The sequence below is a fragment of the Chrysemys picta genome, chromosome 4, assembly GCF_011386835.1.
Source record: "Chrysemys picta bellii isolate R12L10 chromosome 4, ASM1138683v2, whole genome shotgun sequence".
In the NCBI taxonomy this organism is placed as follows: domain Eukaryota; kingdom Metazoa; phylum Chordata; order Testudines; family Emydidae; genus Chrysemys; species Chrysemys picta.
Window position 1 is genome coordinate 63635830 of NC_088794.1, and position 227870 is coordinate 63863699.

Here is a 227870-nt window from a genome sequence, read left to right on the forward strand (position 1 = left end):
GTTTCTACAGGTATGTTAGCAACAAGAAGAAAGTCAAGGAAAATGTGGGCCCCTTACCTAGTGACTGAGGATGTGGAAAAAGCTAATGTACTCAATGCTTTTTTTGCCTCTTTCTTCACAAACAAGGTCAGCTCCCAGACTGCTGCACTGGGCAGCACAGTATGGGGAGGAGGTGACCAGCCCTCTGTGGAGAAAGAAGTGGTTCAGGACTATTCAGAAAAGCTGGACAAGTACAAGTCCATGGGGCCGGATGCACTGCATCCGAGGGTACTAAAGGAGTTGGCGGATGTGATTGCAGAGCCATTGGCCATTATCTTTGAAAACTCATGGTGATCGGGGGAGGTCCCGGATGGCTGGAAAAAGGCTAATGTAGTGCCCATCTTTAAAAAAGGGAAGGAGGAGGATCCAGGAAACTACAGGCCAGTCAGCCTCACCCCAGTCCCTGGAAAAATCATGGAGCAGGTCCTCAAGGAATCAATTTTGAAGCACTTAGAGGAGAGGAAAGTGATCAGGAACAGTCAGCATGGATTCACCAAGGGGAAGTCATGCCTGACTAACCTAATTGCCTTCTATGAGGAGATAACTGGCTCTGTGGATGAGGGGAAAGCAGTGGATGTGTTATTCCTTGACTTTAACAAAGCTTTTGATACGGTCTCTCACAGTATTCTTGCCAGCAAGTTAAAGAAGTATGGGCTGGATGAATGGACTATAAGGTGGATAGAAAGCTGGCTAGATTGTTGGGCTCAACGGGTAGTGATCAATGGATCCATGTCTAGCTGACATCCGGTATCAAGCGGAGTCCCTCGAGGGTCGGTCCTAGGCAGGTTTTGTTCAATACCTTCATTAATGATCTGGAGTATGGCATGGATTTCACCCTCAGCAAGTTTGCAGATGACACTAAACTGGGAGGAATGGTAGATATGCTGGAGGGTAGGGATAGGATACAGAGGGACCTAGACAAGTTAGAGGATTGGGCCAAAAGAAACCTGATGAGGTTCAACAAGGACAAGTGCAGAGTCCTGTACTTAAGATGGAAGAATCCCATGCACTGCTACAGACTAGAGACCAAGCTGCTAGGCAGCAGTTCTGCAGAAAAGGACCTAGGGGTTATAGTGGATGAGAAGCTGGATATGAATCAATAATGTGCTCTTGTTGCCAAGAAGGCTAATGGCATTTTGGGCTGTATAAGTAGGGGCATTGCCAGCAGATCGAGGGACGTGATCATTCCCCTCTATTTGGGACTGGTGAGGCCTCATCTGGAGTATTGTGTCCAGTTTTGGGACCCACACTACAAGAAGGATGTGGAAAAATTGGAAAGAGTCCAGTGGAGAGCAACAAAAATGATTAGGGGGCTGGAGCACATGACTTATGAGGAGAGGCTGAGGGAACTGGGATTGTTTAGTCTGCAGAAGAGAAGAATGAGGGGGGATTTGATAGCTGCTTTCAACTACCTGAAAGGGGGTTCCAAAGAGGATGGATCTAGACTGTTCTCAGTGGTAGCAGATGACAGAACAAGGAGCAATGGTCTCAAGTTGCAGTGGGGGAGGTTTAGATTGGATATTAGGAAAAACTTTTTCACTAGGAGGGTGGTGAAGCACTGGAATGGGTTCCCTAGGGAGGTGGTGGAATCTCCTTCCTTAGAGGTTTTTACGGTCAGGCCTGACAAAGCCCTGCCTGGGATGATTTAGTTGGGGATTGGTCCTGCTTTGAGCAGGGGGTGGGACTAGATAACCTCCTGAGGTCCCTTCCAACCCTGATATTCTATGATTCTATGAAGCTTGTCCTGCTGCTGGCAGGGCTGGATCTGCTCTAGAGAGAACGGGAGGATTCAGTCAGCAGGGGCTGCTGATCTGCCCCATTCACCAGGGCTGCCATCCTGCGGCTTCAGCATTAGATCCTGGGGTGACTTGGGGAACGGCCTTAACCTCCCCCCACCCCACTTCACTGCTGGCAGACTCCCTCCTGCCCCCCTGCTAGAGCCCCCTCCCTGGGTGGGGATGGAGGAGAGGGCTGAGAACTTCAGCTTTGTCCCTAGGTGGGTTGGAGGTGAAAGAGCTGTCAGGGCACTGAAGGGGAGATGGCTCACCCTACAAGGAGGGTAGCTGACCCTGGAGGTGACTAGAGAGGACAACAAGCCTCCATCCTGGTGAATCCATCCTTCCGACATGGACAGGTGCAGGGTGCAATGGTGCTAGTTCCAGGTGCCCCCTGATTCCTGGGGGGCTCTGAGTCTCTGATAGGTTCTTGTTCCATTTCAGCAGGAGGACATGATGGCCAATGTGATGCGTCAGCTCCGCATCATCTGGCACTTGCACCAGATGCCCGAGGTGCTGCAGGGACTCTGCCTCTGAGGACACCAGCAACTCCCGCTCCCTGCTGCAGGTACTGCTCTGGCTCCCTGTAAATGGAGAACTAGTGGAAGAGGAAATGGAGTCCACTGGCACTGACAGAAACTCTCTCCCCTCTCTGTGGAGCAGCTCCTTCCCTCTGCCCCAAAATTCCTTCATCTGGAGCAGGAACTCCTCCACTCACTCTCTTTTCCCTTCCCGCTTTCCTTGGCCTGACCCAGGCAGAGCTCTCCCTGCCCCATATGCTGCAGAAGAGCCTTTGTGTCAGGGATACAACCTGTCTGCCCAGCTGAAGCTCGGAAAGCTCCACTTTTGAGGAGGTGGGGGTGGGACAGAGGCTCAGGGCTAGCTTCACCTCCTGCCCTTTATTCTCCCCTTGGCCCTTCTACGGGGTCTCGGTGAGTGAAATGAATAGGATCCCCAGCTGTCTTCCAGGCCCTGAGATCTGTCACCGCCTCCCAGACGCTTGCAGCCTGCAGCTGGGGCCCCTCAGGGAGCAGTGAGGACAGGTCACCTTGTCCTATCAAACCAAGCGTTGCTGGGTCTCAAAGAGGCTTGCATGGAAGACCTGCTCGTTCATGGAGGGAAGAGCCATTTACTCCTCGGGGCATGTGGGTCTCTTGGGGGAGAAATGGGATCCCTGATTCATAGCCTGGCTGAGACTTCCCCTGTCCCTGGATCCTAGCCTTGGGACAGAGACGTCTCCATCAATGTTCCACCCTTGTTTTTTTTTCTAGGAAGAGGCTCCCCAGAGATGTCCTTGAACCTGGACTCCTGAGAGCCTTTCTAGCAGCAAAAAGAACAAGGAGTACTTGTGGCACCTTAGAGACTAACAAATTTATTTGGGCATAAGCTTTCGTGGTCTAAAATCCACTTCATCAGATGCATGGAGTGAAAAATACAGTAAGCAGTATATATATTACAGCACATGAAAAGATGGGAGTTGCCCTACCAAGTGGGGGGGTCAGTGCTAACGAGGCCAATGCAGTCAAGGTGGACGTCGCCCATTCCCAACAGTTGACAAGAAGGTGTGAGTATCTACAGAGGGAAAATTGCTTTTTGTAGCGACCCAGCCACTTCCAGTCTTTATTCAGGCCTAATTTGCAAATTAATTCCAGTTCTGCAGTTTCTTATTGAAGTCTGTTTTTGAAATTTTTTTGTTGAAGAATTGCCACTTTTAAGTCTGTTATTGAGTGTCCAGGGAGACTGATGTGTTCTCCTACTGGTTTTTGAATGTCACAATTCTTCATGTCTGATTTGTGTCCATTTATTCTTTTGCATAGAGACTGTCCTGTTTGGCCAATGTACATGGCAGAGGGGCATTGCTGGCACATAATGGCATATATCACATTGGTAGATGTGCAGGTAAATGAGCCCCAGATTTTGATTTTGTTGCAATCGTCAAAGCGGTACGGTCGCTCCCCAGTGTGTGCACGCTGGTGTATTCTCAGGTGTGGGATCTGTGCATAGCCCTTTCCGCAGTCAGCACAGCGATACGGCCACTCCCCGGTGTGCACACGCTGATGTATTCTCAGCTTTGAGCTCTCTGCAAAGCTCTTGCCACAGTCAGTGCAGCGATACGGCCGCTCCCCGGTGTGCCTGCGCTGATGTATTTTCAGGATTGAGGACCATCTGAATTTTCTGCTGCAGTCAGAACAGCGATGTGGCAACTCCCTGGTGTGCATGCGCTGGTGCTGGGTCAGTGCGGAGGGGTTGTTGAACCTCTTGGCGCAGTAGATGCAGTGATGGGGACGCCGGCCCATGGGGAGTCTCTGGTGTGTAACCAGTTTGGTCTCTGGCTGAGTTTACCCTGGGGATGGACGGTGTTCTCTGCATCGATCCCTCTATGGGCCGTGGGATCCTGCGTTCCTGCCGTGCTCTCCCCACATTCAGACTGTATCCAGGAGGATCTCTAACCTTGGGAGTTTAATACAAGCTGGGCATGGCAAGTATTAAGTTTTAAAGTCCTTGCAGACCCCCATCTTCTGCACTCGAAGTGCCAGAGCGGGGAATCAGCCTTGACAGCAGGTTTATTACAAATCCTGGAGCAGTCACAGTAAATTTAGGGACCTGTGATTTTACTAAAGTTATTGTAACTGCTCCATAATTTCTGATACAAAATACTGTGACAAATCTGCAGCCTGACTCAGGGTGGTTCTACCCTATGGTGTTTGTGCAGCACCTAGCACCTGCTCCATGCATGTCTTGTATCTCATTTTAAACTTAAATTGTAGCAGGCCCAGGATACAGGCAGCGTCTGGCAGAACAGGGTCCTGATTTTGTTTTCAAACTGATTTTGTGTTTATTTCCATCAGAGGGGGTTATTTACATGGCGTTGGTGCTTCACTTTCTCCTGTTTTATAGCATGAGGCCTGTTCCCCAGTTTTTTGGGGTTTTTTTTTCTGCTTTAATTATATTGGTTTGAAACTAGTTCAGTTGAGGGGCTACAATCCCTTCATGTGGATGCAGTGAGACCGGTTTAAAGCTGCTTAGAACAATGTAGCTTATTCCTGTGGGGGAGTGAGTCCGTTTCTAGGAATTCCTTTTGAAGAAGTCATTCACTCTCGGCCTGAGATTCCAGTCTTTGTGCAAAACTAAAACTAAACTAAAATCCTCAAAAAGGTGGGGATTGGGGTGGGGAGTTGGAGTGTGTGTGAAGGATTTGAGGGGATGAGCAGTCACTCAGGGTTTGTGTGATGTAACCTGGAAAACATGTCTGTATTGTGTCACAACCCGATCCCTGGCACTGCTGAGCTGGAAGGGGTGAATGGTCCACCCAGCCTTTGGTCTACAGACAGTCACAGACGCGTTAGGGCTGAGGGCTGTGCTAAGCATTGACACTGAAGCAATGTAAGTGACAAAGGTTTCATGCCACAGAGAGGAGGAGGAGAGGGGATGTGACAAAGGCCATTCCACCCCCTCTTCCTCACACCCAGCCCATACACCAGGGTGCTCGAAGTCATGGCCAGCAGGACAATTTCATCTGGCCCCCAAATGTGTCCACTCCCCCCACAGCAGCTGCCTGGCACGCGGGGCAGTTTTAGAGCATTACAGTGAAACGCTGCAAGTGACAGAGATCTGCTCTACGCAATGGTGTCACCTCGCACTCATTGTACGTGACTGGTCCTGCCCTGCGCCATTCCCAGCTTTCTCCTTGCTCGCTGGGGACAGGTTTCTCCAGTCTGAGAGGTCACGTGCGAAGTGAAGCTTGAGAGGACTCTGCCAAGGGCCAGTGATTCTGGGATGCTCTCGCAGGCTGCAAGCAGGTTTTTACCTCTTTGAGCTATGTCTAGATTCACGTGCCCAGCGCCACAGGACACCAGCACACACATGCCTTGAGTCAGGAGGGGCAGAGGCATGAAAACCCATTTGGTGCCCCCTACCTTGGTATGATTTTCTGAGGTGTGGGAAGTCTAGAAGGTGTTGTGGTCTATGGCCGGACAGGCTTGTCTTTCTACCCAGGTGCTTGTTTGCCCCCCAGCAGCCAGCTCACACAGTCTCTCTCTCTTTACCCTCCTCCCCGCCACTAGTCCATGTACCCCGTGACATCAGAGTGAGGGCAGGGGAGACAGGGCTCAGGAGAGCTCTCAGTGAATGTCTTAGAGACAGCACACAGCGTCTCTCAGAAACTTCCCCAGCAGCCAGCACGCAGACTGACTCTGTGTGTTACACAGACACACACACACAGTCTCTGTCTCTTTCACACTCACCTCCGAACACATACTTGTTTTTTTATTGTTTCTTCGTGATACTTCCTACAATGCACATATATTCTCTGCAATTTTATTCTTCCTAAGTGTGTAACTTTAGTGTTTTGACTGGTCTATGCATTTCATGATTTTTATTTCTCTTGCACTTAAATTTAATTCTTTAATTAGTGAGTTCTAAAATGGCTAACCTCTCCTGGCTGCAGTAATTATCCCTAGGGTAACTTAAAAAAAAATTATAGCTAGGTTTTTTGTTTCTACTGGTGGCGCACATATCTCAGTGCACATAACGAAATTTATTCTGCAGATGGATGGAAAAAATGAGAGGGAACATTGCTCACAGCCCCAATGCCCTTTCCATTACACAGCTGAGGAAGCTGAGGCATGGTGGAGCTGTAGTGACTCGCTTCTAGAACTGAAGTGAGATCTTCTGAATCCTACTGCACTGTCCTACCCACTAGATAAATGAGACCCCAAAAAACAAAGCATTTTACAAATACATGGAAAAGCACAGGAAAACAGGGACAGCCTGGGCCCATTACTAAATGAGGAGAGAAAGACCATAAGAGAAAACGCAGCAATGGCCGAACTGGTAAATGCCTCTTTTGTTTCAGTTTTCACCAAAAAGTTAGCAGTGATCGGTCGACTTAACATAGTGAAGATCAGTGTCAATAGGGTAGGATCTGAGCCTAAAACAGGAAAAGAAATAGAATGTTAGATTACTTCCTCCATTATCTTTCCAGGTACTGAAGTTAAGCTTACTGGTCTGTAATTCCTTGGCTTGTCCTTATTCCTCTTTCTATAGCTAGGTACTATATTTACCCAGTCCTCGGGCCTCTCTACCATCCTTCATGAGTTCTGAGAGATGATCGTATTGTCTCAGAGATCTCTTCAGGCAGTTCCTGAAGTAATCTAGGATATATTTCATCAGGCCCTGCTGAGTTGAAGACATCGAACTTGTCTAAGTAACTCATAACTATTTCTTTTCCTGTTTTAGGCTCCCACAAGGGGCTGCTGTGACACCAGAACAGAGAGCAGCTGGCTTACGGCTGGAGCAGCCAGTCACAGGGAGTGGGGGGGCGGTTCGAGGCTGCTTTCGTCACAGCACCCTACCTGTGGGCTGAGGTCTGAAGGCAATGGATGGGTGAAGGGGATGGACAGAATGGAGCACACAGGGCTGCTGGTGGGGTCAGAGGAGCTAGTGGGTGACATTGAGCCAGAGTGAATGCAAGGGGCTGCAGGGCAGATGGGGTGTGTGCGCAGGGAGACACGGGGATAGGACAGAGCCTGACTGAATGTGAGAGACCAGGGGTTAGCCACAGTCTCCATGGCCTCCTCAACTCTCTAACACTCACTCCCCTCCCCTCAGCTCCTCCATGACCCCTGGCTCCCCCAAGCCTTTTCACTGCTTCTGAGGGGCACGGGAAATACATTTCTATGTTGTAGTTTAAATGAATTATTACTCAAAGTTCTGTATTAATATGTCTGGTGAGGAATCTATTTGTGAAAAATCACTTCCTCAATCTTTTTTGTTGTCCGTATTGTTACATAGTTCCTAACAGGTATTTTGAAATAAATTACCAAAATAACTGAAACTAGTGTGATTATAATGTGGTATTTTGACACAGAAAATATGCAGATGAAAATATTTTTCGCAAAATTTTTAGGCACAGAATTCCCCTAGGAATAATGGGAAACTCTCTCTAAGCACCTCCTAGTGACAAGTTCATCAGCCCTGATGGTCAGTTAGGCCTTAGAACATTTTGGTTGGTTCATCTTAAAGATTTACACTTCACACAGGCTTTTCCCCATGACATTTGAAAGCGTCAGCTTGTTTAATAGCATAGCAACACCTGGTCAAACAGACCTTTGTTACACATCAAGTACATAGTGTGACAGGTTCAGTCACAGGGACCCCCTTGAGACTGTCACTTGATGCACTGGGGTGCACCCTTCTGCAGTTCAGACACTGAGGGCTGGTCTACACTAGGGGGGGAAATCGATCTAAGATACGCAACTTCAGCTACGAGAATAGCGCCCCCCCCCCCGTCGACTCCGCTTTCACCTCTTGCTCTGGTGGAGTTCTGGTGTCGACGGGGAGCACGTTCGGGGATTGATTTATCGCGTCTAGATGAGACACGATAAATCAATCCCGATAGATCGATTACTACCTGCCAATCCGGCAGGTAGTGAAGACGTACTGAGATTCACTCAGCCCTGGGGCTTCTCAGTTAACAGGGACTTTCCCAGCGCCCAGTGTGCTGCCTTTCTGGGAGCCTGAACCCCAAATAAATCCATTTTACTCTGTATAAAGATTATACAGGGTAAACTCATAAGTGTTCACCCTCTATAATACTGAAAGAGATGCACAGCTGTTTGCTCCCCTCCCCGCCCCCAGTAACAATTACCTACCCTGGGTTTATTAATAAACAAAAGTGATTTTATTAAGTATAAACAGTAGGATTTAAGTGGTTTCAAGTAATAACAGACAGAACAACGTAAGTCAAAAAGCAAAACCAGTTGAAGACACTCATTGTTTACTTCCCCGGCTTTATATAGAATTTCCCTAACACCTTTATTTGGAATTCCACCCCCACCCCTCCGAAAAGTACCATTTTCAAGATGGATTTCAGTATCAGGTGACAGGGTCACATGTCTCTGTAAGACCCGTCTCCATTCTTCCTGGGTGAGCCCACAGGAAGGCTTGCAGGTAAACAAAGCCATTCACGACTCAGTAATTCTGAAGCACCCTTAGTGGCCTCCACTTTATATGTCTACATCAGTAGTTCAAGTTCATACCTTATTCTCCTAACTCCAGACATAGAAATAAGTCATGCAAACAAATAGGATGAACACACTCAGTAGTTTACAAGCTTTCTAATGATATGTTACAGGGGACATTTAGAATAAAGCATACTCCAGTTATGTCATATTCCTAAGCATATTTTCATAAAGCATATGGAGTGTGACGTCACACACAGTTCTTCATCATCACATTTCTATTTAAAGTACAGGTCTGTCGCATCGTACGCTGGGGTTACGTTCCGCAGTCAGCGCGTAAAGAGAAAATCACGTATAGTCAAAATTACATTGAGTGTCATGGCGGGCAGAATCGCCCGCACTACAGGTACAGTATTAAAATTGTTGTTTTTCTTTTTTTTTGTTTGTTTTTGCCGACCACGTAAAGCTGAAATCGCACATGTTAAATGCACGTAAGATGCGACAGACCTGTAGACAGTGTGAGCAGTTCCTGAGTCTTCTTTCAATCACACGCACCGAGCTGCCCTCCCGCCCCCCGACCAATCCAGGCTGAGACAGGACTGCAAATGGCACCTCTAGATGTCACGCAGGAGTCACCAGCTGGCTGGAACCAAAGTAGGTGTGGGGGAAGTTCCCAGCTGGGTCCCATCTAGATGGGGGAGTAGGTTTGTCCTGGGTGCATCCCAGGTAAAAGTGTGTGTGAGAGAGAGACAGAGAGTGAGAGACCTGGCTGGATCCCAGTGAGATGGGGGAAGGGGATGACCTGGCTGGATCCCACCTAGATGCAGGGGGTCCCTAATGGAGTAGCTTGTGACCATCTGCTCTAAAATCCCCTCACCTGTCTATTCTTCCCCACGCTGCTCAGCCAAGTCCCCTTCTCTGCCCAACACAGTCTCAGCACAGCTGTGCGGCCGCTCCCTTGTGTGCGTGCGCTGATGCCTTGTCAATGCACTGTTGCTGCTGAAGTTCTTGCCGCAATTATGACAGCTGTAGGGCTGCTCCCCTGTGTGTGCGCTGATGTGCTCTCAGGCCTGAAAGCTGTGAAAAGCCCCTGCCGCAGTCAGCACAGCTGTATGGCCGTTCCCCTGTGTGCGTGCGCTGGTGTATTTTCAGGCACGAAATCCGTGAAAAGCCCCTGCCGCAGTCAGCACAGCTGTATGGCCGTTCCCCTGTGTGTATATTCTGGTGTCTTTTCAGGCATGAAATCCATGAAAAGCTCTTGCCACAGTCAGCACAGCTGTATGGCCGCTCCCCTGTGTGCGTGCGCTGGTGTATTTTCAGGCCTGAAATCTGTGCAAAGCCCTTCCCGCAGTCAGCACAGTGGTAGAGCTGTTCCCTGCTATGTGTGCGCTGATGCTTAGTCAGTGTACTGGCACTGCTGAAGCTCTTGCCGCAATCGTCACAGCGGTACAACTATTCCCCAGTGTGCATGCGCTGATGGTTGGTCAGTGTACTGGCACTGCTGAAGCGCTTCCCGCAATCATCACAGCGGTACGGCCGCTCCCCGGTGTGCATCCGCTGGTGTGTTTTCAGATCTGAGACCTGTGCAAAGCCCTTGCCGCAGTCGGTGCAATGGTGAGGCCGTTTCCTGGTGTGTTTGCGATAATGCACTCTTAAGCTTGAGCTTCGTGCAAAGTCCTTGCCACAGTCAGTACAGTGGTACAGCCGCTCCCCAGTGTGTGTGGGCTGGTGCAATCTCAGCCCTGAGATCCGTGCAAAGCTCTTTCCGCAGTCTGCACAGCGGTACGGCCGCTCCCCGGTGTGTGTTTGCTGGTGCGTTCGCATCCCTGAGATCTGTGCAAAGCCCTTGCCACAGTAGGCACAGCGGTGCGGCCGCTCCCCAGTGTGTGTGCGCTTATGTCTGCTCAGATTTGACCACGACGCAAATCCCTTGCCACAGTCAGCACAGCGGTACGGACGCTCCCCGGTGTGCGTGTGCTGGTGTGATCTGAGATCTGTGCAAAGCCCTTGCCACAGTCAGCACAGCGGTGCGGCCGCTCCCCAGTGTGCGTGCGCTGATGTCTACTCAGCTTTGAGATCTCTGCAAAGCCCTTGCCACAGTCAGCACAGCGGTGCGGCCACTGCCCAGTGTGCGTGTGCTCATGTCTACTCAGCTTTGACCTCTCTGCAAAACCCCTGCCACAGTCAGCACAGCGATACGGCCTCTCCCCGGTGTGTGTGCGCTGATGTACTCTCAGCTGTGAGCTGTGTGCAAAACCCTTGTTACAATCAGCACAGCGATACGGCTGCTCCCTGATGCGCTTGCGCTGAATCTGGGTCAGTGTTTTGGCATTGCTGAACCTCTGTCCAGAGTTGGCACAGCGGTACAGCTGCTCCCTGGTGTGCGTGCGCTGGTGCTGTTTCAGTGTGAGTGGGTTGCTGAACTTCTTGCCGCAGTCGATGCAGCGGTGGGGACACCGGCCCATGGGGAGTCTCTGGTGTGTAGCCAGGCCTGGTCTCTGGCTGAGTCTACCCAGGAGATGGACGGTATGCAGCATATTGATCCCCGTGTGGGCTGTGGGATCCTGCTCTCCCTCTGTGCTCTCCTCACATTCAGACTGTCCCCTCGCTTCTCCCGGGATCCTGTGCCCTGCTGGAGAGAGCAGAGGCCATTCCGGTGTTAGCTCATCATTAGGGCTGCAGATTTGTCAAGGAAGGAAGGAAAAATGTCACTTCCCCACTTCTCAGTGACTGTTTTGGGGATGTGAACCTCTGCCTGCAATGGCGGCTCCTGTCCCACAGGGCTGGACCCAATGCCTTGCTCCGGGCACTGAGACCTGGCCTGCGGGGTTACAGCGCCACTCAGATTTGCCCCCGCCCCCAGTTATGATGGTGGGGGAAAGGGACAAACTTCAGTGAAGGGCATTGCCACCCACATCCACTCTAGCTCACCCCAACCACTCTGCACCAGGCTGGGATTAGGGCTGCAGCGCTGGGTGGCCGGGGGGGGGCATGCTTCTTTGGGCAGCAAGTGCCCCTGGGCAGGGTGAGGAGGGGGGCAGGTTTTATTAAAAATCTTCAAGCAGTCACAGTAAATTTTGTGACCTGTGACTTTAACTAAATGTACTGAAACTGCACTGTAATTTTGGAGACAAAAGGCTGTGAAAATCTGCACCCTGATTCATGTTGCTTCTACCCTATGTTGTTTGTGCAGCACCTAGCACCTGCTCCCATGTGTGCCATGCGCCTCTTGGGTCTTGTTTTATGTTTAAACTGCCCAGAATCCAGGCAGTGCCCTGACCCAGGACTAGGGCCCTTCGGTGCTCAGGCAGTTGAAATAGGGACCATGGTTTGTTTTCAATCCGAGTTTGGTTTCATTTCAATCAGAGGTTTTTATTTACATGGTGCTGGTTCTTCACTTTCTCCTGTTTTACAGCACGAGGCCTGTTCCCCACTTTTTGTGCTGTTTTAACAATACTGGTTTCAAAATAGTTCAGTTGAGGGGCTACAATCCCCTCATGTGGCCACAGTTAGCTCCTTAGCACAACATAGCTTATTCCTGGGCCAAATGTTTGTTTCATTCTTTATGCAAAACTAAAACTAAACTAAAATCCTAAAGAAGGTTGGTGGGCTTTTTTTTGGGGGGTGGGGAAGGTGGGGGTTGTCACATCACTCAAGGTTCGTGAGATGTAACCTCAAAAACATTTTTGTTTTGTTTTACAACCTGATCCGTGGCACCGCTGAGCTGGAAGGGGTGAATGGTGCCACCCAGCAGGCCTTTGGTCTACAGACAGTCACAGACGCATTAATGCTGAGGGCTGTGCTAAGCATTGACACTGAAGCAATGTAAGTGACAATGATTTTGTGCACTGAGAGAGCAGGAGGAGAGGTGATGTGACAGAAACCATCCCACCCCCTCTCCCTCACACCCAGCCCATACACCAGGATACTCCAAGTTGTGGCCCACAGGACAATTTCCTCTGTACCCCACGTGCCTCCGCGCCCCCAGCAGCAGCTGCCTGGAACACAGGGCAGTTTTAGAGCATTACAGTGAAGCGCTACAAGTGCCTGAGACCTGCTCTACAAAATGGCGTCCTCCGACTAGGCGCGACCTTGCACTCGTCATACGTGATTGATCCTGTCTTGAAATAAACTGGAGAGAGTCCAGCAGAGGGCAACGAAAATGATTACGGGGCTGGGGCACATGACTTGCAAGGAGAGGCTGAGGGAACGGGGCTTATTTAGTCTGCGGAGGAGAAGAGTGAGGGGGGATTTGATACCAGCCTTCAACTACCTGAAGGGGGGTTCCAAAGAGAATGGAGCTCAGCTGTTCTCAGTGGTGGCAGATGACAAAACAAGGAGTAAAGTTCCCAAGTAATGGTTTCTCAATGGGGGAAGTCTACGTAAGATATTAGGAAACACTTTCACTAGGAGGGTGGTGAAGCACTGGAAAGGGTTACGTAGGGAGGTGGTGGAATCACCATCCCTAGAGGTTTTTAGAACCCGACTTGACAAAGCCCTGGCTGGGATGATTTAGTTAGGATTGGTCCTGCAGTGAGAAGAGGGGTTGGACTAGACGACCTCCTGAGGTCTCTTCCAACCCTAATCTTCTATGATTCTATAAGTAATCAAACGTTCTATTTGTAAACACCTAGAAGGAAATAAAGGAACAGATAAGAGTCAATATGGATTTCTCAAGAACAAATTATGTCAAACCAACCTAATATCCTCCTTAGGCAAGTAACAAACTTTGTGGATGGGGAGAAGCAGTAGATGTCACACCTTGACTTTAGTAAGGCTTCTGATACTATGTTGCATGTCCGTCTCATAAACAAACTAGAGAAATATAGCCTAGGCAAACCTACTATAAGGTGAGTGCACAACTGGCTGGAAAACCACCCTCAGAGAATCATTATTATGGTTCAAAATTGAGCTGAAAGGACATATCAAGTGGGATCCCACACGGATCTGTCCTGGATCCGGTTCTATTCCGTATCTTCATTCATTATTAGGACAATGGTGTGGAGCATTCACTCATGAAGTTTACAGATGATTCCAAGCTGGGAGGGGTGGCAAGCACTTTAGAGGACAGGATTACAATTCAAAAGAACCTTGACAAACTGGAGAAATGGTCGAAATTAAATAGGATGACGTTCAGTAAGATCATATGCAAAATATTACACTTACATAGATCAATTACACAAATAGAGAATGGGAAGTGACTGCCAAAAAAAGAAACATCTTAAGATGGTTACAGAAAGCTTGGTGGGATGGCATTCTCTCTAACAAGAAACTACTTATCAATAGTTGGTGGCTGTGAAATCCCCATTTCTTTATTTTTTGTCTTTATGGTCCCCACTTCCCTATTGTTTGTCTGTATGACCTCTGTCTGGTTCTTTGATTGTTTCTGGCTGCTGTATAATTAATTTTTCAAGGTGTAAATCAATTAAGGTGCTGGGATATAATTGTTAGAGAATTATGTTACAATATAACAAGGAGTCTGGTGGCACCTTAAAGACTAACAGATTTATTTGGGCATAAGCTTTCGTGAGTAAAAACCTCACTTCTTCGGATGTGGCGCTGACGTTCGTGACGGGAAGGGCCCTTCGCGGGCCGGCACCCCAACCGCGGGGCCGTCCGGTGTTCAGGCGGATCGGGACCCTCTTCCTTTTCGCGTGCACGGATCCAGGGACCGATGGGGACTTCCCTCCTCGGGGCGGCCCGGGCACGTGCCCGGCCCTCCGTGCGTGGGGCCGTCTGGCCGAGATCTCCGGATGCACTTTCACTCTATGCATCCGAAGAAGTGAGGTTTTTACTCACGAAAGCTTATGCCCAAATAAATCTGTTAGTCTTTAAGGGCCAGAACGTCCCTTCGCTGGGGCCTGCCCCGGCTGCTGGAGCTGGTAGCGCAGGCGCGGGGAGCGCAGCAGGGCTGGAACTGGCTTGTCCCGCAGCGCCCAGCGAGCGGGCCGGAGGCGGAGCCTTCCCGGCTGCAGCCCGGCCCGTGCGCAGGGCGGGTCCCGGCTGCAGCCCCAGGGCGGGGAGCGGGCTGGAGGCGGCCCCGGGGAAGCACCAGCCGCGGGGCGGGAAGTCGCTGCCCGGAGGAAGCGGCCGGGGCCGGAGCCGAGCCCGGTGATGGCTGCAGCGGGGCCAGCGCAGGTAGGACGCGGGGCGGGGACTCCCCGGCCGGGCACTGGCTGGTCCCGGCTGGGGGCCGAGGGGGGCCGGGACCCGGGACCCGGGTCCCTCCCGCGCTACTGACCCCAGGGCTGGGGGCTGCAGTAGCCGGAGCGCTGGGGCCGGGGGGGGGCGGCTCTGGGGCCCCGGGGCGGGGGGGCCCTGGCCGGGTGGACACGCGGAGCCGGGCGCGGCCCCTTCCCCCGAGCGAGGCCCCGTCCGGGCAGAGGAGCCCGGAGGCACCTGAGCCGGGGCGGGAGCGGGGCTGAGCACAGGCCTGGGGCGGGGGCGGGACTCCGGCCGGGGGGGAGGAGCCTGTTCCCGGCCCTGGGATTCGGGCCCCGCCCAGCGCCCCGCCCCGGAGCCCCGTGGGGAGCCGAGAGCGACTCCTGTCCCCGGCCAGCAGGGCCCCGAGTCCCCGGGGAGCTGTGAGGGGTGGGGGGGAGTCTCCCTGGGTCACAGCTGCTGGTCCGGGGGTTCCCTGGGAGTCGCTCCCCTAGAAACCGCGTCCCCTACTGAGAGTGTGTGTCACCGAAATATAGGGTCCACCTAGCTGAGAGCCTATAACAGCCAGACAGGGATAAGAAGGAGTTGCTTTATTCTGCAGAAGAAAGGAGAGCTTTGCACCTTGGTACAAAGACTGTCTTACACACATTTTCACAGATCCTTTACACACATTCAGACAAAGGCCCTTGCCGTGTTAACACTTGATTGGTGGTTACCAGACCCGTGCTTTTGCTATCTGGTCAGTGAAAACCGGCTTAGGGCTAGTTCCAACTACCTCAAGGCCTTGAAAGGGAAGACAGTTGAAAAGTTCAGGCTACTGTGTACTTGAGGTGTCTGCTTCCCCCTAATGGCCGCTGGCTGACATAACGGCTACTAGCTATTAAGGGGGGTCATTAGTAACTTTCACAAGTGTCAAGTATCAGAGGGGTAGCCGTGTTAGTCTGAATCTGTAAAAAGCAACAGAGGGTCCTGTGGCACCTTTGAGACTAACAGAAGTACTGGGAGCATAAGCTTTCGTGGGTAAGAACCTCACTTCTTCAGATGCAAGGCTTGCATCTGAAGAAGTGAGGTTCTTACCCACGAAAGCTTATGCTCCCAGTACTTCTGTTAGTCTCAAAGGTGCCACAGGACCCTCTGTTGCTTTTCACAAGTGTGATGCTTGTGCCAGCAGCTCCAGGTGGCGTTCGAGGACGTCGCTCTGTATTTCACTCGGGAGGAGTGGGAGCTCTTATCCCAGCCAGAGAAGCAGCTGTACCGGGACCAGATGCTGAGGAATTACCAGGGCTTCGTTTCCCTGGGTAAGGACCAATTTCTCTTCTTTTATTCACAGCTGTGAAATGTCTGGGTTCCTTCAAGGCCTCTGCTGCCATGTGCCACCCAGCAGCCAAATTGTGATTTTGCACCCCCTAATGCTTTATGGGACTATGCTTGTGAATGTATATATGATATAACTGGAATATGTTTTATGCTACATATGCCATGTACAGGCCAGTTCCAGGCACCAGGCAACCAAGCACATGCTTGGGACGGCACCTGGTAAGGGGCGGCCAATCTTGGGGTGGCGGGGGGCAGCGCGGCATGGCATTCTGCGGGGGGGGGGGGCGCTCCGGCGGTGCGGCGCTCCACGGGGGGGCAGCGCTCGGTGGGGAGAGGGTTCCAGCGGCTCGGCGGGGGGGTGGCATGGGGTGCGGTGCTGGGGGGGGGTTCCGGTGGTGCGGCGCTTGGCGGGGGGGCTCGGCGGGGCGGCGCTTTTTTTGGTGCTAGGGGCAGCAAAAAAGTTAGAGCCGGCCCTGGCTATGTAACATCTCGTAAAGGTTATGATTTTCTGAATATACTCATCCTATTTGTATGCATGTGTCGTTTGTACTTGAAGTTATGAATATTGGCTGTGTACTTGCTTGATTTTAAGTAGCCTTAGTAAGGCATTTGGTCAGCTTCTTGAGAAAGGAATGTGCAAGTTAAGTGCCCAGTCAAGAAACACTTAACGGGCTATGGATCTTGGAAGGCTCCAATCCACATAAGAAGTCTACTTGAGGACGTTCAGGGTAGCATGTGAACCATGGCTACTACCTGTAAGTTCTGAGTCATGCCTGGACCTGTGACTTGCCCATGTGACTCCAAAAGTCCATCTTGGAGCTGGGGGGGATCCTTTAACAGTGGGTGGGCTTTGCATCTGAAGAAGTGGGCTGTAGCCCACGAAAGCTTATGCTCTAATAAATTTGTTAGGCCTTGTCTACACTACGAGAGTAGTTCGATTTTACTTGCATCGAATTTTTGGAATCGATATTGCAAAGTCGAACGTGTGTGTCCACACTAAGGACAGTAATTCGACTTTGTGCGTCCACACTAACGGTGAAAGCGTCGACATTCGAAGCGGTGCGCTGTGGTCAGCTATCCCACAGTTCCCACAGTCCCCTCTGTCCATTGGAATTCTGGGTGTAGCCGGCAATGCCTTCTGGGTAACAAAATGAGTCGAGGGTGCTTTTGGGTAACTGTCGTCATCCGTCCATCACTCCCGCCCTCCCTCCCTGAAAGCGCCGGCGGGAAATCAGTTCGCGCACTTTTCCAGTCATTGACAGCGCGGACGCCACAGCACTGCGAGCGTGGAGCACGCTGCGACCATCGCTGCAGTTGTGGCCGCTCTCAACACCTCGCAGCTTATCATAAAGGTTTCCCTGAGGCAGATGCAGAAAAGTCAGGCGAGGAGGCTACGGCACCGCGGTGATGTCCTGAAGTCTGAGAGTAGCACAGACCTCTCAGAAAGCAGGGGACCCAGCGCCGAGGACATCACGGTGGCAATGGGTCATGTTGATGCTGTGGAACGGCGATTCTGGGCACGGGAAACAAGCACTGAGTGGTGGGACCGCATAGTGCTGCAGGTCTGGGATGAATCCCAGTGGCTGCGAAACTTTCGCATGCGGAAGGGAACTTTCCTGGAACTTTGTGAGTTGCTGTCCCCTGCCCTGAAGCGCAGTGACACCCACTTGCGAGCTGCACTGAGTGTACAGAAGCGAGTGGCCATAGCCCTCTGGAAGCTTGCAACGCCAGACAGCTACCGGTCAGTCGCGAACCAGTTTGGGGTGGGCAAATCTACCGTGGGGGTTGTTGTGATGCAAGTAGCGAAGGCAATCGTTGATGTACTGCTGCCAAAGGTAGTGACCCTGGGAAACGTGGAGGCGATCATAGATGGCTTCGCAGCGATGGGATTCCCAAACTGCGGTGGGGCCATAGATGGAACTCACATCCCTATCCTGGCACCGGACCACCAGGCCACCCAGTACATTAACCGAAAGGGATACTTTTCCATGGTGCTGCAAGCACTGGTGGACCACAGGGGACGTTTTACCAACATCAACGTAGGATGGCCGGGCAAGGTTCATGACGCTCGTGTTTTCAGGAACTCTGGTCTGTTTAGACGGCTGCAGCAAGGTATTTACTTCCCGGACCACAAAATAACTGTTGGGGATGTGGAGATGCCTATAGTCATCCTCGGGGACCCAGCCTACCCGCTAATGCCCTGGCTCATGAAGCCCTATACTGGCGCCCTGGACACTGAAAAAGAACTCTTCAACTACCGGCTGAGCAAGTGCAGAATGGTGGTGGAGTGTGCTTTTGGCCGTCTCAAGGGGAGATGGAGAAGCTTACTGACTCGCTGTGATCTGAGCGAAACCAATATCCCCATTGTTATAGCAGCATGCTGTGTGCTCCACAATCTCTGTGAGAGCAAGGGGGAGACCTTTATGGCGGGGTGGGAGGTTGAGGAAAATAGCCTGGCTGCTGATTACTCACAGCCAGACAGCCGGGCGATTAGAAGAGACCAGCGGGAAGCGCTGTGCATCCGGGAGGCTTTGAAAGCAAAGTTCCTGAGTGAGCAGGGTAACCTGTGACTTTAAAGTTTGTGTACTGAGAAGCTAAACCTGCCCCCGTTTCTTTACCCAGTTAATGTTGACTATCCTATCCAGTTACATACCCCCTTCACCCCCCTTCCAACACACGTTTCGAAATAAAAATAGTTCTACTTTGTTAAAGCACACCGTTTTCTTTAATACTGTTTTCGCGGGAATTTTTTAAAACTGGGACGCAGACTGTGGTGCGGAGCGGGTGTAGTGTAGTGAGGCGAATGCAGCTTCTAAACTCAAGGATTGACAGGCTCCGCTGCGGTGGGATGATTGTTTCAACGGAGCCTGTCACCCCTCCTGATCGGGACTGTGTGTATGGGGGGTCTATGTGACTTTGTGGCGGGGGAGGACGGTTACAGATCCCCTGCTGTGTGGCTCTGTGATCCTGCCTAAGGACCGGCGCTTAAGATCTGTAACTGCCCTCCCCCGCCACAAAGTCACAAAGCAACCCCCCCCCCCCAACATAACATGAAAACAACCTCCCAGACTAACCAGGGTAACTAGTCATTGCGTCACTGCACTGTGTATGTGCCCTGCTGCTGTGCCTGCCCCCGCCTATGTACCCTGCCAAAGGAGACTGTCCTGTCCAATTACCAACCCCCTTTCCCCTCCTCCTCCAAAAGAACATGATTGAAACAGTAGTTAACAGAAACGTATTTTTTATTATCAACTACACATGGCATTGGGAGGTGAAACTTGGACGGGGGCTTGTGTCAGGCGGGAAGGAAAGAACTTTTCAAATTTTGGGAAATGAGAGCCTTCTGCTACTAGAGATCTCTGCAGGGGTGGAGTGAGAGTTAGCAGGGACTCTGCCGCCTCTCCTTCTTTGCACTTTGGGTGAGGTGGGTATGGGACTTGGTGGCGGGGGAGGGCGGTTAGAGATGGACTGCAGCGGGGCTCTGTCCTCCTGCCTCCGTTCCTGCAGAACATCCACAAGGCGCCGGAGCGTGTCCGTTTGCTCCCTCAGTAGTCCAAGCAGCGTTTGAGTCGCCTGCTGGTCTTCCTGCCGCCACCTCTCCTCCCGATCCATGTTGGCTTGGTGCATTCGGGTCAAGTTCTCCCGCCACTGGGTCTGCTGTGCTGCCTGGGCTTGGGAACAGGCCATAAGCTCAGAGAACATGTCCTCCCGTGTCCTCTTCTTCCTACGCCTAATCCGCGCTAGCCTCTGGGAGTGTGATTCCAGGCTAGGTTGTGAGACAGTCGCAGATGTGGCTGTGGGAATGGGAAAAAGGGAGTGAATTCCTCAGAAAGATAAATGTAGTTGTGAACAAAGAACATAGTCTTTCTCTGTGAACAAGACCATGCACAGCACCTATCACATGCGCACTCAGCACAAGGTCGAATTCTCGGCCTTCGCATTCAGTGCCTGGGGTCTTGCACAGCACATTTGAGAAGCGGGGCAGGACAACGGAATTTCTGTTGCGGGCAGACATGGTAAGCCGTACACTTGTGGCAGTTTAAAACTTTTATATTACCACTGGCCTCATTTCCCATTTAAAGCAATGTCAGTTCCTGCTGCCAGCAATCCGGCAAGCGGGAACTCTGCCCCTGTCCCACCCCCTCGCGGCTGTCCCCGGGAACGATCCCTTTTGGCTGCCCCTCTCCCGCCTCCACCACGTGGCTACAAACCAGCGGTTACAGTTCTGTAAAGGAACGTGAAAGCAGTCCCAACACTAACATTCCCCTACCTAATTCAAAGCAGGTCACCATGGGCGACATCACCCTGATGAGGATCTCTGAGAGCGACAGACAGAGAATGCTCCGGGAAAGCCTCCAAAGACCAGGGCCGTATGCCGCCCTGCTGTGCAGAGCAATGATTCCCGAGTACTTGATAGTCTCGTGGTGCGGCAACGTGTCGTACTTCGGAGGACCCAATAAGGCCGCTCTCCCCAGGAACCTCATGCAACGGCTTTCAAATTACCTCCAGGAGAGCTTCATCGAGATGTCCCAGGAGGATTACTGCTCTATCCCCGGACATATAGACCGCATTTTACTGTAGCTGCAGTAGCAGGGAATAAACAGTAGAGCGGCTTGTGCAGGACAATCACGGAAAACCGGACATTGCTAGATTTTTTTTCAAAACTTGCACTGCCCATGACTAAACCGTTAAGCGCCTAGGGCACACTAATCATGAACAACCCATTCTTTTAATTGTTAATATTCCTGTTTTGTTAAAAATAAATGTTTAGATGTTTACAACACTTACTGGCTGATCCTTCCCCAGATTCTGTGTCCGGGGTAACGGCTGGGGACGCTTCGTAGGGGATCTCTGTAAGGGTGATGAAGAGATCCTGGCTGTCGGGGAAATCAGCATTGTGAGCGCTGCCGACTGCCTCGCCCTCCTCATCTCCTTCCTCATCTTCCCCGTCCCCTAACATGTCCGAGGAACCGGCCGTGGACACTATCCCATCCTCAGAGTCCACGGTCACTGGTGGGGTAGTGGTGGCGGCCGCACCGAGGATGGAATGCAGTGCCTCGTAGAAACGGGATGTCTGGGGATGGGATCCGGAGCGTCCGTTTGCCTCTTTGGTCTTCTGGTAGCCTTGTCTCAGCTCCTTGATTTTCACGCAGCACTGCGTTGCATCCCGGCTGTATCCTCTCTCTGCCATGGCTTTAGAGATCTTCTCGTAGATCTTTGCATTCCTTCTTTTGGATCGCAGCTCAGAAAGCACGGACTCATCGCCCCACACAGCGATGAGATCCAAGACTTCCCGATCAGTCCATGCTGGGGCCCTCTTTCTATTCACAGACTGCACGGCCATCACTGCTGGAGAGCTCTGCATCGTTGCCAGTGCTGCTGTGCTCGCCACGATGTCCAGACAGGAAATGAAATTCAAACTGGCCAGACAGGAAAAGGAATTCCAATTCAAATTTTCCCGGGGCTTTTCCTGTGTGGCTGGTCAGAGCATCCGAGCTCGCACTGCTGTCCAGAGCGTCAACAGAGTGGTGCACTGTGGGATAGCTCCCGGAGCTATTAGCGTCGATTTCCATCCACACCTAGCCTAATTCGACATGGCCATGTCGAATTTAGCGCTACTCCCCTCGTCGGGGAGGAGTACAGAAGTCGAATTAAAGAGACCTCTATGTCGAACTAAATAGCATCGCAGTGTGGACGGGTGCAGGGTTAATTCGATGTAACGGCGCTAACTTCGACATAAACGCCTAGTGTAGAGCAGGCCTTAGTCTCTAAGGTGCCACAAGTACTCCTGTTCTATCTGTATTCAGCTTTTTACTATATTAGGTTTAGACTTGCGTGTTTTATTTTATTTTGCTTTGCTTGGTAATTCACTTTGTTCTGTCTGCTATTCTTGGAACCACTTAAATCCCACTTTTTTATTTAATAAAATCACTTTCTACTTATTAATTAACATAGCATATGTATTAATACCTGGGGGGGGGGGCAAATAGCTGTGCATATCTCTCCATCAGTGTTACAGTGGGCGGACAATTTTTGAGTTTACCCTTTATAAGTTTTATACAGGGTAAAATGGATTTATTTGGGGTTTGGACCCCACTGGGAGCTGGGCATCTGAGTGTTTGAGACAGGAACACTTCTTAAGCTGCTTTCAGTTAAGCCTGCAGCTGTTGGGGGATGTGGTTCAGACCTGGGTCTGGGTTTGCAGCTGGCTAGCGTGTCTGGCTCAGACCAGGCAGGGCACTGAAGTCCCAAGTTCCAGGGAAAACAGACTTAGAAGTAGTCTCAGCACATCAGTTGGCAGCCCCAAGGGGGTTTCTGTGATCCAATCCGTCACACAAATGGTGGCAAATGCCAGACCCTTTCAGGCCGGCTTCCTGTTAAAGGAAAACTCAGGGCTACAAAGCCTGGGGCTAATCTCTGTGTAACTTGTTTATTATGTACCTCAGTCCTGGCACAGCGGTGGTAGCAAACAGCACATGAGCAACAACCTCTTCCAGGAATCCCAGTCCAGCCACGGAGGGCAGCAATTCTGCCTTAAGAACTGACTCTAGTTAGACAAATAAGTTAAGGAGAAAACTCTCCTGCTGCTTGTAACAGCTCCCTATCCCGTCCAAAAGACCCACTTAATCAGATGCATGAAGTGGAAACTTAAGTGGGCAGATATATATACACATGCAAAGATGGGTGTGTTACTATGTTTGTACCTATATAAATTTGTTAATCTTTAAGGTGCCACAGGTCTCCTTGTTGTTTCTTCTAAGGAAGGTTTATTTCATTATTCTCCTGCCTGGGATCAGTTGCACTCTCGTCTGAAGCAGCGACCGAGAGCAGTGTCCCGTCGTGCTAGGTGCTGCGCAGCCGCACACTGACCGAGATCGGGGCCCTGTTGTGCTGGGCTGCACCTACTGAGTCGCTGCCCTCAACACTTCAGTAATAAAACTGATTCTTTCCCCCCGAAACAGGCTATTCAGGTTCTACACCAGACTTAATCCACCGGATCAAGGTACGGGAGGCAGAGCTCTGGATCCGGGATGCTGAGGACTCCAGGGAAAGCTCCGGGCCTGAGAGCTCCTCCCCAGGTGAGTCCCTTCTGGTTTACACACCTGCTAGGAGAGGGCTTCTTAATGTAGAAGGCAAAGGCAGAGCGAGCTCCAGTGGCTGGGAGCAGAAGAGAGATAAATTGAGGCTGGGAATTAGGGGCCAGTGTTTATCTAGGAGGTGAATGAACCATTGGGAGCGCTCCCCTCATGATGCAATGGATTCTCCCTTACTTGGAGTCTGTCAATGGAGATGGGACATGTGCTTCACAAAGCCCTGCTCTAACTCAGCCAGGAGTTACTGGGGAAGATAGTCTGGTAGGAATCCCAGCTGGATAGGCACAACGAGAACTAGATAGGATAGGACTGGAAGGGACCTCAGTAGGTAGTCAAGTCCAGTTCCTGGCACTGCGGCAGGGCTAAATATTACCTAGACCATCCCTGTCTCGTATCTGTCTAACCCGTTCTTAGTAACGTCCAATGCTGAGATTCCACGACCTCCCTAGGTAATTTGGTCTGGTGTTTAACTACCCTCAGAGTTTGGAAGTTTTTCCGAATGTCTAACCTAAATCTCCCTTGCTGCAGTTTAAGCCCATTACTTCTTGTCCTGGCATCAGTGTTACCCACACAAAATTCTCTGTCGCTCACACAGTTTATAGGCCCCTACTCTTACCCGTTCAGTGAGCTCACTGAATACCCTTACACTCTGCGAGTTTGTGGTGTCTTTTACCAGTGAAAGAGCCTTATACAGCAATACCCTACTTAACGTCTATTTATTACCAAACACCACAAACAGACTGCACACGCTAAGCATACAATGCTCACCATTCCCAATAAGCCAGATGAACTTTTCTTGATGGCCAGTCAGGATCAGGTCCATCTGGGGGATTCCAGTTTCTGCATAGTGTCATTGGCAGAGTGTTGAGGTCTGGCAGCTCTGAGCTTGGGGCTGTGTCCTGGAGTTGGTTTCCAAAGAAATTCCTTTGGGACCCCAGTTTATATGGTGAAAATTGAGTCCTACTTAGCTGTATCTTAACTAACTTATACTAACATTTTACTAACCAATCCTAACATATTGTAACATAATTCTCTAACAATTATATCCCAGCACCTTAATTGATTTACACCTTGAAAAATTAATTATACAGCAGCCAGAAACAATCAAAGAACCAGACAGAGGTCATACAGACAAACAATAGGGAAGTGGGGAGCATAAAGACAAAAAAATAAAGAAATGGGGATTTCACAGCCACCAACAATTGATAAGTAATTTCTTGTTAGAGAGAATGCCATCCCACCAAGGTTTCTGTAACCATCTTAAGATGTTTCTTTTTTTGGCAGTCATTTCCCATTCTCTATTTGTGTAATTGATCATTCCTACCTAAGTGTAGTATTTTGCATATGATCTTACTGAATGTCATCCTATTTAATTTCGACCATTTCTCCAGTTTGTCAAGGTTCTTTTGAATTGTAATCCTGTCCTCTAAAGTGCTTGTCACCCCTCCCAGCTTGGAATCATCTGTAAACTTCATGAATGAATGCCCCACACCATTGTCCTAATAATGAATGAAGATACGGAATAGAACTGGATCCAGGACATATCCGTGTGGGATCCCACTTGATATGTCCTTTCAGCTCAATTTTGAACCATAATAACGACTCTGAGTGTGGTTTTCCAGCCAGTTGTGCACTCACCTTATAGTAGGTTTGCCTAGGCTATATTTCTCTGGTTTGTTTATGAGAAGGTCATGCAAGATAATATCAGAAGCCTTACTAAAGTCAAGATGTGACATCTACTGCTTCTCCCCTATCCACAAAGTTTGTTACTTGCCTAAGGAGGATATTAGGTTGGTTTGACATAATTTGTTCTTGAGAAATCCATATTGACTCTTATCTGTTCCTTTATTTCCTTCTAGGTGTTTACAAATAGAATGTTTGATTACTTATAGAATCATAGAAGATTAGGGTTGGAAGAGACCTCAGGAGGTCATCTAGTCCAACCCCCCTGCTCACTGCCGGACCAATCCCCAACTAAATCATCCCAGTCAGGGCTTTGTCAAGTCGGGTCCTAAAAACCTCTAGGGATGGTGATTCCACCACCTCCCTAGGTAACCCATTCCAGTGCTTCACCACCCTCCTAGTGAAAGTGTTTCCTAATATCTTATGTAGACTTCTCCCATTGAGAAACCATTACTTGGGACCCCTACTCCTTGTTTTGTCATCTGCCACCACTGAGAACAGCTGAACTCCATTCTCTTTGGAACCCCCCTTCAGGTAGTTGAAGGCTGGTATCAAATCCCCCCTCACTCTTCTCTTCCGCAGACTTAATAAGCCCCGTTCCCTCAGCCTCTCCTTGCAAGTCACGTGCCCCAGCCCCGTAATCATTTTCGTTGCCCTCTGCTGGACTCGCTCCAGTTTATCTCAAGACAGGATCAATCACGTATGATGAGTGTGAGGTCGCGCCTAGTCGGAGGACGCCATTTTGTAGAGCAGGTCTCAGGCACTTGTAGAGCTTCACTGTAATGCTCTAAAACTGCCCTGTGTTCCAGGCAGCTGCTGCTGGGGGCGCGGACGCACGTGGGGTACAGAGGAAATTGTCCTGTGGGCCACAACTTGGAGTATCCTGGTGTATGGGTTGGGTGTGAGGGAGAGGGGGTGGGATGGTTTCTGTCACATCACCTCTCCTCCTGCTCTCTCAGTGGCACAAAATCATTGTCACTTACATTGCTTCAGTGTCAATGCTTAGCACAGCCCTCAGCATTAACGCGTCTGTGACTGTCTGTAGACCAAAGGCCTGCTGGGTGGCACCATTCACCCCTTCCAGCTCAGCAGTGCCACGGATCAGGTTGTAAAACAAGACAAAAATATTTTTGAGGTTACATCTCACAAACCCTGAGTGACTTGGTATCCCCTCAACCCCCTTCCCTCACCCCCGCCCTGCAAAAAAACCCAACCTTCTTGAGAATTTTAGTTTAGTTTTATTTTTGCACAAAGAATGAAACAAACATCGGGCCCAGGAATAAGCTACATTGTGCTAAGCAGCTAACTGTGTCTACGTGAGGGGATTTTAGCCCCTCAACTGAACTATATTGAAACCAGTATTGTTAAAACAGCACAAAAAGTGGGGACTAGGCCTCGTGCTGTAAAACAGGAGAAAGTGAAGAACCAGCACCATGTAAATAAAAACCTCTGATTGAAATGAAACCAAAATCAGATTGAAAACAAACCATGGACCCTGTTTCAACTGCCTGAGCACCGAGGGGCCCTAGTCCTGGGTCAGGGCACTGCCTGGATTCTGGGCAGTTTAAACATAAAACAAGACCCAAGAGGCGCATGGCACACATGGGAGCAGGCGCTAGGTGCTGCACAAACAACATAGGGTAGAAGCAACATGAGTCAGGGTGCAGATTTTCACGGCATTTTGTCTCCAAAATTACAGCCCAGTTTCTGTACTTTTAGTTAAAGTCACAGGTCACAAAATTTACTATGACTGCTTGAAGATTTTTAATAAAACCTGCCCCTCTCCTCACCCTGCCCAGGGGCACTTGCCACCCAAAGAAGCAAAGAAGCCCCCTGCCACCCAGCGCTGCAGCCCTAATCCCAGCCCGGTGCAGAGTGGTTGGGGTGGGCTAGAGTGGATGTGGGTGGCAATGCCCTTCACTGAAGTTTGTCCCTTTCCCCCCACCATCATGACTGGGGGCGGGGGCAAATCTGAGTGGCGCTGTAACCCCACAGGCCAGGTCTCAGTGCCCGGAGTGAGGCATGGGGCCCAGCCCTGGGGACAGGAGCCGCCATTGCAGGCAGAGGTTCACATCCCCAAAAGAGTCACTGAGAAGTGGGGAAATTGCTCTGTCTGTGACATTTTTCCTTCCTTCCTTGACAAATCTGCAGCCCTAATGATGAGCTAACACCGGAATGGCCTCTGCTCTCTCCAGCAGGGCACGGGATCCCGGGAGAAACAAGGACACAGTCTGAATGTGGGGAGAGCAGTGCCAGTACACTGACTAAGCATCAGCGCACGCATAGCAGAGAACAGCTCTACCACTGTGCTGACTGCGGGAAGGGCTTTTCACAGATTTCATGCCTGAGAAGACACCAGCGCGTACACAATGGGGAGCGGCCATACAGCTGTGCTGACTGTGGCAAGGGCTTTTCACGGATTTCAGACCTGAAAATACACCAGCGCACGCACACAGGGGAGCGACCATACACCTGTGCTGACTGCGGGAAGGGCTTTTCACAGATTTCATGCCTGAGAAGACACCAGCGCGTACACACTGGGGAGCGGCCATACAGCTGTGCTGATTGTGCCAAGGTCTTTTCACGGATTTCAGCCCTGAAAATACACCAGCGCACGCACACAGGGGAGCGGCCATACAGCTGTGCTGACTGTGGCAAGAGCTTTTTACAGATTTCAGCCCTGAGAAGACACCAGCACGTACACACTGGGGGGTGGCCATACAGCTGTGCTGATTGTGGCAAGGGCTTTTCACGGATTGCACACCTGAAAATACACCAGCGCACACACACAAGGGAGCGGCCGTACAGCTGTGCTGACTGCGGCAAGAGCTTTTCACAGATTTCAGACGTGAGAAGACACAAGCAAGGGCTTTTCACGGATTTCAGACCTGAAAATAGAGGAACAAAAAGATCTGCATCTTAGCAAACAACAGCATGAAACCCCTTCTGGCCAAAGTTCATGTATCCCCACTCAGCTGAGGAGAGGTTTATCTCTGAGTCACTCTGAGAAAAATCCATTTCAAAGGTGATTGAATTATAAAAGAAAGGGCCCAAAACACCCCTTGTTATCTCTCCCTGTCCAGCTCTCATTTTCACCTGAGAGGACAAAAAAAGGAAAGAAAAGAAAACAAAAACAGCTCTTGGACCCCAGGAACTGATCCGGAGCTGAAAACGTGGTCAGCAATACCACTGCAAACCTGTGTTAAGGGACTTCACTTTGAACCACGTCTAGTTTGTTCAGTTTAGTACTAGGAAGTGTTTTTATATTTCTTTTTCTTGTCACCATTTCTCACTTTGATGTCTCATCTCTTGTACTCACTTGAAATCTACCCTTGTGGTTAAATAAAATTGGTTTCTTCCTTAATTGCAACGAATCCAGTGTTGTGACCTGTGTGGGTAACTCCATGTGGGGTGACAAATTGTTACCTATTGATTCCCTTGGAGGTGCAGATTTCAACTGAACAGCTCATGTTTATTTTTATGATGGGCCCACTTCAGAACTCAAATCCAACACTCTTGTGAAGTGATTTGGGTTTGGAACTGAAGTTTAGGAACTTGAATTTGGATCAAAGCTTCACAACTGACCCACTTGTGCTATTAACATTCCAAAGTTTAATAGTGTGACTTTCCAGTTCTGAGTTCTTAGTCATTATAATATATTCCGACATTATGGGCCCAATCCAGCAAACTCTTAAGCTTATGCTCAATTATAAGTGTAACCCTTCTGCCCATCTAAGTTGGCAGCAACAAGGGCCGGGTTCTGTATCTAGGGATTCTGTTTCAATAACACAATGCAAAACCGGCTCGAGCCCCCACCCAGTGACCTGGGACAATTACATACCACCCCCTGGGCGCCTCTAAGAGGCAATACTTCCCCTCTCGCAAGCACGGAGTCTGAGTGTAGCAGAAAGTGTTTAATAACATGAGGTAAACGACATCAGCATTAAATTGGAAAAAAACACCCCAAACAGGATTCCTAACACAAACCATGAGCAAAAGACCCACCCCAGCAAATTGGGCCGTGTCCTTTCCCGTTGGTTCTTGAATCCAGCAACCCAAAGATCACCAGAGTCCCCAAAGTCCAACACCCCCAAAGTCTCTTGGGTCCAGCAACCACCCAAAGTCCCAAAAGTCCAACAACCCCCAAAGTCTCTGTCCCTGGTCAGTGCAGCCCCAGAGTAAAAGGGGGGCACGCAGGGTGTTAAGGGGCACCTTACGTGATCCGAGGTCAGCCGGCCATCTCTCCGTGGGGTTCCACCGCAGCCTTCACCACGAGCCAGTCCACTTCCTGCCGTCCCATGAACTGCTCCGCTCTACAAGCTGCTCTGCTCCGCTCACCGACCTGTGAGCCGTTCCAGCCGTCCCCGCAAACAACTCCGCTTGCCATTCCTTGGGCCACCCCAACCGTCCCCGCAAGGCTCCGCGCCACTCACTGCTTATCCAGCCGTCTCCGCAAACTGCTCCGCCAGCCACTTAGCAATATAGCTTCAGGCTCTCCCACTAGTTAACACAGCACCTAGTGATCTCAGCTTTTAGTAACTTTACCTCTTTTGTGATTTCAGCTCATAGTAGGGGAGCCCCAGTGCTGGTGCACTACTGGCCCAAGGTGAATTCAGCTCAGCAGCCTGTAACTAGACTCTTAATGGACTCAAAGTTAGCTCTGACATTCAACAGTGGAGTAACTGGTGTTTAAGACTCTCAAAAGAAACCAATGCCATCAAGTACAAATATCTATCCCCCTCCTCTCTCAATTCACTGGGTTATGGAACCCATGTCCCTTGTCTAGCGAGTGCTACTTAGGTGATGGAGAGATCCTCTGTCATAAAACAGTTTCATTGTCCTTGATTCACATAATCAGGGTAACAACACTTTATTCCTCCGGCCCCAATAACAGAGAAACTGGGGATCCCACACCAGCCAAAGTAACCACTTTCAGTTGCTGTTGTCTCATGCCAGGCGGGTGGGTGTGCCTATGCAAACAAGATCAGCCCCTGGAGTTCTTTTCCACACTCGCCATAATTCACCACCAGATGTCAGGGTGGAGCTCATCCTGACTCTGCTTACATAAGCATGTGAGTGGTCCCACTGAAATCAATGGAACTGCTCAAGTGCTTGGACTTAAGCACACTGAAGTACTCTGCCAGGTGAGGGCCTTAAGAAAAAGTGAAATAAAATATTGTCAGTTTCAGGGGAACTGCACTTGTATTCCCCTCACCTTCCCACTCCCCCGGCCCCTGCTGCCTCCCCACCCACCTCCCCATTGCATTGCCCCCACTGCCCCCCCCAGAGCCCAGCAATCTCCCCTGAGCCTTCCCCAGGCTCCCCATGCACATCCCCAACATCCTGGTTTCCTGCTGCCTCCCCCAGTCTCCCCAACCATCCCCCCATTGCCCCTGGCCTGTCCAGCTTCCCGCGGGCTCCCCGAGCCCCTCTGCTAACCCCCCCTTCCTGAATTGCCCTGAGCTTCCTTCTGCAGTCAGCCAGCCACACCTTGCTTTTCTCACCAGCCTGGATCATGGCAGGGTGACCCCAACACACTCCTAGTCCCAGATTTTCCCTCAGAAATGGATGTTCTGTCATGTCCAACCCTCTTCCAGACAGTCCAGAAATACTACATTGGTTATTCCTTTAAAGGGAATAATGTACACCAGCTCATTTTCATAAATTAAGTTACTCTGACACTTTTCTTAAATTTTCTTTCCACTAAAAAGGGAAGAATTTAGAGGGCAAGAATTTAGCAACATTCAGAGAGTGACTGGATATTTCTGTGGACCACAGGAACTTCCAGAGCTGGAATAGTTAATGCAAACAACCACTGGCAGGGATAGTAAACCTCCTGCTCCAAGACTGGCACTGACTGTAACTATTAAAGACCAAGATGAGACCTAGCACAGAATGATTATCCCCAAATCTGTTACTGTGGGATTCTTACACCTCTGCAGCCTCTGATGCTGGAAAGAGGACACTGGAGTGGACAGGCCTCTGCTGTGATCCAGTCTGGCAATTCCCTATGACCTAAGTCAGTGGCTCTCAACCTTCCCAGACTACTGTACCCCTTTCAGCAGTCTGATTTCTATTGTGTACGCCCAAGTTTCACCTCACTTAAAAACTACATACTTAGAAAATCAGACATAAAAATACAAAAGTGTCCCAGCAGACAAGTACTGAGAAAATGCTTATTCCTCGTTTTTGTCATATCATTATAAAATAAATCAACCGTACTAATAAGATTGTACTTATATTTCAGTGTATAGTATATAGAGCGGTATAAGCAAGCCATTGTCAGTATGAAAGTTTAGTTTGTACTGACTTTGTGAGTGCTTTCTATGTAGCCTGCTGTAAAACTAGGGCTACTATCTAGATGAGATTGTGTCCTCCCTAGAAGACTTCTGCATACCCCCAGGTGTACTCCTAGTTGAGAACCACTGACCTACATGATTTGTCCAAGGTCACAGAGGGAGCAAGTGACAGAGCTAGGAATAGAAACCAGGAATCCTGTAGCCCAGCCCAGCCCCATAGCCAGCCACAAGCTCAGCCTCGCTTCCTCATTCAAGCAGGGCTGGCTCTAACTTTTTTGCCGCCCCAGGCAAAAAAGAGCGCCATCCCGCCGCGCCACTGACCCCCTCCCCCCCAGTGCTGCGCCGGGCTACCGAAACCCCCGTTCCCCCCCCCCCCCGGAGCGTCGCGCCGCACCACCCAAACCCCCGAGCGCTGCGCCAGGTCGCCCCCTGGAGTGCCACGCTGGGCCGGGCCGGGCTGCCCAAACCCCCAGAGCAGAGCGCCGCACCAGCCAAACCCCCGCCTCCCTCCCGAGCACCACGCCGGGCCGCCCAAACCCCTGCCCCCTCTCCCCCAAGTGCCGCGCTGCGCAAACCCCCGAGCGCTGGGCCGGGGCGCCCAAACCCCCGCCCCCTGGCGCGCTGTGCTGCCGAAGCTCCCGCACCCCCCCAGTGCCGCACCATCCCCCAGCACTGCCCAGCTGAAACAAAAAAACAAACCCTCGAGCGCCGCCCCACCCGCCGAACAACAACAAAAAAACCCACCGCGAGCGCCCCCCCGCAACCCCAACACTGGCCACCCCTTCTAAGGTGCCGCCCCAAGCACGTGCTTGGTCGGCTGGTGCCTGGACCCGGCTCTGCATTCAAGGCTGTGAATGTCCCTTGGCATGGTCTCACCTAGCCCAGAGAATGCAGCAAGGGTGCAGCCCATGAGCCCCTCTGCCCCAGGAATTGGGCTGGCATGACCCGGCTACGTTCCCCTCCCTTGATGACCATCTCAGTGGATGCTTTGGGCATGCTCTTGCTCCAGCACTGCTTGATGATGCTGGCCTGGTTGGTGTTCAGATCAGAGTTGGGTCTCTCCTTTGAAATAGCACAGAGAGGGGGAGACACAGCTGGGATCTGATTCCAGGGCAGTCCCAGCTCCCAGCCCCCACTACTATAACCCACCAGCCTCCCCTGCCCTCCCTGAGGCAGGGATAGAACCCAGGCATCCTGAGGCCCCTGGTGTCCCTCCCTGCCCCAAACAATCTGCCCCTTTTCAGCCACTGTTAGCTGTTACCTCTGGCCGCATGAACCACAGGGACTGGACTTCTCCCCTCTTATGTGAAGCAGTTGCTAGAGGGGGACAGAGACCCAGCCAGCTTAGGGGAGGTGCTGTGGGACAGAGGAAAGGTCCAGTGGAGGAAGAATGAGAATGGGAGAGACACCACCCCACAGACCGGCATCCTCTGCTCCAGCAGCCAGCGATGTTGCTGGCCTTGGGCTAACAGAGGTTAGGGGCAATTAGGGTGACCAGACAGCAAATGTGAAAAATCGGGACGGGGGTAGGGGGGTAATAGGAGCCTATATAAGAAAAAGACCCAAAAATCGGCACTGTCCCTATAAAATCGGGACATCTGGTCACCCTAGGGGCAATAGGGTCAGTGGTAGTGGTCAAGGCTTGCTTCTGTAGCGCCCCCTCTGGCTGGGGCTGTGTCCCGCACAGAATCCATCCCTTCTTTCCCCACCGCAGCTTTCATGGCAAAGCACAGCAGGGCGAACTTTTGGAAGAACCCGCTGTGCTGGGCGTCCCGCAGGCCCTTGATGTGTTTAAACTTGGACCATTTGTTGCTGCTGGTGTAGGTGGCATCGGGGCTCGGCCCAATGTACAGGGGCTGGGGTAGCCAGCCGGGATGAGCCCCGAGGCCAGAACATGACATCTGTGTGTGGGGCAGCAGCCCTTCCTATGACACTGGGCAGGGATATGGGTATGAGCTCCTGAACCACAAACGTTACACAGCTGGGTGAAAGCTCCTGTAACACACACACACATACAGCCCTCCTGAAACACACACACACAATACATCCATGTGAGAGCTCCTGGAACCAAAGGTGCTAGAATTAGGGGTGCTGCATGACCCCCTGGTTTGAAGTGGTTTCCAATCCATACAGGGATTACGGTTTGGTTCACTGGTTCTTAGCACCCCCGTCCCCCACTATACAAACGGCTCCAGTCCCGCACCTTGCCTGTAACGCGCACAGACACAGAGCGAGCGCTGCTCTGACACACACCATACACAGCATGGGTGTGTGTGTGTGATCTCCTGTGACACACGCTCCCAGCCCGCCACGGAGGGACCCCACTCCCAGCGCAGGGGGAGCGACCAGAGGCCGGATTCGGGACCCAGGCGTCCGGGAGGGCGGGGCCGGAAGGTCCCTACGCTGGGACCTGCCACGGCTGCTGGAGAGGGCGGCACAGGCGCGGGGCCCTTGAGCCGGGGACTGGCGGGGAGCGCAGCAGGGCTGGAGCCAGCCCGTCCCGCAGCCCAGCAAGCGGGCTGGAGGCGGCCCCGGGGAAGTCGCTGCCCGGAGGAAGCGGCCGGGGCCGGGGCCGGGGCCGGGGCCGGGGCCGAGCCCGCCGATGGCTGCAGCGGGGCTGGCGCAGGTAGGACGCGGGGCGGGGATTCCCCGGCCGGGCACTGTCTGGTCCCGGCTGGGGGCCGACGGGGGGCCGCCCCAGAGCCCCGTGGGGAGCCGAGAGCGACTCCTGTCCCCGGCCAGCAGGGCCCCGAGTCCCCAGGGGAGCTGTGCGGGGTGGGGGGGAGTCTCCCTGGGTCACAGCTGCTGGGCCGGGGGGTCCCTGGGAGTCGCTCCCCTAGAAACCGCGTCCCCTGCTGAGACTCCGGGCTGGGGGCTGGAGCGGAAGGTGCTGAGTGTGTAACGCTTGTGCCAGCAGCTCCAGGTGGCGTTCGAGGACGTTGCTCTGTATTTCACCCGGGAGGAGTGGGAGCTCTTATCCCAGCCAGAGAAGCAGCTGTACCGGGACTAGATGCTGCGGAATTACCGGGGCATCGTTTCCCTGGGTAAGGACTAATTTCCCTTCTTTTATTCGCAGCTGTGAAATGTCTGGGTTCCTTCAAGGCCTCTGCTGCCATGTGCCACCCAGCAGCCAAATTGTGATTTTGCACCCCGTAATGCTTTATGGGACTATGCTTGTGAATGTATATATGATATAACTGGAATATGTTTTATGCTACATATGCCATGTAACATCTCTGTAGAGGTTATGATTTTCTGAATATACTCATCCTATTTGTATGCATGTGTCGTTTGTACTTGAAGTTATGAATATTGGCTGTGTACTTGCTTGATTTTAAGTAACCTTAGTAAGGCATTTGGTCAGCTTCTTGAGAAAGGAATGTGCAAGTTAAGTGCCCAGTCAAGAAACACTTAACGGGCAATGGATCTTGGAAGGCTCCAATCCACATAAGAAGTCTACTTGAGGACGTTCAGGGTAGCATGTGAACCATGGCTGCTACCTGTAAGTTCTGAGTCATGCATGGACATGTGACTTGCCCATGTGACTCTAAAACTCCATCTTGGAGCTTGGAGCCCACTTCTCAGAACCCAATAAGTACACAGGGGGAGGGATGGGTGTCCACCAAAGAGAGAGTTTATTTAAACCCCTGGGAGACCCCTCTATTTTGTCTTCAGATGGCTCTGCACCCCCAAAGGATACCTGAAAGAAACTGGAACAAAGGACAGTAACCACAGGGTGATTGCTGGACCCAGACTAGAAGGAGGCTAGTCTGTAAAGAGGCTTATTGGAACATCTTTGAGGGTGAGATTTTATCTGTATTCAGCTTCTTACTGTATTAGGTTTAGACTTGCATGTTTTATTTTATTTTGCTTGGGAATTCAGTTTGTTCTGTCTGCTGTTAATTGGAACCACTTAAATCCCACTTTTTTTATTTAATAAAATCACTTTCTACTTATTAATTAACACAGTGTATGTATTAATACCTGGGGTGGCAAACTGCTGTGCATATCTCTCCATCAGTGTTATAGAGGGCAGACAATTTTTGAGTTTACCCTTTATAAGTTTTATACAGGGTAAAACAGATTTATTTGGGGTTTGGACCCCACTGGGAGCTGGGCATCTGAGTGTTCGAGACAGGAACACTTCTTAAGCTGCTTTCAGTTAAGCCTGCAGCTGTTGGGGGATGTGGTTCAGACCTGGGTCTGGGTTTGCAGCTGGCTAGCGTGTCTGGCTCAGACCAGGCAGGGCACTGAAGTCCCAAGTTCCAGGGAAAACAGACTTAGAAGTAGTCTCAGCACATCAGTTGGCAGCCCCAAGGGGGTTTCTGTGATCCAACCCGTCACACAAATGGTAGCAAATGCCAGACCCTTTCAGGCCAGCTTCCTGTTAAAGGAAAACTCAGGGCTACAAAGCCTGGGGCTAATCTCTGTGTAACTTGTTTATTATGTACCTCAGTCCTGGCACAGCGGTGGTAGCAAACAGCACATGAGCAACAACCTCTTCCAGGAATCCCAGTCCAGCCACGGAGGGCAGCAATTCTGCCTTAAGAACTGACTCTAGTTAGACAAATAAGTTAGGGAGAAAACTCTCCTGCTGCTTGTAACAGCTCCCTATCCCCTCCAAAAGACCCACTTAATCAGATGCATGAAGTGGAAACTTAAGTGGGCAGATATATATACACATGCAAAGATGGGTGTGTTACTATGTTTGTGCCTATATAAATTTGTTAATCTTTAAGGTGCCACAGGACTCCTTGTTGTTTCTTCTAAGAAAGATCTCTTGCACTCTCGTCTGAAGCAGCGACCGAAAGCAGTGTCCCGTCGTGCTAGGTGCTGCGCAGCCACACACTGACCAAGATCAGGGCCCTGTTGTGCTGGGCTGCACCAATGTATAACTTAGTCGCTGCCCCCAACACTTCAGTAATAAAACTGATTCTTTCCCCCCCCCAAACAGGCTATTCAGGTTCCACACCAGACTTAATCCACCGGATCGAGGTAGGGGAAGCTGAGCTCTGGATCCGGGATGCCGAGGACTCCAGGGAAAGCTCCGGGCCTGAGAGCTCCTCCCCAGGTGAGTCCCTTCTGGTTTACATACCTGCTAGGAGAGGGCTTCTTAACGTAGAAGGCAAAGGCAGAGCGAGCTCCACTGGCTGGGACCAGAAGAGAGACCAATTGAGGCTGGGAATTAGGGGCCAGTGTTTATCTAGGAGGTGAATGAACCATTGGGAGCGCTCCCCTCATGATGCAATGGATTCTCCCTTACTTGGAGTCTGTCAATGGAGATGGGACATGTGCCTCACAAAGCCCAGCTCTAACTCAGCCAGGAGTTACTGGAGAAGATAGTCTGGTTGGAATCCCAGCTGGATAGGCACAACGAGGACTAGATAGGATAGGACTGGAAGGGACCTCAGTAGGTAGTCAAGTCCAGTTCCTGGCACTGCAGCCAGGGCCGACTCTAGCTTTTTTGCTGCCCCAAGCAGCAAAAAAAAGTGCCGCCCCCGAGCCCCCCCGCCGAGCGCCGGAGCCTGCCCCCCCTGCGCCAAGCGCCGCCGGAACCACCCCCCCCCCGCGCGCCGCCGGAACCCCCCTCCAGTACCGTGCCCTCGCCGAGCCCCGCGCAACCGGGCCCGCCCTTCCAGCGCCGCGCCGCCGGAGCGCCCCCCTGCAGAATGCCGCGCCGCGCTCCCCCCGCCGCCCCTTACCAGGTGCTGCCCCAAGCATGTGCTTGGGTGCCTGGTGCCTGGAGCCGGCCCTGACTGCAGCAGGAGTAAATATTACCTAGACCATCCCTGTCTCGTGTCTGTCTAACCTGTTCTTAGTAACCTCCAATGATGTGAGATTCCACGACCTCCCTAGATAGTTTGTTCTGGTGTTTAACTACCCTCAGAGTTTGGAAGTTTTTCCGAATGTCTAACCTAAATCTCTCTTGCTGCACTTTAAGCCCATTACTTCTTATCCTGGCATCAGTGTTACCCACACAAAATTCTCTGTTGCTCACACAGTTTATAGGCCCCTACCCTTACCCGTTCGGTGGGCTCAGGTATAACCTTACACTCTGCGGGTTTGCGGTGTCTTTTATCAGTGAAAGAGCCTTACACAGTAATATCTTACTTAACGTCTATTTATTACCAAACACCACAAACAGACTGCACACGCTAAACGTATAATGCTCACCATTCCCAATAAGCCAGATGAACTTTTCTTGATGGCCAGTCAGGATCAGGTCCATCTGGGGGATTCCAGTTTCTTCATAGTGTCATTGGCAGAGTGTTGAGGTCTGGCAGCTCTGAGCTTGGGGCTGTGTCCTGGAGTTGGTTTCCAAAGAACTTCCTTTGGGACCCCAGTTTATATGGTGAAACTTGAGTCCTGCTTAGCTGTATCTTAACCAGTCATTATACTAACATTTTACTAACCAATCCTAACATATTGTAACATGTCAAGTATCAGGGGGTAGCCGTGTTAGTCTGTATCTACAAAAACAACAAGGAGTCTGGTGGCACGCTTTCACCGTTAGTGTGGACGCACACTATCTTTGGATCTTGCTAAATTCTTGCCCTCTGTAACATCATGTGGCAGTGAGTTCCACAGGATAATCACCCATTGTGTGAAAAAGTATTTCCTGTCATCAGCTTTGAATTTCCCACCTTTTATGTCACTGAACATCCTCTAGTCCTTGTGTTACGAAGAGAGATGATTGGGAAATACAGTGTCCATCCCGTGGGAAATTCTGACACTTCTAAATTTGTTTTGATTCTGAAGCGGATCAGAAATTGAAATTTCATAATTTTTAGTGAAAGAAAATTTAAGAAAAGTATCAGAGTAACTTAATTTATGGAAATGAGCTGGTGTACATTATTCCCTTTAAAGGAATAACCAATGTAGTATTTCTGGACTGTCTGGAAGAGGGTTGGACATGACAGAACATCCATTTCTGAGGGAAAATCTGGGACTGGGAGAGTGTTGGGGTCACCCTGCCATAATCCAGGCTGGTGAGAAAAGCAAAGTGTGGCTGGCTGACTGCAGAAGGAAGCTCAGGGCAATTCAGGAAGGGGGGGTTAGCAGAGGGGCTCGGGGAGCCTCTGGGAAGCTGGACAGGCCAGAGGCAATGGGGGAATCATTGGGGCCAGGAGGGGTGGCTGGGGGAGGCAGCAGGTAACCAGGATGATGGGGATGTGCATGGGGAAGGCAGAAGGGGTAAGGGGGAGATTGCCGGGCTCTGTGCAGAGGCAGTGGGGCCTAGGCAATGGGGAGGTAGGTGGGGAGGCAGCGGGAGCCAGGGGAAATGGGAAGGTGAGGGGAATACAAGTGCAGTTCCCTGAAAATGACAATATTTTATTTCATTTTTTCTTAAGGCCCTCACCTGGCAGAGTACTTCAGTGTGCTTAAGTCCAAGCACTTAAGCAGTTGCATTGCTGTCAGTGGGACCACTCACATGCTTATAATTAAGCATAAATGTAAGAGTTTGCTGGATTGAATAATGTCGAAATATATTATAATGAGTAATAATTAAGAACAGGAAAGTCACACTATTAAACTTTAATGTTAATAGCAAAAGTGGGTCAGTTGTGAAGCTTCCATCCAAATTCAAGTTCCTAACCTTCAGATCCAAGCCCAAGTCCTTTCACAAGAGTGTTGGGATTTGAGTTCTGAAATGGGCTGTCATAAAAATAAACCTGAGCTGTGAAGTTGAAATCTGCACCTAGATCTGATTTTCCTCACGTTTAGGTGCAGATCTGAGAGAATCCTCATGTTTTGGATTCTCTGTCCTAGTTTGGGGTCCATCTCTAGTTCAAAATGAACTGTAAAGAGAAATTGGAAGTGCAGGCAAGCTCAGATAGGTGACTGGAACGTCCCTGCTCACTGGACTGGACACAGGAGATTGAGCACAGAAATCTGTTTTAATTTACATTCCAAAAATTCTTTCAAACCACTCTCCTCCTGCCACGATACCTGTTTTTCCAGCTTTGCTACTGATCCCCTATGTTCAGCATTCTGTGATACTGTACATACCAGAAGAAAGACATCATAGTCCCCAGGAGGGTTAGCATGAGATTTCTGATACTTGTGATGCCCAAGAGAGCCAAGTTTTCCTTGTAAATCGAGCGGAAAGAGCAGATTCAAATGCAGAGGGAAAATAGTTTTATATGGTTAAATTAGAACTGATTCCTGACATAATTATTGGGTGCTGATATTATCACAAGAGCCCCAAAAGATCATATCAAAGGTTTAGTTTGCAAATATCTCTGTTCTTCAAATTGATATAATACATCAGTGCAATCCAGAGCTGCTTCACGTGTAGCTCTCTTTTAGAACAGTCTCTGTCTGCTATTACATAGTTTCGTAAAACATGATGGTGACACTGCGCCCCATAATCTTCATAGAAATATTGTTATTACATTATTATAGCATAACTGAGATGTATTTTATGCCAGAGGGGTTATGTGAGGTATCATTAGAAAGGTTATGATTTACTGGATATGATTATCCTATTTGCATGCATGTCTCATTTTGCTGTCTGAAGTTAGGAATATTGACTATGAATCAATTACAGGTGGGTTTTCACCTGGGGAACGCCCACCATACAATGCAATCAGTCTAGATGGGCTACTAGGAAAAACAACAGGTCTTTTAAGACTCTAATGTTCCACCTTCCTGGAAAGCCTTCCTGTGGACACAGCAAACAGACTTTGAGTTGTGGCTGCAGGATCATGTGATCACGTCAGCTGATACTAAACTTTAGGATAAAATTAGTATTTTTCCACTGACTGGAGGTGAAATCGCTCTGGAAAACATGGGATTCCAGCCATATGTGAAACCTATTTAAGGCAGGGGAGTGACATCATCAGTTTTTTTTTTCACTGAATCGCCGCCCAAGATGTTTGCTGTGAACATTTCATAGATTCATAGATTCATAGATTATAGGACTGGAAGGGACCTCGAGAGGTCATCGAGTCCAGTCCCCTGCCCGCATGGCAGGACCAAATACTGTCTAGACCATCCCTGATAGACATTTATCTAACCTACTCTTAAATATCTCCAGAGACGGAGATTCCACAACCTCCCTAGGCAATTTGTTCCAGTGTTTAACCACCCTGACAGTTAGGAACTTTTTCCTAATGTCCAACCTAGACCTCCCTTGCTGCAGTTTAAACCCATTGTTTCTGGTTCTATCCTTAGAGGCTAAGGTGAACAAGTTAAGAAACAAAGACTAAGTGGGGGGAGAAGAGCTGGAAAGTGTTCTAGCCTGTGAAAGAAACATCTGAAGTTTTAAGTTGCAAGCAAGAACAGTTTGCCTTCAAGAACCTCTGCAATCTGTCTAAAATAACATTTAGGGTGAGAAATTGATGCTTACAACCAATTTCTTTAGCATATTGAGTTTAGCTTGCCTGTTTGTTTTATTTGATAGCAAACAGATCAAAACAGATTACCTATCTCTTATAATCACTTAAATTGATCTTTTGTAGTTAATGAACTTATTTTTGCTAAAACCAGTTTCTGAAATTCATAACTGGGGGGTAAAAGCTTATTTTTGCTAAAACCAGTTTCTGAAATTCATAACTGGGGGGTAAAAGCTGTGTGTATCTTCCTCCACACTGAGGAAGGGGGTGAATTTCATGAGCTTATGCTACTATATAGTTCTCTATGCTATGGAAGAAGGTACAATCATAGGCGCTGACTTCCCCTCTGCCTGGTGGGTGCTTGACCCCTTTCCCCTGCACTGCCCTCACCCCACCCCCATTCCACCCCTTCCCCAAAGTCCCTGCCCCACCCTGCCTTTTCCCACCCCAGTCCTGCCCCTTCCCACCCCCTGCAAGGGGGGCAGGAAGCGCTGGGAGGGAGGGGGAGAAGCGGGGATTCGGCCCACTCGAGGGGGGGAGAAGGAGGCAAGGAGGGGGGAGCTTGGCTGCCGGTGGGTGCGGAGTACCTGCTAATTTTTCCCTGTGGGTGCTCCAACCCCGGAGCCAGTAGCGTAGCTGGGGGGGGAGCGGGCCAGCAGCCGCTCCCCCACTGAGCACAAGTGGCGCCTTGTCAATTTCTTGGCGCCTTGTCAATTTTTACTCACGCGGCGGTGCTCAGGGTCTGCGGTGGTGGGCCCTCACTCACTCTGGGTGTCTTCGGCAGCACTGAAGGACCCGCCGCCGAAATGCTTAATTGCTCCCCCTGTTCCCTCCACTTGGCTTCGTCACTGCCCAGAGCACCCACGAAGTCAGCACCTATGTGGGCAATACTTTATTTGAAGCCTTCCCATGCAGTGCTGATTTCAGAGAGAGAGGGTGTGTGTGTGTGTGTGTGTGTGTGTGTGCGCGCTGAAGGAGGCTTGAGGGTCTGAGCCAGCAGGACAGGGTAAGGGAGCCCAGGCTGGTGGAACAGGTGGGCTCAGTGATACCCCACTACATCAGGTGGCACCCTGTGGGGGGGGGGGGGGAAGGGCAACCCAACACAATGACATCAAAAATAGGTCTAGAAATCAAAACTCCTTTGTGTGTTGAGTACCTGCCCTGAACCCTGCAGCACACCACCAGAACCTTTCCATTGTGCCCTTCCCCCACTATCAACTGTTACCTGTCGCCTCTGCGCATCATCCATTTTAGTCGCCCAGAGGATGTTCACTCAGATATGAAGCAGTTACCTTAACACCACCACGTTGTCAATTCATTAACCAGTATGTAAATATGGTTCATTAACCAATACGTAAATATGCAAAATGACTTTTTTTCTACATATCGGTTGGAGCTGGCATGGAGGTGATTTCACCGTTGCAGTGACTGGCTCTAGAGACAGCGAGGGAGTTCATTCAGGTGATTCACTCAAGGTGTGTGACAGCCATACGCCTGTTCTCTGCGGGGATTTCTCAGCGGTTGCCCAAGACCGGACTTTAAAATCCAGAGTCAAAAGGGTGCTTGACAACAACCAGACTAAAGTTGTTACCCAGCAGGGGGTGCTCTCCCTGACCAAGCAATACTGGTCCCACTCACACTCCTTCATGCAGACATTGTGACTTGAGGAAGTGACGTGCTGAACAAAATGGGACATTTTATACCATGTCTGTTGGATCGTGCGGCCTGGTCACTCTGCTGGGCAAAGCTGGCCTGGGCCAATCAGGAAATGACCTGTATTCATGGCAGAATCTTGGAACATCCAACCAGGATAGGAGTTGTGTCCATTCTCATTGTCCAATGAGACAATGAGGCTATCGCAATCCAGGGTGTAATCCAGACACCGGATGGGCAGCAGTGTCACCGCCTGCCCTGTAACCTGAGGTGCCCATTAATGCTTTGCTGCTGTAGCTCCCAACCCGGACCCTCACAAACAGCCTCCAGCTTCCGGTCTTACCCCAAGTGTCTGTGTGTAGCTGCTGCCTGCCAGCCATGTTCAGCTCACACTTTGGCTTTCGCAGCCTTGGTTATTACTGCAGGGTGACCCCAACACACACACAGTCCCAGATTTCCTCCCCAAAATGTGTGGCCTGTATTGTCCAGCCTTTTCCTGGACAGTCCTGATAGACCAGGTCCATTGCCCCTCTAAGGGGATAAATATACATATATTTTTCCCACCCCAAATGGAGTTACACACACAGTTCAGTTCATTTCAATTAAAGAAGAAAACAAATTTATTTAATCACACAGGTAGATTTCAAGTGATGAGGCATCAAAGTCAGAAATGGTTTCAAGAAAAAGAAAGATTAAAAACACTTCCCAGTACTAAACTGAACAAACTAGATGTGGTGCAAAGTGAAGTTCTTTACCACAGGTTTCCAGTAGCATTGCTGACCAAGTTTTCAGCTGCGGATCAGTTCCTGAAGTCCAAGGGCTGCTTTTAGTTTGTCCTCTTAGGTGATAGCGAGAGATGAACAAGGAAAAATCACAAGAGGTGTTTTTGCCCGTCTTTTATAGTTCAATCACCCTTTGAAATGCAGAATTTTCTCAAAGTGACCCCTAGATGTGGGGAGACATGAACTTTGGTGGGGAAGAGGTTTCATGTTGTTTGCTAAAATGCAGATCAGTTTGTTCCTGATTGCCTTCCTTTCCAAACAATGGCTACTTGATAGGTGATGACCTATCCGCTTTGATGACACCTCGGCTAACATCTCCTTTGTTTCCGAGAAACAATTTTACCCACTCCCGAGACGTGTCTGGTAAACACACTTCAGTTGCAATTTTAACTTATGTTCATAGTTTTTTATACAAAGTTGCTGCATACATTTCACTATGATAATACTGGCCAGTAAGTTATTAGTTTTCAAATGATACCTACTGTTGCTGGCACAGAGGCCCGAGGACAGCAACAGCGGGGTTTGTTGCCCGGTGTGCTTCGTGCCAATAAACATACCGGGGTGGAGAAACAATCAAAGTTTATTTGAGATCTCAAAGTGGTGCAAGGAGATAGGCAAGTCTCAAATCAAGCACACCAGCAAAAACAGTTTCTCTCTTCTTATACATTTTAGAAACTAAGCCCCCCCCTCCCCCTCTCTACCACCCCCCCTCTATCTCTCCCTCTACTCCCCCTCCCCTCCCTACTGAAGGCATGTTTATACATTTAAGCAATTAAATCATTCTAGGGCTATAAATCTAGCTTGTTAGTAACTTCTCTCTAAACTGTTACCTGGTCTTGTTTACCTTTGGTTTATTACCTCTTCAGCCAGAAACATGCTAGCCTCATCATTATCGCTTGGTACCTGGTATGAGGGGAGGGGGGGTTGTAACTGATAACTGGCTGTTTGCACATTCCAATTTCTGCCCTTGGCTTTTGAGGTCGATTAGAGTTAAACATGGAAGGACAGAGTTTAAACATGGAAGAACTTTGGCTCCGGCAGGCCTAGTGACCCCAACACTACCTTATAAGGCATAATTTGTACAAAGAAGAGGTGCCACAAGTACTCCTGTTCTTCTTTTTGCGGATACAGACTAACACGGCTGCTACTCTGAAATTTGTACAAAGACTATTATAGTCGTGTGTAGGGTTTGGATACAGGGTGTATTCCATCCCAGAAGCCTCTTGAAATGTTGGAAAACTCCAGTATCCCTGTGTAAAACACTTTGTGCCATCCCAGTTGGTGTCAGACTTGTGGAGTCATGGAGTGAACCTCAGCTCCAGTCAGTAACCTACCTCCACAAGCTACTTTCCATGGGCTCCCTGCCCTGTGCTCCTTTGGCCAGCCTTGCATGACTCCATGCTCTTTCCATCAGCACCCTTAGCTGTGTGCAGAAATTAGGGATGTAAAAGGTAAAGTGGTTAACCGGTAAGCATAGTCTTACCAGTTAACCGCCTTAACTGTTAACCAGCTGCGCTGCCCGGCTGCAGCACCACCGCATGGCCGGACCAGGCCCAGACATGACACCTGGCTGGAGCAGCGCTGCCCAACTGGAGCAGACCCAGCCGGAGCGGGCCCAGCTGCAGCACCAGCTGAAGTGGGCCCAGCCGGAGTAGTACCATCCACTCAGAGTGACCCGAGCCCTGGCTGCACCAGCCAAATGGGCCCCAGCCGCTTAAACGGTTAACTGTTTAAACAGTATTTACATCCCTAGCAGAAATTTCCCTCTAGAAGTTCGAACGATCTCTATGGATAGCAGTGGCGGTTTAGAGTTAGTGGGGCCCTGTGCTCAGCTTCATTTTTGGGGCCCTCCTTGGGACCCAATCAAGAAAAAGACCATTCTCTCTTATCGCCCCCCGCCCCCATTTTCCATTCTTTTTTCTTCATCCTCCTCATATAAATAATAGGAAGTAAATGAAAATAAAGTGAGGTACCTTGATTGTTCTTGTAGTCTAACTGATTTTTCCACAGACTACTTGAAAATCGCTGAGAGTCTCGGCGGACCACTTAATGATCTTTCCAAATATTGTTTGTACCATTAGCTAACTATTGTAAAGCACTTTGGATAAGAGCGCTTTATAAAAAAAATGTAAAAAAAAGTTGGGGTGCAGGGTCTGGCTAGGTGCAGGAGGGGGCTCAAGGCTGGGGGTGCAGGGCTGGGAGGAAGTTAGAGTGCAGGGTCTATCCAGGAGGGGGCTCAGGGCTGGGGCAGGTGGTTTGGGTGTGGAGTGCTTACCTGGGGCAGCTCCCATTTGGTGCGAGGGATGTGTGCAGGAGTCAGGGTGGGCAGGGGACTGGGGGCGTGAGAGGGGTGCAGGAGTCAGGGCTGGGAGCGTGTGGGGGGGTGCAGGAGTCAGGGAGGGCAGGTGGTTGGTTGGGGGTGTGTAAGGGGGTGCAGGAGTCAGTGACTGGGGTGCAGGAGCAGGCTGGGGGTTGGGGTGAAGGGTCTGTCCAGGAGTTAGGGTGTGGGAGGGGGCTCCGGTTTGGGGCAGGAGGTTGCGGTGTGGAGCGCTTACCTGGGGCAGCTCCCATTTGATGTGAGGGGTGCAGGTGGGAATATGGGGGTGTATGTGCAGGAGCTCCCATTTGGTGCTCAGGGTGGGGATGTGGGGGGTACAGGAGTCAGGGCATGGGGTGTGGGGGGGCTATATGTGGGGGGTGCAGGAGTCAGGGGGCTGGGTGTGTGTGAGGGGGGGTGCAGGAGTCAGGGCTGGGGTCGTGAGGGTGCTCGCAGCCCCCTACCCTGAGTGGCTCACAGCAGGAGGCTGGGGGGGTATGTGTAGGGGGAGTGCAGGGGCCCCGCCTTTGCTCCGCCCTGCCCTGATTCCACCTCTTTCCCCAAGGCCCCTCCCCTGCCTCTTCTCCTCCTCTTCCCCCGAGCATGCTGTGGCCCTGCTCCTCCCCGGAGTGACCTAAGCGCCGGCAAACAGCTGTTTAGTGGCAGGGGAAGTGCTGGGAGGGAGGGGGAGAGGGAGGGGCGGGAACACGGCACACTCTGGGGAAGAGGTGGGGAAGAGGCGGGGGAGGAGGGAGCTTGGCTGCCGATGGGTGCGAAGCCTGCAGCAGGACCCCAGGATCCAGCAGGACCAAGCTTCTGCCCCCACAACTGCCCAGCCCTGGGGACCCCTGTTGTTGGGGGGCCCTGAGCCAGGGAACCCTATTTCACTGTAAATCCATCTCTGATGGAAAGTCTCTTTCAAACTCCTGAATGGCTCTGTCCTTGGAGAGAAGTTCACCAGAGACACATACAGTGATTTGATTCATTTGCATAGTCTGTGGGCATGACCAACAGGAGAGAACAGTTAATGAAAAAACACTAACAGCTCTACGTACCTCTGTACCAGAGCTTGATTTTTCCGTACATGTCAATGATTACATCAGTGATGTCACTTCATATGCGATACTCATGGAGGAATTCTGCGCCGCCTGCGCAAACACAAACTTCATGTGCTCCACATATTATTTTTCACCCCAGAATAATTGTGATGGAGAAACACTGCAACTACACTTTTTCCCCCTAGGGGCCGCTGTGGCACCAGAAGAGGGGGCAGCTGGCTTATGGGTGGAGGAGCCAGGCAGAGGGTCAGAGGATATTTCACAATGCTCTGCCCATGGAGTCAGGTGTGGAGGTAAGGAATATGGGGGAGATGGACAGAGTGGGGCATATAGGACTCCTGGGTGGGGGTAGTCACAGGAGCTAGTGAGGTAACACTGAGGTAGGGGCAGAATGCAAGTGGGGATGCAGGGACACATGGAGGTGAAGGGGCGGGGCAGGGACACATGGGGACAGAGGGCAGATGTGCCTGACTGAATAGGAGAGGCCAAAGGTGAGCCAGGGTTCCATATGGGAGGATTCCCAAGTCTCTATCAATCACTCTTCCCCTCTCCCACCAAATCCCCCTCGTCCATACTTCTCCCACCCACACCCAACAACTCTCAAAGTTCACTCCAGGCTCCTTCCCAGCAATTACTTCCCTCTCCCTCAGCTTCTCCATTACCCCTGGCTCCCCGAAGCCTTTGCACTGCTTCTGAGGGGTGCGGGAAATAGATTTCAATATTGTAGTTTAAATGAATTATTACTCAACGTTCTGTGTTAACAGGTCGAGTAAGGAATCTATTTATGAAAAATCACTTCCTGAATCTTTTTTGTTGTCTGTTGTTTGTATTGTTACAAACATAGTTGCTGATAGGTAGTTTGAAATAATAATTGAAACTAGTGTGATTATATTGGGTTATTTTGACAAATAAAATATGCAGAATTTTAAAATATGGTGTGCAGAATTTTTATTTTTTTGGCACAGAATTCCCCAAGGAGTAATGCAAAATGCTCTGTGCGCCCCTGCCAGTCACACAGTTCATCAGGCCTCACAGTCAGTTAGGCCTTAGTACATTTGGGCTGGTTTATTTTAAAGATTTACACTTCACATTGGCTTCTCCACACACCATCCGAATGCATCAGCTTCTTTAATAACAAAGAAACACCTGGTTAGACAGACCTTTGTTACACATTAGGTACGTACTTTTTCTTCATCACATTTCTATTTAAAATAGACGGCATGAGCAGATCCTGAGTCTTCTTTCAATCACACGCACCGGGCTCTCCCGCCCCTCGGACCAATCTATGCTGAGACAGGACTGCAAATCCCATCTCCGGATATCACCTAAGAATCATCCTGTCTGAAAACGAGGTAGGTGTGGGGGGAAGTTCCTGACTCAGTCCCATCTAGATGAGGGGGAGCGGGGAGGAGGGAAATTGTCCTGGCTGCCTCACAGCTCTATGTGTTGGGGGGAGTTTGACAGAGAGACTCCTGGCTGGACCCCCACCTAGATGCAGGGGTCCCTAATGCAAGCAGGTTGTGACCATCTACTCTAAAATCCCCCCACCTGTCTGCGCTTCCCCACACTGCTCAGTTAAGTCCCATTCCCTGCCCCACACAGTCTCTGCTGGGCATCATGGGGACAGGACCACTCCCTGGTCTGATTCTGCTGGCACTGTGCCTGGCCTGCCAGCTGCCAGAAGCCCCTTAGGCTCTGGCAGTGGCAGAGGGGCGTTGGTGAGTCAACTGGTGCCAGGTGAGGTTGCCCAAGTGAGCAAAGCATTTGCCACAGTCAGCACACCTGTAAAGCCGCTCCCAGCTGTGAATGCGTTGGTGTATTCTCAGGTATTAGCTCTGTGCAAACTCTTTCTGCATTGGAATGGCCGTTCCCCGATGTGCATGCACTGGTGCTGGGTCAGCTTGTTGGCATTGTTGAACATCTTACCACAGCTGGCACAACGGTACAGCTGCTCCCTGGTGTGTGCGCGCGCTGATGTTTGGTCAGCGCACTGGCATTGGTAAAACTTTTACTGCAATCGTCACAGCGATACGGCCGCTCCCCGGTGTGCGTGCGCTGGTGTATTCTGAGGTGTGCGATCTGTACATAGCCCTTTCCGCAGTCCGTGCAGCGATACGGCCGTTCCCCAGTGTGTGTGCGCTGATGTATTCTCAGCTTTGAGCTCTCTGCAAAGCTCTTGCCACAGTCGGTACAGTGGTGCGGCCGCACCCCGGTGTGCATGCGGTGGTGCATTCTCAGGGTTGAGCTCTGTGCAAAGTCTTTGCCACAGTCGGTGCAGTGGTGCGGCCGCTCCCCTGTGTGCAGGCGCTCGTGTATTTTCAGTGTTGAGCTCGTTGCAAAGCACCTCCCACAGTCAGTGCAGCAGTACGGCCGCTCCCCGGTATGTGTGCGCTGGTGTATTCTGAGGTGTGCGATCTGTGCATAGCCCTTGCCACAGTCAGCACAGCGATGCGGCCGTTCCCCGGTGTGCGTGCGCTGGTGTGTTCTCAGCTTTGAGCTCTCTGCAAAGCTCTTGCCACAGTCAGTGCAGCGGTGCGGCCGCTCCCCAGTGTGTGCGCGCTGGTATCTTCTCAGGTGTGCAAGCTGTGCAAAGCTCTTGCCACAGTCAGCGCAGCAGTGCGGCCGCTCCCCAGTGTGTGTACGCTGATGTCTACTCAGATTTGAGCTCGATGCAAAGCCCTTGCCACACTCAGCACAGCTGTGCGGCCGCTCCCCGGTGTGCGTGTGCTGGTGTGATCTCAGATCTGAGATCTGCGCAAAGGCCTTTCCACAGTCAGCACAGCGATATGGCCGCTCCCCAGTATGCGTGCGCTGATGTACTCTCAGCTTTGAGCTGTGTGCAAAACCCTTGTTACAATCAGCACAGTGATACGGCTGCTCCCTGATGCACATGCGCTGATTCTGGGTCAGTGTGCTGGCACTGTTGAACCTCTGACCAGAGTTGGCACAGCGGAACGGCTGCTCCCCGGTGTGCGTGCGCTGGTGCTGTTTCAGTGCAGAGGGGTTGCTGAACCTCTTGCCGCAATTGATGCACTGGTGGGGACGCTGGCCCATGGGGAGTCTCTGGCTGAGTCTACCCAGGAGATGGACGGTATCCAGCATATTGATCCCTATGTGGGCTGTGGGATCCTGCTCTCCCTCTGTGCTCTCCCCACATTCAGACTGTCCCCTCGTTTCTCCCGGGATCCCGTGCCCTGCTGGAGAGAGCAGAGGTCATTCCGGTGTTAGCTCATCATTAGGGCTGCAGGTTTGTCAAGGAAGGAAAAATGTCACAGACGGAGCGATTTCCCCACTTCTCAGTGACTGTTTTGGGGATGTGAACCTCGGCCTGCAATGGCGGCTCCTGTCCCCCAGGGCTGGACCCAACGCCTCGCTCCGGGCACTGAGACCTGGCCTGCGGGGTTACAGCGCCACTCAGATTTGCCCCCGCCCCTAGTCATGATGGTGGGGGAAAGGGCCAAACTTCAGTGAATGGCCTTGCCACCCATATCCTCTCTAGCCCACCCCCACTGTTAGGATACAGATATTCAGGCCTGCCTGTAAAGGCCTATACTTAAAGAATTTAGGTAAATGGTTATCATTTAGCTAGTTATAGAGGTATAAAAGAAAGAATCAGTGTCTGGGCCTTCTCTCACTGTGACAGTCTGCGGCCCTGTTCTTAAACTAAGGCCTTTGGCTAAGGAGCAGGGGCAGCCATAAACTGGGAAGCGTATGGTCACATCCTCACCTTCCAAACTAGTCACATTGAAATAAGGTGCTATTGGGCCGTTAGGAATACAATCCTGTCCTGATAATGCCTATCAGGGCCGCCCGGGGGAGGGGGGGGGGGGCAATGGGGCAATTTGCCCAGGCTCCGGGCCCCTCGGGGGCCACCACGAGAATATAGTATTCTATAGTATTGCAACTTTTTTTTATGGCCGGGGCCCCCGAAATTGCTTTGCCCTGGACCCCTGAATCCTCTAGGCAGCCCTGATGCCTATCACCTCCAGATGAAGATGGTTAAAGAAAACGTAGTTTGATAGCCTCTGTCTGTCAAGAAATCACTTCTCAATAGTTGTGGTTGTGAAACCCTCATTTCTGTATGTTTTATCTTTATGGCCCCCACCTTTCTATTGTTAATCTGTCTGGTTCTCTAATTGTTTCTGTCTGCTGTATCATTAATTTTGCTAGGTGCAAGTTAATTAGGGTAGTGGGATATAATTGGTTAGAGAATTATGTTTGGATTGGTTAGATAGATTTCAGTAAAATGATTGATTAAGGTATAGCTGAGAATATTACTATATAAATTAGGGACAAACAGGAAGTAAGTTGGGATTCGAAAACAAGGAAAAAGGAACTTGGATTTAAGCTCGCTGGAAGTTCACCCCAAGTTGTGGCCCACAGGATGATTTCCTCTGGCCCCCACGTGCCTCCGCGCCCACAGCAGCAGCTGCCTGGAACGCAAGGCAGTTTTAGAGCATTATAGTGAAGCGCTACAAGTGCCTGAGACCTGCTCTACAAAATGGCATGATTGATCCTGCCCTGAGACAAACTGGAGAGTATAGTGGAGGGCAACAAAAATGATTAGGGGGCTGGGGCATATGACTTACGAGGAGAGGCTGAGGGAACTGGGATTGTTTAGTCTGCAGAAGAGTGAGGGGGGATTTGATACCAGCCTTCAACTACCTGAAAGGGGGTTCCAAAGAGGATGGATCTAGATTGTTCTCAGTGGTAGCAGATGACAGAACAAGGAGCAATGGTCTCAAGTTGCAGTGGGGGAGGATATTAGGTTGGATATTAGGAAACACTATTACACTAGGTGGGTGGTGAAGCACTGGAATGGGTTCCCTAGGGAGGTGGTGGAATCTCCATCCTTAGAGGTTTTTAGGACCTGACTTGCCAAAGCCCTGGCTGGGATGATTTAGTTGGGGTTGGTCCTGCTTTGAGCAGGGGATTGGACTAGATGACCTCCTGAGGTCTCTTCCAACCCTAATCTTCTATGACTCACCTGGAGAGGGGCTCTCAGGCCCAGAGCTTTCCCTGGAGTCCTCGGCATCCCGGATCCAGAGCTCAGCCTCCCCTACCTCGATCCGGTGGATTAAGTCTGGTGTGGAACCTGAATAGCCTGTTGCGGGGGGGGGGGGGGGGGAATCAGTTTTATTACTGAAGTGTTGGGGGCAGCGACTCAGTAGGTGCAGCCCAGCACAACAGGGCCCCGATCTCGGTCAGTGTGTGGCTGCGCAGCACCTAGCACGACGGGACACTGCTCTCGGTCGCTGCTTCAGATGAGAGTGCAAGAGATCCCAGGCAGGAGAATAATGAAATAAACCTTCCTTAGAAGAAACAACAAGGAGTCCTGTGGCACCTTAAAGATTAATAAATTTATTTAGGCATAAGCAAAGTAATGTAACACACACATCTTTGCATGTGTATGTATATCTGCCCACTTAAGTTTCCACTTCATGCATCTGATTAAGTGGGTGTTTTGGAGGAGATGGGGAGCTGTTACAAGCAGCAGGAGAGTTTTCTCCCTGCCTTATTTGTCTAACTAGAGTCAGTTCTTAAGGCAGAATTGCTGCCCTCCGTGGCTGGACTGGGATTCCTGGAAGAGGTTGTTGCTCATGTGCTGTTTGCTACCACCGCTGTGCCAGGACTGAGGTACGTAATAAACAAGTTACACAGAGATTAGCCCCAGGCTTTGTAGCCCTGATTTGTCCTTTAACAAGAAGCCGGCCTGAAAGGGGCTGACATTTGCCACCATTTGGCTGCTGGGTGGCACATGGCAGCAGAGGCCTTGAAGGAATCCGACATTTCACAGCTGTGAATAAAAGAAGGGAAATGAATCCTTACCGAGGAAAACAATGGCCCAGTAATTCCTCAGCATCTGGTCCCGGTACAGCTGCTTCTCTGGCTGGGATAAGAGCTCCCACTCCTCCCGGGTGAAATAAAGAGCGACGTCCTCGAACGCCACCTGGAGCTGCTGGCACAAGCGTTACACACTCAGCACCTTCTGCTCCAGCTCCCAGCCCAGAGTCTCAGCAGGGGACGCGGTTTCTAGGGGAGCGACTCCCAGGGAACCCCCGGCCCAGCAGCTGTGACCCAGGGAGACTCTCCCCCACCCCGCACAGCTCCCCGGGGACTCGGGGCCCTGCTGGCCGGGGACAGGAGTCGCTCTCGGCTCCCCACGGGGCTCCGGGGCGGGGCGCTGGGCAGGGCCCGAATCCCAGGGCCGGGAACAGGCTCCTCCCCCCCGGCCGGAGTCCCGCCCCCGCCCCAGGCCTGTGCTCAGCCCCGCTCCCGCCCCGGCTCAGGCGCCTCCGGGCTCCTCTGCCCGGCCGGGGCCTCGCTCAGGGGGAAGGGGCCGCGCCCGGCTCCGCGTGTCCGCCCGGCCAGGGCCCCCCCGCCCCGGGGCCCCAGAGCCGCCCCCCGGCCCCAGCGCTCCGGCTACTGCAGCCCCCAGCCCCGGGGTCAGTAGCGCGGGAGGGACCCGGGTCCCGGCCCCCCTCGGCCCCCAGCCGGGACCAGCCAGTGCCCGGCCGGGGAGTCCCCGCCCCGCGTCCTACCTGCGCCGGCCCCGCTGCAGCCATCGCCGGGCTCGGCCCCTGCCTCGGCCCCGGCCCCGGCCGCTTCCTCCGGGCAGCGACTTCCCGCCCCGCGGCTGGTGCCTCCCCGGGGCCGCCTCCAGCCCGGTCCCCGCCCTGGGGCTGCAGCCGGGACCCGCCCTGCGCACGGGCCGGGCTGGCCCCGCCCCGCTCCGCTCCAGCCTTGCTGCGCTCCCCGCTCGGCCCCGCGCCTGCGCCGCCAGTTCCAGCAGCCCGGGGAGGCCCCAGCGCCGGGGCCTGTATGGGGTGCTTCCCGTGGGCTCGGAGTGGGGCCCGCTGTGTCGTGGGGTGCTGGCTGCGGGGGGGCTGGGAGCCCGGACTCCTGGGTTCTCTCCCGGCTCTGGGAGGGGAGCAGGGACTAGTGGGTACAAGAGGGGCCCGGTCAGGCTGTGCTGCCTGTGAGTTTCACAGTAAGATCACACAGGTTGGTACGTGTGTCACAGGAGATCACACACACACGTACCCCCAGGCTGCGTATGCTGTGTGTGTGTGTGTGTGTCAGAGCAGCGCTGGCTCTGTGTCTGTGCGCGTTACAGGCAAGGTGCGGGACTGGAGCCGTTTGTATAGTGGGGGACGGGGGTGCTGAGAACTAGTGAACCAAACCGTAACCCCTGTATGGATTGGAAACCACTTCAAACCAGGGGGTGATGCAGCACCCCTAATTCTAGCCCCTGTGGTTCCAGGAGCTCTCACGTGGCTGTATTGTGTGTGTTTTTCAGGAGCTCACACCCATGTCCCTGCCCAGTGCCATGGGGAGGGCAGCTGCCCCACACAGATTCTGTGTGTGACACAGCCCCAGTCAGAGGGGGCGCTACAGAGCCCAGCCTTGACCACTAGCACTGACCCGGTTGCCCCTAACCCCAGCGCCCCCTAACCTCTGTTAGCCCAAGGCCAGCACCGTGCCCAGCTGCTGGAGCAGAGGATGCTGGTCCGTGGGATAATGTCTCTGTTCTTATCCTTTCTCCACTGGACCTTTCCTCTGTCCCACAGCACCTCCCCTAAGGTGGCTGGGTCTCTGTCCCCCTCTAGCAACTGCTTCACATAAGAGGGGGGAAGTCCAGCCCCTGTGGTTCATGCGGCCGGAGGTAACAGCTAACGGTGACTGAAAAGGGGCAGGTGGTTTGGGGCAGGGAGGGTCACCAGGAGCCTCAGGATGCCTGGGTTCTATCCCTGGCTCTGGGAGGGCAGGGGAGGCTGGTGGGTTATAGTAGTGGGGGCTGGGAGCTGGGACTGCCCTGGAATCAGATCCCAGCTGTGTCTCCCCCTCTCTGTCCTATTTCAAAGGAGGGACCCAACCCTGATCTGAACACCAACCAGGCCAGCATCATTGAGCAGTGCCGGAGCAAGAGCATGCCCAAAGCATCCACTGGGATGCCATCAAGGGAGGGGTATGTAGCTGGGTCGTGCCAGCCCAGCTCATGGGGCAGAGGGGCTCATGGGCTGCAGTTTTGCTGCATTCTCTGGGCCGGGCCAGGCCATGCGGAGGTGTGTTCAGAGCCTTGAATGAGGGAGCAGGCTGGGCTTTGGCTACGGTGCTGGGCTGGGCTACAGGACTCCTGGTTTCTATTTCTAGCTCTGCCACTTGCTCCTTCTGTACACCATCTCATCTAGATAGACGCCTAGTTTTACAACAGGCTACATAAAAAGTACTCGCAAAGTCAGTACAAACTAAACTTTCATACTGACAATAACTTTTTTATACTGCTCTGTATACTATACACTGAAATATAAGTACAATCTTATTAGTGCAATTGATTTATTTTATAATGATATGACAAAAATGAGGACGTCGGCATTTTCTCAGTACCTGTCTGCTGGGACACTTTTGTATTTTTATGTCTGATTTTCTAAGCATGCAGTTTTAAGTGAGGTGAAACTTGGGCGTACGCAAGAGAAATCAGACTGCTGAAAGGGCTACAGTAGTCTGGGAAGGTTGAGAGCCACTGACTTAGGTTATAGGTAATAGGCAGACTGGATCAGAGCGGAGGCCTGTCCACTCCAGTGTCCTGTTTTCAGCGTCAGAGGCTGCAGAGGAGGTTTAACAACGCCGCAGTAACAGATTTGGGGATAATCATCCTGTGCATGCTCAGTAGTATAGTATCTGCTGAAGCCGCTGCCCTTCAGTCTGCCCTCTCTATACGTAAGATTCTGCTGACTGCTTTTTACAGGGGTTGAAAAGGGGGCAAATTGGAGGAGTGGGGTGGTCAGGGGCGAAAATCAACTGCTCTGGGGGGTCAAGCAGCTGGAGGCAGGGTTAGGAGAGGGACTGAGGGGCAAAATTGGGGTGAGGGGGGAAGGAGCTGGGGTTATGCCCAGGGGTGAGGCGCTGCCAGCGGGTGACAGAGAGCAAAACTCCAGCACAGGCAAGGGCAGAGGGGGTAACAGTTACCCCAGTGGACTGAGATACCAGTGTTTGCAAAAATAGGGTGGGGGGGACAGAGGGGCTTTTTTATTTCCTCTCTCGCAGACAGCACCTCTCAGCATGGGCTTCCCAGGACTGGGTTCTTAAAGGCACAGGCATCCCAATGCCTAGTCACTGCAGCTCTCTTTGTCTGATGTAACCTAGTGAGGTGCTGCAGGAGACTTAATTCAGTAAAATATTTTACATATACCCCCCTAACAAACAAAGAATCCCTAATCAGTGTATCTGACTGCATAGAGTCTCCTAGCAGTTCACCAGTTTGTCTTATCTGCTGCTGGGATTCCCTGAATTACTCAAAGCCTTGGTCTACACTACGGGTTTAGGTCAAATTTAACAGCGTTAGATCGCTTTTACCCTGCACCCGTCCACACGACGCAGCCATTTCTGTCGACTTAAGGGGCTCTTAAAATCAATTTCGGTACTCCTACCGAACGAGGGGATTAGCGCTGAAATCAAGCTTGCTGGGTCAAATTTGAGGTAGTGTTAGGGTGACCACATGTACCGATTTTATCGGGACTGTCCCGATATTTGCTTGTTTGTCCCACGTCCCGACCCATGTGCGGTCGGGACACTGGACAAACAAGCAATGTTGTCCTCCTGGAGGGACTCTCGCTGCCCCCCGCCCCGACTCCGCCCCCTCCTTCCCCTATTGGATCCCTCCACAAATCCCCGCCCTGGCCCCGCCTCTTCCCCAAGCATGTGGCATTCTTCCTCCCTCCCAGTTCCTGGAGCTGCTAGTGAGTACGAGCTCCGGCACCAGGCGGGCAAGGGGGTCTGGCAAGGGGACTGCTCCCCCAGGAGGGAGACGGGGGGGCTCCGGACCCTGGCAGTGGCGGGAGAGAGCAGCTCGGGCCGCGCGAGCGGGCCATGTAAAGTTTATCGGCTCGAGGGGGACCCCGGCCGGCTCCTCGCCCCTGTAGGGGGTAGCATCTGCGTCCCGCTTCAGCATGTCTCGCCGGCCACCGCAGGCCAGGTAAGGAGCTAAGCCCGCCCCCATCTCCCTCCTGGGGGAGAAGCCCCGTTGCCCGCCCGGTGCCAGAGCTCATACTCACCAGCAGCTCCAGGAACTGGAAGCCGCGCCACCACCTCCTCCCTCCAGGCTTGCGCCGCCATTACAGCTGCAAGCCTGGGAGGGAGGAGGAATGCCGCTCAGCTGAGGAGCCAGGACGAGGGGGGAACTCGGCTCCTTACCTGGCCTGCGGCAGCTGGCAAGACATGCTGGCGTGGGGTGGGGACGGTACCCCCCTACAGGGGCAAGGAGCCATCTGGGTTCCCCCTCCGAGCTGATAAACTTTACATGGCCCACTCGTGCGGCCCCGAGCCGCTCTCCCACGCCACTGCCGGGGTCTGGAGCCCCGCGCCTCTCCCGCTTGTCTGCGCTCCAGCAGCTCCTTCCCGGCGGGGCGGCGGGACGTGCCACATGTGCCCAGGGCTGCGGGAAAGGCAGCGCGCGCGGCCACAATGCGCCCGGGGCCTGCTAATTTCCCCGGCCCCTACGAAATGGCTTTTTTTTTTTTTTGCTCCGCCCCCACATCCCGATATTTCATTTCTGTGATCTGGTCACCCTAGGTAGTGTGGACGCAATTTGACGGTATTGGCCTCCGGGAGCTATCCCAGAGTGCTCCATTGTGACCGCTCTGGACAGCACTCTCCACTCTGATGCACTAGCCAGGTAGACAGGAAAAGCCCCGCAAACTTTTTAATTTCATTTCCTGTTTGGCCAGCGTGGCGAGCTGATCAGCACAGGTGACCATGGAGTCCCAGAATCGCAACAGAGATCCTGCATGGACTGAACGGGAGGTACTGGATCTGATCGTTGTATGGGGAGACGAATCTGTGCTCTCCGAACTCCATTCCAAAAGATGAAATGCCGTAATATTTGAAAAAAAATCTCAAAGGGCATGAAGAGCTGCATGCCATTCTAGGGGGTGCCCCTACAACTACCGCACCCCTATGCATGGACTCCATCAATGGACTCTCATGCAACAGGGATGCGGATTTAGGGGACGAAGAAGAGGAGGAGGAGTTAAAGTTGCGTTGAAGTTAGCGCACAGCAAAGAAGCGGAGAAAACGTTTTCCCTGACAGTCAGGAACTGTTAATCACCCTGGACCCAGTACCCTCCCACCCCACCCAAGGTGGGCTCACGGACCTTGAAGGCAGCGAAGGCACCTCTGGTGAGCGTACCTTTGTAAATATTGTACATGGTTTAAAAGCAAGCGTGTTTAATTATTACTTTGTCCTGAAGACTTGGGATGCATTCGCGGACAGTACAGCTACTGGAAAAGTCTGTTAACGTGTATGGGGATGGAGCGGAAATCCTCCAGGGACATCTCAGTGAAGTTCTCCTGGATGTACTCCCAAAGCCTTTGCAAAAGGTTTCTGGGGAGGGCAGCCTTATTCCGTCCTCCATTACCACGCCAGGCCAGTAGAATGTAGTCTGGAATCATTGCATAACAAAGCATGGCAGCGTATGGTCCCGGTGTTTGCTGGCATTCAAGCAACATCCTTTCTTTATCTCTGTGTTATCCTCAGGAGAGTGATATCATTCATGGTCACCTGGTTGAAATAGGGGAATTTTATTAAGGGGACATTCAGAGGTGGCCATTCCTGCTGGGCTGTTTGCCTGTGGCTGAACAGAAATCATCCCCGCTGTGTGCCACGCAGTGGGGGGGAGGGGTGAAGCGATCATCCCAGAGAATAGGGTGGGGTGGAGGGCTTTAGTTGGGTTTGTGCTGCACGTTAACCCGAAAACCACAGCCCCTCCTTTTAAATGGCCAACCCATTTTAAATGGCCAACCCAACGTGTGCTTGGTATGGGACATGAGGGTGCTGCTGTTTGAAACCATTCCCACATGTTATGAAGGTTAAAGAAGCCAAAAGACTGTGGCTTACCATGGCTGCCTGCAAGCCGAATTCTGTTGCCCGCCAGCCCTGCGTGTGTGATCTCTCACACCAAACCGGCAGGCAAATGCGACCTTGTAAAGAAAGCACACATGGTATGTAATGTTAACAGCTTGGTTCACTGTGGAAGAGTGTACCCATTGTTCTCTAAGATGTATCTTTTTAAATACTACTCTCCTTTTTTTTTCCTCCCGCAGCTGCAAATGTTTCAATGCTCACTGTATCATCTCCATCCCAGAGGCTAGCGAAGATTAGAAGGCGAAAAAAACGCATTCGCGATGATATGTTCTCTGAGCTCATGCAGTCCTCCCACACTGAAGGAGTCCAGCAGAATGCGTGGAGGCAGACAACGTCAGAGTGCAGGAAAGCACAAAATGAACGTGAGGACAGGAGGGATGCACTAGAGGACAGGAGGGACGCGCGAGAGGAGATGTGGCGTCAACATGATGAAAGGAGGCAGGAAGCAATGCTCAGGCTACTTGAGGATCAAATTCATATTCTCCGGCGTATTGGTGAGCAGGACAGGCAGTAGGAGGAACACAGACCGCCGCTGCAGCCCCTGTGTGACCAACTACCCTCCTCCCCAAGTTCCATAGCCTCCTCACCCAGACCCCCAAGAATGTGGTGCGGGGGCCTCCGGCCACCCAACCAATCCACCCCGGAGGACTGCCCAAGCAACAGAAAGCTGGCATTCAATAAGTTTTGAAGTGCAGTGTGGCCTTGTCCTTCCCTCCTCCACCACCCCGCCCATTGCTTTCCTCCTCCACCACCCCTCCCGGGCTACCTTGGCAGTTATCTCCCCATTTGTGTGACAAAGTAATAAAGAATTCATTAATTTTGAACAACAATGACTTTATTGCCTCTGCAAGCGATGATCAAAGGGGGGGAAGGGAGGGTGGTTGGCTTACAGGGAAGTAGAGTGAAACAAGGGGGCAGGTTTTTATCAAAGAGAAACAAACAGAACTTTCACACCATAGTCCCTTGACCAGTCATGAAACTGGTTTTCAAAGCTTCTCTGATGCTCACTGCTGTGCTTTTCTAATCGCCCTGGTGTCTGGCTGCGTGTAATCAGCAGCCAGGTGATTTGCCTCAACCTCCCACCCCACCATAAACGTCTCCCCCTTACTCTCACAGATATTGTGGAGCACACAGCAAGCACTAATAATGATGGGAATATTGGTTTCGCTGAGGTCTAACTGAGTCAGTAAACTGCACCAGTGCACTTTTAAATGTCCAAAGGCACATTCTACCATCATTCTGCATTTGCTCAGCCTATAGTTGAACAGCTCCTGATTATTGTCCAGGTCGCCTGTGTACGGCTTCATGAACCATGGCATTAAGGGGTAGGCTAGGTCCCCAAGGATAGCTATAGGCATTTCAATATCCCCAACGGTTATTTTCTGGTCTGGAAAGTAAGTCCCTTGCTCCAGCCATTGACACTGACCAGAGTTCCTAAAGATGCGAGCGTCATGTACCTTTCCCAGCCATCGCACGTTGATGTTGGTGAAATGTCCCTTGTGATCCACCAGTGCTTGCAGCACTATTGAAAAGTAACCCTTTCGGTTTATGTACTCGCTGCCTTGGTGCTCTGGTCCCAAGATAGGGATATGGGTTCCGTCTACCACCCCACCACAGTTAGGGAATCCCATTGCAGCAAAGCCATCCACTATGGCCTGCACATTTCCCAGAGTCACTACCCTTGATAGCAGCAGGGCAAAGATTGCTTTGGCTACTTGGATCACAGCAGCCCCCACAGTAGATTTGCCCACTCCAAATTGATTTCTGACTGACCGGTAGCTGTCTGGCGTTGCAAGCTTCCACAGGGCTATTGCCACTCGCTTGTGAACTGTCAGGGCAGCTCTCATCTTGGTATTCTTGTGCTTCAGGGCAGGGGAAAGCAAGTCACAAAGTTCCATGAAAGTGCCCTTACGCATGCGAAAGTTTCGCAGCCACTGGGAATCATCCCACACCTGCAACACTATGTGGTCCCACCAGTCTGTGCTTGTTTCCCGGGCCCAGAATCGGCGTTCCATGGCATGAGCCTGCCCCATTGTCACCAGGATGGACAAATTGCCATGGCCCGTGCTTTTAGAGAAGTCTGTGTCCATGTCCTCATCACTCTCGTGACCACCCTGCCGTCGTTGCCGTCACCTCCTCGCCTGCCTTTTCAGGTTCTGGTGCTGCATATACTGCAGGATAATGCGCGTGCTGTTTACAGTGCTCATAACTGCCACAGTGATCTGAGCAGGCTCCATGCTTGCCATGCTATGGCGTCTGCGCGGAAAAAAGGCGCGAAACGATTCTCAGCCGTTGCTCTCAGTGAGGGAGGGGCAACTGACGACTGTAGCTATCTCACAGTTCCCGCAGTCTCCGCCAACCACTGGAATTCTGGGTTGAGCTCCCAATGCCTGATGGGTCAAAAACATTGTCACAGGTGGTTCTGGGTACATGTCGTCAGCCCCTCCCCCTTGTGAAAGCAACGGGAAAAAATAGTTTCTTGCCTTTTTTCCTGGGTTACCCGTGCAGACGATGCCCAACTTCTAATGGGTTCTAAACCCAAATAAATCCGTTTTACCCTGTATAAAACTTATGCAGTATAAACTCATAAATTGTCCGCCCTCTATAACACTGATAGAGAGATATGCACAGTTGTTTGCTCCCCCAAGTATTAATACATACTCTGAGTTAATTAATAAGTAAAAAGTGATCTTATTAAATACAGAAAGTAGGATTTAAGTGGTTCAAAGTAGTAACAGACAGAACAAAGTGAATTACCAAGCAAAATAAAATAAAATGCGCAAATTTATGTCTAATCAAACTAAATACAGATAATCTCACCCTTAGAGATGCTTCAGTAAGTTTTTTCCTCAAACTGGACACCTTCCAGGCCTGGGCACAATTCTTTCCCCTGGTACAGCTCTTGTTCCAGCTCGGGGATTCTTCATGATGGCTCTCTTCTCTCTCTCTTTGTTCTGTTCCACCCCTTTATATATCTTTTGCATAAGGTGGTAACCCTTTGTCCCTCTGTTTCCACCCCCCCTCACTAAAAAAGCACCAGGTTAAAGATGGATTCCAGTTCAGGTGACATGATCACATGTCACTGCAAGACTTCATTACCCACTTGCCAGCACACACATATACAGAAAAACTCACAGGTAAAACACAGCCATCTGCAAACAATGGTCCTTGTTAATGGGAGTCATCAAGATTCCAAACCACCATTAATGGCCCACACTTTGCATAATTACAATAGGCCCTTAGAGTTATATTTTATATTTCTAGTTTTAGATATAAGAGTGGTACATTTATACAAATAGGATAATCACACTCAGTAGATTATAAGCTTTGTAATGATACCTTACAAGAGACCTTTTGAATGAAGCATATTCCAGTTACATTATATTCACTTCTTATCATGTTTTTATAAAGCCATATAAACTGCACAACGTCACACCACTGTGTAGAAAAGATAGAAAGTATGGCAAGAGACCACCCAGGAGATCGTCAATGATCTAAAAATCAAAAGAGTCCTACAAAAAGTTGAAATTAGATCGAATTACAAAGGATTAATATAAACAAATAACACAAGTATGTAGGGACAAAATTAGAAAGGCCAAGGCACAAAACAAGATCAAACTAGCTAGAGACATAAAAATTAACAACAAAACGTTCTGCAAATACATTAGAAACAAGAGGAAGACCAAGGACAGGGCAGGCCTGTTACTCAACAAGGGGGAGAAACAATAACTGAAAAGGTGGAAATGGAAGAGATGCTTCATGATTTCTTTGTTTCTATTTTCTCCAAGAAGGTTAGTGGCAATTGGATGCCTAACATAGTGAATGCTAGTGAAAATGAGGTAGGACTAGAGGCAAAAATAGGAAAAGAACAAGTTAAAAATTACTTAGACAAATTAGATGTCTTCAAGTCACCAAGGCCTGATGAAATGTGTCCTAGAATCCTCAAGGAGCTGACTGAGTAGACATCTGAGCCATTAGCAATTATCTTTGAAAAGTCAAGGAAGACGGGAGAGATTCCAGAAGACTGGAAAAGGGCAAATATAGTGCCCATCTATAAAAAGGGAAATAAGGACAACCTGGGGAATTACAGACCAGTCAACTTAACTTGTGTACCTGGAAAGATAATGGAGCAAATAATTAAGCTGTCGATTTGCAAACATCTAGAAGAAAATAAGGTGATAAGTAACAGCCAGCATGGATTTGTCAAGAACAAATTATGTCAAACCAACCTGAAAGCTTTCTTTGACAGGGTCACAAGCCTTGTGGGATGGGGGGAAGTGCTCGATATGGTCTATCTTGCCGTTAGTAACATTTTTGATACTGTCTCCCATGACCTTCTCATAAACAAACTAGGGAAATACAACCTGGATGGAGCTACAATAAGGTGGGTGAAAAAGTGGTTGGAAAACAGTTCCCAGAGAGTAGTTACCAGTGGTTCACAGTCAGGCTGAAAGAGCATAATGAGAGAGTTCTGCAGGGATCAGTTCTGGATATGTTTCTATTCAAAATCTTAATCAATGATTTAGATAACGGCATAGAGAATACACTTATAAAGTTTGTGGACAGGGAGGAGGTTGCAAGTGGGAGGGGTTGCAAGTACTTGGGAGGATAGGATGAAAATTCAAAATGATCTGGACAAACTGGTCAGAAATGGTCTGAAGTAAACAGGATGAAATTCAATAAGGACAAATGCAAAGTACTCCACTTAGGAAGGAACAATGAGCTGCACACATACAAAATAGGAAATTATTTCCTAGGCAGGAGTACTGCAGAAAGGGATCTGGGGGTCATAGTGGATCACAAGCTGAATATGAGTGAACAGTGTAACGCTGCTGCAAAAAAACTGAACATCAATCTGGGATGTATTAGCAGGAGTGTTGTGAGCAAGACACGAGATGTAACGTTTCCGCTCTACTCTGCGCTGATTAGGCCTCAGCTGGAGTACTGTTAAAAGATTAAAGGTCTAGAAAACATGACCCATGAGGGAAGATTGAAACATGATAACAGTTTTCAAGTATCGGAGTAGCAGCCATGTTAGTCCGTATCTGCAAAAGGAACAGGAGTACTCGTGGCACCTTAGAGACTAACACATTTATTTCAGCATAAGCTTTCGTGGGCTACAACCAGTATGTAAAAGGTTATTACAAGGAAGAGGGAGAAGAATTGTTCTTCTTAACCTCTAAGGAGAGGACAAGAAGCAATGGGGTTACATTGCAGCAAGGGAGATTTAGATTGCTACATCGAGTAGGAGTTTATTACCACAGCAGTTTCTTATAACCTACACGTATCAATAACTGCTACACATAGCACATTTTCACAAGGAGCAATTTCACACACACTATGGTGCAAGAAACTACTACCTGTAGGCATTTGCTACATCAGGTAGCTGTTTTCTACAAGAGCAGTTGCTTACAATCGATTACATATCAGTAACTGTTACCAGGAGCACATTCCTAAGGGGAGCAGTTATCAATACCACATGGGTAGGTCCCTGCGCTGGAGCTGGCGGCGCAGGTGCGGGGTCCTTGGAGCCGGCGCGTCCCGCAGCGCCCAGGGAGCGGGACCTTCTCAGGTCAGCCCAGCCCGGCCAGTGCGCAGGCAGGTCCCGGCTGCAGCCGTAGGGCGGGGAGCGGGCTGGAGGCGGCCCCGGGGAGGTAGCAGCCGCGGGGCGGGAAGTCGCTGCCCGGAGGAAGCGGCCAGGGCCGGGGCCGAGCCCGGCGATGGCTGCAGCGGGGCCGGCGCAGGTAGGACGCGGGGCGGGGACTCCCCGGCCGGGCACTGGCTGGTCCCGGCTGGGAGCCGAGGGGGGCCGGGACCCGGGTCCCTCCCGCGCTACTGACCCCGGGGCTGGGGGCTGCAGCAGCCGGAGCGCTGGGGCCGGGGGGCGGCTCTGGGGCCCCGGGGCGGGGGGGCCCTGGCCAGGCGGACACGCGGAGCCGGGTGCGGCCCCTTCCCCCTGAGCGAGGCCCCGGCCGGGCAGAGGAGCCCGGAGGCGCCTGAGCCGGGGCGGGAGCGGGGCTGAGCACAGGCCTGGGGTGGAGGCGGGACTCCGGCCGGGGGGGAGGAGCCTGTTCCCGGCCCTGGGATTCGGGGCCCCGAGTCCTTGGGGGATCGGGGGGGGGGGGGAGGAGTCTCCCTGGGTCACAGCTGCTGGGCCGGGGGTTCCCTGGGAGTTGCTCCCCTAGAAACCGCGTCCCCTGCTGAGACTCCGGGCTGGAGGCTGGAGCGGAAGGTGCTGAGTGTGTAACGCTTGTGCCAGCAGCTCCAGGTGGCGTTCGAGGACGTCGCTCTGTATTTCACCCGGGAGGAGTGGGAGCTCTTATCCCAGCCAGAGAAACAGCTGTACCGGGACCAGATGCTGAGGAATTATCGGGTCCTTGTTTCCTTGGGTAAGGACTTATTTATCTTTACTCACAGCTGTGAAATGTCTGGGTTCCCTTGTTACCTCACCTGCCATGTGCCACCACATGCCCAAGTAGTTGCAAATGTCAGCCTCTTTCAGTTCGGCTTCCTGTTAATGAAGAGATCAGGGCTACAGAGCCTGGGGCTAATCTTAGTGTAACTTGTTTACCTACCTCAGTCCTGGCACAGGGCTGGTTGCAAACAACACATGAGCAAATAAGACTAATAAGGCAAGAAGAAGAAAACAACTCCCCACCGCCCCAAAAAGAATATCATAATCTTTACCATACATTTTCAACAATTCTTGCACCCTAAGCAAATAAATGATAGGTCTGTATAACAGTGACACCTGCCATGACTCAGCCCCAAAGCAAATTGAGAAGGGTCATAGACATTGCTGCTTCAGAGTGTGAATTGAACTTGCCTAGCGGGAGACGGGACGAAATCTCCTCTAAGGAAGGTTTATTTCATTATTCTCCTGCTTGGGATCTCCTGCACTTTCCTCTCAAGTAGTGTCCGAGATTGGGGCCTTGTCGCGCCCAGTGCTGCGCAGACAAACACTGACCGAGATCGGGGCCCTATTGTGCTGGGTTGCACTAACATAGAAATGAGTCCCTACCCCCAAAACTTTAGTAATAAAACTGATTAATTCCCCCCAAACAGGCTATTCAGGTTCCACACCGGACTTAATCTACCAGATCGAGGTAGGTGAGGAAGAGCTCTGGATCCAGGATGCTGAGGACTCCAGGCAAACCTCAGGGCCTGAGAGCCCCTCCCGAGGTGAGTCATAATAATTCAATCCCTTCTGATTTACGCACCTGCTAGTGGATGGCTCCTTAATGTAGAAGGCAAAGGCAGAGTGAGATTCATTGGCTGGGAACTGAAGGGGACAAATGGAGGTTGGGAATTAGGGGCCAGTATTTATTTTGGAGGGGAAGGAGTTGCTGGGCTGGAGGCAGGAATCACTGCGGGAGTTTCTCTGGCTGGGTTAGGCAGGAAGCCAGGCTGGATGGGCACAATGAGCCTGTCTGGCTTTGATATCTATGAATCCTAGGAATCATAGACATGTGGGACTAGAAGGGACCTCAGTAGGTCATCCAGTCCCCTGCACTGAGACAGGACTAAGTATTATCTAGTCCATGACTGACTGGTGTCTGTCTAACCTGCTCTTAAAAGCATCCCATGATGGAGATTCCACAACCATCCCAGGTAATTTGTTCCAGTGCTTAACTACACTTAGAATTTGGAAGTTTTTTCCTAATATCTAACCTAAATCTCCCTTGCTGCAATTTAAGCCCATACTACTTCTCCTGGCCTCTGTGGATAAGGTGAACAATTTATCACCCTGTACTTTGTAACAACCTTTTACGTACTTGAAGACTGTTATCAAGCTCACCTAAGTCTTTCCTTCGACAGACTAAACAAATCCAATCTTTCCTCGTAGGTCATGTTTTCTAGATCTTTAATCATTCTCATTGCTCTACTCTGACCCTGTCCAGTTTGTCTACATCCTTTCTGATGTGCGGGGCCCAGATCTGGACACAGTAGTCCAGTTGAGACCTTACCAGTGCTGAGAAGAGTAAAAGAATTACTTCTCACATCTTGTTTGCAACACTCCTGCTAATACATCCCAGAATGATACACTTCTACCCTGATATAACCCGACCCGATAAAACACAAATTCAGATATAATGCGGTAAAGCAGCGCTCCGGCGGATCAAAGCAAGTTCAATATAACGCGGTTTCACCTATAACGTGGTAAGATTTTTTTTTTTGGCTCCCGAGGACAGCGTTATATTGGGGTAGAGGTGTATTTGCTTTTTTTCTTTTCAACAGTATTACATTGACTCATTTAATTTGTGATCCACTATAACCCCGATGGTTTTCTGCAGTACTCCTTCCTAAGCAGTCATTTCAATTCTGACCATTTCTCCAGTTTATCAAGATCACTTTACATTCTAATCCTCTCCTCTAACGCGCTTGCAACCCCAACCGACTTTGAATCGTCCATAAGGATATTAGGTTGGTTAGACATAATTTGTTCTTGACAAATCCATGCTGACTGTTACTTATTACTTTATTTCCTTCTCGGTCAGGGGTCTCAAACTCTGCTGCCCGCGAACCTCCCCAATGTGGCCTGCGGGGTTCCAGAAGTTTTGGGGCCGGGTCTCTCTCTCTTAGCCCCACCTGCCACCCCCTCCCACCTCAGGCAACTTACGATGGCCCAGGGCCCCAGCAGCACAGCAGAGCTGAGTGGTGTCTGCCTGCTCACTCCACATGTCTGCCAGCCCCTCCCTAGGCGCTGCACAAACAACATAAGATGGAACCACCCTGAGTCAGGCTGCAGATTTGTCATGGCATTTTGTATCAAAAATTACAGGGCAATTACAGAAAATTTAGTAAAAGTCACAGATCAATAAACTTCCTGTGACTGCTCCCTGATTGTTAACAAAACCTGCCCTCCTCCTTGCCCTGCCCATGGGGTACCTGCCCAGCACTTCTCCCAGTGCTGCAATCCTGACCCCAGCCTGGTGCAGAGGGGCTGGTGTGGGCTAGAGAGGATCTGGGTGGCAAGGCCATTCACTGAAGTTTGGCCTCCTTCCCCTACCATTATCACTGGGGGCAGGGGCAAATCTGAGTGCTGCTGTAACCCCGCAGACCAGGTCTCAGTACCCAGAGAGAGGCTTTGGATCCAACCCTGTGAGACAGGAGCCGCCATTGCAGGGTGAGGCACCCATCCAAAAAACAGTCATGGAGAAATGGGGAAATCGCTCCATCCGTGACATTTTCCATCCTTGACAAACCTGTAGCCTTAACGGTCAGCTCTCTCCAGCAGGGCTCGGGATCCTGGGGGGAACGCGGACACAGTCTGAATGTGGGGAAAGCCCGGCAGGGAGGCAAGATTCCACATCCCATAGAGGTATCCATGCACAGGATGCAGTCCATCTCCGGGGTAAACTCAGCCAGAGACTAGACCTTGCTACACACCAGAGACTGCCCATGGACCGGCGTCTCCACCACTGCATTGACTGCGACAAGAGGTTCAGCAACCGCTCTGCGCTGAACCAGCACCAGTGCACGCACACCAGGGAGTGGCTGCACCACTATTCTGACTGCGGCAAGGCCTTTGCACGGAGCTCACAGCTGAGAAGACACCAGCGCGCACACACTGGGGAGTGGCCGCTTCGCTGTGCTGACTGTGGAAAGGGCTTTGCAGAGAGCTCAAAGCTGAAAATACACCAGCGCACGCACACAGGGGAGCGGCCACATCGCTGTGCTGCCTGCGGCAAGGCCTTTGCAGAGAGCTCAAGCCTGAGAATACACCAGCGCATGCACTCTGGGGAGCGGCCGTACTGCTGTGCCCACTGTGCTAAGGGATTCTACAGTGCCTCCACACTGACCCAGCACCAGCGCACGCACACCAGGGAGCGGCCGCATCTCTGTGCTGACTGCGGCAAGGGCTTTGCATGGCGCTCAGAGCTGAGAAGACACCAGCGCACGCACACTGGGGAGCGGCCGCATCGCTGTGCTGACTGCGGCAAGACCTTTGCACGGAGCTCACACTTGAGAACACACCAGCGCGCGCACACTGGGGAGCGGCCACACCGCTGTGCTGACTGCGGCAAGGGCTTTGCAGAGAGCTCAAAGCTGAGAATACATCAGCGCACGCATACCGGGGAGCGGCCGTACCAGTGTGCTGACTGCGACAAGGGCTTTGCACAGAGCTCAAGCTTGAGAGCACACCAGCGCGCACACACCGGGGAGCGGCCATACCACTGTGCCGACTGCGACAAGGGCTTTGCAGAGAGCTCAAGCCTGAGGAAACACCAGCGCACACACTCTGGGGAGTGGCCTCACTGTTGTGCCCGCTGCAGTAAGGGATTCCGCTGTGCTTCCACACTGACACTGCACCAGCGCGCACACACCGGGGAGCGGCCGTACTGCTGTGCTGACTGTGGGAAAGGCTTTGCAGGGCGCTCACAGCTGAACAGACACCAGCGCACGCACACTGGGGAGCGGCCGCATCGCTGTGCTGACTGCGGCATGGGCTTTGCAGAGAGGTCAAACCTGAGATCACACCAGCGCACGCACACCGGGGAGCGGCCGTATCGCTGTGCCGACTGCGGCAAGGACTTTGCACAGTGCTCAACCCTGAGAACACACCAGCGCACACACCGGGCAGCTGCCGCACCACTGTGATGATTCTGGTAAGAATGTCAAAAACCAATCCACCCACCAAACACCAGTGCATGCACACTGCGGGGAGGACATTCCGATGCGCTGGCTGCAGCAAGAGCTTTGCACGGGCCTCCTCCTTGCTACCACATTGGTTCATTCACAGCCGAGAGCAGCAGTACAGCTGTGCTGACTGGGGCAAGCACTTTGCTAGATTGGCCAACCTCACCCAGCACCCGGTCACGCACACCAGTGCCTCTCTGCCACCGCCAAAGGCCTGAGGGGATTCTGGCAGCCAGTGGGCCTGACACAGCATCAGCAGATGCAGACTAGGGAGTGGTCCTGTCCTCATGATGCCCAGCAGAGAGTCTGGGGGGGGGACAGGGAAGGGGACTTGGCTGAGCAAGTGTGGGGAAGAGCAGACAGGTGGAGGGAATTTAGAGGAGATGGTCACAGCCTACTGCATTAGGGAGCTCTCCCCCCTCATGTAGGTGGGATCCAGCCAGGTCTCTCTTTGTGTTCCACACTCGCTCATCTCGCTGGGATGCAGCCAGGATAACCCCCTCTCCCTCCCCCCATCTAGATTGTACCCAGCCAGGAACTTCCCCCCACAGCTAGCTCCATTCCAGCCAGCGGGTGACTCTTGGGTGACATCTAGAGGTGGGATTTGCAGTCCTCTCTCAGCATAGATTGGGCTGAGGGGTGGGGCAGGACAGCCCAGTGTGTGTGATTGGAAGAAGACTTAGGAACTGCTCATGCCATCTACTTTAAATAGAAATGTGATGAAGAAGAACTACGTACCTAATGTGTAACAAAGGTCTATCTAACCAGATGTTTGTTTGCTATTAGAAAAGCTGATGCTTTCACATGGCAGGTGGAGAAGCCAATGTGAAGTGCAACCAATCAAAGTGTTCTAGGGCCTAACTGACCATGGGGCCGGATTAACTGTATGACTGGCAGGCGCACAGAGAGAGTTTCCCATTACTCTTGGGGAAATTCTGCGCCTAAAAATTCTGCGAACAATATTTTAAAATTCTGCATATTTTATTTGTCAAAATAACACAATATAATCACACTAATTTCAATTATTTTGTTAATTTATTTCAAAATACCTGTCGGCAAGTATGTCTGTAACAATGCAGACAACAAAAAAGATTCAAGAAGTGTTTTTTGACAAATAGTTTCTTTACTAGGCTATTAATACTGAACTTTGAGTAAGAATTCATGTAAACTACAATACAGAAACATATTTCCTGCACCCCTCAGCAGCAGTACAAAGGCTTGGGGGAGTCAGGGGTAACAGAGGAGCTGAGGGAGAAGGAAGTAATTGCTGGAACTAGCCTGGGCGTGAAGCAGGAGGGTTGTTGGGTGTGGGTGGGAGAAGTATGTAACAGATTTTTTTTGGGGGGGGGGGATTGTTAGCGAGTTGGGGAGCCTCCCCCATGCTTCTCTGGCTGACCCACTAGCCTCTCCCATTCAGTTAGGCACATCTGCCCTGTCCCTGTGTTCCCCTGCACTCTCCTCCCCCCATTCCTATGTGACCCTGCACCCCCACTCAGCCACCCCCGCCCCCATGCACCTCCCTGCCCCTGTGTGGTCCTGCACCCCCACTCCCACTTAGACCCCATTCCAGTCTTCCTCCCCACTAGCCCTTCTGAACCCCAGCCTATGTGATTCCCGCAGCAGCCCTATGTGCCCTGCTCTGTCTACCCCCTGCCCCTCATATTGCCGCTTCTGCTATGGCTCTGAGCTGGCTGCCTTCTGTTCTGGCACCACAACAGCTCCTGGTGGGGAAAAAGGTGTAATTGCAGCACCTTGCTGGCAAAATGTATTTTCTGCCAAGGAAAAAGAAAATCTGTGGGGAACATGAATTCTGCATCTGTGCAGTGGTGCACAATTTCCCCAGACTTATGCAGGAGACCACATTCAACCTGAGCTCCTATACAATGTAGGCCAAAGAACTTCCCTGAGTTAATACCTGTTTGAACTAGAACAGAGCTTTTGTTTGTTAGGTTTTTTTTAAATCCAATCTTGATTTTAAAAATCGCCAGAGATGAAGAATCCACCAGGATGCTTCGGAAGTTATAAATTGTACATGCATGGTTAAAAGTAGGGAAGGAAGTTTGTTGTTGTTTTACCATGTGCCTGTGAAGAAGTGCTTTAAGTTGCCATCTCTAACCCCTCCACCCCGACAGTTCACACTGCAATGAAGAGATGAATTCTCTGTTGTAAAAACAGCTTATGCACAGGGGGAAATGGTTGTGGATGTTCTCAGAGGAGAGTCAAACAGCACAATGCCTCTTGCAGGGGAGCAGCCATTGCACCAGATATTTTCTGTGCAAAGGTGGGCTGAAGGCAGCAGTAGCCGCCTGCACCGCGTGGGCTTCATCCCTCTAGGGCAGCGGCTGCTTTTTCCTCTTCCATGAAAGTCTATCTGATGCTTTGATCACCCCACCGCTTACACAATAGTGCCTTGATTAGATTGACACAGCCCACTCTGACCTGTGTTTTGGGGTTGGAGAAGGAAAAAAATGCCTCACAACACTGGGGGTAGGGGGGTTGTTTGATTTGGTTGTACTTGAAATATATTATTCTATTGAAATACTTAAAGATGGGGGCCAGCTGTACATCTCAAAGTGCTTTACAAAGCCAATTCGTGTCTCAATCTCCATTTTACAGATGGGGAAACCAAGGCACAGAGAGCCTCACCCAAGGTCAGTCAACAGGCCAGTGGCTGAGCTAGGAATGGAACTCTGGTCTCCCGGATCCCAGTCCGTAGCTCAGCCCACTGAACCACATGCCTTTAAAAACAGTCTTCAGTGTGTAATGTCTTTCCGTGCCTTTAAATGAAAACACTGGGCTTCACACACCCCTTTGTACAGCATGAAAGAGTAACAGCCCTCCCCCCCCACCCCCCAACCTCCCACATGTCACTGCCACACTGGGCAAGGAGAGATCTGACCACCCAGGAATGCCCCAGCTTTTAATGAAATGAAAGAAGGGGCCTGTTCCTCAATATGTACTATTGTATGACTAGTAGGGTTGCCATGGGTCCAGGTTTCGGCTTTTGTGTCTGGGTGCCATTTAGGGTTTCCGGGTGTCTGGTTTTCGGGGCTCTAAATGGTACCTGAACTAAAAGTCCAGTTACAGGGCTGGAGGAGGCAGCAGTGCTGAGCAAAGATCCCAGCTGAGCTGAGGCAGGCATACCAGAAGGCAAACCGTCACTCTGGTCCTGTGCTGAAGACCTACCGCTTCAATGAGGAGCTGGATGCCACCCTTGGTGGCGACCTCACCTCCACTGCCAAGAGCCCTGTGGATACTTCAGCGGGGCTGCAGGCGGTGGACAGGGGGCTTGAGCCTGAGAACAAAGTCGTGGACAAAGAGGTCAAGTTGGAGAACGTAGTGGAGTCCACAGTAGGGACATGCGGTGGCACGGGAAGTCAGGAATTCTCCCCTCCGGAGGGGTCCAGACGGTCTCAGTTGTCTGTTTGTGGCCCACATGACCCGGGAGAGGAGAACCACAGTAAATGTTCATTTTGGAAATTAAAAATAAAAAATAAAACCCAAAAGCATGCGCACACAGCCCCAGTCACAAATCCCTCCCAACCCTACATCCCAAAACGAATAAGCATTCATTCAAGCCAACTTATAAACCACCATAAGCATACATTCAAACTAGTTTTATAGATGTCACCCACTCACATACACATTCATATTTGTTTTTCAGCATTATTTCATACAGAATATGCACACAGCCTAGCTTAAAAGAAATCTAACGGTGTTCAATTGTTCAATACACCCCATGTAGACAAAATGTAGGGCTAGTTTAAACTATTTTGTGTTAGAGTCGATTGCACTTTTTACCAGAGTTATAAATGTTGTTTTCTGACCTCTCTACACTTTAACATGCACCCTTCCCTTCTCTTTCTCAAAACAATTAAGCATACGCTCAAACCAAACTGCATATTATTTTACAGATAATCTACTTTAAGCATACATTCAAGTTAGTTTTATTGACAGTTAAGTCTCACAGAACATCATACTTGTTTTCAGCAGTATTTTATACAAAACACACACACAGCCTAATGTCAGGTAAATCTAACAATGTAAAGTTGGACAATACACCCATGTACAAGACAAAATGCAGACCTGGTTATTGACTTATTTGGCACATTTAGCAAAATACTAAAATAAGAAAATCATGGAACACTTAGGCCTGGCAGAAGCTATAAAAAGCCCTAGAAACATCTGCATTTTGCCCTTTTCCTGCACTGATCTCTGGACTATGGACTTATAATAAAAGGAGCTTTCTAACCAATGGACTCGGGACCTTCCATTCTTTTGGATGCTGTCAGATACTTAACAAGCCAGCAGTTTATTCCATCACTGCTTCAAACCGGCCACAAGAACTTTGCAATGTGTGTATGTATTTGATTCCTTTAGCTGTTTTAACCCTCACCTCTTTCTTTTTGCTTATACATAAACCTTTAGCTATTAGATACCAAAGGATTGGGAACAACGATTATTGGGCAAGATCTGAGCTATATATTAACCTGAGTATGTGGCTGGTCCTTTGGGATCAGAAGAACTCTTTGTTTGATGACATTGGTTTTAAATAACCACTCATCATTAAGTCTAGTGGGTGGGTGGTGAAACAAGGACTGGGATACCTAAGGAGGCTGCAGTTCTGACTGTTAGCCACTGTGGTGAGACAAAAGTTGACTGGTTTGGTATATCTTGTGGAGGAATAACCACCAGGTTTTGGCATGTCTGTGCCCTATTTCTCAGCAGTTTGTCCTGAATCTGGTATTCTCAGGTGAGACCCACTGAAGCACAGTGACACTAGCCCAGGATGATTATCCCAACATCCGCTACTGCGGGATTCTTACACCTGCCTCTGCAGCCTCTGGTGCTGGAAACAGGACACTGGAGTGGACACACCTCTGCTCTGATCCAGTCTGGCAATTCCCTATGACCCAAGTGATTTGCCCAAGCTCACAGAGGCAGCAAGTGGCAGAGCTAAGAATAGACACCAGGAATCCTGTAGCCCAGCCCAGCCCCGTAGCCACAACCTCAGCCTTGCTCCCTTATTCAAGGCTCCCAATGCCCCTGGGTATGGCCAAGAGAATGCAGCAAGGCTGCAGCCCATGAGCCCCTCTGCCCCATGAGCTGGGGCTGCTGGGACCCGGCTCCATACCCCTCCCTTGGTGGCCACCTCAATGGATGCTTTGGGCATGCTCTTGCTCTGGCACTGATCGATGATGTTGGCCAGGTTGGGGTTGAAATCAGGGTTGGGTGTGCAGGAAGAGTCACAAGGAAGACATGGTTGGGATCCCATTCCAGGGCAGTCCAGGTTCCCAGCTCCCACTCCTTTAACCCACCAGCCTCCACTCCTCTCCAAGAGCTAGGGATAGACCCCAGGTGTCCTGACTCTGACTATCCCCCTTGCAAAGCTGGGGATGGGACCCAGGAGTCCTGAGGCCCCTGGTGACCCTCCCTGCCCCACACCACCTGTCCCAACGCCCTTCCCCTTTTCAGCCAGCATTAGCTCTTACCTTAGGCCACCTGAACCCCAGGGACTGGGCTTCCCCCCTCTTATGTAAAGCAGCTGCTTGAGGGGGGCAGAGACCCAGGCACCTTAGGGGAGGTTCTGTGGGACAGAAGAAAGGTCCAGTGCAGAAAGGATGAGAAGGGGAGACACTACCCCAAAGACCAGCATCCTCTCCTCGAGCAGCCAGGGATGGTGCTGGCCTTGAGCTAACAGAGGTTAGGGGGTGCTGGGCTTAGGGGCACCAGGGTCAGTGCTACTGGTCAAGGCTGGGCTGGAGGGCTCTGTAGCCACAACCTCGACTGGAGCTGGGTCACACACAGGATCCGTTCCTTCCTTCCCCCCCCATGCCTTTCACGGCAAGCGCAGGGCATGGCGAGCTTCTGGAAGAGCCAGCTGCGGTCGACGTCCCGCGGGCCCTTGATGAGTTTGACTTTGGACCATTTATTGTGGCTGACGGGCAGTACATGTGGTGTGCAGGGCAGTGGGCGGAGGCAGCCAGCCTGGGTACTAGCTCCTTCAGCGCCAGCACTGAGGCCAGAACACGGCATCTGTACGGGGCAGCTGCTCTCCCCATGGCGCTGGGCAGGGACATGGGTGTGAGCTTCTGAAACACACGTTACACAGATGGGTGAGAGATCCTGTAACATACACGTAACACACACACACTGCACAACCCTCATGAAACACACATGTAGCACACACTACAGCCAGGTGTGACTGAGCTCCTGTAACACACACATACACACCACTCCTGAAACACATGCACATTACAACCAGGGGTTAACTTCTGTAACACATGCACACTACACAGCCAGGGTGTGATGTGTAAAAAACATCACACAGCCTTCCTGCAATACTCATACCTGCACACCATACACAGCCTGGGGTGTGATCCCTTGTAACACACACACACCATCACACACCCAGTCCCTTGTCTTACTGTGACAGACGTGGTGTCAAGTATCAGGGGGTAGCCTTGTTAGTCTGTATCTACAAAAACAACAAGGAGTCTGGTGGCATCTTAAAGACTAACAGATTTATTTGGGCATAAGCTTTCGTGGGTAAAAACCTCACTTCTTCGGATGCAAAGAATGAAAGTTACAGATGCAGGCATTATATACTGACACATGGAGAGCAGGGAGTTACTCCTCCGCAAGTGGAGAACCAGTGTTGACAGGGCCAATTCAATCAGGGTGGATGTAGTCAACTGGACTACTCCCTGGACTACATCCACCCTGATTGAATTGGCCCTGTCAACACTGGTTCTCCACTTGCGAAGTAACTCCCTGCTCGCCATGTGTCAGTATATAACGCCTGCATCTGTAACTTTCACTCTTTGCAACCGAAGAAGTGAGGTTTTTACCCACGAAAGCTTATGCCCAAATAAATCTGTTAGGCTTTAAGGTGCCACCAGACTCCTTGTTGTTTTTGTGTCACACACCCCCTCCACAGCCTGGCCGGGGCCCTCTTGTACCCACTAGTCCCCGCTCCCCTCCCAGAGCTGGGAGAGAACCCAGGAGTCTGAGCTCACAGCCCCCCCCACACCGCACAGTGGGGCCCCACTCACAGCCCAGGGGCGGGGACCGGACAGCCCTGTAAGGGGCTCCAGGTGCCGCGAGTGCCCCCGGCGGCCGGACTCGGGACCCAGGCGTCCAGGGCACTGGGCCGGAAGGTCCCGGCGCTGGGGCCTCCCCGGCTGCTGGAGCTGGCGGCGCAGGCGCGGGGCCCTTGGAGCTGGGGCTGGGCCAAGGGAGGAGCCTTCCCAGGCCGGCCCGGCCTGTGCGCAGGGCGGGTCCCGGCTGCAGCCCCAGGGCGGGGAGCGGGCTGGAGGCGGCCCCGGGGAGGCACTAGCCGCGGGGCGGGAAGTCGCTGCCCGGAGGAAGCGGCCGGGGCCGAGCCCGGCGATGGCTGCAGCGGGGCCGGCGCAGGTAGGACGCGGGGCAGGGACTCCCTGGCCGGGCACTGGCTGGTCCCGGCTGGGGGCCGAGGGGGGCCGGGACCCGGGTCCCTCCCGCGCTAGTGACCCCGAGGCTGGGGGCTGCAGCAGCCGGAGCGCTGGGGCCGGGGGCGGCTCTGGGGCCCCGGGGCGGGGGGGGGCCCTGGCCAGGCGGACACGCAGAGCCGGGCGCGGCCCCTTCCCCCGAGTGAGGCCCCGGCCGGGCAGAGGAGCCCGGAGGCGCCTGAGCCGGGGCGGGAGCGGGGCTGAGCACAGGCCTGGGGCGGGGGCGGGACTCCGGCCGGGGGGGAGGAGCCTGTTCCCGGCCCTGGGATTCGGGCCCCGCCCAGCGCCCCGCCCCGGAGCCCCGTGGGGAACCGAGGGTTACGCCTGTCCCCGGCCAGCAGGGCCCCGAGTCCCCGGGGAGCTGTGCAGGGTGGGGGGGAGTCTCCCTGGGTCACAGCTGCTGGGCCGGGGGTTCCCTGGGAGTCGCTCCCCTAGAAACCGCGTCCCCTGCTGAGACTCCGGGCTGGGGGCTGGAGCGGAAGGTGCTGAGTGTGTAACGCTTGTGCCAGCAGCTCCAGGTGGCGTTCGAGGACGTCGCTCTGTATTTCACCCGGGAGGAGTGGGAGCTCTTATCCCAGCCAGAGAAACAGCTGTACCGGGACCAGATGCTGAGGAATTACTGGGCCCTCGTTTCCCTGGGTAAGGATTGATTTCCCTTCATTTATTCACTGCAGTGGGCTCCCTGAATGCCTCAGCTGTCATCTGCCACCGAGTGGCCAAGTGGTGGCAAACGTCAGCCCCTCTCAGGTCGGCTTCCTGTTAAAGGAGAAATCAGGGCTATAAAGCCTTAAGGGTAATGTTAATGTAACCGGTTTACTTGCATTATACCTCAGTCCTGGCAGAGAGGTGGTTGTAACCACCACCTCTTCCAGGTATCCCAGCCCAGACACCGAGGGCAGGAACTCTACCTCAAGAACTGACTCCAGTTAGACAAATAAGGCAGAGAGAAAAGTCTCCTGCTGCTTGGAACAGCTCCCCCACAATGTTCCTGCTACGTTTTTACATCCATGTGCAGAATAAATTTTGTTCTGTGCACCAATATGGAGGTGATGTGTGGCGGCGGTGGGGCTGAGGGGTTTGGAGTGTGGGAGGTGGCTCAGGGCTGGGGCTAAGGGTTGGGGTGGGGGGAGTTAGGGCTGTGGCTGGGGATGAGGGCTCTGGGGTGGGGTTGGGGATGAGGGGTTCAGGGTGGGGTTGGGGATGAGGGTTCAGGGTGAGGGAGGGGTTTCAGGGCTGTCACAGAGGGTTGGAGTGTGGGGGTGAGGGCTCTGAAGTTGGGCCAGGGATGAGGGTTTGGGGTGCTGGCTGCCCCAGGGCTGCGGCGGAGAGGACTCCCCCAGCCCTCTCTTGCTGCAGCGGGCTGGGGGAGAGGCGCCTCTCCCCGGCCGCAGCAGCTCCAGGGCTGGGTCAGGTGGAGAAGCGTCTTTCCCCAGCAGCGGCGCCTCTCCAGTCCAGACCCCTATGGTTGTGCCCTTGTGCAGCCCTTGATGGTTTGCTGCACAGCCGCACAGCTTAGTGGGAACTTAGCTCCCCACCTCGCCAAAAAGAATGAACATCATAAATTTAACAACCACACCATAGTTGAACAATGCTGCATCCTAAGCAAAAGAACTGGTAGGTGTGTGTAACGGTGCCACCTGCCATGACTCAGCCCCCAAAGCAAATTGAGACGGGTCATAGACGTTGCTGCTTCAAAGTACGAACTGAACCTGCCTGGTGGGAGATGGGAAGAAATCTCTAAGGAAGGTTTATTTCATTATTCTCCTGCTTGGGATCTCTTGCGCTTTCCTCTCAAGCAGTGTCCAAGACTGGGGCCTCATCGTGCCAGTTGCTGAGCAGACAAACGCTGACAGAGATCAGGGTCCTGTTGTGCTGGGCTGCACAAACCTATAAATGAGTCCCTGCCCCCAGAACTGATTCTTTCTCCCCAAACAGGCTATTCAGGTTCCACACCGGACTTAATCCAACGGCTCGAGTTAGGGGAGGCAGAGCTCTGGATCAGGGATGCCGAGGACTCCAGGGAAAACTCAGGACCTGACAGCCCCTCCTCAGGTGAATCATCATAATCCGATCCCTTCTGATTTACACACCTGCTAGCAGAGTGCTCCTTGATGTAGAAGGCAAAGGCAGAGCGAGATCCATTGGCTGGGAGCTGAAGAGAGACAAATTAGGGGCCAGTGTTTATCTGGGAGGGGAATGAACCACTGGGAGAGCTCCCCTCAGGATGCAATGGATTCTCCCTCACTGGGAGTCTGTTGGTGGAGAGGGAGCGTCTCTCCCTCAAAGCCCCGCTCTAACCCAGCCAGGAGTTACTGGGCCAGAGGCAGGAATCGCGGGGGAGTTTCTCTGGCTGGGATAGGCAGGAAGCCAGGCTGGATGGGCACAATGAGCCTGTCTGGCCTTGATATCTATGAATCATAGAAATCATAAAAATGTGGGAGTAGATGGGACCTCCGTAGGTCATCTCGTCCGGTCTCCTGCACTAAGACAAGACTAAGTATTATCTAGACCATCCCTGACAGGTGTGTTTCTAACCTTTTCTTAAAAACCTTCAATGATGGAGATTCCACAGCCTCCCTAGATAATTTTGTTCCAGTGCTTAACCACCCTCAGAGTTTCAAGGTTTTTCCTAATATCTAACCTAAATCTCCCTTGCTGCAATTTAAGCCCATTTACATCTTGTCCTGGCCTCAGTGGATAAGGAGAACAATTTATCACCCACTTCTTTGTAACAACCTTTTACGTACTTGAAGACTTCTATGAAGTTGTCCCCGACTCCCTCCCCCTTCTCTTCTCCAGACTAAACAAACCCCATTTTTTCAATCTTTTGTCATTGGTCGTCATGGTTTCCTGACCTTCTTGTTGATCTCTTCTGATATTCTCCAATTTGTCCACATTCTTTCTGAAGTATGGGGCCCAGAACTGGACACACTACTCCAGTTGAAGCCTTACCAGTGCTGAGTAGAGTGGAAGAATTACTTCTCGCATCTTGCTTGCAACACTCCTGCTAATACATCCCAGAATGATATTTGCTTTTTTTCCCAACAGTATTCCATTGTTGACTCATATTTATTTTGTGATCCATTATAACCCCATATGGTTTTCTGCAGTACTCCTTCCTAGGCTGTCATTTCCCATTCTGTATTTGTGTAACTGATTATTCTAATTTAAGTGTAGTACTTTGCATATGGTCTTATTGAATTTCATCTTATTTAATGCCAACCATTTCTCCAGTTTGTCAACATCCTTTTGAATTCTAATCCTGTCCTCTAAAGCACTTGCAACCCCTCCCAGCTTGGAATCATCTGTAAACTTTGAGTGTATTCTCTGTGCTACTGTCCAAATCATTTATGAAGATATGGAATAGAACTGGACCCAGGACAGATCCCTGTGGGATCCCACTCAAGATGCCCTTTCAGTTCATTTGTGAACCATAATAACTACTCTCTGAATGCGGTTTTCCAACCAGTTGTGCACCCACATTATAGTAGGTTTGCCTAGGCTATATTTCTCTAGTTTGTTTATGAGAAGGTCAGGTAAGACAGGATCTAAAGTCGAGATGTGACATCTACTGCTTCTTCCCTATCCACAAGGCTTGTTACCTGTCAAAGAAGGATATTAGGTTGGTTTCACATAATTTGTTCTCGACAAATCCATATTGTCTCTTACTTATTACTTTATTTTCTTCTAAGTGCTCACAAATAGAATGTTTGATTACTTGCTCCATTATTTTTCCAGGTTTTGAAGTTACTATGACTGGTCTATAATTCCCCGAATTGTCCTTATTCCCCTTTCTATAACTGGTTACTATATTTGCCTTTTTCCAGTCCTTGGGTGTCTCTACCATCCTCCACAAATTCTCCGAGATAATCACTAATGGCTCAGAGATCTCTTCAGCCAGATCCTTATGTATTCTAGGATGTATTTCATCAGGCCCTGCCTTATTGAAGGCATCTAATTTGTCTAAGTAATTCATAACTATTTCTTTTCCTATTTTAGGCTCAGATCCTACCCCTTTGACACTGATGTTCACTATGTTAGTCGACTGATCAATGCTAACTTTTTTGGTGAAAACTGAAACAAAAGAGGCATTTAACTGTTTGGCCATTGCTGCGTTTTCTCTTATTGTCTTTCCCTCCTCATTTAGTAATGGGCCTAGCCTGTCCATGGTCTTCCTCTTGCTTCCCATATATTTGTAAAAGGCTTTCTTGTTCCCCTTTATAGCCCTAGTTATTTTAATATAGTTTTTTGCCTTGGCCTTTCTAATTTTGTCCCTACATGCTTGTTGGGTTTTGTTTTTTTAATATTCATCCTTTGTAATTTGACCTAGTTTCCACTTCTTGTCTGACTGTTTTGAGTTTCAGGTCATTGAAGATCTGGTTAAGCCAGGGGGTTTTACTATCATACTTCCTGTCTTTCCTACTCATTGGCTATCTGTGACCTACAATGGGACCTAAAAATGATGGGGCCCTAAAGCTGCGAAAGAGAAATGGATTGGAGATGGGGAGGTGATGAACTTGGAAGAGGGGTGGGATAGTGATATGGGACAATGTGGGGTGGGAGATTTCAGAGGATGCTGGGGGAAAGAGAGAGGTCGCCGTGGTTGGGGGAGAATATGGGAGCTGCAATTACCAAGTGGGTAGGACATTGTAGTAGGATTGAAAACATCTTGGTTCATTTCTAGAAGTGAGTCACTACAGCTCCACCATGCCTCAGGTTCCTCAAGTGTGTAATGGGAAGGGCATTGCAGCTCTGAGGATAAACTTCATCTGTGTGTGTCAGTGGATCACTGGCACTTGGGGGTCAGACAAGCACCTGGGTAGAAAGAGATGTCTGTTGGTCCGTAGACCACAACACTTTCTTTTAGGCTTCACACACCTCAGAAAATCAAACCAAGGCAGGGGTGCCCTCGAGATTTTTCAAATGGGCTTCATACTGCTGCCCCTTCTGGCTCAAGCTGTATGTGCTGGTGTCCTATGGCCCTGGGCACCTGGATCCAGACATAGTTCAGACAGCGGCAAAAACCTGCTCGCAGCCTGGGAGAGCATCCCTGAGTCACTGGCTCCACCCAGGGAGCATCCACCCCACTCCCTCATTGCCACTTCATTTCTCACGTGACCTCTCAGACTGGAGAAACTTGTCCCCAGCAATCAAGGAGAAAGCTGGGAATGACTCGGGGCAGAGCAGGATCAGTCATTACTCCTGGTGGAATTCTGCGCCAAAAAATTAAAAGTTCTGCACACAATATTTTAAAATTCTGCATATTTTATTTGTCAGAATAACACAATATAATCACACCAGTTTCAATTATTTTTGGTTATTTATTTCAAAATACCTCAAAGCAAGTATGTCTGTAACAACAAAAAAGATTCAGGAAACGTTTTTTGACAAATAGATTTCTTACTAGGGGTATTAATACAGAACTCTGAGTAATCATTCATTTAAACTACACTACAGAAACGTATTGCCCACACCATTCAGAAGCAGTCCAAAAGCTTGGGGGAGTCAGGGGTAATGGAGGAGCTGAGGGAGAGAGAAGTAAATTGCTGAGAAGGGAGCCTGGGTGTGAACTTGGAGGGTTGTTGTGTACGGGTGGGAAAAGTATGGAACAGGCTTTTGGGGGGAGGGGAGGAGAGGGATTTGTTAGGGAGCTTCCCCCATGCAAACCCTGGCCGACCCCTAGCCTCTCCCATTCAGTTAGGCACATCTGCCCCTATTGCCATATGTCTCTATGCCCCCACCCAGCCACCCCTCTGTCCCTATGTAGGTCTGCAAACCTCCCCCATCACCATGTTTCTCTGCACCTCCCTTCCCCTGTGGCCCTGTGCCTCCATTCCCATTCAGCCCCTGCCCCAGTCTGTTCTCCCCCACTAGCCCTTATGGGCACCTGTCTGACCCCTTCCTTCCCCCCACAAGCCACCCCACAGCCCCTGACTCCCTCGCTGCAGGGAGCTGCAACTTTGTTCTATCACCACAGCACCCTTTGGTGGGCAAAAGGCGGAACTACAGCAACGTTTTGGCAGAAGCTTTTTTCTGCATGAAAAATTAGAAATCTGCAGGGCTCCTTAAATATGCGTGCGCGCAGTAGCACAGAATTCTCCCCAGGAGTAAGTCACATACAATGAGTGCGAGGTTACGCCACGCGGAGGACGCCATTTTGTAGAGAAGGTCTCTGGCACTTGCAGTGTTTCATTGTAATGCTCTAAAACTGCCCCACGTTCCAGGCAGCTGCTGTTGGATGAGCGGATGTGTTTGGGGGCCAGACGAAATCATCCTGTGGGGCATGACTTGGAGTACCTTGGTGTATGGGCTGGGTGTGAGGGTGGTGGAATGGCCTTTGTCACATCCCCCTCTCCTCCTGCTCTCTCAGTGGCACGAAATCGTTGTCACTTACATTGCTTCAGTGTCAATGCTTAGCACAGCCCTCAGCCTTAATGCAGCCTGTAGATCAAAGGCCCGCTGTGTGGCAACCATTAACTCCTTCCAGGTCAGCAGTGTCACTGATTGGGTTTTGAAACAATACAGACATGGTTTTCAGGTTATATCACACAAGCCTTGAGTGACTTGTCATCTCCTCAACCTTTCCCTTCCCTTCCCCTCCTTGAGAATTTTAGTTTAGTTTTAGTTTTGCACAAAGAATGAAGCATGAGGCCGAGGGCGAATGACTTCTTTAGAAGGAATTTGTTGAAAGGGACTGACTTCCCCCCAGGAATAAACTACGTTGTGCTAAACAGCTTTATACCGGTCTCACTGCGTCCACGTGAGGGGATTGTAGCCCCTCAACTAGTTTCAAACCAATATCGTTTAAACAGTGCAAACACTGGGGAACAGGCCTTGTGTTAAAACAGGAGCCAGTGCAGAACCAGAAAGGTGTAAATAAAAACCTGTGATTGAAGTAAAACCAAAATCAGTGTGAAAACAAAACCCGGACCCTGTTTGTTAGCAGTTAGAGCCCCTAGTTCTGGATCAGGGCCCCGTTGTGCCAGCTGCTGCCTGTTTCCTGGGCAAGCTACAATTTAAGCATCAAACAAGACCCATGAGGCGCATGACGCACGTGGGAGCAGGCGCTTGGTGCTGCATAAGCAACATAGGATAGAACCACCCTGAGTCAGATTGCAGATTTCTCACGGCATTTCGTATAAAAAATTACGGAGCAGTTACAGTAAATTTACTAAAAGTCACAAGTCACTAAACTTACTGTGATGACTCCAGGATGTTTAACAAAGGGAGGGGCACCAGCTGCCCAAAGAAGCACTTTCCCCCCAGCACTGCAACCCTAACCCCAGCCTGATGCAGAGTGGTTGGTGCACGCTAGAGAAGATCTGGGGGGCAAGGCCATTCACTGAAGTTTGACCCGCCTCCCCCACATCATGACCGTGGGTGGGGGCAAATCTGAGCGGCACTGTAACCCCGCAGGCCAGGTCTCCGTACCCAGAACGAGGTGTTCGGTCCAACCTTGTCAGATAGGAGCTGCCATTGCAGGGTGAGGCGCACATCCAAAAAATAGATACAGAGAAATGGGGAAATCACTCCATCCGTGACATTTTCCCATCCTTGACAAACCTGTATCCTTAACCGTGAGCTAACACCAGGATTGCCTCTGCTTTCTCCAGCAGGGCACAAGATCCTGGGAGGAACGAGGACATGGTCTGGCTGTGGCAGGAGCTTCAGCCAGTCCTCAGTCCTGAAAATACACCCGTGTACGCACACCGGAGAGCAGCTGTACTGCTGTGCTGACTGCGGGAAGGGCTTTGCATGGAGCTCAAATGTGAGAACACACCAGCACAGGCACACCGGGGAGCGACCACACCGCTGTGCTGATTGCGGGAAGGGCTTTGCACAAAGCTCACACCTGAGAACTCATCAGCATACGCACACCGGGGAGCGTCCGCACCGCTGTGCTCACTGCAGCAAGGGCTTTGCAGAGAGGTCACACCTGAGAATACACCAGCGCACACACACAGGGGAGCGGCCATACCACTGCGCTGACTGTGGAAAGGGCTTTGCAGAGAGCTCAAGCCTGAGAAGACACCGGCGCACGCATACCGGAGAGCGGCCATACTGCTGTGCTGACTGCGGCAATTGCTTTGCACAGAGCTCAATCCTGAGAAGACACCGGCGCATACACACGGGGGAGCGGCCGTATCACTGTGCTGACTGTGGCAAGGGCTTTGCACAGAGTTCAAGCCTCAGAAGACACCGGCGCACACACACCGGGGAGCGGCCGTACAGCTGTGCTGACTGTGGCAAGAGTTTTGCAGAGAGCTCAAACTTGAGAACACACCAACACACACACAGCGGGGAGCCGCCACACCGCTGTGATGTTTGCAGCAAGAACTTCAGCAACACCAATGCGCTGGCCAAGCACCAGCGCACACACACCGGGAAGAGGCCTTTCCAATGCACTGACTGCGGCAAGAGCTTTGCAGAGAGCTCAAGCCTGAGACGACACCAGCGCACACACACCGGGGAGCGGCCATACAGCTGTGCTGACTGTGGCAAGCGGTTTGGTAGACTGGCCAACCTCACTCGGCACCAGGTCACTCACACCAACACCCCTCTGCCATTGCCAGGGCCTGAGGGGCTTCTTGGAGCTAGTGGGCCTGACAAAGCACCAGCAGATGCAGACCAGCGAGTGGTCCTGTCCCCCTGATGACCAGCAGAGACTGTGTGGGGTGGGGAAGGGAACTTGGTTGAGCAGCGTGGGGAAGAGCAGACCGGTGGTAGTAAATTTAGAGAATTGTCACAGCGTACTCCATTAGGGAGCTACCCCCTTTTCCCCCATGTAGGTGGGATCCAACTATGTGTCTCTGTCCCACACACACTCAAGCATCTAGCTGGGATGCAGCCAGGACAACCCCCTCCCCCCGGTCTAGATGGGACCCAGCCAGGAACTTCTCCCCACACCTACCTCGGTTCCAGCCAGCAGGTGACCCTTGGGTGACATCTAGAAGTGGGATTTGCAGTCCTGTGGGGCCGGGCAGGACAGGACTGCCTGGTCCATGTAATTGAAAGAAGACTCAGGAACTGCTCATGCCATCGATTTTAAATAGAAATATGATGAAGAACTACGTACCTAATGTGAAACAAAGGTCTGTCTAGTCAGGTGTTTCTTTGCTATTAAAGAAGCTGATGGGTTCAGACGGCATGTGGAGAAGCCAGTGTGAAGTGTCAATCTTTAAGGTGAACCTGTGAAAATGTTCTAAGCCCTAACTGTCTGTAAGGCTCTCTCCCCGTCCGTCAGGAGGCTGTGCAGTCCCATCTGCGCTTGAGCCGTAGGAATTGGGATACGTACAGGCAGATTTCTCGAGGCTTGTGTGAAAAGGGCTGTGGTCAGGACACGCTGCAGTGCAGAGCGAAGATAAAGGAGATAAGGCAGGCATACCATAAGGTGAGGGAGGTGAACTGTCGTTCAGGTGCTTCACCTAAGACCTGCTGGTTCTATAAGGAGCTGGACGCTATCCTCGGTGGCAACCCCACCTCCATTGCCAAGAGCCCCGTGGATACTTCAGAGGGCATGGGGCGGCGGAAAGAGGACCTAAGCCAGAGGATGAAGTTATTGATGAAGAGTGGAGTTAGATGAGGATGTGCAGCTCCTGGCGGGGTCGCCCAGTGGGGCAGGAAGCCAGGAACTGTTCTCCACTCCAGAGGTGTCTAGCCAGACTCAGCAGTTGCTCTCAAGGGAGCAAGAAGCAGGAGGTGAGATGCCTGGTAAGTGGCTGTGGCTTGTGTAGCGTGGAGGTGGTGTTCAGGGTACAGAAATGTGGGAGCCTGGCTGTGTTTCTGTGAGCTGGACAATTCCCTGTTTAACTAATCCAGGGGGAAGGGGGGAATAGCTCAGTGGTTTGAGCATTGGCCTGCTAAACCCAGGGTTGTGAGTTCAATCCTTGACGGGGTCATTTAGGGATATGGGGCAAAAATCAGTCTGGGGATTGGTTCTGCTTTGAGCAGGGGGTTGGACTAGATGATCTCCTGAGGTCCCTTCCAACCCTTATATTCTATTAACTCTATGATAATTGGTACGATGGAACAGGGTGTTGATGCATGTTGAGATCTCACAGGAATCCTCCAGGGAGATCTCCAGGAAAGTTTCCTGGAGGTACTTGCCAATTCTCTGCTGAAGGTTCCGTGGTAGAGCAGCTTTGTTCCTTCTCCCATTGTAGGAAACTTTCCCACTTCATTCGGCAATCACTTGTGCAGGGACCAAAGCGGCACACAGGCGAGCAGCGTAGGGAGCAGGGCAGAAACCACGAGCATAGAGTAGATGTACCCTCGTTTCCCTGCTTACCCTTAGCAGTGAGATGTCTGCTAGAATGATCCCCACCTGTGGAAAAGTGTGGGAGAATTTTAGAATTTGTCCCCTAGAATGCTGCACCACGGCCCTTGCAAGAGTGTGTGCTTTTCCCAGCATGGAGTCTCCCTCCCTTTCCCCCTCCGCCAACACTTACCATGCTTTGGGTGTTCGCAGAGATGTGTAGGGTCAGTGATAAAGTGATGGCAATGTTGCAAAAGGTGTATTTAACTGAAATGTTTCAATGCTGTGCGTGAATTTAACAATCCCGCTTCTGTGCATTGTCCCCTGTTCTTCACCAGATGTGGCCTTCAGGAACACCCCACGCATGCTGGCCGAGCGTCTCCACCAGATAAGAAAGTGCCCAAGATGCAGCAAAGAAGACATGTTCCGGGAGGTCCAGCAGTGCTCCAATGCAGAAAAAAGGGAACACAAGGAGTGCTGGAAAGCCGAACAGCAGGACAGAAAAGAGAATCACACCTTTGTTAAAGATGCAATTGAGCGGCTGATTAAAGTAACGGAGGAGCAAACACAGATGCTGAAGTCCTTAATAATGCTGCAGACTGAGGCCTTGCCTACACTACAGGGCAAATTCGCTTTAAGCAACGCAATTTGAGTTACGTGAATAGCATAACTCAAATCGACATAGCTTAGATCTATTTACCCAGGGGTCCACACTACGTGATGTCGACGGGAGACATTCTCCTGTCAACTCCCCCATTCTTCTCGATCTGGTGGACAGGAGTCAACGGGAGAGCGATCTGCGGTCAATTTAGCGGGTCTTTACTAGAGCCACTAAATCGACCGACAATGCATTGATCACCACTCATAGATCCCCGGTAAGTGTAGACAAGCCCTGAGCAGATCAGTGCTCGACCTCCACTGCAGCACATTCAGAACTCTTTCCCATGCGCCAACCCCCCAAACTCCGCCCACAATTCCTTTCCACTTTCCAGCACTTCTCAGTTTCCCATTCACTCCACCCACTCGGACAACTTTCCCAATGATAGCTGGACCTACACATAGCTGTGAAAGTCTTCCCTTCCCTGGTTCCTACTTTCTCACCAAGCATCTGTGTGTTTGTGTGTGCTGTTTCTTGTGCAATAAAAGCAAAGTTTTATAATGTTTATAAGATTTATAAAAATAAATCATCTTTATTTTTTTCCTACAAGGTGAGATTGCAGGCACCGCCAATACATGCCCAGGCATTTTAATCACTTGCATACTGGAATATAAGACCCCCAAGTATCACCATTGCCCTCTAGGAAAACTACATGTAATGTAACATTGAAGCACCTCTGACAGAGATCTGTTACTGGTGCTCATTGTCCAAATGCTGTCTCAAAGCCTCCCTGGTTCAAATAGCCCACCTCTGGGCTCCTCTAACAGCCCTGGTATCTGGCTGCTCAAAATCAGCGGCAAACGGTCTGCCTCAGCACTCCACCCCTGAGCAAACCTTTCACCCTTAGCTTCACAGAGATTATGCAATGTACAGCAAGTGGCTATGACCATGGGAATATTATCCTCAGTGAGGTCTAACCTGCTATAAAGGCATCACCAGTGCGCCTTTAATCTGCCAAAGGCACATTCAACTGTCATCCAGCATCTACTTAGCCTGTTGTTGAACCGCTCCTTACTGCTCTCCAGGTGTCCCGTGTAAGGTTTCATGAACCATGGCTGTAAGGGGTACACAGGGTCCCCAGGATCGCTATGGGCATTTCAACATCCCGCAATGTGATCTTGTTAGGAAAGAAAGTCCCTGCTTGCAGCTTTCTGTATAGGCTAGTGTTCCTGAAGATGCGTGTGACATGCACCTTCCCAGACCACCCCACGTTGATATCAGTGAAACGCCCCTGGTGATCCACAAGCACCTGCAACACCATGGGAAAGTACCTCTTCCTATTGATGTACTCCATTGCAAGGTAGTCTGGTGCCAAAATTGGAATATGTGTGCTATTGCCCCTCCACAGTTTGGGAAACCCATTTTTGCAAAGCTGTCCACTATTTCACACACATTTCCCAGAGTCAGGGTCCTTCGTAGCAGAATACAATTTATTGCCTTGCACACTTGCATTAATGCTGCCCCAACAGTCAACTTCCCCACTCCAAATTGATTCGCGACTGACCGGTAGCAGTCAGGAGTCGTCAGCTTCCACACACTGATTGTCACATGCTTCTCTACTGAGAGGGCAGTTCTCATTCTGGTGTCCTTGTGCTGCAGGGCTGGGGCGAGCTCCACACACAGTTCCAGGAAGGCAAGTATCAGAGGGGTAGCCGTGTTAGTCTGAATCTGTAAAAAACAACAGAGGTTCCTGTGGCACCTTTGAGACTAGGGGTACATCTACACTACAGGGGGGAGTCGATTTAAGATACGCAAATTCAGCTACGTGAATAGCGTAGCTGAATTCGACGTATCGCAGCCGACTTACCCCGCTGTGAGGACGGCGGCAAAATCGACTTCTGCGGCTTTCTGTCGGCAGCGCTTACTCCCACCTCCGCTGGTGGAGTAAGAGCGCCGATTTGGGGATCGATTGTCGCGTCCCGACGGGACGCAATAAATCGATCCCCGAGAGGTCGATTTCTACCCGCCGATTCAGGCGGGTAGTGTAGACCTAGCCTAACAGAAGTATTGGGAGCATAAGCTTTTGTGGGTAAGAACCTCACTTCTTCAGATGCAAGTAATGGAAATCTCCAGAGGGAGGTATAAATCAGTGTGGAGATAATGAGGTTAGTTCAATCAGGGAGGGTGAGGTCCTCTGCTAGCAGTTGAGGTGTGAACACCAAGGGAGGAGAAACTGCTTCTGTAGTTGGATAGCCATTCACAGTCTTTGTTTAATCCTGATCTGATGATGTCAAATTTGCAAATGAACTAGAGCTCAGCAGTTTCTCTTTGGAGTCTGGTCCTGAAGTTTTTTTTGCTGTAAGATGGCTACCTTAACATCTGCTATTGTGTGGCCAGGGAGGTTGAAGTGTTCTCCTACAGGTTTTTGTGTATTGCCATTCCTGATATCTGACTTGTGTCCATTTATCCTTTTACGTAGTGACTGTCCAGTTTGGCCAATGTACATAGCAGAGGGGCATTGCTGGCACATGATGGCATATATAACATTGGTGGACGTGCAGGTCAATGAACCGGTGATGTTGTAGCTGATCTGGTTAGGTCCTGTGATGGTGTTGCTGGTGTAGATATGTGGGCAGAGTTGGCATCGAGGTTTGTTGCATGGGTTGGTTCCTGAGTTAGAGTTGTTATGGTGCAGTGTGTGGTTGCTGGTGAGAATATGCTTAAGGTTGGCGGGTTGTCTGTTGTTAGTATTATTATTATGGTGGCTGTGTTACCTAATGATTTTTTTTTCTTTTATTTCTTTGCTCTATCTCCTCTCCCAACTCATCAGTTAGTTTCAAGAAAACAACAAAACCATTCCCCACTGAGCCTCAGGAGGGTAAGTGTGAAGAACAAGAGAGCTATCTATATTATGTTCTATGAATATCATAGGCACTTCAGTTAACCTGCTTGATATTATCCAGCCTGGCTGCAAGAAGCAGATTCAAAGGAAACTGTGAGGGGAAACAAACAAGAAATAGAACAATGGCAAAGAAAAGGTCCCATCAGAGAGAAACAGTGGGGAAGCTAATAATAAGAGAATGTCCACCTGTCTGGCTCCAACTCAGCTAGCAAGGTTTATTTTTCTCAGGCCCACGTCTGGGATCAAAGGGGATATTAAACTCTTAAAGTCCCTGGCCTAGGAAGGAAGGGGGATTGAGCAGGCAGTAGAGGCTAGGGATGGATCTTTGACGGAGAGAGACAGAGAATGCTTCAGGAGCTGTCTGTCTTTCTCAGGAAAAGGGGTGTCTGAGCTGAGTGGAACTTACCCAAAACTCACAAGAAAAGAATAAAGTTTAGGTAAGACCCAGGTGTATAGGCCTTTCGTTGTTTTATCCCTTTTCTCTGCTTGTTATGTACCTTTGGATGAATAAATAGTGCTTTGATTTTGAAGAAGCCATTTCTGAGTCACTCACAAGCCCCTGAAGAAAAATGGTTTGCAGGTGCCAAGCCCCGGTGGACCTGTTGTGTTAATGTGGTTGGGAAATAAGGGGGCTGCCACCCAGAGCTCCAGTCCCAGCGTGGCTGCTCGGTGGGAAAGGTGAGAGGAAGACAGGCCTGTCACCTAAAGGGTGCCCTAGAGGGACTAAAAGGGATTGAAAACACAGCTTGCCATTTAGCTGCAATAGTGCGTTTTCAGCTAAATTTTCAGAAGTGGCCTAAGATGTCTCAATTTGGACACCTATTAGTGGAGAGATCCCAAATCAGTGGCCGCTTTGCTCCATGGTGGCCTTCGTTTTTCTAAAGTTCTTTTTGGTTCTGTGTTACGTCCTGTTGGGTGACTCCATTTTCACATCCTACCATTTCTTTTTATAGACCTGAAGAAAGAGTTGCAGGACTTCAGGAAAATGTTAAGGAAGCGGTGAGTGGCCCCGGGGCAGGACCAGTGTCATAAAAGAGGCTTGTTTAGCCTTTGTGGCAGGGGTGACTATCCACCCTTCACAGACCATCCAGGCAACACTACCTGCTTCTGCTTGCTTGGAGTCACCACATGGAAAGTGCTCTGCTACTGGCTCTGGGGCTGAGGTGCCAGTGCTCTCCAGTAGGAGGCATCTACAGGGTTGTGCTGCTGATACTGTCTTGTATCACAAAGTTTGCCTTGTGGGATCTGTGTCTCTTCTGCTCCTGCATTTTAGCTCACACTGAACTTATTGGGGAAATGGCTGAAAAAGGGTACAGAGACAGGTGGCATGTATCTCAACAGTAACACCTCTGGCCAATTAAGGAGCAGCATCAATGTGTCTCAGAAAGAGTCCCATCCGGTCTAGTCTTCATTTGCTGGTGGATATGACCTCCAGAAAGGGTGGGGATGAAGAATGAAAGAGGGATAAATTAAGTTGCGGAGGGCAACAAAAATGATTAGGGGGCTGGTGCACATGACTTATGAGGGGAGGCTGAGGGAACTGGGATTGTTTAGTCTGCAGAAGAGAAGAATGAGGGAGAATTTGATAGCTGCTTTCAACTACCTGAAAGAGGGTTCCAAAGAGGATGGATCTAGACTGTTCTCACTGGTACCAGATGACAGAACAAGGAGTAATGGTCTCAAGTTGCAGAGGGGGAGGTTTAGGTTGGACATTAGGAAAAATTTTTTCACTAGGGGGGTGGTGAAGCACTGGAATGGGTTCCCTAGGGAGGTGGTGGAATCTCCTTCTTTAGAGGTTTTTAAGGTTCGTCTTGACAAAGCCCTGGCTGGGATCATTTAGCTGGGGATTGGTCCTGCTTTGAGCAGGGGGTTGGACTAGATGACCTTCTGAGGTCCCTTCCAACCCTGATATTCTATGCTTCTATGATTCTATAAGAGGAAAGAGATGCTCCCTGTTGCCTATCTAAACTCCCAGCGTTTCCTCCTGTGACTGTTCCTTAGAACTCCACTACCCACACAGAAGAAGGAAGTTGACATGGAACAGGTCTGGCAGTTGCTGCTGAATGCCGATAGGAAGGATTATGAGAAAATCTGTTTAAAGCGTGGGATTGTTGACTTCCGTGGGATGCCGAGGAAGCTTCAGCAGATGAAGAAGGACAGAGAGGACAAGCAACAACAGGTAAGACAAACCTTGAAAACTATTGGATTTCAATGAGACTTAAGCTCCTCAGGGCCTAAATCACTTTAGAAAATGGGATTTAAGCTCCTAAGTCACTTAGATGCTTTTGAACATTTTACCCAAGGGTAGCAAAACATTAGTGGCAATACAACAAAGAAGGCTCAATTCCAGCCTGACCTGTGTGTAACTCCTGTAATTTCAGGGGACTTCACTTTGCAAGGGATTGGTGGAATTGGTACCAGGGAGCACATTTTTTAAAACCTGGGTGCTGAATTTTGTATTGGGTGTCTGTGATGGATATTTGTGCACCTAAGTGCTGATTTACACACTCAAATGTAGAATTAGGTCAACCCATAGCGGCAACCGTATTTGAAAATTGGACCAATGGTGTTTGTTTTGTGTATGAGTGACCACGAGGCTGCTGGGTACTATCCAGCTTGCCTAAAGCAGCAAAAAGTGGAGGGCTAGTGCTGTTCCTTTTGCTACACTGATACAGTGGTGGGTAGAGTAGGTTCCACCCCATTTTGACAATCTCATGGCAGATCTACCAAAGCCAGCCCTATCATATACCATGTGCTTGTGTCTGTCCTTCACAGTATATCTACAGTGTCACAAACCTCAAACACATCAAGGTCAATAAGGAGGGGAATGCTACATTCCATCTAGAGATGGACCTGAAAAATCCTGAGAGCAGAATTTACCTGTACAAGGTAAGGTGGGAGATGGAGTGGCTAGATCAAGCCATGCTGAGATTACAGTGGTCACTTAGATCTGACTCATAACATGCCCGATTCACTGTGCAGCAGCAGAGTGTGTAAGAATTGCTTTATAATGTGTCTCTCAATAGCAACCCTTTTGGTTGATTAAGGAGCATAATTGAAGTGGGAGTCCCATCCAGTTGTCCTCTGCTGGTGGATGTGGCATGAAATCTGAAGCGCAGAAGATGAAGGGGTTACAATAAAGATTCAAGTCCATCAGGGTCCTCCATGGAAATTCAAGAACCCCAAAGGCAATAAATTGATGCCTGCCGTCTCAAATCAGCAAATTCAGACTAGTCTCATTCATTTTGCTGGGCATTGTGTCCCTGTCTTCTTTCAAAGAAGGAAATTAAAAATTAGACCTAGTTACAGAAGTTCACAGCCATGGTCATTAGGTCACTGATGGTGCAGGTGATTTATGAACAGTAGGATGATCACATGGTGCTGAGTCCTCTTCCTCATTTCCTGCTGCTCCATTGCATTCAGAAACAGCTAAAAATACATTACATATTTTTCTAATATGCCTTTCCTCTGTATGCAGTTTTTATAGCTGTTTTAGAGACATTTATGCAGTGCCAGATGAACTCTCCGTATCAAAAAGAGATAACGGGATCTTTAGCTGTATGAACAAGGAGTGATGAGCAGCAGTGGCGTAGCCAGCTTCTAAGAGGAGGGGGAGCAAACATAAAAAAGGCGCCCCCCCCTTGGCTCCTCCTCCGGCCGCACCGCCCCTCCCCCCCCATGGCTCCTCCGGCCCTGCCGTGCCACCCTCGTGGTCCCCCCCCCTTGCTCCTCCAGCTGTGGCTGCTGGCCGCCATGCTGCGCCCCCCCGCTCCTCCGGCCGCGCCTGCCGCCCCCCCATGGCTGCCGGCCGTGCTGTGGGTCGCCAGCCTGCGCGCCCCCCCCCGCTCCTCCGGCCGTGCCCGCCACCCCCCCATGGCTACCGGCCGCGCTGCGGGCCGCCAGCCTGCGCCCCCCCCCCCACTCCTCCAGCCGCTTTTGGAAAGGCGGGGGAAGCAGCTGCTTCCCCTGCACCCCGCTAACTACGCTACTGGTGAGCAGTAGTAGCGAGGTGGGTTTACCTCTGTGTACTGCGCACATTTTTAACAGCGAGCGTGATTAACAATTGGAACAAACTACCAAAAGAAGTGGTGGATTCTCCGTTTCTTGAAGTCTTCAGATCAAGACTGCATGTCTTTCTGGACGATATGCTTTAGCCAAACACAAGTTACTGGACTCAACACAGCGATAACTGGGGAAATTCTCCGGCCTGTGTTATAGAGGAAGTCAGACTAGATGATCAAATGGTCCCTTCTGCCCTTAAACTCTGTGAAACTATGAAACAAATGGGTGGGGAAGTGGTCCATGCAGCCACAAATGGTAGCAGAGATTGTGAGTAAAATCAAAAATTGGAGGGCAGTTTGATCACAAGCTATTCCATCCACATTAGGAGAGCGTCTAAGCACCCTGAGCATTTACATCTTCAAAGCTACCATGAGAAACTAATTAATTAAACCTCAAAATGCCATGTGAATCAGGCAAATAAATATTTTTTCCTCCTTTAAGAGAGTTCTGTACAGGGCTCATTGTGAAGTCAGTTTTCATAAGCAATGAGCAGCAACTGCCCATTATCAGCAATAATAGGCTATAGGGCAGGGGTCGGCAACCTTTGGCACGCGGCTCGCCAGGGTAAGCACCCTGGCAGGTCGGGCCGGTTTGTTTACCTGCCGTGTCCACAGGTTCAGCTGATCGCAGCTCCCACTGGCCGCGGTTCGCCGCTCCAGGCCAATGGCGGCGAGCCACGTGCCAAAGGTTGCCGATCCCTGCTATAGGGCCAACAAACTTGTGGACAAAGGTGATCCAGTGGATAGAATGTTAGGAACTGTTAGGAAAGTAGGGTTACCATACGTCCGGATTTCCCCGGGCATGTCCGGCTTTTTGGTGCTCAAATCCCCGTCTGGGGGGGAATTTCCAAAGAGCCGGACATGTCCGGGGAAATAGGGAGGCATAAGCCAGGGTCTGCCCAGCACGATCCGCCGGGTCCGCAGCGCAGCCCAGCTGCCCCAGCTACAATACTCAGGCGGGAAACGGAGGAGGGCTCGGGCTTCCCTCACGGGCGGGGGCCCCCCGGCCACTGGGGGACCCTTCCTGTGGCCCCGTTGCCCCGCGCGGCTCGGAACCCGGCGCCGCCGTGGGAACTGTTTCCGCCGGGGACAACAGGCTGGGGAACATGCTCGGCGGCGGCAGGAAGGAGGCTGTGGCCAGGGCTGCAGGGACCCGCGCCGCCCTGGTCACCGCTGAGCGTCTGAAGCCCCTGCCAGGCAGAGGCTGCCGGGTGAGCGGGAGAGCAGGGTAGGTGGGGGGCGCAGAGGCTGCAGGACGAGGAGGAGCAGGGCAGGCAGGGGCATAGAGGCTGCAGGGGCAGGGCAGGCGGGGGGCGCAGAGGCTGCAAGGGCAGAGGAGTGTGGGGGCTGCAGGGCGAGTGGGGAGCAGGGGCTGCAGGGCGAGGAGGAGCAGGGCAGGCAGGGGCATAGAGGCTGCAGGGGCAGGGGTGCAGCTGGTACCAGCTCTCCTGATGTTCTGGTTCAGAGCCTGAAAGATAGAAGCTTGAAAACAAATTAGCACAGTGCTTCCACCATGGCAGAACCTGCTTAGTTTCTGCCACAATGTGTTTGGTACTTGGGGCTGCACAAATGCTAATTAAGTGATGCATTTTTTGAGAGTGTAAATCCTCCCTTTCATAGAATCATAGAATCATAGAATATCAGAGTTGGAAGGGACCTCAAGAGGTCATCTAGTCCAACCCCCTGCTCAAAGCAGGACCAATTCCCAGCTAAATCATCCCAGCCAGGGCTTTGTCAAGCCGGGCCTTAAAAACCTCCAAGGAAGGAGACTCCACCACCTCCCTAGGTAACGCATTCCAGTGTTTCACCACCCTCCTAGTGAAATAGTTTTTCCTGATATCCAACCTGGACCTCCCCCACTACAACTTGAGACCATTGCTCCTTGTTCTGTCATCTGCCACCACTGAGAACAGCTGAGCTCCATCCTCTTTGGAACCCCCCTTCAGGTAGTTGAAGGCTGCTATCAAATCCCCCCTCATTCTTCTCTTCTGGAGACTAAACAATCCCAGTTCCCTCAGCCTCTCCTCATAAGTCATGTGCTCCAGACCCCTAATCATTTTTGTTGCCCTCCGCTGGACTCTTTCCAATTTTTCCACATCCTTCTTGTAGTGTGGGGCCCAAAACTGGACACAGTATTCCAGATGAGGCCTCACCAATGTCGAATAAAGGGGAACGATCACGTTCCTCGATCTGCTGGCAATGCCCCTACTTATACAGCCCAAAATGCCGTTAGCCTTCTTGGCAACAAGAGCACACTGTTGACTCATATCCAGCTTCTCGTCCACTGTGACCCCTAGGTCCTTTTCTGCAGAACTGCTACCTAGCCATTCGGTCCCTAGTCTGTAGCAGTGCATGGGATTCTTCCGTCCTAAGTGCAGGACTCTGCACTTGTCCTTGTTGAACCTCATCAGGTTTTTTTCGGCCCAATCCTCTAATCCTCTAATTTGAAATCCTCTAATTTCTCTCAGTAAAAGGGCGTTAACACTTTATCTAGAAAAAAAAATTGTTTTAAAATCTCCAGCCATTTTGCCATGGCCTGGAGAGCTGAGGCAGAAGTAGGCACTGTTGTTAACTGTTTCAATGGCATTTTGGCCTTGGGAGGAGGAATTTACCCAAATATCCCAAATATTCCCCTTCCCAATCTCCAGAGGGGTCCCAAAGGACTGTCCCCTTCTGGGGTCTTAAATGTTTTTTCTCCTGATGTTACTGCTGCTGTAAGATTTGAGAGTGCTGTTTTAACTCTCTGTACCCAACCTGTTTTCCAGTTTCTTTATCTGTTGCTTGCCTGGGCCCGATTCTGCTTTTTCCAATAAACAGTTCCTTTCCATGGGCACAAGCCTTGTTCCATTACCAATTTAGCAAGGAGGGTGGGCTTTCCAACTAACCCCCACCCTTCCTGGTCCCATTCCTTAAACATTTTCTTCAAAATTGTGAAATTACCACAATATTACTTACAAAAAAACAAAACAAACAAACATGAACCACACTACACTGCCCAAACTCCTATATCCTTCAGAGTTTGGTTTAACAGAATAAGATCTGTATCTTATGTTTTTAACCCACTCTGGGCCAGAGGGAGAGACGCTAAGCTTCCCTTTGTATTGCTCGGCCTTCTACCACCGAGGGTTCATACACCAAAAATAAAAACCCCTCCCAGGGGCAGAGCGAGAAACCCTAAGTTCTCCCCTTATGCTCAGTCATGCTACGACTGAGGGTGTATGCAGCTTTTTTTGAACATTTTTAAAAGCTTGTTCAAACTTTCCTCTTGCTCCTGATATCATTCAGCGAGTGACACAGCCTAGATTCTGAAATCGTAGCTTATTAAATTTCCTCATCACACCTAACACCGGTCAGCGAGCGACACAGCCTAGATTTTGAAATCATAGCTTATATTTGTTATTTTTTTGCTACCTATCTGGAGGCCAGCAGGTTTGGTTAACCAGATTGTATTATGCTAAGTTTACTTGGTGGTGTGCACACCAATGTTTACAATAACTGAGGCATTTTACCAATCTTCCCCCTTTCGCATACACGTGTAGAGGTCAAGCATAGGAGTTTATTACACACAGCGCTGGCGGAGTGTCACTTGGCTTATTAGGCTCAGAGACACTGTTAATTAATTGATTACAATAGAATATATAGATTTTTTATGGGCGGGGGAAAGTGACGGGGTAGGCAGTTCCACACCCCAGGATAGGTTTTGCAGCAAGACAAGATAGCACATTAGCCAATGGTTAAAAGGTTACATAATGTCTCCGCTCATGGTTTTAAGTTAGCAAATTAACATTTAATTAATACTTTGATAAAAGGTTATTAGTATAAAATATATCATTTTGATTTGGGGTTCATAGGAATGGAGCAATTTTTTTAATTGTCTAACAGGTACATTCCTAGGGGTTAAAGCAAAGAAACAGACAGACAGGCCCCAGACAGATCCCCAGGTGAAAAAATATGATAATACAGATTGTCTCCTTTATGTCTTAAGGCAGGGCATTGGTCCCTGGGAAAGGAGGTGGAAGGATGCCATATTTTATACTGACATGTGCCCATTTTTATAAACTCAAGGTTGGATCTGTGGGAAGACTGTTTTCCCTTTAGGAGAAACACAATAGGAACAGGGATTTTTTGTTTAATTTGAAACATTGGATGAAACATAATTATTTAGTTATTGTTTTAACATTTGGCATTTTTACTGATTAAGCATATTTTAGCAAAGGCAATGTTATTTTGTTTATTTTGCTTTTTTTAGCTAATTACTATTTGCTAGGCCTTTGGTCTCCAGACCAAACTCTGGACTTTGGGTCTGAAAAAGACCTGGCACAATCCATATACCAGGTTGTTATATAAAATGCACATGAATTTTAACCCTTCATATCATTTTTTGTATTTAAAGTTATAAGTATTGGCTCTATACTGTCTGTATTTCAAACTTGTGCTATGCTTCTGGGTGACACCCCAGACAATTTGGCATCAGCTTGATGGCCCATTAAGGACCATCAGCTAGACAACTGACCCATTGAGAGAAGGCAGATACACCTAATGACTCAGCAAGGCATGCAGGGACATGCCTATGGAGAGAACTTAAGGCTTCCAAGCCATGTGCTGGGCAGCTTGTGTTTGAAACAAAGGAAGCACAGGCTGCCTGGCAAGAGACTATAAAATAGGGTTACCATATTTCCACAATCAAAAAAGAGGACACTGGGTGGGGGGGGGGGGAGCCCCGCTCTAGCCCTGCCTCTGCCCTGCCCCGCCCCATCCACTCCCTCCCACTTCCCACCCCCTGACTGCCCCCCTCAGAACCCTCAACCTCCCCGCTCCTTGTCCCCTGAGTGCCCCTCCTGGGACCCCTGCCACTAACTGCCCCCTAGGACCCCACCCCCTATCTAAGCCTCCCTGCTTCTTGTCCCCTGACTGCTTCCTCCTGAGAACCCCCCACCCTAACTGCCCCCCTAGGACCCTACCTGTCCCCTGACTGCCCCGACCCTTATCCACACCCCCACCCCATATTCACACCCCCGCCCCCAGACAGATCCCCAGGACTCCCATGCCCTATCCAACTGCTCCCCACCCCCTGACAGGACCCCCAGAACTCCTGACCCATCCAACCCCCTCTACTCCCTGCCTGCCTTGACCCCTCTCCACACCCCTGCCCCACTGACAGCCCCCCCAGAACCCCCGACCCATCTAACCCCCCCCCCGCTCCCTGTCCCCTGACTGCCCCCCTTCTCCAACTCCCCAGCCCCCTTACCGTGCCGCTCGGCTTAGAGCAAGGTGTCTGGCTCCGCCCCACCCCGCCCGAGCGGGAGGAGGGGGGGAGGGGCTCTGGCTGCCGCTGCTAGCCCCGCCGCCGCGTTCCCTCACAGGCGCACAGACCCGCCCCCAGCGCTGCCGGGCGGCGTGCTAAGGCTGCAGGGGATGGGGGGAGCCGGGAAGGGGCTTTGGTTACTGAGGCCCCAATGCGAGCAGCGCTCGGCTGCCCTATCAGCCGCTTTTCGCTCTTTAAATAGCCGACCGGGGGGGAAATCCCAGACATTTTTAGATTTTTAGAAATCCCCCCCGGACGGCTATTTAAAGAGCGAAAAGCCGGACATGTCCGGGGAAATCCGGACGTATGGTAGCCCTACTATAAAAGGCAGCTGCATCTTCTCCATTTTGTCTTCAAGCCTGCTTCTTATCTCTGGAGGAACTTCGCTACAAACTGAAGCTCTGCACTAAGGACTGAATGACCCATCCTAGCTGGGGATGTACTCAGAGACTTAACTTAAGCCAGCAGTTTATTCCATCACTGCTACAAGCCTGAACCAAGAACTTTGCCATTGCTGTATGTAATTGATTCTGTTTAACCAATTTTAGCTCTCATCTATATTTCTTTCTTTTTATGAATAAACCTTTAGATTTTAGATTCTAAAGGATTGGCAACAGCATGATTTGTGGTTAAAATCTAATTGGTATATTGACATGGGTCTGGGGCTTGGTCTTTTGGGATTGGGAGAACCTTTTTTCTTTTACTGAGGTATTGGTTTTCATAACCATTTGTCCCCATAAGGAGTGGTGCTGGTGGTGACACTGGGAAACTAGAGTGTCTGAGGGAATTGCTTGATGACTTCTGGTTAGCCAGTGGACTGAAACTGAAGTCCTCTCTGTTTGGCTGGTTTGGTGTACCTTAATAGTGAAGGAACCTCAGCCTTGGGCTGTGACTTCCCCGCTCTAAGCAATTTGTCCTGAATTGATACTCTCAGTAGTGTCCCGCCCATAGGCTGCATTGTTACAGTGGGTGGAGCGTTGTAGTGACTTTGTTGAAGAAAGTGCATTTTAGTCGTGAATGTTTAAAAAAAATTAAATTAGACTTTCTGTGACGTTGTGCAGTCTATATGGCTTTATAAAAACATGATAAGAAGTGAATATAATGTAACTGGAATATGCCTCATGCAAAAGGTCTCTTGTAAGGTATCATTACAAAGCTTATCTACTGTGTGTGATCATCCTATTTGTATAAATGTACCACTCTTGTATCTAAAACTAGAAATATAAAATATAAATCTGAGGGTCTATTGTAATTGTGTAAAGTGTGGGCCATTAATGGTGGTTTGGAATCTTGATGACTCCCATTAACCAGAACCATTGTCTGCAGATGGCTGTGTTTTACCTGTAAGTCTTTCTGTATATGTGTGTGCTGGCAAGTGGGTAATGAAGTCTTGCAGTGACATGTGATCATGTCACCTGAACTGGAATTCATCTTTAACCTGGTGCTTTTCCAGTGGGGGCGGAGGGAACCCAGAGGGCCAAAGGGTTCCCACCTATGCAAAAGATATATAAAGGGGTGGAACAGAACAAAGGGGGTGGTGGAGCCATCATGAAAAATCCAATAGGTACCACCTAAGCTGGAACAAGAGCTGTACCAGGGGAAAGAATTGTGCCCAGGCCTGGAAGGTGTCCAGTCTGAGGAACAAACTTACTGAAGCATCTCTAAGGGTGAGATTATCTGTATTTAGTTTGATTAGACATAGATTTGCACATTTTATTTTATTTTGCTTGGTGACTTACTTTGTTCTGTCTGTTACTACTTGGAACCACTTAAATCCTACTTTCTGTATTTAATAAAATCACTTTTTACTTAATACATACTCTGAGTTAATTAATAATACCTGGGGGAGCAAACAGCTGTGCATATCTCTCTATCAGTGTTATAGAGGGCGAACAATTTATGAGTTTACCCTGCATAAGCTTTATACAGGGTAAAACGGATTTATTTGGGTTTAGACCCCATTGGGAGTTGGGCATCGGAGTGCTAAAGACAAGCACACTTCTGTGAGCTGTTTTCAGGTAAACCTGCAGCTTTGGGGCAAGTAATTCAGACCCTGGGTTTGTGTTGGAGCAGATGGGAATGTCTGGCTCAGCAAGAGAGGGTGCTGGAGTCCTGAGCTGGCAGGGAAAACAGGGATAGAAGTAGTCTTGGCACATCGGTTGGCAGCTCTCAGGGGGAGTTCTGTGATCCAACCCATCACACTTTCCTTTTTGGGAATAGCACTAGATTCTGTTCCAGGTTATAAAGGAATAAATTACTATAATGAAGAGATACTGCAGAGTTTAATTAACAGTGAGGAAAAATGGTCTAAGCAAGCCACGGTGAGACATTAGAACTTACATTTACCAAAGGAAGAGATGAGCAAATACAGAGGGCTTTGCAGAGAGCAGGTGTTGTTATGTGTACCGTAGGAATATCATAAATGCTTACAAATTTGGGCAGTGCCGGCTAGAAAGGCTTACAAAGTGCTCCAGTTGGGCAGAACTACATGCAGCTCAGACATCGGGGATCTCAGGTTCTGGGAAAGGATTGTTAATATCCAATGCTGGCACCTGCAGGAAGTACTTGGTTTTATGGATCTCTGGAAAGTCTCTCTCTGTCATTCCTATTTCCCACTTGGGAAAATCTGGTGCGGCCTTCAGCCATAAGCCTTCCACGGGGCCTTTTGCAGTGAACCACCACTCCTAGGGAAACAAAAGGGAAACGAGATGCCAGAATGAGACTGGATCTTCAGAGACAGCATTTCCAAGATGGTCAGGAAGGGGAGGAGTCTGACAAGAGCCCCCTATTCTTGCTATCGATCGCTATCTATCCCACACTGCCCCACCAGCAAGCCAGGGAACAAACGGATTACGAAAGTTGCAATTTGACCCTTGGTTCCCAGCTGGCTTTGGGGAAGGAAGTAATCTGCATCACGCCTAAACCAGGCACAGATCTCTTCCCCTTCCATGCTGGCTCAGCACTGCTGGCTGGTGTGTTGGATTCCCTGCTCCTATGTAGGAAGGGAAGCAGGACCCCATTGAAACTACTCAGCTCCCCATGTTGTGACCCACAATACAGATAGCCCACACAGGGATGTTGAGGCCCCTTAAGCCCCCTTACTTACGTCCTTTTAGGGTGTAAGGTGAATGGTTTTCATTTGATGATTTACTCCTGCTTCACGCTACAGAGGCGCTATACTGGAAGTGTAAATATTGTAGTGACTTATCTTTCTACAAAAGACTTTATTGCAATAAAGCAGGCCAGCTGCCTTTTCAATGATGACACCAGAACAGAACCATCAAACCACAGAACTGTCCTCCAAGATGATAAAAATGCATCTTGCTAGGGGAATTGTTCTCTCAGTTTGCCACCGGGGTGGAATTTCACAGGCTAGGCTGGCAGAGCCTGTGGTTGGAAAGGCCGATTCCAAACTCAAGTCTTCCACATTTTGTATGGCAGAGTACTGTAAACAAGGAGCCAGAGAAGGATCTTACGCAGATGGTTAGAACTCTACCTGTGTCCATTTGGGTCTGGAAAAAGTTCTCAGACATCCATATTTCAAATCCCCTCTCTTCCTGGGGCATGTCCTTCTGATGAAAGTAGGTAGCCATGGTTTATATGCCATCCTAGCTGTAGATTTCCCATACTTTTTTCCCCCTTCACCTCCAACTGTGATTGGACCAAGCATATTTCTGGCCAATGTCTTTTTAAAAGGCCAATAGCAGGTGCTTCCTGGCCCCAAAGCTGTCAGCCTGTCTATTAGTATTATTTTTTATTTGTATTGCCTCATTGTGCTCGGTGCTGGACAAACAGAACAAAAAACCATCCCTGCCCCAAGGAGCTATCAATCTAAGACAAGAGTCAACAGGTGGATACAGACAGACGGGGAGCACAAGAAAACAGTGAGACAATATTGGTCAACATGGTAGACTGTGGTCTCAAAGCACTTGGCATCATGGCAAAGGAGAGTTTTAACTCCAGTGCCCACACTGGCCTTTGTTGTCTTGGTCCAAAACAGAACTGTGCACCCGGGGCCATGGTAGAAGGTCCTGTTAAGACAAACCAAGTAGTTTTGAGTTTGTGTCCATAGTAAGCCATCACACCTTTCTTAGCCTAATACTGTACTTTCAAGGGATGAGACAAATGTAGCCATTTTGCTTAACTTCTAAATTCCAAACTATACACCCCAGCCATTTGCTCCAATCAGCTCCCTGGGCAGGAGAAGAAAATAGGCTCTGTCAAGAAACGCAAGAGCTACATTAGAGCACTGACTTTGAGATATTTTCTGACATTACCTCACAAGAGTGGGCTAAAATTAGGTCAGAAACTAACACGGTCAATGGTAAAACTCTTCCAGTAAGAATGCTTGTCACTGTTATATGTCCATTGTTCCTGTGGTTGCCTTCACTTGTTCCATGTCCTGTCTATATGAGGAGTGTACCATGAAAGCGCATATTACTGTGCACTGATTTTCATGCATTGCAGGCATGCTACCATCTGGCAGTGTGTTCCAATTATACCAGCCTCTTTGCAGGTGCTTCAGGGCACATGGCCCAGCAGATACGTTGTCATGTAGGTGTCTTGGCCAGACTGCACTAGATCTTTAGTAATGCTCCTGTTTTTAAGTCTTTCTGCATTGCTGCTTGTGGGCCTTTTACATTTTTCTCTGCTTGTCTGACATCTGACAACAGCCAGCTGCTGTTCATCAGGGACTGGGCGTTTCTGTCCCTACTGGGAACAGTAGGCCAGGCAACCAGAAGGTGTGGGGTCAAGAAAGGGAAATTGGGGTGGGGACTGGGTGTGCTGGGACCTACGACCATGCAATGGAGGTGTAGGAAAGAAGGAGGGAAAGAGGGGAAGGGTGGCTTGTGCAGGGCTCTTACAAACACACTCAGGAGAACCTGGGAATGCATTCCCTTCCCAATCCAAATCAGACCCCATTGGTACATTTTCACAACTAAAAAGTAGCTTACCAGATCTGAATGGCATTTCTCCTGCTCTCCAGGTTGAACCTGCAGCTGTCTCAGGAAGCACTTCATCAGATTCCTCTTCCCCCTGGCATTCAGAGGCCTTCTCCTCTATTGCTCTCATAATGCAGTCTCCAGTACAGGGAATGTCCATCTCTGCCAGATGCTGGGAAATGCTATCATACTATACACCTTCCCTGATTGCTGTGATCATATGGTACCACAGGCTCTGGCCCTGTCTGTAAGGCAGTGAGCATGCTGATGTCGGTGCTGGCCAGCTGGCAGCCTGGTCGGATGATCCAATGAGGCATTGTAGAGATCAGATCACAAATCAATCACCGGAAGAAGCCTGCCACTGTGGAAGCACTGTGCAGCTAGGGGCCACCCACGTGTGCTGCATTGTTTGTACAAGTAGGTGGGTCCTGGTGAGGCTGACTCCTGGACAGTGGAATGCAGACAAGTGTCCAGACAGGCCACCTCTGCCGTATGGGATTGCACTGGGATGTCCATTTGCACTCTTTGGGCTAACACAACATTGCCCTCTGCTCACCATGACACTGACAATGACCGAGGCTCGACCTCAAAGCACAGGTGGGTCAGCACAGTCAATAGCATAATAGAAACCCAAGTGTGTGTGTAGACGTGGAGCATGTTACGGCCATGCTAGGGAGAAGATGCTATGTTAACCATGACAAGTTGGACCAAGCCATGATAGGCAGGCAGGTGTAGACAGACGCATGGACAACATGAAAAGGAGATTTAATTTTGCAAATATAAAGTTTGCGCTAGAGAGAAAACCACTGGCCCCTAAAAATGATGCTCCTCTAGATCTTCCATCAAAATGTTCTCCAAAGCACAAGTTCCAGGAGGCGCAGAGCAGGAAGCAATGTTATTTTGGAATGGTTGGGCGTGTACTAGAAATGGTCCCAAACCTGTTAAATGTTTTGAATGGGATTTTATGCTTCTTAAACCATAGCCCTGAGAACCGTCCAGTGACGTCAAGATAAGTGCTGTTCACACAATACTGAGTGAGACACTTGGGTTGAAATCTCAGGCTGCATCTCACTCCCCAGCTTGGCAGATGTGGGCTTGTCTACACTTACCGGGGGATCGACGCACGGCGATCGATGCATCAGTGATCAATTTCGCAGGTCAAGACCTGCTAAATGGACCACAGATTGCTTTCCCGTTGACTCCTATATGCCACCAGATCAAGTAAGGGGAGTCGATGGGAGAGCATCTCCTGTCGACATTGCGTAGTATAGACTTTGTGGTAAATAGATCTAAGCTACATCGACTTGAGTTACGCTATTCACGTAACTTAAATTGCGTAACTTAGATCGACTTTTCCCTGTAGCATAGACAAGGAGTACTGCAGAGTAACCCTGGCAAGAGCTGGGAGCCTATTTGTTGGGTTTTGTAAATAGTCACCACTGCAGGGTGAGCAGTAGCACAGTTAATGGAGTCCTTGAGAGATTCTGTTCCATTCTGTTGGAGGAGAGTTCTGATGATGTGGGTGGGTGTGGACGTACACAACAGGGTGAAGGATCAGGTGCTGCGCATGCTCCTCCCCAAGCCTTGTCCCCAAATGTCATGCCAGCCCCAGGCTGTCTGAGAATATACCACAAATGTTAGTGGAAGTTAGAAGTTAGGTGGGCTTGGGGTGTATGTCACAGTGGTGCGGCAGTTCCCCGCCCCTGTCAGGAAGGAGTTAAAGAGCTCCTCCAGCACAACCAGCCTCAAGCCAGTGCAGCTGTAAGCCTTGTCCAGCCTAGGTATGGGGCGGGGGGGGGGGGCTTAAAAAGGAGGATCCCAGCTCAGTTTGGGGCAGCACTCTGAAGGAGCAGGACTGCAGTGCCGCGGTCCCTGACTCCCAGAAGCAGGGGTTGCTGACTGGGGAAACAGCTAGAGAGCCTTGCCCACCCAGGCCCTGCAGAAAGGAGAAGGGCTGAAACTTTTGCCCTTTTTTGCTCTCTTTTTCTTTGACTTCCCAAACTGTTTGTTTGGGCTACTTTAATTCCCCCTACCCCTGGGCAAGGGGGCAGGGGCTATGAACAGCACTGGACTCTGCCACAGGAACAGGTCCCATCCTTTCCCCCAGGGGGTGCTAGGGAGGTACAGCCTACTGCAGGTACCCACCCGCTCCATCCAGGATTTCGATCATTTGCCCTCACAACACCGCCCCCCCACCCCTTGACTTTATCTATATTGCAGCCATTGACCTGCAGCCAGCTCCACTTTTTTCTAGGGAATCCTAAATCCCTTCCCAGAGACCAGCTCATCTGGTGCTCAAAGGAAAGAGCTTTCAGATTACCAGCTCTCGGGACTTACATTGCTGATCTCCAGCAGGATTTCTCCAGGAGGTTTCCATATGTGTGTCAGAGTTGGAATGCTTGGGATAGGTAGATTTGGCTCTGTTCTTCATTGCCCAACACCAGGAGGATATAGGCTTTCAGGTGGTAAACCCGAGGGTAACAGATAGGGCGTGTGGAGCATCGAGAGAGAACCTGGTCCAAGTCCTAACAAGAGAACAATTGAGATTCATGTCAGGATGACATCCCAGAGCTTTGAGATCCCTTTGCAGGAATACAGTATGGCCTGAGGAGAAGAGCCAGCTAGAAAGAAACAGGAAACCTGCAGAGAGATAGAAAGTAGCAGGGGTGAGATAAAAACCAGGAAGATTCAGACTGTATGAACTCGTCTTGATCATGCACTTAGGCAGCACTCACTAACTTGGCTTTGCAATAGTCTCTTATCCGACCTACAGGACAAATCCTCTTTGGGAATTGTGCCCTGTGTGTGGCTGATTTCTCTTCTACCTCCTGTCCAGAGGCCACTCTGAGAGGATCCTAAAGATATGTTTCTTGCAAAATGAGTGGGATGGGGATGAGGGGACATCTGTCACAGCCTTAATAGCATCTTTTTCTGCATCCTCACAATGTCCGAATAATCAGTCATGGTTCTCTCACCCCACAAATGTGCATCAATTACTGGCCCTGGAAACATATCGTTGAAGGGCTATGATAATGAAATACTGCTGTTTGATCAAGGGTTGCCCCCACTTTCTGAATCCTTCCACTAGCTTCCTGCCTCTTATTGCATCAAATTCAAGTTTCTCTGTCTCCCCTACAAACTCTATAATGTAGAAATAAACCTAGCTGCACAATGCAAAAATGTCAATGCCTTCTCCCCTCCTCCCCTGCACAGCTGGACACATACAAATATAGAACATCACTTTTGACCAGTTTCCATGTTCCATGCCAAAAATAGAAGTGTCTCTGTATGCTTTGGGGGCACTTCATTTTGTCTGGGGATTTCCCCTCCTCTCCATTGTAGTGTATTATGGGGAAAAAAGAGTTTTTGCAATTCTTGCCACCAATTTTGGGATGAATCAACTGGAAAGAAGCAAAATGATGATCAACTTTCCCCTCCACTTGTAATAGCTTTGCATTGGTTATTGCTCATGCGGAGTGTAGTGCAGCACTGAAGGGATTTCAAAACCAACCCACCACCTGAACAGCCATTAAAACAATCCCAGGGGCCCGAACAGGGAACTAGGCAATTCAAGGGAGGAGACCGAGGCTAGTAGAGCTGAGTAGATACACAGGGCTGGAGTGCTGCAGGTGTCAGGACCCTGGTATTGAATCCAAGTCCATTGGGTCCCTAAAAGGGATCCCCAGTGTCTGCGCCATGGCAGCATGCTGAACCACTACCCCTGACTGACGGCCTTGGTGCTAAAGACCTACAGCCCCACAACCCCTGATTGGCTGGACTGACAGCATTCTCACTAGGCACCTGGACTATATAAAGACCCCAACAGGAAGAGGAAGCTGTCTGAGCAGTAGGCCATTACTGCCTGGACCACGTTGCTGCCCTGCTGTTTTGCCTGACCTTGCCTTGCTGCTGTACTGTCTCACCTGACTCTGCCTTGCCTGACTGCACCTACCTATCTTGCCAACCCAAACCCTTCGATTGTATCTCCTGGCGACAGACCCCCCCCCCCCCCCCCCCGCGAGAACTCTAACCATTGCCCCGGACTGCCTGGAATACCAATTGTCCTCCCAGTTACCAGACCACCCACACACCACTAGACGACGACTCTGGACTCCCCTAGTCTGCCCATCCTGACCTATCATAATGCCCAGTGTCTGAAAGAGAGGCGTGCAGGGAAACGTGATAGATGGCTGCTCCCAGTGGGCCTGATTCAAAGCCCATTGAAAGACTCCCATTGACATCATGGGCTTTGGATCAGGCCCTCCATGTCTAGCAGCCATCAGGAGATATCCAGCCGCCATTTGCAGATGTATTGCATTTTACAGTCTTTCCACATAATGTGGACATCTCCTTCTCCCTCTCACCTTTAGCATCTTAGTACGAGTCTCCCGGACCAATTCAGGCCTTTCCTCAAGATGTTTCCGTAGCATAAGGATCTCACACTCCAAGAATCTACAGAATCCACTGGTAGCAAAGAATGAGGCGCTAGTTCTCCTCAGCAACCTTCTGGCCTTTTCAAAAGGCTCCTTGAAGTTGCCCCACTGCTGAAGTCTGGCAAACCTAGATCACCAAGAGACAGATCCACATAAGATTTGCTGTAGGAGATTGGACTATTGGACCAGCCAGTGGCACCGACCTATATATGGAAAACTCACGCTGCATCTAGCTACCTGCCCAGTGCTATACAATGGGCAGAGGAATTCTTCCTAATGCACGCAGCAAAGCATGAGATAGGATTACCACCAACTTAGCTTGTACTTTGGGGGCAGTGACTGTCTCGTTATTCTGTGTTCGTACAGCGCCGAGCACAGCAGGGTACTGGTTCATGACTAGGACTCCTAGGCACAAGGATGTTGATTATAATAATTTAATGCAAAATAAAGATGTTTTTACTGGACCTAAAATTATCCATCCGAGGTATGTGCCATGATGACAAAAACTTTTCAGCCCCCCCCCCCCAGCTAAGGTGGCCTTAAGGCTCATGAATACCCCATTCAGTCCTCTAGTAGAACTGGCCCAGTTCTGCCACCCTTACTCAGATTGAGAAGTACCTGATCCGCCAAGTAGTCACACTGATTTCAACAGGACTCATGGACGAAGGAGCTATTCAACGTGAGTACGGACGGCAGAATCCGGCCCAAAGTTTCTGAATTCCGACCCACCATATGGCAAAATAAAGAGTAAACCAGTAACACAGCAAAGCAATTTTGAGGAGACTTTGTATATTACCAAATGGCCACGGATGAATACAGCCCCAACATGATGCTGTTCTGAGTCATAAGGATGCAGTTTTTTTCATTGCGTTGTATGAATTCCAGGCACTCTTTAAATGACTTAAATGAAAATCCTGTAAAAGAAATTTGCATTAGAGAAGCTGTTTCCCCTTCTGGTGGGGGTGTATTTCCCTATTCCAAAACTACCATAAGTACAAAGATCGTCAAGAGGGATCTTGGAAGTAGCTGAATCACCTGGCATAAAAAATCCTCGGATCTCAATGAAAGTCTAAAAGAAATGTTGCAAGATTTGAGTTTTAACTGAGCTCCTTGGGGCTGTCACAGGCTCTGTATCAGTGGTCTCTAGTGCAAGGGGAGAAACCCCATACTGGGCAGAAAAAATGAAAGCCTCATCACCCAAGCATGTAGTCCACTTTAAACTGCCCATGTTTCTGTAACACCGACAGACTCCAATTGTCAGCAGCTGGGATCAAATCTGAGACCTGTGGAGCTTAGTGCACGAGCCTCTACTGCATGAGCTAAAAGCCATATGGCCGTTCGCTAAGGTTGTAGAGCAGACTCATACTCTCGCTCTAAGCGGTTTTGGTGCCACTAGATGGGACAGAACACCACACTCAGCAGCATAGGCGTGCGCATGGGGTGTGCCGGGTGTGCCCAGGCACACCCTAATGCAGGGGTGGGCAAATGGCCCCCCCCCCTTGCGGCAAGCCGCAGGGTCTGCGCTCCTGGGCCCCCTCCCCTGGAGCCATGCCGCTGCGCACGCAGCGCTTTGGGGGCCGAGGCTGTGCACTCCCGCAGGGCAGTGTTTGGCTCCGCGGGGAGGCTAGGAGCCTCATCTCATGTTAAGGGGTCTGGGGCCAGGGGGGTTGGATAAGGGGTGGGGGCAGTCAGGGGACAGGGTGGGTTGGATAGGGGGTGGGATCCTGGGGGGGTGGCTGGGGTTGGGGGAGGTCTCTGGAGGGGGCAGTCAGGGAGCAGGGCGGGTTGGATGGGGCATGGGAGTCCCGGGGTCTGTCAGGGGGCGGATAGGGGTCAGGGCAGTCAGGGGACAGGGAGTAAGGAGGGTCCTGGGGGGCAGTTAGGGTGGGGGGTCTATGGAGGGGGTGGTCAGGGGACAAGCAGCTGTGGGGGATTGGATGAGTCGGGAGTTCTGGGGGGGGGGCTGTTAGGAGGCAGGGGTGTGGAGAGGGGTTGGGGGAGGCAGGGAGCATGGTGGTTGCATGGGTTGGGATTTCTGGGGGTCCTGTCTGGGGGCGGGGAGCGGTTGGATAAGCATGGGAGTCCTGGGGGTCTGTCTGGGGGCGGGGGTGTGGCTAAGGGTCGGGGCAGTCAGGGGACAGGTAGGGGGTAGGGTCCTGGGGGGCAGTCAGGGGACAAGGAACAGGGAGGCTTAGATAGGGGGTGAGGTCCTGAGGGGCAGTTAGGGGCAGGGGTCCCAGGAGGGGGTAGTCAGGGGACAAGGAGCAGGGGGGGTTGGAGGTTCTGAGGGGGGAAGTCTGGGGGCGGGAAGTAGGAGGGAGTGGATGGGGGCAGGGTGGGGGTGGGGCTAGGACGGGGCTCACTGGGTGCACACCCTAATGAAATGGGCTGTGCATGCCCATGCTCAGGAGGTGTGTGAGTTACATTTGTTCTCCACAATGGATGCGATGCAGGGATGGGCAAAGCAATTCCTATGTTGTGGAGCAGCAGCAGTCCTTCCATAAGGAAGGTTGCCACTTGGGTCCCATTATCCATCCCTCTCTTTCTAAAAGGTGTTTTTGAAAGAGGACCTCCTTAAACTATAGAGCAAAAAGAGAGTTTCAAATTCTTCTTGCCACTTTTTTAGGGGAAAAAAACAGATAACCACAACCAAAAACCCAAAGAGAATTGGCTTCAGCAGATCACTGCCTTTGAGCACGATTGTGAGAGTAACCTACAATACGTTATTAAACATGTTTAACAGATACTCCAAGGAACAGACATTCCTACACTGGCTAGCTTGGTGTTGCATGTAAAAGGATTGCTGGAACCCTAGACTTTCACTGCAAGGAAAGTCTCTAGCCCTTTCCCATGCAGAAGTAGAGCTGACAGCATAGTCAGATCAGTAGAGAGGCTAGACTTGTCAAAGAAAAAGGTTTCCCACCGCCAATCAAAGGTTCACAAGGGAGTTCTCCCCTCTTGCAGACCTCAGGAAACCCACTGTAAGGTGGTGTGAAGTGACCACCTAATCTCCCAGCCAAGCCCCCTGTTCTCACCCAGTCCCCTCACTTTGTGGGCTTTCTGAAGTCTGTACGAAAGGTGCTGTGGTCCTGGAGACCTTAGGCCAGGTCTACAATTCAATGTTTTACCGGCCTAGTTAAGTCAGTTAGGGGAGTGATTTTTTTTAATGAGATAGCTGTGCCAGCCAAAGCCCTAGCACGTAGCAGCTATACTGGGCGGGGAAAGGACTTTTGCCAGTACAGTTTATGTCATTCACAAAACTGGTATAAGCTGTACCAGCAAAAGAATTTTTTTGCTGGTATAACAGCATCTCCATTAGCAGGGTTTTGCCAATTCAGCCATACTGATATAGTTATACTGGCAAAGGTTTTAAGTGTACGCAAGGCTTTAGATGTGCGGAGTGCCAGGGGGCTAAAAGGAGCAGGGTGACTGGGGTAGAGATGAGGAGAATTCCTCCATGCCGGCTGAGTGAAGTCTGCAGAACCCCAGTTAGCCTTGTTGGCCAACTTTACAACCTCCCACCTCCCAGTATAAGGCTCCAGATTTGTATGAGAATATCCCAAAAGCGTCAACGTTCACACAGATATCAACATCCCTTCATCGGAGCTACAACCAGGGCCGGCTCTGGCTTTTTTGCCGCCCCAGGCAAAAAAGCCGCCGGCCGCCCCCCCCCCCCCCCACGGGGGGGGGGGGGGAGGAGGGCAGCCAGAGCCCCCAGGGGGAGGGCGGCAGGAGCCTTGGGAGGAGGGCGGTGAGCCCCGGCGGGGGCTCCGCTCTTCCCCCGGCGGCCGGGGGGAGGGCAGCAGGAGCCCTGGGAGGAGGGCGGTGAGCCCCGGTGGGGGCTCCGCTCTCCCCCCGGCGGCCAGAGCGCAGGGAGCAGGGCGGCGAGCCCCAGCCAGGGCTCGCCGCTCTCCCCCCGGCGGCCGGGGGGGAGGGCACCGGGGGGAGGTCCGCGAGCCCGGCCGTGGCCCCGCTCTCCCCGGGGGCCGGAGCGCCGCGCCGCCCCCCTCCAGGTGCCTCCCCAAGCACGAGCTTGGTGGGCTGGTGCCTGGAGCCGGCCCTGGCTACAACCCCTTTTCTGTTAAATCTTTTAGCTCTCTTCTTTAAAAGCATATCAATTGCAGTTTAACCACAAACGAGATGCCAGAATGGCGCCACCGTTTTCTGGCAGTGTTGACATGGCAACCGTCCCTGTCCAGGAGTGTCTTTGCAAAGCACGCCTTTATCTGTTGTCTTCATTACCCAGTACTTACCAGCATAAAGCAAGAGTTCTAAACAGTAAGAAAAGAAACAAGCCATCCCAATGATTGTCTCCTCCACAACAGCCAACTGCTCCAGCCAGCTCAGTACTTGCACACAGTCTTGGTACCTAGACATCATGGAGAATTATTGCACGACTCATTTTATTCTGAGGTGTTTCTCCCCTATCCCTTTATTTCCTTTCCTCTTTCCATGTCTCATTCTCTATCCTCCCATCCATCATTCCACTCATATATCTATCCTATTTTTCTCTCCAAGGATCTTTGGTCAACGAGCTTATGGAGAAGGGCTTCAAGGATGCCTGACAAGACACTGAGTGGATAGAGACGTTCCACTGTGGTCCTTCCCAGGTGCGCAAAGTATCCCTATGTGCATATAAGTGTCTGCAAGGTCCACTGTGGATAGCTAATTGCCTTTCCAGCTGGTCATTGACAAGGAAAAGCACCAGGAGCAGTGCATATAGAAGCCAGGTGGCCAACCTACTACTACAGACAAACATGCCCCAGCAGAAGGAACAGTTGTGAGAACAAGTGTGTTCAGGAAGCCACTGTGGCTCAGAGAGAGTTCTTATAGACTGATGTCTAATAAGAGACAGACCAGTCTTTTAATCTGCCAGGGGTGGGAGGAAATAAGGCTGCCACATGACTCCAGTTGACACTTCTGAGCCATGTGACAGAGGTACCTGCATCCCAAGTATGGGGATCCAAACTGCCTCCTCATGAGGAAGAAATTCACTTCAGAAGAAAAGTACCAGCCAACCAAAGCAAAAAGCCAAACTTAGCCTGTCCATACTTCCTCACTTCCTGGCTCTATAGACCAGGGAGGTCCTTGGTCGCCCTCATAATGTGCCTCCCACCTCTTTCTGTCAAGGGCACATTGTTATCATCCATAGTAATTCACATTAAGAGCTGTTAGGTATGGCTCAGTATTATCCCTCCATCTCCTCCTTGGTCAGCCATGAGGTCAGACACCATAAATAGGGCCCTGTGTAAATCACATTTTTGTGGAGGACATGGAAATCGAGAAAATGCCCCCAAATGGTGATCTTTTACATATTTTTCCTTACAATTGACTAAATGTACTTATCAAATTCATTCCTTGCAAACTGTCGGGAATTTTCTTTAAAAAAAATAAATTTGATTTATACAGGGCCTTAAACATGATGTCCTTCCTAGAGACACTTCCTAGAGACACTAGTCTGTCTTCTGTCATTGTAACCACATGCCTTGCCCACTGAAGTCATTGGGATTTCTTTATATTTACTATACTTGTGTCTCCATCGACCTCCCACAGTTCCCTGTTAGATTTCTTCTCCATACACCATTCTCCTTAGCCCATCCATATGGGAACATAAATTTGCATCATACCTGGTGCTCAGAAAGAGAGCTTTGAAGAGCATGCAGAGAACCAGATAGTCCAGCTTCGGTTTCTTCAGGCGCACACACATTTCATGGGCTCGATAGCCTGTGGAGAAAACAAATGTATTAAGTGTCTCTCCCTTAATACTGACACCTTCTCTTCACAGTTTACGAGGAAAGCAGACTTACCTAATTGAATAGATAAGGGCAGGTTACCCAAGCAGAGCTTCATAGAGGCCAATGACTGTGCTAATTTAACTGTTGTTAATAGCCCTCCTCCGATAACCCGGAGGTGAGAGCTACGTTGGATGGCCATCAGCTCATATTTCATCCATTTATCTTCGTTACCCATCATCTGGCAGCAGAGTGAGAATTCCGAATAGGATGAAATGATCTAAAATGTTCAAAACAAGAAAAAACAAGAGCCTGAAACTGTTGACTGAATAGTTATCTGGTATAGGCTCAAAAGGGACACATGGATGAACCAGAAACCCCCACATTTCTTTGTTCCTTTTTCTTTTACAACACTGACCATTAAAAAAAATTAGGATTATTAATATTAATGTTTATTATGCTCATGTCTAAAGGCTCCAGTCAGGATTCCCCCCCTGTGCTAGGTGTTGTACAGACACAGAATATAAACTAGTGTACATGAAATTAGCAATAGTTTAAAAATCAGAACCAACCTAAACTGTTACAATAAAAAAAATGAAACTGAACCTCAGATCAACTCTTTTGGGAGGCTTAAAAAGCTCAGTGAACTTTAATTGTTTGTCATTTCACCACATCTCTGCCTCCCTAGTTCTTACCAGAGGCAGAAGTGCTGCAACATGACAAGGAAGACCATGGCATGTTTTACCAGCCAAGACAGAAAGAAGCAAGGCATGCTGGAAATCTGACAAGAAAGCTGGTTTTCCATGAGATTTCCAGCCCCAGACGCTTAGACAGTGTGAATGAGGTTCAGAAAAACATCAGAACATTGGGATGATTATCCAAAGCAAGCTTTTACAGGTCAACCCATTGTTTGTTGAAATCGGACATCTGCTCCATTAACAGTCAGGACTCTTCAATCCCCTTTGGGCAGGGTGTGTCCTGTCACCACAGTTACTTCCTCTTCTTTGGGGGCAGGAGGAGAGGGTTCCCAGTGGCGAAGGTGGACCCACCTGGCTCTCATCCTCTGATTCCTCTGCTGAGTTCACCTTCATGAGTGCTGCCAGGTGACAGAACTTCTTGCTGTTTGTAGCAGTGTCCAGGCTGAAAAGTTGCCACAATAAGGAAAGGCAGTGGCCCTGCTGGTACAGGAAAGCTAATTTCTTCTCCCTGTCACACAAGAGACACATCTTTAGCCAGAGCAGATCACAGCAGCACAAAGATCTCACTATTACTACTAATTAAACAGAGAGCAGCAGTGGGAGGAGGAGGGATCCTGAACTGGACATTTCTTCCTCCTCCTAGGAGAGGAGGCATGGAGGATTCCAGGGGCAGGAAAGGGGAAAGGAAGAAGTAGCAATCGGATGATGGGGTACCAGTTGGGGGAGGGTCAGTCAACCGAGGGGTGGCATTGTGGGGGAGGTGGATGTAGCAGCAGGGAGGTTGAGGGTACCTGTGGGCATTGGGAAGGACGGGAGACATCTGCTCCCCCACTTTGGCTGGCTGCAGAAGGGAGCAGCACAGAAGAACCTGAGGCTGCTTTATGCAGCAATGCTGAGAACCCTCCCCCTTCCCTGGCCACTACAGATCAGCTTTTAGGCTCCAGCCAGGGGGGATTAGCAATTGTAGCCCTGTGCCAGCAGGGGTTGCTCTGTCAGCAGAGGGGAGCAGGAGGGGCTTGGCCAGGGCATGAGGGAGCACCATTGGTTGGGTCAGACGCTTCTCCCCCACTATCCCGCAAGCATGGGGGGCACAGTTATGGGGAGCATCACAGGGGATAGCTGTGAGGGGGATATGGGGAAAGCCATGCTGTCAACTCTCATGATAGATGGCATTTTTCCTAAAGCCCCAGCTCCTGGAGTCATGGGATCACAGGAGAACCTTGGCTGCCATTTATTATTTCAAAAGAACAAGGTTCATGTTGTGAAGAAAAGCTTGAGAGACTGGTGATCTTCGGGGAAGGAAAGAGAAGCCGGAAGGGCTGGGAGAGAGGAAAGAGACTGGAGTGGGAGGCTGTTTGGGGCAGAGAGAACAAGAGGGCTATTGGGGAGTCTGGACGGATTTCACATGGAGAGAAGCCTGGAGCGGGAGGAGGGTGAAAACTCAGCTCACCATCTGGAGATTGCTGCAGTGTAGGCTGGGAGCCTGCCACTGGGGACACTGTAGGGGGAGGCCAAAGTAGATGTTGGTGTTTTATTGAGGGGTATCGGATGAAAGGCAGTTGTGCTAGGACATTTTGGTGATCCAGGAAGGAGGGTTACTTCGTGGCAGAGAATTACTCTGTCCATCTCCCCCACCAGTGGCTGTAAGAGGTGAATGTAATGGGGGGAAGGGGGGAGTTGCGGCAGCAGGAAGGGGGTTCCAGCAGAGATGGGGAAGAAGGTGAGCAGAGGAGGAGGGTGGCAGCAGCAGGGGAATATGATGAGGTACGTTGGGGATTCCTGGGGGAGAGGTGAGACAGCCTGACTCCCCCCTGGTGCCTCAACCCAAACTCCGTCATCCCACCCCTCAGGGCCTCACCTACCGCTCCTGGAATCCAGCCTTTTCCTGCTCACTTTTTTCCCCACTCCTGAAATCCCCCTGCTGGACTGTCCATCACTTCTACCTGTCCTCACTACCTCACCTTCACCCCCAAGCACCCCATCTTCAGGCTCCCCTTCTCCCCTCCTACCTTAACCCTTCACCTCTGCACTTCCTCCTTTCCACTGCCTTAACCCTCACCGCCTGGTACCCCGGGCTGCCTCACTGACCTCTGCCACCAACCCCTCCCCTGCTGTTCCACCACTGCCTCCCTCCACTGGGGTCCCTCATCTCCCCCAGCTTCCCCCTCCACAGCACCTCCCCCATTATGCACCCCACTCTGATATCTCCCCTTCCTGGGTACCTCCAGCCCCTCATGCTGATACCCCCACCGCCTCATCTCTCTCTCTCTGCTTGAATCCCCAGCAACACTATCCTGCACGGCCCAAAGGGTCTCTCCATAACACCAGATGCTTTTCCTTGCTCCCTCTGCCCCCGTTGGCCCCAAAGCCCATGGCTCCCAAAAGAGCTTTTCCTAATCTCAGGTGCCCCTTCACCTAGGACATCCCCGAACCACTAAGATGATGACTTCTTGCTCCACAACCTAAAAGAATGCTCGTAAACACATTACGCAGCCATGCAGTAGAATACATTCTGTTAAAGCATTGGCACTGTTCAAGTAGATTGTTTATAGTGCAAATAAAAACCTTAAAACTTGTTTACATATGTTGCACCCATTTTTATCACAAACGGGTAAATTGAAGCACTGTTCCCAGACTGAAATATGAGCATTCCCATGACGAGGCTGGTTAGCAAGGACAGGCCAACATTTGGAAATAATGCCTTCAGCAGTAGCAGGGAGTATAAAAATATTCTCAAAAGCAAATGCATTTCTTTGCAATCGATTCCTGTTTTCCAAAATAAATGCCTTGCTTTAAAGTACTGTACCATTGGGAATGCACATATCTGTAATTCCCTCTTCCCTACAGTGTGTAAACACCATTTTTTAAAACCCCCACTCTTCACATGCTTAATTTGAAGCATGCAAGTTACATGCTTCATATTAAGCATGTGCTTAAGTGTTTGCAGGATCGAGGTCTAAATGACAACCAGAGACTAAAGTAAAATCCACCCAACTTGGTTTTACTCCAGTTCTACTTCCTACCCTTTACTGCGACTATACAAGAATTGCTGCTTCTTCTGGTGATACGTGTGCTTTGACTCTTCCATCAGCGTCTTAAAAAAGACTCCAATCTAGGTCAATGGGAATCTTCTGTTTAATAAAATCAAAGCCTTCCTGATGAATTCCTTTGCCAAATTCATTTGGCCCATGTTATAACAGACCTGCAGAGGGGAAGCGAGAGTGAGACAAAGACCGTTTGTTATCAGTCAACTGGGCCGCAGCTCTGTGCGGATTGGGCCACAAGCAGCCCGCGGGCCGCAGGTTGAGAACCACTGGGTGGGTTTTTTGCCCAAACCTGTTAGTCCATAATGCGCTTCATCAAACTGTTAAAGGTTCTTTTCAGTGCAGCATTTTAGGTTTTGGCTACACTAGCACTTTTGTTGGCAAAACTTTTGTTGGTCGGGGTGTGTGTGAAAAACCACACCCCGACTGACATAAGTTTCACCATCAAAAGCGTCGGTGTGGACAGGGCTATGTTGGTGGGACAGCATCTCCTGCCGACATAGCTACCGCTGCTTGTTGGGGGTGGTTTAATTATGCAGATGGAAGAGCTCTCTCCCCCCAGCATAGAGCGGCTATACGGGAGACCTTACAGCAGTGCAGCTGCAGCGGTACAGATGTGCTGCTGTAAGGTCCCTAGTGTAGACATAGCCTTAGTTAGTCAGAGGGAAGGGGGAGAAATTCAGTTTCCTCTAGTCACCAATTTTTGTTTGTTGCTTTCTTTTAAACAGTATTTTTCACTCCTGAATTTTTCAGGCTAATATATGATGCTGAGGAGGCAAATTTTGCTCTCCGTTACAAAGATGCAACCCCCATTGAAATCAGTGGAAGTCCTATATCTAATAAAGCTGTGATTTGAGCTAGACAAGCACAGTTCTGTTTGGATTAGAAGCTGTTATAGTCAAGCATGAATTTGGTCTTTAATTTCTCACTGCTGCACTGACTGAGTCTAAAAAAGAACCCATGGCTCGTCTGTTACATTCCAGGAAGATAAGCTTGAATTTACCTTTCTCAATGTCTTGTGGAAGTAATAACTCTAACTTCTTGGAGAAAGTAGAGGTAGTGATGTCTGAAATTCAGAGAACAAGGGAGAAGACATATCTAAGAGTGCTTGCTGCACACATCCTTTGTTCAAGACAAATGGTTCTCATACATGCTGCCTACATAGAGAAGAATCTTTACTGGCATTGGGGATCATGAAAATTTCAGGAGATGGTTGCCTGGACACAGAGATCCTAGTCAAGGGTGCACCTGCTCAACATGAAAAAGAATCAAAGAATAAAGTTCCTCTGAAAAGCAACCTTAGAGTCATCACCTGCCTTTGCTTATTGGAAAGAGAGTGTGATGAACTTTCATCGTGACCCCACCTGCAGTCTGCAGCTGAGAAAGAGAGTGCTGCCTCCATGAAAGTGGCTACCATCCCAATAGACTTGCCATTGGACATTAGCCATTTTCTGTTGTACTCTTTTGTACATGACGACTTGAATGCTCCCTTCATTTCCTTCTGTAAAAGGACCACAACCAGCATAGTATGACTGTCTTTTGTATGACATATTAAACTCAGGTACTGACCATTCATGGTCATGAAAGATTTCATAGCACTTTTCTCAAAAGTTAGAGGTGGCAACCGTGATGTCCTGACCTAATTTCTTTGTGGAAATGTACATTCGGCTTCATAAACACTTTTTGGAGTGTCATTTGAAATGGTTATTCCTTCCCTCCTACTCCTTATGTTGCTGACACAGAGTAGTTGCAGTACTCCACCCCAGAGATGGCTGCATTTCTTGGTGGGTGAGTAATCCATGTTTAAATAAACTGTAAAACATGACGCCATTGAAAGACACTGTATAAATACTGTAGGAAGTTTTACTGTATTTTCAGTGCCCTGTTTGGCCCTATTTTATTACCACAATAAGCGTAATGCCCCTACTCCATTTGTTACATTCTTAGATCTGGTGCGATGAACAGCTCAGTGGTGTAAGGGAGAATATATAGAGAGAGGTTTAATTATTATCACAAAACACCACCACACACGGTAGCTTTAATCCACCTAACTCCTCTTTTCATTAAGAACTAAATGTCCAGTTCTTTCGCAGAATCTGTGCAAAGCTGTACGTTCTCATAAATTAACATAGTAGGTCAAATTCACTTTAGTCCAACTCCACTGAAGTAGGCTTACTCTTCTCTTAAATTATTTGCAATAGGTTTGGTACATATTGCACATATTTTCCTACTCGTACTGTGAACAGCAGCATTCTTTCGAGAGAGCCAATGTTTCAACATTCAGACTGCCTGAACTGAAGCAGGCTGAAAGGAATGACCCAAACTGGAACTTGATCAGAACACCTGGGCTTGGATCCTTCTTCTTGCCTCACTTGCCGTAGGATCTTACAGAGCTCAAATTTACATTTCATCTGAACAATGGGAAGTCTCCAGCCGGGCAGCAATCCCTAGCACCATGGTAGGGCACTGGTTCAGTACTGACTCAGGGGACTAGGCCTCAAAGGTATTTAGGCACCGAGCTTCCATTGAAATCAATGGGAGTTAGATGCCTAAATACCTTTGAGGGGCTGGGCCACAGTCAATTCCTCCCTGCAGGGCCGGCTCCAGGCACCAGCCGAGTAAGCTTGTGCTTAGGGTGACCAGATGTCCCGATTTTATAGGGACAGTCCCGATTTTTGGGTCTTTTTCTTAGATAGGCTCCTATTACCCCCCACCCCCTGTCCCGATTTTTCACACTTGCTGTCTGGTCACCCTACGAGTCGTGCTTGGGGCGGCAGATTGTACGAGGCGGCAATCCACCCAATCCTAGAGCGGCACGGCCGCTTTTTGTTGTTGTTGTCGTTCCGCTCCGGCCGCCCCCTCCCCCCTGGGGCACATCTGCAGTGCTGGGAGTTCCCCTGCACCCTGGCAGGTTTTTTTTTTTTTTTTGCTTTGCCATTTTTTGCTGCCCCGTTTGTTTTCTTTTGTTTGTTTGTTTTTGTTTTTGTTTTTGCTTGGGGCACCAAAAAAGCCTGTGAGGGGGCTTTCTCCCCATCACCTGCAAGGCAAGGGAAAGAACCCCAATTAGTCATACTCCACACTTGGGAGTGATTAACTAATTGCCTCGTGGCCAGAGGAAGCAGAGAAAGACATTTTAAGTAGACTGAGGGTGCTCAGGTGGGGACAGACTACAGTGGACACCGGTTTCTGATGGAGCAAAGCCCTAGCAGCAGGTTTAACAGACAGGAAGCACCAGAGGAAGAACTCTACAGGAGTGGGTTAGGCCTCTGCAGGAGAAGTCCTGAGGCAGGGCCAGCAAGGGAACTACAGTGGACCCTGAGGCTGCAGAAGAGGTATTAGTTTGAAGATCTGATTGGACTTTCATTTGGACTTCTTCATGTTATCCCTGAAAGGGGTTTAAATTTCCATGTGCCTTGGTCAGATGGCCATGCCACAGCGTACCCAGAAGGGGCGAAGAGGAAGCCTGAGAAAGGCCATTGAAGGGCAGGGAGTGAGCCGAGTAGGTGAGGCCAGAGACAAGGACCCTGTGCAAGGCAGCATGAGGGGTGCCCACTAGGTGAGTATGTGCTACTAGTACTACACTGCCCCTGAATCCTTCTCCACTCTCCATACCAATACTTTACCTGCCTCTTTCATTTTCTTTTTTGTGCTCTGTCTCATACCTTCACCCATACTATTTCACTCAATCTCTCCCCCTCTCAGCCACTTCCTTTTTCACCCCTCTTTCTCTCCGCAGCTCCCTGGGTTTGAGTGTGGTGGTCTTGCCTCGTTCCCTCCAGGTTACTGTGAGTTCTGTATCTGATGGGACGTTTACCTTCACTTGTCATCTGGACACTTTCAGGGGAGCACGTGCTGCTTAGGGAAGCCTCGGCTGTCACAGCTTTTCTCTCCATCCCTGCCAAATCGGAGAGAGAAACACATATTAATAAAGAGCTGTAGAACAACTTCTCATCACTATCCGCATGGCAGTGGCCAGCGGAAGCTAGTGAGCCATTGTGCTAGGTGCTATACTGACACAGACTACAAAGATGTTCCCTCTCCAAAAGCACTTAAAATCTAAACATTTAAAAGACAAAACTCTAAAGGTTAAGTTCTTACTGGCCGTGAAAAACGCATCACGGGCCGTGAAATCCCTTCTTCCCCATGAAATCTGGTCTTCTGTATAGTATAGGGTAAAAGTACACCAATTTTACAGGGGAGACCAACGTTTCTCAAAGTAGAGGTCCCAACCCAAAAGAGGACTGTGTGGGGGGGTCACAGTATTGCCACCCTTACTTCTGCCCTGCCTTCAGAGCTGAGTGGTCGAAGAGCAGCAGCTGCTGGCCAGGTTCCCAGCTCTGAAGGCATCACCCCATCAGCAGCAGCGCAGAAGTAAGGGTGGCAATACCAAACCCCCCCTACAATAACCTTGTGACCCCTCCACTCCCCCTTTTGGGTCAGGACACTTGCAGTTACCACACCATGAAATTTCAGATTTAAATATCTGAAATCATGAAATTTATGATTTTTAAAATCCCATGATCGTGAAATTGACCAAAATGGGACCGTGAATTTGGTAGGGCCCTACCTGTGGGGGTTACACAGCCAGTGCCCGTTGTGCTCTGTGGAACAACTATTATTTGCATTGCCATAGTGTCCAGGAGACCCAGCCACAGATCAGGACCCCCCTGTGCTAGGGGCTGTACAAGCACAGAACAAAAGGTCCCTGCCTCAACGAGCTTGCAGTGGACCAAATTCTGCAGCAGAACTCCCAAATTCCACCAACAGGGTGAATTCCTTGGAAAATTCTATGGCTGCTGAAACAGTCCACAGGGTCCTGATTGAGATGAATGGGACAGATCACACCTCTCTCAGCCATTTTTCCTCAAAGCCATTGTTTCAGGCTCTCTGCAGACTCAGGTAGGTGACACTGCATCTGTTTCCATTTTCTCCATCATCAGAAAGCCTATAAACATATCTGTTCCAACAGGAAAATTCAGATTATGAAGAACAGTTCTGGGGCAAGGACTCAGTTCCCCAGCAAACCCCTCAGCCATGGAATTGTGGAATACCCTAGACCCTGTGTCTAGCTGTAGCTGAAGGCAGAATTTGGGCCAGCCCAGGTTCCGCCTTCACATATTACCAGCCCAGCTAACATAGCCTCCTTCCCTGCACACAGTCCTTCCACTCCACACCTCTGCCTGCTTCTCACGACTCCTTCACAGCCCCACGCTGCCCCCACCACAGTCCTTGACGTTCCCCTACCCTTCAGCTCCTGACACCAGACCTAAAGGATGAGCAGAAATGTGAGGGGGCATGGAAAGGTTACAGCATATGTGGGGGTTGAGGGGTAGAGAGTGGGGATATAAGAAAAACTAAGGGGATTGGGAGAGCCTGGAAAGGGGGCCAGGATGCCTCTCCAGATAGATTTCCCCTAGGGTGGGAGAGGATACAAAGCAAACAGGGCTACTGGAAGTGAAGGAGAAGAGAGCAAGGGACTTGGCAAAGGTGTCTGGTGCATCCAACCAGCTGAGAGCAGAAGATGCCCAGAGGTACACTTGGTCACACCCACTAGGCCCCATGTCTCAGAGAACGCGGAAGCGCAATACACTCCCGTGCAGTATTGGGACGCAGAGCTGCGTTGAGGACTGTGCAGTCAGTGCATTGCCTGCATAGCCCCAGTCTCTGCAGCAGCGAGCAAAGGCCTGTGTGTAAGATTCTGCCCCCTCCCGACAGCATGGTCCCTTGCGGAGCCCAGTCTGGGGAGTGCTGTGGAAACAAGGGCTTCCATTTACCTTCAAATGAAGGACCCTTAAGCCTTTTCAGGGTTGTGCAAACGATCAGTGAGGCTGCTTCGCTGAATGGGTATTCCTGGTGCTGCTCAGAAATGTTTTCCTGAGACTCGATGCTCTCCAGCATCATTTCCACGGCGTGGCGGTGAAATGAAATGAAGTCCCCTTCTCCGCAGCATCTGCATTTGTGAGCCTGCCCTTCTAGATAGCTCGCACACTTGAGATATAAGGCTTTCTTCTGGCTCTTCAGCCAGCACTCGTAGGCCGCTTCCTGCAGCATTGGCATGCAAAACGCCATGACGCCGCATTGTATCACCAGCTGCTCTTGCTTGATTTGGTTATAAACAGAAGAGCGGATATCTGAAAGATAATGTGGATTTATCCATCCCCTCTCAGCAAGGCCAGCATTTGAGCACACAAGGCTCTGTTTCTGCTGCAGCCACTGATGCAACTGTCCACACTAAAGGTGTAACACGGCCCTGGGGGGGTGGGTCATTGGTGGTCGGGATCAAACCTAGGACCACCAGATCTGAAGGCATGACACATTACTGCCTGAGCTAAAAAATTCAGTCCTTAGCCATGGATATAGCAGGCTCCTCAACCACCAGATTTGGGCCAGAGTTCCACACTGTATGAATTATCACCACTTGGCTATACACCAGCGGACGACAAAATAACCTCATCCACTTTAATTCAGGCCTGTTGCTATTGTTGGTGCCAGACTTGCACCGAAATAACAAAAGATGTGAAATAACAAAAGATGTGTGGTGATTTCTGTGCCAATCTGTGTGTAGACAAGCTCTTAGACACTGTAGGGAGAGTTTGGTGGAATCTAGGTGAGGTAGAAGGAGAATAGAACAAAATAAAAAATTCAGGTAAGACATATTAGCTCATACCAGCCCGTTTTGACCTCTGTTCGTCCTCACAGTATGTTAGGGGTTTTCGAATGACTATATTTTAGTGCTTTAATGTATATGCTGCCACATCATGGTTATTATTGTTTGTCTTAAAGTAATTCAACAGAGATCTCAACTGAAATGAGGGTTACATTATCCTGGGACTGCATAAATGCGTAATAAAAGAAAATCCCTGCCCCAATGAGTTTATAATCTACATATGAGTCAGAAAAGTGGGGGACGGGAAACTGAAACACAGAGAGCTGAAGTGACTTGCCGGTCAGTGGCAGAGCCAGAAGTACAGCTTAGGTTTCCTGTATGTGTCAGGCCAGTTCCCTATCCTCTGGACCCAACTGTCTCTCTCTAGATACCGCAGGAGTGACTTGAATGCATTTACAATAGCATTCCTAATGCTGCAACATTATTGTACAGAATTTTCCTTTATTTTTTTAAAGAAAAAAGGCATTGATGATTACCCTGAAACAGATGCTTCTCAGGAGTTTATTTCAAAGTGTGATGCGAGATTCCATTGTCTAGGCTGTGACTGTCAATAGATACATTTAAGATGTAAGGAAGTACTAAAAACTACAGGCAAAAAAAATCTAATGACCTGTACAGTTCCTTCCTACTAGAGACAGCCCCTGCACTTTATGCATGTTAACAAGAAGGATTCACAGAGCACTCTGGAAAGATCACCAAGAACACAGACAAGGAGCAGTGGGATTTCAGCACACTCTGATGCCCCCAGTCTCTGGCCAGCTCCACGTACCTGACACTTGTCCAATTGGTCTCACCGTCCCGGGGCAAACAAGTAACTCTATGGAGGGCATTTCCTGTGACTGTGCTTTCTGGGAGTCCTTTCTTTTATGAAAACACTTGAAGATGTGGGAATCCACCAGGGCTGCAAGCGTCTGATTCATCTTCCTCTGGGTCCATTCGGGAAGGATGTGGAGCAGCAACTCAGTCGTGAAAGTCAGCCCGATGATAGCCGCACATTTCACTACCATCTGCTCCGAAGAGTTCATGTTGTCTAACTCAACCAGTGCGATGCCTACCAAAAACAAGTCATTCAGTAAATCATCACTCCTCCATGCTGAGTGCTCCCGAGAGACCAAGACAGTAAGATTACAGTGGTTAGCTTTAACGTTGGGAGTGAGAGGAGGATGGATGTCCTGTCTGGATCCTGTCCTTTTTACCCTACAAATGAACTGACCTGAGGAAGCTAACACGTCAATTATCTCTTCTGAAAGCTGTCTTCACCAGCAACTACTGATAATGGGCAGTCACAGGGAATTCACACACTGGATTTTTGTACTGACCATGAGTTGATCCAGGAGCCACCATAACTGCTCAGTACCTTGATTTGACTGTAGAATTTATTAGGAGGGCTGTGTTTATATTAATTCTTAATAGTTTGTCATTTAAATGAGACTTAAAGCGGCTTCCCACAACAGCATCAGAACTCTGCTGCACCGAGCTAGAGTGCCAACTACTGGACTTGAGGCCTGGCATGACTCCAAAAGCAGACCAGCGTAATCAGGGATTAGATTGGGGCAAAAAGAGGGGAGAACCTTTTACAGTACAAACGCCAGAAGAATGCCTGTTAAGCAGACTGTAGTGAGACTGAGTGGCCTCCCTCAAAGCTGGAGAGCAAGGGACCACTACACTCCCCCTAGTGGGCAGGGCTAAATCTGCCACTCCCCCCTCACCAGAAGTCCTGGGGCGGGACAGAAAGTATAAAAGGAGAACCCCAGAGCTCAGTTGGGGCTGGAACACTGGAGGGAGCAGCAGATGTATTTTAAAGAATCCTGATTGAGGTTGCAGGAAAAAAAATCCCGATGTGTAGAAAGAATAGTAAATACGGCAGGAGACCAGCTTGGCTTAACAGTGAAATCCTTGCTGATCTTAAACGCAAAAAAAGAAGCATATAAGTAGTGGAAGATTGGACAAATGACCAGGGAGAAGTATAAAAATATTGGCATGCAGGAGTGAAATCAGGAAGGCCAAATCACACTTGCAGTTGCAGCTAGCAAGAGATGTTAAGAGTAACAAGAAGGGTGTCTTCAGGTATGTTAGCAACAAGAAGAAAGTCAAGGAAAGTGTGGGCCCCTTACTGAATGAGGGAGGCAACTTAGTGACAGAGGATGTGGAAAAAGCTAATGTACTCAATGCTTTTTTTGCCTCTGTCTTCACAAACAAGGTCAGCTCCCAGACTGCTGCACTGGGCAGCATAGTATGGGGAGGAGGTGACCAGCCTCAGTGGAGAAAGAAGTGGTTTGGTTCAGGACTATTTAGAAAAACTGGACAAGCACAAGTCCACAGGGCCGGATGCACTGCATCCAAGGGTGCTAAAGGAGTTGGCGGATGTGATTGCAGAGCCATTGGCCATTATCTTTAAAAATCCATGGTGATCGGAGGAGGTCCCAGATGACTGGAAAAAGGCTAATGTAGTGCCCATCTTTAAAAAAGGGAAAAAGGAGGATCCGGGAAACTACAGGCCAGTCAGCCTCACCTCAGTCCCTGGAAAAATCATGGAGCAGGTCCTCAAGGAATCAATTCTGAAGCTCTTAGAGGAGAGGAAAGTGATCAGCAACAATCAGCATGGATTCACCAAGGGCAAGTCATGCCTCAGTAACCTAATTGCCTTCTATGAGGAGATAACTGGATCTGTGGATGAGGCGAAAGCAGTGGATGTGTTATTCCTTGACTTTAGCAAAGCTTTTGATACGGTCTCCCACAGTATTCTTGCCGGCAAGTTAAAGAAGTATGGGCTAGATGAATGGACTATAAGGTGGATAGAAAGCTGGCTAGATCATCGGGTTCAATGGGTAGTGATCAATGGCTCCATGTCTAGTTGGCAGCTGGTTTCAAGCAGAGTGACCCAAGGTTGGTCCTGGGGCCGGTTTTGTTCAATATCTTCATTAATGATCTGGAGGATGGCGTAGACTGCACTCTCAGCAAGTTTGCAGATGACACTAAACTGGGAGGAGTGGTAGATACGCTGGAGGGTAGGGATAGGATATAAGAGGGACCTAGACAAATTAGAGGATTGGGCCAAAAGAAACCTGATGAGGTTCAACAAGAACAAGTGCAGAGTCCTGCACTTAGGATGGAAGAATCCCATTCACTGTTTCAGACTATGGACTGAATGGCTAGGAAGCAGTTCTGCAGAAAAGGACCTAGGGGTTACAGTGGACAAGAAGCTGGATATGAGTCAACAGTTTGCCCTTGTTGCCAAGGAGGCTAATGGCATTTTGGGCTGTATAAGTAGGGGCATTGCCAGCAGATCGAGGGACGTGATCATTCCTCTCTATTCGACATTGGTGAGGCCTCATCTGGAGTACTGTGTCCAGTTTTGGGCCCCACACTACAAGAAGGATGTGAAAAAATTGGAAAAAGTCCAGCGGAAGGCAACAAAAATTATTACGGGGCTGGAGCACATGACTTATGAGGAAAGGCTGAGGGAACTGGGATTGTTTAGTCTGCAGAAGAGAAGAATGAGGGGGGATTTGATAGCTGCTTTCAACTACCAACCTGAAAGGGGGTTCCAAAGAGGATGGATCTAGACTGTTCTCAGTGGTATCAGATGAGAGAACAAGGAGTAATGGTCTCAAGTTGCAGTGGGGGAGGTTTAGGTTGGATATTAGGAAAAACTTTTTCACTAGGAGGGTGGTGAAGTGCTGGAATGGGTTACCTAGGGAAGTGGTGGAATCTCCTTCCTTAGAGGTTTTTAAGGTCAGGCTGGGATGATTTAGTTGGAAATTGGTCCTGCTTTGAGCAGGGGGTTGGATGACCTACTGAGGTCCCTTCCAACCCTGATATTCTATGATTCTATTTCTCTTCTAGGGAGCTGGAATCTCAACATGATCCCAGACTAGCAGGGCCATCCTTAGGCATAGGAGGCTACTTAGGGCACCTGAAAATTTAGGGCACCACTGGGTCTTAGTGTCCCCCTCCTGCCTCTTCCTATCCCTGTTCTGACCCTTCCTGCAGGCTCCCATAGCTGGCTGCTGAAGCCTGGTGACTCTTACTCCGGAAGGGATCTAGTAACTTAAAAGTGAAAAAGTCTTCCACCCTACCAGACCTATTAGCACAACACTGAAACTGTTAAAGAGCCATTCAAGTGGTAATGAACTCATTTAACAGGCATTTGGCAACCCCTACGTATATATTGTCAGTTTCTGAATTTGCTGACAAAACCAGTTGTGCATTACTGTAATATTTACTCAGAACATGTTAGTCTACAGGATCTTAGTTTAAAATTTGCTTTAAAAATATTTCATTAGTGAGTTGGTGAAGATTCATAGATTCTAGGACCTGAAGGGACCTCGAGAGGTCATCGAGTCCAGTCCCCTGCCCTCATGGCAGGACCAAATACTGTCTAGACCATCCCTGATAGACATTTATCTAACCTACTCTTAAATATCTCCAGAGATGGAGATTCCACAACCTCCCTAGGCAATTTATTCCAGTGTTTAACCACCTTGACAGTTAGGAACTTTTTCCTAATGTCCAACCTAACTTCAGGGCATATCAAAAAACCTGTGACTGACATTTTTTTATTTCTAAGTTTAGTGCTTTTAATTAGGTACCTTCTGCATGTCCAGTCTTCACCATCTGGCATGCAGTGGAAAACATGCCCCATTTTCTTTAGAAAGAAATTGCAGAAGAGTGTTTTTTTCAAATATCATTTGCTTCATTTGGGTTCAGGGATTTGGCTGGAAGGGGGTGAGCACGATGGGGGAGGGAAGAGAGGAGGGAGACAATGGGGAGAGGGTAGGGCCTGGGTGGAGTGGGGCGGGGCCTGGAGCAGAGCAGGAGTGGAGTATGGGTGAGGCCACAGGCAGAAGAGGTGGGCTGGGGAGCTAGCCTCCCCAAGGGGCAGCTTCACCCACTGCCCATGACAGGAGGTAAGAGCGGGTTGGCTCCTGCACACCCAGTGCGCACTGCAGTCTCCTTAGGCAGGGGCTGTATTCACAGAGCCAAATGTGCCAGCACCATGCATTCTGTGTGAGGGAGAGGGTAAGGGGGTCTCTGCGGGGAACTGTGACTCTCCACCACTGTGAGGCAGGCCGGTGGGGCCGGTATCTTTTGCTGCCTCGTCCCTAACCTCCCCCTCACCCCCGGGCTGCCGTCGGGCATAGGGGCACCAGTTTAATAATACTGCATAGGGCCCCTTAAATCCTAAGGACGACCCTGCAGACTAGGCCCTGAGTGGAGCTGCGCCCTGCAGTCGGAGGAGACAGACGAGAATCCCCAAGGATTCCCCGACACCAGGGCCAGCTTTAGGCCGATTCCCCGGAATCGGGCCCCGCACCCGCGCCTAAGAGGGCCCCGCGCTTTAGGCTCACACGGTGGTGGTCCGCTCCGGCGGCATTTCGACGGCGGGGGGTCCTTCAGTGCCGCAGAAGATGTGGAGCGGACACCTCCGCCACCGAAGACCCGGACTGCGGAATCGGGCCCCGCAGGTCCTAAAGCCGGCCCTTACTGCCACCGTTAGGACCCTGGGCTGGGACCCAGTGGAGTAGGGTGGGCCCGGATCTCCCTATCCACTGCTGCCAACCCCACCCCTGGTAGGGTGACCAGACAGCAAGTGTAAAAAACCGGGACAGGGGGTGGGGAGTAATAGGAGCCTATATAAGAAAAAGCCTCAAAAATCGGGACTGTCCCTATAAAATTGGGACATCTGGTCATCCTAACTCCTGGGGAGGCAGTCTACCCACCTTAGCAGTGGCGGCTCCAGACAGCAGCGCACCAAGCACGTGCCTGGGGCAGCAAGCCACGGGGGGTGCCCTGCCGGTCCCTGCGAGGGTGGCAGTCAGGTCGCCTTCGGTGGCTTGCCTGCGGGAGGGCCGCCGGTCCCATGGATTCGGCGACAATTCGGTGGCGGGTATGCCAAAGCCGCGGGACCGGCGGACCTCCCGCAGGCAAGCCACCGAAGGCAGCCTGTCCGCCGTGCTTGGGGCGGCAAAAAAGCTAGAGCCGCCCCTGCACCTTAGGCCGGATGGTCTGCGCTTGCCTGCTTTTGCTCTGCCCCAGCCAGGAGGTTGTGGGCCATAGACTGTTAATTGCTGTCTGCTCCAGTCAGGAGGTTGTGGGCCATAGACTGCCTGTGCTCTACCTTCCCCCTCTCCCTCTCCCGGGCCAGAACTTCCCCATAGACTATTGATTACTACCTGCCTGTAGTGAGGCCGGGTGGCCTCCATCCCCACTTGAGAGTGAGGAACCACTACACATACTTCTTGCCTAATTGGGAGGTCTGGCCTATTCTGCAGAGCTCAGACTCGTGCTTCTCCGCTTTGCTCCAAAGTTCAGACCTGCGCTGTCTGCCGCATTCAAGCTCCCAGGCCCTCTTTAACTGCTGCCCTTAAGGAACAGAAACATTGTGTCCCCACTGGCGGGAGACATCAGGATCAGACCCTCACCTTTTAAGGTAGGGGGCAGCATAATATTTTGCAACTTGACATTCTGGCGAATGGTGCAAATGTACAATTCGTTGTCTGAGCTGGAAGGCGATTCCGTTTTGGAGGGGATGGCATTGGCTGCACGGAGAGAAAGAGGAGAAAAAACAATTACAAGAACTCCCATTTTAATTTGTTTGCTTTTTAAATCTATCCAAAGCAAAACAATACTTGACAAGATCTAATGGGAACAGCCATTATAACCATTTGGGTGTGAGAATAAATTCTGTCACCCAGAATGCAAAACAGGTTCCATTGCATTTCTACTTAATCACAACATTCCGAGGCTGGCTCTTCTGGGGGCCAACTCTTTGGTGTCGCCTAGATTTCCCAGACTAAATCAGATCAATGGCCTCTCTTAGGAGAAAACCGTAACTCTTCTTCCCTTATGGAAATTTGGCACTAATATATGGGGAAGTACTAGCCTAATCCCAGGAAGTAAATGGCTGGTTTATGGCCTGCAGGAGCTGGGCTGCTATTTTTCTCTTCCCCCTTATTTATTTAGGAAGTTTTAAAAGGCTTACAGAATCATTGCCATGGAATTATTATCATTTTGTTTTTGATATTTACAACAGCTTTTATTTAAAGAAACATTATACAATATAATCATCAAATCTCTCTGTTTAACAGGGTGTTACCTTTGCACTATGCAAGACGTTTTGTTTCTGGTGATTGTATTATTCTGATTACCCATTTATCAAGCCAGGCATGTCCATCAAATGTTAATAATCAAAAACATGGACAGATGTGCTGGGTTTGTTTTTGTTTTCAGGCAAATGTATTTTGTCTGAATATTGAACAACATATCTAAGAATCTATCCGCTACATTTCTCATATCTTAGCTAGTATAACTGCAAGTGATACCATTCCCATAAATATCAAAATCTTTTGGTTGGAAGATATTTGTCACCATAATATCTTGTATCAATTAGTCCACAGATTAACTGTGTGGTGAGTAGGAAAGTGTTTCCTTTCATGTTTTAAATATGTTGCTTTTTCATTTCACTGGGTGGCAGCATATTCTATTATGGAAAACTATAACTGTTCACTATTAGAGGGGTAGCACATAGAGGAAACCTGTTAAGGTTGCTAACAAATTGCATTATAACCTTTTTTCAGTGACTTATAACTTTGTTAGGCATTAAGCTTTGGGACTGAAATTTTCCATGCTTGGTCTCTGCCTCAGATTTGGTTTTTTGAAAAGTTAAGACTTAAAATGGTTCAGCAGTTTTGTCAATGTTAAAAAAATGCGTATTTTCCACCTGCCCTCTTTTTGAGCAGCTTTAGTGTCCCAAAGATTTGGAGCAGGAATAGAAATTTCTCAGGGACAAATAGCATCCAAGAGTTCTAACTCAGTCCCATGCTTTAATCACTCAACCTCACTCCCCTCCCAGAGACAGGAATGGAACCCTGCAACCCAGCATTCTACTGCTGAACGTCCACCACTTACCCTCTCTGCTGCCTCCCCTGGCCCCAGTCTTGCCTCCTTTCCTAGCCTGTTCAGCTACTCTTTCCATTCCCCTCAGCACATCTCCTCTTTGCCCCTTGCACCCTCCTTCCTTCCCTGAATTCTAGCAGCCAGTGCCAGGCCGACAAACATTCCCAGAAAGATGAGAACTGCCTGGGAGGGTGAGTCACTATACACTATACAGTGGGCTGTGGCATTTAAGAACATAAGAACCTGTCTTGCAACAGTGGCCAATGCCAGGTGCTTCAGAGGGAATGAACAGACCAGGTTACCAAGTGATGATGAGTTAATGACAAGTAGCTTACTGAAAAGGCCTTCCCACTCATCATCTACTTCCTCCTCCTCCTCCCAAAGATGGAAGATGAGCATGTTCTTTAAATGGAGGTTCCTCAGCAACTCCTCACAGTAAAATGGGATTCCATGGCTTCTCTGGATCAAGAACCTAAAGAGAGACAAAACTATCACTGACCATTAAAATAAGGGACTGTTATTCTCCTTGGGCGATGTTGGGGATGGTAGCTACATAGATACCATGGTGACAGGTGCCTTAACAACATCTAAGGTTGCAGTTGAAATGGACGAGGCTGCATCAAGTGTCCTGTATGCCTCCTACGTGGTAGATTGCAGGGCTGTACTGAAGATACAGAGTGTGTCGTGGGTGAATGAGCAGCAGGGCAGGGGATCAGGTTCATATTCAAATGACAGTCAGGTGTAAATCAGCACTTAACGTAGCTACGGTCGTTTACAACAGCTGAGGATCTGGCCCCATGTTTGTTTTTAAATGTTACTAATAGCAACTAGGTTACTCAAACTGGACCCATGTCAAGCCTAAATATTCTCTGCTAACTCATCACATAGGTGTCACCACCTTCCTGCAGAGTTCCAACCTGTCACAGCCAGCCTCTTCCTTAAACACCTTCCTCCTTTCTCCCATAAAGCCCCATCAGTCGCAGAAAAGCTCTCTGGCAAAGTCCATCTAGTCCCCACCTTTTCCTTCTTCAAATCCCTCCTTAAAAGTCACCTCTGCCTTTATGCCTGCAGTTGACATTGGCAAGGCAGATGGCAAGCCATAAGCACTGTTCATTGTGCTAAAATGTACTTGTTTGACTAAGGGTAGGTCTACACTTACCTCTGGACCCGGAGGTAAGCAATCGATCTTCTGGGATCGATTTATCGCGTCTTGTCTAGACGCAATAAATCGATCCCGGATCGATCCCGGAAGTGCTCCCCGTCGACGCCGGTACTCCAGCTCGGCGAGAGGAGTACGCGGCATCGACAGGGGAGCCTGCCTGCCACGTCTGGACCCGCGGTAAGTTCAAACTAAGGTACTTCGACTTCAGCTACGTTATTAATATAACTGAATTTGCGTACCTTAGTTCGAAGTGGGGGGTTAGTGTGGACCAGGCCCAACACTCACCCTCCCATTCCCACCACCACCACCACCCTCTTTGGCTACCTGTTGTAACCTACAGTCTCAGTGTTTTTAGGGCAGTGACACTGGAGCCTGCATCCTGACTGGCACCCTTAGGTGTTATGCATCTGAAGAAGTGGGCTGTAGTCCACGAAAGTTTATGCTCTAATAAATTTGTTAGTCTCTAAGGTGCCACAAGTACTCCTGTTCTTTTTGCGGATACAGACTAACATGGCTGCTACTCTGAAACCTATAATATAAATAAATGCCAAGATTTTCAAAAATGGGAGCCTAAAGTAAGACTCTTAAATCCATATTTGGGCACTTAAATAAATTGCCTGATTATTTCAAAAGTGCTGAGCACCCAGCAGCTCCCATTGACATCACCCATACAACTTTAACTGTGCATACACACTATGATTCAATCTTTAATTAATTACTGTCCTCCTCTCCCCCACGGGACTTCTTGCTTCAGTCAATGCACACAATGGAATCTAGGATCCTATGGTTACACCAGTGTGGGGGTCACATAGGAGTCCTTGGAGTTATTTTAAGGGTCCCTTCTACAGTTCTTATACAAAACCAGGAGGAGGGTAAGGAGATTCGCTTAGGCACATACAGCAGTTAGGCATCTAACTTCCGGTTGCTCTTTTGAAAATCTCTCCATTTTATACCAGGCTTTTGATTTGCAATGTTTAAAACAGGCTCGGCCAATATCTGTTGACCAGTTGCTGTGACATTTGCGGCCTCTCAGCCACTTGAATTGCAAAGACTCAAAATGGCAGTAAAGCTTCCTTTGGCAAAATATCTCCCAAGTCCGCTCATTACCTGATGTTTCATTGATTCACAGATTCTAAGGCCAGAAGAAACCACTGTGATCAGCTAGTCTCACCGCCAGTATAATACAGCCCATAGAATTTCCCTGAAATAATTCCTGTTGAAACTAGAGCATATCTTTTAGAAAAAACATCCAGTGTTTTCGTACCATGCTTAGCTTTAGTATCTTAGCAAATATGGAAACAGTACTGGCATGGCCATCTGCATTACAGTAGTAAAATGGAAAAACCAATAAGGATAACATTTTAAAATGCACTGTGCAGGTTTTTTTTTAGTTGATTGCTTTTAGCTGAAAGCAGGTATCAAATAAGGTTTAATGAATTTTTAGCCTTGCAATTTGAATGGGTGAAAGGGCAACCTGGAGCTAGACGTTCGCTAAGTCTGTTTATAAAACTGGAGATGGAAGCCTGGTACAGACTGGGTTTTACCTAAGCAAAAAGGGAACTGCTGATACAATGCTGAGGACTCTCAGCAGCTCACAAATGGATATAGAAATAGGTATAAAGAGTCTAGAACTGGAAGGAGTTGCCCAAATTTGAGGTACTGGCAGCTGTGTTCAGCTGGCTGGAATAATGAAGATAGATGGGTGGGTAAGTCACCACCTGCCCCCTGTGGGACATGTTGAGAAGAGGTGTAGGAGCCACTGGCACTTGATGGCTGGGGGGGTTACTCCAGAAAGCTTATGCTTTACTTTGATGATTTTACCTTTGTTTGTGGGCTCTGGGAATTACTCTGAGGACATCCAGGCTTCACCCAGACTTTGGGCCCCATCACTAGACCAACTGGATCCCAGACTGCCCAGGGATGGGAGACTGAAGATTTCTGTTGGTTTCTTCTCCCTCACCTGTCCCCGCTCCCTGATTCTATGCTCCTCCTCAGCTTCCATCCAACCAACTCTGAGGCTGACGGAACCACATTGCACCATCATGACAGGCCGAGACACCCTCTCAAGCTCTGCAAGCCAGACATGCCACCACTGAACCTGTCTGGAGCTGCCCTGCCTGCATTGATTCCTGGGACAACCTCAGACAGAAAACCGCATTTCCCCAACCTTTGCTGCCTCACCTTCCCTCCCCCTCCTGTGCCAACCCCTTTGCCTAAAGAGCTGGAATAATCTCTGACCATGTTGACCTGAAACCCAGCAGCAAACCTAGCCTTTCTTTCCTTTCCCCAAAGGGGTAGGCCCTTTAATATCAGCAAAGAATTCTGACCACCTTCCCTCTAAAGGACTCTGATAAACACTCCAGTCAGACTAGTTCCAAGGCAGAGCCACTTCCCCGTCAGAACTCAAACAGCTCAGACTGTATTTTCCCTCTTTGCGTTGAGTGAGTAGTGGAAGGAATTTGGACAGGGCTGTTGCTGGACTAAGGTGCACTCACACCTGACTGCTGAATGGTGGGGCAGGAAACAAAGGTCAAGTTAACATCTTAGCCTTCTGCGCTCACCACTCTTCACCACAACAGAGGGGATGGATGGTACCACCTTAGCTCTCTGCCTAGGAGCAAACTGATTGAGAGATCCCCCAAGCAACTACCCTGGGATGTATTTGCAAACCAGAACATTAGAAGGCAGTGACAAGCCAAGAGCGATATGTTAATAACAATAATATCTGGACTTTCTATAGTGCTTTTCATCAGTGTTTTTTCAGAGGCAGTATAATCAGCTTCATTATACAGATGGGGAAACTGAGGGACAGAGAAACAACGTGATCTGCCCAAGGTCACCCAGTAAGACAGTGATAGAGCCAGGAATAAACCTCAGTCCCAATCCAGTGCTCTATCCACTAGGCTACAGTGACTCTTTGCCAAGCCCTAGATGGAACAGCATACAGTTAGGACCAACCAGGTTTTACTAGGTGCTAGGCTATTGGGCTGTTTTGACCCTGCTTTCATGGACCCTACAGAGTCAGTCACTTGACCATGAGCCATTTGGTTCCTCCTTTATGGACCTGCTCCCCTCTGTTTTGCAGAGAAAGGTTGGTTTGCAGCTAAGAGCACAGATCAGGTGCCTATCACTTACATTTCTAGCTCCCGGGAGACGCTGACCACCCGAAGGTCCTCGCAGGCTTTTTGCAGGATCACAGAGGGTTTTAGCTCCCGCAGCTGAACGTAGGTGGTCTTTGTGCTGTTAATGATGTTTGCAGCAGAGACACAAGGCGGCCGTGCTTGGCGGCCGGGAGGAGATAGAGACATGACCATAAACACAGGGATGCTGGAGAGCAAGTCGTCCAGAAATTCCCATGATGCAGGATCAATGAAGTGGGCTTCATCAATAACAAAAATGAGAATGTTTCTCTCCACTACCTAAAAAAGGGCAAAAAATTGCCTGAATAAGGTGTTGCTTCAGTTACGTATATCTTGCCTTCAGGCCAGGGCCAGGGGTGTCATACCCCCACCCCCGTGACTGCTACTCCAACCTATGGGGTGGAAGAGCAGCTGCAGCTCCTTTGTGTTGGTTAGATAGGATATGGGGATCTGCACAGCAGCATAGCTGGGTGTCCTCAGCACATTTTTCAAAAGTGGCGCCTGCCAGGCCGGCGCTGGGCTCCTACAGGTAAGGGGGGGCAGCATGGCCGGAGGAGCCATTGGGGGGGCGGGCGCGGCCGGAGGAGCGAAGGGGCCGGCTCCTCGGCCATTGCGCCCCATGCTCAGCGCGGCCCCAACATCGCCGCAGCCGCCTCCTGCGGCGGCTCAGGGCTCAGCGGCCGAGCGCTCCCCGCCCCTGGATGCGGCAGCAGCAGCATCTCCTAGCAGCGGCTCGCAGCCCATTATACAGTGCAAAGAGAGGCAGGGATGGGAGAGGGGACGAGAAGCCCCAACACATCTAATGTCCCAAGCGCCTCCCGGAAGCGATTGGGGGACAAATATCAGGAAGCAGCAACAGGCTTCTTCTCCGGGTCCAGTGCTGGGCTGCCAAGCACACCCGCCCGGGCCAAGGGAAACAGGAAGCTGCCGGAGAGAGGTGGGGATCTGCCCGCCTGCCAGCTGCTGCCCACCCCACTGCTCCGCTCCCCCACAGCCCCCCGGAGAAGCGAGCAGCGCCCGGCACCCCTTCCCCGCGCCCGCAGCCTCCAGCCCGGCCTCAGGGCAGGGGGGCAGCCCGCACCGCCTGGAGTTTCCCGCGAGTCTCTTCCCTCCCCCTCCCGCGGCGGCCGCCCAGCGTGGTGTCATGTTTTCCTCCGAGTCCAAGGTCGCTCGGCAGCTGGTGAGTCCCGCCTGGGGGCACGTGAAACTTTCTCGCCTCTTCTCCCCCACTTCTCCGACCGCACCCTAAAAACTTCCTCGGCCGGGCCAGGCAGTGCCATGCCCAGCCCTCTCCCCCCCGGACTGAGCCCCTCCGAGGGGGGGCGCAGCATGGCCGCAGAGTGGCCGGAGGAGCCAAGGTGGGGGAGACGCGGTACGGCTGGAGGAGCCAGCTAAGGGGGGGGGCGCGGAGCGGCCAGAGGAGGAGCCAAGGGGGCGTGACCAGAGGAGGAGCCAAGGGGGGGCGCCTTTTTTATGTTTGCTCCCCCTGCACTTAGAACCTGGCTACGCCACTGGGTCTGCATACACATGGATCCATGGCCCCGCCCATGGCCTGACCCCCCGACCACCTCTAACGTGACCTTCTGTGCTGACTAGGGAGGAGACAAGGTCCAGAGCTTTCCTCCCAGGCAGCTTATCCCACTTCATTCATGCACGTGTAAGAGGGCTCTGTCCCTGCACACCGTGGGCAATGTCACCCAAGATGATTACACTCTTTTGGAAAGAGGGGTTATTTATGTTTTTCCACTCTGGGGGTATAGTCCCTGCATTTTGGGAGGAGATCCAAGCTTTGGGACAAAGCGTGAGCCAGTTTCATGGAGAATCCATCCCATAATCTGAATCTGAGAAGGGCCAGAAAGTGCACTCGGTGGTACAGAAAGACATAGTTCCTGCCCTCTAACTTTAGACATCACACAGTGAGTGCAGGTAACAGGAATTAGGATTGAGGAGGGATATAGAGGATAAGGCCATAAGGAAAATGACCGGAGTACACCGTATTCCCAGCCTGCTAACCAGCTGCTCATTAGCAGAATCTGCAAGTCCAGTGCAGTCTGGGGAATCATTTCTCTCCGTTTCACAATAAAGAGAGTGGTTCACCTTCTGCAGTATTTTCACAAGAATTAGTTCCATCTCCTCTGTCCTTGTTTCATGATCCATTTCGGAAACCTTGGCAGAGGTGGAAAACTAGTCAGAAAAAAATGAGAACAGTAAGCAGAAGAGGCAGCGTTCCTGTTCATGATATACACATTCATGGGAAAAGCCCTGATTGAAATGTCCAGCCTAGTGAGACGCACATGTTCATCTCAGTGTCTATCCTTTCCATACAGGGTTTGCATTATCTAGGGCATGTGTACATGAATATACCAAGGCCTCTGCTTCTAGATCCTCCGTCTAAGTCCAGCTGAACAATTAAACTACCATCTGACAGCTCTTTGGTGACCTATGTGAAATAAACTGTTGGTCTTAGTCCTGCTCTTGGTAGGACAGTGCCGACAGCAGAGGAACTATGGGTAAAATCCTGGCCCCACTGAAGTCAATGGGCACTGACTTCCCTTGTGATTCCGTTGACTCTGGTTGACTGACAGTGGACAGGCTAAAAACTGGAGGGGCTGTGATAGCTGAACTGCCCTCTCACCCAGAGAGGTGGTACTTTCAGAGCAGTTGTGTGTGTACAGCAGGCTCACTCCGCCATTATGGGAATTCTGTGGATAAGGAGAAGGGTTTCGTTCTCCAGGGCTGCCGAGCCTGCACATTTCACCCAGCTTCCATTTTTGAAGCCTCACCCTCCATGACACCTTTTTCCCCTTAGGCCTTTGATGTTTCCATGCTGTGCAGTGACAGGCAGCAAAAGCAAATCTTTGAAGTGTGGAGAACAAGAAATGAACTCCCCCATTTACTTTTATGGCAACCAATGCAGCTACCAGGGCAAATCTTTCCCTCCACATTCAACTTTTCTCCACTCCTGTTCCCCTTGAAAAGTCAAATGCAACTTCTCATTGGAGGGGGTCCTCTTACCATCACTGATTAGTATCCACCCATTCTCTTAACTGCTCTCTAAGTGCCCTGAGCCCCCATCTGAACCCCCAACTCCCCAAGAGCTGCCTTCAAAGTCTTTCCTGGGATGAGTAAGGGCTATTTCTTGCAATCTCACAAGTCTGTGAGGAATTGCTTCCCTTCCTTCTGTGTAGCTGCAGATGGCCGACATTCTGTGAATATCCTTTCGAATGTATAGGAACAAAGTCCAGGGTGTGTGCACAGACTAGGATTCAGGCTCACCAAACAGGTCAGCGTCATGACCGCAAGAAGGCCACTCCCAGAATAAGAGTGAGGAAGTGGGACAGGTGAAGTGGATGGCATCCGATCGACAGCATCATGCCACTAATTCTTCCATGCAGATATAGGAGCAAACATTTCTGCAACCATACCCAGCACCCTGTATATCCCAATTATAATGACGGTGTTGAATTTCATGAGCATTCACACCTTTGAGCCAGTGTGCAATTTCAGGGTAAGAATAAAAAATGCTGAGATGCTGAATTGGTGTGAAGCCAGGTAAATAACAGAACCCAATTCCACAGACATGCTTTTCCCCCAGAGAGTGAGGGCTTTCTCCATTACCTTGACAAGAAAGATGTTATTCAGGAGGCAATAGTAAGACTCTTCTACCACACCTCGGAGTTTGCCTTGGAGGATTTTCTGTCTTTCAGCATCAGATTTACAGGCCTCAATCCCCAGAAACATGGCCATGAGTGTCTGGATGACAAAAAAATTCTGCTGCACATTTATCTTCGTCACCTCCATAGCAATAACCCTGCATGGTGAAAATGAAGAGAAATTATAAGGAAGTTCTAATGGGGAGTCAAGAAGAGCCAGGACATTCTGAGAAAGAATTACAGAAACACAAACCTACCACTTACCACATGGACATCTAGACACATAGAAAAAGCTTCCAAATGAAGGAGAAATAATGGAACCAGGGTTCTTCAGCACTTTCTGATCGACCTCCAAGTCAACTACAAGACATTTCAGCCCCTGATTTTCTTTATGGATAAATGGCTGAGGATCAGCAAAGGATTTGAGCAATGTCTCCTGGTCTCTGTTTCCTCCATGGCTGGTACAAAGCAACCTAACCCCAGAGCTCAGCCTCTCCATTTTTCGCTTTTGTTTGTGGGACACAAAAGATTAACAGCCTTGAACTGATCTCCAACCACCTTTTCTAACCACACCCCTTTGGGTTACTGTCAGAGTCCAGACTGATCAGTCTGTTTATTGTCTTCTGGAGAACACACCCTTGTCAAAAGCACCTGGCTGCTTTCAGTTCAGTTCCATGCATTCCCCTGGACTCTAAAGTCATCCTGCATTGAAAGACATGCAACCAGACATACCCGTGAGCATCCATCCCATTAGAACTGCTCTCATTGCCCTATCGCGTGCATCCAAAAATGCCTTTTCTTAGTGATGGACCATCTCCCAGCCCTTCACTAATGACCTTTTTAAAGTTTGTCCATTTCTCTTGGGGAAAAAAACCCCGCACACTTATGAGCTTTCATCCACAGTTCAAAAGTTGCATTAGCCCACGAAAAGCTGAACAAAACCTTTTGAAATTTCAACATTTTTAATGTTGAAATTTGAAAGGTAAAAAAGGACTTTTTTTGGTTAATATTGTCAATTTTCATGGAAATCTTTCCCCAGCTTTCAACCAAGTATTGAGCTGATCAAAATATTTCAAATTTTGAATTTTCAAATTAAATGGGGGGAAAATGAGGGGAGACTTAATAAAACAAATTTGCAAAATGCCCCCAATTTATTTTTTAGCAGCTCTCCCATCTACACTGTCTTGCTAGACATGTTTCCTCTTTAGCATCTCAGTCGAATAGCACTGAAACATGAATCTGACTTGATCTGGGTCAAGGAATCTCTCATAGGATGGATGGGAGAGCCATCTCTTTTTGATGCGTTTTCATGCCCTGCTAGTTTTGAGGTTCCCAGAAATCACACTTCCCATATGTTGCCAGAAAACAGATGGACGGCTATTCCTCCGGATTCATGGGAGGTGGATAGCTCAACAAATCAACTGGACAAGAAGCCACAGTTAATCAAAGAGCAGGTGAGGTTAATCCTTTGAATCATGGAAGGACCCATCCAACCGTAAGTGAATCTTTCAGATTGCCTCATTTATTAAATGATGAATCAGAGCAGCAGGTGGCATTGATAGGTACGATTGGACCACTGGTTGTTTCATCACCCCTGTGACTGTGCTGGCTATTTCTGTACGTGAAATAATAGTTGTACTAAAGGAGGAAGTTACTAAAAGCTCCTCTCCCCCAGGCAGGGCTCATTTAAGCCATTAGAGGTCAGCTTTCAGCCAATTAGCCAGGCATTTGGCCATCTCAATCTGTGCCAGCCTCACACAGCCTCCATAGCATTTGGCATTACTGCAATCTCTGGAGGAATGTTACAGCGCAGGATCACGATGCAAGGGCAGAGGTGTGTGGGGCACAGGGGGTCAGGGGTATCAAAGTGAAGTTAAAGACACTTACTTGTGACCAGCCTCCTGGCCTAAGTAGGCAATTTCAGCAAGTAACTTGCTCTTTCCATAGCCCATAAGGCCTTCATATATTATGACGCGGCCTACTGTAGACCCCACAAATCCTTTCAACGAAGAGTTATAGATTTCAAGCTCTTTTTCCCGACCTAAGAAACATGGAGTGACTTTAAGAAAGCAAAGACCAATGCACGTCCCTTTCCCTCTTTGCTTAGCAGTGGCAGCATGTCTCCACCCATATCGGAAATGCATACATAAGTCACTGGTTCATTTCCACCTCTGCTGCAATCCTTATCTATCCCTTTCTCCCCACTCATTTTGATAATTGCAGCTCCCCTCTCTAGCATATTCCCAAACCCGACTGTCCAGATTCCAGCACACCGCTGCTACCCTCCCCACCACACACACAAAGAAGTGTGACCACATTATTCCTATCATCACACAACCACTTGTTCATTCCAATACCCGGTGTCACTCTTCAGATTTGTATCCAGTCTCCTTTACAGACCCTGAGCTACATTCACTGGAGCTGGCACAGGGAAGTATAATTTACATCTCTCCTTACCAGCCTGCCAAACAGGAGATTCATCAGCTCCTACAGGGCAACAGGATTCAAATTTAGAGATGCGGTGGGGCTCACCTGGTATTTATCTCATAGAAATGGAAGGGACCTTGAAGGTCATCAAGTCCAGTCCCCTGCCTTCACTAGCAGGACAAAGTACTGTCCCTGACAGGTAGGTGTTTTTTTTTTTTTTTTTGGTTGTTTTTTCCCCAGATCCCTAAATGGCCCCCTCAAGGATTGAGCTCACAACCCTGGGTTTAGCAAGCCAATGCTCAAACCACTGAGCTATCCCTCCCCCCATTGGAGGTATTGGGGTGCTGGAATCTAGCATTTTGTTTCAACCCCATTTGTCAGTAAAGTGAAAAGATGCTAATCAAAGACACAAAGGGAGTGAATATGAGGGGTAAGAATGCGCATGTATTCCTTCGAGACAAGGTGGTGAGTATGAGGAATATCTTTATTGGATCAACTTTGGCTAGTGGAAGAGACAAGCTTTCAAGTCTCACAGAGCTACTCATCAGGTCTGGGGAAGGTAACCAGAGTGTCACAGCTACACACAGATGGTTAAGCATAAGGAGATCACACATGTTGCCTGAGACCACTTAAAATGAAGTGGGCAGTTAACACCTCTGCTGGAAAGTTTGTTTCTTCCACCAACAGGAACTAGTCCAATAAAAGCTATTCTCTCACCCACCTTGTCTCTCTCCTCTCCTGGGAGCAATGCGGCTACAACAACACGGCAAACATGTATTCCACACTCTTGTCTGACCATGGATAGATCCTGCGGTCCATAGCACCATATAAGACCTGCAGGATCAGGCACCACAATGTCAGTGTAAAGGCCCTGTATCTTTAAGAGCATCCCGAGCACATCTCAGAGCTTTACATTTCTGAATGATCCCAAGGGTCAGTCACTTAATATCCTCAAGTAGTGGGTCCCCCTCAGACATTTCCCCCCACATCCATCACTTCCTTGGGCATCCTCTTCCCAGCAGCAACAACTGCTCCACAGGTTCTGAATGACAAACCAACTGGAGTTCCAAAGAGCTCTGTCCACCTACCCAGTAAGTGGTAATACTCAGACCTCTCCTTGGTGAGATACGCTTGGCCAATCATTCTGCAAGGAGGAAGAGAAAGGAAAGCTGCAGTTAAAGAGCGAAAATACTCCTGGTCAGACTGAGTGGGGGCGCAGCTGGGCTGCCCACTCTCTCTGAATCCAAGCACTGCTTCCAAGAACGGTTTCATTATTCTTAGCCTCCTGCCCCCAGACGCTCAAGTTGAGCTGGAGTGAAGTAGTGTCATGGGGTTTCCCTTCAGAAGAGCGCTAAAGGAACATCAATAAGTAAGGAGTCTAATGCGCCTGGTGTAATGGGAGGGTGTATTAATATCCATCGGGGAGAACTGGAGAGCTAAGAAGGAAACGAGGCACAGCAGTCTATGATTTCTCTAGTAAAGGACAATGCAATGCAATGCCTATTAGCCTGGCTTCCTGAAGCTGCTCAAGGATCTGAAGGTACCAAACAATTCTGTATTGCAAATGGGTGAGAGATGAGAGACAAGTAGGAATAGACAGATTCAATAAAGCTTGCAGAGGAAAAGATAAGGAAAGCAAAAAAAGCAGAATGAGTTAATACTAGGCAAAGGCTGTAAGGGGAATAAGAGTTTCTATAAACATGTCATGGGAAAAAGAAAGTAAAGCCATTAATAAGTAAGAAGGTGAATGAAATTGATGATTACTCTGAGCTCCTGCGCTGCTTTTTAAAATCTCTCTTTAGCAAGCTATACATTAACAATGGCCCAACTCCTGCAAATTGCTCCCCACATACAGACTCCCATTGACTTTAATGGGGCTCCCTCCACATAGAAGAACTTGTAGGACTGGAGCCTTGGATTTGGACAATGAGAGCAAGGCAGATATTGTATAAACAGTTGTTGATGAAGGAGGTATCAGGATATATGAAAAAACAGAACACATGCAAACTTGGTCTCTGAACTCAATACTAGCTAGCTACACCACAATTGCTATGAGTTTGGGGGTGAGGGGAATTGTACTGCACCTTTACATTTCTGACAGCACAGCTGATGCAGCATGTTCCAAAGAAGGGACCCAAACTGCTCCCTCATGGAGACTTTACTTTTGTTCTTTCTTAGTTTGCTGTGCCCCTTAATCTGAACTGAAAGTCATTTGGACTGAGTCTAGAGGGCTGTCTAGGTGTATGGAGAAACATTGAATGCTTCTACATTTCCATGGTGCAGTTCCCAGTCTCCTAGTAGCTGGAGCTGATGTGGAAGTGGGAGAGAGATGCAAATGAGACACTATAGTTACCCATTCTCTCAAACATGAGGATTGATTAAAGATATGCCAGTTGAAGATATTTTTACACTGAGCTATTTGCTGTCCAAGCAGCTGTTTGTCTCCTTGACTAAGTTGCCTTGAGTTGATCTTGTGTGGGGAAGTACAGGACTTTGGAGATGAAATTCCCTAGGCCAGCTGTGAGATGATGCTCTGGATTCAGGCAAGGTTGATGCACATTGTGGCTTTGAACAGACAGGACAGCACACACCCCTTTTGTGCTGATCAAAGGAAATTTGCCCTTCCATCACCCCTCCCCCTCCACCATTGTAAAATGGGGGTGTGACTCTTGGAGCCCCTCAGTGCCAACTAGCAGAGGGCCCCCCTACTGTAACTCACATCAGGTCTGACACACTCATTGTCCCAACACACTGTTGTCATGATATATATCTCAAAGGTGTCATGAAAGATATCGTATGTAAACTGGTGCCATGCTGGTCCCAAAAATCATTGTGTGATCTATGTACAGGTTGGGTACAAAGAGTTATAGATGTGTGCTGGAAATATATTCATGAAAAGTGTTTGAAAAGTAGAGCATAAAATCCAGCCTGCCCTAGGCAAAGGCATGTGTATTTACCTGTCTGACCAGCTGGGCTACCAGCAGAGGACAATGGAAGTATATTTACATATAAGGAAAACAAAGACATCAAGCTAAACAAACGGGGGAGAAGACTCTGGACTTTGAGTAATAGAAGGGGAACAAAAAGACCTTGTAGTTCTCTGTCACTGCAGGGAGAGTAGAGTACAGCACCTTTGGAGCCTATGAAAGAGCTGCTGGAAACATGATGTAAGTAAGAAACTGCTTAGGCAAAGATTGCAACTTGCTAAGATTCAATTTTCGTCATTAGAAAGTGTGTTTTGTTTTGTTTCGTTTGTGGCCTTGCCTGTCTCTTTTCCCCTTGCTTAGCATCACTTAAACCCAAGGGCTTTGTGAATAACCTTTGTCTTATTTTATTACAAAGCCATCTCAGTGCTGTGTATTAAAGTGAAGTGTGAGGCTTCAGCTAACCTAACAGGCGGGTGTGTGCTCTGTCTCTTTGGAGGCCGTGAGCGTAAAGTGAGAGCGACTGGATGCTGCAGGGAGACGTTTCTGGGGAACTTGGCAGCTGGGACTCACTGATTGTTACTGGCAAGCCCACATTTAGACTGGCAGAGTCTTGAGGAGTTTGCTGGCAAGGCAGACAGACTGGTGTGTCAGGGACCTGCCACACAGCTTAGCAGCCCCAAAGCTCTTGCTCTTGCTAAGGCAGCGTGGTAACAGTGGCTCACGGTTCTGAGGGTTCTGAGCATGACGTCCCAGGGGACACTTACGGTTTCTCACTGATGCCAAGATAATGATAGACCACGCCGGGATTCACAACTCCTTTCATCTCAGCCCGGGGGAGCTCTTCAAAGAAGCAATGAGGCAGCCTGGAGTTGGCATAGGTCACTGCATCACAGGACACTAACCCCGGATAATACATCATCATCCGGGCAGCGAGATTCACCTTCTGGCCAATGACTGTGTGGTGGAGAGAGCAAGAAAATGGGCACTGAAAAGTTAACTGAACTCCCGCTTATCCTCCTGTGAACAGCTCCATATGTATCCATGCATACATACCCCTCCACCAGCAAAAATACGCAGCCTACACACACACTCTGTGGGTACCCAGGGGATACCAAACATGCACAGGACCAGAGAAACAGACTGTACCTGTGTATTCGTGCCTTGCATGATGGCCAACTATTCCGCAGAACACTGACCCGCTGGTAACCCCGATGGAAACTATCCTAGCAAGCAATGAGAGCAACATGGAGTCAGCAATCCCAAATGTCCAGTCCCTCTTGCCACATCTGCTCATGCACCCTCTCCCCACCCCCACTCCTGTAGTGCTAATTTGTATTGACTATCCCCACATCAGCCAGCTAGGTCTCCCAACAGCCTGTGTGCAGCTCTGTGCGTGTGCAAAAGGGATGGAGAAGAGAGCAAGGAGCTTCCCTCACGCACGTCCCCATGTAATGACAGTTCTTGTGCTTCCCGGAGTGCAGAATGCCATGAGCTGGCATTGCTGTTGGAACTAGCCTCCCCAGAGAGATGGGCCACAGCCCCACCTGCTCTCCACCCCAGCTAGCCGAGCTGACTCCAGGCCAAAGGGAGCCCATGTCCATCCTTTGCAAGTGTGCCACAGAGGCCGCATTCCTTAGGCAACTCCACAGGCACAATGTCTCTTTGACCTCCCCATGGGTGGTGAGTCCCTGTTCTCCCTGTAATGCAAAGCCACAACTGAACCCTCATTTCCTGGTGTGGAACTGGAGGTGAAGCCCTGGCTGAAAGTTCAGGGAAGTATTCACATTTTCTGAACACATTCATCTGCCCACAGTAGAAATCCTGCGTGCTTAAAATGCTTCCATGGGTGGGGGAGTGGTGAGATGGGTGTAGAGTTTCAGCCCTCCCACCTTGCATCATCCAGCTGTCCAGTCTGTTATACCACACCCACTGCTATGGTATGCGTATGCCTCCCGTATTTATAATGGGTGCACACAGCAAAAAACTGCTTAACTGTAATTGTCCCTGGACACTGATCTCGCAGGGTACTCACACCTGGAATTTAATTCTCTCACGTGTGACTGGTTGAATTTCCCTGGCTCTTCATGGTTTGCATGCCCCTTAAAAGGAGTGGCTACTGGGCAAAGCACAAGACACACACACCCCTTACTGGCTATCACGCACTATTCCCGGCTGAATATAAATGCTGCCCTCTGAGTGTGCCAGTCTGAATTCTCCTTGCTGAGAGTCAGGAGCTGGAGGAACGTCCCAGCAGAAAAAGGGAGTCAGGTTACACAAAAACTTAACAAGGTTAGTGCCAGTGGTGTAAAAAGGGAGTGGAGTTTGGATTGGTTTTGACATTTATAGACACAAAAGGGGACAAAGGCTCTGGTCCCACAAACATGCAGGAGTTTTATTTGAAGCCTCGGTGAAGTCAGCAGTGCCTGTGTGCCAAGCCACAGGCCTCAAAAATTCAGCAACTGGACCAGAGCATGCTGGAAGATAGCAGAGGGTGAAGGGCTCTCTTCAAGCACTGCTGGAGTCCTGCTAGCTGACAGGCCTCGGGGTCCCCTTCAGCAGGGAGCTCCTCCACCGACTGCAGTCAAGAAGGACTTGATGGGTCCTTCAGAGGCCAGTGGGATGGGGGGTGACAGTCAATAGGGGTTTGGCTCATGCTCTTTGTCCTGTTACCAATGCTCTCAAGGGGAAAAATGCCTTTAGAGATCAAAGAATTGGCCATTCTCACGCAAATGGAGCTGAGAATCCTGCCCAGCTGGCGTCGTTAGTCTTTTACTCTCTCTTTTCTGCAGGGACTGGACTTGTGGGTTGGAGTTTCTTGGGCTGTTGTGGGAGAGGTCAGTGAAGGTGGTTGGCTTTGCATTTTGCTCTGAATGATGCTGAGGTTCACGGTCATCCTGAGCAGGTTCCAGATTCATGGCCAGTCACCACAAAAGCGCCATCAGCCGCACCCACCAGTATCACCTCTGAGGCTGAGGTTCTACTGCTCCAGTGGCACATAGCTGTCTTAGGAGGTCTGGGTCATGTAGAGTGAGGGGGAGCCCAGGGAAACTGGACTAATCCCAAATTTTGTCTCCCAGCTGTCATGTCACTGCCTCCTGCCCACTAGGGGGGCCCTCCTGTTGGGACGAGGGAGTTTCGATGACAAACAAGCCCATTAGCACTCCTGTAGGCAACATGGAGAACTGCACCTTCCTGCTTACTTTATTTTCATGGACATCTTAGAACAGAAATTGAAGATTTTAAATGCGCTGTCCAAGGCATGGGCGCTCTCGTCAGCCTGCTTATCCCCAGGGAGCCCGAACACACACAGGAATGTGCAGCCCTGCCAGGGAGGGGAAAGAAAACACCAGAGGGGTGAGGGTTTTTTCCAAAGAGCAAATCAGTATCAATGTCTGTGGCAAACAGTTCCACTGTGCTCCAGCTCTCCCACCCACCCTGTTAGAGTAGTGCTGTCATACAGTACCCCCAAAATGCTCTGGGAGACCCCACCACCGCCTCAGACTCAGTCTCTTCAGCACCAAGCTTTTTATCATTCCTCCTGATCCCTGCCCTCCTCCTCCCTTCTCTATCCCTAATGACAATGCCACTGTCCCTCCTGTCTCCTACTAGTCCTGGAGTCTCAGGGGAATGTTTGCCAGCTCCAGCTGCCCAACTGGAATGGCCTTGAAGCTCTGACCCACTTTGTCAAACGTAAAGACTTTGTTGATTTTGCCGCTGAAGACGTGGATGATGTTTGAGATCTTCACACTGACATCATGGATGACCTTGCACAGATCCAAGGTACTGACGCTTTTGTCAAACTGCAGGTTCACAAAGACAATTGTGACCGGCCGAAGCTCAGATAAATATTCTAGAGGCTGGTTGTCGTCGATCTGAAAGAGAAGAGCCAGATGTACTCAACAGTCCGTACTGCTGGTGAGCGGGAAGCATTCACTACTTCATACACCCCTCCTCCAGCTGGGCTGACTCTGCTCTCAGCTACAGGTGCTAACTCCACGAGGGCAAAGATGTTTGATCAGCTATTGCCATAGGAAGGAGGGGGCCCCCATCAATGGGAAGCACTCTCCAGTCTCAGGACGATGATCCTTTCAGCACAGGACTGGGAAATGAGGCTAGGCACCAAGGGGATAAAGGGGGAGATAGCTGAGCAGAGCCTGTCAATGTGACTTTGCTACAACCCAGGTCTCCCCATAAACTTTAAAATTTTAAACAGAACAAAGGAAAAGCTTTTTCATACACCTTACAATTAGCCTGTGGAACACATTGCCTGCAGTCAAGAACTCGGCAGATTTCAAAAAATTATGACAACATCCAGTGTTATAATAGTAAGGATTTTTTTAAATAAAACCCAATAGTTTTGGAAGGGATCTAAGCCCTCATGCCTCAGGTCATAAACCAAGGGAGGGGGAAGGAAAAAACTTTCCATGTGAACAAGTTGATCCACAACTACCCACTGCAGGGTTTCTTGTATTTTCCTCTGTAGCATCAGGAGAACCTCAGAAAAATTCTAGCTGTGTGAAGCACAGACCGTCAAGCCAAAAAATAAAATTCTGTGATGTTACTGCAGTACCTTCTTCAGAATGTTTCTCATCACATACTTCCGGAGAGACTTCTCCAACTCATCATTAGGAGACAATGTGGAGGTTGCTCGGAGGATACCTAGGGGAGGAAATTCAATGCTTTCAAGAGCAGAAGGAAGACTTGTGGTTAAACCGTAGGGTTTTATTCCTGGCTTTGCTCAAGGGCAGACTTTTACCAGTAGGGACTGGACAGTGCCTGGATGGGGTTGGAGATTCTTGTCTAACCTATTTCACTTACAATCTTGAAAATGCAAATCACAGTTCCATAGGCACCGAGTTTCTAATCTGCTGGGGGGGGGGGTTCCCCCCGGCTCCCTGCAGGCCCCACCCTCACTCCACCCTTTCCCCCAAGGCCCAAGCTCTGCCCTGCTTCTTCCCACCCCCGCTCCGCCCCACCCCGCCTCTTCCCTGCCCCTTCCCACCCCTTCTCTGCCCAGTTCCATCCCTCCCCCAAGCACACTGCACCCTTTCTCCTCCTCCCTCTCCCCCAGTGCCTCCTGACACAGCGAAACAGCTGATCCGTGGTAGGCGCTGGGAGGGAGGGGGAGGCGCTGATCAGTGGGGCCCACCGGTGGGCAGAAGGGACTGGGGGGAGGGGGAGGATCTGGTAGGGGGGCTGCCAGTGGGTGCTCAGCACCCACCATTTTTTTCCCATGGGTGCTCCAGCCCCAGAGCACCCACGGAGTCGGTGCCTATGCACAGTTGGGATTTTCTATTAGAAAATTCCTTGTGTGCTTATATCAGCACCACTGAAAGCTTGCTCACCCAGAAAGACTGTAGGCACTGAGCAGGGTTCCCTATAGTGTCTCTTCTTGCCAGCCAGGGGTCTCCATAGAGCTGGCACAGAAAGTAGGGAGAGGGTCTCTTCTCCTCCACAGTCAGCGTAGCCCTTGCCGATGTCCAGACAGGTTGAAGCCAGCAGGGGGGAGAAGGAGTTGAAATACAGCTGGCTGCCTCGGGATTTTGGTGGCAGGGAATGGAGGAGGACACAGGAACTCAAAGGGGTACAGGGCAGGGGCCCCCATGTGCAGTCCATTCACCCTCTCACATTTACACTGACGGAAAACAAAGGAATTTCAGCCTGCCGTCTCCCTGGGGTCAACAGGAAGAGGCACTCACTGTTATTTTCACCCGTGGGGTAGTGCTGTAGGTATTCAGTACATTTCCAGAAGAACTCGTCGAACTCAATCTCAGAGATGTTCTTTATGTATCTAGCCTAAAGGCACACAGAATTAAAGGCGTCTGTCAGCTTCCACAAGCCTAGTGCAGAATTATTCAATAAAACGCACTCCCATCCTTCACTGTCTTAACTTGAAGCACCTGATTGGCCCCACTGATTTCAATGGGCTTACTCAGATGCCGGTGCAGAACTGAAGCCCAGCTTCTTCTCATGACACCTGTCACTGAACTATCTCAGTGCCTCCAGAAAGATACTAACTAAAATCACAATAGGCCCACGGTCTGATTCTCCTCCCCATTCTCACAGCTGCTCTCCAAGAACTGATGCAAGGTGTAAGAGGGGGGTGCTCAAAATACCTGGTGGGCTGCAGGTAGCAATGCTCCCACTTCCACTCCCTGGCAGGTTGGTCGTATTTTCAGAGTTTAAAGCGGGGACACCAGGATTGGCGAGGGGGATGGATCAGGGAATTGGGTATTATCCTGTCAGGATGAGTACTTGGGGCCTTTTACAGGAAAAGGCAGGGCAAGTGAGAACAGTATTTACCCTTCTGTGACCCCTTTCTTGTTCTCTCCTAGCCCTAATATCTCCCATTCCAATCTAGCTGTACCCTACCACCCCCCGACCACCCCCTCCACAGTCACTGATTCACCCACACCCTCAACCGACTCCATCAACCTTCCCACTCAACTCTTCCCTCAGCTCCCCACCTGCTGAGAAACACGCCCGAAAACATACCCTTTCCCCCAGGCTGAGATCCTCCCTCTTCCTAACAGACCTCCACAGCTCAGGCCCACACCCTCAGCTCTGAGCCCTGGCCACCAGACAGCCGCAGGCTCAGAATGCCCCCACACATCCCTCCAGGTCTAGCAAATCCATCCCCAGGCTCCAAAATCTTCCCCCTCCTACCTGACACCCATCACCACCAATCTCAGATGCCCCACAGGTCGGAACCCTGCCCCCTGCTCAGAAAGCTCTGGTATTCGCTGCTCTGCACCTCCTCCCTCTGCCACTTGCATCCCTTCTCTTGCAGAGACTCTTGCAGGGGCTGGAGGCTGCAGGGAGCATGGGTCTGTGGCTCTGTCCCCTGCACTACAGCAGCTACACTACCCAGTTCTGAGATCACTGGTGGGGCTTACCCCCCTTATTCCCTAATGACCAGCCACTCCTGGCAAGAGGAAGCCAAAGTTAAGTCCACATTCTACTATGCCTTCTTACTTCATCACCACTTTCAACTTTCGCATCACCATCCCTCTCGGCCCCCTCTGCCCAGCTGGTCCATTGGATACAGGCCCAATAACAGATATACACACAAGCATACGTGTGAGGTTGCATCCAGCAGAAGACAATGGGGCACGTAAACACACCCCAGCCTAGATAACAAAGCAATACAAACGCCACTGGTTATGAACAATTGTTGCACACTCCACATTGCCCACCTTAACAGATCTTTGATCTTTAATTGTTTCTATTTCTATCATGTTCCTGTTACAGAGTTCCCAGCAGTTCGGCGATAGAATAACCTCGCTTGCTTTTGCTAGGTTTTGGGCCAACCGAACTTCATCCACTGCTTGGCCAAGTACCAGAAAATATTGGTGCTTATTGTCTCCAACAACAACTTTGGAGATGTGACCTGAAGATAGCCCTGACAAGAGAAACAAGATTGTTATGGAGGGCATTTTTACTTTACCATTTGTAATATATGTATCTCAATGATCTTAGAAGCGGATTTTGGAGGCCAGCCTATTTTTTGGGGGGTGGGAGGTTTGGATCAGTTCTTGACAATATGTGATATTTATTCCAGGAATCTGAGGATTTCTAGAACAACACTCTCCAATGAATTAAACAGCATGTCAGTTAATAAATAATAATAATGCACACATAATTATAAGGGTCACACGGTAGCATCTGTTATATAAGGTTGCAAATTGGTTTCCATTATAACAATCTGTTTATATCTGAAGAAGAAAGCAGTGTGCTGTAATCTTGGGCTCCCATTCAGACAATATCTGGATCTATGAGATTTGTAACAAGCTGTGTTACTCTCTGTGACGTTGCAGTCTATATGGTTTTATAAAAATATGTTAATGAGTGAATATAATGTAATTGGAATATGCTTCATGCAAAAGGCCTCTTGTAAGGTATCATTACAAAGCTTATAATCTACTGAGTGTGATCATCCTATTTGTATAAATGTACCACTCTTGTATCTGAAACTAGAAATATGAAATATAACTCTGAGGGCCTATTGTAATTATGTAAAGTGTGGGCCATTAATGGTGGTTTGGAATCTTGATGACTCCCATTAACCAGGACAATTGACTGCAGATGGCTGTGTTTTACCTGTAAGTCTTATTGTATACGTGTGTGCTGGCAAGTGGGCAATGAAGTCTTGCAGTGACATGTGATCATGTCACCTGAACTGGAATCCATCTTTAACCTGGTGTCTTTCCATTGAGAAGGAGGGGGTGGGAACCCGGAGAGGGACAAAGGATTCCCGCCTTATGCAAAAGATATATAAAAGGGTGGAACAGAACAAAGTGGAGGAGCCATCATGAAGAATCCCTTAGCTACCACCTGAGCTGAAACAAGAGCTGTACCAGGGGAAAGAATTGTGCCCAGGCCTGGAAAGTGTCCAGTCTGAGGAAAAAACTTACTGAAGCATCTCTAAGGGTGAGATTATCTGTATTCAGTTTGATTAGACATAGACTTGCACATTTTATTTTATTTTGCTTGGTGACTTTGTTCTGTCTGTTACTACTTGGAGCCACTTAAATCCTACTTTTTGTATTTAATAAAATCACTTTTTACTTATGAATTAACTCAGAGTATGTATTAATACCTGAGGGAGCAAACGACTGTGCATATCTCTCTATCAGTGTTATAGAGGGCGAACAATTTATGAGTTTACCCTGCTTAAGCTTTATACAGGGTAAAACGGATTTATTTGGGTTTAGACCCCATGGGGAGTTGGGCATCTGAGTGCTAAAGACAGGAACACTTCTGTTAGCTGCCTTCAGGTAAACCTGCAGCTTTGGGGCAAGTAATTCAGATCCTGGGTCTTTGCTGGAGCAGACGGGAGTGTCTGGCTCAGCAAGACAGGGTGCTGGGATCCCGAGTTGGCAGGGAAAGCAGGGGTAGAGGTAGTCTTGGCACATCGGGTGGCAGCTCCCAAGGGGGTTTCTGTGATCCAACCCTTCACACTCTCAAATTGGGCTTGTCAGCCATAGGTGGATTCATCAGGCACTGACTAGACCTCTTACGCGTACACCATGATCCAGTGGATCAACAATTGCCTATTATTATACCTGATCATAAGTTTCCACCAAGTTCACCTCTTTGCCAATGAGTAATTTATTTCAAATATGGAGCATAATGTTTACACTCTTCTCATTTAAAATAATTGTCCCCATGCTTTTTTCTTCACAGACAGATCACTCAAAAACAACTGGAGCTTGGTACTTGGCATGTAGCAAGTGCCCACATCATGAATAAGTTTGAGAAACATTGGCTGGATAGCAATAAAGTGATATGCAATTCAATAATCCCTTCTGAACCGGCTCAGTGCAGCATCTACTAAGACTTTGAGTTGAACTCAGTAAAAGCACTCTCTCATTTGGGACATCACTGTACATTCTGTCTGTGTGGTCTAACCAGGGGGCCAGCAAGCAGAAGGATTTTGCTCTCAGTCTGCTGCTGCTGGGAGTTTGCGTAAAGGGAGCTTGTAAATGTCTGCTTGAAAACACACACAGAAAAAACATCCAGATGTAATCTAAAACTCCCCAGCTTAATATAAGGAAATGGCAAAAGAGCAAGTTGCTGAAGATCCCAAACTTAGGTGGCTTTACATTCCTTTGCCAAACAGAAAGGAACAGAGGTACCGTGAAGGCACTTCCCACAACCCTAATGGCTAGCAACTTCCTGTTGCTTTCCATGGATGTGAAATACTCAGAAGTAGAGCTGGTAAATAAAGGGGGTACTCTTTCCACTGACCATTTCAATTCAAACAAAAAAGAAATAATTTTCATCTAAATTTTCCATTAAAAATGTTGATTTTCAGCAGAAATTCAAATGCTGAAATACTTTGGCTGAAAACAAAACAAAAAGATGGATTTGGAAATACTGCCACTTTATTTATGGGAGTTGTCGTTCTGATGCCTCAAGCTCCCATTATTCTCTATAGGTTGGGCTCTCTAGTTCGACTACTAGTACCAGAGGGGTGGCCGTGTTAGTCTGGATCTGTAAAAAGCAACAGAGGGTCCTGTGGCACTTTTAAGACTAACAGATGTGTTGGAGCATAAGCTTTCATGGGTGAATGCCCACTTTGTCAGACGCAAGATCTGACGAAGTAGGTATTCACCCACGAAAGCTTATGGTTCAATACATCCGTTAGTCTTAAAGGTGCCACAGGACTCTCTGTTAGTTTGACTTCATCACCCATGATGCTTCTTAATGTCCTCTCTTAGTGAGGGGAAGTGGTTAATAATCGGAGGAGTCTTTGTTCATTGTGTACAATGGGAGATGTAGTCCAGCTAAGGAGGACATTAGATGACCAAAATACAATTCCCATGAGGCACTGTGGCAGGATTTCTAAATCGAAATATTTCAGTTTTCAGCTGTTTGGGGTTTTTTGATGGAAAATTGAAATTTTCCATGGAAAACAGACACTCTTCATAACAAAAATTGCTTAGTAGAAAACCCAATTTTCCGTTGAAAAACAGTTTTGATGGAATTTTGTCCATGAGTCCTAGTCAGAAGCTATTCAGAGACAGTCATAGCTCTGTAAAAATAAACTAGGTACAGTCAGCACCGATGAAAGGTGCCAGACTGGCACCAATAAATTGTAGTTGTTTATTCACATAATAGATACAGAATGGCCAGCTCTAGGACCAACTGCCCCAAACTGCCTCCCTAAGGTACTTCAGGAGTTTGATCCCCAAGGCCCATTCAGTCCTTGGCTTCTCCGATGAGACTGTTGTTTCTAAATGTAAGGATGGTTTACGTGTCACAGATATATGTCTGCTATGAACTAAAACAAGACCTGCAATGCATTTCACATGAGCCAGCAAGCAATCAGATAGGAACGAGTCTTGGTCACCACTTCCACAGGCTCAATTTGAACCAGCAACTTAGAGGTGAAATGTTCTTTATTCCAGTCCCCAAAATTCTCTCCTCTCTGACCAGAAATACATTTTCCCTACCACAGAAGCGGCTTTTCCCATGCAGCTGCCGAAAAGGATGCAACTGATCAGATCACTGAGCAATTAACATCTTTTACAGACTCCTGGCACACTAGAAATTGAATGAGATTTGGGCAGGGTGTTTCTCAGCGGCATATCTTGGGAGCAAGGGGAGTGGGGGCTCATGTGACTGTCCACTCAGGAAGCAGAATTGCTTACTGGTTAGGGCAAGGAACTGGCAGTGAGGAGTCCTGAATGCTCATCCCATCCCACCACCAACTCACTGTGTGACCTGGGGCAAGATATTTCATCTCCATTTGCCTCTGCTTCCCCCCCTGCACAATGGGGCGAATGCTTCCTATTCACTTTTGTAAAGTGCTTTGGGAATGTGCTCTCTAGTGACTGCAAAGTATTGTTATTCCATTAGTAGCCATAGTACCTATCTTCACTTGGAGCTTCAGACCCACTTCAGTTTCACGAACCCCATACTCTTTCTGGATCCTCAGGCTACATTTCAGCGCCAATGTAATGATATCGCTCATCTGGCTTCGTTGCACTCTCCACAGTGCAAGCAGTGCATCCCCTGGGGAAGGCAGAGTGACAGAGACTTATGGGATACATACTCTTCTTGTTTCTAAAGTGCTGACAAAGCCACTTGGCTTTTCAGCAAGCCACAGCAGATCTACCTGTACCTGCCCAGCACTCTGACCCACAGAGAGATTGCTCACTAACCACCCCAAACTCCTTAGCACCTCCTGGCTGTGAACAGACCAACCCCTCTATGCTTCTAGCAGCTGTCGGTTGTGACTACCTCTTCCCACTCAGGGTATGTCTACACTACGAAATTAGGTCGAATTTATAGAAGCTGGTTTTATAGAAATCGGTTGTATACAGCTGATTGTGTGTGTCCCCACATAAAATGCTCTAAGTGCATTAAGTCGGCAGACTGCGTCCACAGTACCGAGGCTAGCGTCGTCTTCCGGAGTGTTGCACTATGGGTAGCTATCCCACAGTTCCCGCAGTCTCCGCCGCCCATTGGAATTCTGGGTTGAGATCCCAATGCCTGAATGACGCAAAACAGTTTCGCGGGGGGGGGTTCTGGGTACATGTCATCAGGCCCCTCCCCCTCCGTCAGAGCAACAGCAGACAATCGATTCGCGCCTTTTTCCCTGGGTTACCTGTGCAGACAACATACCATGCCAAGCATGGAGCCCGCTCAGCTCAGCTCAGCTCACCGCCACCATATGTCCTCTGGGTGCCGGCAGACATGGTACTGCATTGCTACACAGCAGCAGCTAATTGCCTTTTGGCAGTAGATGGTGCAGTATGACTGGTAGGCTTCATCGGCTATCTGGGTGCTGGCAGACGTGGGGCTGGCAGACGTGGGGCTGCATTGCTACACAGCAGCAGCCCCTTGCCTTTTGGCAGTAGATGGTGTATTATGACTGGTATCCGTCGTCGTCATACTGCAGTTCGATCAGATGATGGCTGAAACTCCGAATGTCCCCCAGTCATATTCTGCTGCCTTCCCAATGATGATGGCGGCTATCAGTCGTAGTATGCTATTTTCTGCCAAGCGCCCAGTATTTTCTGCCAAGCACCCAGAAGATGCCGAGGGCTACCAGTCATGCTGCACCGTCGGCTGCCAGCTTAAGATGTAAAAAATGGATTTGTTCTGTATTCATTTGCTTCCCCTCCCTCTGTGAAATCAACGGCCTGCTAAACCCAGGGTTTTGAGTTCAATCTTCGGGGGGGGCCATTCTGTGTGATAGTTGTTTGTGTTTCACCCTGATGCACAGCCACCTTTGTTGATTTTAATTCCCTGTACCTGTACGCCATGTCGTCACTCGCCCCTCCCTCCGTCAGACAATAGTTTCGCGCTTTTTTTTAGACCAGAGGCCATAGCACTGGGATCATGGAGCCCGCTCAGATCACCTCAGCAATTATGAGCACTATGAACACCACGCGCATTGTCCTGGAGTATATGCAGAGCCAGGACATGCCAAAGCAAAACCAGGACCAGCCGATGAGGCGATTGCAGCGTGGCGACGAGAGTGATGAGGAAATTGACATGGACATAGACCTCTGACAAAGTACAGGCCCCAGCAATGTGCAAATCATGGTGTTACTGGGGCAGGTTCATGCCGTGGAACGCCGATTCCATGTGTAATATTTACAACTTACAACAGCCTCACAAGTCTGGTACACTCACCAGAGGTCCCCTGTGTGCCCTCAGGGTCTGGGAGCACGCCTTGGGTGAGTTCGGGGGTTACTGGTTCCAGGTCTAGGGTGATAAACATATCCTGGCTGTTGGGGAAACCGGTTTCTCCGCTTCCTTGCTGCTGTGAGCTATCTATATTATCTTCATCCTCATCTTCCTCGTACCCTGAACCCGCTTCCCTGTTGCGTGTTTCTCCATTGACGGAGTCATAGCACACAGTTGGGGTAGTGGTGGCTGCACCCCCTAACATGGCATGCAGCTCCGCGTAGAAGCGGCATGTTTGCGGCTCTGTCCCGGACCTTCCGTTTGCCTCTCTGGCTTTGTGGTAGGCTTGCCTTAGCTTCTTAATTTTCATGCGGCACTGCTGTGCGTCCCTGTTATGGCCTCTGTCCTTCATGGCCTTTGAGACCTTTTCTAATATTTTGCCATTTCGTTTACTGCTACGGAGTTCAGCTAGCACTGATTCATCTCCCCATATGGTGAGCAGATCCCATACCTCCCGTTCAGTCCATGATGGACCTCTTTTGCGATCCTGGGACTCCATCATGGTTACCTGTGCTGATGAGCTCTGCGTGGTCATCTGTGCTCTCCACGCTGGGCAAACAGGAAATGAAATTCAAAAGTTCGCGGGGCTTTTCCTGTCTACCTGGCCAGTGCATCTGAGTTGAGAGTGCTGTCCAGAGCGGTCACAATGAAGCACTGTGGGATAGCTCCCGGCGGCCAATAACGTCGAATTCCGTCCACACTACCCCAATTCCGACCCGCAAAGGCCGATTTTAGCGCTAATCCCCTCATTGGAGGTGGAGTAAAGAAACCGATTTAAAGGGCCCTTTAAGTCGAAAAAAAGGGCTTCGTCGTGTGAACGTGTCCAGGCTTAATTCGAATTAACGCTGCTAAATTCGACCTAAACTCGTAGTGTAGACCAGGCCTCAGTAATGCCCTGCAGCTGCTTTTTACAAGTAAACCTTCCTTCCCGGTGATCCCTTATAACCACTGACTGCAAGTGTCCCTTCCCCGTCAGTGACCCCTTGCAGTGGCTTGCTGCATGTTCCCCTCCTCTCTCCCACACACACAAACCTGTGTCCGCTGGCTAAGATACATCTAAGGCTTTGCACCTCCTATCGCCCTTGGGCAACTGCTAGCACAGTCATTCAGGCCGAGATCCCCAAAGGTATTTAGTATCAGGGGGGTAGTCTGTATCCACAAAAACAACAAGGAGTCCGGTGGCACCTTAAAGACTAACAGATTTATTTGGGCATAAGATTTCGTGGGTAAAAAACGCACATCTTTAGATGCATGGAGTGAAGAAGTGTATCCATGCATCTGAAGAAGTGGGGGGTTTTACCCATGAAAGCTTATGCACAAATAAAGGTATTTAGGTGCCTAACTTCCATCTGAGCTCAGTTCTAAAGGAAGCACCAGCCAGGATTTCTCAATCAGACACAGAGGAAGGGGAATCGGGGTTGTTTCTAACTGAAAGATATAGTGTAAATTCTTGCTTCTTCCAAATCATAGATCAGCTCTGTGGGAATAGAAGCCAGAGGGACGGGTACAATAGAACAAGAAAAGGGAGTCGGCTAGTTTGAATGCCGCCACTGTCCAGAGCCTCACAAGTCAAATGACAACGGGAGAGTAGGCCGCTCTACCTAGGGTTACCATTCGTCCGGATTTACCCGGACATGTCCTCCTTTTTGTTCTAAAAATAGCGTCCGGGGGGAATTTGTAAAGCACTCACAATGTCCGGGATTTCCCCCTCCCCCGGCAGAGCGAGCGGCTGGGAGGGCTGCAGGGAAGTCCCGGGCTGGACTCTGGAGCAGCTTCCTCCTCCCACCCCCCCCTCCCTGCATTCTGAGCCGGCCGGTAGCTCCTCCTCCTGCAGCCCGGTCCGGCAGCCCTGTGCAGGGCCAGGGACCGGGTTTTGTGTTGTGCAGGGGAGCTCAGCCATGTGTCCGGCTGGCACAGAGCCCAACACCCTGTTCTGAGCAGCAGGGTAAGGGGGGGCAGGAGAAGGGACAGGGAGGTTCTGGAGGGGGCAGTCAAGAAACGGGGGGGGGGGCTTTTGGAGGGGAGTGGAGAAAGTTTTGGGCAGTCAGGGTACAGGTAGGGGGTAGGGTCCTGGGGGGCAGTTGGGGGGGGTCTTAGGAGGGGGCAGTTAGGGGACAAGGAACAGGGAGTCTTAGGTAGGGGGTGGGGTTCTGGAGGGCAGTTAGGAGCAGGGGTCCCAGGAGGGGGCAGTCAGGGGACAAGGAGCAGGGGGTAGGGGGCTGGGAGTTCTGGGGGGGAGCTGTCAGGGGGCAGGAGTGGGGAGAGGGATCGGAGCAGTCAGGGGACAGGGAGCAGAGGGGTTTAGATGGGTTGGGAGTTCTGGGGGGGGCTGTCAGGGGGTGGGGAGTGGTTGGATGGGGCGTGGGAGTCCCAGGGGTCTGTCTGGGGGTGGGGGTGTGGATAAGGGTTGGGGCAGTCAGGGGACAAGAGGCAAGGAGGCTTAGATAGGGAGTGGAGTCCCGGGGGGCAGTTAGGGGCAGGGGTCCCAGGAGGGGGCAGTCAGGGGACAAGGAACGGGGGGAGGGTTGGGGGTTCTGGGGGGGCGGGAAGTGGGAGGGGCAGGGGCGGGGCTAGGGCGGGGCTCCTCCCGTCCTCTTTTTTGCTTGTTGAAATATGGTAACCCTAGCTCTACCCCACCCCAGATATCACAAGCTAATAAATACCTGCACATTTCAAGATATCGCCTCCATAAATCAGCACCTCTGCAGCAAGAGAAAAGGTGAGAGAAGTTACACACAGCTCTTGTCAAAGAAAATCATGGAACAAATTGTTCTGTCGATCGGGGGATGGGCACGTGTGTGTGTGTGTGTTTGTGCATGCACACATTGAGGGGGCATATATTGCAGAGTAGGTATGACTGAGTGAGCAAGATGGTGTATGCTTGAGCATGTCATCACAACAAAGCTCCCAGCTGCTGAGGGCTCAGAGCAAAAATCAGGGAGTTAAACTCCATCTCAAAAGCCACCATAAGGAGGCAGAGCACAGTGTTTCTATGGCAACTAAAAATATCCCTTCCCAGACCGACCTCTTCTCCCAACCCTTCAAATCCCCTACTGCTCAGTTCTCAAAATGTCGCATCCAACAGGGAGGGCCCAGGGACAACCTGAGAAGCACTGCTCCATGGGAAGTTTTGAAGCAAGTTCTCAAAAGCAATGTGACAGCAGGAGATAAGGAAGGATGATCCAGTGGTTAGGGAGCTAAGCCAGAGACTCTGGCGACTTGGTTTTGGTTCCCTGCTCCATCACAGACTACAGGTGTGACGTTGGGCAAATCACCTGGCCTCTCCATGCCTGGGTTCCTTATCCATAACATGAATAATAGCACTCCCCTACCTCACTTCCTCACAGGGGTGTTGGAGGCCATATAAAAGTCTAAGATAGACAAGGAAGGGCCACATTGTGCTCTGAGGGTGTTGGGATGCTTTCTAGATCCTGAGAGGGAATTGGTAACTTTTGTCAGAGCTCAGATCCCCAAATCATTAGTGTGCTGATGTCACAGAGTCACCCTACTCCTTGGCCACATAAACAACAAGACGTTGCTCTTCCAGTGAAATGGGGTGGAGACGAGTGTTCCCTCTAATTTTTCCCACCCATGTGTGGAATGAATTTTGTTATGTGCACCAATATGGAGGTGATATGTGACTCATAAAAAAATTCATGTGGTGAGGGTGGGGCCGGGGCCGAGAGGTTAGGAGTGTGGTCAGGGCTGGGGCAGAGGGCTGGGGAGCAGGGGGTGAGGGCGCCAGCTGGGGGTGCGGGCTCTGGGGTGGTGCCAGGGATGAGGGGCTCAGGGCTGGGGCAGAGGGCTGGGGAGCAGGGGGTGAGGGCTCCAGCTGGGAGTGCGGGCTCTGGGGTGGATCCGGGATGAAGGGTTTGGAGTGTGGGAGGGGGCTACAGCGGGAAGAGAGGACTCCCCTCAGCTCTTTCTCCCCGCATCAGCACCTGGGCTGTGGGGGAGAGGTGCCTCTCCTCGCCGCAGCAGCTTTGGGGATGGGGCCGCAGGATAAGCGCCCATCCCCCGGCTGTGGCGGATTCCCTGAGCACCTGCATGGCACTGAGAGGCTGCCATGTGGCCGTGCAGCTTACAGGGAACTTAGGTGGAGGCATACACCAGGGTAGAGCCAAAGGAACAATGGACTCTTCAAAGCAGGACACGCTGTGCCAGTGAGGAGCAGCAAAGACTGGTTCCCAAAGCAGCTCCATCCAGCCCTCCTAATCTTGGGAGATTTTCAAGGCTCCCTAAGTGACAGAGAAGATCCCAACCTCCAAGAAGGGCCCAGGCTGCTTAACAGAATGCCTTTCTGATGGGCATTTCTTCAGTTCCCCAGACCTGAGCCAAGGAAGTGCTCTCAGCGAGGGATCATGCTGCTCGTTACTTACTTTCCACAATATCCCCTACATAATGATTGAGGGTCTGTGTTAGCTGCTCAGCGCCACAGTCCAGACTGGTGTCCGTGCTAAACTTCTCCGTCAGTGCAGTAAAACCTGTAACACAAACAGCAGTCAGGCAGCCACTGGAGGAGGCAAGAAATGGCAGATGATCTCAGCGACTGCAGTCAGACATGCTTTGTGTTACCTAAAATGTGCTGGATACATAAGAAAAAAAGTTTAACAAAACTTATTTTCCATTTAAAACTGATTTATTAAGCAAAGGAAGTATTATCTGTAGTTAGTGAATTCAACTGGAGTTTCTAGGTCACCACGTCCTTCAAGATTTTAGAACAAGTCGATCGCATCCTCTTTCACCTTGTTTTTGTTTGCAATTGGAAGAGGAAAACAAGCATTCCCTCTTTTTCAACTTCCAACTGGCTTCTTAATTTTGAATGAACTAGTCTTTGAACTGAACTAGCTGAATAAACAGAATATTTTCTTTATTTCATTCTGCACCGCACAAGAGGCTACTGCCGCCAAAAACTGGTTTAGCACATCAGCTAACTCTGGTTCCAGGTGCTTAGCCAGTGACTTCCACCGGCTCATTTGAAATGAAATTTGACTTTCATTAAAACTTGGCAACAAATGTGTACCGCTATGTATTATTTTTGTATGTAATTTAAATGATTTTAATAGGCTATAAGTTTAGGCCTTAACATAAGTTGCTAATTTCAAGTTTAATTTTAAATCGGGTTGTTTTTTCTTAAAATAAATCTATATTTAAATAAAAATAATCCTATTTAAATAAAAAAATCCTTTTATATTTTTTAATTAATTTTTATCCACCCTGCATGCAACAGTCCCTGATTTTCAAGTCCCTAGTTCTTTCAGTTCACTTTGTTCCTATGTTGGAACTGTCCCTGCTTTCTAGTTCTGATCCTTCCCCCACTCCATTTGACCCTGTTTGCCATGAGATCATGCTGACTCTTCTGAGAGAGGTGGCAGAGATCCAGGGGAACATGCTAAAAAACATTAAGTCCTTTCTAGGTAGTGATGGGAAATTGCTTGTCTCCCATCAGACCTTTCACTTGCAGAGTGCCACAAGGATCAGTTCTCTCTCCAGTCCTATTCAATACCTACAAACTGGTCAGACAACAGGGACACAAGTGCCAGCAATATGCAGATGACACACAGCTCTGCTTCTCCTTCCGCATATACAAGATGGCCCAGTGCTTGGAGATCAGTTCATGGATGGAGAACACTGATTAAAGCAGAACCTGAGCAAGACAGAGTAGATGCCAGTGGGTAGAGGCGTTTGCAATCACAGTGCAGTCTCCTTTGGTTGAAGGTACACATCCATCGTTGGTCAATTCAATCTGTAGTTTAGGAATGTTCGCTGATGATACAATCTCACACAGTAGCATCCTCAAGTAACTTTCTCTACAACATCCAGTTGTCTAGGAGAGACTCATTCTAGAGAATGATGACCTGGTCTCTGTTATATATGCTTTCCTCACCTCCCAGCTGGGCTATAGAAATGCAAAATACCTGGGCATAAAGCCTTCACACCTCAGAAAACTGAGAATGTGGCAGCACATCTCCACAGCAACACAAACTATCACAACCACATCAAACCTATCTTCCCACATAATACAAAGTCAAGTTCAAGGTCCCAGTCCTTATCTTCCAGGTACTCTTTGGCCTGGGCCCATCATATCTAAAAAATTGCATAAAGTTCCAGGATGAGGACGGCAGTTGACAACTCTGCCCTGAGCAGCTGCTGCACCATCCTCTGCTACTCCTGTCCCAAACTCTTTTCAGCCTAAAGACGCCAATTCTGCAAAACGGTCAACGTAATAAAGACGAAAGTCCCTAAGCCATTTCAGCTGTGACTTCAGCTAGATTTGGGCCCAAGTCTCCCATTACCGCAGACAATATCTCTTTTAAACCTTCCATGTACTAAGGGTGGGCTTTTCAGAAAGGCCTAATAAGGGAGTTAGGACTTGTCTACGTGGTGAGTTACTGCACAATAAGCCAGGGTGTGACTCTACAGCATACCAGCTTGCCACTCAGTCACTCATCGTATGGACACTGCTAAGTCATGGATATAGCTTAGCATGCTGCTGGTTGAGAGCAAGGTACATCAAGCCACACTCTGGAACTTTTCACTCTGGTGTAGCATTGTCCACACACCAAGTTAGTGCGTGGCAAGCTGGCAACCTATTGATTCACACCCTGGCTTGCTACACAGTAATTTGCCATGTAGACAAGCCTTTAGGCACACAAATCCCATTGATTTTAAATGGAAGTTGGGCACCTAACTTCCTTGGGCCCTTCTGAAAATCCCACCCTTAATAATCTCTCTACCCACCTGAAATGTCTGCAAAAAGCAATACTCCATCAAAACTCTCAATGAAAGGCAGCTCCTGGGAGAAATCGCCATATACGATGAGATCGGGGACATGAGCTGCTACTTTCCCAATTGTAGTGCTGTCACTTGGCTTTCTTTGCTCCATTTTGGCAATGAATGCAATCTGCTGCCCAGGGTCCTGCAACACTGATGGATAATTCAATATATGATCCTCCCATTCAGGGAAGGAGGTGACTCCCACTAGCCTGCCGTAACCGTGATCACTCTTGTGATGTCAGACAGCAGCCCCAGCAAGGACAGGTCACAATTCACTGACAGACAGGTCTCAGCCAGTAACATTCTCTGTATATCACAGTCTACATAGCTACAGTTGCTAGGTGAGACAAGCAACAGAGGGTCCTGTGGCACCTTTGAGACTAACAGAAGTATTGGGAGCATAAGCTTTCGTGGGTAAGAACCTCACTTCTTCAGATGCACTTCTTCAGACTTGCATCTGAAGAAGTGAGGTTCTTACCCATGAAAGCTTATGCTCCCAATACTTCTGTTAATCTCAAAGTTGCCAGAGGACCCTCTGTTGCTTTTTACAGATTCAGACTAACACGGCTACCCCTCTGATAGGTGAGACAAGCTTCCTTCATTAATGTATTTTAAACCCATTTACACAGAAATGGTGTGATGGGGTATAGAAACTCCACACGAGTCTGGGCTGTTGTGACTCTTGGATCTACAAGAGGCTCTCCTCTTGTAAACTCAAATGTAAAAAGTACGTAAAAGTTCTTAAGATGTTACAATCCAGGGGAACATGCTAAAAAGCATTAAGTCCTTTCTAGGTAGTGATGGGAAATTGCTTGTCTCCCATCAGACCTTTCACTTGCAGAGTGCCACAAGGATCAGTTCTCTCTCCAGTCCTATTCAATACCTACAGACTGGTCAGACAACAGGGACACAAGTGCCAGCAATATGCAGATGGCACACAGCTCTGCTTCTCCTTCCGCATATATATATGATTATACCCCTACCACCAAGATGGCCCAGTGCTTGGAGGAGATCAGTTCATGGATGGAGAACACCTGATTAAAGCAGAACCTGAGCAAGACAGAGGAGATGCCAGTGGGTAGAGGCGTTTGCAATCACAGTGCAGTCTCCTTTGGTTGAAGGTACATATCCATCGTTGGTCAATTCAATCTGTAGTTTAGGAATGTTCGCTGATGATACAATCTCACACAGTAGCATCCTCAAGTAAATTTCTCTACAACATCCAGTTGTCTAGGAGAGACTCATCCTAGAGAATGATGACCTGGTCTCTGTTATATATGCTTTCCTCACCTCCCAGCTGGGCTATAGAAATGCAAAATACCTGGGCATAAAGCCTTCACACCTCAGAAAACTGAGAATGTGGCAGCACATCTCCACAGCAACACAAACTATCACAACCACATCAAACCTATCTTCCCACATAATACAAAGTCAAGTTCAAGGTCCCAGTCCTTATCTTCCAGGTACTCTTTGGCCTGGGCCCATCATATCTAAAAAATTGCATAAAGTTCCAGGATGAGGACGGCAGTTGACAACTCTGCCCTGAGCAGCTGCTGCACCATCCTCTGCTACTCCTGTCCCAAACTCTTTTCAGCCTAAAGACGCCAATTCTGCAAAACGGTCAACGTAATAAAGACGAAAGTCCCTAAGCCATTTCAGCTGTGACTTCAGCTAGATTTGGGCCCAAGTCTCCCATTACCGCAGACAATATCTCTTTTAAACCTTCCATGTACTAAGGGTGGGCTTTTCAGAAAGGCCTAATAAGGGAGTTAGGACTTGTCTACGTGGTGAGTTACTGCACAATAAGCCAGGGTGTGACTCTACAGCATACCAGCTTGCCACCCAGTCACTCATCGTATGGACACTGCTAAGTCATGGATATAGCTTAGCATGCTGCTGGTTGAGAGCAAGGTACATCAAGCCACACTCTGGAACTTTTCACTCTGGTGTAGCATTGTCCACACACCAAGTTAGTGCGTGGCAAGCTGGCAACCTATTGATTCACACCCTGGCTTGCTACACAGTAATTTGCCATGTAGACAAGCCTTTAGGCACACAAATCCCATTGATTTTAAATGGAAGTTGGGCACCTAACTTCCTTGGGCCCTTCTGAAAATCCCACCCTTAATAATCTCTCTACCCACCTGAAATGTCTGCAAAAAGCAATACTCCATCAAAACTCTCAATGAAAGGCAGCTCCTGGGAGAAATCGCCATATACGATGAGATCGGGGACATGAGCTGCTACTTTCCCAATTGTAGTGCTGTCACTTGGCTTTCTTTGCTCCATTTTGGCAATGAATGCAATCTGCTGCCCAGGGTCCTGCAACACTGATGGATAATTCAATATATGATCCTCCCATTCAGGGAAGGAGGTGACTCCCACTAGCCTGCCGTAACCGTGATCACTCTTGTGATGTCAGACAGCAGCCCCAGCAAGGACAGGTCACAATTTACTGACAGACAGGTCTCAGCCAGTAACATTCTCTGTATATCACAGTCTACGTAGCTACAGTTGCTGGGTGAGACAAGCTTCCTTCATTAATGTATTTTAAACCCATTTACACAGAAATGGTGTGATGGGGTATAGAAACCCCACACGAGTCTGGGCTGTTGTGACTCTTGGATCTACAAGAGGCTCTCCTCTTGTAAACTCAAATGTAAAAAGTACGTAAAAGGTCTTAAGATGTTACAATAAGCATGAAAAATAGGTCAAATTGTTTACGACCCTGGATGTTGTAACAAGTCCAAAAGAACCAGACAAAGAAGTTGGATTAGTTTAAACTAAAAAGGTCATGTTGACATAATCCAAGAACTGTTGTAATTATGATTGATAAAAACACAAGATGTGGAACCAGAAGTTAATTGTCCAAAACTGGTGTGATGGATATGAGGCCTAACTGGTGAGAGGGATGAACTATGACTCCCACTTTTCCTCTTTTTGGGTTCCTTAAAAAGAAACAGTGAAAAAAAAGACACAATCAGTTCAGATCAATTCAGTTCAGCTCTCCCTCTCATCTCTCATCTCACCACCTTGCATACCAGCTCATCCCCTGATCTGCCCCCCCCCTTTGTTTTAGTGTTAGTGCATTGGGCATGGCCTTGTGAAAACAAAGCACACTGTTCGGCTGGAGTGGGGTCCTGGGGCCCTAGCTCTGGGTCAGGGAGATATGGGGTTATTAGCAGACTCTGCTGCTCACACCAGGCCTTCAAGAGGTTTACATGATAGACCTGGTGTTTCTTCCATCGCTCTGGCTGGTGGGCCTCATAATTAACGGGGTCCACTTGGCGGATGACTTCGTAGGGGCCTTGCCACCGGGCTAGCAGTTTGGACTCCTCAGAGGGGAGCAACACAAGGACCCAGTCCCCCAGTTCAAAGGTCCGTGCTTGGGCTCCCCGGTTGTAGGTTCAGGCTTTGGCCCTCTGGACAGCCTGCTGGTTTTCCTTCGCTAGGTACTTGTTTCATGTCAGGTTCTCTTGTTGTCCCATGACGTATTGAAGGAGTCCCTGGGTCGGGGATGAGGTCTGGTCCCAGGTCTCCTGCATCAGGTCTAGCATCCCCCATGGCTGGTGCCCGTAAAGCAGCTCAAATGGACAGAACTGGGTGGAGGCTTGCGGTATCTCCTGAATGGCAATCAGGAAAGGCGGGAGGAGTCAGTCCCAATGGCGCAATCCCTCCAGGGGGAATTTGCATAGCATCCCCTTGAGGGACCGATTGAACTGCTTGACAAGGCTGTCTGAAGGTGGTAAACTGAGGTTTGCAATTTCTGGATTCCTAGAAGGCTGCATGGAGTAGCTGGGAGGTGAAATTGGTCCCCTGGTCAGTTAGGATCTCGTTCCGTAAGCCTACCCAAGCAAAGATTTTTAGAAGCTCGGCAGCAATGCTCCGTGCAGAGCCGGACCACAAGGGGACGGCCTTGGGGAAGCGTGTAGCTTAGTCCATGACTACCAGGATGCAGTGATAGCCCACCATGCTCTTCGCGAGGGGTCCTAGCAGGTCCATGGTGACCTGTTCGAAGGGGGCCCCCACCACCAGCAAGGGCACCAGGGGGGCTTTTGGCGTTCCTGCGGGTGCTGCCTGCTGGCAATCGGGGCAGGATGTGCAGAAGTTCTTAATGTCCTAGTGCACCCCCGGCCAGAAGAACTGGGCCAGTATTTGGGCTAAAGTTTTACATTGTTTTGTTTTTGAGTGCAGTTATGTAACAAAAAAAAAAAATCTACATTTGTAAATTACACTTTCACGATAAAGTACACTATGGTACTTGGAGGAGGTGTATTGAAAAATACTATTTTATCAATTTTACAGTGCAAATATTTGTAATAAAAATAATAAGTGAGCACTGTAAACTTTGTATTCTATGTTGTAATAGAAATCAATACATTTGAAAATGTAGAAAAACATCCAAAATATTTAATAAATTTCAATTGGTATTTCTATTGTTTAACAGTGTGATTAATTTATTAAAGTGCAGTTAATTTTTTGAGTTAAGCACATGAGTTAACTGTGATTAATCGACAGCCCTAGAAATAAAGCATACACTTCTGAGAGCGAAGGTAATTAACCATTTTGGAACAATTTACCAAGGGTCATGGTGGATTCTCAAGATGGGATGTTTTGTTAAAAGATCTGCTCTAGGAATCTCCACTCCTCCTCCCCCGCAAATCCTTTCTATACTTCTCCCACCCACACCCAACAGCCCTCTTGGTTCACTCCCCGGCTCGTCTCAGCATGTACTTCCCTCTCCCTCAGCTCCTCTTTTACCCCGACTCCCCCAAGCCTTTGCACTGTTTCTAAGGGGTGCAGGAAATATGTTTTTGAATTGTAGTTTACATGAATTATTACTCAAAATTCTGTATTAATATGCCTAGTAAGGAATCTATTTGTCAAAAAACATTTCTTGAATCTTTTTTGTCGTGTATATTGCTACAGACATACTTGCTGACGGGTATTTTGAAATAAATTAACAAAATAATTGAAATTAGTGTGATTATTATATTATTTTGAGAAATAAACTATGCACAAATTTAAAATATTGTTCACAGAATTTTTAGGCACCGAATTACCCCAGAAGTAATGGGAAACTCTCTCTGTGCACCTGCCAGTCACACCGTTCATCCGGCCTCATGGTCAGTTAGGTCTTAGAACACTTTGATTGGTTCACCTTAAAGATTTACACTTCACACTGGCTTCTCCACATGCCATGTGAATGCATCAGCTTCTTTAATAGCAAAGAGACACCTAGTTAGACACAGGGTGGATAAAAATCAGTGTTTTTAAAAAAAAATCAGATTTTTTTATTTAAATCAGATTGTTGATAAAATGCTTTTTGAGGAATAAACCTATCTAAAGATAGTTTCAATTAAGACACATTATAGCTCAAAGATATCTCATCATGGAATAGGGATTATAAATTCTAATTCTATAGTATGAGACAATATATTCATGTAAAGTTTAAGAAAAGTTTTGTAAATGAGTTCCAATAGTTCATGGATTAGGTTCCAGGGGTTTCTTTATAGATTATTTAGGTTAATCTTTGTATCAACACAATGGGACTCAGTGCTCAGTCTAGAAGATACCATCAGAGATGCTTAGTTTTGCAGTTCTCATACTATGGATTTGTGTCTCCAGAGATAACATGCTTGTTAGCAGCAAAAATGTTTTTAAATGAATAATATATAGACGTCAGAAATAACAGACCTCAACCCTATTGTCCCTCTGCAAATTTGTGTACCCAGAGTCAATCCCTTACCTCTCTCTAAAAGTGCAAAGTTTCAAAAAGTTCAGTGAATAGAAGATTGATGGGGGCGGAATAGGTCTGGACAAGGAGAAGAAGTCTGGAGATAAATGTGAGAATGGAGGTGTGATGTCGCACGCCATATGTTTATGGAAATATGCTTATGAATGTGAATATAATGTAATTGGAATATGCTTTATGCAAAAGGTCTCTTGTAAGGTATCATTACAAAGCTTATAATCTACTGAGTGTGTTCATCCTATTTGTATGTATGTATCATTCTTGTATCTAAAATTAGAAATATGAAGTTAACTCTGAGGTCCTATTGTAATTATGCAAAGCATGGGCTATTAATGGTGGTTTAGATGGCTCCCATTGACTCGGACAACATTGGCTGTAAGTGGCTGTTTACTCACAAGCCTTCCTGTGTACATAACAGGGGAATGAAGAATGAGGTCTCACAGGACATGTGACCTGGTCACATGATACTGGAATCCATCTTAAAACTGGTGCTTTTCCATTCAGGAGGAGGGGTGGGACCCCAGAGAGACAAAAGGATTCTCACCTTGTGCCAAAGATATAAAAGGGCATAGAACAGAACAAAGGGAGTTCCACTCGTGGAATCCCCTGCTTTTCACCTAAGATGCCTGCTGGAACTTACAAGGTCTGTACCAAGAGAAAGGATTGGACCCAGACTAGGAAGGAGTCGTCTGTGAACGAAGCTTATTGGAACATCTCTAAGGCCTGGTCTACACTACGAGTTTAGGTCTAATTTAGCAGCGTTAAATCGAATTAAGCCTGGACACGTCCACAAGACGAAGCCCTTTTTTCAACTTAAAGGGCCCTTTAAACCGTTTTCTTTACTCCACCTCCGATGAGGGGATTAGCGCTGAAATCGGCCTTTGCGGGTCGGATTTGGGGTAGTGTGGACGGAATTCAACGGTATTGGCCGCCGGGAGCTATCCCACAGTGCTTCATTGTGACCGCTCTGGACAACACTCTCAACTCAGATGCACTGGCCAGGTAGACAGGAAAAGCCCCGTGAACTTTTGAATTTCATTTCCTGTTTGCCCAGCGTGGAGAGCACAGGTGACCACGCAGAGCTCATCAGCACAGGTAACCATGATGGAGTCCCAGGATTGCAAAAGAGCTCCAGCATGGACCAAACGGGAGGTACGGGATCTGCTCGCCATATGGGGAGATGAATCAGTGCTAGCTGAACTCCGTTGCAGTAAATGAAATGGCAAAATATTAGAAAAAGTCTCAAAGGCCATGAAGGACAGAGGCCATAATAGGGACACACAGCAGTGCCGCGTGAAAATTAAGGAGCTAAGGCAAGCCTACCTTAAAGCCAGAGAGGCAAACGGAAGGTCCGGGGCAGCGCCGCAGACATGTCGCTTCTATGCGGAGCTGCATGCCATGCTAGGGGGTGCAGCCACCACTACCCCAACTGTGTGCTTTGACTCCATCAATGGAGAAGCACGCAACAGGGAAGCAAGTTTGGGGTACGAGGAAGATGATGATGAAGACAATGAAGATAGCTCACAGCAAGGAAGCGGAGAAACCGGTTTCCCCAACAGCCAGGATATGTTTATCACCCTGGACCTGGAACCAGTAACCCCCGAACTCACCAAAGGCATGCTCCCAGACCCTGAGGGCACACAAGGGACCTCTGGTGAGTGTACCTTTGTAAATATTACACATGGTTTAAAAGCAAGCGTGTTTAATGATTAATGATTAATTTGCCCTGGCAATCGCGGCCAGTACAGCTACTGGAAAAGTCTGTTAATGTGTATGGGGATGGAGTGGAAATCCTCCAGGGACATCTCCAGAAAGCTCTCCTTCATGTATTCCCAAAGCCTTTGCAAAAGGTTTCTGGGGAGGGCTGCCTTATCCCGTTCGCCATGGTAGGACACTTTACCACGCCAGGCCAGTAGCACATAGTCTGGAATCATTGCATAACAAAGCATGGCAGCGTATGGTCCCGGTGTTTGCTGGCATTCAAACAACATCCATTCCTTATCTCTCTTTGTTATCCTCAGGAGAGTGATATCATTCACGGTCACCTGGTTGAAATGGGGTGAGCAAGTGGCGGGCTGAAGATGATAGGTGGCGTCAGATTGCTGACAGAAGGCAAGAGTCGATGCCCCGGCTGCTGGAGCATCAAACTGATATGCTCCAGCGTATGGTTGAGCTGCAGGAAAAGCAGCAGGAGCAGAGACTGCTGCTACAGCCCCTATGTAACCAACAGCCCTCCTCCCCAAGTTCCATATCCTCCTCACCCAGACGCCCAAGAACGCGGTGGGGGGGCCTCCGGCCACCCAGCCACTCTACCCCAGATGATTGCCCAAGCATCAGAAGGCTGGCCTTCAATAAGAGTTAAAGTTTTAAAGTTTTAAACTGCAATGTGTCCTTGTCCTTCCCTCCTCCCCCACCCCACCCGGCGCTTCCCTCCTCCCCCACCCCTCCCGGGCTACCTTGGCAGTTATCCCCCTAGTTGTGTGATGAATTAATAAAGAATGCATGAATGTGAAGTAACAATGACTTTATTGTAAGAGGGGCTCAAACGGGGGAGGGAAGGGTGGTTAGCTTACAGGGAAGTAGAGTGAACCGGGGTGGGGGAGTCATCAAGGAGAAGCAAACAGAAGTTTCACTCCGTAGCCTGGCCAGTCACAAAACTGGTTTTCAAAGCTTCTCTGATGCACACCGCGCCCTGCTGTACTCTTCTAACCATCCTGGTCTCTGGCTGCGCCTAATCAGCAGCCAGGCAATTTGCCTCAACCTCCCACCCCTCCATAAATGTTTCCCCCTTACTCTCACAGATATTATGGAGCGCACAGCAAGCAGCAATAACAACTGGAATATTGGTTTCGCTGAGGTCTATCCGAGTCAGTAAACCGCACCAGCGCGCTTTTAAACGTCCAAATGCACATTCTACCACCATTCTGCACTTGCTCAGCCTATAGTTGAACAGGTCCTGACTACTGTACAGGCTGTCTGTGTACAGCTTCATGAGCCATGGCATTAAGGGGTAGGCTGTGTCCCCAAGGATAACTATAGGCATTTCAACATCCCCAACGGTTATTTTCTGGTCCGGGAAGAAAGTCCCTTCCTCCAGCTTTTGAAACAAACCAGAGTTCCTGAAGACGCGAGCATCATGTACCTTTCCCAGCCATCCCACGTTGATGTTGGTGAAACATCCCTTGTGATCCACCAGGGCTTGCAGCAGCATTGAAAAGTACCCCTTGCGGTTTATGTACTCGGTGGCTTGGTGCTCTGGTGACAAGATAGGGATATGGGTTCCATCTATCGCCCCACCACAGTTAGGGAATCCCATTGCAGCAAAGCCATCCACTATTACCTGCACGTTTCCCAGAGTCACTACCCTTGATATCAGCAGGTCTTTGATTGCGTTGGCTACTTGGATCACAGCAGCCCCCACAGTAGATTTGCCCACTCCAAATTGATTCCCGACTGACTGGTAGCTGTCTGGCGTTGCAAGCTTCCACAGGGCTATCGCCACTCGCTTCTCAACTGTGAGGGCTGCTCTCATCCTGGTATTCTGGCGCTTCAGGGCAGGGGAAAGCAAGTCACAAAGTTCCATGAAAGTGCCCTTACGCATGCGAAAGTTTCGCAGCCACTGGGAATCGTCCCAGACCTGCAACACGATGCGGTCCCACCAGTCTGTGCTTGTTTCCCGGGCCCAGAATTGGTGTTCCATGGCATGAACCTTCCCCAGTAACACCATGATTTGCACATTGCTGGGGCCCGTACTTTGTGAGAGATCTATGTCCATGTCAATTTCTTCATCACTCATCGCCGCGCTGCAATCGCCTCCTCGCTGGTTTTGCTTTGGCATGTCCTGGCTCTACATATACTCCAGGACAATGCGCGTGGTGTTCATAGTGCTCATAATTGCTGCGGTGATCTGAGCAGGCTCCATGATCCCAGTGCTATGGCCTCTGGGCTGAAAAAAGGCGCAAAACTATTGTCTGCCGTTGCTTTCACAGAGGGGCGGGGGGGCCTGACGACATCTACCCAGAATCCCCCGCGACACTGTTTTTGCCCCATCAGGCATTGGGATCTCAACCCAGAATTCCAATGGGCAGCGGAGACTGCGGGAACTGTGGGATAGCTACCCACAGTGCAACGCTCCGGAAGTCGACGCTAGCCTCAGTACTGTGGATGCAGTCCGCCGACTTAATGCACTTAAAGCATTTTGTGTGGGGACACACACATTCGACCTTATAAAAACGATTTCTAAATAACCGACTTCTACAAATTCGACCAAATTTCATAGTGTAGACATAGCCTAAGGGTGAGATTTACCTGTATTCAGTTTCTTAATGTACTAGGCTTAGACTTGCATGTTTTGTTTTATTTTGCTTGGTAACTTACTTTGTTCTGTCTATTATTACTTGGAACCACTTAAATCCTACTTTTTATACTTAATAAAATCACTTTTGTTTATTAATTAACCCAGAGTAAGTGATTAATACCTGGGGGAGAAAACAGCTGTGCATCTCTCTCTATCAGTGTTATAGAGGGCAGACAATTTACGAGTTTACCCTGTATACGCTTTATACACAGTAAAACAGATTTATTTGGGGTTTGGAGCCTATTGGAAGCTGGGTGTCTGGATGGTGGAAACTGGTTACCTGCTGAGTGGTTTTAAGTTAAAGCCTGCAGCTTTGAGGGTGTGGTTCAGACCCTGGGTCTGTGTTGCAGCAGGCTTGCGTGTCCGGCTCAACAAGACAGGGTTCTGGAGTCCCAAGCCATCAGAGAAAACGGTCTCAGAGGTAGTTTCAGAACATCAGGTGACAGTCCCAAGGGGGTCTCTGTGACCAAACCCGTCACAGGAGGGACAGGCAGCAGAAAGAAAAGTGAAACTGTTTGAGCAGCATATTCCAGAAGTCTTGAGGTCTTTCTGAGTGTAGCCTTCATTAATTTAAGATCTACCATACCATTCTCTCACTAGAAGGGAAAACCTATAATGGCAGCAGGTTGGGGGGTGGGTAGCTCAGTGGTTTGAGCATTGGCCTACTAAACCCAGGGTTGTAAGTTCAATCCTTGAGGGGGCCACTTGGGGATCTGGGGCAAAATCAGTACTTGGTCCTGCTAGTGAAGGCAGGGGGCTGGACTCGATGACCTTTCAAAGTCCCTTCCAGTTCTAGGAGATGGGATATCTCTGTTAATTATTATATATTATGTCATAAGAGACCCAGTTTGGGAATAAGAACCATACAAGAAATATATGTTTGCTGATGACATTTTAAAGAATGTCACATTGGTGGAATTAGTGGAAGTCACTTAAACACTTGGATTCAGAGACTGTTGAAGTGATAATCTCACTTTTAACAGCAGTAGCTTCTTCTGCCAGAGTAGAAAGAATATTTTCTTCCTTTGGAATAATTCATTCCAAATTGAGAAATCGTTTGGGACCTGAAAAAGCAGGAAAGCTTGTTTTTCTTTTCCAGATTATGAACAAACAAGAAAATGAAGGTGAAGACGACTAAGTTAGCCGCAGAAGCCAATATTTTAAGTTTCTCATGTTGACCTGGCTGATATAATTGATGAAATATTTTTTAAAAATATTTCATTTAACTATTTTAGTTAAAAACAATTTTAACAAAAACAAACCTGATTTTAAAAAACTTGAATGTTTAACTCAATTCAAAAATTCATATGCTTGTTTTGTAAAAATATTGTATGTTTGCTGTTGAAGAAAAAAAATGCAGAATACATAACGTTGTTGCTTTAGTTAAATAAAACAATTTAAATGTCTGTCTGGTGATGTTCTCCTCCTCATACAGCGTGGCAAGAAAATCCTCCAAATATTAATGATTAACCTGTTGAATTGGAGATAGTTCACCTCCCAATGACTTCATAAATATCTGCTTCAATTACCTTTGGTAAATGAAATAACCAATCATTCATTTTCTGATATGGCTATAAAACTAATCTGAAAAGATTTCAAAATAAATCACTTAATGTATAGTGTGTAACCTTCTAAAAATGAAATCTACATCTATCTCTTAGTTGTGAAGAATATGTATTAAGGTTATAACAACCAACAAGAATGCACTTTTAATCATGGATTTCTACATAAATCGATTCTTCCCGACTAGTGATTTAAATCAATTTGATTTAAATCAAATCCACCCTGGTTAGACAGACCTTTGTAACACATTAAGAACATAGTTTTTCTTCATCACATTTGTATTTAAAAAGATGGCATGAGCAGTTCCTGCATTGTCTTTCAATCACATGTACCAGGCTGTCCCGCCCTCAGCCCAATCTATGCTGAGACAGGACTGCAAATCCCACCTCTAGATGTCACCCAAGAGTCACCCGTTGGCTGGAACTGAGGTAGGTGTGTGAGGTGGTTCCCGGCTGGGTCCCATCTAGAGGGGTGTGAGGGTGTCCCGGCTGCATCCCAGCCAGATGCGTGAGTGTGGGATAGAAAGCAAAAGACCTGGCTGGATCCCACCTACAGGGGGTGGAGGTGGCAGTGGGGGTGCTCCCAAATGGAGTAGGCTGTGACCATCTGCTCTAAATTCCCCCAGCTGTTTGCTCTTCCGCACATTACTCAGCCAAGTCCCCTTCCCTGCCCCACACAGTCTCTCTGCAGGCATCATGGGCACAGGACCACTCCCTGGTCCACACGTGCTGGTGCTGTGCCAGGCCCACTGGCTGCCAGAAGCTCCTTAGGCCCTGGCCTTGGCAGAGGGGCACTGCTGTGCGTGATTTGGTGCTGGATGAGGTTGGCCAACCTAGCAAAGTGCTTGCCACAGTCAGCACAGTGGTGCGGCCCCTCCACGGTGTGTGTGCGCTGATGGACTCTCAGGTGTGAAATCTGTACAAAGCCCTTCCCGCAGTCAGCACAGCGATGTGGCCGCTCCCCGGTGTGCGTGCGCTGATGGACTATCAGGTTTGAGATCTGTCCAAAGCACTTGCCGCAGTCAGCACAGCGGTGCGGACGCTCCCCGGTGTGTGTGCGCTGGTGTCTTCTCAGGATTGAGCTCTGTATAAAGCACTTGCCGCAGTCGGCACAGCGGTGCTGCCGCTCCCCGGTGTGCGTGCGCTGGTGTCTTCTCAGGATTGAGCCCTGTCCAAAGCACTTGCCGCAGTCAGCACAGCGGTGCTGCCGCTCCCCGGTGTGCGTGCGCTGGTGTCTTCTCAGGATTGAGCCCTGTCCAAAGCACTTGCCGCAGTCAGCACAGCAGTGCGGCCGCTCCCCGGTGTGTGTGCGCTGATGGACTCTCAGGTGTGCAATCTGTACAAAGCCCTTGCCACAGTCAGAGCAGTGATGCGGCCGCTCCCCGGTGTGCGTGTGCTGGTGTTTGCTGAGGCTTGAGTTGTGTGCAAAGCCCTTGCCACAGTCAGCACAGCGATGCGGCCGCTCCCCTGTATGTGTGCGCTGATGGATTCTCATGTGTGAAATCTGTGAAAAGCCCTTGCCACAGTCAGCACAGCAGTGCGGCCGCTCCCCGGTGTGTGTGCGCTGATGTTTACTGAGGCTTGAGCTCTGTGCAAAGCCCTTGCCGCAGTCTGCACAGTGGTGCGGCCGCTCCCTGGTGTGCGTAAGCTGGTGAATTCTCAGGACTGAAGACTGTCTGAAGCTCCTCCCACAGGCAGCACAGTGGTACGGCCTCTCCCCAATATGCATGCGCCGGTGCTGGGTCAGCGCGGAGGGGTTGCTGAATCTCTTGCCACAGTCGATGCAGTGATGGGGACGCCGGCCAATGGGGAGTCTCTGGTGTGTAGCCAGATCCGGTCTCTGGCTGAGTTTACCCCGGGGATGGACTGCGTCCTGTTCATGGATCCCTCTGTGGGATGTGGGATCCGTCTTTCCTGCCGTGCTCTCCCCACATTCAACCTGTGCCCTCGTTCCTCCAGGGATCTGGAGCCCTGCTGGAAAGAGCAGAGGCAACCCCGATGTTAGCACATAGTAAAGGCTACAGGTTTGTCAAGGACAGGAAAATGTCACGGATGAAGCGATTTCACCCTGCAATGGCGGCTCCTGGCCCACAGGGTTGGACCCAACAACTCACTCTGGGCATTGAGACCTGGCCTCCGGGGTTACAGCGCCACTCAGATTTACCCCCGCCCCCAGTGATAACCGTGGGGGAAGCGGGCCCAGCTTCAGTGAATGGCATTGCCACCCATATCCACTCTGCCCCAGACTGGGGTTAGGGCTGCAGCGCTGGGGGGAAGGTGCTTCTTTGGGTGGGTAGTGTCCCCTGGGCAGGGCGAGGAGGAGGGCAGGTTTTGTTAAAAATCACGGAGCCGTCACAGTAAATTTAGCAATCTGTGACTTTTACTACATTTACTGTAACTGCTCTGTAATTACTGATACGAAATGCCGACACAAATCTGCAGCCTGACTCAGGGTGATTCTACCCTATGGTGTTTGTGCAACGGCCACCGCCTGCTCCCATGTGTGCCATGCACCTCTTGGGTCTCATTTTATGCTTAAAATGTAGCTTGCCCAGGATACACCCAGTGCCTGGCACAACGGGGCCCTCATCCAGAACTAGGGCCTCAAAGTGCTAACCAACCGGGTCCGGGGTTTGTTTTCACACTGATTTTGGTTTTATTTCAATCACAGATTTTTATTTACACGTCGGTGGTTCTGCACTGGCTTCTGTTTTATAGCACAAGGCCTGTTCCCCCGTGTTTGCGCTGGTTAAACGTATTGGTTTGAAACCAGCTGAGGGGCTACAATCCTCTCATGGGGACCCAGTGAGACCGGTAGAAAGCTGCTTAGAACAACACAGCTTATTCCTGCGGGGGAGTGAGTCCTTTTCAAGGAATTCCTTCTAAAGAAGTCACTCACCCTCGGCCTGATGTTTCACTCTTTGTGCAAAGCTAAAACTAAATTAGAATCCTGAAGAGGGTGGAGGTTTGAGGGGTGGGTGGGAAGGGGGTTGAGGGGATGACAAGTCACTCAGGGTTTGTGTGATGTAACCTGAAAAACATGTTTGTTTTGTTTTACAACCCAATCAGTGACACTGCTAAACTGGAAGGGGATAATGGTTGCCACCCAGCGGGCCTTTGATCTACAGACAGTCACAGACGCGTTAATGCTGAGAGCTGTGCTAAGCATTGACACTGAAGCAATGTAAGTGACAAAGATTTTGTGCCACTGAGAGAGCAGGAGGAGAGGGGATGTGACAAAGGCCATTCCACCCCCTCTCCCTCACACCCAACCCATACACCAAGGTACTCCAAGTCGTGCTCCGCAGTACGATTTCGTCTGGCCCCAAAACCTGTCCTCTCCCCCAGCCACAACTGCCTGGAACGAGGGGTAGGTTGAGAGCATTAAAGTGAAACGCTGCAAGTGCCTGAGACCTGCTCTACAAAATGGCGTCCTCTGCATGGCGTGACCTGCGTTCTTCATACGTGACTGATCTGCCCTGCCCTGAGTCATTCCCAGCTTTCTCCTTGTTCGCCAGGGACAGGTTGCTCCAGTCTGAGAGGTCACGTGCGAAGTGAAGTGGCAGAGACGGGGTGGGATGGGAACGTTGAGAGGACAGCGCTTTCTCTGCCAAGGGCCAGTGACTCGGGGATGCTCTCCCAGGCTGCAAGCAGGTTTTTGCCCCTCTCTGAGCTATGTCTGGATCCAGGTGCCCAGGGCCACAGGACACCAGCACAACTTGAGTCAGGAGGGGCAGAGGCATGAAACCCATCTGAAAAATTTCAAGGGCACCCCTGGCTTGGTATGATTTTCTGAGGCGTGGGAAGCCTAGAAGAAGGTGATGTGGTTTATGGACTGGCAGGCGTGTCTTTCCAGCCAGATGTTCGTCTGACCCCCAGTGCCAGACCCACTGACACACACAGATGGATTTTATCCTCACAGTCCCAGTGCCCTCTCCATTACACAGCTGGGGAACCTGAGGCATGGTGGAGTTGTAGTGATTCGCTTCTAGAACTGAACCAAGATCTTTTGAATCCTACTGCACTGTCCTACCCACTGGGTAAATGCAGCCCCCATATGCTCTCTCCCGCCCCACCACGGAGACCTCTCTCTTTCCCTCAGCATCCCCTGAAATCTTCCCCCTCCCCACATCCCATATCACTATCCCACCCCTCTTCCAAATTCATCACCTCCCCATCTCCAATCCATTTCTCTTTCACAGCTTTGAGGCCCCATAATGTTTAAGTCCAATCCTTGGTCAGAGATATCCAATGAGTAGGAAAGATAGGAAGTATGATAAGAGGACTCCCTGCCTTAACCAGGAGATCTTCAGTGACGTGAAACCCAAAAAAGAGTCATACAAGAAGGGGAAACTAGGGCAAATTACAAAGGATGAATATTTAAAAAAACCCACAAGCATGTAGTGACAACATTAGAAAAACAAAACAAAACTAAACTAACTAGGGATATAAAGGGTAACAAGAAAGCATTTTACAAATACATGGGAAGGAAAGGGAAGACCAAGGACAGGCTGGGCCCATTACTAAATGAGGAGGGAAAGACAATAAGAGAAAATGCAGCAATGGCCGAACAAATGCCTCTTTTGTTTCAATTTTCACCAAAAAAGTTAGCTGCGATCGGTCGACTAACATAGTGAAGATCAGTGTCAATGGGGTAGGATCTGAGCCTAAAATAGGAAAAGAAATAGATACTAATTACTTAGACAAGTTAGAGGTCTTCAAGTCGGCAGGGCCTGATGAAATACATCCTGGAATACTTAAGGAACTGGCTGAAATGATCTCTGAGCCATTCACATGTTCTTAGAGATAACCACTGAGGATGGTAAAGAGACCCGAGGACTGGAAAAGGGCAAATATAGTACCTAGCTATAGAAAGGGGAATAAGGACAACTCAGGGAATTATAGACCAGTCATCTTAACCAGGGCCGGCTCTAGGCACGAGCAAAGCAAGCAGGTGCTTGGGGCAGCACATTTGCAGGGGCAGCAGGGATCCAGCCTGGGTGCTGAGAACCAACAGGGGGCCCTGGGAGGTGTAGTTCCTTGGTTAGCTCCCTGCCTATAGAGCCAGCCCTGGAGCAGGGAAAGAACTACATTTCCCAGCATTCCCTTGGCAGCTGTCAACAGGAAACGGAGTGGGAGGGAGTGAGGTAGCTGAGACCTCATGCTGCAGCTTGCTGTGAATGGAGAGCTCACTGCTAGAACGGGGTGGCACTGTGAATGGTAGGAATACCATATTTTAACATTAAAAAAAAGAGGACACTCCATGGGGGTAACCCCGCCCCATCCACCCCCTCCCACTTCCCACCCCCCACAGAACCCCCAATCCTGGACCTTTTGAGAGTTTTACAAATTCCTCCCGGATGGCTATTTAAAACCCCAAAAGCTGGACATGTCCATGAAAATACAGACCTATGTTAGGTAACCCTAGAACGGGGAACAAGTATGCCCAAGGAGTAGGCGGCTTTGGTCCAGATATCCCCTTCAGAAGACATCCCCAGTCTGGATTAGGGATACTGGTGTGACCTCACCTTGCAGCCCCCAAAGAAAGAATTGGGTGGACTAAATGGACAGTGCCCCTCTCTATCTGAAGCCTAGCAAGGGAGGTATGTAGATCCCACTAGAATTTAAAATGTAAAGTACGGGAGGGGAGGCTCTACTAGAGGACCTGGGCAGCTTTAGATACACTACTAGGCACATAGGAGGATTTCCACTTCTGAGCCATGGAAGCAGAAATTGACTTTTCCTTTTCCAGATTTAGCTAATATTCAGAAAGGGAATCAAGCACCTGCCCTCCAGATTTGAACACCCTCAAAATTCAGGAGTGCTCAAGCTCAATTTGGACAGCTGTTACTTCATTTCTCCCAAATCAAATATACTGATCCACTGTAACTTGCTATAGAAAAAGTAGGATAAAATTGAGCAAGAAATGCTTCCCAGTGGTTTTTAGGACTGGAATTGCTATTTTCAACAGCCATTGCCTTTTGTTTTAGTTTTATTTGTTTAAAAGGAAGACAGTGATATTGCATTGGCAAATTCCCCATAGAAACAAAGAGTGGAACAAAAGAATAATAAAGGCACCTCAACTTTTCCTCATTTATGTAGGACAGTCTTATAATATGCATCCAGATATCCTCCAATCACGTCCATCCAAATGCAAACACTCCAGGAAGGGCAGAGGGTGCAGCATTAGGAGAGGGGACCTTTTGGGGGGGGGTCACAGAGTGTGGGTGTTGAATGAGCAGTTGACTGGCAGGTAAACGGGATGGTGACAAACGGTTAATGGTTTAAAAGAGCCACAAGAATGATTTGAGGTCTGGAAAATCTGCTGTGTAGTGAGAGAGTGGAGGAGAAGGTTAAGAGGTGACGTGATCCTGGTCTGTAAGCACCTAAATGAGAAGGGGATTGCTGAGAGCAGAGGGCTGTTTAATTCCCAGACAAAGGCAGAGCAAAATCCACAGGATGGGAGCTGAAGGGAGAAAAGTTCAGGCTGGGAATAAGGGTCCAGTGTTTATCAGGGAGGGGAATTCATCATTGGAGGGGGTGGATTTTCCATCACTGGGAGTCTGTCAGTGGAGATGGGGTGTCTCTTTCTCAAAGCCCCACTCTAGCTCAGTCAGGAGTTATTGGGTAAGAGGTGATACCACAAAGATTTCCTGGACTTCATTTTGTGTCCCTAGCTTCCATTTTGAATAGGCAAAATTCACTCCCTATTAATGTGTGTGTGTGAGGTGCCTTTATTATTCTTTTGTTCCACTCTTTGTTTCTATGGGGAATTTGCCAATGCAATATCACTGTCTTCCTTTTAAACAAATAAAACTAAAACAAAAAGCTGAAGTTGACATGGTACTTGACTGCTGAAAATAGGCCAAAAGGTTGAAAGTTCAGCGGGGGGAGAGGGAGGAATAGAATTGGTAGAAAGCCAAAAAGGTGCAACTAGCGATAAACATGCACGGTAAAGATCTGATAGCTGACAGGACAGTATAAAAGGCAGATAGTTACGACTATTAAAACAGTTAGGAGCGGAGTGAATGAAGAGCTCCAGCGGAGAGCTGACCTGAAAGAGCGGAGCCAAACGGTGTGAAGCAACCTGAAAAACCAGCAGCAGAGTCAACACAGCAAAATCAGCAGATAAGGTGAGGCTCCTAGTTACAATTAGAGGATAGCACAGTATAGTATAGTATTAATGTGTGTGTGTGTGTGAGAGGATGTATGAGTGTGTGAATTGTGCTTTATATATGTAAAACTCAACGTACATTTTAAGATTGCTATCAGCACAAAAAACACACAAAAAAGAAGCTTACAAGAAGTGGAAACTTGGACAAATGACCAGGGAGGAGTATAAAAATATTGCTCAGGCATGCAGGAGTGAAATCAGGAAGGCCAAATCACACTTGGAGTTGCAGCTAGCAAGGGATGTTAAGAGTAACAAGAAGGGTGTCTACAGGTATGTTAGCAACAAGAAGAATGTCAAGGAAAGTGTGGGCCCCTTACTGAATGAGGGAGGCAACCTAGTGACAGAGGATGTGGAAAAAGCTAATGTACTCAATGATTTTTTTGCTTCTGTCTTCACGAACAAGATCAGCTCCCAAACTACCGCACTGGGCAGCACAGCATGGGGAGGAGTGACCAGCCCTCTGTGGAAAAAGAAGTGGTTCAGGACTATTTAGAAAAGCTGGACGAGCACAAGTCCATGGGGCCGGATGTGCTGCATCCAAGGGTGCTAAAGGAGTTGGCGGATGTGATTGCAGAGCCATTGGCCATTATCTTTGAAAACTCATGGCGATCGGGGGAGGTCCCAGATGACTGGAAAAAGGCTAATGTAGTGCCCATCTTTAAAAAAGAGAAGGAGAAGGATCCGGGGAACTACAGGCCAGTCAGCCTCACCTCAGTCCCTGGAAAAATCATGGAGCAGGTCCTCAAGGGATCAATTCTGAAGCACTTAGAGGAGAGGAAAGTGATCAGGAACAGTCAGCATGGATTCACCAAGGGGAAGTTGTGCCTGACTAACCTAATTGCCTTCTATGACGAGATAACTGGCTCTGTGGATGAGGGGAAAGCAGTGGATGTGTTATTCCTTGACTTTAGCAAAGCTTTTGATACGGTCTCCCCCAGTATTCTTGCCAGCAAGCTAAAGAAGTATGGGCTGGATGAATGGACTATAGGGTGGATAGAAAGTTGGCTAGATTGTCAGGCTCAATGGGTAATGATCAATGGCTCCATGTCTAGTTGGCAGCCGGTATCAAGCGGAGTGCCCCAAGGTAAGGGGGTCATAAGAAAGAGACGAGGAGGCTCAGTGGAATAACAGTGCAGATGAGGAGGCTAAGGAAGGAGCTAACGAGGGGACGTTGTGGCAACTGCAATTCCAGTTAGCTCCAATAGCAGTAGTAGAAGGGGATAAAACAGACCAAATAGGTCTAATATCCCTATAGAAAAAAAGATCCAGCAATAAAAAGGCTTGTAGCTAAAGGGGAATATCAAGGGTGGAAAATTTGGCTGCATAATACAGGATTAATTTTAGCTACCAAAATGGGGAAAATGTTGCCAGCATGGGTTGTCTCAATTGAAATAAGATCTGAAATGGTAACCCTAGTCCATAATAATGGACATCTAGACATGGAGAAAACTCTCAGCAGGCTGCAAGCAGCAGCAGCTGGTGGCCAACTATGAGAACCGCTATAGAGCAGTATGTAAATAATTGCTTGCCTTGGGCTGCCAATAATGCAGATATTGGACTGGTAGAAGGACCCCCCTGAGTCATCAAAGGATAGAGGGTCCCTGGGCCAGAATACAAATTGATTGTATCGGTCTATTACCTAAAACTGCAAAAGGAAACCGATATTATCTACAAAAAGAACAGGAGTACTTGTGGCACCTTAGAGACTAACAAATTTGTTAGTCTCTAAGGTGCCACAAGTACTCTTGTTCTTTTTGCAGATACAGACTAATATGCCTGCTACTCTGAAACCTGTCAATATTATCTAGTAATAATTCAGTGTGAGACCAAAGGCAAAGTGACAGAAGGAAAGAGTGAAGTGAAAAATGGTGTCTCTCTCCTGTCCCTCACCCCTGGGGGTGTCACAGCCAGATGGAGCTTTGGGACGGGCACTGAAGATGAATCCTGCATCCAAATAGCACTGCCGAGGGGCCATAGGAATCAGAAAATTCCCAGAACTGGGAAAGGGAAAGAGGACCCTGCCCTTGTAGCATGATACCCACTACAGAGCCCCCCCACCTGCTCCTTGCAGCACAGTGCCCCCTACTGAGCCCCCACCCCACTCCTTGCAGCACAGTGCCCCCTACTGAGCCCCCACCCCACTCCTTGCAGCACAGTGCCCCCTACTGAGTGCCCATCCCACTCTCTGCAGCGCCCCCTACCACCGCAGTGTGTTACTGGGCTGAGCACCACTCTCATTGCCCTCCAGGCAGTGTGGGCCCCTGAAAGTAGGCCAGGCTCAAGGCTCAGGCAACCATGCTGGGGTGGCTGCATCTGCCTTCTTTCCTGGTTCCTGCCACTGCATGTGCTCCTGGACCCTGCCCACGGGCCAAGCTAGGGTCAGCGTGGCATGTGGGGTCCCATAGCAACAGTCACACCCACAGCAGGGGGCCCACTGTGGAGCAACAGGGGTGCCCTTCCCAAGCTCCACCTACAACACAAGCTTGTATCTGAAGACAAACAATAAGCCCCACCTTTTCAGCCATTGAAGATGTGGGTTATTGTTCATAGATGGGAATTCATTGGACTTGAACCTAACTTTGTGTGTTTGTACCACTGTGTTTTAGTTAATAAAACATGCGATTTGGGATTTCATTTCATGTCAATATTCCTTGACCCTGGGCACTTTACAGAGTTGAGAAGTTGATGACGATGACTCAAACCATGCCAATGCTATGGAAAAACTGGTATTTTGTTTTGAGTTTTTCCTTCAATTTATTTGAAAGTTCCAGGAAAAAACCAACCCTCACAAAACAAATTTTAAAAGTACAAATATTAGGAATACAACATTTCCATGACAGCCAGTCATCTCAGTACAGTCTCCATGGCTCAGAGCATGGTAGAGGTTAACCAATGTGTTATCCACAACACACATAAGGGACATGTGACTCTAATTTACAGCCTCCTTCACATCCCAGTGAGTGTTCAAATCTCCAAGCAGCCTGGCACAATCTCCCCAGTGGAGCTATGGCCAACTTACTCCAGCTGGGGATCTGGGCCATTGACTCTGTTGGAACTATACCTGATTTATGCCAGCTGGGAATCTGGTTTAGCAGACTATACCCCTTGTGTTGTTACATCTGCAAGCTGAGATCTCAGAGACATAGACTGTTACTAGTGACCCAAACTCAATGACCGAATAGTTCAAATGTTTTGATTCCAGCCTTTCAACCTTCCACTGGATGAAAAGTTTTTGCTCTCCCAATGCAATTCTGCCTGGGGAAGCTCCCAGCCAGCTGATCTCTTTCTGCTTTTGTCTGTGAGATTAAAGACCCCTCAGAAATCAAGAGAGATGAATCTAGTTGAGGAGTGAATTCTAAGTGGATTATGGGAAAATACAGCACAAGAACATCTGTTTGACATTCCCGGTGCATATCTGACTGGGTGCAACCACAGGTTGTGTTGGCTGGGCAATGTATAACCTTTATTGAAAAGAGCCAGTTGGAACTTTTCTGATGGCATATATCTCCTTCAGAAAATGCCATTTCATTGAAACTGCCATTTCATTGCCTGGAAATGCATCAATTTCATTTAGGAAAAAAACTGGAACAAAATGCTTTGACCTTTAGCGGAACATTTTGATTTCCCATTTCCAAACGATGTTGCCTTTCAATTTTTTAAATTGCGTATTACATATATTTTTAAATGGTATATTATGTTATATAATAAAAAATGAAAAAGTCTAACCCAGAACAAATTGTTTTGGTCAACACTAGATGTTCCCTCCCACGGATTTTGTTTTAGGGGAAGTTTTGAATTTGTTTCTTTTCATTCTGTTTTGGAATGGATGTTTCTCCCCCCCCCCACCCCACCCCCCCAAAAAATCACAGGATTTCCCATGAAATGGAAAACCATCCAGATCCATCGATGAGTCCACCATGTCGCTGCTTTAGCCCAAGCAGGAGAGGCAGGTGCATGTCCAATTGTGTGTAATCCTCTGCTGCCCTCTGTTGGCTGGGCAATGTATTGTGGTTTGTAATTCCCATCATGTCTGTGAGTTAGCACAAACATTGGAGGCGTGTGATGTTAGACCCATAGTCCTCACGGCGAGCACCATTATGTGGGTGTGGTGGAGGGCTGCGAGGCTGTGTGGGTCCTTTGGTGCTGCAGATAGCCTGAGCTCTGCCGGAAGCTCTTGCCGCATTGGTGGCAGCGGTAAGGTTTTTCACCGGTGTGGATGCGCTGGTGGGTGAGCAGGTTGGAGTTCTGGCTAAAGGCCTTGCCACACTGCGGGCACTTGTACGGGCGCTCACCGGTGTGGGTGGTCTGGTGCTGGATGTAGGTGGAGCTCTGGCTGAAGCCCTTGCCGCATTGGTGGCAGCGGTAGGGTCGCTCCCCAGTGTGAGTGCGCTAGTGGGTAACCAGATGGGCGCTGCGCCCAAAGGCGCGCCCGCAGTCCGGGCACTTGTAAGGCTGCTCACCAGTGTGTGAGGCTTGGTGAGTGATGAGGTTGGAGCTCTGACTGAAGGCCTTGCCGCATTGGTGGCAATGGTAGGATCTCTCACCTGTGTGGGCCCGGCGGTGCTGGGCCAGGGCCGAGCTCTGCCCAAACCACTTCCCGCACTCACCGCACTGGTATGGTTTCTCACCGGTGTGGATGCGGAGGTGCTGGGCCAGTATGGAGCCCTGTGTGAAGCTGCGCCCACACTCGGGGCACTGGTATGGTTTCTCCACCAAGTGCACGCCTTGGTGCTTGAGCAGAGACGAGCGCTCCACGAAGACCCGTCCGCACTGGGGGCACTCGTGGCGCTTGACCCCTGCGTGCACCCGCTGGTGGGTCAGCAGGTTGGCATTCTGGCTGAAACCGCGGCCGCACTGTGGGCAGCGGTAGGGCTTCTCGCCTGTGTGGGTGCGCCGGTGCGTGGTCAGGTTGGAGCTCTGGGCGAAGCGCTTGCCGCAGTCAGCGCACTGGTAGGGGCGTTCCCCCGGTGAATGCGCTGGTGCTGGCACAGGGCTGAGCTCCAGCTGAAGCGCTTGCCGCAGTCAGGGCACTGGTAGGGACGGTCCCCGGTGTGTGTAATCTGGTGCTGCAGCAGGTGGGAGCTCTGCCCAAAGGTCTTGTCGCACTCGCTGCACCGGAATGGCTTCTCGGCTGGCTGGGGGACAGAGGTGAGATCTCCAAGCACCCCATCCAGTGGAGGGGCAGGAGTGGAATCCCCAAACACCTCTTCTTTGTTGCACCGGAAGGGCTTCTTGTCCTGCCGGGGGTTAGCAGTGGGATCCCTGAGTACCTCATCCCCACAGCCAGTGGAGTCTGCCAGGTTCTCCCAGAGAGGGAATGGGCACAGGGAGCTGTGGGCAGAATGGAACGTCCCTACAGTGTTGGCATCTTCCTTGCTCAGCGTCCTGTCAACAGCTGGAATGAAGAGACAATCCAGATCAGAGTCAATTCCTGCGTCAGTCTGTTGTTAGAACATCTACGGCAGGGGCACCTATGAATGGGGATGGTGCAGGGCTTAGGGCACTGGACCGGGAGTCAGGAGATCTGGGTTCAATTTCCTGCTCTGAAACGGACTTCCTGAGTGATGCTGGGTGAACCTCTCTGGGCCTCAGTTCCCCACCTTTAGTCTGATCCTTCCCGGCCTCACGGGCTATGTGCAGCTAAACTCATAAATGATTGTGAGGTGCTCAGACCCGGCACTGGTGAGGCCAGATAAATAACACTGATAGATACATGTGCCAAATAAGAGCAGGACCCTGCTGGGCCGGGCACTGCAAAGACAGAGTGATGGAGAGTGGGACCCTGTCATGCTGGGTGGTGCACAGGCACCCGGGAAGTGAGATTGGGATGCTGGGCACTGCATGGACACAGAGTGACTCAGATCGGTGGGGTGGGTGCGGCACCAGGACCAAGATCAGCGTGCCAATAGCTGCACAGACACACAGCGACTGAGATCAGGGCCCCGTCGTGCCAGTAGCTGCACAGACACACAGCGACTGAGATCAGGGCCCCGTCGCGCCGGGCGCTGCACAGACACACAGCGACTGAGATCAGGGCCCATCACGCCAGGCGCTGCACAGACACACAGCGACTGAGATGAGGGCCTCGTCGCGCCGGGTGCTGCACAGACACACAGCGACTGAGATCAGGGCCCCATCGTGCCAGTAGCTGCACAGACACACAGCGACTGAGATCAGGGCCCCGTCGCGCCGGGCGCTGCACAGACACACAGCGACTGAGATCAGGGCCCATCACGCCAGGCGCTGCACAGACACACAGCGACTGAGATGAGGGCCTCGTCGCGCCGGGTGCTGCACAGACACACAGCGACTGAGATCAGGGCCCCATCACGCCAGGCGCTGCACAGACACACAGCGACTGAGATCAGGGCCCCGTTGCGCCAGGCGCTGCACAGACACACAGCGACTGAGATCAGGGCCCCGTTGCACCGGGCGCTGCACAGACACACAGCGACTGAGATCAGGGCCCCGTTGCGCCGGGCGCTGCACAGACACACAGCGACTGAGATCAGGGCCCCGTCGCGCCAGGCGCTGCACAGACACACAGCGACTGAGATTAGGGCCCCGTCGCGCCGGGCTCTGCACAGACACACAGCGACTGAGATCAGGGCCCATCACGCCAGGCGCTGCACAGACACACAGCGACTGAGATGAGGGCCTCGTCGCGCTGGGTGCTGCACAGACACACAGCGACTGAGATCAGGGCCCCGTCGCGCCGGGCGCTGCACAGACACACAGCGACTGAGATCAGGGCCCCGTCGCGCCGGGTGCTGCACAGACACACAGCGACTGAGATCAGGGCCCCGTCGCGCCGGGCGCTGCACAGACACACAGCGACTGAGATCAGGGCCCCGTCGCGCCGGGCGCTGCACAGACACACAGCGACTGAGATCAGGGCCCCGTTGCGCCGGGCGCTGCACAGACACACAGCGACTGAGATCAGGGCCCCGTTGCGCCGGGCGCTGCACAGACACACAGCGACTGAGATCAGGGCCCCGTTGCGCCGGGCGCTGCACAGACACACAGCGACTGAGATCAGGGCCCCATCGCGCCGGGCGCTGCACAGATATGCAGTAAGGGCAGGGAATGGAGAAGTGATTTGTTACCCGTTTCAAGGGGCTCCTCTTTTATGTCACAAAGAAGCTCATGGTGTCCTGTTTCCTCGAGAGGCTGGGGCTTCTCTTTGGTGATACAGAGCAGCTCAGAGTGGGGTCTTGTTAGTTCACCCTTTCCCTCCTCCTCCTGGGATACGCACTCAGGATGGAGCTGTGGCTGGTCCAGCTGGGAACCAGGAGATTCCCATAATGCCCCAGGGGATGCCATCTTCTCCGAGGTCACTCATTCAACCTTCACTCGCATGCACCGCGTCCTGGGGAAGAGCGGAACGGGTCACCATGGAGCCAGGGCCTGGGACCCACGGGGGAGAGTGGGCTGTGAGAGGGGAGACTGCAGGGAATGGGGAGGGGAGCACAGACCAGCAGGGGGTGCTGTGGGGGTGTGGGGGAGAGAGGGGCCAGTAGCCAGTCTGGGTCTGTCGGCGCTTCCCCCAGGCACAGCTCTGCCAATGCTCCCCCACCTCCACTGCCCCAGCCCTGTTCCCAGCTCATACCGCCCCGGAGCTGGCTGGGGAGCGGGGGTCTCTCCAGTCCGATCCCCTCCTCCCTGCAGCGGCTTCTCCCGGGCAGCGATTTCCTGCCTCCGCGGCTGTTTCTCTCCCTCCCTCCCCGGTGCCCCTCGCTGCAGCCCGGCACCCCCCACTCACCGCCCGGCGGGGGCGATCCCCACAGACCCCGCTGCTCACACCCGGGCCAGACCGGGCTGGGGACCCAGGTGCTGGCCGGGCGCTGTCAGGAAGGTCCCTCCGTTATCCTGTCCCCGTCCCAGCTGTCTGCTCTGTGAAGTGGCAGACTCAGGATTCACTGGGCTTAACCCTTCCCACCCCAGCCATGATGTTGCATGAGCCACTAAATACCTTGTGAGAAATGGGGCAGGTCCCCCACTGGGGTAAATTGGCCCCAATTCCACTGGAGTCAATGGGGGCTAGGGTGACCAGACAACAAGTGTGAAAAATCGGGAGAGGGGGTGGGGGTAATAGGAGCCTATATAAGAAAAAGCCCCAAATATCAGGACTGTCCCTATAAAATCTGGACATCTGGTCACCCTATTTACCCCAGTGAAGGATCTGACCCTGGGCCATCTTTGACATCTCTGTGTTAGGCAAAAGCTCCCCAGAATTATCTTACCACCCTTCCGGCCTTTTCTCTATCCTAGCCTTTCAGCCTATTGTCTATATTTCCGCTATTCTTCTGGCCAAATCTCATGGCAGCCTCGACACGTGGACTGGAAGTTTCTCCCTCAACACCTCAGAGACTAGACTCCCTCTTAAACTCCTGGTTTATTCTGTGGGCAACCTCTGCCCCCCCGCCCCCCCGCCCCCCAGTCATTTATAACAGCTTGGATTTAGAGTCATGGAGTTCAAGGCCAGAAGGGCCCATTGTGCCCATCTGGGTCAGGCTCCTGCCTAACCCAGGCCAGAGACTCTCCCCCGCGATTCCTGCCTCTGGCCCAGTAACTCCTGGCTGAGCTAGAGCGGAGCTTTGAGAGAGAGACGCCCCATCTCCACCGACAGACTCCCAGTGATGGACAACCCACCTCCTCCCTAGAGGAGCTCTCCCAATGGTTCCTTCCCCTCCCAGCTAAACACTGTCCCCTAATTTCCCGCCTCCATTTGTCTCCCTTCTGCTCCCAGCCAGTGCATTGTGCTCTGCCTAGATTGGAGGATAAAGAACCCTCTGCTCTCAGCAATCCCCTCCCCATGTCAGTCACGTCACCTCTTAACCTTCTCTTGAATAAACTAAACCCATTGAACTCCTTTGGTGGCTCGCTATTGGCAGGCTTGGCAGAATTTTATTTTTTTAAATAATGTTGATGGATCACATCGGTTTGGTTTGCAGCAATTTTTTCAATATTTATTCATTCAATTTTTCACAGTTGTGGGAAATTAGAGGGGGGTCCAACAAGGTGTGGGGGGGGGAGATGTCAGACAATAATTATATTTAATGATGGTAGACTTCGAGATTAAAAAAGTTAAAGCTTTATATTTACTAAAACACTAACGGGCAATGTCACGTGTCAAAATAGACAAGGGATGGAACCTTAAATCAAACTCTAGTTCTCAAGCAGCATGTTTCTTGCCTTACCTAGCTGCACATTTTTATTATTACAATGGAAATTGTTTTTCATCTGTGGGTGTGGGCGGATGGTGAAACTGATATTTATCGACATTTACCAATAAAAATATAATCTTAACTATAGAGCTGGTTTTGCAGACCTCAGTTAGCTCCTGCAGCTCTTCTCTGAACCCTTCTCCAATGGTGGGAGAGCTTTGCTTTGCCAGCAAAGACCCAAACGCTGCTCTCACTTTGCTGGGATTTTCCCCAATAAACTCTTGTGAGAACAGTGTTGTGACACCAATAGACAAGATGCCAGCTCATGCCCATGGCCTCCCTGAATACTGACAAATGCATAGCTGGAAACCAGACTGGTTCACCTGTGTGTTAGCATTGTTAAAATATATATTAGCATCATAGAAATATGGTCTGTGTTTGGACTTTTTAAAATGCTTGTGAGTTGCTGCAGGCATTGATCTCAATGATAATATCTGTAGCCTCTGTTATAAGGTGATAGTTAAGAGTTTGCTCTGTAACTAATAAAGTGTTTGCTATGAAACTGGAAACCCTCACAGTCAGGAGACAAGCATTACCACGTGTGCAATACTCGTTTACCACGAGAGGTGTCACCTCCTGCCCAACAGAAGAAAGCCCATAGACACCAGACAAACCATTGTGGAGTGGAACATCAAGTGGACAGGATACTGGACTAGATGGACCTTTGGTCTGACCCAGTACGGCCGTTCTTATGTTCTTATGTACTTTTTGGAACCTAAGACGGTAACTCATCTGTGTGTGTAAGTTTCCTGCTTTAACTTTGTGAATAACTCTCTTGTTTCCTTTTTTAAGTTAATACATCTTTAGTTAATTACAGGATTGGCCACAAGTGGTGTCTTTGGGGGAAGATCTAAGGTGCAATTGACCTGAGGTAAGTGACTGGTCCTTTGGGACTGCGAGTAACCTGAATATTGTGTCAAGTATCAGGGAGTAGCCATGTTAGTCTGTGTCCACAATTTACCCACGAAAGCTTATGCCCAAATACATCTGTTAGTCTTTAAGGTGCCACCGGACTCCTCGTTTTTTTCTGAATATTGTTGTAATTTTTGGTGTCAGGGACCATCTCTCACAAAAGCAGGTTTGCCCGGGGGGCAAGCTAGACTGAGTGCCCATGGCAACTGCCAGTGACTCCAGTTAAAGTAGTTATTATAGCGCTTGAGGAGTTCACATTTGATACTAGGTTGGTGAAATCTATGTAATAGAACACACAACCGGTTTGGGGTTTGTGCCCTGGTTTGCATCACTCGGCCCTGAGGCTGGCACCCACGTTGATGAGCCACTCCAAGCAGCTTGACACCCTGTGTGATCTGTGTGGACCCAGCCTCTCACTCCCGCAGGCAGCCAGAGGCCCGAGAGGGAGAGACAGCCGCTCCCTTGACGTCTGGGGAGGGATGGGTTAAACCCACCGAGTTCCTCACCCCAGATCAGAGCAGGAGAAGCCGGCCTGGGTTGGGGACGTAATAACTAGAGGGACCTTCCTGTGCCAGCCCCGACCGACACTTGGGTCCCCAGCCCGGCTCCCGGCCTGTGTGTCCGCAGGGCCAGTCCCCGGCTGCAGCCCCGGGCCCCGGCAGGGCGGTGAGCGGGGCAGACGCGGCTCCGGGGCGGGAGGGAAACAGCCGCAGAGGGAGGAAATCGCTGCCGGGAGGAAGCGGCCGCAGGGCCGGGGATCTGAGCTGCCCTGTGCCTGGGACCAGAGAGATCCCCCCTCCCAGCCAGCTGGTCCTATAGAAGATATAACCGCCCCCGCCCCTTGTCTCTCTGCTTAGCCCCTGGGCAGCGCGCAGGGTCCCCGCAAGAGAGTCTCTGTTCCAGCCCCTGCTGCGGAGCTCGGGGCATGTCCATGTCTACACTATAGGGGCACAGGGACAGTGCTGTCCTGGTAACTCCATAGCATAGGCGCTTCCTACAGCAGTGGAAGGGATGGAGTTTATGTACCTCTCCCACAGGCAGTAGCTAGGACCAAGGAAGACTTCTCCCCTTGACCTGGCCACATCTGTATTGGGCCTAACTACAGCACAGCCCGTGACGTTTTTCACAGCCCTGAGCGATGCCGCTAGGTCGAGCTAATTTTTAGGCGTGGATGAGGCCCCCGGCAGTAGAGGCTGGTACCTCTGGCCCCAAAGATCCCTCGTTTGATCCCCATTGCCTGTCACATTAGCACGTCTTGCACCCAGATGTTTTGTCTTCAGGACCCCCATGCTGTGCCCATGGGTCTCCTGGCCCTTTTTGCCATGTGCCGCAATCATATGTCCCTCCAGGCAAGAAGTTCAAACTCACAGAGCGTCCTTTGTAACAGCTGTTCAACCCAGCCCTGGTCGCCCCTCTTTTATGTCTTCAGGGCTGGATTTCCACCCCCCAGACCAGCTGTGAGTCCCAGATGGAGCCAGAGGTAGAGCCGTGCACGCTGGATCCCCAGTGCTCCAGTGACAGCTGCGTCCCTACAGACACTTCTGCAGGTGAGAGACACTTCTTAACTAACCCTGGCTCCCCAAGATGCCCTGAGCCCGTCCAGTCCTGCCTTATCTCGTCCAGTTCAGCACTGGAACCAACAGCTGCCACATCAATGTGACAGGGGTCAGTTGTGACTCCAGCTGGATAAGTAATCTGAGACATTTGGGATGGATTTGTTTTGTCAGGCACACTTCTGTTTATAAATGGCAGGTAAAGTGTTAATCCACGAGGCACAGATGTTCACAGCGTGGAACAGGCGTGTGTAGTGGATGGTTATAAGCACTACAAGGTGTGTAGATGGTTTTGTTTGGTGTTTGTATAGTGCTAGGACAATGAAGTCTTTGTCCACCACGTGGGCTCCTAAATGCTACAGTAATATAAATAAATCGCACTAATAGTAATAATAATTATACACCATGGATTTAAGTAGCTTATTGAGCTGCTGGACACTCTATCCATTCAGTCACCATTCTTCAAGACATCTAAGAATCATTTATAAATGGAGCCTTATTATAAATTTGTTCTGCCTTGTGAATTCTCAGATTTGTCAAACTAAACATTTCTCACATTTCTCCAATTAAATAGACACGTGTCGTTCAGCCAGGAGTTACTGGGTGGAGGAAGGAATTGCTGGGGCGCTTCTCTGTACCCGTTCCAGTTTGAATTCATCCTTTTTAAACATGGGAGACCAGAACTGCACACAGTACTCCAAATGAGGTCTCACCAGTGCCTTGTATAATGGAACCAGCACCTCCCTATCCCTACTAGAAATACCTCGCCTAATGCATCCCAAGACCGCATTAGCTTTTTTCACGGCCATGTCACATTGCCGACTCATAGTCATCCTGCGATCAACCAGGACTCCGAGGTCCTTCTCCTCTTCTGTTACTTCCAACCGATGTGTCCCCAGCTTATAACTAAAATTCTTGTTAGTCATCCCTAAATGCATAACCTTACACTTCTCACTATTAAATTTCATCCTATTACTATTACTCTAGTTTACAAGGTCATCCAAATCTCCCTGCAGGATATCCCGATCCTTCTCCGAATTGGCAATACCTCCCAACTTTGTGTCATCCGCAAACTTTATCAGCACACTCCTAGGCCTGGTCTACACTAGGCGTTTGTCGAAGTTAGCGCCGTTACATCGAATTAACCCTGCACCCGTCCACACTGTGATGCTATTTAGTTCGACATAGAGGTCTCTTTAATTCGACTTCTGTACTCCTCCCCGACGAGGGGAGTAGCGCTAAATTCGACATGGCCATGTCGAATTAGGCTAGGTGTGGATGGAAATCGACGCTAATAGCTCCGGGAGCTATCCCACAGTGCACCACTCTGTTGACGCTCTGGACAGCAGTACGAGCTCGGATGCTCTGACCAGCCACACAGGAAAAGCCCCGGGAAAATTTGAATTTGAATTCCTTTTCCTGTCTGGCCAGTTTGAATCTTATTTCCTGTCTGGACATCGTGGCGATCACAGCAGCACTGGCAACGATGCAGAGCTCTCCAGCAGTGATGGCCGTGCAGTCTGTGAATAGAAAGAGGGCCCCAGCATGGACTGATCGGGAAGTCTTGGATCTCATCGCTGTGTGGGGCGATGAGTCTGTGCTTTCCGAGCTGCGATCCAAAAGACGGAATGCAAAGATCTACGAGAAGATCTCTAAAGACATGTCAGAGAGAGGATACAGCCGGGATGCAACGCAGTGCCGCGTGAAAATCAAGGAGCTGAGACAAGGCTACCAGAAGACCGAAGAGGCAAACGGACGCTCCGGATCCCATCCCCAGACATCCCGTTTCTACGAGGCACTGCATTCCATCCTCGGTGCGGCCGCCACCACTACCCCACCACTGACCGTGGACTCTGAGAATGGGATAGTGTCCACGGCCGGTTCCTCGGACATGTTAGGGGACGAGGAAGATGAGGAAGGAGATGAGGAGGGCGAGGCAGTCGGCAGCGCTCACAATGCTGATTTCCCCGACAGCCAGGATCTCTTCATCACCCTTACAGAGATCCCCTACGAAGCGTCCCCAGCCGTTACCCCGGACACAGAATCTGGGGAAGGATCAGCCAGTAAGTGTTGTAAACATCTAAAGATTTATTTTTAACAGAACAGGAATATTAACAATTAAAAGAATGGGTTGTTCATGATTACTGTGCCCTAGGTGCTTCACGGTTTAGTCATGGGCAGTGCAAGTTTTGAAAAAAAATCTAGCAATGTCCGGTTTTCCGTGATTGTCCTGCACAAGCCGCTCTACTGTTTATTCCCTGCTACTGCAGCTACAGTAAAATGCGGTCTATATGTCCGGGGATAGAGCAGTAATCCTCCTGGGACATCTCGATGAAGCTCTCCTGGAGGTAATTGGAAAGCCGTTGCATGAGGTTCCTGGGGAGAGCGGCCTTATTGGGTCCTCCGAAGTACGACACGTTGCCGCGCCACGAGACTATCAAGTACTCGGGAATCATTGCTCTGCACAGCAGGGCGGCATACGGCCCTGGTCTTTGGAGGCTTTCCCGGAGCATTCTCTCTCTCTCGCTCTCAGAGATCCTCATCAGGGTGATGTCGCCCATGGTGACCTGCTTTGAATTAGGTAGGGGAATGTTAGTGTTGGGACTGCTTGCCCGTTCCTTTACAGAACTGTAACCGCTGGTTTGCAGCCACGCGGTGGAGGCGGGAGAGGGGCAGCCGAAAGGGATCGTTCCCGGGGACAGCCGTGAGGGGGTGGGACAGGGGCAGAGTTCCCGCTTGCCGGATTGCTGGCAGCAGGGACTGACATTGCTTTAAATGTGAAATGAGGCCAGTGGTAATATAAAAGTTTTAAACTGCCACAAGTCTACGGCTTACCATGTCTGCCTGCAACAGAAATTCTGTTGTGCTGCCCCGCTTCTCAAATGTGCTGTGCAAGACCCCAGGCACTGAATGCGAAGGCCGAGAATTCGACCTTGTGCTGAGTGCGCATGTGATAGGTGCTGTGCATGGTCTTGTTCACAGAGAAAGACTATGTTCTTTGTTCACAACTACATTTATCTTTCTGAGGAATTCACTCCCTTTTTCCCATTTCCACAGCCCCATCTGCGACTGTCTCACAACCTAGCCTGGCATCACACTCCCAGAGGCTAGCGCGGATCAGGCGTAGGAAGAAGAGGACATGGGAGGACATGTTCTCTGAGCTTATAGCCTGTTCCCAAGCCCAGGCAGCACAGCAGACCCAGTGGCGGGAGAACTTGACCCAAATGCACCAAGCAAACATGGATCGTGAGGAGAGGTGGCGGCAGGAAGACCAGCAGGCGACTCAAACGCTGCTTGGACTACTGAGGGAGCAAACAGACACGCTCCGGCGCCTTGTGGATGTTCTGCAGGAACGGAGGCAGGAGGACAGAGCCCCGCTGCAGTCCATCTCTAACCGCCCTCCCCCGCCACCAAGTCCCATACCCACCTCACCCAAAGTGCAAAGAAGGAGAGGCGGCAGAGTCCCTGCTAACTCTCACTCCACCCCTGCAGAGAGCTCTAGTAGCAGAAGGCTCTCATTCCCCAAAATTTGAAAAGTTCTTTCCTTCCCGCCTGACACAAGCCCCCGTCCAAGTTTCACCTCCCAGTTCCATGTGTAGTTGATAATAAAAAATATGTTTCTGTTAACTACTGTTTCAATCATGTTCTTTTGGAGGAGGAGGGGAAAGGGGGTTGGTAATTGGACAGGACAGTCACCTTTGGCAGGGTACATAGGCGGGGGCAGGCACAGCAGCAGGGCACATACACAGTGCAGTGATGCAGTGACTAGTTACCCTGGTTAGTTTGGGAGGTTGTTTTCATGTTATGTGGTGGGGGGTGGGTTGCTCTGTGACTTTGTGGCGGGGGAGGGCAGTTACAGATCTTAAGCGGCGGTCCTTATGCAGGATCACAGAGCCACGCAGCAGGGGATCTGTAACCGTCCTCCCCCTGCCACAAAGTCACATAGCCCCCCCATACACACAGTCCCGATCAGGAGGGGTGACAGGCTCCGTTGAAACAACCATCCCACCGCAGCGGAGCCTGTCAATCCTTGAGTTTAGAAGCTTCATTCGCGTCACTACACTACACCCGCTCCGCACCACAGTCTGCGTCCCAGTTTTAAAAAATTCCTGCGAAAACAGTATTAAAGAAAACGGTGTGCATTAACAAAGTAGAACTATTTTTATTTCGAAACGTGTGTTGGAAGGGGGGTGAAGGGGGTATGTAACTGGATAGGATAGTCAACATTAACTGGGTAAAGAAACGGGGGCAGGTTCAGCTTCTCTGTACACAAACTTTAAAGTCACAGGTTACCCTGCTCACTCAGGAACTTTGCTTTCAAAGCCTCCCGGATGCACAGCGCTTCCCGCTGTTCTCTTCTAATCGCCCGGCTGTCTGGCTGTGCGTAATCAGCAGCCAGGCTATTTTCCTCAACCTCCCACCCCGCCATAAAGGTCTCCCCCTTGCTCTCACAGAGATTGTGGAGCACACAGCAAGCTGCTATAACAATGGGGATATTGGTTTCGCTGAGATCACAGCGAGTCAGTAAGCTTCTCCATCTCCCCTTGAGACAGCCAAAAGCACACTCCACCACCATTCTGCACTTGCTCAGCCGGTAGTTGAAGAGTTCTTTTTCAGTGTCCAGGGCGCCAGTATAGGGCTTCATGAGCCAGGGCATTAGCGGGTAGGCTGGGTCCCCGAGGATGACTATAGGCATCTCCACATCCCCAACAGTTATTTTGTGGTCCGGGAAGTAAATACCTTGTTGCAGCCGTCTAAACAGACCAGAGTTCCTGAAAACACGAGCGTCATGAACCTTGCCCGGCCATCCCACGTAGATGTTGGTAAAACGTCCCCTGTGGTCCACCAGTGCTTGCAGCACCATGGAAAAGTAGCCCTTTCGGTTAATGTACTGGGTGGCCTGGTGGTCCGGTGCCAGGATAGGGATGTGAGTTCCATCTATGGCCCCACCGCAGTTTGGGAATCCCATCGCTGCAAAGCCATCTATGATCGCCTCCACGTTTCCCAGGGTCACTACCTTTGGCAGCAGTACATCAACGATTGCCTTCGCTACTTGCATCACAACAACCCCCACGGTAGATTTGCCCACCCCAAACTGGTTCGCAACTGACCGGTAGCTGTCTGGTGTTGCAAGCTTCCAGAGGGCTATGGCCACTCGCTTCTGTACACTCAGTGCAGCTCGCAACCGGGTGTCATTGCGCTTCAGGGCAGGGGACAGCAACTCACAAAGTTCCAGGAAAGTTCCCTTCCGCATGCGAAAGTTTCGCAGCCACTGGGATTCATCCCAGACCTGCAGCACTATGCGGTCCCACCACTCAGTGCTTGTTTCCCGTGCCCAGAATCGCCGTTCCACGGCATCAACATGACCCATTGCCACCGTGATGTCCTCGGCGCTGGGTCCCCTGCTTTCTGAGAGGTCTGTGCTACTTCAGGACATCACCGCGGTGCCGTAGCCTCCTCGCCTGACTTTTCTGCATCTGCCTCAGGGAAACCTGTATGATAAGCTGCGAGGCGTTGAGAGCGGCCACAACTGCAGCGATGGTCGCAGCGTGCTCCATGCTCGCAGTGCTGTGGCGTCCGCGCTGTCAATGACTGGAAAAGTGCGCGAACTGATTTCCCGCCGGCGCTTTCAGGGAGGGAGGGCGGGAGTGATGGACGGATGACGACAGTTACCCAAAAGCACCCTCGACACATTTTGTTACCCAGAAGGCATTGCCGGCTACACCCAGAATTCCAATGGGCAGAAGGGACTGCGGGAACTGTGGGATAGCTGACCACAGTGCACCGCTTCGAATGTCGACGCTTTCACCATTAGTGTGGACTCACAAAGTCGAATTACTGTCCTTAGTGTGGACACACACGTTCGACTTTGCAATATCGATTCCAAAAATTCGATGCAAGTAAAATCGAACTACTCTCGTAGTGTAGACAAGGCCCTACATTCGGTTCCGAGGTCAGTAATAAATAGATTAAATAAAATCGGACCCAAAACCGAACCTTGAGGAACTCCACTGGTAACCTCCCTCCAACCTGACAGTTCACTTTTCAGTATGACCCGCTGCAGTCTCCCCTTTAACCAGTTCTTTATCCACCTCTGGATTTTCATATCGATCCCCATCTTTTCCAATTTAACCAATAATTCCTCATGCGGTACCGTATCAAACACTTTGCTGAAATCGAGGTATATTAGATCCTCCGCATTTCCTTTATCTAAAAAATCTGTTACTTTCTCGAAGAAGGAGATCAGGTTGGTTTGGCACGATCTACCTTTCGTAAAACCGTGTTGTCATTTGTCCCAATTGCCATTGACCTCAAGGTCCTTAACTACTCTCTCCTTCAAATTTTTTTCCAAGACCTTACATATTACAGATGTTAAACTAACAGGCCTGTAGTTACCCGGGTCACTTTTTTTCCCCTTCTTGAAAATAGGAACCACATTAGCTATTCTCCAGTCAAACGGTACCACCCCCGAGTTTACCGATTCATTAAAAATTATTGCTAACGGGCTTGCAATTTCTCGCGCCAGTTCCTTTAATATTCTCGGATGAAGATCATCCGGTCCGCCCGATTTAGTCCCATTAAGCTGTTCGAGTTTGGCTTCTACCTCGGATACGATAATGTCAACCCCCCCTCCTTTATTCCCATCCGTCACGCTGCCACTATTCCTAAGCCCTTCATTAGCCTCATTAAAAACCGATGCAAAATATTTGTTTAGACATTGTGCCATGCCTAGAATATCCTTAATCTCCACTCCATCTACAGTCTTAAGCGGTCCCACTTCTTCTTTCTTTGTTTTCTTCTTATTTATATGTCTATAAAACCTCTTACTATTGGTTTTAATTCCCCTCGCAAGGTCCAACTCTACACGGCTTTTGGCCTTTCTCACTCCATCTCTACATGCTGTGACCTCAACAAGGTAGGTTTCTTTGCTGATCCCTCCCATCTTCCACTCCTTGTACGCTTTCTGTTTTTTCTTAATCACCCCTCTGAGACGCTCGCTCATCCAGCTCGGTCTAAATCTCCTGCCCACGAACCATTTTCCCTTTCTCGGGATACAGGCCTCCGACAGCTCCTGCAACTTCAACTTGAAATAATCCCAGGCGCCTTCCACCTTTAGATCCATAAATATGTTAGTCCAATCCACTTCCCTAACTAGTCGCCTTAATTTATTAAAGTTAGCCCTTTTGAAATCGTAAACCTTAGTCTCTGATTTAATTCTGTGAATCCTTCCATTTAGTTTAAACCGAATTAGCTCATGATCACTCGAGCCAAGGTTGTCCCCTACAACCATTTCCTCAACGAGGTCCTCACTACTCACCAAAACCAAATCTAAAATGGCATCCCCCCTCGTCGGTTCAGCAACTACTTGATGAAGGAATTCATCAGCTATCACGTGTAGGAAAATCTGAGCCCTATTATTGTTACTAGCATTTGTTCCCCAGTCTATATCCGTGAAGTTAAAGTCTCCCATGATTACACAGTTCCTATTAGTATTTACTTCCCTAAAAACATTAAAGAGTTCTCTGTCCATATCCAGGGTAGATCCCAGCGGTCTATAGCACACCCCAAGCACTATCCCAGGGGAGGCTCTAGTAGTTCTTTTACCCAATGTGAGTAATGCCCAGACAGACTCCGTCTTATCCATTCCATCACTTATTATTTCTTTACAGTTTACCTCATTATTGACATACAATGCTACTCCCCCACCTTTGCCTTTGTTCCGGTCCTTCCTAAACAGCACATACCCTTCCATACCTGTACTCCAGTCATGACTACCGTTGCACCACGTTTCGATTATTCCTACGATATGAAGCTTAGACAAATTCAGACTAGAAGTAAGGGGTACATTTTTAACGTTGAGAGTAATGAACCACTGGAACAATTTCCAAAAGGGTCGTGGTGGATTCTCCATCCCTGACAGTTTTAAAATCAAGTTTAGATGTTTTTCTAAAAGCTCTGCCCAAGAAAAGATTTGGGGGCAGGTCTCTGACCTGTGTTATACAGGAAGTCAGACGAGATGATCACAACAGTCTCTTGTGGCCTTGGAATCTATGAAGTTATACAGCCAAGGACCTTGATACTGGGTGAAGTTCTCTGGCCTGGGTTACACAGGAGGCCGACTGGATGGGCACAATGGGCTCTTCGGCCTTGACATCCACAGGCGAAGTCCTGGCCCCATTGTAGTCCATGGAATCATGGATTCCAAGGCTAGAAGGGACCACTGTGATTATCTAGTCTGTTGTGCTGTATCACACAGGCCAGAGAACTTCCCTGAGTTAATTCCTGTTTGAACTAGGCCGGATCTTTTAGAAAAACCTCCACACTTGCTTTAAAACTTGTCATGGAGAATCCGCCACAACCCTTGGTAGGTTGTCCCTATGGTTGATTACTCTCACTGTTAAAAATGCATGCCTCATAAACCCAGCACATCCTGGATTTCAACCCATGATACCTCTCCTAGCCTGCGTGTCGTGCTGGGACACTGGCTCCCAGCCAGCTCCGTCTCTAGAGGGTGGGTTGGGAGACGGTTTTTCAGCCCAGTGAGTGGTGATCTGTTTCCATGTCGTTCCAGCTGGCAACGAGGCGCAGAGCGGGGACAAGGAGGGGAGTCCTGGCCCGGAGGACGGGGCGCTGTCAGGCGGGTCCGAGTGGGAGTTGTCCCCCAGCCCCGACCGGGAGTGGCCGCCGATGACGCTCCCCACTGCCAACTCAGGGAAACCCTACAACTGTGCTGACTGCGGCAAAGCCTTCACCTGGCCCTCACACCTGGTGCAGCACCAGCGCATGCACACGGGTGAGCGCCCTTACCGCTGTGCCGACTGTGGCAAAGGCTTCGCCGACAGCTCGTCCCTAGTTAAGCACGGCCGGACCCACACAGGAGAGCGCCCCTACACCTGCCCCCAGTGTGGCAAAGGCTTTGTGGACAGCTCGTCACTCACCAAGCATGCCCGTACCCACACAGGCGAGCGCCCCTACAGTTGCCCCAGCTGTGGACGCGGCTTTGCCGACAGCTCCCGGCTGGCCCAGCACCGACGCACCCATGCTGGGGAGCGACCTTACTGCTGCCCCGACTGTGGGAGGGCATTCGGCCGTTGGGCACACCTGATCGAGCACCGGTACACCCACACTGGCGAGAAACCCCACCGCTGCCACCAGTGTGGCAAAGGGTTCAGCCAGAGCTCCAACCTGACGCAGCACCAGAAGACCCACCTGGCGGAGAAGCCTTTCATCTGCCCACAGTGCGGGAAGGGGTTCTGTCTGCGCTCCCAGTTGGCCAAGCACCAGCGGCTGCACAGCCCTGACAACCCCCATCGCTGTCCCCAGTGCCACAAGGGCTTTGTGGACCGCTCCCCGCTCCTCAAGCACCTGAGGATCCACACCGGGGAGCGGCCCTTCCGGTGCACTGAGTGTGGGAAAACTTTCAGCATGAGTTCACACCTCACACAGCATCAGCGAGTCCACACTGGTGAGAAACCCCACCACTGCCACCAGTGCGGCAAGGCATTTGCCCAGAGCTCCAACCTGACGCAGCACCTGCACACCCATACTGGGGAGCGCCCATACAAGTGCCCCAAATGTGGCCGGGCCTTCAGTGATAGCTCCAGCTTCTTGAGGCACCAGCGGCTGCACAGTGGGGAGCGGCCCTACCGCTGCCACCACTGCGGCAAGGGCTTTGCTGATGGCAAAGTGCTGCGCAAGCACCAACTGACCCATAGCGGTGAGCGGCCCTTTGCCTGTGGGCAGTGTGGCCGCGCCTTTGCCCAGAGCTCCAACCTGGTGCAACACCAGGCCATCCACACCAGTGAGCGGCCCCACCTCTGCCACCAATGCGGCAAAGGGTTCTGCTTTCCCTCACAGCTGGCGCAGCACCGGAAGCTCCATGCCACTATTATTGTGGTGGACGATGGCGATAACAAACTCCCCTCCCCACCTGCCAACTAAGCCCCTCCAGTCCCCTGCTGCCCTGGGTGGGGATTGAATCCGGGACTCCTCTGTTGCTTGAATTACCAGGCCAAGAGGGTGATACAGACTTGTAATCCTTTATCCAGCCACTAGAGAGGGACAGGGACAACTAGCAGAAGTTGCTAGATCGCAGGCCCTGGTTCTCATGGGAGACTTTAATCACCCTGATATCTGCTGGGAGAGCAATACAGCGGTGCACAGGCAATCCAGGAAATTTTTGGAAAGCGTAGGGGACAATTTCCTGGTGCAAGTGCTGGAGGAACCAACTAGGGGCAAAGCTTTTCTTGACCTGCTGCTCACAAACAGGGAAGAACTAGTAGGGGAAGCAAAAGTGGATGGGAACCTGGGAGGCAGTGACCATGAGATGGTCGAGTTCAGGATCCTGACACAAGGAAGAAAGGAGAGCAGCAGAATATGGACCCTGGACTTCAGAAAAGCAGACTTTGACTCCCTCAGGGAACAGATGGGCAGGATCCCCTGGGAGAATAACATGAAGGGCAAAGGGGTCCAGGAGAGCTGGCTGTATTTTAAAGAATCCTTATTGAGGTTGCAGGAACAAACCATCCCGATGTGTAAAAAGAATAGTAAATATGGCAGGCGACCAGCTTGGCTAAACAGTGAAATCCTTGCTGATCTTAAACGCAAAAAAGAGGCTTATAAGAAGTGGAAGATTGGACAAATGACCAGGGAGGAGTATAAAAATATTGCTCAGGCGTGCAGGAGTGAAATCAGGAAGGCCAAATCACACTTGGAGTTGCAGTTAGCAAGAGATGTTAAGAGTAACAAGAAGGGTTTCTTCAGGTATGTTAGCAACAAGAAGAAAATCAAGGAAAGTGTGGGCCCCTTACTGAATGAGGGAGGCAACCTAGTGACCGAGGATGTGGAAAAAGCTAATGTACTCAATGATTTTTTTGCCTCTGTCTTCACGCACAAGGTCAGCTCCCAGATTGCTGCACTGGGCAGTACAGCATGGGGAGAAGGTGACCAGCCCTCTGTGGAGAAAGAAGTGGTTCGGGACTATTTAGAAAAACTGGACGTGCACAAGTCCATGGGGCCGGATGCGCTGCATCCGAGGGTGCTAAAGGAGTTGGCGGGTGAGATTGCAGAGCCATTAGCCATTATTTTTGAAAACTCATGGCGATCGGGGGAGGTCCCAGATGACTGGAGAAAGGCTAATGTAGTGCCCATCTTTAAAAAAGGGAGGAAGGAGGATCCGGGGAACTACAGGCCAGTCAGCCTCACCTCAGTCCCTGGAAAAATTATGGAGCAGGTCCTCAAGGAATCAATTATGAAACATTTAGAGGAAAGGAAAGTGATCAGGAACAGTCAGCATGGATTCACGAAGGGGAAGTCGTGCCTGACTAACCTAATTGCCTTCTATGATGAGATAACTGGCTCTGTGGATGAGGGGAAAGCAGTGGATGTGTTATTTCTTGACTTTAGCAAAGCTTTTGATACTGTCTCCCACAGTATTCTTGCCACCAAGTTAAAGAAGTATGGGCTGGATGAATGGACTGTAAGGTGGATAGAAAGCTGGCTAGATCGTCGGGCTCAGCGGGTAGTGATCAATGGCTCCATGTCTAGTTGGCAGCCGGTTTCAAGTGGAGTGCCCCAAGGGTCGGTCCTGGGGCCGGTTTTGTTTAATATCTTTATTAATGATCTGGAGGATGGGGTGGACTGCACTCTCAGCAAGTTTGCAGATGACACTAAACTAGGAGGCGTGGTAGATACACTAGAGGGTAGGGATCGGATACAGAGGGACCTAGACAAATTAGAGGATTGGGCAGAAAAAAACCTGATGAGGTTCAACAAGGACAAGTGCAGAGTCCTGCACTTAGGACGGAAGAATCCCATGCACTGCTACAGACTAGGGACCGAATGGCTAGGTAGCAGTTCTGCTGAAAAGGACCTAGGGGTCACAGTGGACGAGAAGCTGGATATGAGTCAACAGTGTGCTCTTGTTGCCAAGAAGGCTAACGGCATTTTGGGCTGTATAAGTAGGGGCATTGCCAGCAGATCGAGGAACGTGATCGTTCCCCTTTATTCGACATTGGTGAGGCCTCATCTGGAATACTGTGTCCAGTTTTGGGCCCCACACTACAAGAAGGACGTGGAAAAATTGGAAAGAGTCCAGCGGAGGGCAACAAAAATGATTAGGGGTCTGGAGTATATGACTTATGAGGAGAGGCTGAGAGAACTGGGATTGTTTAGTCTCCAGAAGAGAAGAATGAGGGGGGATTTGATAGCAGCCTTCAACTACCTGAAGGGGGGTTCCAAAGAGGATGGAGTTCGGCTGTTCTCAGTGGTGGCAGATGACAGAACAAGGAGCAATGGTCTCAAGTTGCGGTGGGGGAAGTCCAGGTTGGATATCAGGAAAAACTATTTCACTAGGAGGGTGGTGAAACACTGGAATGCGTTACCTAGGGAGGTGGTGGAGTCTCCTTCCTTGGAGGTTTTTAAGGCCCGGCTTGACAAAGCCCTGGCTGGGATGATTTAGCTGGGAATTGGTCCTGCTTTGAGCAGGGGGTTGGACTAGATGACCTCTTGAGGTCCCTTCCAACTCTGATATTCTATGATTCTAGGGAGCAGGTTTAGTGCTACAGCTGATCAAGGGACAGAAAGAAAAACAGTTTTACTAAGTCAATCTGGTTCTGGAACAAGATACTTTTTTTCTTGTAATCGAAATTGTTGGTGATATTTCCCCCCGCCCCCCCAAGTCATGTGACTATTGGAAAATCTCCGCTTTTTAAAAAAGTTATTTTCTGATCTTCATGGTTGGGGAGAAAAGCTGGGAAAATTACTCCAAATGGCTCAGAATCGTGACTAAACAGACCCTTCCATTTACGATTTTCAACCTCTCATGATGTTTTTAAGCCATGATTATTCTGGGGGCTGGCTCGTGATTTTTGAATGCTTAGAGTGGCCATGCTGCTGGGGTTAAATTTTGGAGATATTTGTGAACCCACTCCAATCCCAGTGGAGTTGGTGGAATTTGTTCATGTGTCTCACAGTTGTGAAGGGTTTAGGAATCCACCAGAGGCTGAACTTATAGCCAGAATTCTAAGGCTAAGGTGTAATTCATTGGCTTAATGCCTGAGGCCATGTCTCCCTCTAGTGCACAGCCCTGGCTACTACAATACCCACTGCTCACTCACAGCTGGGGGAGTTACCCCTTTAGCTCAGGGTAGCATGGCATCATGCATTGGGGTTGGGATTGGGGCTAACGGACGAGAGCTGGTCAGGAAATGATTTGTTTGTCCCCATGAAATGTTTTAATGAAAACATGGTTGGGAAAAATGTGTTTCCTTGAAATTTTTCATCTAAACTTTTGTGGAAAATGTTCAGGGTTTTTGTCAACAAACCTAAAGCTGAGAAAATTTGGGTTCCCAAAACCCAAACAGTTTCCAGGTATTTTTCAATGCCATGGAAATTTCTAGGGGAAAAAAAATGTTTTGTCAACAACAACAACAAAAGACCAGGGGGATGGGACGGGACAGGACGACATTTCCCACCTAAAAGTCTTTGGATGGCCAGCATCTGATCAGCTTTGGAAGACAGTCACGTGCCCAAATTCCTTCAGATCCTGTAATAATCACCTTTGGGGGCTGAGAACCCATGGGTTGGGTATACAAGAATAAACAACACATCACAATGGAATTGGCTCCTTGGTTTTCAAGCCTTTTTGGAAGTGTCACACAATTGCTCCTATTTGATTGAAACCTCCCTGGTTTTATATATGTAATATGAAAAGTAATGTTTTCCTCCATTCTTTTCCCAAAACTTTTGTGTGTTCATTTTTTTAGAAAACCAACACTTAAAAATAATACTTAGGGAAGATTAGAAATAACAACCTACACTTTTTGTTTTATTTGTTACAACACAAAACAAAAAATAAAAACCAAGGAAAGGTTTTTCTTCACCAGGCAAAAAACTTTGTTAACTACAGGAGTCTAACAACAGTATCACAAATTAAGGGATAGCCATTAATAACCTTAACTCCGCCCTTCAGGAAGTATTTTGTTAAAGACTGGGCTACTGTTGTTAGGACTCCTCCATTTGGATTTGGATGTTAGGAGTTAGACTTCCCAGCTGGGATTTTTCAAAGGAGTTGAAGAGAATTTGGTTTCTAAATTCAATGGGATTGAATTAATTAGAGTGAATTGACATTTTGTAAGCAAAACCTATTCCTGGCAAAAAATGAAGTTGAGTGAAAAATTGAGTTTTTCTCATGAAAACGTTATTTTCAACAAAACATTTTGACTGGTGATTACAAAATGCACATTTCTGTTTAATTTCCAATTGGATTTTTTTGCTTTGCTCTCCTCACCTCAAACACACTTTCTGTCTCACTTCTACTTTCACCCATCATTTGCAGTGAGGAAAAAAAGGGGAGAAAATAACCCCAAAATCCCCAAATTGAAAACTTTTTTTAAAAATCCAGACTGAAATTGTGATTTGAAAATAAAATGTTTCTTTCTTTCTCAAAAATATTTTAACCAGTTCTAGATCAGATTTCCTGAGGGGATTTCAAGATCTTTTGTATGCTGGAAATCTGCCCTGATTCAAGACATCAGCTGCACCAATAGAAGTAGTGATTTCCATAGTCTTCCTTAGGGGGTTACATTGGGACGGGTACATGACGAGCAGCTGCAATCAGCAGAAATCCCAATTTAAACAATGTTTGGGTTAAACTCTTCTTTCCTGAATCCTCTGTATTTATTAGGCGCCACTTTAGAGACACCTGTGAACCTCTTCTCAGATGTATCTGGCACCTGGCTGCTTCTTGTGAAGTGTTGATAGAAGCCGTCATTGCTATGATCCTTTCAGGATTGGACCTCTGTGGCCTAAAAGGTGACCCAGTTTGGGACATCCTTAAAAGGGCCTGATTCTGAATAAAGTGTTGATCACTTTTCCTCCCAAAATCAGGACCCCTTTAAGGTACTGAGCTGGGGCGCACACAGCCTTAAAATCTCTAGTCACTTCTGAAAATCTTGGCAGAAGGGATTAAGTCCAAACTCCCAAATATCATAGAATACCAGGGTTGGAAAGGACCTCAGGAGGTCATCTAGTCCAACCCCCTGCTCAAAGGGAGACCAATCCCCAGACAGATTTTTGCCCCACATCCCTAAATAGCCACCTCAAGGATTGAATTCACAACCCTGGGTTTAGTAGGCCAATGCTCAAACCACTGAGCTATCCCTCCTCCCTATCGGGGGTATTTGTTCACTTTTAGCTACAGGATTCTAACAACACTCATAGACTCATAGACTCATAGACTTTAAGGTCAGAAGGGACCATTATGATCATCTGGTCTGACCCCCTGCATGCTGCAGGCCACAAAACCCTTCCCTGGACTCTGCCATTGAAGTCCCCAATCCTGTGTTTTAGTGACTTCAGTCGGCAGAGACCCTCCTGCTAGCAATCCGTGCCCCATGCTGCGGAGGAAGGCGAAAAACCTCCAGAGGCTCAGCCAATTTACCCTGGAGGAAAATTCCTTCCCGACCCCAAATATGGCGATCAGTAAGACCCCGAGCATGTAGGCAAGAGTCTCTAGTCTGACCCCTGTTGGCCATTATACTATTTACGTACCATTGCTTGGTTTTCCTTCATAGAATCATAGAATCATAGAATATCAGAGTTGGAAGGGACCTCAAGAGGTCATCTAGTCCAACCCCCTGCTCAAAGCAGGACCAATTCCCAGCTAAATCATCCCAGCCACGGCTTTGTCAAGCCGGGCCTTAAAAACCTCCAAGGAAGGAGACTCCACCACCTCCCTAGGTAACGCATTCCAGTGTTTCACCACCCTCCTAGTGAAATAGTTTTTCCTGATATCCAACCTGGACCTCACCCACTGCAACTTGAGACCATTGCTCCTTGTTCTGTCGTCTGCCACCACTGAGAACAGCCGAGCTCCATCCTCTTTGGAACCCCCCTTCAGGTAGTTGAAGGCTGCTATCAAATCCCCCCTCATTCTTCTCTTCTGGAGACTAAACAATCCCAGTTCCCTCAGCCTCTCCTCATAAGTCATGTGCTCCAGACCCCTAATCATTTTTGTTGCCCTCCGCTGGACTCTTTCCAATTTTTCCACATCCTTCTTGTAGTGTGGGGCCCAAAACTGGACACAGTATTCCAGATGAGGCCTCACCAATGTCGAATAATTGGCTACTATGTCCTTGGCTACTATGTTTTACCATTAAACCATTCCCACCATCAGAAATGGAGGGATGTGCACTCATTACCTTAACTCTGCCCTGGAGGATGAATTTTGCTTTTAACTCAAGGACTCTACAATGATGCAGCAAATTAAGGGATATTTGTGATTAACCTTACCTGTGCCCGTCATGGGTTATATTTATCTGTGGGTTTAGCAACAACTGCTAGCATCTGATGTAGGGTTGCCAATCTTCCCGAATTGTCCTGGAGTCTCCAAGAATTAAAGATTCATCTTTAATTAAAGATTATGTCATGTGATGATACCTCCAGGAATATGTTCAACCAAAATTGGCAACCGTAATCTCATGAGGAGGTGAGACTTGGACATTACCACGCTGCATTTGGAGACCTTACTGTGTTCTACTTGCCAAACCCTCTTCCAAACTTTTTTTCCTTTGTAACATCTTTTTCAGTCCCTCCTTCATTTGCACCTTGGCATAAATCCTCTCTGTTTCAGTTACTCGTGTGTTTCTTTTTTCTCTTTATTCCATTGATTAGACTTGCCATTTCAATAAGCAGTTCCCTGCATTTTAGTCCTGGTTCTGGGTCAAGTTTTTATTTGTTTCTTTCTTTCTTTGGTGGTTTTTGTTATGGTTTAACAATTTTAACTCAGACATCTTTTCTCCAAACTGCTGCTTAGTCATTTGATTTCCCAAAAGAACAAAAAAGGTGTAAACAGTCTGATTCACAATCCCTTCAATGCTCAACTCAGCAGGTTTCCTTCCCAGGCCAGTGTCTTGCCACTAGACCATGCTGTCAAAGCTACTGAGAGAATGTGGCGGTGGTGAGGGGGGCAGAGTCAGAACTCTTGGGTTCGATTCCCAGTCTAGGGATGGGAGTAAGCGGTACAGGAATGTCTGTGCAGTTGTGATCCATACAGTGAGCTGTCAGATGCAGTGAATTCTCAGGCATCTCCAGCTCAGGTTCCCAATACATCATAACTGGTCTCCTGGGTCTGACATGGGGGCAGCTTGTCCCCTCCCCCTAGCAGCATCCTGGCATTCATCCAGGCTGGATTCAGCTGCTCCCTTCCAACCTCAGAACAAACAGATCCTTCCTCCATTGGAATGGGGCTCAGACCCAGATCTCCCCCACAGCTGTTCAGAGTGAATGTGCCAGAGCTATGTGCCAGCCGGACCCTACCCGCACCCCAGAGATCCTCGGAGCTAGCTCCCCACCCCATCTATAATACTGCCTTCCTGCTATGCTGACACTGTTTCCCTGAAAGAGCAACCCCCCACAAATGCTCCCTGTCACAGCTCCCATTTCAGGAGCAGACCCCATCTCCATTGAGCCAATTATTCCCAGCTCTGGGAAGGAAATGGGGTCTAGTGAGTTAGAGGGGGGATCGGAAAGGGGGAGTCAGGACTCCTGGTTTCTATCCCCAGCTCTGCGAAGGAAGTGGGGTCTAGTGGGTTAGAGTTGGGGGGAGATAGTGTAGTCACTCACACCTCCCCAGAGTACTGGATATTCCAGTACTTCCAGGAATGGTGTGCGCCCTCCTGCCAGCATGACTTGGGGGGAAATTCTTTCCTGACCACAAATGTGGTCGATCTTCAATTGGGTTCTGTTCTCTCTGAGTTTTGTGACTCTTTCGTTACAGAAGAGCCAAGTGCAGGGTTCTCAGGAGCGGCCAGCCCCCCTCTGGCCCAGGGGGCTCTGGGATTGAGGGCTTTGGTTTGGAGCGCAGGGTCCTTCCAGATTTCAGAGCTAACCCTCAAGGAAGCCAAGGTCTGCTGAGTCTGCAGGCAGGGCCGCCAGCCACAGAGACTCCAGGGGGGAGTGCAGTTTAGGAGGGCGTGACATAAAGTGCAACTAGGATGAGCATGGCTCAGTAGGCCGCTCCGGGGCTCAGTGTGTCGGCCGACCCCAGGTTTAACCTGGTAACAACAAAAACACAACAACGGGCCGTGGGCTTTTGTTTTTAATATAAACAAACCTGCTGCGTAGTCCAGCCTCAAGTGGCATTGGCTTGGGGTGGGAGGTGGCATAGACCCCTGGGCGAATTGAAGCACTGAGGGCAGGTCCAGCCTGCCTGATGCTGGTCTATACAGCAAAGAAGGGCCACTCCCCTGGGGCACCTCTGAGTTTGTCGCCATGGCGCAGCCCTGTTAGAAGCAGACTGGAGCCAGGGGCCAACATGGGCCCTATCTTCCTTGGGATGATGAAAGGAGAGAGCTCTGCCCCAGCAGGCCTAGCCTAAATTGGTGGTACTGGTGGGAGGAGCGTTTAGGAGACGGCGCTTCCTACTGGACGGAGAGTTCAGCACCAAGGCGGGGAAGGGAGGACTGGTGCGGCAAGATGCAGGAACCACCTTCCCTGGTGAGCTCTGATCCGAGCCATCTGATCCTGCTCCATGGGGTGCTGCTTGGCTCAGGGGTGCAGAGAATCCAGCCACCAGCCACTTGCTCCTGCCTTGTGCCCTGACTATTTCAGCTCACACCTGCCATGGCCCCAGCCCCAACCAACCCCCCGCCCTGCCTTCAGCTCCACCTAGGCCTACGCCCCCAGTGACCCTAGCTCTGTCCTGCCTGTCCCAGCAAGGGAGTATCTCCACACTCAGTAAGGTGGTGAGTCCTCTGGTGCCTGGCTAGGTTGGAGCTGACCCGGAAGGTACGGCCGCAGTCCTGGCACTGGTAGGGCCGCTCCCCGGTGTGGATTCTCTGGTGCCGGATGAAGTTGGAGCTGCCAGCGAAGGCGCGGCCACACTCCAGGCAGCGGTAGGGGCGCTCCCCAGTGTGGGTGCGGCAGTGCTCAGCGAAGGCAGTGCTCTGCCCAAATCTCTTGCCACAATCGGGGCAGTGGTGGGGCTTCTCACCGGCGTGGCTCCGGCGGTGCCGGGCCAGGGAGGAGACACTGGCGAAGACCGCCCCACACTCAGCACACTTGTAAGGTCGCTCCCCTGTGTGGCTCCGCACGTGCTTGACTAACGCAGCCCGGAGCCGGAAGCGCCGGCCACACTCGGGGCAGCCGTGAGGTCGCTCGCCACGGTGGATTAGCTGGTGCCGGCTGAGGTGGGTGGCGCGGGTGAAGCCCTGGCTGCACTGGTGGCAGCGGTAGGGGCGCTCCCCGGTGTGGGTGCGCTGGTGCTCCACCAGTAGGGAGCTGCGGTCAAAGCTGCGCCCGCACTGGGCACATGAGAACGGCCGCTCCCCCGAGTGGCTGCGCTGGTGAATGATCAAAAGTGAGTGGCTAGCAAAGCCTTTCCCACATTGGTGGCAGTGGTGGGATCTCTCCCCTACAGCATGTGTTCTTCGGTGCCTGGCCAGCCCCGCGCTCCCTGTGAAGCTCTCCCCACACTCGGGGCAGCACCAGGGCCCCTCACCCGCTGCATGGAGGCTCTGGTGCCGGCAGAGGTTGGAGCTCTGAGTGAAGCATTTCCCACACTGGGTGCAGCAGAAGGGACGCTCCCCCGTGTGGACCCGCTGGTGCTTCGTGAGGTTCGACCTGCGGCTGAAGCCCTTCCCGCACATGGGGCAGGCGATGGGGCTTCGGGTGCCACCCACTGACCCTTTGCTCATGCCACTCTTCACGCAAATGGAACCCGGAGGTCCGGGATCCTGCTGCCCTTCCACCCAGCCATTGCCCCCCTTGGGTCTACAGGACACATTCCCTTTGCATCTGGCTGCTTCCCTTTCATGCTGCAAAGTCTCTTCCTTGCTTCTACGCGGGATCTCGGCACCTGGAAGATGAGCCAGATGGGAGTCATTGCTGCACTGACGCCCAGAGGAGGTGCCAGGGGGCGGATCAGGAGTGGCCTGTAATAATCTATGGCTGCTCTAGATGTTTGTCTCCCTAATGTACGGAGGGTTACTGCAGCATCTATCGGGTCAGTTCCATATCCTGGCAGTCAGGAACCGTGGCTGGACAATAGCCCAGGTCAGAGCTCTTGAGATGCACACCCAGGACTAGCTACCTCTGCCCTCCCACCTCTGGTGGGCCAGACCCACCTTCCTAGGGCTGAGATCCAGATCCTCAAAGGTACTTCAAACTCCTAACTTCTACTGAAATCAATGGGAACCTTTGAGGATCTGTGTCTGAATCACTCCCGCCCCCATGAAGTGGGGAGGGGACAGTCAGAGACCGAGGGGAAGCGGGGGGGTTAAAGAGACGCACACTTCCTGAAAGACTGGTTTTGCATGTTGGTTAAGGGGGAGAAACTGCCTCCCTGGATCTCCAGAGCTGGGGGTGTCTCAAGGAAGCTAAGCCTGCCTAGCATGGAAGATGAGGGAGTTAGCTACCCTCTCCTCTTTATTCACCTGCTGGAGTGCCAGGAGTGAAATCAAAGGGTGGTCCCTCACAGATGGTCTCCGAGTACCCTCACCTTCTTGGGCGCCTCTTGGCATCTCCTGTTCCTTGGAGCACTGGGGGTCTGGGACTTGCAGCTCTTCCCATCGCTCCATGTGGGACACGAGGTCGGGTTTGGGAACGGGTACGCCTGCCCCTGGAACAGCAGAGAGGAGGCATCGGAGATTATCACAGCACTGAGAACTTCTTACTGTCACTAGCAACAGTAGCATGTAGAAATCCCAGCAGAGATCAGGGCCCCATTGTGCCAGGGACCCGCACGAGCATCCAGTGACCGAGTTTGGGGCTCTGTTGCCCGGGGTGCTGTATGGGCACGCAGTGGAAGAAACTCCCTGCCCTGAACAGCTTACTACTGTCTACTCTAAATAGACAAAGTGCAGGAGTATGAACTGAGGCCCGAAGAGGAAAAGTGATTTGTCCAAGGTCTATAGCAGAACCATGAATCAAACCCAGGAGTTCGGAATCCTTGTCCAGCTCTCAGCCAATGCCTGTGTCACAAGTTCTGTCCAATAAAAGTAGGGCTGTCAATTAATTGCAGTCAACGCAAGCAATTAACAGAAAACAAATTAATTAGATTTAAAAATAGTCATGATTAATCACTCTTTTAATCGCACTGTTAAACAATTATAGAATACCAATTTAAATGTATTATAAATATTTCTGGATTTTTTCTATATTTTCAAATATATTGATTTCAATTACAACACAGAATACAAAGTGTACAGGGCTCACTTTATATTAGTATTTTTGATTACAAATATTTGCACTGTAAAAAAGATAAACAGAAGAAATGGTATTTTTCAGTTCACCTCATACAAGTACTATAGCACAATCTCTTTATTGTGAAAGTGCAACTTACAAATGTAGAATTATTATTATTACTTAGAACATACAAGTCAAAGCATGAAGAGGCATACTAATGTTTAGCATATCTGACACATAAATACCTTGCAGCGCCAGCTACAACAGTACCATGCGAACGCCTGTTCTCACTTTCAGGTGACATTGTAATTAAGAAGCGGGCAGGATTATGTCCTGTCAATGTAAACAAACTTGTTTGTCTGAGCGATTGGCTGAACAAGAAATAGGACTGAGTGGACTTGTAGGCTCTGAAGTTTTACATTGTTTTGTTTTTGAGTGTAGTTTATGTAAAAAAATAATTCTACATTTGTAAATTGCACTTTCACAATAAAGAGATTGCACCACAGTACTTGTATGAGGCGAACTGAAAAATAATATAAAGTGAGCACTATGAACACTCTACACTTTGTATTTTGCGTTGTAATTGAAATCAGTATGTTTGAAAATGTAGAAAAACATCCAAAAATATTTATAATAAATTTAAATTGATATTCTATTATTGTTTAACACTGCGATTAAAACTGTGATTAATCGTGACTATTTTTTAAATCTCATGATTAATTGTAATTATTTTGTTAATCATTTGACAACCCCAGATAAAAGATCTTACCTCACCCACTTTGTCTCTCTGATATCCTAGGACCAACACACATTGCATATCACAAGAGACATAATGTCCTCCTAAATTGGCATTACTTGGGCACAGGATGCCCAGGGCATGGCTAATGGGTAAGGCATCTGATTTTAGATTTTAGCTGATAAACACCCACAACACACCCCAATACAAAGAAAAGAAATCAAACATTGGAAGGGTTATAAGGGCTTGTCTAGACGGAGCAGTAATGTGCACTACAGGAGTATGATTTCTCAAATGAACGAATATGTTGAGCATTAATTGGGCCACAGGGATCCTGCTGGTGCGCATTAGAAGCTCCCTAGTGTGCTCTAAAGTAGTGCTGTTTGAAACAGTGCTAAGTAAAAGCGCACAAGGGTCCATAGCAAATAGAGAAAGCCCTGAAACCCCCCAGTTTTTTGGATATCTACACAGAACTCAAAAATTGTTAAAAATAACACCCGAAAAACTGAAGTTAGTGAACCCCAAAAGCAGAAGCCCCACTAACAGGTCACTGAGGGCCCTCAGTGCCAGCCTAGCTGCTGTTCCCACCATGTGGGCATCTAGAGGAGTTGGGTGAGTTCCAGCTCCAGCTCCCACACCATTGCTTGATCTCCCAGGAGAGACAGTGTCAGCACAGCAGGAAGGCACAGGGTTATAGACAGACAGGGAGCAGGCTCTGGGGGAAGGGGAATGGGTCTGGCTGGCAAATAGCTCTGGCACACTTACTCTGAAAGGCAGAGGGTGGATGTGGGTCTGAGCCCCTGACCAATGGAGGAAGGGTCTGTTTGGGATCACAGGATTACCTTTATTTTGTTAGAATGCAGATCTCAAATTTTTCTGGTCTTCAGTGATAGGGTGTATTGTCACCTCTCCCAAGCTGCCTTCTTATTCTCTAGAATAACAGCTTTCATTTAATAAAAAAGTAAATCTCTAGCCTTTATAATTGTGAAAAAACCTTGAAAACAATCCCAAGAGCAAACTAATGCATTGATGTCTGACTAAATTTGCGGAGATCCTGAAATAGTTCTGAAGTGTGAACTGCCCCATTCATCTCATTGGGTGTAAATTTAGATGCCCAATTATAATAGTTTAACTCTGACATTGTTAACTATTTAACTTCCTGGAAAGAAAAGAAGATCTATACAATTTAGTCTATATGACCGTTCATTTTGGTACCACTTATTGGTGGTCTTGGGAGAATATTATGACTTATGTTTTTGTCCCCAATCAGGAAGGAGCCAAGCCCAAGGAACCTAGCATGCCATCTGAAACCAACCAAGAAGCAGCCAAGCTCAAGAAGCCCAGAGAGTGCATGTAATTATATATTGAACATCTGCACGATCTACTAAGAGCAGTGGCTTATTTTGTGTGCAGAGCTTGGAAAAACACCTCTATCTTTTTTCAATTTGACTATCGTTAGAATGTATCCCACACAGAGGCTCAAATATATATTACAAGTTTAGCTATCCCTTTAAGAGAGAGATCTTATCTTATGGTATTCACCTCGTTTAGACAATGATCAATGGCAGAAAGAAGGCTTAACATTAACCTTTTGGAACTACATGTCAACATAGCTCCGTAAGCATCTCTAAAAGTCTTCATGTCTTGGTCACATGCAATACCAGGACAGTAATGAGTAGTGTGTCACAACATACAGGGTCACCAGTAAATGGTCAGTTCTTGCTGGAAATCATGACCCTCTGCCAGTAGACAAAATTGTGTTTTTTCTTCTCTCGGAGCTTTATATTTGCCGGGGAAGTGCAATATATGTGCATATTGACTTAACAAAAGGGAGCTGATTTCACTTAGGAAAACTACACTTTAATATTAAATATTTCAGGAGATCTCCTATAACTTGGTGGCAACCATAATAAACGGTCAGCAAAGGTATATCTTGCTACCACAGTAGTTGTTTGATCCCCAGGCAGATGCTTTTGTAATAATTGGGGAATTGACATATATCTTCCCACCTCTGCTTATCTATTGTGAATTTTTTTCCAGACTATGAAGCAGGAAAAGGCAAAGGTCATGTGTTAATTCCATTTTGGGCCAGATGTCTGTGGCTATCAGGCCTTGTTTTAGGATAATCTTCCTGACCACATATCTAAATTTACTTTGAACAGCTATTGCCATCTCTTTTTATCTTTTTTGTTCTCATTTGATTGGCACAAAAGCTTCTTGGTACCAGATGTTGATAAATATTCCACCCTTCTTTTGAAGTGACGGGTTTTGCTCAGCATCCTAACAAAGATTCTGTTTTATCTCTTCCTGTAGCTAGGATACTTTCAGAAAGTATTGTTCAAGTATTAACCATGGTTATCTGTACCTAACCATTACTAAATTGATTCTTCACACATTCATTACATGATGTTGCTTTGTTCTCATCTCAGTATTGTGGCTTGGTCTCATTAGACTATTTAGTCATAAAGGTTTTTCAAGCATGAGTTCAAGACAAGCCTATCTTGCTCTATTTCACTCTGACTCTTGATTTGTTGTAGGATGATGAAGAGTATAGGTATGACAAGGGAAATATTACTTACTGATAATTAAATTAATTGTTTTCCTAATTCCCAATATTATATCTCTTCCTGTCAGCCCTTACTTATTTCATTCATGCTATGATTTTTCTGATTGACGAGGACGAACATGTTTACTGTTTGTACAATGTGTATGTATATAGTCTTGGTTTAATGGTATTTTGACCTCCTTGCTTTTTGGTGGATAGAAACATATTCTATATATTGAACTGCAGCTGAAAAATAGAAGAGCAAGACTACACTAATTGTGTTGGTATGAAACTTGTCTTTACTTATAGTTCTTATGTGTTTAAAATTATGGATAATTACCTTTTTATTTTTTAAAACTAGGATGCTGAAATTAATTATGAAGATCAAATTAATAAAATTATTATGGAGAAACAGGAACTTGAGTGGCAGAAGGTTAGTAATTTTTCTATAAGCCTGATAGTTTTAGTATTTAGGTGTTAGAATTTCATTTAATGGGATGTTAATGGTGTAAAGTATTAAAGCATGAGGGAAACTGGATCTGACAATGATCTTCCATACTGTTCATACTATTTTTGGCAATCCGGTAGCTGTGATCAGGATTCTAAAAATGTGAAATGTTGTTAAAAATATCACAAAATTTGGTGTGGTTGGAAGTTGTTGCTAAGAGAAATGTAGAACTTGAATAATGATATTGTATCTCACAGATGAGGTGTCTTGACAGAACTATGTAGGGGAGGTAATACAACAGCTGTCTGCATTATGCCTGGCTTTAGCAAGTGCTAATACTACCACGGTTTCAGGAACAACAAATTCACTCAATATTTTTTGGGGGGGAAATCCAAAGAAACGTATTTTCAGCAATAAGTTACATGTTTATACCTGTCCAGAAGTGATTTGGTAGCATTTACACTTCCAAGATGAAGCCTCAATTAAAATAGGTTTAACATTCTTTTTAGGGTTAGGACTCATGAGGTTATACTTTAATAGAAAATCCATTCCCTTTTTAACATAGTTTAACCTATGACAACTGTCACTAGGTCACACGATAAAAGGTTTCTCTCAACATACTTTATGATCACACAAAAACAACAACCTCCCACCCAGATATTCAGCATTATCCTTGATCTTGAAATATTTAACATTTTAGTGAAGGAAGATCATTTATTTCTTGGGGTTTATCCTGACCATCTAAATTTAATAATCCTAGCTATGTGCTTTGATTCTGAAAGATTAGATATATAAAAATAAAATATGGACATAGAAACAGGAAGCATCTCAGATTTGAAAAGGCAACAGTACCTTCAGTTTGTATCCCTACCTTGCTTTCCTCAACCTGTGGTTATAGTCCTTCTCAAACCTCAAAGTTCAGTTTCCATTCCCAGTTGAGGCCCCACAAGCAAATTCATGTACACTAATAGGAAAACATACAGGACTTGTAATCAGTTGGCCAAACTAAATGTTTTTTTTGGGTCAAATTTAATGTGAGCACACAACATATCTGAGTGTAAACAAAGTTATACAAAATTCAATTCTGTGTAACTATCTGTTGGAATGGATACATTTTGAACAAAATGAGATCAAGGATTTGGGTCTACCACACAGAATTGGGGCTGAGAACTCTATCACTAATCAGTCATCCATGTAGTAGATTAGTCCTTTTACTACTTAGAGATATTTCTCCTTTTTTACATTAAGGAGGTATTGACAGGTTACTTAAAGTCTCTAATCTAATCCATGAGCTCCTTAATGAGGCCTCTTCTGTCTCATATCTTCAGATATGTCTAATTTATCGCCATATTTGGGGTTGGGAAGGAATTTCCCACGGGGTCAGATTGGTAGAGACATTGCGGGAGGGGGGAGAGGGTTCACCTTCTTCTGTAGCATGGGGCATGAGTCACTTGCAGGTTTAAACTAGGGTAAATGGTGAATTCTCTGTAACTTGAAGTCTTTAAACCATTATTTGAGGACTTCTGTAACTCAGCCAGAGATTAGGGGGTCTATTTCAGGAGTGGGTGGGTGAGTTTCTGGGGCCTGCAGCGTGCAGGAGGTCAGACTAGATGATCATGATGGTACCTTCTGACCTTAAAGTCTATGAGTTTGAGAGCCTCTCACAGAATTAAGACAAAATGGCTGATCTGTGTGCAGTTTTCTACCCTTTCCATCATCTTGTCTTAAGGACCATGTATAAAATCCAAAGAACCCATTTTGGAATAATTTTAAAAGTGAATCTTTTTCAAGGGTTACAAGTATATCACATTGTTGTCCCTAGCCTCTTTTTGCCAGAAGCTGGGAATGGGCGACAGGATGGACCACTTGATGATTACCTGTTCTGTTCATTTCCTCTGGGGCACCCGGCATTGGCCACTGTCAGAAGACAGGGAACTGGGCTAGAAGGACCTTTGGTCTGACCCACTATGGCCATTCTTATGTTCTGTGAGCTTGTTTTCACCTCACAAAGAAAATCAACTGTTTATACTCTAAGTTACCACATTTCTTTACCTCCACAGTCGAATGATCAAGTTCATAGTTGGATTTAGGAATGGAAGAAAGATAAATGTGTTGTTAGCAACTTATGTACAATTTTATTTTATATTTATGACACAATTGTTCTTATGGTATCTAACTGTAAGCAGAGTCAGGATGAGCTCTACCCTGACATCTGGTGGTGAATTATGGTGAGTGTGGAAAAGAACTCCAGGGGCTGATCTTGTTTGCATAGGCACACCCACTCGCCTGGCATGAAACAACAGCAACTGAAAGTGGTTACTTTGGCTGGTGTGGGATCCCCAGTTTCTCTATTATTGGGGCAGGAAGAATAAAGTTTTGTTACCCTGATTCTGTGAATCAAGGCCAGTGGAACTGCTGTATGACAGAAGGACTGAGTGAGTCCTTCACCATTACCTAAGTAGCACTTGCTTGACAAGGGGCATGGGTTACAAAACCCAGTGAATTGAGAGAGGATGTGGACAGGTATTTATATCTGATGGTATGGGCCCTCTTTGAGGGTTTGAAACACCAATTGCACTACCTCCTCTCTCCACTGTTGAATGTCAGAGCTAACTTTGATTCCATTAGGAGTCTAGTTACAGACTGCTGAGCTGAATTCACTTTGGGCCAATGGTGCACTAGCACTGGGGCTCCCCTACTATGAGCTGAAATTGCTAAGAGCTGAAATCACAAAAGAGCTAAAGTTATTAAGAGCTGAGATCACTGAGACTGTGTTAACTAGTGGGGGAGCCTGAAGCTATATTGCTAAGTGGCTGGCAGAGCAGCTAGCAGAGTGGAGCCTCACCGGGATGGTTGGAGCTGAGCGACTCACATGTCGGTGAGCAGGGCGGAGCGGCTGGAGAAGCAGCGAGCAGAGCAGAGCGGAGCCTTGTGGGAGTGGCCCAAGGAACGGCTGAAGTGGAGCAGAGCTGAGCGGCTCACAGGTCGGTGAGCAGAGCGGAGCAGCTGCCAGAGCAGTTCGTGGACGGCAGGAGCGGCTCACGGGACAGCTGGTGGAGTGGAGCGGCTCATGGAGAAGGCTGCGGTGGAACCCCACGGAGAGGCAGCCGGTCGGCCTCGGATCACGTAAGGTGCCCCTTAACACCCTGTGTGCCTTTCGCCCCCCCCCCGCTTGAACTCTGGGGCTGCACTGACCAGGGACAGAGACTTTGGGGGGTTGTTGGACTTTTGGGACTTTGGTGATCCTTGGGTTGCTGGTTTCAAGAACCAAAGGGAAAGGACACAGCCCAATTTGCTGGGGTGGGTTTTTTGCTCAAGAAGCCTGTTTGTGGTGTTTTTCCAATGTAATGCTGATGTCATTTACCTCATGTTATTGAACATTTTCTGTTACACTCAGACTCCGTGCTTGCGAGAGGGGAAGTATTGCCTCTTAGAGGCGCCCAGGGGGTGGTATGTAATTGTCTCAGATCACTGGGTGGGGGCTCGAGCCGGTTTTGCATTGCGTTATTGAAACGGAACCCCTAGATACAGAACCCGGCCCTTGTTGCTGCCAACTTAGATGGGCAGAAGGGTTACATTTTTGGGGGCTCATCCGGGATCCCCTGGGTCAGTACCCCTCGCAAGCACCTGTTGAGTGTTCCACTGCATTGGGAAACAATTGTGGTTATATTTTGAGGAAATTACTGTTTGTATAATGGCTAATATGTCAGGTTTGTTGGGCCCCGGCCCTGCAGGCTCTAGCTCAGGGGCCACAGCCTCAGCCAATGATTAGGCAAAAGCACTGGGGCAAATATTGGAAAAGGTTGTGTTGTCCCATGCTAGGTCAAACTCTTGTTGTGAGTTAAGGTTATTTGCTGGGGCAGAGGAGTTCGAACCCTGGTTGGAGCATACCACTGAAATGCTGCAGGAGTGGGCCGTACCTGATGCAGAAAAGCGAAGATGTCTAATAGAGAGCCTTAGTGGCCCAGCATTAGATGTGATTCACACCCTGAAGCTCATTGACCCTGAGGTCAGTGTGAAGGACTGCCTGGAGGCCCTTGATCATACCTTTGGGAGTGTAGAGGGCCCTGAAGACAGTTACTGTAAGTTCCTTGATTCCCGACAGCAAATTGGCGAGAAGATTTCAGCCTATATACAGAGGCTGGAGAGACTGCTTCAGAGAGCTGTCATGAGGGGTGCAGTGACTGCTGAACAGATGGATCGGACCAGACTGGCTCAAATTGTAAGAGGAGCTCAATATCAGAACTCGATTCTACTCCATCTCCGGCTAAGAGAACGACGGGAACATCCCCCAAGTTATTCCCAGCTGATAAAGGAGGTCAGAGAAGAGGAAGAAAGGCAGGCTGCCAGCGAGTTTTGGGAAGCCCAAACATTGGAGCCAGCCGGCACAACACCACTGCAAACGGCCAGTGTACTGATGGTGAGCACCACAGAGGAACTTGCCCAACAAGTGCAGGTCCTGACAGAACAGATAGCTGACCTGCAAAGCACCATTGACCGAGCTAAGACTTCCGGGAATAAGGAGCCTCTGACCGTGGCGATGGAGAAGTCAGCATTGAGAGCCACCATCCCATCTGGGCGAAGGGGGAAAGGACAATTCTTCTGCTACCGATGTGGTCAGGATGGACACAGTGCTGCCAAGTGCCATAATGAAGAAAACCCCTCCTTAGTGTATGGAAAGCTGAGGATCAGTTGGGAGAGATCCGGTAGCTGCCAGAGAGTCCGGGGACGGGGACCACCCAGGCCTGCAGGATTTGAAGATTCCCCCAGAAAAGACCGTCCAGCTGGGATCCCCGCAGGACTGATAGGGCCTCGAGCAGAGGTCATGGTGAAGATTGAAGGGGTGGAGTGTAAAGCCGTGCTTGACACTGGATCTCAAGTGACTATTATATTTCAGTCATTCTACCAACAAATGCTTAGGCACCTGCCTATACAGCCACTGATTGGCGTTGGTCTGTGTGGCCTCAGCATGGATGAATACCCCTACCAAGGGTATGTCATAGTGCACCTGGAATTCCCAGAGGAGGTTGCTGGGGTAAGAGAAGAGGTGGACACAGCTGCATTAATATGCCCTGACCCTAAAGGGACCTCTGATGTGTCTGTGCTGATAGGGACCAACTCCAGTCTCTTCAAGGTGCTCGCGGATTACAGCAGGCGACAGGCTGGGGACCAGTACCTGAATACCCTGATGATCCATACGCTTTGTGCTGAAGCCTATAGGAAGATTGAGGGTGCTAAAAAGGAGACATCTGAGCTACCGATTGGGGCGCTGAAGTACATGGGCACAACCCCCTTAGTAGTGCCTGCAAGGACGGAGCAAGAAGTGCTTGTCATGAGTACTCGGCTGAAAGGCAGTAAAGGGGCATTAGCAATGGTAGAGCAGCCAGTTGAAGGAGAGCTCCGGAAGGAGTGCTGGTCCCCAGTGGAGTCATAAACCTACCTGCTGAAGCCCAGGAAAAGGTGACTATACTGATTGCTAATGAAACAAGTCGAGATGTTGTTGTGAAGCAAGGACAAAAGGTAGCGGATCTCTTTGAGCCTGAATCAATTGTAAAACCCCAGTGTGAGACTCAAATTCCGCCAATAGATCCTGCAAAGTTTGACTTTGGAGATTCACCGTTGTCCGAGGAGTGAAAAGATCGCCTGAGGAGGAAACTTTGTGAAAGATCCAAGGTGTTCTCATTGCATGAGTGGGATGTGGGATGTGCAAAAGGAGTAGAGCACAACATCAGACTACATGACTCTCGACCTTTCAGGGAGAGATCTAGGAGGATTGCCCTCTCCGAGATGGAAGATGTGCGACAACATCTTCAGGAGCTGGCTGCGAATGGCATCATTACAGAGTCCCGCAGCCCATACGCCTCACCCATTGTGGTGGTCCGTAAAAAGAATGGGAAAATCCGGATGTGTATTGACTACCGCACCCTAAACCGCCGTACTGTGGTTGACCAGTACACAATGCCCCGAGTCCAAGATGCCTTAGACTGTTTGCTGGGAAGCCAGTGGTTCTCTGTGTTGGATCTTCGGAGTGGATACTACCAGATCCCTCTGGGTGA

The 227870-nt window shown here is 49.6% G+C and overlaps 9 protein-coding genes, 2 long non-coding RNA genes and 2 pseudogenes across 17 annotated transcripts; 6 read left to right on the forward strand and 7 right to left on the reverse strand.

Moving 5' to 3' along the window:
* Nucleotides 1-8398: 8398 nt before the first annotated feature.
* Nucleotides 8399-11477, reverse strand: LOC135983064 (zinc finger protein 420-like; annotated as a pseudogene).
* Nucleotides 11478-16040: 4563 nt separating this feature from the next.
* On the forward strand, nt 16041-28356 carry LOC122174831 (zinc finger protein 239-like). The gene is made up of 3 exons (XM_065592477.1): nt 16041-16236; nt 23218-23334; nt 27228-28356. Exons 1-3 carry the CDS (start codon nt 16203-16205, stop codon nt 27953-27955), a joined length of 879 nt encoding a protein of 292 aa, XP_065448549.1. The 5' UTR covers nt 16041-16202; the 3' UTR covers nt 27956-28356.
* On the reverse strand, nt 19434-22024 carry LOC135983067 (uncharacterized). Its single transcript, XM_065592474.1, has 2 exons — nt 21044-22024; nt 19434-20049 (listed from the first exon to the last, which is right to left on the reverse strand). Exons 1-2 carry the CDS (start codon nt 21618-21620, stop codon nt 19574-19576), a joined length of 1053 nt encoding a protein of 350 aa, XP_065448546.1. The 5' UTR covers nt 21621-22024; the 3' UTR covers nt 19434-19573.
* Nucleotides 28357-33700: 5344 nt separating the features above from the next.
* Nucleotides 33701-59206, forward strand: LOC122174833 (uncharacterized). 5 transcript variants are annotated; one of them, XR_010600557.1, is made up of 7 exons: nt 33708-33957; nt 34249-34375; nt 35007-35133; nt 36286-36402; nt 46665-46772; nt 47695-47831; nt 58582-59206. It is a non-coding gene; the product is annotated as an uncharacterized LOC122174833 (long non-coding RNA). The 5 variants fall into 5 exon arrangements; XR_010600558.1 differs by lacking the exons at nt 46665-46772; nt 47695-47831 and adding an exon at nt 57207-57657 and having other exon boundaries at nt 33701-33957; XR_010600559.1 differs by lacking the exons at nt 46665-46772; nt 47695-47831; nt 58582-59206 and adding an exon at nt 38684-40817 and having other exon boundaries at nt 33722-33957; nt 34246-34375.
* LOC135983065 (zinc finger protein 664-like) lies at nt 47357-53195 on the reverse strand. Of its 3 annotated transcripts, none has more exons than XM_065592466.1 (4): nt 53022-53195; nt 52309-52435; nt 51467-51583; nt 47357-49676 (listed from the first exon to the last, which is right to left on the reverse strand). In XM_065592466.1, exons 1-4 carry the CDS (start codon nt 53043-53045, stop codon nt 48376-48378), a joined length of 1569 nt encoding a protein of 522 aa, XP_065448538.1. In that variant the 5' UTR covers nt 53046-53195; the 3' UTR covers nt 47357-48375. The 3 variants fall into 3 exon arrangements, with proteins under 3 accessions (XP_065448538.1, XP_065448537.1, XP_065448539.1); XM_065592465.1 differs by having other exon boundaries at nt 52309-52438; XM_065592467.1 differs by lacking the exon at nt 51467-51583 and having other exon boundaries at nt 52309-52438.
* Nucleotides 59207-63945: 4739 nt separating the features above from the next.
* Nucleotides 63946-66225, forward strand: LOC135983266 (zinc finger protein 26-like). The gene is made up of 4 exons (XM_065594074.1): nt 63946-64146; nt 64665-64791; nt 65468-65584; nt 66221-66225. Exons 1-4 carry the CDS (start codon nt 64123-64125, stop codon nt 66223-66225), a joined length of 273 nt encoding a protein of 90 aa, XP_065450146.1. The 5' UTR covers nt 63946-64122.
* A 1419-nt stretch (nt 66226-67644) lies between these two features.
* Nucleotides 67645-73255, forward strand: LOC135983066 (zinc finger and SCAN domain-containing protein 2-like). The gene has a single exon (XM_065592473.1). It carries the CDS (start codon nt 67805-67807, stop codon nt 69002-69004), a length of 1200 nt encoding a protein of 399 aa, XP_065448545.1. The 5' UTR covers nt 67645-67804; the 3' UTR covers nt 69005-73255.
* A 2945-nt stretch (nt 73256-76200) lies between these two features.
* Nucleotides 76201-93786, forward strand: LOC101948106 (immunoglobulin-like and fibronectin type III domain-containing protein 1). The gene is made up of 7 exons (XM_065592478.1): nt 76201-76459; nt 77043-77172; nt 78469-78585; nt 90217-90264; nt 91242-91287; nt 92290-92467; nt 93064-93786. The coding sequence occupies exons 1-7, from the start codon at nt 76436-76438 to the stop codon at nt 93247-93249; spliced, it is 729 nt and encodes a 242-aa protein (XP_065448550.1). The 5' UTR covers nt 76201-76435; the 3' UTR covers nt 93250-93786.
* Nucleotides 93787-106400: 12614 nt separating this feature from the next.
* On the reverse strand, nt 106401-168769 carry LOC101950113 (adenylate cyclase type 10-like). Its single transcript, XM_065594075.1, has 27 exons — nt 168504-168769; nt 163962-164066; nt 162246-162284; nt 157756-157899; nt 153576-153781; nt 152079-152175; nt 150950-151038; nt 150060-150251; nt 149580-149701; nt 147526-147602; nt 147144-147333; nt 144541-144596; nt 142913-143066; nt 140991-141183; nt 139470-139556; nt 137368-137651; nt 133406-133542; nt 131597-131713; nt 125941-126222; nt 124279-124635; nt 122319-122399; nt 119508-119570; nt 114658-114754; nt 113284-113399; nt 109827-109944; nt 108962-109157; nt 106401-107122 (listed from the first exon to the last, which is right to left on the reverse strand). The coding sequence occupies exons 1-27, from the start codon at nt 168646-168648 to the stop codon at nt 106982-106984; spliced, it is 3885 nt and encodes a 1294-aa protein (XP_065450147.1). The 5' UTR covers nt 168649-168769; the 3' UTR covers nt 106401-106981.
* LOC135983072 (uncharacterized) lies at nt 114854-118639 on the reverse strand. The gene is made up of 3 exons (XR_010600560.1): nt 118484-118639; nt 115812-115968; nt 114854-115042 (listed from the first exon to the last, which is right to left on the reverse strand). It is a non-coding gene; the product is annotated as an uncharacterized LOC135983072 (long non-coding RNA).
* A 9957-nt stretch (nt 168770-178726) lies between the features above and the next one.
* Nucleotides 178727-180002, reverse strand: LOC135983068 (zinc finger protein 239-like). The gene has a single exon (XM_065592475.1). It carries the CDS (start codon nt 179760-179762, stop codon nt 178728-178730), a length of 1035 nt encoding a protein of 344 aa, XP_065448547.1. The 5' UTR covers nt 179763-180002; the 3' UTR covers nt 178727.
* A 7934-nt stretch (nt 180003-187936) lies between these two features.
* Nucleotides 187937-217976, reverse strand: LOC112058645 (zinc finger protein ZFP2-like; annotated as a pseudogene).
* Nucleotides 195907-206961, forward strand: LOC135983069 (zinc finger protein 135-like). Its single transcript, XM_065592476.1, has 3 exons — nt 195907-196012; nt 196776-196893; nt 205472-206961. The coding sequence occupies exons 2-3, from the start codon at nt 196815-196817 to the stop codon at nt 206839-206841; spliced, it is 1449 nt and encodes a 482-aa protein (XP_065448548.1). The 5' UTR covers nt 195907-196012; nt 196776-196814; the 3' UTR covers nt 206842-206961.
* Nucleotides 217977-227870: the final 9894 nt, after the last annotated feature.

Excerpts from the sequence above, each read along its gene's own strand:
- LOC122174831 (XM_065592477.1), top strand. The coding sequence starts at position 16,203 with ATGCTGAGGAATTACCAGGGCTTCGTTTCCCTGG. Across the intron at positions 16,237-23,217 it reads CCAGGGCTTCGTTTCCCTGG|GCTATTCAGGTTCTACACCA; the intron begins GTAAGGACCAAT and ends CCCCCGAAACAG. Across the intron at positions 23,335-27,227 it reads GCCTGAGAGCTCCTCCCCAG|CAGGGCACGGGATCCCGGGA; the intron begins GTGAGTCCCTTC and ends TGCTCTCTCCAG.
- LOC101950113 (XM_065594075.1), bottom strand. The coding sequence starts at position 168,648 with ATGGAGCAAAGAAAGCCAAGTGACAGCACTACAATTGGGAAAGTAGCA. Across the intron at positions 147,603-149,579 it reads AAGATGTCCATGAAAATAAA|GATAGTTTCCATCGGGGTTA; the intron begins GTAAGCAGGAAG and ends ATTGCTTGCTAG. Across the intron at positions 137,652-139,469 it reads TTGTGAAAATACTGCAGAAG|GTAGTGGAGAGAAACATTCT; the intron begins GTGAACCACTCT and ends GCCCTTTTTTAG.
- LOC135983069 (XM_065592476.1), top strand. The coding sequence starts at position 196,815 with ATGGAGCCAGAGGTAGAGCCGTGCACGCTGGATCCCCAGTGCTCCAGT. Across the intron at positions 196,894-205,471 it reads CCCTACAGACACTTCTGCAG|CTGGCAACGAGGCGCAGAGC; the intron begins GTGAGAGACACT and ends ATGTCGTTCCAG.
- LOC135983066 (XM_065592473.1), top strand. The coding sequence starts at position 67,805 with ATGGACCGGCGTCTCCACCACTGCATTGACTGCGACAAGAGGTTCAGC.
- LOC135983067 (XM_065592474.1), bottom strand. The coding sequence starts at position 21,620 with ATGCAGAGCTCTCCAGCAGTGATGGCCGTGCAGTCTGTGAATAGAAAG. Across the intron at positions 20,050-21,043 it reads ATCTGGGGAAGGATCAGCCA|CCACATCTGCGACTGTCTCA; the intron begins GTAAGTGTTGTA and ends CCATTCCCACAG.
- LOC135983065 (XM_065592465.1), bottom strand. The coding sequence starts at position 53,045 with ATGGCTGCAGCGGGGCCGGCGCAG. Across the intron at positions 51,584-52,308 it reads CTGGGCCATTGTTTTCCTCG|GCTATTCAGGTTCCACACCA; the intron begins GTAAGGATTCAT and ends CCCCCGCAACAG. Across the intron at positions 49,677-51,466 it reads GCCTGAGAGCCCCTCTCCAG|CAGGGCACGGGATCCCGGGA; the intron begins GTGAGTCATAGA and ends TGCTCTCTCCAG.
- LOC135983068 (XM_065592475.1), bottom strand. The coding sequence starts at position 179,762 with ATGCATATTGGGGAGAGGCCGTACCACTGTGCTGCCTGTGGGAGGAGC.
- LOC101948106 (XM_065592478.1), top strand. The coding sequence starts at position 76,436 with ATGGCTGCAGCGGGGCCGGCGCAG. Across the intron at positions 78,586-90,216 it reads ACCTGACAGCCCCTCCTCAG|TTAGTTTCAAGAAAACAACA; the intron begins GTGAATCATCAT and ends CCAACTCATCAG. Across the intron at positions 90,265-91,241 it reads CCCCACTGAGCCTCAGGAGG|ACCTGAAGAAAGAGTTGCAG; the intron begins GTAAGTGTGAAG and ends TTCTTTTTATAG.
- LOC135983266 (XM_065594074.1), top strand. The coding sequence starts at position 64,123 with ATGGCTGCAGCGGGGCCGGCGCAG. Across the intron at positions 64,147-64,664 it reads CTGCAGCGGGGCCGGCGCAG|CTCCAGGTGGCGTTCGAGGA; the intron begins GTAGGACGCGGG and ends TTGTGCCAGCAG. Across the intron at positions 64,792-65,467 it reads TCGGGTCCTTGTTTCCTTGG|GCTATTCAGGTTCCACACCG; the intron begins GTAAGGACTTAT and ends CCCCCCAAACAG.